The sequence below is a fragment of the Atractosteus spatula genome, chromosome 2, assembly GCF_055471065.1.
Source record: "Atractosteus spatula isolate fAtrSpa1 chromosome 2, fAtrSpa1.hap1, whole genome shotgun sequence".
In the NCBI taxonomy this organism is placed as follows: domain Eukaryota; kingdom Metazoa; phylum Chordata; class Actinopteri; order Semionotiformes; family Lepisosteidae; genus Atractosteus; species Atractosteus spatula.
In genome coordinates, this window is record NC_142707.1 from 47,984,530 (window position 1) to 48,260,846 (window position 276,317).

Genomic DNA, 276,317 nt, shown 5'->3' on the forward strand with positions numbered 1-276,317 from the left:
GCACTAATTGCATCACTCTGTTTTGATTATTTACCACTTATCTCTACCCCCTATTTTCTATTTATTAACTAACTCTCAATCCAAACACTTGCATTTCTCTGAATGCCTACAACCTGCATTTTGAGAATTTGCCTTCTCAAAATCTAAATAAACCATATCATATGCTATGTGTGTGTCTCTTACTGTTGGTGCTTGTTCAAAAAAAACTAAATTGTTTAGGCAAGACATAACCTTTCTAAATCTAATTTCTAGGATTTCTACTTCCATATCTGAAGCTGTAATTTTGTTCTTATAATAATTTTCATTACTTTGCATGCAATAGAAGTCAGACTTATTGGCCTATGGATGGGTATTCATTAACAATTCTCTGGTCTATGGGTTCTAGCCCTACAACTGCTGGAAGAGTTGTGTAAACAGCTTCTGAATAACATGTCTAATTTGCTTGAATACAATGGGTTAGGCACCATCGGGCCCTGGGCATTTACTAATCTTTAGTGCTTCTTGTACAAAAAATATTTTTCCATCTTCGTAGGTGATACTACCAAATACAAAACCTTCTACTGCCTGAGGCATGTTGTTGACATCTTCCTTGGCGAACCCCTGAGTGACATTTAGCACATTAGCCATTTCTCTTTCATTGTCTTGAAGTTGCCCATTTTTGTCCTTGTATGATTTAGTTCAACCTTGATTGTTCTTTTGCTGTTGTAGTAGTGAAAACAAACGATTATTTTAGCCTCTATTGCAATATTCATTTCAATTTTTCTCTTTGAATTCCAAATACCCCTATTTACCTGTTCTTGCAATCCATTACTCTTTTTTACAGTATCCTGCAGTTTTTTAATCATTTTATAAGTCATTCTCTTTCCCCTTATATTTTTCCTAATTTATTTTTTAAACTATTTGGCATTACAAGCTGTTATCTTTTTTTAGCCTAACCCTCTTTTGGGATACATTTGTTCTGTACTTAATTTAGTCTTTTTAAACTGTTATCATCCATTTTCCACTTATTTCAAATCAGTCCTATCCTACAGTATTTCACTTTGCTCTTTCCTTCTAAGTTTGCTTTTTGAAAATTGTAAAGTTTTGCTTTGGACTTTGGACAGTTTAAAAATATACTTCAAAGCCCACTAGATTGTGATCACCTCTACTTGCCAAATTCTGTCTATACAGAAATCTATACAAGCATTTCATTTTGTAGGTGCTCTGGTAAACCGGATAAGAAAACTATTATTAACCATTTCATTTTCATTTAATTTGTCTACCATTTTATTTTCTGCTGCTGATATTCATATAGGCCTTTCCCAGTCTTTTCCCAGACCTCAAAGTAAAGGTCTCATATAAGAAATACTTATTTTGCACATAAATTCTTAATGTCATTATACAGTATACAGAATGTAGTATTCTCCTCCATAGGCATACTTTTTATGCATTACTTTTAATAATTAATAATTGCTTACACTTACATAGCCCTTTTCTGGACACTCCACTCAAAACGCTTTACAGGTAATGGGGACTCCCCTCCACCACCACCAGTGTGCAGCCCCACCTGGATGATGCGACGGCAGCCATAGTGCGCCAGAACGCTCACCACACATCAGCTATCAGTGGGGAGGAGAGCAGAGTAATGAAGCCAATTCATAGAGGGGGATTATTAGGAGGCCATGATTGGTAAGGGCCAATGGGAAATTTGGCCAGGACGCCAGGGTTACACCCCTAATCTTTTCGAGAAACGCCCTGGGAGTTTTAATACACAGAGAGTCAGGACCTCAGTTTTATGTCTCATCCGAAGGACGGCACCTGTCCCTGTCACTATACTGGAGCGTTAGGACCTAACTTCAGCAGGCTGCCAGTTGTGAGTTGCAGGGTGATATGGCTGCGGGGCTGCTTTTGATAAGTCTATCCACATACAGTAGATTGATTCAGCGATTCTTTCTTCATCCCTATGGCTAATCTGGGTACTCTTTTGACATACAGTATAGTGCTAAATGTCACCCATCTTCTACAGTATCTTTTCTGTCTCTCAGGAGCAGTATGTATCCACTAATGTTACATTCCTCTCCATCATTTTTGGTTAGCCTCATTTCTGCGATTCCAATGTGGCATTAAGTTGTACCTGAAACCCTTAGCATTTAGATATCAGTACTTAATTATCTTATCATTTGCTTTGCTTTTCCCTTTGGTTCTCCTTTGGTCTTTGCTCCCCATTTAGATGTAGTCTGCCACATCTGTACAGGACTGCAGAGTCCCTTGCCATTGAAATGGCTTCCAGTAGTGTTAAAAACTGAAGTAGAAGTTATGACATTGACTCCAGCTGTAAAAATACTATCTCACTTGTCGACCTGGTCTTCCATTGGCATGGTTGACACATAACAGCTGTGCATCACCCAGATGGATAGGTGGACTTGTGTTGTAATCACCTCAGTACTACTGTATGAACCTGCACCTTTCCTTTACTGCACAGTACTGCACAGTGTAATCTTGGATATATTGTATTTCATTTAGTGTATCCAACGTTAATTTTTCCTGAACAGGGGAATCAGCTCCAAAAATAAATAATACTAAAAACAATAATAAAACAGATCTGTTGACACTGTTTAAAGGTGCATTTGAAGGTGGATCCCTGATTTGTGCTTCACACTTTTTGACTATTTCATAGTGTGAGCAGGAAGCTGTGGCACATTAGCAAAGAGTTATACAGAATACAGCTAAGCCTAACTTAAAATGACAATCTTCAATATTGCTGTGAAATAATGTTTATCTTTATAACATTAATTCAAAAATCTAAAGAAATGTGGTAATGAAAATGTTGGAAAGACCAACCTGCAATTCTGGTGTTAAACTGTAAATTGTCTCTTGGGAATTATGTCTAATTAATCCAGTCTTTCTGCTCAACCAATACATTCTGAGAAACCTCCATTTTTTTAGCAAGGTTATATCACTTTCCGTCAGGACTACAGCAGCTGTAACAAATAAAATCAGATCAGAACTTCTGAAAGACCAGAATACCACAGTCTTGGGTTTATGAATTTCATAGATTGTTTTTTTATTTTATCGCTGCAGATGGTTGGGAAAATAAAAATACAACTTACTTAGACTTTGTAAGAACCACAGTATAATGTCATCATGAGAAGGTTTGTACTCTGAGAGTTTTGAATTTGCAGGCAAGCAATTATCTCCTTTTTCTCACAGAAACCAATCCAAATCATGGTGGGGCTTCTGTTTATTAATGTATTTTCAGTGTTTGACTATAAAGAAAAACTGACAGTATGTTCCCTTGGTCCTCTCAAGTGCTTGTGTGAGAAAAATCACATAAAACGGCATCCTTAAACCCATAAATTCCACAGTGTAGAACCAAGAAATCCCTTTTTAGCCAATATTTTTCAAAAGGCGAATCAGACTGCTTTTAGAATGCTTCAGACCTTGCTGTAAACTATACAAATTATGAGCACTACAGATGCTTTCTTTCATACATATCGTTCAGCACTTCTAGAATACTGTGGTTAAGCCGTGCAGATGTATTTTTCCTTTTTTCTAAATTTGGTTCTTATATTTTAATTAAGCAGTCATTTTTCTTTGTTGTCTGAGAAAGTTTAATTCCAGAAACAGTCTTTTGTCACTCTCTTTTTCCCAGCAGTCTTGTATATCATTTGGAATTCATTCATCTAACATATTTTGCTCAGGAGCAGTTTGAGCCCCTGTCTACTGTAGTGTATTTGCATTGACACTGCAATCAAGTACTGTACCTACTTCAAATAATTGGCCAAATTCTTTTAAAATAACTTTTAGCATTACAGGGTGTATTTTGCCAAGTATCTGATACTTTTGAGTTGGTGTATAAAGTGTCACTTCAACCTGTGAGGTGAAGTTCAGAAGCCTTGGTTGTGATGAGAGCTGCCAAGTTGCAAGTTGATGCTACGATTCGCAAGACAAAGGCAGTTTGAAATTTGCTTAAAAAAATGGTGGCAGTTCTTTGTGGTTTATGCAGGAAGCCCATTTCACCATATGCTAACTGTAATGTCACTAGAATGATACAGTGGCCTTGCCACTGATCAACCCCTTGCCTTGATCAACCCCTTGCAGAGTTTTCACATATAGTTTCACTGTAAAACATTAGGTTATTACACTAGTAATTCATATTAACACACTACTAGCTTTTGTTAAAGTAACAATCTACTCCACACATTTATAGCAAAAAAAGGAAAACATTTAAATGGATAATATGAAAGAAAAATGGCAGTTTGCACTCACGTGTATGCAAACCCTTTTCTGTTGCAAGCCTAAATTAATTTAGGTGCAGAAAATGACCTTAAAAAGCCACACATTTAATTGTGCAGCCTCTGCCTGTGTGCAATAATAGTGGTTCACATTATTTCACATTAAATACACCTATCTCTGTGACGTCCCTCATTCAGATAGTGAATTACAATTTAATATTCAGCTATGAAGACCAAGGAACTTTCCAAACAATTTAGGGAAACTACATGAAGCTGGCACCCCTACAAAGCACAAACAATGAAACCCACCAGTTTCCTTAGTGCTCAATTCATGCTGATCTGTGCCTTTGAAATAAGCGTTTGTGTTGCTTTTGTTCCTGGGATATATTATACATTTATAGAGAAGAGACATTTGCGTGATGGGCCACATTTTATTATTATATTATAATATATATTTTATTATGCTTTGCAGGTTCAAAACTAATCATAGCAACTTTGCAGGTGCAAAATGATTTAATCTGTTACGTTTCAATGCAATTGGAGCAGCATTATAATGAGTTTGAAAGGTTTTTGATTATGCTAGTCAGGCCAGCAGCTTGGTTGATGCAAAACCCCCATTTCTGTCACTAATTTAAAATCATGTCTGTTCCAGTACACCTGCTTGGTATGGAGCTGTTCAGCTTCTCACTCTGTGAACATGAGTAGTTTCACAAATATGAAAAAATCATTACAAAGAATATAAGCCTCTACTATTTTGAAATTTAAAATCTTAAAATTCTATACAGAATTATATTCCCAAAGATTCTAGAGCTCCTTATAGTTAGAGTGGTTACTTTGTGGTCAAAAGTAAGGATTCACTTAACTAGAGCCAAATAAACAGAGTAGTGGTTGCCCATCCTGGTCCACTTTTTTTGCTAAATGAATCGCAGGCTAATTAATTTCAGTTGTCTAATTAGAATGTGTGGCTTAAAGCTCTTTATGTTGACATTATTGGAAACAGCACACTTGATGTTTGAAACTCAGGACTCAGGAGTACAATATTAAGTTAATTAATGATCTAAACAATCAACCATATCAATTAAAATAATCAATTAGCACTGTGGATTCAGATCTCAGCTGGAATGAGAGCCAGGAGACACAGTGATCCCACAGCACTGGGCATGGGAACAAATTGAACCTGAGCACATCATTTATGGAGTTCACAACGAAAGTTTGGGAGGATGACAGCAGCCAAATTAAATTTGCTTGAGATGTGATAAATCTTAATCATTCCTGTCATTTCCTCAATTTAAAAAAAAAATCTATAAATACCATGAGTTAGACTTCACTTTTGTGGCTACTTCTTAGTTAACTCCTCAGTCTTCACTGGAATCTCTTTTTCCTAACAGGTCAGACCAAATTTACTAAAATACTAAACACTCATACTAAAATTTTTTATACATTCTATTCTCTGGTGTTGTTATTATTCTTGGATATTGTAAAAGGTAGGTTAAACTGAGATTCAATTAGGCACACAGCACCAGTACTCCTTTCAAATACAACTCTGGGATCTATAATAGTTTTATATGAAAACATGGAAAATGAAAAATTAATCTGCCCTGTCTGGGAATGTTTTCAGTTTGGACCCTGGACTACTTGTATTGCCAAGAGTATCTTTTTAAAAAAATTGCCATTAAGTCTTACATATTGTACTGTATAAAACTACAGTATATAATGTTGGACTGCTATGTGTCAAAAGTAGCCTTTATTCTTGTCATGTGATATTCCCAAAGAGCCATAGTGTTCACCACATAATTAAGACTCCACAATGGTATTATTGCTTGCACTTATACAGCATAGGCCGTTCTTACTGGTGAATCCAAACATATTCTTAAAACATATTCTTAACAAGTAATGTCGAGACTTCTCAGATGTTAATTAGAACTAAAATACATATACTGTAGTATTTAGATAAACATATAGAGTCATCTGTTTGAGCCTTCTTATATTGGTTCCCTGTGGAGTTTAGAATAGACCACAAAACACTGCTGCTCAGTTTTAAGTACTTGAATGGTTTGGCTTCTGACTGCATCAGTGAACTGCCATAAACCTATTCACCTACATGTCATTTGCAATCTGTGGACACTGGCTGTCTTTTCAGTTCTCAGAACAAGGCTCCAAACCCTGAGAGACTCTACCTCCTGCTCTGTTTCACTCATATTCATGGGTGTCATGAATAGTCTTCTCTTTTCATTCCTTTTGTAAAACCCTCTTTTTAGCTATTTATTCTGTTTAATTCATTTTATTAAATAGTGTATTATAACATTTTAGCTTTTGCCATTTAAAGGGTAACACACATTGAGATTATCGGCCATAATCACTGTATAAAAAAGATGCTGCTGATGATGACTGGAATAGAATCATGCTGATCATCATTATTACTGCCACCACTTACACTGTACTGTATATAACCCTTGAGGCACTGTGGCACTTTCTGACAACCTGCTTCTCAATGTAATCATGCAATCCATGCATCCGTTTCCAAACCCCTCTTGTAATTCTGGGCTGCTGGGGAGCCAGAGACTGAGACACAAACACACACGCTTGCACACCTAGGGCTAACTTTCACAGAAGCCAGTTAACCTACCAGTACATTTTTGGACTGTGGGAGGAAACCCTTGCAAACATGAAGAGAAGATACAAAATTCCACGCAGAGAGCACCCCTGGTCCAGAATTGAACCCAGCGATCCAGCCGTGCGAGGAAAAAATACAAACCACTGTGCCCTCGTGACACCCAGAATAGTGAAATCTTTTCACAAAAATATAAATTGTAATGTCTAATATGATATGTCCACTTTTTACTTTGCTTCTATAATAGCAATTCTATAATTACTTTCAATATTTGTAGCTTTATGACCTTCATGTAAAAATTAGTTGTAAGATTGTGTTAAAGTAATATACACTGTACAGTATATTAATTGTGAATATAAGATCTTTGACACATTATTTCCAGTACTTGATGGAAAGCTCCAGCATATATTTGGCCTGAAAGACTGGAAAACGTACTGTAGCCTTGGTAAAGATTAACGAAGTTCCACACAATGTCCAGTCACCTGTGGTGATACAGGAATCTTTCTGCTTCCCAGTTTATAACTGTATTTGTATGCAGTTATCATGAAATTACCATTCAGTTGTCTCAATACTGTAAATAAGCCTGAACTGAACATTTGAGCTTAAATTACATTTTGTACTGAACTTTTAATTATTATTTTATATACTGTACAGTATGTCTGATTTGGACTGAGAATAGGCATAATATATTTTGAACTTGTAAAAGGATTATTACCATGCCTACATGGGCTATTATGTACAACCCAGAAACTATAAAACTAAATATGCTAAATTTTTGCAATTATTCCTATACATATTTTTCACAGGTTTAATCATGTGTTGAATGATCCTGGGTCAGACAGGATCAAAAATTTAGTCTGTTTCTCTCTATATTTCTGCAATGTTTTTAAGATATAGTGCAACAGTGTCATTGTAATTTAGCTTCTTGATTAAAATTTCTTTTTTCTTTTTTTATGATTTTAACATCATAAAACGCAAGTCATCATGTTGATACCATCATGCTGATATCATCACATAATCATACACATCATGTTGAAGTGTATTGAGATTATCATAACAATACACATCTTACAAATGAAAAACACAGTTTTATTAAATGTATGTTACTGTACCTGTGAAAGTTTCTCATTTGTCTTTCCTACTACTATTTTTTAAATAATGTAGCATTAAAAAGAGATACTCCTAACTTACTCAATGGTTTATTTAACAATTACATACTGTAAACTATTTGGATGTAAGGCGTAGACTAAAACATCCCCACCTCAGCTGTTTAATGTAAAGGCTCTAATGTTGACAAAACAGAGAGCACCATTTGCTATTTGTAGGGAGATGTAAATGAGGCTTTTACAGCCTAGTTGTATGTTTTGTCGAGACTAAGATTAATGTTTTCCATTCAGATGAATGCCGCCATGTTTGAAGAGAAGCACATCAGGAGGATGATTCAGGAAACATACTGTTACAGACAGGGCCTGTTGATGGTGGGAAAATTAAACTGTAGGAATGCACTGTATGCCTTTCCATTAATTGTTGGCATGTTTCTTACTTTAAACTGTACTGTGAACAACTGTAATTTGCACTTTCATCTTTGTGAAAGGGTCATAACAGAAAAAATGTGCCTCGATTACCTTGAAATATAAAGGGCAGATTTGTACAACGTGGAAGTCTTCTGCTGTGAAACTCTGATAGAATCCTCATCTTATTTTCCATCTTTGAAATTCTATATTATTTTGTATGTATTCTTTAATTGAATATCAATCAAGTATGGGGATCAACATTATCCACAAGTAAAATGTGTTATCTGCATAAGCAAGCCAGTTAATGTATTGTAATTTTATTTCAGTTTATTAGTAAAATAATTTCCCATGAAAGTATTCAATCACACATTGCAAATGACTAAAATATCATACTAAAATGTACAGTATGTGCACCTACAGTTCCTAAACTAGCCTTCTTTAAAATGTCTGAATCACGGTACGGTTTCTGTAATCCTAAGTAAACAGTTGTAGATGATGGGTGGAATTGAATACTCATTCTTTTGCACTTACATGAATCAAACCAATTGATTTTAATAATTTGGTTATCGCAGCACTGCACTTCCCTGACAGCAGCTTTCAAATCTAGAAAAATCTTTTTTCCACTTACACCAGACATCTCATCCACACAGAAGGACTATTGCCTTCAAGTATAAGCAATGGATTTCATTCCAAGAGACAGTATTACGTACAGTACGTGCACTCTGAGTACTGAATCAGTGCTCGACTTGTGTGCCTATATTCTGTGTGTACCTGAAGTGAACCTATTTTTCTGAGGATGTATTTATTCCTACTTTGCATGTAGGTTGTAGAACAAACTGTCAAAGGACATAAGAGATAGCAACATTGTTAGCTGGTTTCGATCAAATTTGATCTGTTTTATTGTTGATAATATTTGTTGTCTATTTATTGTATTGTAACCCATATTCTTTTTTATTGATATTTTCTCAATTGGATAGTTGTTAACCTGAAAGATGATTCAGGTTATTATTATAAAACAACCCTGACAATTTTGATGAGAAGGGAAATTTCTGAAAAGAGAAAATAAAATCGACTACACTATATGTTGAAGAGTGACATTAATGTTACCTGTAATATTATCCTTCTCTCCTCATTATTAGCTGGCCGCCAAGGAGCTTACAGAATGTGCTGGGGGTGGAAGAAATCTGTGGAGGACAACTTTTACTACAGCAAACCCTCGCTGCAGTGGACTGCGCATTCAACAGACAAACTCTGGTAACGGGAGGTTTGGCTATCAATAGGGCATAACGTTGAATTGCGATTTGCTGCCAATTCACTATCCGGACACGTGATACTGAAATTCAAATACAATGATGGATGGCTTTCTGGATTTTGTAAACGTCATGGTGTAGTGAATAACAGAACCTATCGTGTAGCTTTGTGTGTGCCCACTGAAGAGAGAGAACCGTTCTGTAAGACATTGAATAAATTAATACACGACAGAGGCGTCATATTATCCCAGCTGTACAATGACGAGACAGGTCTCTTCTGGTGTTCGCGCCTGGAAAGTACCAAAGCGTACTGTACAAGCACAAGACATCTATGCCAGTGTGTAAAATCAGCAAAGGAAAGGACCTCAGGATTACTCTGTGTGCAAATGCTGACAGCTTTCACAGATCAACACCTGTAGTTGCTGGCAAGTCACAGAGACCCAAGGTCCTTAAAGGATACAATGAATGAGCTTCCAGTAGTCTCCTGTATTACCATTCCAGAAAAGCTTGGTTTACTTCTGACTTTTTTTTCTCATAAGAGAGTGTGTTTTTTGAGTTCAAAAATATTTTATTGTCAATTTAATGGACAGCCATCAGTATCGGGTACCTCTTCACACTAGTCTTAGACCAGTTAAGCAAGGGTATACTGTACGTAATACAATACAGTTTATTTATATAAACAGTACAGTGCAGGTGCAGTATTACAGTATATTAATACACAATGTGGTTATGCATCTACATGTTCACACAAAGCCCATATGCAGTATAGTATATATACATTTTTTCTCATATAATAGTGTTTTGGGGCTGAAAAACTTAATTCTGATTTAACAGACATTTGTCAATAACGGACTCCCCTTCCTCAATAACAGTCCATTAAACTGAGGGTTTACTGTAGGGTGAAACTGTTGCACACTGGCTAAAACACATATCTTGACAGAATGTAACATTTACACAAACGGCATGGAGACCAAGACAGGATATTCCAAGGTGTTCATCTTATTTAATCTGTTCTGCCATTGAAGACTGAGTTGGCAAATCACAGTCTACTGAAGAATAGCTGATGCAGGAACTTGAACAGGCCTTCACAGCAACTGGACAAAGTCCTTCTGTGATAAAAATAAAGCCAGCCTTAAAACAACAAGCTTTCATCAATCCTGAAATATTCAGAAAAAATCTTTATTTTATAGAGTGTCTTTTTTAAGGATGTCCCAAAGCAGTACACATAAAAATAGAAGCGATAAATAAAAAGGATAGGGTAAAAAAAGATAAAAATCTAAATCAAATCAGTTTTGAGGTGAGGTTTAAATACATCCAATGAGTCGGATTCCCTAAATGCATTTGGAAGTGTGCTACAAAATTTTAAACACAAAAAATCCTAAGACACATGGTCAGCAACCTGGTCTGGGAAACTGACAATACAGTTGCATAAAACGGTCAAACACTGCAGCTGGAAACACAATTGTACAAAAGATCAGCAATGTAAACTGGGATCATGTCATTCAAAGCCTTCAAAACCCCAGTTAGGATTTTCAGATGAAAACCAGTGCGGAGATTTAAGAACAATACTGACAGCCTTATATAATTAATATCAATATTCTTGAGATGTAACTATTATTCCAATTATTCATGCATTTTCCCGATGCCATTAGAAAAGGTTCATTACTGAATGTCAACGATTTAGTCAAACTATTTCTTAGTGTAATAGAGAGGTCTTAACATCAAACTGTATTTTTAAACGTAGAGCAGAAACCTACGTTATAGTACACGGAGAAGCAAAAATACATTGTAAAATATAGTACAAAAAGTACAATAAGTTAATAGTTCAGGTGGGTAGCTGCGTCAGCTTCCACAACCGAAGAAGGCTCCACAGCAGAAGCGTTGTTTTCTTTCTACTCTTTTCAGCGTGGAATAAACCTATTACTTGTTCCAATAAGTTAATATACAGGATTACACATGCCTCATAGGAAGAAAAGAGGCCATTTGTAGTGGGTAGCTCTGTATGGCACAGGGCTGGTGATGTGTTCACAGACTGCAAGGCAGAGCGATGGCTTAGGATCTGCAGGTGCAGCCCGAGCAAATACTGTACGTTGCGAGGCGATGTCAGCAAGTTGCCAAAAGACAGCTTGCTGACGGAGAAGTCTTCATGTTGGTTTAGCGCACAGTCCACAGTGGGGGACTGTAATGTCATAGCAACGGCTTACGGAAAATAAATGCTGCTTCTTTTCCCTTTTTGTCCAGCGTAACCTGGAAATGTCTACAGGATATTTGACTGAATAATTTTTGTTCCGTATTGCCGAGATTCAAAAGCCGTCGGTCGTAGCAGCGCACTTTCAGCCCTCCCCTGGATTTTGTTTCAGAACACGGCAATTTAAAAAGTTGCCAAAAGGAGTTATTTATTTTCTTTTTTTCCATACAGATTATCTTCTAGCTTCCTCCTTCAATAAAACTTTTTTTCACCCCAAACCGAAACAAGTGTCCTGCTGCTGAGTTTACAGCGACACGTGACCGTCGGGCAGCACATTAAATTGAAGTGCATTCACAGAATAAAGACGGCCTTCTTTAAAAAAGGAACACATACATTTAAATATTCAGATCGTGCTCAATATGACATTATTTTCTAAATCAAAATATGTTATGCACACATCGCAGTGTTTACAAAGTTCTTTTCGTTATTTTCCCATTTGCTTGGTCCCTCCCCTATGCGAACCCCCCTAGTCGCAAGAAACTTGAAGCTTTTTCGGAGTTTTTTTCTTTCCCAAAAGCATCAAGTGCACTCGGTGCAGACGGAGTTTGGCTGATACTTCTGTTTTCGTTGGTGCTGCACGGGCAATGTTGAAAGTGAAGCTGTGTTTCTACCTTTGAATAAGACGACCTTTCGGAGAAAAGAAAAATACTTTCTCAGGAGGGGAAGCACAATTGACTTATTTATAAATCAGCTCTTACAGGATTTTTAATATCCACCTATCGAATGCTAGCAGGTATGAATATATATTTTTGTATACAGTATATTGTAGCGACCTGGCGACTATATCCAAGGGGGCCACTATATATATATATCAGCATATACTAAATGACACGCATTGAATATTGTGTCATTGGGACTCAGATGGTACGCTTCTCAAGTGTGATGATGCTATTGCTATTTTATGTCTTGCAACGATGGTTTTAAGACATTTTGAACAAAAAGAATTTGACCGTTTTTTCCAAAATAAAAATAATTTAGAAAAAGACTAAAAAACTAATTCATTTTCTGTTGTATGCTTTATGCCATATGCTTATTATTCAATCGTATTGCTGAATTATCGATTTTTCTTTTTATGGGGAATAGTGTTGATATTTCGTTTCCTATATTGTCTGGATACGATTAATCTTCGAATGCTACTTTTTAAATTCAAAGTTTGCAAGGTATTGTGTTATGCATGTTTTTACGGTTAAAATACTAAATTACCAATTAAAATGGAGAAATTGAGACAAAACTTCTGTGAGGTTTATTGCTGAGTTTCAGTGTTTTTTATCTTATAAATAACATGCGAACAGCTCCCCCTTTCGAACGAACTGACAACGATACCAACGTGTTAGGCAAATTAATTTAAATTTAATTTTAAAAATGCACAAACATAATTTCTTTTTAATTTCTGTTTAAGCATGACTTCAGTCTTGTAAACAAATGGTCGTCTCACAGAAGTATTTGAGACATGCCTGTCTGTGAACCACATGCGATCGCTGTTATACACGGGTGAGCTGTTCGCTTTAGTTGACTTTAGAGCGGATGTCGGCTTTAGGACCCGGAGGACGCCTTTGTTCGCAGGGAGAAACTGCCCTGGTTTGGCCAGATGCGTGGTTTAGAGCTCGTAAGCGTTTTACTGGAAGTTGCCCATCTAAAAAAATACAGAGACGGCGTAGCTTCGTATGCTCTAGATTGCACTGAATATCGTAATGTAGACGTTGTTCATTGTACTGATGTTGAATACCGAGCTAAATGTAAAGTGTAGTCATTTTGATTGCAGTATACAGCAATGTGAACTTTATTAGGCCTCGGTACATTTTTAATTCATCCAGACAGAACAATAGTGTCCGAAGTCTGGCAATTAAACGAGTGTGCCATCTAGAGTGCAGAAGAGCGGCGGGACAGCTTGCTGATGTGCACAATTCCGTCTCCTCGCAAGAAAGTAAAATTTAATAGGGATGAAGAGAGAATGTTAAGCAGTTGAAACACCCCGTTTTTAAAACCTGTACGACATGTATTTTCTTTTTTTAACCATCAAAACGCTGCAAAACGGACACTCTTTAGACCTTATAAAATTAAGACCGTATAGAATTTTCCTTGTTTTTTTATGGATTTGGCTGCGTGGAAATGAGTACTTTGTAACATTTTATTAAAAACAGGTTCATGTGATTTAAATATTGTAATAGTAACTAAAACTCTAAGGAGATCTTAATATCGAATTATTTAGTAGATGCCTTTATCAAAAGCAACCGGTATTAAAAACATCTGATGAGTTATAAAATACGCATAGTTGGAAAGAAACAGAGGTCGAGTTGGAACAAAGGAACAAAACAAATCAGCTACAATACAATAAAATCCGAAATAAACCCAGTTTTTAATAAACCCCCAGTGCTATTCACTACAGTCTACGATAACTGAAAAGCAGGAAAACAGAGTACAACTGAAATTACGACCAAAAGGCAGAGGATGGCGCTGGAGACGCTGCAGCCGTGGCGCTTTCAGCCGTCACAGGGGTGGCTGGGAGAAGAGGGATCTGTTTCAGGAGGGAGGATGGATGAGCCGGCCAGCTCTCCTTAGCAGCTGTCCTTAAAATGAACTCCCTCGTGTTGAGGAAAAGCCTCTGGATGTTAAACATATATCACATCCTGTATTAAATCAAGGGTGAAAGTGGGCCTGATTTCAAGAAAGCGTTTTATATACGAATGATCGGGTTTTACTGTTTAAAACCATCTCTGTTTAAGCTGGTGATATGAATAGCGATTTTACACGATTTGATTGCTTAAAGATAGTTCTCCATCTACATAAGAAAGTTCTTCAAGGAGAACTGTCTGAATTGATGAGAACTGATTTTTATTAACTTAATCTATATGATGTGTATAATCATTCTGCAGACATTGAATGCAATGCATTTGAAAAGAATAAGGTGAGCTAGTGTTGAAAGAGCTTTAAGAGCCTTGGCCATTTCAAGAGATGATCTGTTTTATGTACAGTAGTTAAGGGGGACTTAACAGTTGTACTGGAACTGAGTTTGACACTCCACTGGAGCATCAGCATGAAACTGAGATAATGGTCTTTTTATGTCTGAGCTGATTAACTATGTGACCTGTAATTTTCTTTTATAAATCATTTGTTAGCATACAACTTGGAACCATATGACTTCAGACATTTGCCAGTTTATCTGTGCATAGAGTACATCGACAGTGCTTCCAAACAGCGTATTAATGCCATTTTCCAGATGCCTGGAATTTGGTTGTGCTTGTCTAAAGAGATATTTACAAAAAGGTTTATAAAGATCAGTACCTGGCTTCTGTTGGTGGAGATTACTTTTGTTTGATCTTTCTAAATCAATATACAACACATACAGCTGTACCAATGTTCGCACTATCCCCCAGCTTAGTTTTGTGTTGTACTCTTCACAGAAAACTACGATCAAATGTGAGAATTGTATACCATTAATCCATTTTCTAACCGCTTCATCCAATTCAAGGTCAAGGGGGAGCCAGAGCCTTTCCTGGCTAGCAGCAGGCACGAGGCAGGATACACCCTGGATGGGACGACAGTGCACACATAGACGCAGACACGCACACACTCACATCATGGCCCGCTTGCCCAGCAGCCAATTAACCTAGAGTACATTTTTGGACTGTGGGAGGAAATTGAAGCACCCAGAGGAATCCCACACACACATGGGGAAGACATATAAACGCCACAGAGATGGCACCCCAGGAGTTAAACCCAGAGCCCCAGTGCTACGAGGCATCAATGCTAACCACTGTGCCATCATGCCACCCTATATACTGTACACATGCTGAATTGTTATGGAGATTGTAGCTTGTTTCATAGACAGGACAGGAGTAAACATAGAGTAATGTAGTGTGGAGTGTAACTATTCACAAAATACAGCCCCCCAATAATGTTAAAGGTGCAGTACCTGGAGGTAGAGGTACAGTATGGTGAATCTGATTTAAAAATACAAGAAATACAAACAATACAAAAATGTGTTTAAGAGGTGGCAACTCTTGATTTGTTAAAATGTCTGTGCTAATGTTTTGGGAGATGAAATTTAAAGAATGACCTTCCTATTATTTCCTTGCAGACCTGTCAGTTCACACTGGCTGTAGTCATTTTTCAGCCTCACACTCGAAGTAATTTGTCAAGAACTGCTAATGCAGACTCAGTGGAGAACATGTGATAGCTGAACATAGCCACTGTAGGTTTTATAACCTTCCATTACAAATTAACACCTTTCTCTTATTATCCAGACACTTTGATACCAACAGCAAGCATATAAAGGAAACATAAAAATACACTTACAGTAAATGCAGATGTGTTTTCTCATACAGTATAGGTGCAAAAATGAATATCCGGATATATTGAGATGTATTTGAGCAGTAAATTTGTAATATAACAAAATATTTTTTAAATCATTTTTGTTATATTTCATTATATGGAAGTGGCATCTTGTTAAGAGCTCAAGACAACTAGGTTGGATCAGTGAATACTGGGAATCGGATCTCAAATGAAAAACAGGTCAGTGCTGCACGTAGAGGTGGTGGCCAGTAGGTGGCACTCTTCCTTGTGGAGCAGAAGACCTTGACCACTGTCCCAGTGTGGTGAACAAGTCTGCTGTTGTAGGAGGTGCCCTCTTTTAGATGAGACACTAAACCAAGATACTGACTGCTTGGTCATTCAAGATTTTATGGCACTTTTAAAACATTTGGGGCCTTTAGGGGACTACCTCAGTTCTGCCCTGGGCTTGAACAATCTGTCTTTCCTGACGTTTCATCTTAATTCAATGGTGAAACAATTTCTCAGTTCTCTATTTGAACTAAACTTCAGTGGCAGGTGAAGAGGGTGACTTCCTATTGATAAAGCATTTTGAAGGATCTTTGGAAAGCACTATAAATGCAAGACATTTTGATTTCTTATTATAGCCATACTTGCATGTGTTTATATATGTATGAGAATAGAGGAGAGTCCATTATCTTTTTCTACTGGCCTCATAGTTAAGTAGTTGAGACATTTAACAAGCACAGACCAGTTTCAAATTAAACTGACTGGTCAGTACAGCACAGATACAGTATCTCTGAGCTACTGTTTGCTTTTGGTGATGTGTTGTCTGTATTTTGAATTGGCAGCTGTTGTTATTCCTAAAGACAAATGCACAGAAAAGATGGCAACTGGGCATTGAGAAAGGTTGTATCATAGGCTTTGCTCCTCCTCCTGCTAAGCAATGACTCAAAAGAAGGAAAAAAATATTAACAGGCACAGTCAAGGCTCTTCACCGATGGGCCCCTTTTATCATGAAAGTCATCTGTATTTGTTAAAGATTTTGACTGCTTATTTTATCTTTGAGATTACTGGAAAAAATAGTGGAATCAGCAATGTGATTCTAATTGTTCATATATAATATATCCTTAAGGATATATTTACATTCCTATTGCATGTGAGATGTAGCAGGCTGGTGATGAAAGGTGATGAAAGAAATATTACTTTCCTGAACATGCTGGAATCTTCAGCATAGTAACCTCATTCATGTGTGTTCAGAACAGTGCGGAAAAAAAAATATTTTTTATCATGTCAGTGTTGTTTTATTTGAAATGGAAATGGATGGCATCTTATAATGCTTTGTTATGATGTCCTACTTCTGGAAATTTATACTGCTCACACACTAGTTCTATTGGTAGCGCTTCCAAAAAAAGAACCACTACGTGCTTTCTTCATTATATAACTGCAGACATGATCAGATGTCATTTTGTTAGGCTTATCCTGCCTGTATTCCGCCTGTAATTTAACACATGCATGAGCTTGGCACAAACGCTCTCTAATGTCCCCAGGCTAGAAACAAGCAAGTAACCAGTGACTCACTATTTTCTCATCTTTGGTCGTCTTGGTTTTATTAAATATTAGATTAAAGAAAGCCTAAGTTGGAATATAATAGTTCATACTTTGTATATTGCTGAAGCACATTGAATTCGTTATAGCATTTTTTCTTACTAAGCAAAACAGAAGAAGGAGAATGTCAAATCTCTACCCAGGGTGTGTTTTAAGTTTCTGTACCTGTGCAACATAAATGCAACATTCAGGTGTAACGGATATACTCCAACATTTTAAACATAGATATCAAACAATTTTCTGTTGTTCTTTGCAGTTCATGTTAGAATGTAGCATTGAGAGACATTCTATTAGAGCTGAAATTCAGGGATCAGCTTATACTGTATCTCCTAAATTAGTGAGGACAATTCAAATGTCTAAATGTCATCCAGCTGCTTACTGCTTGTAACCAAGAATAATTATTCATTTATTTTCTCTTTTTACTGCAACATGAGTACTTTATTGAGTGACTTATTTTATATGAATAGGTGGAGGAAAGGGTTGCAAGTTCATACAGTATGGAAAATGGAAACTGAAATAACAAGAAGAAACAGGGGTTACAATATAAAATGAAAAATGATTAATGATAAACCCTGTTAATATTTTATTTTGTGACTTTCTGCCTGTTTTAAAGTAATCCAATATGCATAATTAACCTGTTTTATTTGGCATTGCACAGCACCTTGGGAAGTTAAGTCACAAAAATGGTATTGAAGGCTAATATTTGTGTTTTGAAGTGAGGAGTGTTCAAGGACTAATGATAATTGTAGTTATATGTACTTATTGTATGAGCAAAGTCAATGGTTCTGCCTTTAATAAGGATTTGGCAGATGTTAAATGCAAAGCCCACTTTAAAAATACTGAACGGCAAAAGATTTGACTTTTGGGCAGTACATATTTTACAGAAGTATCTCTAAGGTTTTTTTAAAAGGTTTTTTTATTCTTTATATATTTATTATCACCTGAGTGGATAAATCTATTCACAAGGGTTCAGGATGGATGTCCTGTTGTAAAAAACACATTTAGGGGCAAAGAATAATGACTTGAATGGGAATATGTACAGGTTTGCTCCTAAATGAGCAGTCTGTGGTTAAAAACTACTGTTCATTTTTACAATGAGAGAGTTACTTTGTTCATTTTTGTATAGCATTAATGTGCACTGAAGCTGGTGGACTGGTAAATAAAATATAATCCTAAACTGGTGCAATTATAGTAACTAGTGTACCGCTTAGCAACATTTAACAGATCAGATTTACTGTATAACAAGACTCTGTAGCCACAATATTGGATTGGGTTGATTTAAGATTTCTTACATAATAGCTTGAATACCCCAGACTCACAGATGTTTGCAGACTGTGGTCTAGAAAGAGAAGCATGTACTGTAGTTAAAAACAGAACGGCTCAATCTGAAAAAATGAATAGTTGCATTGCCAACCACAGTCCTGCTTCACATAGTAGAGTCAGAACTCTCCGCAACGTCCTGTGAAATGAAGACCTGTGCAAATGTTTTGAGTATGGAATGTGATGGAATTTTTGCTGCTTTCAGTCTTTTGTTCTCCCTGCTGAGGCAAAGGTTGTGGAGATTCTTGAAATTTAAGAAATCAGCAACACAGATTTTGTTACTTTGAAATGTCATTTTTAAAATGGTGTTGGATTTTGTGCCATTTTCTTTTCCTGTCTGTAGAACTAAGTTACCTACGAAGACAAAAGGGAGCTGTGGTAGCTCAGATGGCAAGGGTGTTGAGCTCCTGACCAAAAGGTCCTGGGTTCAATCCCAGCTAGGGGCAAGTGATGTAGCTTGGTTTAATTCCTTCCAGATGGCTCCCGGGTCCACTCAGCCTGCTTCCCAATTGGGTAGTTGGTGGTAATAGGCTGGCTGGAGTGTGATGCTGACCCCATCACCTCCACCATCAGTGTTGATTAGCTAGGAAATTGGTGGCCATTGTCAATGGGCCTTTATATCCTGAAAAGGGACCTACTTACCTTATGAAGAAAAAAAGAGGTCCCTTTCAAGATTTTCCCTTGGGAAATGTGTAACAATGTCCTTTTAAGTGCAGAACACTATACAGCATTTGCTGCTGGAAGGTCACTACAGTGAAAATCATTCCATAATGGAAACTGGTGTAATTGCCCTTGATAGTTATTGACTGAACTTAATGAGACCGAGATTTCAGTTGGAAGAATGACAAAGATCATTATAGTGTTTAATTAGACAAATTAGTTTTCCATAATTAAATTAGAATTATACAAATGTCTTCTTAATTGAGATATGAGTCTCACTAAATGGAAACTTTAATAAATGTGAAGTGTCTTAACTGTCATTAACATATGTAGTCAGTTTTCTACCATAACTTATTTAAAATGTAAAATGCAGCCTTTATCCTTTTGCTTCATGAATTGTACTATAGAGAACTTAAAATGAGTGTCCACCTGTTGCAAATGCAAATGTCTGTAATTGCCACAGTCCATTCTCCCATTAAAGACGTGGTCATCAGTGGTGAACTGTTTTTTCAGATCTGTGAAAGTTCTCTGTAAAGATCTTCCTTACTGTCCCTTTTAGTAATTTAATAAAATCATGAAAATAAAAAGCATTTTATTTTCACTCACGTTTAGTGTCATTTTGCGACTGATTCACTTTTGCTGGTTGGAGTTTCTTTTTTTTGCAGAAATGGAGTTTATAATGAAAGTTCGGGAGGGATGACAACCACGCTCAATCATACTCAGCTGTCAGTAATTAGCAATCGCTCCTGTCATCCTTCCTCCACCAAATGCTATAAATACCAACCTGATTTCCTACTCTCCCTCTCGTACAACTTTTGCATCCCAACTCCACCCTAACTCCACCTCTGCAGTTACCCCTTGGTTAGCCTGCGTGGGGGTCCTGACCTCCTTGTCCTATGGGATCCTTGTCCTACGCCTCAGCCAAGCGGGTTAAGCCAATATCCGCTCCTTAATAGTTCATCACGCTTCGATCTTGGGTGTTGTCGTTCCTAGTGAAACATTGTGATGGGGAGCTGCTTCTTCTGGCTCAAAGACCTGTTCCAGTTGCCGACCAATTTTAATGCTATCCTATCCATTGAAGGGTCTGAGTGAAGTATTCTATCCTCCAGTTTTCGGAGGTCCTGGAATAGAGCTGCAAAAGACTCGAGTGTCCATTGCTTTTCTTGCGGTTCCTCTTCTTCCCCTTCTTCTTCACTGGCGCTCTTGATAAGCTCGTCAAGGTCTTCCTCTGTTCTTTGGGCTCCTCCAGCAGCTCTTCCACCTCCCCAGGTTCCATGTCAGAGAATACTGTAGTTAGGGGATGTGTAAAGGCACAAACCCGGACTAAAACGCTACGCATGCGGGCTCGCGGAAATGCCGTCGCCTGCCCTGTACTTCCCCTAATGTTTTTTTGGGGGGGCATCCCGCAAATAAACAAAACCGCAAAGTACAAACCCGGAAAAAGCGAGGGATGACTGTGTATATAAAAACAAAACAATTATGTAATAACTAATTTTCGATATACTGTAATACTGTAAGTTGAAAAGGAAAGTTAGATCCTTAACTCACATAGTACTTTCCCTCTCCTACATAGAGATACATCTCACCTTCTAGACCTCCCGCTCCCCATCTCTCTCGCAACCTTTCCACAACCCATTTACACCCTTTCAGCAGCTCCCTGGCTCATTCCTTGTGAAAGCTGGGGGGAGGTCAGTCAGTCTCATCCTTAAAGCCAAGCTGCCGTTCTCTTCTAGGTGAGTTACGCCAAATTACCTCTTCTACATTAGTTCTACTATTGCATTCATTCCAATATAACCCAGCTACTGAATTGTGGATTACTGCTCATGATTAAAATGTATCATTCTGTATTTGTACTAATGTTTTTGCACCCTTAGTGGACATTCTCTTTTGAGAATGTGCTCATATTCAACTGTATTATTCTTCCAGAATCCCATTCACATTTTGACACTGAGGGTTTTTATCATGTCCTATTGAGTTTAATATATATATATACTGTAGGTGTACAAAATAAATGCAACATTCAGGTGTAACGGATATACTCCAACATTTTAAACATAGATATCAAACAATTTTACAGAAAATTTGAAATGGTTTTAGTATGAAACATGACACAGTTTCAAAGTGAAAACAGTTGGTACTGGTTATGACCTCCCTGTGTATTAACACAATCCTGGCAGTGCTGATGCTCAGACCTGATCAGGCTCTGGAAAGGCTGAGATGAGACATTTGACTGCTCTTCCTATGCAGCTACAGCCAGTTGGAGATGATTGATCAGTGGTAGTTGTCTCCTGTTGATGGAATTTGTCATTCGCTTCTCACTGTTGTTCTATTGGATTTGGGTCATGACCAAAAGCTAGGCACCTCAAGACCTTGAGATTGTTGCCTTGGAAGTCAAGCCATCGAATTCCTAACACTGTGCTTTGGCCTGGTGGAGAATCTATAGAAAGAAACGGAGAAACCTGGCTCAAGGATGTCATGTCACTGAGCAGCAAAGCTGTCCTCAATCTGTACCAAAGGCTTTCTTGTGCTAAAGATACCCCTTCCACTGCCCTGCCAGTTGAACAGAGAAGCAGTAATGGCAGTAATGTGCACTATGGCGTCTACTGTACATACACTTTGTGTTTTTTGTCAGGGGCGTTGGTCAATAAAACATTCCATAGCTTTTGGCCGTAGAAGACATTTACTTTATCTCTTACCTGTCAACATGCTACCCCTGAATGATCTCCAAGATCATTTTGATGCATATGGTGAGCTACAGTCATCCTGCTGATCCACAAGTTATTTCTTTCTGGAATGTCTTGTGCTGCAGCTATTGCAGTCTGAAAACAATTATGCAGATGGATCAGACAGATGTAATGGTTCTGGGCCAGTATATTGACCCTCAGGAGATCAATATTCACAGAACTCTGGAACTCAGCTTTACTTTTGAGTGAGAATGCTTTGTGGAATTTCAGTTGAGATTCTTAACTTTAATAATATTTAAAAAGGCGTGTCAAAACGTCAGTATTTGATACTGTGTAATTGCCTACAGTATAATGAATTCCTATTAACAGGCTTCATGTACAAACAGGCTGTTTAAATAGCCTGCCTCCTGACCTCACTATGTCTGTTTGGATTGTGTAGATCTGTTTCTGGAAGCCATGAAAACAGAGTTTTTGAAGATACAGATGAAAAACAATTTACAGTGTTTCCTTATGGTAGTGTTCCCTCTTGTGGCCATCTGAGTTTCTTGCAAATAGATTTACAGAAGATTGCATCAGCCTGAGTGCTCAAACCACACCACCACTTTAAATGGAATTTCCTTTATATATATATATTTCCCAGTGCTTTAAAAAGACATGATAATTATAGTTGTATGAAAGACCATTGATCGTGAAGAGCTGTACTGACAACTAGAAAGATAACAAGATGTTTCAGTTTCTTTTTTGGAGAAAAAGGTTGTTTTCATATACTGCATCCACACAATACATACAAAAGACTGGTTACTGGTTTTCACATCAAGGTACAATGTGTATCTTATCCCAATAACCTATCTTTTATTAATAAATATGATTAACTCTGAATACTCAATATCCTGGGGTATTTATGTAAGTATTTTATATTTACAGTATAAAAAATATAAAGTGTAGTTAATATAAGATCAAAATAAAGGCTGCAAAGGAGGGGAAGCCATTCTGCCCATTTTATTGTTTAATAACTTAGTAGGTCATTGGATCTAAAATTTTGTCTAGCTGTATTTTAAAGGAGCCTAGAGTGGGAGCTCCATCCGTGTGGCTTGGCAACACGTGCTAGCCACCCACTGCTCTTTGTAAAACTATTTCCATGTCTCCATTCTAAATTACTGTAAATCAACCATTAGTTTCCAGTTGTATGAGTATGAAGAGTATGAAGCAACCCTGGGTTGAGTCGATAACCCTTATAATGTTATATCCATTGTTCTTGAACAAAAATATTTAATTACTTTAACCCCGGATTACTAATGGATCCTTGGCCCCTCTAATCTATAGTCTAAATCTTAATCTAAATAATAGATATAGATCACAAACTGCCCAGACAAAAGTTATGGTTCATGAGGTTCTTGATGTGTTTCCTCTACATCTACATGCATTATTACCTTGAACTCCTGGACTCCAATTGCATTTAATATGAGAATTAACCTGTTGAAGGACCGTATCGGTTTTCATTCTGGAAAATTGATTATATTATGTCATATGTTTTAGTGGTCCTTATTGCATGTTCAGGGAATTCTATCATATAATCATAAAATAAGGGATTTTTTCATTTTAAGCTGCCCTAGACCCTGTAGAATCTGTGTCACATTAAAATGACCTAATATTAACACATACCTGTATGTAGCATACAGGTATCTTTAACACAGTACACATTGTTGTTTTCAATGACTATGAAAATCTTTGTTAAATATTATTAATATGTAGCAGTGCCTTTATTATCTTCTATTCTTAACCCTGGTTATCTTATAAACTGTTTTCTTTATTGTTTACATTTCTTTTATTATGGTAATATTGTATTAAAAAGTTTGCAATATTTTTAGTGCTGCTGTGTTCTCTCATAACTCCCATGGTGTCATTTTTTTTTTCACCTGTGCCTACAGTTTAGTATACTTCTTTTCTTTTTTCCCCCTTTTTTTAAATCCTGAGCCCATTTTTGCAGTTTATTCTTCTAGAATTTGCCGAGTTTCTCCTTTAATCCATTTAGACTATATTTTCTTAATATTTAAAACATATTTTAAGTCCCTGCAAAGTAATTGCAATGTAGAACTTGCAGCAGCTTGGGGAATATGTTATGAAAGAAAATCAAGAATGCAATACATTTGGTTTGTAACCAGATACGTCTGAGATGTTTTTTTTTAAATGATGAATATCTCGTGCTCTCTGCTTTCAGCAAACCATAAATCTCATTCATAGTCACTGGCCTTTGACCATTTTAAAACAATCTGCTTAGTTTACCAAAAGGCCAAATAATAGCTTGGTGAAAATGTAAAATTTAAGTTAAGTCAGAGCTTGTTTGCAACATGCCAAAATTGTTTGATAATGCTTTTACCAGAGCGTTTGGCGCCACATAAGTATATGTTGTTTGAATGCACAGAAATCCAAGATGCACGAGCCTTCGAGATGTGTAATGCATTTTTCTTTCTTTTTCAGCAGAGCGAGAAATAGCTACGCAATGGGCCCGTTACCACTGATACTTCTAGTCTCATTAACTGTATTAAGTTCAGTCTTTGCGGAAGAGAGTGAAGATGAGTATACCTGGCACACACAAAAAGTACCACTAGTGTTGAATAGGAGAACTGTTACCCTTAGTAACCCAGAGTTCAAAGCCGAAGCCAAACTTGTGTTAAATGGAACCTGTGGGATTGAATGCCAAAGCCAATTGCCCCTGCCAAGTATGTCTGACCTTGAGAACTTCCTTTCATATGAGACTGTTTATGAGAATGGCACTCGTACCTCCTCAGAAGTGTACTTCAGGGACTTTGATCTGCAGACGGAGCATGGGGTCATCAAGGACACTCATGCGCGCAGGAAAAGGCAAGTCTATGGCATTGACAGTCGATTCACTATAGCTGACAAGCAGTTTGTGACCAATTATCCGTTCTCTACAACTGTCAAAGTCTCCACGGGCTGCACAGGGATCCTGGTGTCTCCAAAGCACGTTCTGACTGCGGCCCACTGCATCCATGATGGAAAAGATTACGTGAAAGGCGTGAAGAGGCTAAGGGTTGGGATATTGAGACTGAGGTCCAAACGTAAGGGGAGAAAGCGGAAAGGATCCAAAAGGAATCAGAGGAGCGCAGACATCAAGCCTTCTTTCCAGTGGACAAGGGTAAAACGGACTCAGGTGCCAAAGGGATGGTTCAAGGGTGTCTCAGACAACGTGGCAATGGATTACGACTACGCATTACTGGAGCTAAAACGGGCTCAAAAGCAGAAGTACATGGAGATTGGCATCATTCCCTCAGTGAAGAAACTCCCAGGAGGCCGGATACACTTCTCTGGCTTTGACGACGACAGGCCCGAGCAGCTAGTGTACCGCTTCTGCAGTGTCTCCGACGAGTCCAGTGATCTGCTCTACCAGTACTGTGACGCCCAGCCCGGATCCAGTGGCTCTGGAGTCTACATCCGCCTGAAGGAACCCGGGAAGAAGAAGTGGAAGAGAAAAATCATCGGGATCTTTTCTGGTCACCAGTGGGTTGATGTTAATGGCGTTCAGCAGGATTACAACGTGGCTGTCAGAATAACCCCTCTGAAGTACGCCCAGATCTGTTTCTGGGTGCATGGAAATGATGCAGACTGTCGAGGCGGTTGAGGGATTCATAAAATGACTTGACCAGCACCTGTTATACTGTATATTTAATCTTTTAAATTGATTGCCCTTCAAAAAAAAACAAAACAATTATTTTAATGTTAAATGGGAAAACATCAAAAGTAAACAAGATATAAAGGCTTGGGCCTTTTTTATTTATTTAATGATTGCTTTTGATCTCTAAAAAACAAAAGAAAAAGCAAGAATGGCAGTTTTAAGAAATATCAAAATCGAGAATATGGCTTTAAAACAAGGGTTCAGTCATTACATCTGAGGTATAAACAGCTTTAGGCTGCCTGCCAATATAGAAGCATTTCTTTAAATATTGTCTGCTGCTTAAGATGGAATAGAGAGTTGCTCATTGTTATGTATAATCAGTATTTGCTTTAAGTTAAAGGTGGCTTTTAAAATGTGTCTGGTTTTCCTATAGAGTACAATAAAGTAGGAATAAAATAGGATGAGTCTGTTATGATATAGGTCAGAGAAATTAATCATTTTGTTTGCAAAACTTGTTTGCATATGTGTTTTGGACATTTTATAGAGCTGACAATGTGCATGTGATTTTTTGTTTACTGTTTTTATTGAAGTTGATTGAAAAAGAATTTCTATTTTTCAAAATCATTTCTCAAATTTTGTAATTTGTTTAAGACACGACCAAATTTATTTCAAAATCAGCAAACAGCTTTAAGAATATAGTTTGCTCAAGCTAAATCACCACATTTGGTATGTTTTGGTAATGAAAAGGATTGAAATGTTTATCGGTGCACATACAAATCATGGTGCTTTTTCATCTCTGTTAGGTTAAGATGAAATATTAATGGTGCTAATTTAATTTGTAAAGTTTTTGGAAACCTATCAGAATATATTATTAAACAGAATTGTATCAATGTATTTAAATGTGATGGTAAAGTGATGGGTTTAAGAAGTCAATAAAGAATTTTAAATTGTGTTATTTTAATTTAATAAATGAAGGTTTCAATGTTTTCATGTGTAAACTTTTATAATCCAGCTTCTTTTCATTTTCAATATTTATTGTAATTTAAGTAACACATTAAGCTACTGCAGTAAGCAAGAGGTTGCTGGGACCAGACACATAGATTTTTTACTCCAGGGGTAAAAGCCGCATGCTTGGTTTATACAGACAACTTTAAATAGTCAAGGAGGAGATGTCATGAAAACACATTAACACCTATTTTAGCAACTTATTGATCCAATTGTCTCATTCATGTCTCAGCTGAAATGAAAACCAGAAGACATTGTGGCTCTCTACGATCAGGTTGCAAATCATTCACAGAGACAAAACCTAAAACTCTCATCCCAGGTTTCCTATGCATGTCCTGTTCCTGGAAGGTTGATGTGGCTGCAGGTTTTCCAGGTCTCCCCTGAAGTACCAACACATGGAGAAGTGGGAAAAGTCAGTACATTTGTCTATTTAAAATAATTACAAGCTGATTCAGGTTATCTGGACTAAATAATCATAGGCACCCAGAAGCAGGATTGCTGAATGCTGGTCTAATTATTAAGATGAGTGTTTATGGCACACAAGCACCATTCTGTGTGTACTGTTAACATCTGACCACAATGACACCACACAAAATGTTATCTATACAACCTGTTATTCCCCGCGGGACTATACCTGCAAAACATTCACTCCCAGTTAATTAGGGGTAGAGCACACTTGCCAAAGAAGAAATTATATTTTGCACAGGAAGACCTTCAAAATAGTTTTAGACAAAAGCTCAGTTACATAGTGTAAAAGTTGGTTTCTACAGTTTTGCTCCCATTAATGGATATTCCAGAGCCTTTTATGAATTTTTAAAATCGCTGCTCTCTGAAACTGAAGGTTTGAAAGATAGTGGCATTGTTAAAAGTGTTTGCACAATGACAAAGTATTGTGTGAGCTGGGCACCACCTTAAATTGCTTCTCTTTCGCAACTGTTAGACTGAATAAAGCAAAAGTTGTTATACACGATGATCATGTTGTCTGGCTCTATTGCTCATGGCAAAATGTCATATTCAAACTCTACATACAAGTCAATTTCTTGTAGTTGACATCTTTATGGTACCGAAAGACTCACGAAGTTATATAGGCCCAAACTTCTTAGTGTGGAAGTGAAGATGAACGATTACAGGCAGATAGCAAGAACTCAAAGGATTTTCACCAAAAAAACTCTTAATGCCCCTAATGTCTCTTATTTTGGGCACAGTATTAGATGGTCAAAAACATGCAAATGTTTCCTGAAGATGCTTGACTAAGCAGACTCAGGTTTGGTATGCATGAAAGACATTTCTCACAATATCACTCATCACTCAATATTTCTCAATTACAAAACATTGTCACAATTAACGAACTGGATTTCCAGGTTGCTTACTATACAGTACATACATCTAGCCCCTTTGCTAGTTAGAAAGGATGTCTCATCCAGCCATGGCTTGAAAGAAACCAGAATATCACTCAGCTTCAACAATACAGCTGGGTAGCTTGTTCCTCACTCCCATGAAGCTCTTGGTAAAGAAGTGCTTTCTGGTCTGTATTAAACACAGTTGTTTTCTCGTATCCTCCAGTTCCCATTTCACTGTTCATTCAACAGTCCACTGACTGACTTCTCCTTAAGATACTGCAGATAAGGTCAAAGTTATTCTAATACACAAAAAACATCAATATAATTGATGATCAGATTTTTGCCCCTGGAAAAAAATAATGAAATTCCATTCTCCCTCTTAATTTGAGGAATTGTTATTCCATGGCTTTGTAAACAAGAAACTGGTACATAGTAGGCAGTTTTAAAAGAAAGTAAACATATTTGAAATTTCTAAGTCAGTGCTTGTTTTAAACTATCACAATTAAAATGTGATTAATACAGTAATAAGTACAGATTTTTAGAAACTATTGTAGGGAGATGAAAGGAAGTGTAAAATGCAATCCAGCATTCTCTAAGAGTAGCTGCAAAAAATGCCCACATCCACCCACACTTACACTGCTGTCAAAGCACTGTAGTGCCATCTCGTGGTAATGCCTGAGTAAAGCACATTAAAAAAAAAGAACAAAAGGTTACAGACTAGATTGAAGAGGATAGTCAATCCTCCATTTGGCACAGCAGTTAGTTCATTGATCCACGATCTAATCCACCCATTTCTTGAAGAAACCAGGGTATCAGCTTGAAGAATGGCTGTGTAGCTTACACTATACTCCCACACCACTGTGGGCAAAGAAGCACCCCCTGTTCTCAGAGCACTTCCACATAAGTCCCTCTCGTATCCTCCGGTTCATGGTGAACAAATCCACTTGGCTGACTGTCAGTACCTTCGAGGATTTCCTTCAGCCTATACAGGACTTGCCCTTATTCACCAGAACGTAGCTGGATCTTCTCAGGAATGATTCCAGAGCAGCTACACCTTTTCTGCAACATGCAGACAAAAATTGGGCACAAGACCTTAGTGTACAATACAATTTTAATCACTTGAATTAAACTCTATAGTTTTATTTATTCAAACATGCCGCTTTTTTAATTGTTTATTCACATTGTCCAGAATATCATAAACACCTTTTGAAATTAGAGAAGAAACAATAAGTAATAGCATCACAGAATACAGTACCTTCCAGTTGCTACCTGCACACAGAACTCTTACCTAATGGGACAGGCCTGTCTCTCAGCAGACAGCTCATGAGGCCTGAGCACGCTGGAATAAATCATGACCAAACCCAAATAGCATGCAAGGAAATGTTTCATCACAAAGACAATCTACTCTGAACTAAACCAAACCAAACCCTCTTGTATCAAAACCTAAATCTAAATTAAACCCATGTGAGAATGTGACTCTCGGCTCTTCACCATTTATCTCATTAATGAACGCATGTGAGCCTATTTACATACAAATAGAGGCCCGCACAACTTCTAGTGACAGGTCAGCTGAAGCTATTAGCCCAATAACTGCTGGCCTGCCACGTCTGCAGCATATTAAATGTTATCTGCCAGGTGTATACCTGGATTTGAATTTTATGTCAATCTTTTTGCTGAAATCTGCTGAACTCTTCATATGGTTAAAAGAATAAAAAACAGTATTTGTTAAAAAAATGATAGACTGTGTAGTTGTTAGGACTGTTTGTGTATTTTTCAGTAAAAATATTGTGATGGATTTCCTAAATTAAAGATTTTGTTAAGAATTCTGAAAATGCTGTATCTTTAGGAAATTTCAGTGATGTATTAATTCCAGATTAATATACAAATTGCTTAGTATGTTTCACAAGAGAGGAAAGATTATGTACTTTGTTATCATTATATTATCTTTTTTATGAAGTATATACAATATGGTTGTGAAGATTAAAAATATTTTAAATGTATTTCCAGTTCTATTTCATGTTTTCAGATTATTTAAATGCATAGAATACATTTAAATATAGAATATATAGAGTACATATAGTAAATGTATAGATGGTATTTAAATGATTCTTCACAAAATGCAGTATTTTTAATAAATACAATTTCAAGATGTTTCTCCATGTCTCCACATCTTCTACATACAGTACGAGTATGTAACAATGAGTTGCTGGCTATCAGATCTTAGTTTCCTTCAAGTTACACAATAGTACAGAAATCCTGGTTCGACTGCATTTGCTTGCATTGATGTATAGCTAAGGACCTCTTTCCAGTTTTTTTATGATTACAGAGTTCTGCACTCGTGCGCTATGTTTTATTTGCTGCATGTGTAAGTTTGAAAGCCTAACTAGTATTGTAGTCTGTTTTGGCTTAAATATGTTGTGTCGGGTGCCAGAGTGTTTTACTTTCATGGCCATTCTGAAAAATGCGTGTTTTTTTCACATTTTCTAGATATTGATTCTAAATATTATTCTTTCCATGACTTTTACAGATGGAAATGGACCTTCAGAGTTCTATTTTGTGGCTCGATTGCTCTGTAATGGATTGAACTGTATGACTTTTGAGTTCAGTTTCATTAAGCTACGCTCATTGCTCTGATCACAGTTCTTTTTAAATTTAAGCAGAATTCTTGAAAGATCCAAAGAAAAATGAGAAGCGCAAAGCAGCGTGATGATTTTGTAACCATAGCTGAAGGGTCACTAAACAACTGCAGTTCTGTTCCACAACAATATTGATTTGGTATGTCTGATTAAGTACTGCATGAGTTGACACTGTTCCATACTTGCGTTTTATAGATAGTGCTATAAACCGCTACAAACTGAGAAAACCAAGAATGAGGAGAAGCCACTGAAGCCACAGCCTTAGAAATCACCATTAATAGCACCATCAACAACTTGGCAATTGCACAGCTTATGTAGGATGACATCCAAACTACTAAATCCCAATGCAGAAAGCATTCCAAAATATTTCACTTAGCTCTTAAGCCACATGTGGAGTGATTTGGGTAGACAGATACTTTAGCGCATACTGTACCACCATCACGTAACATTGCTGATGCAGCAGCCAGGGTACAGATGAAGATAAGCAGCACCACTGTGGTCTGTGTCTTTTCTTAACAAATATTCATACTGTATGCAGTGTGTCGCATAAGAATGAGAGAAAGACCAAAAACAACCCTACTTGATCTCTTGAGTACTGATAGCTAATTGTCGTGTCCCAGTCATTTAAACAATTCAAACATGTGAGTAACACTGGACAGAATGGTTTATTTTCATACTTCTGCATTTTCTCCCTCACAGCACAGGGGCCCTGGGGTGTTATCTGTGTTATCTGTTTGTAGGTTCTCCTCATGTTTACGTGTTTTTCCTCCTGGTACTCCGGTTTCCTCCCACAGTCCAAAGACATTCTGGTACAGTAGGTTAATTGGCTTCTGGGAAAACTGGTCCTGGTGGGAGTGTGTGTGTGTCTGTCCAGTGATAGACTGGCATCATATCTGGGATGTATCCCGCCTTGTGTCTGTTGCTTGTTGGGATAGGCTCCGGCTTCCCCATGACCCTAATTTGGATGAAGTGGTTAGAAAATGGATAGATCTCGAGCTTATTTGTGCTTCATAAATTAATTCAATACTTTGCATTTTTAATGCTTGATCTCTAATGAATGTGTCTAGAACAGTAGTTATTGTGAACACTGATTATTGTAGTTCCAGTTCTTTACTGGTTACATTTAAGAATAGCATCCTCCACCACATGTATGTGCTGCAAAAGTACTAAAGTGGAAAAACCAGGTTTGCCACCAATTTAGCCTAAGGCCAGAATTTCTTGGCAAACGTATTCACCCCCTTTCAATGACGTCACATTTTGCTGTATTGCAAATAAACTAAATACATTTTAATGTTCATTTTTAAGTTAATATTTTTAAAACCTTGCTCATACTGAACACTTTTGCTCATTTGATACTTAATTTAATGAGCAATATGATTTTGTTTTTGTATGTGTTTTAATTCTTTGAAGAAAGATATTTAAAAGTCACTTTTCTGAAATGTGGACAACCTCGTATACTGTACAAGAGTTAACTTTCGGGGAAAGACTGCCATCTACTGCAGTCTACTCAATTTAGGTGTATTTCATGTGCCGACTCAATGCTATTATATTGTTTCATGGCACAGCTAAAAAAATGTATTCTGAACATGTTGCACCAAACTTTTTTTCAAAATCTAATTTAAATAAAGTTACATTTCATAATTTGGAACTTGAGAACTTTCTGTGTGATGTTGCATGTTCACCCAGTTTCTGTATACTGTACGTTTTCTCTGGGTGCTTCAATTTCCTCTCATCCTTTAAAGATATCCTGGCTAGGGCAATAATGGGTCTCTGAATTATTTCTTGTCCCTATAATTATGGACTATCTAAAAATCCGGGTCAGGTTCAGGGTTGTTGTGACCATAACTGAGAATAAATTCCTTTCTGATAATGGATGGATATAGTGTCCAAATGAAACTGTGTTGTCTCTTCATATTAGATGTGTGTGTTTTGTGTGACCGGTCAGTTTCAGTTCTCTGACGTACACACAGATTGTGCAGATGATTGTCTGGACACTGGCAGGAACCAAAAAACCTCAGTACATCATCATAGCAGATTATCATGATCTAATGTGACTGACTACTTGATTAAAGAGGTTATTTCTTATGAAAATTATATGTTCACATGTAATAAAGTTTGGGCTATCAAGAAGACTGTCTTGTGGATAAGCTCTTAACATTATTGCCAGAATCCACAAACATTACAATAAGCCAATACAGTTATGATGGTGGTTTAGTGTAAATCTTGTCTTTTTCATGTACAAGTACCAGATAAAAAAAATTGAAACACCAGGGCAAATGAAGGTCAGCAAGCATACTGAAAGCAATGGCTTATACACAGGTGTGACTCATACTTTTATTTTGCAGATAATATCCCAGCATGCTTAGGGTCAAATCTAAAACTGCTTGAAAGGCCTCGCTGCCTTTAACTGTGGTTAGCTACAAGAGGAGAATTCAGTGACTTTGAAAGAGTGACATTATTGGGGTGTATTTGTAAGGCATTTCAGTGATCAGGACAGCTCAACTTTCGTGAGCAATATTGTGTGATGATGGCATGAAACTCTGAGGCAAAGACATCTTGAAAGGGTAACAGTGAAAGGGTAATTATGTTGAACTACAAGACAAAATAGGTGAGCAGCTTACAGTACATGAATGCGAATTTCAAACAGTGATTTCGAATTCAATTCAAAAAGTGAGCCAACTAACTTTCTTGTAAAAAAAATGGTGTACCTCATTAAAGAACTCCACTGCTCACAAAGAGACTGAACTGCTGAAAGCTGCTTTTTAGGTTAATGGAATATTTTATGGTTGTAGAAGATCTTTGACAACAAAGCTTGTACTTTGCAAATCGCCAACTCCTACGTACCAAAAAAGGAAACATGAGAAGTAACTCACTAAACCATGCCCATGCAGTATTTTTATAAGAAAACTAAAATTGAGTGGGATAAGTATTTAGGTTTCTTTAAACCATTGTGCTTTATGATGCTGACTTTTGAGTATTGTTTTTTAAATGAACAAAGTAATAGCAGACTAATGTTCTTTTAGTTCAATGAATTTATTGCATCTCAAAGGGCATACATGCACTGGGGTTGTAAATCAAAATCAAACAAAAGCCATTTTAAACAAAATTAAAAGATTTTGCTTTTTTATCCATTGTTCTCACAACAATTGTCGATACAGTCACTTGGAATGGTACAATACACAGATTACCCATTTAATTCCGAGAGTGTACAGGAGCTACAGTCAGACAGATTCCACTGCTTCTAAAGAGCTGCCAAGCCTAAAAGACAAAGTAACACTGATCAACAGTGATCTCCTTCTGAAATCTGTATGCATGACGACCTTCATCAGTGCTACCACCACTGTCACCAGGAGGAAAAGTAAACACTGAAGCAACAGAAAACACACATTAACAGGTAGGGTACAGGGGATGCTTTCATGGAGGCAAAGTAACAAACCTTATTTTTTCTAGGTAATACAAAAATAACACTACGCACCCCGATTTGGTGATGATAAAACATTAGCAACTATGAAATTCAAACACAATTGTTCACTGCTGTAGGAAGTGCTTATTCCAAGACAAACATTACTGTGTAACCTAATGATCCTCTTTTGTGTGGGAGTCAGGGGATGAGATCATTAATTTCACAGGATGCCAGGAGAGCGTGGCCCTTTGACATAAAGAGTTTGATTAAACACTGCCTCATACTGAATGCAGGAGGAATAAATTTTGAACAACTTTTTTTTTTCCAAATCTATGGAAATAACGAAAATATAATACATTTTTCAAACATAAGAATAAAGATAAATATGTAATCTGTAGATAAAATATCCTGAAATAGATATGGTAGTTTGACAACTTCCATAAAGCAATGCTTTGAATTATAAATAATTCTTAGCATGAAACACAATATACCGAAAAAAATAAACAATCAAAAAAAACACAGGAGGTGCTCTGGGTTTCAGAAGCCTGCACATAAAATAGAATTATATATAACGTTTCTCAAATAAGTTAGATTAAGGACAGGAGCTACCGGGTATGGTCACATTTTTATACAGCTTGATACCAGATTCACAACTATACGCTCTTAACAGATATACAGGATAGAAAGAAAATCCTTGGACTTGCCAGTGAACCTATATACACTGAAAACCTTCCAAAATACACATACACATTTCTCCAAATGGCTCGCGACGTATCAGCTGCATACCTGCAACCTTGTGAGAGGTACAGAGAAGCACGAGAAGGCATCAGTAACATACATCCATCGTTCAAATTCGCAAACACTTAAAAAGGAAGGATTGAAATACACATGTCTTTAGGTAAGGGAATACATCAAGATAAGCACACATTTCTATGGTTCACTTTCACAGTTGTGCTACAACATTTTACAGTTAGGAGAAAAGGTCTGAATGGAATTTTGTATTGGTGGCTAGCTAGGAGCTTCCAGGTATCAATGATTGATTACAGACACCAAGCTGACACTTTCACGGAGTCCAGAAAACAGCAGCTGAGGAGAAACATGAAAGTTTGAATTAGCCACAGTGCAGAACATGGTAGGAATACTTCATGTGGGGGGAAAAAATAGCTATTTTTTTTAGAAGTAATGTCAGGACTCCTTAACATGCGCAACAGCCAGTAAAATCATAATGGTGACTAAAAAATAATAAAAGAAAAATGGAAACTAAACAATAATTGCCAAAAAAAAAGCCCATTTGGCCCTGTTGAATACCTGTCGAGACAAATGGTTAACACTGACATTCATAAACTGCCAACTTAAGCCTTTGCTTAAAAACCTCATAATTACACTAATGTACACCTACAACTGAAACCATCTGAGCAGAGAGTTTGTATGCACACCTATATTACTGTACGCCCACTGTCGCTGAATTAAAATGCATCTGGACTACAGCAGGTATGTTTCAGTGACTCGGGAGTAAATCTTAATAATGGTTTATTTGCAAGCATTACTGACTCATTCCCAGAGTTACACTGTGTTTGATATTCAGAAATGCTACGCCCACGCCTAAGGTGTTTTGCGATTTTGTATCATACCCTAGATGCAATTTAACTGAAGCTGATACACGTTTTAAACATGGTTTCTGTCAGTCAGATGTTCAGGGCTAACGTGGCAGCTAAGAATGGATAAAAATATACAAGAAATAAAGACACGATATAGACACATCATAATTCTTGACAACTAGTACACTGCTATCACATAATCACACACAGCAGTATATATTTGTAACAATATACATATTTTTCAATGTTGTGCAGTTTATTTCTGTACTCTCTTGACACTTAAATCAACAGTAGGGTCTCCATTTCACAGCTCTTATTGTGGGGCCAACCATGCTGAAATGTATATCTGCGAAAAATGTTTTTTTTTAAATAATATAAATTGTATTTTATTATATATTATACTTATAAAAATAAATATAAAACAATGCTAAATTATTATAAAAAATATTTTATAATAAAAAATAATTCAATACATTCTACCTACTTGTAAGAAATACTGAAGTGAACTTGTGTTCCTTTTGATCTTGTTTACAGAAATATTTGATAATTTCTAAATACCATACATTGTTTTTGTATTACAAAAGTAAGTGTTGCATATTATTTATTGGACATTTTCACCCTGAATATTTTACAATTTTTCTTAGTAACGTTCTGCACACAACACGTGCAATGGCACTGCCAGGACACATACAGTACAGTAGCTCTAGAAAGTACCTTATAGGCTTATAGGAAGTCCTTGATATTTAGATCTGCAAGTGGGTCCTTCGTGGGAGGTTTTTTGGGACTCTGAGTTGCAGGTGTAGGGCTTGGGGAGAGCTAGCAGAAACAGAACCAAGGAAAGAAGAAACACAAAGCAAAGACTGCAGTCAGATACTAAAAAATATCACAGTGTGCACATGTCCAGTATTAATTTCCTGGCACAGATGAATGCATTCGATACGGACATTTTACATGGTTTGGCTTCAATCACCACTTCTGATATGATGTAATTACCAACCACATGTGGCTTTCTCATTAAATACATTTTAGCTTAAACCATTGAAAGTCATAAGTAATACCATAACAATATGTGATAGAAAATTGACTTTCCTTATCTCAGGATCAAAATCTCTTTTTTTATTTCTATACATATTTTTTTTTCTTGCTAGAGCAAATAATACATCCTGTTCGGCTCTCTCCGCTAGCTGTAGTATGTCCTCGTGCCCTCACTGGCATCAAGCTCCTGGATTCCTCAGCCTGTTCAGCAGGCGCGGCTTTTTCCATCTTACTGCCACAGCATAACAGTTCATGATGAACAGAACAGAAGCAAAGAGCATCTTACTGGTGCGCCTGTTCCCCCGAATGCCGGCCTCATCATGGACTGGGGGTACATCATCGACGACTGGGGCATCATTGGAGCACCAGCCCCCGGAGCAGGTGGCTGAACAACGTAAAGAAAGAAGAATAATTGTGCACGTCTCCTCTTGGATTTCTGCATTCATTTCCAGAGTTGATTTAGGGAAAAAAAAGGAGTCGGATCTCTTACCATCCCGAACCCAGGCTGTGGAGGGACAGCGCCCATTGGTGGTACTGCTCCAACAGGGGGCACACCTCCCACGGGGGGCCCGGTCCCTGGAGAGGTGCCGGGCTGGAGGGTGAGGGCAGAACAAGGCTCACGTCGGGCACGTTTTTCAGAATTTGTAGGTTGTGTTTGAGCGATGTTTCTCAACAGATGTTGCTTAAACCTGACACGAGCTGACTTGACTGGCTTGACTGGGTGCACGCTACTAGTCGACACTTCCAAAGTTTCTCTGCTTCTCACATTAGGAAGGTCTAAGTGAGTCTGTTGCCAAAGCATGCTTTACCTTTGTATGTAGATTCTGATATCTCAATCCTGAAAATAAAGAGCTCTGAAGTTCAGTTTATGATCAGAAATACAGCTCAGTTTGCCTTGTCAAAAAATCAGGGTTAAATTATAAGTGAGAGAGAATTTAGATACACCTGAACCCAATGACTGCCATAGCCCTTTAGTGAACCCTCAGAAGCAGCGGTCAAAAATGGTCAAAGCAGAATAAAATGATCTTTATCTTGTAACAAACAAGAAGATACTTTATACAAAAGCATAAGGCTTTTACACATTTTACATTTACCACACTCAAGTGTTTCAGTGATACTCATTGCATGCTATTCTACACCGCAGTGTCTGTTCGTACTGTATGTGCTTTAAACTGGAATCTGTAACAGTTGATAGAATAGCAAGGGAAATCTACACATAAAACTGTCCCTTATTTTTTAATTTCGGCAGTGAACGGACCATCTGATATTATAATGTCTTCCCAATGATGCTAGTCCAAATGAAGGCACTCCTAGCTGCCCTTTAATAGATATCCATGATGGAAATCTACTGACTTGGTCGAGCCCATTCAGCTGCTCCACCCAAAACCGTCATTGCTCTTACCAGCTGGCTATGACCGAAGCTGTTACTCAAACTACGTCTAGTTTTAACCTAAACTGTAAGTTTTAAAACCTTTTCTGAAGCATCGCAACTGATCTCACCCTGAGATTTCGTGTCTCACTGTCAGGAAGACTGTGAGGGCCTGAACAGACAACCCCTGTATTCTGAATGTCTTTTTATATGGCCACAGTGCTCATAGGTACAGCCAATGTCTTGACTTCCCAGTGAAAATGTTGAATTCTCCTGTTTTGGGAGTGTCCCATTATGCCCTTTGGCAGTCCCCCTTTGTTTTTACAATCTCCATTCGGCTGCCCCATTACAGAATCTTAAGCTTCTGGGAATATTAAGTATGTCCTTGATGAGGCTACCAAACAAATGCGTACACACAGCTTTAACGTTTAGGAAGCTGAAAATGCTGAGATGCATTAGAGAATAACAGGGAAAAGCTTCAAAGACTTAAGAAGTATGATTCTTATCAGGCAAATAAGCACAGCACAAAAATATAAACGATTTTTCCATTCTTTGATAAGTATGAGATCAAACTACAAATTTACACCAAGAGATGCAGGAAATGCGTTATGCAAGTCTAAATGACATAAATGATTTTGAAAGCTTGCTTGCAAGATAGCATTTTTGGTGAATATAACTAGAAGAATGAATACAAAACGCCACCCAAATTATTTACTTTTTTTTCCTATTACAGCAGTGCCATTTTATTGCAGAGCTATGGATTTGGTTAGTAGGCCACAGATACTGTATCTTCCAGGAGAAAAAATGATTGACTTACATAACAAGAGAAGAACCAACACTTCTGATGGGAGAAATAGATATTTAGTTATTAACAAACATATCTTTTCCAATTTGCAAGTAATAGGGAAACCTGGATGGTTAAATTATCAGGTGGATACTAATACTACAAATAGACATCTTGACAAATGTCCTGATTTAACCAAATTGGACTAGAAATGCATCTTCCTATGGAGTTCAAAATACTTGGATAATACTGAACTCAACAAATTATTAGCAATTTATTTAATCCATATTTAATTTAATCCATAGATTAATGGTATCCATTACGAGCTGTACTTTCCAGCTCAAACAGAGAAGAGAAACACAGCACTTCACATGACTGAAATTGCAAAGAAAAATGTAGTAAGCATGAGTCTAACCTGCTCAGTCCAAGTGTACTGACTACAGGAGCATACACATGGGAATTTGAGTAATGAGAAACTTACAGTACATAAAACAAGCTCTTACCATCTGAGCCCCAGGTGCACCCCAGGTTGCTGGTGCTACTTTTGGTTGCCAGTTTGCTCCTCCTGTCAGTTTCCTTTCACCTGAATTCCACTGAAGATCTCTGTAGGGAAGACCACATATTTAAATAGTTTTAAATGCACACAGTGCTAAAGCTCAGATATTAAAGAACCCAGGAAAACACTACAGGCCCATCCTAAATTATTTTTACTGAATGGCCTGATGAATTCTATTTTATATTAAATGTTTTTAATTAAATGACAGTCGATTTTAGGAAAAAATGCATTACCCCTCCAACCTACTGCAATTGACAGACTGTAGAAGTGGTCACAGACACCATTTACAAAAAAGGGCAATGGAGGCTTTTTTCTCAGTCATATTTTTCTACACATCGTTAACTGAAAGTGTTTTAACATATTGCCCTACTTGTAATTGGGTGAAAAAATTAGTGAAGATAAGCAACGAAGTCACTGGGGGAAAGCAGATCTACATGCCCTCTACAAACAGAGGGTATTAAAGAGGCTAAGAGCATCATGGAGTGTGTGTCTCACCCCCTCCATTGTAAATTTACACTACTCCCATCTGGGAGATGCTCCTCTGTCCGCAGGTATAGTGGTAACCCAGGACCCAGGAAATCTCACCTTCAAACAATGTAATAATATCGCCTGAAACACTGTTGTACTGTATTTATTGTTGATGACGTTTGTCTGTTTTTGTTTTATTGTTGTGTTGGACTCTGCCATAAAACAAATGGGGATAATAAATCCCGAAGTGAATTAAGAAGAGTACCTTTTCATGTGTTCCATCCCTACATCCATTTTCAATAACTGCTTAGTCCAACACATTGTTGCTGTGACACACCCTGGAAGAGATGATTGTGCTCCTGCACGTACGATCCTCTACAGTTTGACTCTACATTAAAAGGTCTGAATATGTTTATGACTGCTTCTCTAACAGGTCATGGAGCAGAGCTACAGACACTACAAAGAGTCATTAAAATGTTAGTGAATGACTGAGCTTCCTTTATTTCTAGAAAAAGGGAAGAATTGCATATAAAGACTGCTTTACTGCGAAGGTTGACGTGAGTAATTTGATTTTAAAAATCAACTTTGTATAGATGTAATCTAGTTGTAAAGAAGTCTCAAAATTCAAAAGGGCAAATATCTTTACAAAAGTCACAGAGCTGCCAAAAAAAGTAAAATGGAAAATACATACAGTATAGTTTGTATGTATGTACAGTCAATAGAAAAGAATGTTTTTAAAACAAACATGAAATGTGCAGAATAACTAAATAAATGGTCTTATTTTCCACATTTCGTAAAAAAAAACTTACTTCTTTTGTGTCCCAGAAATTCCAAGATCTGTAAAAAGAAAAAAATGTAAACTGACAGCAGCAGCTCTTTTCTGAGCAAATTCCTAACAGTCAGGTTGTTGTGTTATCTTTACAGTGAATTAAATATGAGATAAAATGTTGTATTATTCTATTCTATAGAAGGTTTATAGAAGGCAATACCCAAGGGCTTGACCTACTTTAGTCTCTGAAATCATAAATATTCTGTCAATATCAAAAAGTGGGATGAACTGCCCCAAAAGTCAAACACTGGGATGGTACACTAAGTTTCAATTAAAGAAATAAGCATTTAGTTACTGTTTACTGTCATGACAGGAGTTTAACTGTACATATCCAGTTCTTCAATACCTCCAATTATTAGAATGGCTAAAAGAGACAGCAGCAACATATATTTTTAAAATATTTTACACAGTACAGTAGGGTCTCGACATCTGTATTTTAATTTTGATAAATTAGCTTATTTGCGATTTGATCTGGCCAATGGGGTCTTGTATGAAAGAAGAGCAAGAGAGGGATGAAACCCAGTTTAAGCTTGTTAAACCCAATTTTCAAATTAGCCACACAGCGTAAATCAGAGTAGGATTGTGAGACAAATCTTGCTCGTGAGTGAGCCTTTCCCAGCCCACTTCCTAAATAGTCAATACCCACTATCCACATCTCAGCCTGGTCTTGTTTTTGTATTTTAACGAAAACTCCTGGTTCTGTGTCTGCAGCGCAGGGAATAACAGGCTGGAGACGACTCCACAGGCTCATTGACAGTTATATTGTTGTTTTAATTACAGTGGGGCGTGAGAATCACAGAGGCAGAGAGAAAGTGCAGGCATCCGCTGCACACAGAGGAGGGATTCATGTTGTGTATTTTAGCTGATTACATTAAGTTTGTGGTTACTGTTGTTTCTTCAAATTGACCAATATTATATTATTATATTTATGTTTTTTAGACCTGCTGCACATACTATATAGTGTTAGCACATCATGAGATAGGCTAGGGGTGGACTTGGTTATATGCAAATTTGGCTATTCCTGATGTTGAGACCATACTGTAAGCAGTACATTTCCTGGATATCACTCCACCAGAATAATCTATATAACCTTAATGCCATGAAATACAAAATTATATACTTGCATAATAACCAATGTCAGTGCTGTTGTCCAGTATGTGCTCTTTGAATGCATGCCTGCAGCCCAATTAACAAACTGCACTGTCCCAATAAAATAAATACTGTAACTAGATGCCTACACAGTCTCAGACACTTGCTATGTTAATACGTACTTCCAACAAGATTCGCCAAAGAAGAATCCAGGTCTCCACCCAGGACTTTACTTGACTGTGCTCCCCCCATGGGGGTACCCATGGAAACCTGGCCCTGGGGCGTCATGGTCGGCATCAGGAGGTCCCCTAATCCATCAAAAACTTCAGGGTGGAAACACGAGGATTAGTGCTGCAATGACTCGGCGAGCAACAGAGATCAAACAGCACCGCAGCACGCTTCTAACCCAGCTCAGAAAGGGTGCGAAAAAAGAGTCAGCAATTAACATGAATTTCAGTAGGAGCACTCAGACCAGCTCACTACATAAGAATATGCCAGACTTAGGCAGATAAATATCTTTCACACATCAAACTAACTCCACTGCACTTTTCACTTCATATTTCCCAACTGTACCTTCTTTAATCCAGAAAAACTGGATCACGTTGCACATGCATATTGAATTACTTTAACAGGAAATGTCTGAATAACGAAAATGTAGCATTTCCTAAGACTTGTTATAATTCAATATCCCTCCACCAAGAAGCAGCATAACCTTAGTCTATCTTAAATAATGAAACTAAGAAGAATTTAAAAATTAACCTTTTGACAAAAAAATCACATGTATTTGATTTAAACACCATTTTTCTTCAACATTCCTATAAATAAAAACAAATGAACAAATGAAAATCATGCTGGCATACGCAAGGCTTAGATTGATTTAACAATCCCAGATTGGAGTCCCGAATGTTCAGTAGTAGAGGAGCACAGACTACAGTGCACAATTCATATTATGCTGTGTAAAGGCTAAGACTCACCAATCATACATTGGAAGCAAGCAATGACCCAGCAGAGAGAGAGAAAGAGTGCGAATGGAAGAAAGAAAAGGCAGTGTTGAAGAATTAAGCCTGAAGCAGTACCAGTTGAAAACCACACATTACACAATCTGAGCAACATACAAGCATTTGTTATGCAAGGTGGGAAAGAAGCTTGAAATAAACGGAGGCAGGCAGCTTAGTCCATATACAGTACAGTGTTTCTTTTCATGCACACCCAGGGTCCACTCAGTTACCAGTAAAAGTTCTCCTGAAAATACCTTGCCATTACGTGATATTCTGGTATTATTTAATTTAAAATAATGAATTAAAAGGTGCTTTAAAGCTAAACCACATGTATATAAGATTAATGTAGTCCATATTTATTTTTTTCCTTCGGAACACTAGAAAAAACCTCAATGGCTTTTAGGCAGGTTTTTGAAATTTTGCAACTCATTTTTTCCGGAGGACTTTTATGTCACAAGATCACAGTGAAATGCCCCTTGTTGCATGTTTCCATCACAATTATACAGCAGGAATTCATTAGACAGACGCTGTATCCTTAACTCTGGAAAATTAGAGATTGGGCCAAATACTGACTGGATTCAGAAAAAAATAGATTTAGGAGATCAGTTCTGTTTGTATTTTATGATTTTGTTTCTTTTTTATTTTTCTTTCCAAACTACTGTGTGTTGTGTGTGTGGAGGTGTGTTTGGTATGATCACACACCAAATATATTGTGTTGCTGCAGACCTTCATTTTCAATCATTCTGAATTGTTAAGGAAGAATCCATATACAGTGTGTGCTGTTTTATATATTGTATGCATGTCTTTATCAGACATTCACTTTTCACTTATAAAGGCAAACACTTTGTGAAGCACTTGAAGGACGAATTGATATGAATGTGCGAGTGGAGAGCTGTGTCAGCAAACGCGCAGAAAAGGAACAAGCAGAGGTTAAAAAGTTGAAAAGTAACAAATAATGTTTCTTTGTTCCCCTTCTTTACATTTAACTCTGAGAATGAAGTTAAACTCCACTCGTTCCCAAATGATGTGCATGTTTCTCCATTTGGAGGGCAATGTTTTTTGTGAAAAAAAATAATTCAAACAGAAAATATTTTCGGATCCTTAAACTATTCTTTATAAATTAACTAAACGTAAAGTACAAGGGCTAGTAGTTCTGACGGGAAGACATCAATGCTGAAAACTTTGGACTGCAACTCCATCTCCCATACTACAGGCATGGGAGACAAATTCAGTCTCGGTGCCATCAATAAAGCTTCTTTCACAGCAAACAGGTAATTCATTATAGTGAGCTGCTAGAACCTAAGAACAAGGAGCAATACAGCACGACATTCAGCTAGTTTACCAGTTCAGTTACCAGTCAGCAACTGGGTGATACTGTGAAGAGTATTAGCCATCTTAACTCAAACAACAACAGCACTGTTCACAGGACTCCAGGGAGGTGTTTTTTTTCTTGAAAAAGTGGAAACATTTGGTCCACTCTCAAATTAAGAGCATACACAGGGACCATCACCTACCTGAAGCATCAAAAGAGCCACCGGAGGGCGCTGCTGGTGTTGAGCCAAAAGCCGCGTCAAAGTTGGTCTGCAAGAGGTTGTTCTGGGCTGGAGCCGAGACCGCTGCCGCTGGAGCTGCTCCTGCAGGGCTGGGGGCCATGAACCCGCTCCCTAAACCTGCAGAAGACGTCTCAGATCGCGCCATGCTCAAACACACACCCGACAACGAGGGCCTTGGCGGAAAGCACCTTTTTAACAATCTGACAAATCGAGCAGCTGCACAATTTCTATAAAAAATGACTCACACAGGCAACTGAGGTTGGAGGAACAGTATGAACATACAAAGCTAAAACATTTGCCATTGATAAAACCTGACCAAGAAAACAATATGAATACGGTAAATATGCCAAAGGAATAGTGCGAGCTCTCCAACAGGAATATATCAACTTCAAAGCAAACGTCAGCTTTTAAAAAAGCAACAGAACAGCCAGTTGGACTAAATAAAATACATTTCTTACTGCATAATTCCATTTAAGAAGCGATTAACTCCAATTCCATTTAAGGAGGTGACAAAAAAAATACTGTAGTTTACAGGAACGGTTGGCTGAAGGATAGAATAATGACACATTGTCCTTATAATACATTAGAAATAAACAGCTTGCGGTTTATTTCCTGACGTACATTTCTTCCATTTTAAACACTGGCTCACTGATGCATTTGCACTGGGAACCTTACACAGCAGGGATACACAGATAACTTACCAGACAGCAGGTCAGCCGATGACGGGCCGCTGGGAGCAGCTTGGGCAGAGGGCTGAGACTCGGCAGCGGAGCTTCCAAAAGCATCTACCAGGTAATCCAAGATGAAGCATGAGGGCAAACAAGTATTCAGATCAGATGTACACTTTTCATTGATGAAACGTTCAACAGGCAAGACAGGCAGACCAGAGGGGGCTGTGGGCAGCACACCAATCTGACTTCTGCATCTACTATGTGAATAAAAAAGACCTTGTGTTTTTCGTCTCTGGGTAGTGGCACACTTGTGTGAAAAACAAAATGCTGTCTCCATTTTCACTACATTACTGCAGCTTCCACAATTAGTCACAGCTGGATTGGTAATGTTTTGGGGGAATACCGGAGTTTACACAGCACAAAAACAGAAAAAAATGACTAAAACTAAAACAATATATGTATAATATAAAAAAAATCTGCTCACATTTTATCCCATGTACCATCAGCCCAATATTAAACTATGATCAAAAAAGCCCTATCATCTTCATTAGAAATTAAAACAAAATAATACTATGTAAAATTTATAGAGGTTGGCTGAAAGAATCAAGCACAATATTCATGCATTTTGTTTGACAATATGACAATGAATAAGTTTCATTCCTTCCTTCTCACTACTGCTTCACGGCTGTGCTGAAGCAGTTGATCACTTTTGTTAGACTGACTAACCATTGGTCATCACACGCTTTTCACTCCTGACCACGGTGTGAAAGGTTTATTAAATGTCTTTTCAGTCCATCTACTATATTAACCACCATAAGAAATTAATTTTTATTTTAATGCTTGTATGTTTTTTATAAAAATAAGATGTATGTGTATTTTGTTTTTGGAGTCATTTTCATTATGATTTTATGACTCATTATGGCGACACTTTGTTGCATACTGTAAGTACTAAATCACCTCATTAGTGAGGGAGCTGATGAGGTATTTTAACTTTGCAGAATGTCAAGTCTGGTGAAAATCACAGACAAACACAGAAGGGAACAATATGGGCATATCTATTCAAGAAAACGAGACCTACATGCCATTGGTAGGCTGGAGCAACACAGGAAAAGCTACCCGCACTGGAGCAAAGTGCTGATCAAGGGCTTGTATAAATATCACCCTAATGGACATCAGTAAGTATGATGCAGATGTGCAGATAGATATGCTAATTGTTGTGTACAGCAGAGTAATCAATGGGGAAGTCCCATTGAGATGATCCAGGCATGAACATCTGGTCACTACAGAACCCCACCTGGGGTTGATGGCTGTTCAATATAATGTCAGTGCACTTGCTACAAAAACACTGTCTTTGTGCTGATCATACCTTTGTTGAAACTGCTGCAATTATAGATGATGTGTTTCCCTTTATTCCCAGTACATTAAATCCTTAAATAATCTGAGACAATAAAAAACGCAAGAGAATTTCAGAAAACACTGCCTTTACAAAACAGGTTTGTTATGAATATTGCCCGTTACAGTAAAGGACAATCGTAACACCAAACGGTAACATTCCTCAATCCCATCCTACTGCAGCAGTAGTAAACCTGGAGAACTTAACACTTACACTGAGAAAATAACAGATTTCAAGAAGCAGGCATTCATTGTCTTGATATTTAAATATTTCCCCCCTACATACCGCAATTTAGGTTGTTAGACATTCTATGTACCCATTGGAGTACATAATATCAACATGAAAATCAACAAAGGTAACAGAATTAAATATACAGACAAAAATAAAAACAAATCTACATTTTATTATGAAACCCAACTACCACTGAACATATCTTACTTAAATGTGTAATTGTCTAATAGGTTCAGTTATTGTTAAGGAAAAAAAGATACAATGCCCTGAGGATTTCTTAAGTGTGATCAAAGAACCATCATTTAAAAAAAAAAAGATTTAAAGCTATGTTTAGATGTGATCTAATAATGATTTAATCAAATGTTTTTTTTGAGGCTGTACCTAAAGATAGGCAATTAATTTCTGGATTCAATACAGAGTACATCCAGAGAAGTCACACCCAACACAGTGGTACTTCCATTAAAATTTTTATTATTAAAGCCTGCACTAAGATCAACCTATATAGCTTCAGCACATTCTAATGTTAAAACATTCTTCAGACTTTTCACTTTCTTCTTCCCTCTTCTCCTCTTTGAAGGTTTTATTAAACATTAAAACTAAAATTGGCCTAATTAACTTTTAGATTAATATATTTAGACTATAACTAAATATTTAGCTAGTTAGACTTCGTATTTTAATATCACTACTTGTTCTGATGGAACACATCGCAGACCTACAGTATATGGACTGTATTGTATTCCACGGATATGTTGACACATGTCATAGCACTGAAACAAACCTTCAACAGGTAAATGATTCGCAAAATATTTTCATATGTGAACGTCTTTCAGGGAGTGCAGTTTATTAATGACCAAGGAAATGATAAGCAAATAAAAATACCAATTAAAAATGGATTTTGACAGCTTCAGAACATAAACGCCACAGTTATATTAATCATAATACAGGCAACAACAGCATGTCACATTCCTGAACTGAAAAATCAGACAGACGCTGCTGGGAACCACCAATACACTGTGTTGGCAGCCTGGGATCTTCCAGGGCAGTTCTTTACTCAGATGTTTTTAACAGTGGTAAAAATCTAAACTTGCGATTTATTGAACTTGGAGTACGATTTACGTGGTTTTTTTTGTTTGGTGTACTACTTTTTTGAAATGTCACTAATTTTCAAAATGTAATAAAAGGTGTTTAAACATTGGGATGCAAGGACTCTGAAGGACAGATAGTTACTTAAAGGACTTCTTTGAAAAGAAGGATTATTGTTCTGTAGGAATTCTTCTATCATAAACTGACCTGTGGTTTGAAAAACACATCCTTTTCTAAACTTTAAAGAGTTTTCTCGTGATGTTTTCTGAAAGCAACCAGACTGGAATAGCAGTTCTGTGACTCTGTATTACGCACCCCCAAACAGGTCGAGCACACCTGCAGCATCAGGCTTGGCAGGAGACGCTGCTGGCGCTGGAGCTGGTGCAGAGAATGCGTCCACTGAAGCAGGTGGCAAGAAAGGAACAAGACACGCTTATCAGAAGGAATTGCAGAGCATTTAAAAAATGTCAGAAAGACTGCAGACATCTTAACTTGGCTCTGCCTATTTACCAATAAGTCCGAACAACCAACAGGCTCTACGGCAACTTACAATGCTGTATGTGGAAAATTAATCTTTCTACTTAACTTTTCTAGTAATGAAAGCTGATAAGTTATGAAATGTTGTACTGTACATGAAGTACTATACTGATGCACAACAGACTAAGGTCTAATGGATCTAACCAAATATTTTAAACATAGACATCAAACAAAATCAAAGGAAAAGTGAACAAAAATACAAATCAAAGAATAAGGTAAATATTTAGTAAGAAACTGTCAGAAGCACAACATGAAGTTTGTATGGTATCCTTGCAGTTTTGATGCATAGACCTGATCAGCCTCCGGACAGACTGCTGTGGGACTTCCCTGCTCTCCCTGTGAAGCTGCTAAAGATTGTTCACAACTGCCCCCTATTAACGGCAGTGATGAGCTGATTCTAAAGATATTCTAGTAGGGTCAAGACAGAAGAAAAAGCTGGCCACAACAAAGCCTTAACATCATTTCTTGAAGTTGGATAATCTTGAACTGCCCTGCTGAAAACCTGACACTTCCAGACTTCCAGGTTTGCAGGAACAGAATAAATGGTGGTTCAAAGACTTCCTCATTGTATCACTGAACACTATGTTACATTGTATCACTGAACCTAACCCTAACCCCATCAAACAGCACCAAAGGTATTCCTGGTGCTTATTATTAAATAAGATCCTATCCCATACCACCACACATCCATCCTCCAGTGTCTGGCTTGAACAAGGCAACATAATCACATATATTTCAACTATACTGTGGAAAAGATACACAAATCGAATTACTATATAGAGACTCATATTATCCAAAACAGCAGTAAGTTGTATATTAGAAAAGTGTGAATCACAGTAAAAGATTGGAAGAAAGAAGTAGGATATAATCAGTTGTTTTTTCAATATAATGGTGTTTTCATTTTTTCTGTCCGCTCCTTTAATGAAAAATTTCTCTGAGTTGAAATACTGATAATAAAAAACGTAGAAGACAGAAACTCATTATCTAATGAACACTTTAAATTACTTGGCAAGAAGACAGGCCACAGGGCAGTGTAGCTGAACAGAAAATGGCGAGACAACTCACCAGACAGAAGATCAGCAGTCAGGCTGCTCTCAGGCAAAGGAGAAGGTACGCGAGGAGGAGACGAGAAAGCATCTTCCAAGTTATTGTGAAAACAGGTGAAAGCAAACAGAAGTTTTAATGACCAAGAAAATAGCTATTTGTTTTTGCTGCGGGTACATGCAACACTTGCACTTCACAACGAAAACAGCGAAGATGAGAAGGAAAACGAATGGCAAAGAATGAAAACTGATTATCAAGGATGGGAAGGCTTCAAAGGAAATAAATCATCTTGATCCTGTACCTGTCGCAAATAGGTCTATGCTAGGTGTAGCATCCTGTTTGGGAGCTGTGGAGGCATTTTGCTCAGGCATAGAATCAAATAAATCTACAAACAAGGACACACACACATTCATTGTAAGTTAGTGCATATTAAAAACAAAGACAAAAGAAGCAGAGCACTTCTAAAAAAAAAAAAGCCTTAAAGCACATTTTTCAAAAGCTGAAAATTAACAATCGCTACATCAGGAACAAGTAAGAAGAAACATAACTCCATAAGGTACTCTTGCGGTATCAGTCAAAATAAAAAAAAGTTAGGGAGATGGCTGTGGATACACAACTCGGGTGACTAGACAAAAGAGAAACAATCACCCACTGCCACACGTTCAACTTCCCAAACTTTTTTCTCTTTGACAGTTGCTGTTTGAGTCTCAAAACAAAAAAGGGTATTCAGCAGGTATAAAAATGTACCAGAAAAAAAAGGTTAAAACTTTACCACCAAAGATATCTAGAGCAGGAGGAGCAGCTGTGGTGGCAGGAGTGGAAGTAGCAGTGGTGGTAGGAGTGGGAGCTGCAGGGACAGCACTTGGAGCTGTGCTAGATGTAGGGGTAACTACTGGAACGCTGGTCTCAGCAGGCTTCATAGCAAAAAGGTCCAGTTCTGGTGCAACGTCTGCACTACCTTCGGATGGTGCAAAGGGGTCTTGAAGGGGGCCAGGAAATATGATCAGAGAGGAAGGGAGAGGAGGATGTTATGTTCAACCCCGGTTCGCAACTAATAATCCACAGATCAGAAAAGTACAGTAAAAGAAAGTAAAAGTGAACAAAAAAGATAAAACGCTGGCCACCATTAACATTTGTCCTGCAGCCTCGGGCAAATACTGATTACAAGCAAGCACTGTCTAAAGCTAGCTTTCTCAAACAGCCAAAGGAAAAGCAGCAGTGACTTGTTCTTATAAAGGTAGCTTTAGGTCGGTTTGACTCCAAGGGTACAGTATATGCCAGCGGCTCTGTGCAGAATAAAGTTAATGTCAGAGAAAAAAACTAACTCTACTTACAATCTAAGACAATTCTATGCCTTTGTACCCACCATAGCTCCACTTGTGCCGGTTTAAACAAAGCAGTTTGAGTTCCTATGACCCGTAACACAGATTCACACTTGCTTCAAATTTCAAAGAATGCAGGGTGAAAAGTGAGGGGAAAAAAAAAGACCTTGTATGCATTATCATATTTGTAGCGGCAAGATAACTACATACTTTGGGAAGAGAAATGGGTCAGTATGAGAATAATCCCATCAATGAAGAAAAAAAAATCTGTAGTGCTAGACCTGAATATCCACAGGGCAAATGCTAGAGGGTAGGAACGGATCAGTGGGGCAGCTGTAAAAAAACTGAGAATTGAGCATAAATAGGGTGGAGGAAGGCAGCGTTTGGTGGAAGGCTGGTGCAGGATAGAAGGTATGCAAAATGGTGAGGTACTGTCGACATGGAAGGCCTTACTGCACTTGTAGCTAAAGCTACCAAGATCAAGGAGAAACGGTGCTAACCACCTCACCCTACTGAAAAGGGATTCTACGGAAAGCCCGACCCCGTGACTCGGGCCGGGACCGAGTTCGCGAGACGGGACCCACCAGATCCAGCGCATGCATCGAGAGCTGCAGCCGCAGGAGTGGGAGCGGCTGGTGTGGCGGCCCCCTCGGCCACTGCGGGGCCTTCCCCAGGAGAGCTGGCAAACGCATCTGAGGTCCCGGGGAGAGGAGGGGGGGGGGGGGGGGGGCAACAGAACCGAAAAAAACCACAGAAGAAAAGAAAGCAACAGGGCAAAGAAATAAGACGTTACCAAACAGTGACAGGTTAAGAAGCTCGTAAGAAGGGACACAGCAAGAACCGTTAGGACCTGGTGGAGAAAACTTTCTCAGCGCAAAGGTACCGCGAAAGTATTTGGAACTGCAGTCTCGACTCACTCAAAAGTGACGCTGCAGATTTCCGAATTCAGACCAACTGGAAAGATAACTCTATAATCTAAATTTAATGAAGATTGATATTTTTTTTATTGCCTTAGCGGCAAAGAAAAATGCTGTGTTTGTGTTTCATAACGGCTGAACTGTGCAAATGATTGACATGCCTGTATGATCTTGGTTTCTAGACCAGCCTGCGTGTAAATCTTCCGGAAATTACTGGGACATGTTAAGATGTATTTATTGATGTATTAATAGAACTCAAATCAGAAGGAGATTTTAGTTTTAAATTTAAAAAATGAAGAGAAAAAGCCACACTGCATCTTTGGCACACTGGCATTAAGCTCAACAGAGGACATAGCAAAGTCAAAGAAGCAGTATTTGTGTTTGCTGAGAAGCCAATTTCTAATGCAAATAAGGATTTCAAACCGTTCAGTTAGCTTTCAAGGAAATTGCAGAATAAAACATTCTTACCAACAATTCCAATTAAATCACTGGAGACTTAATAGTAACTCACTTCTTAACCATACTATTGAGAGGGGCTTATTTAACAGTGCTGTGGGATTTTAGCGGACAGAGTAGGACCACTCTTAAGCACCATAAAAAATATGGTAGGTTTAACATAAAGTAGTATATTAGACAAACAGGCATTTATTTTTGTAGTATGCTGTATGTACAGTATACTATACACCTTATAGTTCCTGTCTTAAGGATCTGCAATATCTATATAAAAATAAAAACTTCCTCTTAGCCTTTTTGTGTATACCGCAAAAGAAACTTATTGGTTGGAAAAAGCTTTTGTTTGAATAGTGAATAAACCACATAAGAATCCCCCTGGTCAAACTGAATGGCAGAAACAGAAATACACTTCTGAGAATCAGAGATATCTGAGAATATCTACACATGGATGAGGCCTTCTGCAACTTCCCTCTGGAAAAATTGGGAAGAGAAGCAAAAGGAGCACAGTAAGAGAAAAAGAAAGGCCAAGCTGAAGCCTGGGATTCGACTAGTCTGAGGTCCCTACAGTAGCTCCCTGAAGTTTAAATCCAATTAGCTGCAGTCTGGGCTTCTGAAAAATGTGTTCCTGACAGAGGTCTATAACATTTGTCATTATTTTAGAACTTTGTCATAAAAACTTTATTTTTAACAACTGCAATAACAGGAGAGTAAAAAAGGCAGCAGAAAGATATTTGCATTTTAAATAATAGTAAAGATAGAAGTGGTGTACTCCCTTCTCTTTCATCTATATTTATTCATGGAATGGTAGGTACTGTACAGACCAAATGTGAATCACTTGCTTGGTTAGCATTGCTACCTGACAGTGCTGGGGCCCCGGGTTCAATTCCTGACCTAGGGTGCTATCTGACTCCTTGTGGCCACATGAGTTTACTCCGGGTGCTCTGGTTTACTCCCACAGTTCAGAGACATAGTGGTGAATTAATTGGCTTCTGGGAAAACTGGCCCTGGTGTGAGTGTGTTTGTGTCTCTGTGTGCCCTGCGATGGACTGGCGTCCTGTCCAAAGCATACCCTGCGTTGCGCCGGTTGCTTGCCAGGATGGGCTCCAGCTCGCTCACGACACTGAATTGGAAGAAGTGGTTAGTAAACAGCTGGATGGATACAGTATATGCACCAGTGAGCTTACAAAGTCTACTAACTGTCCATCTTAAAAGTACTTAATTTGTCCCATCTCCTTCAGACAAAAAACGATCCTTAAAGAAATGACCTTTTATTGTTTTTCCAGGTGCAGTTCACGAGTCAGATTACTTTCCCTTAATTCCAACTGCACCACGTAACACAAGACTAAACTAAGGTGTTCGGTCTTTGGGAATCAGCAGCTTTGACACTTCTCACTTTTGCTTAATTCTCATTTTCGAAGATTGTACCACAAGGGGCCGAAGACGAGAGACCCCCCCCACCGAAATACAGACAACGTGGCTCGTGTGAGAAATGTGGGAAAGGCCCCGGTATCGGCCGGAGAATAAAAGACCGTTACTTCTACGCAGGGGACAGAGGTGTTTGAATGTGCTTCCCGCTGACTCGCTGACGCAGAGGAAGAACCATGAAGCTGACTGACCTCCAAAGAGATCCACGTCCCCAGACACGGCGGCGGCTGCAGCAGGCGCAGGAGGTGCTACCGCTGCCACGGGAGTGGGAGCCGCGACAGGAGCGGGAGCAGGAGCAGGAGCAGTCTCGGGCGCAGCAGAAGTGGGCGCGGCAGAAGTAGAGGGGGCGGGGGTGGATTCTACTGCATAGGGGTCAGAAAGGAGTGTCTCGGAGGCACTAACAGGGACCGGAGCCGACAGAGTGTCTGTTGGAGAACCAACCACCCAACCACCCCACCCCCCCCGAAAAAAAAACACAAGGGAGGAGAAAAAGGGAGGGAAAGAGAAAAAGAAGTATGTTGCTGAGATCAGATCTTGTACCGCTCAGTCCTCATTGAAAGAAAACACAAAAGAAAAAGCAGGAAGAAAAACGACAGTCTGAGTCATCGGGTCACGGCGCACAGAAACAAGACACTCGTCATCTTGTGTTACTCACCCTCCCCAAGCAGGTCTGGAGGGACGTCCAGCGCCAGGCAGGGAGCGGCAAGCAGTGAGGTGGAGGAGAAGAAAAGACAGTGGAAAATAAATACACATGCAACTGGCTCAGGCCCTGAGCAACATTCAGTAACATGCGTATAACAGCCTGTGACCTAATGTGGTTTACAAGCAGAGAAAAACCAAATAAGGTCAAAAACATTGTTTAATTCTGCATTCTTATGTAGACAACCACCAGACAGAAATGTCTCTGAGCACCTTAAAATCCAAAAAGGAAAGCAGAAAACACAGTTAATTGTAAGCGCCACCTTTAAAGCACTTTACAATGTCGAATAACAACCTGGCACCTAACACTTAAAGCAATCTTGATCATAGCAAAGGAAACGCGGGAGAAGACATAGAAGAACAAAAGGTCAGATGCACACTGGAAAGAATTAAAGCAGTATATCGAATTGGTTGACTGAAACTTGTTAACTCGCAGTTTGATTCGGCACTCTTCATGCGCTGGGCTGGGATGACAGCTGCAGAAACCGAATGCAGCCCCTTGATCATGAATCCATGAGCTTAATATCAACAGTTAAAATGTGCAGTTTCAGTACAATCGTATAAAGCCTAGAATTTCCTGCAGACATGACTTTAGTTTAGCGAGCGTCTTGACAGTTTCTTCAGTCAAAATATTATCACAACACTTTATTTAAAAAAAAAACAAAGCACTTTTTTCTAACTCCAAGAAAAATTACTCGTATTTTTCCCTAATTATAATGTACATACAGTAAGCACTTCACAGTACTACTCCTCAGCCTCAGACCCATGTACAGTACAGCTGTTACCATACTTACAGTGGAAAATCTTGTGTTTGCCACCATGGGTTTCCTTGGCATTGTTGCTCCAATACTACTAATTTCTATATAAATATTATAAAGATTGCAATAATTTATCTTGCATTCACTATGCTGCTCAAGGGGTTTACCATGAATTTAAGCAAGTTTTCTGACCCCAGACTAAAACAGCATCAAGGTTTATCATAAGGAATGGTGAAAAGCACTACACCACTATACACTATGTTTCTAACTGGGAAATACATCTAGCACATTGAAGCGCACTACAACCATGAAAGGCCAAGGAAAGACTGGAAAGGCAGAAGACTAGTATGTTAAAAATGCACCTTTCACGAGAGAATTCGGAGCCAGTGTATTTTTAACACTTGTTTGCCCCTGCTTTTTCCTTATTCCTCTCTTTATTATGGCTACTATTAACCACATTATACAAACACCCCAAAGACTAGCGAGGGCAGCACGTTGTCGTACACTGTACAGTGATTTGATGTGTTTATTTGAACAGACGCTCTCAAGTACAGTCACGGTCAAACGCAGATTCCTGGATGTTCGGTGAGCGGCCTATTTTCCAGCAGTGCCCGGGAAGCCAGGGATAATAAAGCCCCCCCCCCTCTCCGAGCAGCGCGGTTCATTTTGCCCGGAGCAGCGTTAACTGTACCTCCCCACGCGCTGGAGGCTGTGGAAGCTGACATCCCTGCAGCTGCTCCAGCCGGCTGCGTCGTCCCAGGAAAGTCGGGCTGCAGGTCCAGCAGGTCACTGGATGGCTTGGCTGCACTGGGGAGACAAAAGGAGCACAATGTTCTGGACTTTAAAAAATAGCCATCAACAATATCTTATCCACCACTTGTCTTTTTCCTGCCGACTGTGAGCAGCCAACTCCGGTTAATTCATCAGCACATGCTGTGAACTTAATTTATACCTTTGCAGCTTCTCTGCCAATTAGACATGCTTCTCGAAAGCGGGATTTACATTCAGCACGAATCCGATCGCTTAACTGAAATTAAACTGTGCTGTGCTCTTCAACATGTTACACGCTGTTGTTCAATTCAGAATAAAAAACAGGCACTTCGGAAAATAAGGATCACAAAGCTTTAAAAAACATACACAGTTATATAAATCCACAACAATTAGAATCAAGTATCAGCATTTTGCATTGTTACCATGGATCCTTAAGTGTTTTGCCTGTTTTCAGAATTTTCTTCCACTGTGAGAGGTTTATTTTAATCATTCTGCCCTGGAAATAAAACACTCGCACTCATGGAGCTTTTTCGTCATCAGTGTTCAGAGTGGATATACAGTACAATGGGTGGATCAGTTGACTCTTGCCGTAAATGTGTACTGTGAACGGTCTGTTCTAATGCTTAATCACTGCCTTTCACATCTCTTTGTTCTTTGTTCACCCCTCTTTTGGCCACAAAATGTCTTCTGGATTTAGCAAATTTGCCGGCAGCCATATCACCCTGCAACTCACTTTAGGCAGCCCAATGAAACTAAGCAGGTGAGAGACTGGTCAGTACCTAGATGGGGAAACTCCTGGGAAATCTAAGGTTGCTGCCGGAAGAGGTGTTAGTGGGGCCAATAGGTGGCGCTCACCCTGTGACCTGTGTGGGTCCTAATACCCCACTATAGTGATGGGGACACGCTACTGTAAAAAGGCACCATCCTTTGGAGGAGATGTAAAACTGAGGCCCTGACTCTCTGTGTTCATGAAAACTCCCAGGGTGTTTCTTGAAAAGTGTAGCCATGGCTTCTTAATAATCCCCATCCATGTGGGTGCTGCACATTGGTGGTGGTGGAGGAGGGGATCCCCATTACCTGTAAAATGTTTTGAGTCGAGCGTCAAGAAAAGCACTATGTAAGTGTAAGGAATTAATAACTATTATCTAATCATCGTGGGCCCATTCAAAAGGATTTTACTAAATGGTATGATGAGTTCTCTTTGATGTTGAATGCTTTGAAAACAAAAGAGATGATAATTGATTTAAGAAAAATGAAACACCCCTCTAACCTACTGTAATTAATGGTCAGGCTGCAGCTACAAGTGACTGCAATGACTACAAGTCCTTGGGACTGGACTCATGGACAAAAACCTGAGAGGGGAGAGAGTTTTTTTCTGAGCAATCTTGACTACTTTAAGGCAGTACTTTAACACTCTTCTAGAAATTTTTAATTGAAAGTGTTTGAAGATACTGTTGTTCTTTACGGTTTGTACCATCAGTACTGTTCACTGTAATAGACTGGGAAAATTAGTAAAGGTAAGCAGCAAAATCACTGGAGCAAATCGAATAAACCGAAATGCCCTCTGGAAACAGAGGGTTCTAAATAAGACCGAGAGCATCACGGAGTGCACGTCTCATCCCTTCAACTGTGAACCTATGCTACTCCCATCCGGAAGACACCTCTGTGTCCCTAGGGATAGACTCAGGAAGACTTTCATCCTCACTGCAATCTTTCTCTTAATCCATGTAAAAATAACTCTCTTATCTCCGGAAACACTGTTATAATATTCTCTTTGTTGGTGACATTTTTTTGTGTTATCATCGTGCTGGACTTTGCTATTTATCACATTTTCCCCAGGGGTTAATAAATGAATTAAATTATGTTCTGTGGCTATCCATTCAGCATTGTCTCAAAAAAGGCACCTACTGCTGAACTCAGGTTTTACTTGTATCTCATTGGGAGATACAATGGCATGATTCTTGCCAGGAATAACACACTTTATTCTTCTGACTGCAAATATTCACCTTCAGCCTGGATACATTCAATTCCAACCTTGCATTTATCTAAAATCACTTGAATCGACTTGAACCCACAGCACAATTAAATTCAGACTGCAGTGAAGCACGTATTCATTGTTTCCACGGCTGTGTCTGCTAAGTGCCGTCTTAGAATCAACACTCCATGCTCATTCTCACTTGGAGGCTGCTGCTGCTGATGATGATGGGGAGGAGAAAAGATCGACCACAGGAGCCACATCAGTGGTTTTAGCTGGAGTGGAAGGTGGGGATGCAGCAGTTGGAGATCCCTGTGACACAAAGAGCATCAATGTAACTATGCCAATATATATACAGCACATACTGTAGCATAGAGCGAGCGAGCAATAATATTAATTTCCTGAAGTTTCCATATCTGCTCATAGTTGGAGATAATTTGACCAGACTGGCACAAATCCCCTTATTCCACTAAGAGAGCGGACTTCTGACTCCAACTCTTCAATACCTTAACCAATCTGTGTTTGCTGCATTTGACAATTAATCATCTTTGTCAGCACTGACATTTGTGTTTTAACACAACGAAAACATGGAGATGCAGTGCATATTCAATTCATTGTGAACATAGCAAATCTTTTTGTAGCTTCCAGCAAAGTGCTAGATTGTCCTGCACAAATGTTAAGTGTTAGGGTTTGATGAGACACAGCTTTTCTCTGGATATGGCAGACAAGCTATGCTATAGACCACTAGAAGAAGAACACTCATGACAGCTCAGCTCAAACTAATTTTGTGAAAGTGCTCCTCAGGAAGGTGAAGGAGTTTTGTAATGAGGGAATAAGCACAGAAGGTTCATGTCCAAGATCTCTATGGACAAAGTAATGAAGAACAGGACACAGAAACTAACTACTAACAATGCAAAACACAACATTGCTGACAAATCTATGTGGAAATAGACTAAACTCTATACTTCAATGCTCGTGAAAAAATATCAAGAATAGAATAGATATGCCTCTCTACGGGAATTAAGTACAGCTATAAAAACATTCAGAAGTTACAGAAACTGTGCACGCAGTTACACTTTCAAGAAAATTAAGAATAGGTCAATTCAAAGCTATTGGAATAAAAAAACATCTCGGTTGATTAGAACCTACAACTATCCAATAATTTACAAAAATAAAGATTTTAAAAAGACTTAAGAGTCTTTAAATGCTTTAATTTCCTGTTTATTTGAACACACAGTAAAGGTCTGATGACTTTCAGGACATCTGCTGTGCTTTGTTAATTATGGTGACAGAGACAACTACTGTACTAGTCAATACTGTAGGTGCATATAGTAAAGTTACAGAAAAAGTGTGCATTGAAAATAACAATTCAGAAAGGAAAACTCACCTTACTTGGTGATCTACAAACAAAGAAAATAATTTAAAAAGTCAGACAAGCTAAGAATCATTGTCAAGAAATGCAAAGAAAACGTGTTCAATAAAATAACATTTAAATCTACCCATACAAGGCCTGTAACTAGAAAACACAGTGAAAGAAGGTTTAAGGAAATAATATAAGACATCACATACCGCTCAAGGTCTTCTTAGGTACAGTATTGTATTAACAGCACTACTTTCGTTTAGGAAGATCCTGACTTTAATCAAAACATCTGTTTTCACGTGCATCGCCGTATACAACTCTTTTAGTTGATGTAATCAGACTGGATCTGACTTTAGATTAGATTCATATTGCAGCCAATTTTCAGTGTTCGTTTAAGTGTTACTTTTACATAACATTACTTACCCCTCACTGTCCGTTCCAGGAAGGCAGAAAAAAGAAGAAGAACTGCAATCAGCATTCTTACTGAACAGAGTTCGGGGCTATAACGCTGTCATTTAAACAAAATAAAAGCTGGTTTGTATCAACAAAATACTGTATATAGTACTGACATTTGATTCACCTTTTTTGACATTTCAAAAAATTGTATTTCTAAAATAAAATGAATGCAGAAATTGATCTGCAAAAGAATAATAATAATAATAATAATAATAGCATTTTGTTGTTGAAAGAAGAGTAGCATTTTGAACATTTATATACAATGCATTTTAAATCCCACTGAGAATTACAAATAGAGTAAAGCGTCATAAGAACAGGAAAAATTAAACCTCATTTATGATTTTAAATAAACAAAGTTATAAAATCATACTTTGCTTGACTCACAGAGTCTCTTTCTATAGTTTAATTACAGCAAAACTGATCATGCAAAATAAAAAAAAAAACACTACAATCAGTTTTCATTTTAAACCCGATTTCTACCTGATGAATGAAAACTTTCCCAAAATAGCAAACGAGAAAAGGGGCAAAAAAGCACTTACTTATTTCCTGCCTTTTTGCCTTCCAATGTGTTAAGGTGCTGTTCTAGGGTCTCGAGGAGACTGCTGGGAGCCTACAAAGTAGTAAAACACAGGCCCATTATAATGTTATCATAGACAGCTGGATTAAAACAATAAGGGGGGGAATCATACCTGAGAACTATTCCCTGAGTCAGCCCAACCTTTTGCCACTACTTCCTTGAGGGAACAGAACACATGCACATGCTTATTTGCCCCCCATGTGCACAGCACCACTCTGTCCAAAATGCAGCTTCATGCTACCCAAGCACAACAGAGCACAGCAAGCTTGCTATCTGCCAAAATGACCACAGCACATTATAGCTGATGGACCTCCAGGTGAATATTATTACTTCTGTTGCCTCATTTTTATTTCTGTTTCAGATCAAGCGCTTTAGATGCTGTGGAAAGGTATTGTAATTAGATCCCTAGGCACAAGGCTGAGCTGACGAGAGACAAATGGAAAAAAATAAGAATCCGTTTTCAAGGACAGAAGACGATGAGCAGAAATAAAAAATGATCATCCCAAGGAAAGTCCAGACCTACTATTCACTGTAGACAGAAAACAAACATTCCAATTTTAGTTCTCAGGGCAGATTAAAACTCTCAAGTGACAGTTTCAGCAATTGTGCTACTACTTATTACCACTTCGAATTGATTTATATTTTCTTATGTATAGAAATTAAGTTACATAGGAATGGAATGTGGCTTACATTTTAAGGCATATTAGGTTTTTAAGACCTCTTAATCTATATTACAGATAAAAACAGGCTAGGAATGTTTAAACAGTTCTTCCGGCATTATATTAAAAATCTCTCCATTTTTAGTCAAATCAAAACTGCAATTTAGAATCCAATGAGCTGAACTGAACTTATCTGAATGAACTTACGTTGTCTGCAGATACCATTATTTCTCTGTTAAATATGATGGGTGCATTGAAACTATATCCTTCACAACAGTGTATCACATTACACAGATACAATGAAACAATATTAAATAATTAAATAATTTATTTTAATAGTTTAATGAGGCACATTCCTGAGATACAAAACAAGTGTTTTTATCAATGTATTGATCTAAGATTTGGTGGCATTTTCAAATAGCTTGTCCAGATGAAACAGTAGAGAGGACACAGAAGTCAAAATGTCAAAAGGAAATGTTTCTCATTTCTAATCAACTTTATTAATTCTAACCTTTTCCTAATGCAACTAAATTCAACTGGTGATTTATGTCTGTTATATAAATAGCTTCAATAGAAGCACTTTACAAAATTGTGTTTTTTGTGTGCTCTAAATATTAGAAAAAGTTGAAGTTGTGGATCAGGGTGTCAGGTAAAGCAGACAATTATGAATTACTATGTTGCACCTTCTGTTGTGTGGAAATCTTTTGTTGACCTTAATTAATGGTAATCTTGGATGTGGACAGTGGTTTAGGGAGATAACAACTGTGATACCCAGCAAAACACATGATACTTAGGCTGGAACTGTAGTCAGAAACATAATCCAAAGGCTCTTTAAAGACTAGACCTGCCGTGCATCTGAGAAGAAAATTCAAGGAAGAAAACAAGATTTAGCCAAGAACCTGGTGCCAGTAAAATCCCTTATTGCAAATATATTTGCTACAAGCTGTAAGATAACTCCCATAACTGAGAAAATACTGCCAAATGCATGGTAATAAGAAGAAATTAAAGAAGAGGGAACTGTTTTGTGGTGTGGAGGTTAGCACTGCTGCCTCATGGATCAGGGATCCTGGGTCCAGTTTTGGCCGTGTGCATCTGTCTATATGGAGTTTGCATATTCCTCCTTGCCGATGGGAGTTTTGAAGAGAGCTCATCTTCCCCGTACTATTCTGACTTGTTGCTTTCTCTGTGATCTTGGAATGGACTGGGATCTTTTCTAGGTGTAGAGCAGTTGGGTGGTCTTAGTCTCACCTTGTGCCCTATGACTCCAAGGTAGGCCCCAGCTGGTCATTACCTTCATCCTGACACACAGTAAACTGATAATAGATAATTGGTGGGATAAAAGGCTCGTAGAAATGCACTGAGAAAGTGAGCCCATGTCACCACCAATATACAAAGTGAAGAAGAAAGAGGTGAGCACACCCACAATTCAAACTCAGACCGTAGACAGTTATTCAACAGACAAAGCTCTTTCACACCAGAGGCTGGTGAATAACTAGCACTGCACACACAGGTTACCGGTTCATCAACATGACAGTCCTTAAAGGGAGAATTCTCATTGTCAGAGTCTTTTAGGTCTACAATGATTCCTGGGTGCAATACCTGCAGTATGCATGTTAAAGACAGGAAACAAAAAAAAAATAAAGCAGTGAACTGCTGATAAAATTAAAAGCTCTAGCACTTAATTTCCATTTGTGCCCCTAGGCCCTAGATTCATTATTAAAACATTAAATATCTGGATTAACTTTAACTTCCCTATGTTTCAGGATTTTAAACACTCCTATTAAGTCTGCTCTTTATCTCCTCGGTTCAAAACTGTTTTGCTCAAGGCTTATGACAGATTACAAATGAGCGGAGGACACTCAGCTCGTCTGGCTGGATATTAACTAACTGATCCAAGGATCTCATCCAAATATTTATTCAAAGAAGTGACGGTATCAGCACAAATGTCATGGATGGGTGTCTTGCTCCTGATCCCTACAAACCAATGTGTAAAAAAAGTGCCTCTAATTCTCGGTTTTGAATGTACTTCTCTTTAGTTTCCACTTGTATCCTCTGTTTTGAGTTTTACTGTTGATTCTGAAGATGTTCACTAGGTTGCCACTGCCAGTGCTCTTCTCTGTACAGGACTACAGAGGGCTACAGATGGATTCCAGAGCAGCGAAATATTTTTTGTACAGTGGTACCCAACATTTGACAGAATACGCTAAATGGGATCTTACTTATGCATTGCACAGTTTTAATATAGCATTCCTTGATTTAAATTCGAGACTTTAACAACATGTCCTTACTTTGCTGTAGTGCAATAAAAAATGCAATAAAAAATGCAAACTTTGACTAACCCTGATCCAGGAACCCCACAATTCAGCAGAATTGACAGGTCACCAATGAATCATCAATTTGTAAAAACCGATGGCACACATGTGAGTTTGGATCAATTTAGTTAACTGATCCAATTAAGTCAGGAATATCAACTATGGTCCTCGAGAGCTACAGGGATTAGTATTTAGCAAGTTCTGTTTTTAAAGAAATCACCTTCTTCAGTAATGAAAATGAAATTGTTCTAAGTATTTAGAAATTGAAGATTTAAGAGTGAGCAAAAAAAAAAAACCCACTGTTGGATAGTGGCTCTCCAGGACCACCCTTTGGCCTAGAAGAGGAAACTGATGTTTCAATATGCTGAAAACAATATACTTTTTCATAAGCAGCTTCTTACACATTACTATTTCTTATGTCACATTTCTAATGTTATAATCAATGTATCCATGAGAGACATTCTGTTTAATTTTGTGTGTTTGTGTGTTTCATGTTATGGTTCTGTTCCTTGTTTATAAATATTTATCACGATTTCACTCTAATTTCCTTTCAAAAATAAGCCAGAGGAAAAAAATAACTTTTTAAGCCTTAAATTTGACTTAACACTGTCTTATTTCCTGACAGTATCAAGTATGAAATATTTTTGTTACACATTGTGCCTGTGTATTTTAAATGTCACCTGCAAGGTGTTTGCCAAGTCTTGAATTCTGTCTACATCTTTTTGGATTTCCTTGGGCAGACTGTATAGTGTTTACTGATCCCCCAAAAGAATAAACCTGCTGTGATGCAGAAATATGATCATCCTTATCCTACACACATTACCTTTTCTCTGTACATCTGATATTTGTTGATTTACTGTATTAGACTAAAATGTCAGAACCCAGGTATATTTATAGAGTCGTCTGTCGTTTGTGTGTTGATATTCATATTCACAAGGGAAACTCATTTTAAAAGTGAAAGGCTGAAAACATGAAGCATTCAATGATTTGAAATGTTAGTAGCTGCATTTCAAAAACTGGTCTGGAAGACATTGCATTTTCTTTGAAAAGTATTCATTTTGGTCACCTCTCCTGGCTGGGTGATTTACTAGTTTAGCACCTTGGGTAATATTCTACATGCTGGTATGGGAGGGAGGTAAGATATTTTTGACTTGCTGTCTCTTGTGGCTTGTTATCATGTAACAAATGCCACTCCTTGGTTTCCTATTTGCCTTTATGAAACCAGTTTTAAGGTAAAAAAGTAGATTCTGTCCAATACTTGGCCTTTTGCTACAAAAGGTTACAGCTTAAAACAAAAGTTTATGTAGCAAAAGTTTATGTAGCCAGGACAAGTTTTCTAAGGTTTTATTAAAAGGTGTAGAGATGGCATATCTGAAAAAGGAATTAATTTGAAACAGTAAAATAAAGAAATAAAACAAAATAAAACTAAATTGGATTTTTTTTTCTTTTTCGGAAACCATTCATTGGTTAAAATTTTGCAATACTAAATCAGGTGTGGCAAGTTTTTAACCAATGCCAATCTGCTGCTACAAACACACTCGGATGAAGAGAATAAGAACAGCACACACTTTCTGCCAGATCATTCACCGTCGGGAGCAAACATTCACCGAGTCATCCACCAGTTTGAGGCTGTGAATTCCACAGTGCCCACAGCTTAGCTGGCACTGACTGGAGGAACAATGCAGCTCTCACTGACAACAATGAAAGCTTACAGGCTCCCACGGAGTCAGAGGGGTAAAACTGCATGGCCAGCTCAGGCACACCCACCCTGACAGTCCATAGCCAGCTGCGTGCTGACTCCTGAATACATACAGTACAACAGCGCCTTTTACTGCTTCATCTGACTAATGAACCTTACGTCATAATGTAAAAAGTAACAATGAGTATGTGAAAACTATACAATAACTACAAAAAGTCACTTTTCTACATGATAACACCTTAATAGTGCTGAGAACAGCAGCATTTTGTTTCATTTTGAATTGAATTTGAATTTGTCCCCCAAAGTGACATTAAAAACACATCACATTGAGGTCAGGTAGCATAACCTACAATAAGAACTACCTTAATAAGCAAAACAGCAAGAAATGTAATCTGGCTTAACAAGCAAAACACACTCTCATGCCTTACACATAGGGAACAGCCAAGTGGCAGTAAATGTTTTTTTTTTTAACAACTGTTTCTTCAAATTGGCATGGAGCTAAGTATTAAAATGAAATGACAACCAGTGGGAACACATTTTAACAGCAAATGCTAACCATTGAGTCAGAGCTTGCCCCAGATCTCTGGTAACCTGAAGCTGTGAAATCAATAATCCATTACACCTCTGCTCAATTAAACCTACTTCAAAAAAATTCAAAATAGTATAAATTCAATATTTACTAATTAGTGCTTTTTAAATGAGACTTATCTCCACAGAGATTGAGAGAACAGCAGAGTGATTTTAAATGGGATGTAAAACATTCAGGTTGGTTAACTGAGTATCCACACCACAGTATAGTTCATTTTCACAAGGACTTTCATCCAACTGGTGAATTGCTGAGAAAAAAAGTATTAATTTAGTGATATTGCAAGTGCTGTACTTTCAAGCTGTGATGTACGCTTGTGATGTGTGAGCAGTTGTCACAAATGTGGTCTAAATGATTTTTTACATCACTATAATGAGAAATAAGGAAACAAGGAAAGCCAGTTATCCTGTGGATCATCTTTTTCCTTACTGTTGATTGTGTTTTGCCCCAGACTTATGCAAACAGTAAATGTGAAACATGCAAAGTCACCCCTGGCATTTCCTATTTTTAGCATCTGCTTTAAGCTTTGATGAAGCAAATGCTCTTGCTTGTAGTATAACCCATTAGTGCATGCGTTAATGCAAAACATCAGACTGCTCCATCTGCAAGATTTTTTTAAAAAACTCTGAATCAATAGAGCTTCCACAATATTAAATGTCTGCAATTTTTTATAGCTATTACTTGATTGTGCTTAAATGGCGCCATACTGACATTTAAAACTACAATCCACTTTATACATACAGTACATATCACAACTGTGAATAAACTGCTAAAGAGTGATTTCAAGTTTGATTTTTTCTTCCTTTTAACATTATGGAAACCCTATGTTAATATTCCAGTGGACTAAGATATAATTGGTCAGATCTACTGAAAATTAAAGATCCCGTGCATGTTTTACTTAGGACATTTCCTAATCAAGAAAATTGTGAAAACAACTTTTGTCAGATCCAAGTCCACTAAAGAAGAATATATCTCGCTGGTGCATTTTGTAATCCAATTCGGTAACCAATGTCGGTATGCCCTGTGCTTTCTTAAAAGCATTATGCGCTACTCACACGCTCAATCTTTGGGATCAATCTGCATCTCTGCAAGTGAGAAGAGAAGGGGCGTTTTTTCTATCATTAACTAGAACCAGGGTAGAATGACTGCTTGGTGCCGCACGATCTCCTTGGACCGCACGAGCCCCAGCTCAGCAAGAAGAGATAAACTGAAGAACAGGGATTTGCAAGTTTCCGTGGGGCAGGAAAGCATAAAACGGTGAAATAAGATCTATGATAAGTAAGCCCCAGAAGCAGGCTACCATGTTTCAGAATTTGTTATGCAATGTTAGTACATGTACTTATGTACTTGCATGTGTCTCCTCAAATTTGGTCATATATTATGATGAAAAGGGGAAAAAATACTAAACTTACATAGGTCAGGTCAGGAATGTCACCTTTATCAATCCCTACTTGCTGCATAAGAAGAAAAAAAAAGAGATATCAGTTGAAACATGTTTACAAACACACTATGCCATTTATACCTTATTCGCTTATATAAATTCTAAATAGGCTTGTCCTCACCTTTTACTGCTTTAAAAAAAATTACAGTTTTTATTCCTGGACAATGCTGGGTAAGGTCTGAAGATTTCTGAAGCTGAAAATATAAATCTATAAAGTTCTGAATTTATTACATTTTCTCTACAAAACCATTTCATAGTACAGTAAATGGCTCAGTTTTTGTTCAGTTTAGTTCACACTTCTTTAAACACAATCATATAAGATCATGTAAAACAATGTTTAGGCATACAGATCTCACAAATCATACATTTCTTACCTCAGCTACTTTAAGGAACTCTGACACCCTTGTCATTCTTGTCAGGAATCTCTTGTAAATCTCTAGTGCTTCCTTGCACTGTCCTTTCTTCATTTCAAAAAATTTCTCTGTAAAAAAAAGAAAATCACTCTCCTTCAGACTCTGCCCCAAATGCACTATACATCATACATTATTATATTATACATTATATGCATTTACCATTGATATGAGTCAAATAACAAGACCTGTTTCTGCATAGCTTTCATAGTATATAACCCCATTCTCTAAAATTTTTACTGCACAGGCATTTAGGTGAAAACAAGTTGTATAAACAACAAAAAATAGCCAACAAAATTCTAACTGTTGAAATTACGCAAAAGTTTAAAAACCTTTTTTGAATTATAAAAATTGCAAGTATTTAAAATATCACGGCTGTTAACTGCACTTCCTTTTGTGAATAAGAAGAAAATGCACTGCACCATCACAGAACAAAGGACAGAAGACTGAATCTGGCTACAGGTTACAACTTAGTAAAGGCAAAGAAAAGACTTGCCTAATAAATTAATGATCCCATCATTGTAACACGCAAATAACTTAATAAGATCCTTAAAAAGGAGCAGAAAAGCTGCATTGATTACACCATTTGTCAATTCATTGGGGTGAACCTGTTGAGACAGAAAACATAAATATACATTTTTATTACATCATATCCAGAATGACTAATTCAATGACCTGAAATGCAGTATTAAAATGCTTCATTTAATGAACTAAGCTGTGGATTCTGGTCATTTCCCTGAATCTATTGTTCTGAAAAGAAAGGTCCTAATTGATGTGCTCCAAATCACCTCATCCACATTAAGTTATAAAGTTACCTAAAAAGCTGCATAGAAGTTAGTGTGGCCTATCAAAATCAACAGCAAAAGTGAACCCTGAACTCTTTCTCCGAAACACAAGGGGCAAAAATCACAGGTTAATCTACTGTCGGTTAGTTTTGTGGCCTAAAATAATTATTTTGTCTCATGGTAACAGATTATTTAAACTTATTTACATAACATATTTAATAAAAAACATTATTAGTAAATCCACATAACAAGAATTTAAGAGTAGCTTCACTAAAGGGAAAAAACAGAACAGTTCATTGCTGTCGATAACCACTTAATGTACACACGAAGAAAAGCAAAGTTTATAAAAAAAACTGCACTACAGACATTTTATATATTTTTATATATATTTTAATTTAGTTTAAATAATCACTTGAATGGTGGTACATGGTTATTAAACTTTGCTAATGTACTCGTAAATCAGACATAGTATATTTTCTTTTCTACAGTATATTTTGAGTTGAGAAATTAAAATCAGAGTCTGTTATAAACCAGAGAAAATCAATTTGAGAAATGCTCATGCTTTTATTTCTACTAATGAAAATTATTTCACAATTCAGTTAGTTTGACTTAAGTTATAACAAATTATGAATTTCTATCATAATCTTTCCAATTCTTAAACAATTCTTAATTCCTGACTTACATCAAATTCTAGCAGTGCATCAATTTGTCCTTGTAAAATCGGCATGCCTTTTAAAAGTTTCTCTGGAGTCATAGTTCTCATAACGCCGTCAGCACTGCAAGACAGACATAAGAAAAAGAAGTCAAAAAGCCGTCGGGGTTAAAAACATTTATGTTTTTGTGTCACACATAGCAGGCAGCAATCATACTGCTAGGAATGAAAATAAAACACGGGTATGAAACAAATCGCTTGATTTCAGTTTGATGCGCCTAACTATAACTTTAACACCATTTTATTCACTTTAATTATTCTGTTTATTCTGCCTTTCTAATTGCTTCCCCACAGCATCTAGAAAATTAAACAAAAATCAACAATCAACATCTTTTAGGCCTTTTACACTACTGTTTTTTTGTCCTAATAAAGACCCTTGCAGCACTCCACTAATTACATCACCCAAAATAGAGCTCACTCATTATTTGTACTGTTTTCTATTCATTAACCGGTTCTCAATCCAAATACACATATTACCTTGAGTGCCTTGCAATATGAGAATTAATCTTTTATGAGGAACTTTATCAAAAACCTTCTGAAAATTCAAATACATGTATACTATATTTTAGAACTATACCGATTGTTGTTTGTTCAAAGAACTCTTAACATGTAAATTTTAAATTAGACCTTTTCCCATGACCTTACGTGTAACAGAAGTAAAATTTGGTCTAGAATTAATTGGTTCCGTTTTCTCATTCTTTAATGTAAGGGTGTTACATTAGCAATTTTCTAGTTGGTGAATATTAACCCCGGAAGAGTTTTTTTTGGCTTCAGAGTAGGAAAAAATATTATGTGCACTATAAGTACAGTATAAAGAAGAAGTGAACCTCAATACTGAATTATCACCTAATAAAAATCAAGTGCGCAAATTATACAAAGGTTTGTTAAGGCTGGCAGCTGAAAAGAAGCAATACTCTGGCTTACCCCTTTTTTACTCTGGCAAAGTCAAATGCCATCTGTCGGTATGAAAATGCCTTCTCATTCAAATATCTGCTGTAGCGTCTGATGAATGTTGACATATCATACCCTAAAAGAAAACAGATACCATTACCAATCAAAGCCCCATTCACTTTCATGCTTCTTAGCAGACTGATTCAAAATAAATGTAATTATGAACCCATCAAAACACTGGTTGGTATTTCCATTAATGTAAATAAAAATGTGAGATAATTCTGAATTCTGTTACTCTGAATCATTAACTAAATTAATTTACAAGAATAGTCTGGTGTATAGCTACTCCATCTTTGGCAGGCAAAATGAAAGCTTCAGTTTTAAATGGGCTCTTCCATAATAGCTGGAAATGAGGCATATCTGTAATGCTGAATTTAGTCACACATGATTGAAGTTACAGATTAATCAATGATGCAGATTTTGACTAAATATATTTGTCCACAGCAAGCTTATTTATTTCATGCTGTAAAGATTTATTTAAATTATTTAAAGGGGAAATAATGTTGCTGTTATACAACTGTACCTTGAGATCTTAAGCATTTTGTACGTCAATAGTGTACTTTTCTTTTCTGATGTCTAAAATGTCTGCCATCAGAAGAACCATAATTTTATCAACTATATACAGTATATTTCATGGCTCTCATAAGTCTACAGAGAGAAAGACCTGCAGATGACAGAATACAATTATCTACTCAATGCAACAAATGCTATGATTTACTGCAGAAAAAAAGGTTTCAGCAGATGATTTTCTAATAGGATCTTTCCTCTGCAGCTACAATGATTGCCAAAAGAAAAAATAGAATATAAGATGCTTTAAAATGTTTCATTCACATAGCTTCACATTGGAAGGCAAACATTATTAAACACAATGATCACTATATTTTTACTCAACAAGATACTGGATGCCATCATAAGTATTACACAAAACAAGCCTTTTAAACCTCAAATAGGTTAATGAGGGGATTTGTCTCCCCTGATTATGAACTGATGAACTGAACATAACGTGCAATTATTTGAAAGCCATTAACATCAGTTTGCTAAGAACAGTTACAGTAAGGTTTTATAACAAAGAAGGGGCATTCATAATACCTAAATATTTGATGAAGACTATAAAGCACTTTACTGTACATCAAATCTAAAAACAAACCATTACATTAAATCATTTCTTGATGTTGCAGTGCACGTGACTTTACAAAGATCCATAAATTATATTGACGTTGCTATGACAACATAAACTGTCCACAACATCTCCTCAATATACTGGGTATTGTACCAAAACCATATGTTAGGCTTTGGGAGCAATTTGCAGATTCTTTCATATCAAGCAGTTTCTTCCCCTTCTCGAGGACTCGTGTGCGAGTCAAATCAAATCAAATTAATTGAGTGGATGACATCATCGTATTTCCCTGTTATTTCTTACTTGTTAAATTTCCTGTCATGTCTGCAAGTATAATGGTTTCAACAGCCGAAGCATAGACAATAGAAAAAGACATACCGAACATGCAAAACAGGACATTATTTATATAGCGAGGCATTAAAAACTCCTCACCAGTGGAAAATGATATCGGTTCCAATATGCTTTTGCTGTGTTAATGCTTCTCAGGACATAAGAATATAATGGGCAAATACTGATGTGAATGATCTACATGACCTCTTTAAGGGTGGCAATTAGATGAAATGGGAAATTTGCTGTATTACTGAAATATAGGCCTAATATACATCAAACAAATGAATCATCTTAAAGGCTAGATGGGACCATTAAACAAAGTTTACAATTAAACCCACATAGGTAAAGACAATGTTATCTTACCATGGGAACCACTTTTGTCCAAAAAATTACTGAGGTTAAACAGTGTGTTCCTAGAAGCCAAGTACTGGATAAATCTCTGCCAGAAAGAAAGAAAAAGGTTAGTTCTCACTTATAATGATGTACAGTATACAGTAAATTAAAACGTGAACAAAACAATATCGTGAACATGTGAAAACATTTATTACAGGGATTGTTCCTTTTAATTGTTTTTTTTTATAATGGAATAATAAAGCATTATAGGGCTGATTTATAGCAACATAATCAAAGACTGGGGGACTCTACTGAGTGCTGTCTTCAAAGAATATCTGTTTCCCAGACTGCAGGCATTTAACACATTCATTTAGGCTGCAAAGTATGAATATAAACCATAAGCTGCTCCTCATGATTATGATGAACAGAATACAATTTTCTATTCAGTTTTGATAGAATGGTTGAAATAAATATAAAAAATGCAGAAGGTAATAATGAGACCACAGGGTGGTCCTGTACTATACTTACAATACACAGCAGGTGATTATTAGAAGCATTTAAAATGTTAAAACTCACACCTTCTGATTTCCTATGAATTACATTTTTAACATTTCTATGTAGTGGAGGGTATAAATACTTGTGTAGATCAGCCGAAACGTTGTGTTTCTTTTCTTTTCAGCATGGAATAAACCTTTACTTGTTCCTTCATAAATACTTTTTGAATATTCTGAAAATATATTGTTATAAATGGGGGTTATAAAAAATCAGAAAATGACAGAACGGAATAGTCAATATGTAAAACACTTAATCATAACTCCTAACTTGTAAGGATTTCTCCAAGAATATACTCGAGCAGTTGGTTCTAATTATACCTCTATGCTCTGCTGTCTTTTATCCTGCACTTTTGACACACTTAATCATTTACCCAGAAATGAATATGAAAACTAGAAGATCATTTTGATCAGTGTTTCTCACACCCAGCACAACTAAGTAAACATCCCTTGGTTTGATGCTCTAGGAAGTGGAGATATTGACAAGAGTTAGGTGTTACCTGTTGTGTCTACATTCTTAGAGACACCTCCATTGTCAACTGCCTCAGCCTGTAACAACATTTCTCCAATACTTACAATAGTTTAACGGTTGCCTTTTCTAAAATACAAATGCAATATGTAGTGTACAGTATTTTAATATGACAGTGAAATAAGGAAACCATACCACAATGCTAATTAACAGGGAGATGGAAAGAATATATCTACCACGTGTGCTACTGGTTAATCGTGCAGCAGAATACGAAGGCAAATATGGTGAGAAAACTTTGCTTAAATAAAGAGAACACTGTACAGTGTAACATCTGCAAGGAAAAGCAAAACCTATCACAAATTAACAAGTTTAATGTTTAATCACTGTACATATAGTATAAGTATCCACGCACATGGATCACGAAAAAACAATCAAATCTGTTGGAACAAGTCGATGTCACTGCATAGCATGTCATATTGACTAAAATTCAAGCCTAATTACAAACATGATCATGAAGCATACATGACCCATCAGTTTTGTGCTTATGGAATTTGCTAAACCAGAATATGTTATCAGACCACAACTAAAGAATTTAAATGCAGAGTGTGCTGTTGCTGTTTGTAGCAGTCAATAATGAGTCAAGTGCAACAGTCGTTTCCCATTTTATAGATGAATGGTTTATGCAAAGTACTGTTTTTCATACTTGTGGCAGTACCAGAAAGATACACAGCAGTGCTGGAGGTCACAACTTAAACATGGCGTCTTCATGGGCAAAATCACTGCCTGTGTCCAAGACAATGCAATCAGCATGGTTTTAACAGACTATCTTTCTTGGTTGGGCATCCCATGTGTGTTCTGCACATACTTTGGAGCCTGTTGTTGGAGCAGCTAACTTGTATCACATTTTCACCACAGTGTCTTGCAACTCAGGCCTTGGAGCTGAAACAGCAGCAGCAGCAGCTACCTGATCACTGACTTCCATAGCATGGTTGCGCACAATTCAATTCAGGTCAAGTCTCTTTGTGGAGGACATTTTCAGTGCTGCTATCTGACAGTGTTATAGAAAGCTTAGAGAAGCCCCAACACTGGACCTGAGGTTACTGAACCAGGTCCTGCTGGTACTTTATATCACTCCTTGAAAGGTGCTATAACTCAGCTTTGCAATGAAAATAATCATCTCATCATCATCAGTGCACCTTATCACTGCCACCTTGCTATGAAAATACCAGATGATGGAGCCAGACGTCACAGATTAAAACTGGCGACTCTCTGAGGAGAACCTTAATGGACGCAAACGTCGGGAGAAGCAGCCTCATCGCAACTTTTTTGGACCCTCGGCACAAACGCCTTCAGTGTACCTTTCGCAATGCCGATGATCCTGCTCTGTGTGGTGAGGAATGCGACAAGGATCACAGCACGCAGTTTGAAAAATACACACCTGACTCGCGCGGGTATGCTGCCTTTTCCAGATCTAGCGTGCGCAGTGGGCACAGAAGGAAGAGCGGTATAGAAATCTAGCACATCTAGCCAACGCCTGTCTGTGCTACCCAGCTATGTGCCTGCAGAGAGTGGTTTTCAGCTGTGGGACTTCTGAACAGACTGCGCTGTCAGTTTGCTCATCTTAGCAAACATGATCTCATTGTAATATGAAATTAAAAGAACAGATGGTCCATTGCCAAACTGAACACTCAGAAGGAGCGCATGTATTTTTTTCCTTGAGATCTGCTACTACTCCTTGTGAACTGGCTAATGAAAAAAGACTTCTAGAATCCAGATTATAGGTGTGTCTCTCCCTTAAGTTATTATAGACCACATTTTCTGCTTTGGACTTTAGTGCTTTATGGGATTTGCTAAAAGATGCTAAGATGCCGTTAATTTTTATTATTGTTCAGTTTATTTGGCACATGCACAAGTGCAATGGAATGCTCATTTGTGTGCTCCAATACAAAGACATTAAAAGAATCATTAAAGGAATCAAAAACATAAACACAGAACAGCAACAACAACAAGGTAATTAACATACCACTTAAAAAGAAGTCAGACAAGCAGTGTGAGAAGAAAAATAAACATCAGTGGGAGCCAGGGGTAAGGGTAGAGTTCAGTAATCTGACAGCTTGTGGGAAGAAACTGTCTCTAAATCTGAAGTTTGTGCCTTTATGCTCCTATAACGCTTACCAGAGGGAAGGGGGGGAGGGGATAGAAAAGTGAGAAACCAGGTTGATTTAATCATGTTTTATTTAAACATTGACAGCTGCTTGCACTATTATAGGATCAGAACGTAATTCTAATCAAAGTGCTAGTATCCAAATACTATTCTAACTTAGTTACTATAGGATATTTGAATACTAAATTCTTCTTAATTTCCCTTCTTCTCCCCATTCTGGCAGCTCATGCTCTTAGAAGGCCATACCTCAGACTAACTAAACTAGCAGCCATTATTTTGTTTCATACTTTTCAAAGCATGATGTCAACCAAACTCAACCCAGATAAGAGTAGTTGGGAAAAAATAATAAAAACCAGGCTGATGCCAAGGCTGAGAGAGGTGTTAAGCGACACAAATCCCCAAAACACTTGGCTCCTCTTGATCGAAGCAGGACAGCATCTCTGTGACAGCCGGTCTCCACACTCGTCAAGTCCAGTGTAATGGCTGAGTAATACTCCAGCCACACCCTCTGCACAGTGTCACGCTGGCCTCTTGGCTTATTTGTTTTTTTCAAATTGATGATGCCAGGCTCAGTCAGCACACGGTTACAGGCCAGGTGCAGAAGACTGGGCTGTGGCTCAGGTGGAGCTGCATGACTTCTGCTTGAGATCGAGCTGGCCATGTGATTCCTATATGATGCTGATGACATGTCTACCCCACTCAGGCAGTAGGAACATGGGAGTACCAGTGACACCTTCGCCACATGCACAGTAGCAATGTTCTAATAATGCCCTCAATGTCCCTCTCCCACTGGCTTTGCAATATTAGCTGGAAAAATATTTTTTTCTGACATTTTAAAATAATTTGTTTTAAAATGTACAGTAATGTACAGAGGGGATGAGTTCAGTATAGCTTAAAAATGTGCACATACAGTAAACCAGTCACCTCTGCTTCCAGCTTTTAAAGAAATACATGAGGATGTACCATACGTGCAAATATGAAACACATTTCTGTAGGTGCAGTCTATAAATAGGAGAGCAGTGCACTTCATTTTGACTACTGGAGCAGCGTTTTATGCTGAATGTCATTCTAGTAAACCTTAGCAATTCACACATCTAAAACACATAAATGTCCAGACTTAACTGAATGCGAGGAACATCCACTTAATTCTTGAAGGAAGCTCTAAAGAACATGCCATCAATGAACCTTTGCACAGCCGTTATAGTAATGCAGTGAGCAGTAAAGGCCAAGAGTCAGAATCTGAACACTTGACTTAATTACAACATGGAATTCAAGCACATTTCTCATTTGTAAAAGGTAACATACTGTATACCAAAATCCATTCCTAATTTTATTTTCTAACAATTTTTGATAAAACTGCGCCCAATTTAGAACTGCCAGCAAACCTCACTCAGGGAGATTAAGGAAAAGAACTCCCTGCCACGCTCACCTTCATGACTCTCAACACAGGAACCCAAGCAGTGTACAGCAGGTTCAGCGGTAACTGGAGGAGGCACGTCCTCATCCCCAACAGCACCACAAGCCTGCCACCGCCTGATAAATCCCAACACTACTCATGGCAACGCCCGGCCTGCTGTACACCACCACTTGGGGAATGTCAGTCACAGTCAGCTAGTGACGTGTCCCAGGCCCAAACCTTTAACACCTAAACATCACGGCTCAATGTGCTTTGACCAACTGAACCACTCGGGAGGCCCGACTCGGAACATTCTAGAAACACCAGCTGCAGCTGTGAATATCTCCAATATCTGAGGATTTCAAAACCAAAAGATACAGTACACAGAACAACAGTGATAAAAAGGCTGGCAGGGTGAGGAAAGAAACGTCCACTCAAGCTGCTTAAAGACTTGTTACACAAAGTCAACAAGTCACATCACAATCTGCTACACTGGTTTATTCCTTATTCCTGCCCTGTGTGTTCTAAGTAAATAACTCTGAATATCTAAAAAGAAAAAGAAAGTTTGCAATAAATACAGTTTAGAAAAGGGAAGAAAAAGTCTGTACTGTGTTGCTTTGAATCATTTTTGCTGTTCAGAGCAGAACTGGTCATGGTTTATAAAGCACTCAGACTTGGAAATTGCTGAACTGCTACCAGCAAGTTATTAGACCACTGTAGATCATTGCTGTCACAGCAAATTCAACTTATATAAAAGAAATTTAATAAGATAACTCATGTCCACCAATTCCAACTTTCTTTATTAACCATTTTGAGTTAAGATTTTTGACCCAATCCAGTGGCAAGGATGTCTGGTCAATTTACCATTAAGATAAATATTCAAAGTACATCAAAATACTTCAGAAAGTCCACTTAAATCTGAAAATGTAGCTTCTACGCCAAGCAAGTGCACATTTTCAAAACTTTCTCATTTGTTAAAGGTAACATCTACTGTATACCAAAATCCATTGCTAAACCATAAGACATTTCTTATTTAAGCAAATGTTTAAAAGAGCATTCCAAAAGACAGACTTTGTGGTCTAATACAGCAGAACACAACATGAATTTTGCTGTGGGTCACCTCATGGTTCAAACCGACTGCATGACATTTTGAACATTTGATATGTTAAAAATATGCTGGAAACTTCACAGGGACCTCAGAGCGAGCCCTAGGTTGTTATTTTGTACTCATTTTAATTAATAAAACATGGGGATTGTGACGGAAAGGCCTGCTACATGGCCATTGCCAGGTGTTTCAGACCTCTTGCAGATAAGCTGGCTACTGCAATTTCTGGCAGCACAGCTAGATACCACAATAAAAGCAGCTGAGCCAACACCATAATTGCCAAGAAGGCTGAGCTGTTCCTGGCAGAAGCTGCTAAAGCTGACAGAATGGCAGAGACCACTGAGTCATGCAGAAAAGCATCTTGGTATGGAACCAGCAAAAATGACAAATGGAGCTCATCTAACCAAGAACCTGCAAGATGGGTAATATCTCTCATGATTTACAAGCATAAGACATTCAAGCGGTGAAGGATGCAACACATTTCCATTAATATATTACCCATGGAAATATTACAAAATTAGGAACCTTTGAAGTTCGCAGAACTGAAATTAGATCTATAGTTCCTCGGAAAAACACACTCCAATATTGCAGCTTTCTGATGAAGCCATTACCAACATCATGTGGCCAGCACAGTACTTTAGACTGGAAAACTGTTTCATAAATACCCCTATTGTTAAATGTGTTACCCTTTAAAACTTTAAAAGGTCAACATATGAACATTATTGTTTACAAAAGTAATTTTCATTTTTCCTTTTGAATAGGGTTCACGACAAAGTTATTCAGGCTTATCCTTATGTGGGAGTCATGTGACACAAGCGGCAGAATCAGAACAAAAATGCTGGGCTTCATGTCATTTATTCAATAACTTCACACAAGTGACCCCCCCAAAAAAAAAATTTTTGCACAAACCTTTCAATGTCCTTACCCGGGTCTTAGCTAATAAGTGTGTTTGAAGGGTGAGGAAAATGAGTGAAAAAGAAAGTGAAAGATCTTTCTGGGAAAGACAATGACACGCTACAGCATAGAGAACCCCTATGGACTCTCTGGAACTGCAGACCAGCAAAGACATTTCAGTGACCCTGAACAATGCCCTTGAGAAGAAACTGGAGTCATTATCTATGTCACATACATAAAATAGTAAGGAAACTGGAGCACAAAGAGTAGAGAATAACAGAAGGTGGACAGAGCCTCGTGCATATTGGGAATATTACTACTGTATAACCCCTGTTTAAAGTCTCAAGCCCTAACATCCATGTCTTGAATCAAGACCAAACATGGTGACTTACTGTATACCTAGCCTTAAACAAGAAACCTATTTTGAACAGTGTGTTGCATCACTATATGAGATGTAGTTTGAAATTCAATATCTGATGTCACTTAAAGAAATACGCATTTACTTTAATTCAAGTTAAACCACTTACATTACACATTAATTGTTTTTAACTTTTCTTTTGCTGATTCTGAAATCATTTGGATTTCCCATAGAAATGCAGCTGAGAATCTACTAATTTCCTTAAAAATCTAATTCACAATTCTTTTGACATTTATAGCTCTATCTAAATATTAAGTCCTATTTGAAAGTATTATGAGCGGCAGTAAGCAGCCATATCACCCTGGAGCTCTCAACTGACTACCCCCTGAAGCTCAGCAGGTGTGAGCCTGGTCAGTACCTGGATGGGAGACCTCCTGGGAAAAACTAAGGTTGCTGCTGGAAGTGGTGTTAGTGTGACCAGCTGGGGGTGCCCACCCTGCGGTCTGTGTGGGTCCTAATTCCCCAGTATAGTGGTGGGGACACTGTACTGTAGTGGGCACCGTCTTTTGGATGAGACATTAAACCGAGGTCTTGACTCTCAGTGGTCATTAAAGATCCTCGGGCAGCTCTCGATAAGAGTAGGGAGTTATCCTGGTGTCCGGGCCAAATTTCCCCCCTTGGCCTTCACCGTGGCCTCCAAATTGTCCCCATGTATGATTGGCTTGCACTTGTCCTGCGATGGACTGGCGCCCCGTCCAGGGTGTACCCTGCCTTGCACTCGTTGCTTGCCGGGTAAGCTCCGGCTTCCCTCAACACCGTACAGTATATAAAGTGATTTGGCAAATGACATGAGATGAGTGCCAGTAAAATTTGCAAACTTTTCGGGGTGGTGAATCATTGTTCAAGATAAAACACATCAAGTACAAGACAGTGCTACAGAAATTTAAAACCACTTTCAGCATGCTCGATTTTCAGAACTTGCAGTGAAGACCAGAAACCAAAACCTGTATTTGCAATTTGGAAATGGAACAAGAGATATGAAAGTATATTTCATCAATTAACAACATATTAACAACAACAGCTCTTAACAACATATTGCATCCACATATGCAAGCTAACCCAGCTTCTGTTGCACGATAACCACCGTTCTTCATTGATAAAATGTTTACTAGGTTTTGCCCAGTCTTTTAGTTGGGGATTGTATTTTTTTTTATGAATGTTGTCTAAGTATAAATTTGTTAAAAGGAAGCAGGTACAATCTTTGGAAAAGGTTGAATTGGAAAGGTTAATTTTTTTCATTCCAGCAGATTGGAGGAGGAGCAGATTTCATTGAAGAGATATAGGCAGTATAGGAACCGAGGCCTTGCTATGGAGGTCCCACAGACGGGCCCCCATACATCTTACTACTGTATGGGCCCAATTCTAACTTGAGTTCTTCTTGAAACTGAATCTGGCTAAGGCCTGGTTTAGATTTGGGGTTGGGAAAATGAATAGAATTTAACTAAAATTATCTAAGTTATTTAGTTGATGATGGCTCAACAGTAGCAACAACACAAAGGCTTCAAAAGAAAAACCAAAAGCAAGCAGCTTGAGAAGACAAAATAGCTGAAAAAAAATTTAAATTGTTCAAATTTAAAAACTGAAGATGTTGAGTGTGAAGCCTGTATTAACTTTGGCTCACCACTCCCCATCACATGAGTGGAACACAGTCAGAGTAATAACTCGCAACACCAGCAAGCTCCAGCAACTCCACGGGCAGAAAGCTGGAGTCAGATGCTGTTTATCTGACCGAAATATGACATTTTACTGAAATAGAACAGATGGACAAGCAAAGCGATATCATATCAAACGTCAGTTGTAAGCCCCCTGGGCCTTTTCTGTGAGGCATTATCCAAGGCAATCACTGTTGTCTGGCTTTGAGGATGAGCTACTTTATTTTATTATGGTACTGCTGGTGTGATGGCAGGGGAGGGTGTCCATACTGAATTTTCCTGAGATAGCCAGGTTTTGCCACTGACCCGATCCCAACATGAAAATTTAAGAAGAGGATGGATTTCTGCCTTACTCATAGTAGGGGTGTCGTTATTCTGGAGAATAAAAAATTACAGTAACTGTGGAATTCCTGCCAAATCTGATCCTAGAAGACTGTGTTAACGCAAGTGGTTCTGCATAGAGAGAGGATTACCATCTCCATACTCACTCAATGTAAACCATTGCTTTGTCCCAATACAGAAGCTTTAATTAGTATAATCACTGAAAGGAGCTATGTGGCACTCGTTAAATACTTCAGTTAGGGGATGTACATGTATTCTCTTCCCCATAATGCATACTGAGCGTAAGTTTACTTTCTGCAAAATTGAATCTGAAATGTTGTATTGGGCCAATTTTCATATCTGGTCATGCTCTGGTTTTTTCACTATTTTAACATCAGTTCCTATCCCTCTTTCAAACAACTGATTTTGCAAAAGATCAGCTCTGTCTCACCCAGAAGTTTCTGTAAAGTCTCAAGAAGAAATGCTTTAATGTACGCATGAGATTGTCAGAATTGATACTAAACCTTCTATATAATGGCTATGCTCACATAAACAAGCAGCATCTTTCAATTTTTGTATTTAAGATGTCTGCTGACAAATAACTGATTTATCTTTAAAAGGTTTCTGTTTGAGCATGTGAGGTTGCAATAAAAATACTGCATGGAAAAGGGTGTGTAAGTATCAGTGGTAATCCAGAAACATTTGAAAACTTTTACAGGATCTGAATACTTTTGCAAGGCACTGTATTACTATATAGTATATTAAATAGCTGATGTCTCCTTAAGAAGCTTTTTACTGTCCAGAAAGAAGAACAATGTGCTTAGAGAACAAATGAATTTGAAATTACAACTGCTATCAACATGGGCTAAATTAGTAGTAATCAGAAAGGCCCTCAATACATTGATTTCTCAAAAAGTAGAGACCTCTTTTCCATCTAGACAAAAATGTATGAATATAAAGATAGATCTAGACACACTCTAGCAAATGTAATCATGCTGGTTCATGCTCCATTGCCTGTATCAAGGAACATGACATTGTTATACCGACATCATCTAAAATTTTGTATTGTATAACCTATACATCATCACAAGCATCCAAATATGAATAAACATAATACAGCTTCTTATATCAGATGATGCAAAACAGGTAACATCTAAAGCAGCCAGCTATCATGGATTAAAGTGCCTTAATCCTATTTCATCTACAGTGCCTTCAGAAAGTATTCACCCCCTTGAATTTTTTCACATTTTGTTTCTGTTACACCCCCTCCAAATTTTTACACATTGAAAAAAATTTTTCTCCCTTAAATAACACAATAAATTCAACACATTTATGAATCAAAAATATTTTTTTATTCAAGAACAGTAGTTTCTCCAGAATGAAAAGGTTTTATGTCTTGTTTACAAAAGTATTCACCCCCAGTCAATACTTTTTACATAGTCCTTTAGCAGCAATTACAGCCGTGAGTCTTCCTGGGTATGTCTGTATGAGCTTTGCACATTTAGATTGTGGAATTTATGTCCATTCATCAATGTAAATTTGCTCCAACTCTGCCAAATAAGATGGAAAGTGTCAGTGGATAGCAATTTTCAGGTCATACCACAGATTTTCAATTGGATACAAGTCTGGCTGGGCCATTCCAGAATACTAACCCTCTTTTTTTCAAGCCATTCTTTTATAGTTTTTGCCTTGTACTTTGGGTCATTGTCCTGCTGGAAAACGAATCTTCGCCCTATACACAGATCTCTGGCTGACTGAAACAGGTCCTCCTCAAGGACTTGCCTGTATTTGGCTCCATCCATGTTGCCCTTGATGGCAACAAGCTTTCCAGTTCCTCCTGCCGAAAAGCAACCCCAGAGCATGATGCTGCCACCACCATGCTTGACAGTAGGGATGGTGTTACCTGAGTGTTGGGCTGTATTTGGTTTGTGCCAAACATAGCGCTTTGCTTTCAGGCAACTTTAGTCTCTTTCAACTTTAGTCTCATCATACCACAAAATTTTCTTCTAAAAGGTTTCAGGTTTTGTCACATGGCTTCTAGCAAACTCCAGCCATGACTTAATGTTGGCCTTTCTCTGAAGTGGCTTCTTTCTAGCCACTCTCCAAAAGAGGCCGAATCTGTGAAGTGCTGAAGAGATTGTTGATGTCTGGACAGTTTCTCCCATTTCAACAAAAGAGCTCTGCAACTCTGTCAGTGTTGTAGCTGGCCTCTTGGTCACTTCTCTGACAACTTCCCTTCTTGTCCGGTTGCTCAATTTGGTAGGACAGCCTGATCTTAGTAGTGTTTGGGTTGTGCCATGTTTTTTCCATTTTGTTACAATGGACTTCACGGTGTTCCTAGGAAGGTTCAAAGCTTTGCCAATCTTTTTATAACCTTCTCCAGCTTTTTTCCTCCTAATAACTTCATCTCGAAGTTCCACGGGCAGCTCCTTGGTCTTCATGACAGCAGGACTGATCTGATCTGCTGTTTTAGTTGTGAGACCTCACAACTGAACACAGGTGTACCTTGTTAACATATTTAGTGTGATATCTCTCAAGATAATTTAATACCTCACCCAATTTAGGTTGTTAAAACAAAGGGGGCAAATACTTATCAATTAAGTCATTTTCAGATTTTTATTTTTTATATAATTCTGAAGACATCTAAATACTGTATTTCATTTTAACATTAAAGAGAATTACTTTTACCGGAGTGGAAAAAAATCCTTTTTAAATATGCTTTAATTTGACTTCGCAACACAGCAGAACGAGAAATAATCAATGGGGGGTGAATACTTTCTGAAGGCACTGTATGCAATCCAGCAAGGCAACAGGCCAGAAGAAATAGATAAGGAACCTTGGATGCTGGACACCCTTATCATCAACATTTTTTATTTATTAAAAATTAATAAACCGTCTTAGTTAAGACATCTAGTGTTTGGTTTTACAAGAGAATACGAAAAAACAAGTCTGTGCAAAATAATTTACTAAAAAGCTCTGTACGTATCCAAAACTATACTTTATATATACTGTACCAGGCCAGACTGCTATTGTACAGAACAGGCTATCTTAGATTAATATTAAGATTCATCTGATATTATTCAGTATTCTGAAATGAAGAAACTAGAAGTAACAGTTTTCTTTAAGTGCAAAGAAGGTTCTTGACCATTTTGTATAGTGATCTACACAAAGCATTTTCTATTTGTTTGAAGATTCATTTAAGTGAAAAAGACTACTAAATTGTGTTCATTATTTGACACACCCTCCAGTCTCTCTGCAGAAAACAGGGGTACCATCTGTCCCCTCTGTTGTTTGCTCTGGTTGAGCAAACACTGGCTGAAACAATCAGAAGTAACCCAAAGGTGTCAGGAACACAAACTAAATCTAAACGACTGTACATAAACCATTGTTTCATGCTGATGATGTGTTGCTATTGTTGAAAAATCCAAGTACTGCTGTTCCTGTGGTTATCAGAGTTATTGTTTAATTTAGTGCCTTTAAGAATACTAAATCAATGGTTAATCAGTCCCCAGTTCCAGCTGCTAGGTTTTAGAAAAAGTATTGCTTTCTGATTTTCCTTTCACGGGGAGATTATTTTTTTTAGGTTTGTTAGGGAGCTATTCTTTTATTGGCCTTGTGTCCAGTTTGTACCACAAAGGGTTTTAAGAAAAAGGAAGTATCTGCTATGCACACACCAATATTTTGGAATGTGGTGCTAAAAGGTCATTTCAGCCATTACAAAGTAGCTCCAATATTTCCCAGGAGATGTTTTATCTGGTAATATGAAGTTGTATCAGTCCTGCCATAAAGCCTGTGGCTCCAATGCCATGAAGAGATTAATCACTGAATCCGTATAAGGAAAAACATAAACCCTATTTGCTTTTGGACAGGTAAATGCTGACAACAGCAGATCAGCTTGCCAGTGGGACTACAGTATTGATATACTGTACAAGAAATGATGTGTAGAGATATCTTCCTAAATGCTCAAAAGATTCTCTTGCTCAAACAGGTCTAATGATACACAATTAAGTCAATTCATAGATTTAAATGAATTCATAGACCTAAAAAGTAGGTCTGAGACTAAAAAGTATTCAAAATCCTCAAAGACACTGATAACCCAGCACATGTCTTCAGAATAAACAGTGAAACACAGACCAAATAAGATAAAATCACTTTATTGGCCATATACAATTTCTTGTATTAGGAACTTGTCTTTTTTCGCGTACCCCAACTTGCTTTCAATGAGACACAGACAGGGAGTCAGAGCACAGGGTCAGCCATTTATACGGCGCCCCTGGAGCAGTTGCGGTGAAGGGCCTTGCTCAAGGGCCCAACAGAGTAGGATTCCTCTGCCAGCCATGGGATACGAACCGGCAACCTCCAAGCCACAGGCGCCGAGCCTTAGCCCCAGAAACATCCACTACCCCAAATGACACAGGTGAAAACTATGTGGAAGTTCATTTAAAACCCAGAAGAGGAACTTCTTTACCCAAAGTGTTCCAGGAGTATCTATAATATATCATGTTTATGTATACCCAGCTAGTAGTTCATTATACATTAATTTGTATATATGTATAATGAGATACTAGCTACAAAAAGAGATACTAACTACAAAAAGCACCAGCTAAGCTAAGCCGAATGGCCTCCTCTGTGTTTGATGATCACAATGTATTTCCAGTCCTTCTCCAATGATTGACATACACTGATGTATTTTGATTAAGAAATTGGATATTTTTAAACCAGTTTGGAGCCCGTAGTCACCATTTTGAGTCCTAGACCTCCCTGCTTCAAGGAATGTGAAGTCTACCAGAGTATTAGATATGAACATACAAATAACATGCAGCCCATTTCCCCGGCTGTAACTGGCTGTGAGCACTTCACAGCACGCAGTAGCTTACCTCATTGCCGTGGACCATCAGGTGATGCGTGGTGACCAAGGCTTTGAACACAACCACCCAGCTGCTGTTCGTTGCCCTCTCAAACAGCGTGTCTGCCATCTGGGGGATGTTCACGTTTGTCTCATTGGTGGCCTGGATCAAGTCTGCAAGGGAAAACACAGGTTTTGCCTTGTAGGTGTTTTACAAACCTCTCATGTTTTATCACACGGTGGTACAGTACTACGACTGCACTGCTGTGAATAAAGCGCACTGGGTGTGACGGAGACAAAACTGTGATTCATGGCCTCAAGCACCTTGTAAGAGTGATATTTTCAGGTAAACGTGCAAGAGAGTTGAATCAAGGACTAGCACAGCCCCGAATTAAGACATCACTGAATACCTAAAGATGCTGGACCAGTAAATCTCTTCAGCTCCATGTCCGGCAGTATGTCTCACTGGAAATCTGGCTTTTAATTAGAACTAGCTGCTGACAAAAATTGCAAATACCATAAATTCATTTATGACTAACGAATAAGCAAGGTCCACTCCTTTTCACATGAAATGTAACAAATATGGCTTAAAACATCCGTTCTAGTAAGCTCCATTTTTAATGAGATTACATTCACTTAGAAAAGCATCTAACAGGATATTTCTTCATCTTTTAACCTAAAGATGAAATTATTCACAATTATTATTACGTTTGTTTTAACTGAGATATTAGGTAATGCCAGCTATGAAAAAAATATGATCAAAGCCAAAATTCTGTTACAGAAATATGCTAAAGCTCTCCGAGACACTGCAGCAGACAACTCAGTCTTTCAAGAGAAGACTTGCTTCCTATACTGGCTTTGTCCCTGACCTCTACAAGCGATACACTGATTACTGTGTCGGTGCTGCTACATGCTCTAATGATCAACTAGAGCACCTCCTGCATCAATTCACTTACTCTCACACGTCCCTCAGATATACAGTTAACATATCTTTCACCTCTCTTCCGTTTCTAAACAAATTTATCTATTAACCATTCACGACTCTCCACCACTGCCTATTACAAACCCACAGATTCACACTGCTATCTCCTATACAGCTCTTTTCACCCCACTCACACCAATAACACACTATGTCAACTCTGCAGTGACGACATGGATTTCCAGAACCAAGCACTCAAAATGTATTCTTTTTTCATCAACAGAGCATACCCCACCCACATTATCGACAGTGCCCTCACCTGGGCCAAAAACAGCCCTCGGATCATCAACTCGACCAAGAACTCCCGGTCTCACAACCGTATTCCTCTGGTGCTTCCCTACCACTCTAACTCACTTTCTATCCCCAGGACCATTATTAACAACTACTCCATTTTACAGGGCGATCCCTCCATTGGGACTACCCAATCATCTCATTACGCCCACCACCCAATCTACGTAATCTGGTTCACAGCTCCCTTGAGCGCACTCGGCCATCATCCCCACCAGGAACCTTCCCCTGCAACAGAACTCACTGCATCACCTGCAAATACATATCTAACAACACGCTCATCCAGGGCCCCTCAGGTCAATTCCGGATCACCCAGACGACATCCTGTACCACCAGCAACCTCATTTTTGGCAAAAAATGCCCAGCTAGCTACGAGACCAGAAGGAGACTAGAAGACCGCTTCAGAGAACGTTAGAGCTGTGAAGATTAAAGATTTCTCCAAGCCCACAGTTTCTCATTTCACCTCAGATGTCCATGATCTCACTGTTCTCTCTGTTTCTGTTCTCAAAGAAGGGTTTCTCAATTCCCACAGCAGAAAGACAACAGAAACGAAACTCATCCTGACACTACGTTCACACTGTCCTCCTTCTCTCAATGACAGACTTATTTTCATGTAATCTTCTCTATTCTCATGCAGGTTTTGACTTCACTCCTCTCCACTTTGCTCCACTTCCTGAGTGGCCTCTCTGCCTCCTCCCCTCTCCCAGCTTTTGTTCTTCTGTGCTATTTAATCTCTGCCGTCTGCCCTGTCTTCTTTCTCACACCTGAAGAAGGCTTCACAACTGAATCGTTCTGTTTTCTCTCTTCTCTTTTCAGCATGAAATAAACCTATTACTTGTTCCTTTGCAGATTACGCATGCTGACGCAGCTACCCACCTGAACTAAATGTGAATTTCCACTTTCCTGAAACTTGTTTCCTGTACCATTTCTATTTTCTGCAAAAGGTTTCTATTTGTCAATGGAAACAGTAAAACACCACAGTATCAGTTAATACTAGTTTGTTTTTCCTCTCCTTCTATATCAGAGAAGCAGCAAAATTTTAGGAAACCATATGTTAAAATCTGACATGAGTTTCACTCGTTCTACTGACCTACAAGGCTTTAACAATGAAGCACTGACTACTTTACATGGCTGGATCAGGTTCCTGTGCAATGCATTCTCTACTGCTAAATAATTGATTATTCCCTGGGATCTGTGGATTGAATTAAGACAGGAATTTCTTTGGTTTCTTTCCAACAAGTAAAGTACTTTCTGTTAACTAGAACCTAAAATAATTTATTACTGCACAACAAGTAAAGTACTTTCTGTTAACTAGAACCTAAAATAATTTATTACTGCACTCAAGGATACTGCAGTTACATTGTTTGTACACACGTTATTTGGTATAAACAGACATTGGTATAAAACATGCTTGTTTTTTTAATAAAAAAATCTCTAATTTAATTAACTGTGACAATTTGCTTTAAAATTAAGAAACAAAAAGCAGAACATTAATATTTTATGGCTATAATTGCACATTTGGTACTCAAATGGAATACAGGAGGTTGTATTAAGGTGTGGACAGGTTTAATCTGCAGAACATTCCTCTGCAGAGGACTGACTGGCAAAGTCACAGGTAAGTAATTGAATGTAAAGTAGCAGTGCTTTTAGTTCTTATTCTGGAATGAATTCAAAAAGACTGACGCACTGTCTGCACTCTTTCATTTGCCAAGGAGAATTATAATAAACAGGGTGACATAATGGCACAGTGGTTAGCAGTGCTTGGGTCCTGGGTTCGATTCCTGACCGGGAGTGCTAGCTGGGTGGAGTATGTATGTTTCTCCTGTGCTACCATCCAGGAATGGATTGATGGTTTACAGCTGCACCCCGAGTCAATTCAATTCAATGTATTTTTATATACACAACAAGGTTGCCCCAAGGTGCTAAACAATGCAAGTGACCATACATGTTGTAAATACAGAACAGAAAAGACCAGAAGACAACGGAGGAGAGGAACCAAAAACCCCTTAGCAAGGAGAAAAAAACCTCTAGGGGCCCAAGGTCAACTGGTTGCCCATCCCCTTTGAGAGTCTGAAGGAACTGAACTGTTTTAGTCAACACACTGAATTTCTTCAGATTCAACAGTGAAACACTAACCAAAAGACACAGGTGGGAACTATGTGGCAGTGCATTAAGAACTGAGAACTGAATACACTTCTTTATGCAAAGGCTTGTGGGAGTAATAGTAATAAAGCCACTCAGCCATGTTGCCTGGCTTTCTTCAAGAAGCAGGTGGATGAGACTGTCGGATCAATAAGCTACTAAATACCAAATGACCTTCACTTGTTGTAACCTTTTGCACGTCCTAATGATGTTCCATGACAAGATTTACATTTGAACTCGGATCAATGGGAAACCTATCTGCAAATAATTATTGAAATGATCAATACAAGAGAGTACAAGAGGTAAAGCATTCCATGGAGCATTAACAGGAATCAAAAGCATGACTGCTGATTTTACCAGTGTAAACGAATGACCAGGTCTATGTTCTTTGCGACGCAAGGATCAAAATGGTTACTCATCACAAGGTCAACACTTATTCATTAAGAAAGGACACTGCAGCAAAATAACATTTTTAACCAAATGAGTCTAAGCCTAGTTCACTCCATAATAAAGGAGTTTCCTTAAAAATGGTATTGATTGTTTCACCTTTGGAACAATAGTAAAATACACAAAGACGTTTATAACATTGGAAAAATAAAACATGTTGGATGGTGTGTTTCCTTAACAGATATGCAGTTACCACTACATGACTGAGTACATCACAGCAACACACAGTAATCACCTGTATATTACATTGTCTGGCAGGAGAACTGGGGAACACCAATGCTGTCAAACAAGAAGACGGATTTTTATCACATTGCAGGACCATACCCAAAAACAACAGTGCTCAAATCCACATGTGAATATATACTTCCAAGCCGCAATGCTCTCTAAGCTGTAAAAAGTGTTGATCTGATGTCATATTCCCAAATTTGATTTTGCTTATCACTTCATCTGCATCCAAACAACATTTCCACCAAATTGACACTTTCTTGAAAACTGTAAGTGAAACTCATTTATTTGTAGGTGGTAATACGAGAATATAAAGTTTAGAGGACATCTTTGGAAGCCAAGGGAAACAATTATTGAAGAGGAAAGTGGGTGGGGGAAGAACATTGGTTAGCCTTTGCAGGTCCTGGTCCTGGGATCCTGGACTCCTGAGTGGAGTTTGAGTATACTTTCCCCATGTTCACCTGGGTTTCCTCCAGGTGCTCCAGTTTCCTCCCACGGTCCAAAAACATACTGGTAAGTTATCAGGCTTCTGTTTCTGCCCTGCAATTGACTGGCATCCTGTCCAGGGTGTATCCTGACCCGCACCCACTGCTTGCCAGGATAAAAACACTACAGACACTACAAAACCTGTCCGCACTGGAATGACAACAGAGCAGAGCCACCATGATAATCCAAGACTAAGACATGTTAAACACGAGGTTAAAATATCCAATGTACAATTACTTTAAAAAAAGCACACATTAGGGGAAATAATGGAGGACAATGGTCACAGAAAAAAACTTTATTCAAGTCTTTAGATCACTAAACTTATCTCACCAAATACATTTTTACAGAGGGGACACAACAGGGTGAATAGAATGTAATTGGAAAGGACATCATACTACCTAAGGCAGGAAACCAAAAAGGAGGACATTTCTGTAAAAAAAGAATTATCAACAATGCCCTACAAAAAGCACTTTCTTGTCAGGTATTTTGACAAACCTACTATGTGGGCAGCAAACTGCTCAACTCACTTTCAATTGCAAGAGATATTAAGACAAATATATTTTACATCTTTTGAAGTTGGCAGGTGAAAAAAAACATTGTTTATCTTCAAAGATGACAGAAGTTCCTAGACTTGACCTATCTTTGGCGTTCAAGTTAATAGAACTGGGTTAATACATGGCTCTCGTTTATCTTAAGAATAACACCATGATATGCTATAAGCTTGACAGTGCTATTGGTGGTGCTGTTTAGGTGTTTTTATGCGTTTGAATCAACATCCTAACTACACAATCATTTAACATTCTCTACTGTTTCAATAGCGAATGGGAGCTTTATTTCGGTCATGATTCCAATACAGGCTTCCAGAATGCAGTGATACATTTTTTTTATTAATTTTTCATGTGCATCATATTTTAAATTGCGTGAGATGTAGTGTATATAACTAATTCATTTTATGCAAATAATTCAAATAAACTGGATAAAAATCTAGATAGTACTGTATAAATATTACACATTACAACTCATCTACTGTATAATTGTGTTTATGACAATGACAAAAGACTCCAGTGTTTTATTTGGCAGTATTTGTCTAACTTTCCTCCATGCTTGCATTGCAAATGGTTTTATTAGAAAACAGCAGATGATGAACTATGACTGTAATAACATATTCATAGTAGAACAAAATATATATGAGTGGCAAAATCACTTTTTATTTTTCAGAATGCCTTCCATGGATACGTGGTATATAGTATCATTCATCAATTTAAACTTACAATAAGATTTAGATCCCCCATAACCTGTCTATTGCTCGATTCTGAATAAAGTGCACTACAACAATTTACAGCATGTGATGTACATGACAAGAGGCTCACAGAATTAACTCTTTCTACGTTGCCCACTCTTTACCACAATAAAGCAAAAGATCCACAGCCTCAGACAAATTGGTAGTAAAGTAAAAAAAAAGCTTTCCAATTCCCTGCCTGTCACCTTTAGGTCCAGACGAGTTCATAGAGAAGACTGACTTCTGAGCATCTGTTTCACTCTGGATTCATTGAAGATAAACGCACTCAAGGTCATTCTTCTGTCCTAGCTATGCAGTACTAATTTACAGTACTTACAAGGCGCAGAGTATTGATTAAGACATATCCGTGTTCCATTGCTTCAATGTCCTCAGACCCATACTGCTACCCTTCCTTGGTGGCCTGGGAGCTCGGAGTAATAAGCTGCTGCAGGAATATGATTATTGATCACTGTGCCTAGAGAGGAATGGTGAGTCAGCAGCTCCCTGGGAGATTCTCAGGCTGCTCTGCAGGTTCTGCTCCACATACTGCGCTCTACAACATCAAGTGACAGAGACTGATTTCCACAGTAATAAAATAAATCAAGTAATAGGCACCTTGCCATGAAATTGCAAAAACTACAATCATATTTTCTGAACGTTGTCATCACAGAACTGTCATTATTGCTTTTACTATGAAGAGGGTAGCATGAAAGAACTGAAATTGTGCCTTTTTATTTTCATTTCGAAGACATAACTCCCAGCTCTTCACATTATACAAGGCTCAAATGATGTTTTGATTCTGGACGTATTTGGACCTTTCTTTAACGGGCAAAAGAAAACAGTTTAAAACTGAAACATGATCAGATGAAACAAGTTAAAAACTAAGACCTTTTCAAATCGGGGGTTGACCAGAATGGCACTGTGGAGGAGCCGGACTGAACATATGGTGTATTTTTAAGCTCGCAATGACTTATTTTTCCAGTATCACAATCCCTACGACCATTTATTAATGCTAACCAGAGTGCCAAAATGACTGCATGGTCAGTGGCTTAGAGCACAGGACCTAAACCCCTTTGCACAGCCTGCGCTGCCATTGCAGGGATTCAAAAGGAACATCGCATCACTGTGAAGACCGCTGCACTGACCTGACGGCAGCAGTGGCCAGGAGACGGGAGACTGGGAGCATAAGCAGGCTCTGCCTGAAGACGCTAAACGGCAGACGAAAGCGAAACTAAGTTTCACTAAGAAAGCAAATCCGTGGTCAGGAAGGCTGGGGTCGAGTCGAGAGGGGCCGATTGAAGCGCCAGGGAGAATCGGAATGAGAGTAAAAAAAACAAAACAGGCACCGCTTCAAGTCCCGGGAAAACTGTCCGGGACATGGTCAAACAGGCAGGGTCGATGCAAGGAGAGAGAGGAGACAAAACACAGGGAAATCCAAAAGCCAACATGAAACAAACCAGCAGATCTGAGAACCAGGGAAAAACTTCAACAAGTCTACAGTGCAAAACCCAAAGACTGAGCAAAGGGCAATGCAAACACTTGGCTTAAATACCTGGAGGTAACAATTCAAGTGCCGGCTTAATTGCATGCAGGTGGTCTCGATAATCTGCCATATCTCGTCGGTACAGCGATAGATGAAATGAAGTGGAGACTCAGCCCGTTGCTGTGGAACTATGGGGATGTGGGCGGCCATTTGCACAGGTATTACAATCATCTCATCACTTTCATTAACCGCTTATCCAATTCAGTGTCGCGGGGGAGCCGGAGCCTATCCAGGAAAACACTGGGCACAAGGTGGGACACACCACGGATGGGGCATCAGTCCGTTGCAGAGCACAAACAGACGTGCACGCTCACACTAAGGTCAATTTTACAGAAACCAAAGCACACGGAAAAAAATACACACAAACACGGAGAGACCGTACAAACTCGAAGGTTTCCTCGGGTCTGGAAGTGAACCCATGGCCTGTGTGCTGCAAACCAACATGCTAGCAGCACGCTAGATACCAACATGCCACCACTGCAACAACGTGCTAGCCTAAAAGGGAACACTTTCAGTTACAAAAACCTATTATGTATTTACAGGCTCTATCGTAAAAACAATATGAGAAACCTCATTTAAGATATCTAAGCGTTGATCTCAATTACCTGCCTTAAAAAATTCTTTTAAAAATCACCAGAAAATCTTTGAAGTGTAAGAAACGATTAACTCTATGATGTTTAGTTTTTGTACTGAATTTGCATTTTTGGTTTTCTGTTCTGAGAATATCTAGTTAGAAAAAAATAGAAATAATTTAAATTATTGTTTTACATTTCTGTGTTGTTTCTCACTATTATATGTCATGGCCAAGAAACATGTTAACAGGAAATACTGAATATCTGTTAAAGCTACGTTTAAAAACTGGTTTAAATTAAATTTCATATTAAAGGAGGTTCTCCCAATCTTGTTTATGAACATAATCAGAATGGAACTGCCTGTGGCCTCTACATCTTAGCCACTTGCACTCTCAGTCTTCAAACAGTCTGCAGAAGTCACTGTTACACCAACTGAATATTAAGACTTTATGCCTAGAGGAGAAGGCAAACCTTTAGGATTTTGACACCCTTAAATCTTTTCCTCTCCATCATTTTTTCTTCTCTTGTCTGTGCCTAACGGTCCTTCTGTATGGATTTAAAGATTTGTGAAAGTTCTCTGTGGCAATCTGTTTCAAAGGACACTACGTGAAATAAAAAACTGAAAAATTATCAAGTAAAAAAAAAAGGGAGCTAACTTTAGGAAATGGTGATGATTACACGGCACAACTTGCAGCTTGTGAATTTCACTTTTCCTCTAAATTAAACCACAGACTTTAAGCAATATTAATCTGTACAAGTGTGTACTTCACACTCCAACTATATACCATCATCACTGGACAGAAACTGATATTCCAAAATTCACCTGACTATTTCTATTAAGTTCCGGTTCAACCTCAAATACTTCAAGATACAAAAAACTGAAATAATACATTTTAAAAACCCTGAGTTTGTTCAAACCACAAGGAAATATGTAACAAATAGCTCCATTAGTAATCTATTATGTTCACATTACTTATAGCGGACAGGCCCCACTCCATTAGGTGCGCTCAACCCCTGCTACTCTTAGAGTAGACAGTTGGGGTCCCACTTCCTGATCTCCGACGCCACAGTAGCAGGTTCCTCATCAGGTCAGGAAGAGAGCTGACTGTTGCAGTCCAACAGACCACCAGGGGACGCACTCCACACTGCTGTCCCCACCAGTGTATTTCCTTAGCCCGAAACCCCAGCTGCTGCTCCCCTTCTAGAGAAGGATGCAGGCTTCTCCAATTATCCATCTTTCAGGACACCTGTTCACTCTCCCTCACATAAGATTCTGCAGCCCACAGCCAGCCCACTGCCCAGCCCCACCACATCTCTGACAAGCGGATCTCATAGCCTCTGCTGCCTAAAAGTCTGATATCACTGCTCTCTCTCATAGTGCTGGTGGATGGCCTGGGCTTGTTCCAGTCACAGCTCTTCTGCCTACACGGCACTCACAGGCTGTCAGCGTCCCAGCCGCTGCCCCCACACACAAACACACCAGCTCCGTGAAGTTCCCCCCCCCCCTACAAACAGCACAAATGAAAACACTAAAAAATGAGACCAGTTCGGTTCTTCCGTGCCATTGCAAGGGGACTGAGAGAGGTCACACCCCAAAATAAGGCGGCACTACTGTATATCTTGGAAACGAAAGCAACACAAACGCTACTTTCAACAGCACACACCTACACAAATGCAGCACTAACGAATGCGGTGTGATTCATCGTTTGCACCATTTGGAGAGGGGCCAACCTCACAGAGCTGAACTCGCCTCTCTGCACCTCAGTGGTGCAATATAGTCTGCCCTGCCTCTGTCACATCCCTGGCAGACATACAGACATTCTGTACTGTACCATCTTGCCCCCAGCTGCATCACTCACACTTGTCACACATTCACGGCGGCTTTAGGAGAATTCGCCACCGACATGCACTGCCCTTAAGGAATAGCAATATTTCTTCTCTCTGACTTGCAGTCTCTCCTGATCAGCACCATTTCACTTGGATGGCCCACAGCTGTACCTCATAAAATAAACAATTCCCCACAGCTGTGGCCTCAAAAACTGGCTGAGGGCCAGTTCCACAACTCTTTCACTTTCGTGTCACTATTTGTCAAATGGCTTTTCACAACCACATCTCACCATTGTTACCAATGAATAGTGTCGCATCTCACATTGAATCCTCTCAACAGCATTTTCCATGCTAACCAATTTCCATGTTAATTAACTTGGGTGTCCTTGAGTAGAACAGTTTGACATTCCTTCAGTATTTCCTAACCTATTCTTTAATTTTTAATGATTTCACACATAACATTAGGGGTAAAGGTAGGAAAACAGCAAAGAAAACTGAATTAATTGTTAACGCAGTTTGACTGGAGTCCTTTTAAAAGCAAGCCTTGACCCTGCACTATGGAGAAGGGAAGAAAAATAGCAGGCCAGCCAACCACAGATAATAATGCTCTTCCATTTCCACCAGAAACCTTTGCTATGAAACAAAAAGGGAGAACGTAAACACAGAAGAGTCAAAAAACTGGGATAAAGAACCCAAAAAAACAAGACAGCAGCAAACCAGCTCTAAGCAGAAATATTCTACTAGCAAAGTTTGGAAGGCTCAAAAAACTAAGAGACAGCCAGCCAGGCTTTGTAGGAGAGTGTTCAACCGGGCTATTTGGCAGGGCTTGTTTGACATCTTTGCAATATATCTCTGTACTCAGCAAAGGGTTAGTGAAAGGGGGTGCTTCCCGTAAAGGTAATGGGAATACCTTTGTTTGAAAGAAACTGTGCTGGAGCTACAGTTACATTTTTCACACTGTCAGAACATGCAGTTTTCTAATGTCCAATTGCTCTAATAATTCCAGAACACGGCATTTTTTATGAAAATTAGTTACCGCAACACTGACATCTAGCTGATGCTGACATCTTGCCAAAATATTAAATGAAATATATTTTTATGGTCATTAAAACCCTGGGCTATATTTAAATATGAACACCTTAGGTATTATCACATAGTAAACCAGACACAAAAAGGCCTTTTATTTGACACCATGAAGCTTTGGATTCTATAAAATAGCGAAGGTGGGAAAATTTAGTCAGCTATAGTGGTATAAATTAAAAATCTTTAGACTTACATTTTGTATTTATCAAATATTTTGAACTACATACAGTATTTGCCTGGGTACATAGTTTTCACAATTAATCAGTTATAGCCAGAGTACAACTCTTATGTTGTGCAAATGTAATATTGTACAGTAATCCCTCTCTATACAAGTTTTAGTTTACACAATTTCACTCTTACGAGAAGGGCTCTTGTAAGGTATTGAAGAGATTCTTCACACATCTGCTCTTTTTCATTTTCTCTCATGTCGGATGAGGAATTTACTATTAATTATTTATTACATTTAACTTTTTTACAAGAAAGGTTTGTGTACATTATGTGAATATGGTACTAGATTTTGTAGTTCATGCATTTTGCCAACAACTGTAACAATAAGTACTGCACTGCACTGTAAATACACATCAGCTAATGACTTTAAGCATATTTCTCAAATAATTAACCAGGAATGTTTTTTTTCATACTTGGGTACCATTCTGTGCCATATTAGGGTACCGTATGGGTGTTTGTGGGAACATTTTTGAGCTCCAGAACTCAAAGACTATAAAATGGGAAGTAATGGGAATATATTTTAGGTAACAAGAGTTTTCACTTTACAAGACATTTACAAGGAACAAATTAACCTCACGTAATAAGGGATTACTGTAATATAAATTAATAAGTAGGACTAAATTGCTGTCTAACATCATTTTGATGGTTAGTGTTACCAAAAAATATTTCCTCTAAACATCTCTTTACTCATTTTTAAATGTGACACAGGACTAATGATGAAACACATACTGTAACAAAGTGACATGTTTTTGTGCATTTCATTAAGTATCTGAGATATGTCCTTGCAGATAATTATCAAGTCATACTGTAGATGAAAATGATCCAGGTCATGAAATGAATGAAGGAATCACAAAAGATGATTTGTCTGAAAGTTTTAGTAGTTTCAGAGTTTAGAACACAAAATGGTTAGTTTTTTTTACACTGAGGGCCCCAATGTAGACATAGAGTAACTAACACTTTGATGTCCTGAATCCTTAGAATAAAAATCTCCTTTGATGCAAAGTGCATACAAATGACATTCAACAAATTTTCTAAATGCATTTGGAAACTAATCAAAAAATAAGTTCATTCATTTTCGTGTGGGGAATATATTATTCATCCAGTGCTCTGGTGCACTGCAGTATTATCCCTACTTACTGAACATGGCATGCTACAATAGTCAGATACTCTTCCAGTAGTTGCAGAGACTAAATAGGATTGCCAGGTTCTAAATTAAGACTCTTACTGTAATCCTGCAAGAGATGAGTACTCCAAGAACAAAACTCAGGAATGTACTTTAACCGGCTCTCAGTTTCTATACGAAAATCCATAAAATGGGTAACAAGTTAGAGTTACTAAGAACAACCTGTATTGCACTGAATTATCTAAGATTCAGGCAAGTTTAAACCCCTTGAACTCAAATGATTTATACACATCTATAGGTAAGTTATTATAACTTAGTCATACGTTAGTCATTAAATTACTTTCACATACCATAAATTCTGTTTTACACATTTGAATTTTATTTTAAATATTACAAATCTTGGTTTGTCTGAAAGGGGGACATGAGGTAACTAAAACATAACTTTGTGATTAGTCAAGTATAAAACAAAAGCTTCACTCATGAAAAACTGAACACATCTGCTAAAAGAAATCTAGACCAAAACTGAATTTATGGACAATGGATTGAAACATCAGAAACCATAATCAAGGTATCAGGTACAAAAATCACTTTCCCGATAAAAATGAATAATGTATGTACATTTCCCAATATAAATCCAGAAAAACATTTGATCACACTAAAAATAAGCTGAAACTATATATAAATCTACAGTATTATCCTCTGTCCATGTCTGGTATTACTTTCCAACACCCAGCAGTCAGTAGGATGACCAGCACTGCGGTCACTGTACTCTGCAGGCCGTGGTCCTCTGGATTCAGAAGAACAACCTCACGCTCGTTTTGTCTCAGCCCCGGCACCAGTCTCATCTGCTGCAGGAAGAGCTGCATACTTCGCTTTGTTCTTGTGCAAGGCTCCTAAAACTCACCTTTAGTATGGACTGCCATGAGACACAGACACACAGGCAGGGAGAGAAGCTTGGGGTCAAAGCGCAGGGTCAGCCATTGTACAGCACCCCTGGAGCAGTTGGGGTTAAGGGCCTTGCTCAGGGGTCCAACAGAGTAGGATTCCTCTGCCGGCTGCAGGATTTGAACCGGCAACCTTCCAGTCACAGGCACAGAACCTTAGCCACAGAGCCACCGCACCGCCATCTGGAGCCTAATCGCCACTCCTCAAATTCTAGTCTGCAAGCCACTAGGATCAAGCCCAGTCTCATCTAGATAGTCCAGAGGTTGGCAACCCAGGTGGAGGAGAGCCCACAGGCAGTGCTCTTTATTTACACTCCAGGAAATAATTAAAAAACAACCACAAACGAAAGAAAGAGCCTACACTCCTTCTAGATCTGCTAACTAGACTTCAACAAGCCCCTCACTAATAATATTTCTGGATAGCTAAGCTGCTTACCAGTTGCTCAGACAACTCTCAAACAAGAGATAGAATCTCCAAAACGTAACTCTCCAAAACCAAGTTTCTCTCTGAAACTCTTCTACAGTCTCTCTCCAAGACAGTCCTCCAAACTCTCCTTCAAAACGCACAGGTCGTTCCTTCTCCCCCTGGTGTGTTTCAACACAGTGGATCTGCCTTATATCTGCAGATTCAAAACCAACCCTGGAAGCCTCTACATCCTGCTTTTTAAACTGTTACCTGACCAACTGCCTTCTCAGAACTGGTCAGCTGACTGCACTACTTCCTCACAGCATTCTGGGGAATGTGGCTCAAACCATGACTTCCCATCATGACTCCATCTTGTCTGAACCTACTGCTTTATCACAATATTAACACCAATATTAAACTGCAGAATGAAAAAACAATATTTTTTATTCTGTTACATCACAGCCTCAAGTTAAGTGTTTTACGTCATCCTCTCTGTAACGAACACATCAGAAACACCCACTCCTACACCCTTGGAAAAAAAAAAGACTTTAAATGGTGGGAAGGGTGCTTTTATGCATTTCAAAGATTGCAACCCTACTGAGGAGTTTCCGGGAAAAGAAAATACTCCCACTCTGTTTTACAAGATGTGCACAATATACAAAACTAACAAGGAAAAATAACATACAGTAGGAGTACATAGCTGGGGAAGAAGGAAGTCAGATGCATAAGGGATGTTATGACATTTTAAGAACATGGAAGGTTTCACACAACAGATTCAAAAAGAGCAAACAAATGTTCAAAAGTCTTCATTCCCTTACCCATAAGGAAGTCAGTGTCCAATACCCCAAACTAAAAGAACATAAAGGATCAAGGGCTACAGTCAACCTTTCATTCATATCCCCAGCAAGGGTTGGCAGCTCAGCAGATGCTGATCAAAGGACTCCTGTCAACTGTGATAAATTAAATCATGACCTGAAATCACGTCAGCGCTATCAGTTTTGATTGTGTGTACATTCAGGAGCAGTGGATGTGCTCAATATACACATGTTCAACATACATAGTTCTGGACTAAACAGGCTTCTTTGTATACTAAAAAAATATTTTTCTCTGTAGACTTACTGCTATAGTTTACAATATGAGTGGGTAGATCAAAATTGTATTTTTTTAATGACAAGTTTAGCTGATTTTGTGATACTCCTGGACAGCTGGGCATCAGAATGTGAATTCTCTTGATGTCGGAAATATTCCTATACTATATATACCCTTTTACACTCTGTGTATAAACATACTGTATGTACTGTCCTTGCCCTTGTCCTGACATTTATGGTGACACTGGAGGTCGTCCAGGGCTGTGCTTGGATTATAAAAACCCTTGAAAATAATTGTATGTTAGAGCAGAGTAGATATTAAGTTTATTCTGCTCTCCAGTACGTCATCCGAATAAATGTACTTCAAAACTTTGCTGACTACGCTGTGACTTCTCGAATCCCTACCACATCCCTAGAGTTTGTCTGGAATTAAACACCTGGGGTCTTGTGAGGACTGAAAACAAAGACACTCAAGGTCACACCTCTGAAGCCAAGGCCAGAGAGCTGAAACAATGTCCTCAAGCCAAATTGAAGGCTAAGGACCGCCTGTGAACACCCAAGACTCAGATATGAACTCTACCTAAGCCAATCAGGCATCAATGCCACACACGCACTCCTGCCAGAGGGGTCATAATCGGTGCTGAAACTGTGACTACTACACTAGGCCCGTTCCAGACAAAGGCACACTGCAACAGGACAGGTGACACTTAATTTGAAATTAAATTGCTTGATCAACACGTACAGTTTCTTTGTACAGGGATCAGGCTTGCTTTCATCACACACCTCACATATGCCAATGGAACACACTCAAGTAGCAGCATTTGTCATGTCTAAGGATTTGCAGGGTCCTTAATTAACCAGTATCAATTCAGTGACGCATACAGGTGCCTTTTAAAAAAGTTCAGCTGAAAACACCCTATCAAATTATAACACTAAAAATATCAAAACACAATGTGTGGTAAAACACTGAATTTTTACTCAAAGGTTGAATTTTGCTTCTATTTGTTCTTTACTAAACGTTAAGTACGAAAATGTACTGTTCACTCTATGCAAGTTTTTGGATATTGTTTAAAATTTTAGATGTCATTTTTATTCATTGATCATTCATGAATGACAATAACACACTCAAGTGACTCTGACTGCGAAAATAATGATGGTGATTAGGTTATTTATCCTTTTCAATGTCAAGCCTATTGAAAATCAAGAAAGAAAAACGCAGAAAGAGACTATCCTGTGTTTATCAGGAGGATATCAATGGCTTTGCAGTGCTGGTGTCACTTGCCATCTGTAGTCAAGCCAGAAATTTCTAATCTGGTAAGGCTACACACAAACACAGCACAGTACTGTACATCAGTGACATGTTACTATCTGTGAGACCTCGAGCCATGATAAGTCGCCAGGTTCAACAGTGGTTGTTTTCTCACTACCAGTTCCATTGTATCAAAAACACCACGTCACTACAACCCGCTCCTCTTCAGCGATGAAATAAGGTTTTGCACAGATCATGCTGAAGGATGTCAGCAAGTGTGGTGCAGACAGGCATACACCAACTGTTGTTCACAATAGACCAATTTCCCATAGGCCTTTATCAAGGCCTCCTAATAATTCCCATCTATGAATTGGCTTCATCACTCTGTTCTCCTCCCCACTGAGAGCTGGTGTGTGGGGAGCGTACTGGTGCTCTATGGCTGCTGGTGCATCATCCAGGTGGATGCTGCACACTGGTGGTGGTGGAGGGGAGTCCCCATTACCTGTTAAGAGCTTTGAGTGGAGAGTCCAAAAATAGCGCTATATAAGTGTAAGGATGAGGATGATGACTGTTAGTAGTAGTAGTTTTCCCTTCTAAAGAATAATGGCTCTACAGTGATCAAGTCTGAACTTCTCTTGCTCCCTCTCCCGCAGGCTCATCCTGACATGGCAACACTACTGCAAGCCTACACACCTCCTCATGCGCTCATGTAACAGTGGCCTTCTTGCGAGGCAAACTGTGAATTACGCTTCGGGTGCCCCACTTGCCCAACTTGAGCCCCGTTGAACATCTGTGGGAAGAGCCGGGACAACAGGGGGCACCCAGGGCTCAGAAACCAGGGAACAGGCACGAGCTTGTCCAGGCTCTCCCAAAGGAATGGGACAGCATCCTACAAGACAACCTAGGGATCGCCTAACAAATTCACTTTTATAAAAACCAAACATTAAAAAAAAAGAAAAACAAATCTAAGAAATGCAAAATCTGCATCATAACAGTCTTAAGCGAAAGAGAACATATTTCTATTTTCAATCAAAGTTTATCAAATGCACAACAATACAGCGTGCAGCAGTAGTTGCTGGCAATGAAATGTCTTTTCCATGAGCTCACCGGGGGGGATAAAAATCACAAAATTAAAGTTACAAAATAAGGTTACATAATAATAAATAATAGTGCAATAGAAATGTAATAAAATATACTCAGACAAAACTCTTTTTCTCTAGGAAATAAGTGGATAAAAGCCTTACCACTGGATTTTCCTTTCTTCTCTACTGAATTTACTCAACAAAACAAATGAAGGAAATTTCGAGCCTTAGATGTGCGCAAAATACAAGTCCTGCAAATTAACAGCACCTTTCTCAAGATTTCAGAAAACCAAAGATGTGGCAGAAACAGTTTCTATGGTGATATACACAGTTATAAAGATAACATCATGAGAGAATTGCACTTTCAAACATTTTACAGTCTCTCTCCAACACCTCATTATGTAATTTAAAGTACCAAGCAAACAATTAATCTCCGTGGAAATATTATTCGCTAGATTTTCGTTTTCAGCAAGGTCTGTGTCAGCGATGCAAAGTGGGAAAAATTAAACAACTTTTATGTCTCTGCTTGTTATCTTGGCACATGAATGTTGCAATATGCCTTGGATGCTTGTTTAACATAAAATGAACAAATTTTAATTTGGTATAGTTATTCTTTGACTTAATGAAGTTAGCAAAGAAAAACATCTACAAATACAATGATAAGACATTATATGAACCCTTTTCGAATCACTAAAGAGTATTTTAAAATGTAACAAATTCAAATAAAAAGGTGCTAGCACTCAATATACTGGAGAACAAGGCATAAATCACAGAAAAAATGGTTCCTTGAGAACAGGAAACATCGGTGTCACTCTTTAGCAGTATGTAGTGTTGTACCTGATAAGTCAAATATTGATCTGACTTCAGAAACCCCCCCACAAATCATTACCACTCTTCCATGTCCAATCTACCCTTCTTAACAGACATTTCACTTATTGAACCTAATAAAGATCTCTAGCAATCTTTTGGCAAAGAGGACAGGGGCCCTGTGATCCTCATCTTGCTCAGCAGTCCTTTACACTGGAGAAATTAAAAGGTGAGAAACAGGTATTGCCATTATCTTCCGAAGAAAACATACCAACAGAAACGGCAACTGGGCTGCAGCATAATTCACATACAGTAGCAACGTGTTGTGCAATCTCTCCCTATAGGTTAAGGTCTGTTATCCAATTTTGTTCTGTTTTCTGACAAGCAAAAAGAAAAAAACATATCTTGAAAGCAATATTTTCAAGTGTGTCAACATGAAGTACAACAGAATCACAAATTTTGATAACATGAGCTAGATGGTACAGCTCCTTGAAGACAGTTTCCAAATAGCCAGCAAGGCTGTTGTTCAGAATGCCCTTTCCAAGTGAAATATACTGTATTACTACAATGTTATTGCTTAGCTGTCCACATCCAGGAGAATTTACTCTATAGTGTCTAGAAACTTTTATAATAAATTATGGTACAAAAGGAAACAACAGATATGATTACAAGTAAAAGAATGCCTAATAAAATTATAATAAAGGAGCATATAATTACAGTAGAATTGAACAATTACAGTAGTTTAGTTAGTTTAGTCAGAAAGAGCAATGTCAATGCTGCATAAAAACAAAAATAACTAAATGAAGTAGTGTCATAATCGCAAGCAAATAAAAAACTAGTTCAGCCTTCAAAACAAAAGCGTATAATTACCATTTTATTACAGCAGATTGTCAACCCTTTGTTATGCACACAGACCAGTTTATTCCCCACACTAAAAAAAAATCTGACAAAGGGTAGATATTTAGACTAACACATTTATTTTTTTTATTTTTACCTACACAATTACTATGATTAGACAACATGACAATTTTCTTGCTTGTTTTCATATCCTCATTTGCAATTGTACTTTCTCATTCTTTGGTGCAGGACCCTGAATTAGCACATAAATGTCTGTCTTAGAAAAGATTTTAAACTGTTTGATTAAGCACAGATAGGGTGGATTCTGAAGAGTCACTTCTGCATTTGCATTTAGCTCCATACAATGTACTGCCAGTGCACCACTGTCAGGTGATGAAGACAGAAGTGACACTTCAACTTTTCACAATACTCCTTTTGAAACAGAAACGGTTACACATTTATAAATCACTGACAATTCTCCAGAACTTGGAGAAGTGGAAAAGTGAATCAGGATATGAAACCCACAAAGGATCAGGGATGAGCAAAGATATTTGCATTTCAGTTTAGGCAGCCTGTAGGCACTGCAAAAACATTGAATCATACTTTCTGTTTTAACCAAGGAAAATGTCTGTAGTGCCTCACACTATTTTTCATTATACTGTGCGGCCTTACAGATGTTTCTCCTGTATACCGGGAAAGGGAATATGGTGTACTGGCTTAGGTTTCCTGTACATTATGAGTCATTCCACCTAGACATTGTGTACCTATGGTGTCCTTGGTAGGGTGAGATTACCCTGTGGTCCATGTGGGTCCTAATGCCCCAGTATAGTGATGGGGACACTATACTGTAAACAGGCGCCGTCCTTCGGATGAGACGTAAAACCGAGGTCCTGACTTTCTGTGGTCATTAAAAATCCCAGGGCATTTCTTGAAAAGAGTAGGGGTGTAACCCCGGTGTCCTGGCTAAATTTCCCATTGGCTCTTACCAATGATGGCCTCCTAATAATCCCCATCTATGTATTGGCTTCATCACTCTGTTCTCCTCTCCACTGAGAGCTGGTGTGTGGGGAGTGCACTGGTGCACTATGGCAGGTGGGGCTGCACATTGGTGGTAGTGGAGGGGAGTCCCCATTACCTGTAAAGAGCTTTGAATGGAGTGTCCAGAAAAGCACTATATAAGTGTAAGCAATTATTATTATTATTATTATTAATAATAATAATAATAATAATATTAACTATTGTGATTCCAAAGTTACTTAAAATCTGTAAACTCATGGTTGGAAGAAAAATTCTTGGACTAATTCTCACAGGTTTGCAACAGATGATCTTAAAAGAAGTACATCTGATATGACACTGGGAATAAGACTGCTCTTCCAATAGCTAAGGGCACAAGACATACCTTCAAGCACTGTGAAAAATAAGTTATTGAAACAAATGTTGTAAAATATGCACATTCAAAATGTGTAAAACATTTTTAAATCTTTTTCTCGCTGTACTTTTCAGTTTACGTCTGATATATTTTATTTATTAATGGATTTTCTTTAAAAACAGTACCTTACAAAATTACTCAGACCATTCCTATCCTGTCACATTTTGTGAAATTACAAAATGACATGTATTTTCTTAAAATGAATATTTTATTCAAAACCTAATTCAAATTCAAAAAACTTAAGAAGATGATCACTATGACCTCAAAAAATGTTTTTATACCCTTCTCATGATCCGCGCCTTTATACAAATATATACTGTACAATTCCTTGGTCTTCTTGGTTGAATCATTTCTTTAAATTCACTATTTAACTGTTGGACCTCACAAAGAAAGAGAGCAGTGTGACTTAATAAGGAGAAATATGAATGGCTTCATATTTTTTCACCTGCCATAACATGGGTTCAAATCCACCTCAATCACAGGCGAAAATGACAGCCATGCCATGGTAAATCTCCTAATCCAGAGGAAGAGGAACTGCACTAGCAGACATTCACACTTAATTCTCGCAGGTGTTAAGTGAAATACATTTCAAGTCATTAAATATATTTAAAATATATATAATTTTACAGTTCGTTTAACAGGAGAACAATATCTTGGACTACCCTGAAAATCACACGGCATCCTTACTGTACATTTTAAGTGTTTATGAAACAAGTTATTAGTTTTGCTGTGGAACACTGCTTATTATAAGATTTTCTGATAAGTAGCTTGTAGCTGTAACACATTCTGTTTTACTTCTGAACAGCAACCTCCTGCCTTCTGCCACAAAACGCAGATCCCCCCCATCTGCTGCATGCAGTAATCTTGCATCATCCTACTAGAGTAGTAGCTGCAGGAGCTGAGTAACATTAAAAATACACTAGCTCTGCTTACTAACAGCAACTGCTATTCAGCTTTAAGCTAATTTTGCCTGTAGTTCTACACTGCACTACAAATATTGTATAGATAGACCAATCATGACCCTCAAGGCTCATTTTTCTCAACAGCAAAAACTTTTGGAAGGTCTATTTTTCTAGTGGAAACCAATCTAAAGGTGTTTGATGGTATTTGATGATGCTTTTGGTATATTACTCTTCACCTGAACCAACTGAAATGTTTTCCATCAACCAAGACAGTCATGATTTCAAAGCAAAGCTTCACTGCACTCAAACTGTAGTAATTTAATTTTTAAATTTCTAGAAATGTCTTCATAAATCCATTTTAAATATATACTTTAAGACAAAGACTTTTCTGTTTTACTTTAAAATTGAGCAAAATATTTCTTTACAAAAGCCAGCTTAATTCCAAACATCAAGGATGGTTAAATGCATTAAACCAAAACGTCATGATTAAAACAAATCCGCCTTGCACCAACCACATTATCTTCCACTTGGCTGACAGAAAATTGAAAAAGCCTACAACAAGTGTGCTTCTGGGGACTCTTAACTACTGAGTCACAGTCAGGCTAGAATTCAATGAGGTGCAGCAGCACCCAATACTTCAGAGAGCTAAATTACAGTTTACCTTAAGAGATTGCTACAGTGCAAGTTTCATCACAGCATGTCATGAGATTGATTTTTCATCAATGTACTTTTTTCTGACTTTGAAAAGAGGCACTGTTCTTTCAGGGGTAGCAAGATAATGATCCTCAGTTTTATGGCTAAGACAATGAGGAGTTCAGGGTCTTGTACTTAGCCACTTTACAGAACATTTTCAAGTTTGTAGTAAGGAGGAGATCTCAGTTTGCCATGTGTCATAAATTTTACTGTTTTTTGTTAAACTCTATGGTCCAAATTTTGGAACCCCTGGAGTAAACCTTTACGCTGCCTCAATCTGACACTTGTGTATACCTCCAAATAGGCTCATTTCCTCAGCAACACAATATAAACGGCTTTGCACTATATAAATCGTATAAAGGTCAATTAATTCTGCTACAAGCTCAAGAAAAACACCTGTGTCCTGCAAACTTCATTTATAGGGAAACACAAATAACATCTTTAAAATTCATAGACTTTTTTTCCTTCTGGAAATGTCTGTTATTTCTCTTAGAATTTGCAAGAACCAATTGTTAATTATCTTGGGTTGCTGCCACAAACTTTGTAAAACACAGCAATAAGGACCAGGCATGCTTTTACTCTAACAGGTACAACACTGAGCCAGAACAATGTTACATCTGGTGTGCATTTTGGAAAACTGCTGTTTTTTCTGGAAAATACAAGTTATATTCAGTTATAACAGTGTGTATAGCAACCTTTCACTATAAGAATTTTTACAGTAATAATAAAGGGAAGTATAATCAATGTGCAGTTTTGTGACTAGGATTGGGGACTAGCAAGAAAGTATATTTTCAAGGTCGTAGTAGTTCAGGTGGGTACACTGAACGCATTCTCTTTCAATAATCTTTTTTACCAACAGGTTAGTGGAGTTGCCATGGGCACCAGAATGGGACCCAGCTATGCCAACATTTTTGTCGGCTGGGTAGAAGAACGCTTCTTCGCTTCCTACACTGGCTATGTCCCTGACCTCTACAAACGATATATTGATGACTGCGTCGGTGCCGCCACATGCTCCAACGATCAGCTTGAGTTCTTCCTGCACCATTTCACCAACTTCCACCCATCCCTCAAATATACGGTTAACATATCTACCACTACTCTTCCGTTTCTAGACATTAACTTCTCCATCAACTACCCCCGACTCTCCACTTCGGTTTATTACAAACCCATGGATTCACACAGCTACCTCCTGTATAGCTCATTTCACTCCAAACACACTAAAAACTCTCTCCCTTTTTCACAGTTTGTTAGGCTACGACGATTATGCAGCGACGACATCGACTTCGAGAACCAAGACCTCAAAATGTACTCCTTTTTCATCAACAGAGGATACCCTAGCAGTGTGATTGACAGGGCCCTTGCCCGAGCCAAAAAAAACCCCCGGACCATCAACCCGATTAGGAACTCCTGCCATAACAACCACATTCCTTTGGTGCTTTGGTGAACACACTTCCTATCCCCAGGACTATTAACCACAACTTTTCCATCCTACAGGATGATCCCTCCACTGGGGCCCTCTTTTCTGATCGCCCTATCATCTCATATCGCCGACCACCTAATCTGCGTAACCTCCTTGTTCGCAGCTCCCTTGACTGCCCTCAACAACCATCCACACCAGACACTTTCCCCTGCAACAGAGCTCGCTGTATCACCTGCAAGTACACATCTAACACCACACTCATTCAAGGCCCCTCAGGACAATTCCAGATCACCCAGACAGCATCTTGTACCTCCAGCAACCTTATTTACTGGATCTCTTGCAGTAAATGCCCAGCCATCTACATTGGAGAAACAGGAAGGAGACTCGGAGACCGTTTCAGAGAACACGTCAGGGCTGTAAAGATTAAAGATCTCTCCAAGCCCACTGTTTCTCATTTCACCTCTGACGGCCACGACCACTCTAATCTCTCCGTCTGTGTTCTCAAAGACGGTTTTCCGAACTCATACATCAGAAAGACTACCGAAACCAAAATTATTCTGCAGTTAGGATCACACATTCTCCCTTCCCTTAACGACAGACTACTGTTCTTTTAAATTTTCTCCATTCATTGGAAGTTTCATTTCACACCTCACTGCACCCATTCTGACTTCACACCTCTTGATTGGCCTCTCTTTCTGTCCCCTGCTCCCGCCTCTCACTCCTCCTCCCTCCCAGCCTTTGTTCTCCCGCTACTTTACCTTTGCCTACTGCCCTGTCTCTCTCACACCTAAAGAAGGCTCCACGGCTGAAACGTTGTGTTCTCTTTCGTCTTTTTTTCAGCATGGAATAAACCTATGACTTGTATTTTCAAGGTTTGTAACCTTTATTATGTCACAAAGGCTCAAGGAGACAACAGTCACAGAGTACCTTACAGTTCTTTGATTTAATAATAAAGTTTGTGAACAAACACGAAAACTGTCCATCGCAACACAGTAAACTATTAATTTTAAATTAATACATTGCCTTTTTTGTAAAACAATGAAAACTTCCTATTCCCTGACTCACAATGCTTGTCCAGGGAAAATAGTTTTCCAACACTGGTTGCACTGGAAAATGTGGTCCACCCAATCAATTGTCTATGAAAAAGCTAGGCTGTTCTCCCAGGTGCAAAAACGTCACCCCTAACAGTACACCAGCAGCTATAAATTAAACATCTTAACCGTGGTGCACACTGTAATTAACAGGATTGAACCATAAAATAGTATACTTAAGTTTAAATACTATGTCCTCCATCTCACTACAAAAGAGGACATCTGATGTAAACTAGAGTATGGCATCTTATTTCAATTTCCTGCTTGCTAAACAAAGGTTAATGTTGTGTTTTGACAAAGAATTTTTAAAAGGATTTATAAAAATATAAGGTTTGGTTTTACAATCTATTTTTTAATTACTATACAAGTAATGTTTATATGTCTTTATAAGAATAAGTTAATCTTTCACATTTTTTCTTACAGGTACAGGTATTCCTGTATGAACCATCACTACAAACACTACAGCAGAATTTTCTGCTCAAATGCTACTTAATACACTTATTGCCAAGGTACTGAAATGACACAGGGATTTACCTGCAGAAGTAAGGGTGTCAATTCTATCACGAACTAAGAAAAAAGAGGTGGTGTCATTCGACAGATCCATTTTAATAAGCGCCTACATGTTAGCAAGTCTCTTTCAGGTCATTGATTTGAAACATCTAACAACAAAATGATTCCTGCGAGATTAAAATTCCCTCTTTGATGTTAACATTAATCTATATGGTAAAACTAGTCACATATAAAACATCTCAGTCAAGTTGTGTGGCGATCTCACAGTGGGGTGTCAGTACAGTATATCTGAAAACCATGGAGACAAAGAACTAAATTTGCTTGCACAGTGAAGACCTGACCCAAAAGTGGTTGATATTATCTTTCTGAAATGAAACACAAATAATTCCTTAATTAATCGCTTCTAATTTTTAATACTCACAACCAGACTGATTGCAAAAGCAGGTAGAGGTGTAGTAAAATGCCAATTATTTGTTCAAATAATTCCATGCAGCCATCTTCTAGGCTTTGAAAAAAACATTTTCATGAAGTTTCAAAGAAGCTTTGTCACTGCTTACTAGATATCTGTCACAATTATTCAAAGATCTGTTTGTTCCTTTTTCAGGACAGCTATACATTATTTTATGGTGATGTTGTAGTGTGCTGTAAGTCACCTTAGAAGCAGCAGAAACAATTTTCTGAATTAATGCAATTGAACGAAGATCTCTACAATTCATCATGATGTGGAACAATCTGCTTCTCTGTCCCTGTCATGTATTAAAACTCCTCCAAACTGAAATGTGGAACCCACATACAGTTTAAATAACTAATATGTATTGCCTTAAGAACCTTAATATAATATAATGATATATTAATGAAATGGAAAATGCATTAAATATGAAAAGTATAAAATATTTTTTGGCAATTTTTAGCCCATTTTTCCCTTTAAAATACAGTACAAACAACACCCATCGAGATGACAATTTCAAGTTCCATTTTTCCCCCAGTTGAAACAACATACAGATGCTGTTCAAAACAATTTCAATAAAAATGCAGAGAAAAGATGAGCTGCAGACTAAAAAGAAGAAACTTTCATAGTTTTGTTCTTTTCTGCGTTTTCTCTTTTCTCTAAGAACAGCCTACAGAATTCATTTGTGATATAAAAAGACAAGTTTGCAAAGTTTTACTTTCTGTGTTTTTCATCAATACTCAAGTTAGTTTAAGGTACACTTGGTAATGAGCTGACACACATAAGAATCCACTTAATGGCACTTAGACTAAATAGAGGGAATGCTGACAAAACTGAAAATGCATCTCTGCTAATGGTATAGTTCAGAGACAACAAGCCATAATTGTCCTATAAAAGTATAGTTCATAAATAAAAAAATCTGAGAAATAGCAGGAGAAGAAAATGGGTGAAAAAACAGCAAGAACACTAGAACACTGCATTAACTATATGCTAGGAAAAACTCCAGTTTACAACCACTCAGAATATTGAGAGTACACACAAAGGAATTGTGGCCTGCAGATGATTACTTAACCCATCCTGTTACTTAGTTATCAGAGTTCGTATAAAGACAGAAAGTAACATAAATCTGATGCAGGTAAGGTAATGAATATTTTGAAGTCTCAGTTCCTCTAAATGCTCATTTTAATAGTAAAGGGATATAAAATTGTGGACGTTTCTGAATCAGCTATTTTAATAGCAACACAATCCAACCAACGGATCAAAGATAGTGGTTTCTTTACTGCATTAACAGATACAATTACAGTACATTCTCTTTTATATAAACTGCAGAAGTCTGTGATAAAACAGAATTACAATTCAAACCCATCCATCTTTCAAAACTATTTTAACGTGCATGTAGTGGAGCCTCTCAACCAGAAAATTACACAGAGAGACATTAAAAAGCAACAAATGAGTATTGGAACCAGTGGCACTGAGTTTCAAATGCCTCTTGATATACATTGAATCCCCATACAACAGACATCAGTAATAAAAAAAATAGTTTCAGTACATAATATCATGCCAGACTTTCATTTTAAAAAGGACAAAATGCAAGTAAAGCCGGATAAGCAAAAACTTAGATAACACACTGCCAACTCTATTCAGTAATAATAAAATGATAGACCATAAGAATTCTATACATAATTATATCCATCCGTATTATAACCACTTTATCGAATACAGGGTCACTGGGGAGCCAGAGCTGATCCTCACAAGCAGAGGAAAAAGGTGGGATACACCCTGGAAAGGACACCTGTCCCTCGCAGGGCTGGAGATACACTCCAGGAATTGAAGCCAGGACCCCAGCGCTGCAAGGAAGTAATGCTAACCACCACACCACCAATTATAATTATGTAATTATAACAGATTACCACAAATTTGCAATGAACAGAACATAAAGAAAATCTTACTGAATTGCAGTACGTCTCCAAAGAACCACAGAAGGTTGCTCACCGGGTTGTTAATTTGAACACTGCAGATGTGCAGTGCCCCTGTATTACAGCCAAAACCTGTTTTAGAGATGTGTCACCTCTGATCTAAATGGATTTTGTCTTTCAAGTAATTAATACATTATTTCAGAAAACCTTATCTTGAAATTGCATGTGCAGTAACTGGTAGCCCTGTAATCCTGTTTTGATGATCTGCTCTACTTTCTGCACAGTGGAATCGAGTGCTTTAGTCTTATTGTACAATTCCAGGTCACCCCCACTGTATTTATTATCTTCGTGTCTGAAGAGCATATATACTGTAGTTTCCTGCAGTCAGTAAGGTAGTTGAGCACAGCTAAATGATCTTTTTGACAACATCTCTGCAAAGTTACATTCTTGTAAAAGAATTCTAAGCCCCCAAAATTACTTGCTGAAATAAAACCAATACAAATGCCTCTTAAAACAGCTCCTGTAATAGGCAGTGAGATCAAATAAGGAACAGGAAGCTCCACAGTGCTTATGGCTGTGTTAACGGTACATGGCAAGAAGTTCAAGCTTCAAACACATAAATAATAATAAATCCAGTTTTAAGAGACCTGCTTATTTTACAGATGAAGAAGGAGGAGTTATTTAACAGATGTCTTTGGCTTGCAGGGCTCATATACAGCTTCCCCCTTCACCAGCCTAATTACAGTGTACCTGGTAAAACATTATTCATCATTTTGAACAGAATCTACTATGTTTTCTCTCCACTAGAAGAACAGAAATCACAACCACTGATTTTTAAAACCTTGTTAAATATCTTAATGGCAGGCAAAACAATCTATTTTGTGCCATTCATTTCAAGCGATAAAGTCCGCAACACAATGCAGATTAGCGATGCATTCTTGATTGGTAGATATGGCAAAAATCCAGTTTCTTTTTTTTTTATTTGTAGGATGACAGCAGAGCATGCTGCAGCTGAACTATTACATAACACCCTCCCTTTTGTAACAGAGTTGCTTTGACTCAGTAATCTATATTATGGAGACTGTTCTGTCAATCTTGAAGCACAGACATCTGTTGTGTAAGTGTCCTAATACAATAGAGACACCTTTCACCATTGACCTTTTACAGATCTTAATGACTTATCACCTTCTTATATGGCAGCCTGTGCTAGCCCATACTTGCTAGCATGTTTTTTTCCAGGTTCACACTCACTTCTAAGATGTCAAAATTGCTCCCCTAGTAAGGCAGGTTCCAAAGGGTATTCCGAGGATTGCTGAGAAAACAGGAAAAGGGCAAGCGTTTTTTTTCTGTCGTTTTTTCCCCCCTATGGGGCGGGCACATGACTGGGGGCCTAATTACTCTTCGCCATGAGTCAGTCAGAGAGGATCCCATCAGTAGAGGAAAACCTGATGAGGTCATCATACCAGCCAGAAACCTGCTTTTGGTTGGAATATGGCTGTGCAGGACTAACAAAGGCCTAAAGCGAACCGCAGAGTCACCAGCCCCAGTCCCACAGGTTTTATAGTGAAGGAATAAAATGCAGATTTCTAAAGGCCTGTGAGAACTGATAATTTGACTGTGATCATTTCCACAGGAGATCTGTTAAATGAAGCAATTGATTGATCAGTTGAAACCAAAATAATGAGCCTTTAAGGGCCACCTGAGTTCCCTCAACCGAACAAACTAGACTACTTGCTTCAATGATCTGTAATGTACAAGTGTTATGAGTCTTAGGGAACATTAGATTTAGAATGACCCCTAAAACCTACTAGAGCAGGATTCTCTGGGACAAGGGATCAAATTACTTCTTACAGTGGGGGGCTGAGCTGCTATGTGAAGAAACACCCCAGCACATACAGTAGCTGGGGCCTGTATTTTTACATGCCAGTAGAGGTTAGGACCTTGAATGCGAGTATGTCTTTCGGGAAGGAGGGCAATACCGAGTACGCACACACATCATGTTTCTCACGTTTCAACCGCACACAGGACTGCAACTGCCCCACAGTCATGTCCGTGTGACTACATCCCAAACGTTAACCGTTAAAATCACAATCAATCCTGCGCAATAATTCAAAGGCACAAGAAGGCGAACTTACAGTCCAGGTGTTTTTTCTTGGGTCCCATCACCTCATGAGTGGTGGCTTTGCAGACAGCTCGGGCAACAGCTGATCCCGTAACGCTGTACTGAGCGGCGGCAATGCGATCCGTCAGAGTCTGCCCCGACATCTTCTTTCCGGAGCTACAACCTCAAGAATTAATCTCGCAGCAGGGAAACAGCGGTTTAACCAAGAAATGGGTATCTCTCTCGCGATTTTAACGGCTGTCCTTTGGCTACCGTTTCAGGGTACTGCTATAAAAAAATACGAAAACCGAAGGTCTTATAAGCCACAAGAATTTAATTTGTATTTTCCCACCGTCGACAAGAAATTATTTTATATAAATTGCCTAACATGGATAATCATAAACGGGCATGTATTCCTCTTTGTGTCTCTTTATACCGTTCAATCTACCAAATGCTAATCGTTTTCTTCTCGCAATGACCTCGCTAGCAGTAAAAAGCGATTTCTTTCCTTTATGATATATAAACCAGGGAATTAATTTCGTAAGCATGCGACACCCCGATGTATTTCTTCAATACTAATTGCCTAATGCCTTTTATTCCGTCTTCCTTACATACCCAGGCGTATTTTCCTGTAGAAATGTAATCAACTGCTTTAAATAATTAATGATAAAAACCCTTTCCATGAAATGTATGCAAAAAGTGAAAAAAATGGATAGTCTTTGGACAGCCTGGTGATGACGGTTCTGTATCTGGGTGACACTCGGCCAGTCGCGTCCTCCTCTGAGTGCGGGATTAATCTTCCATCCACCGTCCTGTTTTTAATGTATCATGTCTTAATCGCTAGACACCTCTCATCGCCTTTCCCCTTCTCCTGCGGGATGCAAATGGTCGTTTCTCTCTCCTCTGTTCTCCTATCTACTTGGGAGTGATGCTAGATGCAGAGGATGTGAAAGATGGTGATGTTGGATTGAATCTGTAGATCCCTTTATTTTTTTTAATTCTCTCCTCCCCCCACTTCTGTGTTCACATGGAGTCAGGTGACACGACATTAACAAACCGGTAGCATCCCCCCCGCCTCACACACCCCATACCGCACTCTTAAAGGGGAGTTGTGTCACACAGGCGCTTGCCAAAGGACAGTACTCAGCCGAGCCGAGAGGAGCCCTTTGTCTTTAAGGTGCGTTATGGGCTCTGTATGTAGTGGGTCAAAGAATATTACATTGCGCAATTTATTTTAAGTATATGGACGAATCACCTGGACCGTTCAAATCGTAAAGGGTATATATATATATGTGTATATTATTTTGCAAAAATATAATACACCTTTATATTAACAGAATAACCATTGTACATCACAAAGTTTTCCAGCCCCTTTCCCCTAGACCGAGGTGCAAGTAAGAACGTACAGTACTGTAAAATGTTGCAAGATACTGGAGGCTATTCGACCCATCCGGTGCGTTTGCTTGGAGTCAGCTGTGTGCCTCAAGGTATAGTTGTAGTTTCTGGTGTAGTTGTGTTCATTCCTGCGGGAATGGACTGACAATATTATGTATGAGTTAATACATTTCTAGGACAGCATGCAATAAAGTAGTATATTTTCTCATATACAGTACCGTAGCTCTTTTTATTGGTTCTCCACATTGTCTAGATGTGTAAATGTAGACGTCTACATTTTTTCATAACTTCTTCAAATTTAGTGTTTCGTATCTTACAGTATATCTATATTTTATTTTTGTGCTACACTAAGCACTTGTCTTCATTAAATTTAATCTGTTAGATCTTTATGAGATTCATTCCTGAATTTTGTCCAAGTCTTTTTGAACTTCCTCTGGAATGTTTGCAAATATTCATATGTTGGGCTCATCTGTAAATGTGACTAGTTTAGTAAGTACACTAGAATGTAGATAATTTATATTAACTATGAAGAACAATGGTACTAGTACAGATCCCTGTGGTACTCAGCTAATTATATCACCACAATTTAAGCATTCATTCCTTTTCTGTATTCAGTTTCCTATTAACCACATCTTAATTGAAAGACATGCCTTACCTTGAATGACTAATGGCTTCAGTTTAATAATTAATCTTTTAATGAGGAACGTCATCAAAGCTTCATGAAAATCTACATATACATACCATATTCTATGTTTTTTGTGTCTGTTGCTGCTGTCACAATCACTACTCCTCCTCTTAAGGGCGCTCCAGCCCTTCCTTGTTCTGCCCCATTACCCGCACCTGTTCCTTATTCCAGCCCCTCTTCTGTTTCCCCTTAAAATCCAGATGCAGACGTCATTCGAGGCTCTTCATTGAATCCCGTTTTGTGAGAGCCTGGGTCCTGCTGTGTCTGGCTCCGTTATGATTTTAACTTTCTGTTTCTGATCCCCCCTGCCGGTTCCGACCCGGTTCCCGTTCTTTATCCCCCGGATGGATCGCCTGGCCATGGACTTTTGCTTCTGTTTTGGTTTCCCGTTTGGACTTCTACATGGATTGTTCGCCCTGGACTCACTTCCCCTGGACACCTGCACCCCTTGGACACACCCCCTGTCTCCATACCCTCTCATCCATGATTTTGTCCCCAGTGTTTCCTCACAAATCCGGATTGTGTCGTCTGCATAGGGCCCGGAAAGAACTGTTTCGTGACAGCTGCTGTTGATTCTTTAAAGAACTCTAATGATTAACTTCCTCTCTCCTGTAAACCTTCTGATGGTCGTATGAGGCACAAAAGACTTTTTATCACAAAAGCTTCCAGAGGTCTGTAACAGGCTACTCAGTCACTTTGTTGAAACCAATACTCTCACTTATTTTAAGAAATGGCTGGATGAGATCATCTGATTAATTAGCTTCTAGCAACCAAAAGGGTGTTCTTAACATGTTAAGATTCTTAACACATGTTAACTTCTTAACTTAGCAATGCCTTCATTTCCTAAATATACAGTAAGTTGACTATCCCATCAGCATACCCCCTCAGAATCGCAAGAACCTGATCACCTAGAGCATCCTGCACTTTAAATATTTAGGAACAAGTAATAGGTTTATTACATGCTGGAAAAAAAAGAAGAAAGAAAACACAACGTTTTGGCCGTGGAGCCTTCTTCAGGTGTGAGAGAGACAAGGAAAAGGGAACAGGTGTGGGTAATGGGGCAGAACAAGGAAAGGCTGGAGCGCCCTTAAGAGGAGGAGTAGCGATCATGACAGTACCCCCCCTCCTTTCCAGGGCGGCTCCGAAGCCCTAAACAAAAATGAAAAATAAAAAGGATGAAGTCCAGGCTTGCCAATGTGCCGTCTGCGGAGCCCGGGTGTTGGCTCTTCATTCTGTCACGAAACAGTTCTTTCCGGGCCCTATGCAGACGACACAATCTAGATTTGTGAGGAAACACTGGGGAAAAAATCATGGAGGAGAGGGTATGGAGACAGGGGGCGTGTCCAAGGGGTGCAGGTGTCCAGGGAAAGTGAGTCCTGGGCGAACAATCCATGTAGAAGTCCAAACGGGTAATCCAAAACAGAAGCTTGTCTCTCTCACACCTGAAGAAGGCTCCACGGCCGAAATGTTGTTTTCTTTCTTCTTTTTTTCAGCATGGAATAAACCTATTACATGTTCCTTTGCAGCCTATGCATGCTGACGCAGCTACCCACCTGAACTTTAAATATTTAGACACTTTAAATAGTATGTCATTAAAAATGTTGCAGAAATCATGCCCTGTAGGTCCCTTATGTAGATATACAGTACAGAAATTACAGTTTAATAGTTCAGGTGCAATGCTTTGGACAGAGCTGAAATGCACACTGTTAAATACACGTTCATTTTGATGCCAACTTAAACCATTGTGCAAACAGAGAGAAAAACATGCTGAACCACTATGCACATAGAACCCCAGATTCACATTAAAATATTAGACAGAATAAGTAAGACTGTTTAAAACGTTGTAGCTATGACATGATTTCATCATTGGTTACTGAGTTGATGAAAAACTTAGTCATGTGTTACAGGGTTTAGGGGGCAGTCAAGTCAGGTATCCTTACAAAAGTATTTAATACCTGTCCTTGGTTAGCTTGCTTAAAGACATTCAGATGGCAGAGTATGCTAGCAGAAGCACTATTCATACACTGTCTTGATTGTATTAAAAAAGTAACAAGAGACAGGAAAATAATTCATCTAAAAACTCCTATGTTAGCAAACATCTTGGGAACTGTTGTCCATGCTAATGTGTAAATTACAGTACCATCATGATTGTTGCCAACTCTGAGTAATGAAATGGTGTTACCAGTGCAGGGGTTTCTGTGATAGTAATAGTTTTTATGGGTCCTTCCTGATGCCCAAATGTATAGTCAGCCATATCATCTGCTGTACAGAAATTATCCTTCAAAATTGATCAAAATTGGATGATCTTCTCATCACAGGTCCTTTCAATTCTTAAGAATCTTACAGTCTACTGATAGTTGTATGGAAACTCAATGTCTTTGAAAGTTCACGTCATGCCTTTTCTGACAGCAGCCCATATACAGTATACTGTATCCTGTCCTCTCTGTTTTATTGAGTCATGGCATTGTTTCTGTGTGATTAAAAACTAATGAAACTGTATTGCTCTTACTGTATTCTTGCAAACACTACCTTTGCATGTTCAACTTGCAAGTACTCTTCCCCTACTAAATCACTATTATTTGTCATTTCTCACTGATTTTTTTTTGTAAGCATTTGTAACCAATTATTTGGATAATTCTATAAAATCAATCATTAGAAAGGAAATAACTTGTTTTGTGTGATGGGGTGTATTATGATAAAACAATGGGAGTGTTGTTTTAAGGTAATTACATCACAGTTGAAATGAAGTGCAAAGCACAAGCAAAACTGAAAATGCAAAACTAAAAAAAATAAAGCAGAAATACTCTATCTGTCACAGTGGAAATGAGGTCACTGAGAAGGCTGAGAGGAGCAGAAGAAAACAAGTACATTCTTCAGCAAGTCAGTTTTTGTTCCATCCATCCATTTTCTAATCCAATTATCCAGTACAGGCTCATGGGAGTTGCCGGAGCCTAACCTGGCAAGCAACATACACAAGGCAGGAAACACTCTAGATGGGACATCAGTCTATAATCGAGCATATACAGACATACTCACACCAGGACCAATTTTACTCAAGCCAATTAACCTACCAGCATACTTTTGCGAAGAAACCAGAGCACCTGACGAAAACCCACACAAACACAGGGAGATCATACAAACTCCACACAGATAGCACCCCAGGAATTTAACCCAGGGCTCTAGCCCTGAGTGGCAGCAGTGCTAACCACTGCACCACAGTACTGCCTGCTTTGTTCCAGCAATCAAAGTATTGTTATAGCGATAGGTGATTAGGAAGTATCATTAAGAGTTTAGATAAAGTGAGTAACACCTGGCTGTGTAAACATTTCCAGCTTCAAAGCAACATGGATATTTGCTGAGATGCAGAGGGGTCCAGAGTCTGTGATCAAAGCAATCATAAACTTTACCTTAGTAAATTAAGTTCTGGGGAAATGAATAAGTGTCCAAAAAGACACCATATAAGATCAGATTAGGACAGAAAGGAAAGAAGTGGGAATAGAAAAGACCACAAAAGAGAGAGGAGACAGGAGGAGATGGAACTTGAAGCTTGTGGTTGTGAAAAGATCTGATTGGAACCAAGTATTTGAAGCTTACTAAAGAGAACTTGCTACTCTGTCTTTTTAGGGAAGTTGGATTTCCTGAGTCAAAAATACTTTAGTTAAAAACAGCCTTTCCTGTTGGTGGGTGCGTTTTTAGAATGGGGAGAAAGGCCCCCATTCATTTTAGGAAATCCAGGTTTGCAGAGAGAGAGCTTTAACTGCAGGTTTTATTGCATTTCGTTTAGGAAGCAGCTTATCTCTTAGTGTGGCCTCTGTAGCTGTTACTTAAGAGTCAAATACTTGGCAGCAGTCTGGGGGTTTCTGGGTAGACATAGGTCTCTGAAATGCTTTGTCTGTACATACTATATACATACAGTATAGAAACGTGTGTTTATGTTGTGTGCAGTGTACTGTGTCACTGGCATTGTTAATAAATAACAAATAAATAACGGACAGAGCGGTGGCTCTGTGGCTAAGGATCTGCGCCTGTGGCTGGCAGGCTGCCGGTTAGTATCCTGTGGCTGGCAGGGGAATCCTCTTCTGTTGGGCCCCTGAGCAAGGCCCTTAACCCCCAACTGCTCCAGGGGTGCTGTATAAATGGCTGACCCTAAGCTTCTCTCTCCCTGCTTGTGTGTCTTATGGAGAGCAAGCTGGGGTATGCAAAAAGGCAAATTCCTAATGCAAGAAATTGTAAATGGCCAATAAAGATATATTATCTTGTTTGTTTCATCAAGTGAAGTATTACTCTTTTCACCAAAGCTATCCCAGAGAAAAAAATAATTCACATCCCTCTAACTATACCAACTACTCGGGTATACTCTTGGAGAAATCATTAGAAGTTGGGGGTTATGATCACTTATTTTATTTATTGATTTAGCCGCAATTCCTGTTATTCACCATTTTTGTAGCCAAACATTTGTAACAGCATTAAAAAAAAAACATCTTGGCAATGGTTCAGTAATCACTGTGGCTGCTAGTTTAACAAATGTTTATTAAACACACAAATCGTGTAAAATATTTCATTGCAGAGTATGTCTAACCCATTTCGTGATGTTATTCTATTATTTATCTATATGTTAATTTAGAAAATCATGAACTGAATGTATATGTGCCTACAATATTTATTACAGCAATATCTGCTGTACCTTCCAACTGGTGTGTGATGCCTTATATTGTATACGTATAATATTGTAACGCTTACGGCCGACAGGTACTGTGTAAGAGCCGGCGTACCAGAGCAGGTGACGTCACCGCCCTTCCCTGTGATAGCAGGACTACAGCTACAGGGCTGTAGAGAGATCTCTCTTTAGCTCACCGGGCGAGGTCGCTGCAGAGAGATGCGGAAGTCGCGGGTTCGAGCCCCGGACAGTGCGGGGCCGACCTGATGCGGCAAGGGCGCCCGCCTGAGCCCCCGTTGCGTTACAATATTTTACGGTCTTACCTGAAAGAATTTCGTAGATACCTTCTTGATTTTTCTTCAGATGTAATACTACCATTTAAATAACCACAAAAACGGACTTTTATCCATATTACCTCCACTCACAAAAATTTAACGTTAATCGCTAAACTTCGCGCTTGTGAATACTGAATATTTAATTATGGGCGGAATGATGCGTGATGGTCCTGGCGTACAATCACCTGAACTTTTTGAGAACAGAAGGTTTCTGCAGCATTGAGTTTATAATAATTTTAACTGATTGCTGTAATTAAGTTCTACTGCACTATTTCGAGCAACGAGTTTGTTTTTTTCTCAACTTTTCAATAGTACTGTATCTGTATGGGGCTTTCTGATGTCACTGCAGGCTAGGAAAGCAAAGGCCTGCAGTTACAGCTAGAGGGCGCTATACTCCTTCTAATTCTTGCAAACGGCCACCCAGTTGTGTAATTGAGAGATAAGATCGTATTTAAGAGAGAGATAACATGACTTTATTGGCCATATACAATTTCTTGTATTAGGAATTTGTCTTTTTTCGCAAACCCCAACTTGCTCTCCATGAGACACAGACAGGGAGAGAAGCTTGGGGTCAGAGCGCAGGGTCAGCCTTTTATGCGGCGCCCCTGGAGCAGTTGGGGTTAAAGGCCTTGCTTAAGGGGCCCAACGGAGTAGGATTCCTCAGTTGGCCGCTGGAGAGGATTGGATTAGTGGTGAAGGGTTTCTGATGGTAAAATCAGATTTATCATCTTTAATTAACATTCAAAAGTTAAATTCACAGAACCAGATATTTAAAGATCCATTTTTCTAAACACAATGGATGTTGTTTTCTTTCTATACCATCCAGGTATACCACTTCTAATGTGTTCTTGTCTCACTGTTTCCTGGTGATTTGCATTTTTATGTTTTATATTTCTCTGTTGTATATAGTATGGATGACTTCTTATTTCTGTTTACTTTATGTAAGTGTACATGTTGTACGTTGCAGCAGATAAGGGCATCTCTTAAGAAAATAATGCATTACACAACTTTGTTTTGGGCATATCTCCCCAAGACTAATAACTCGTTTAATTACACAGCTATTACAAATCTCTTTTACCAGTGTGACAGGTTGAATGACTCATTTGAAAGGTTCGCGTTTATTCATTTGGCAGATGCACTGGTCCAAAATGACTTGCAATCCCTACTGGTGAAGATGCACAGTAAAGGGTGTGTCCTGTATGTGACGAGCGCAGCTCTCCCTGTCTGTGCTGCTCCCAGGCTCTGAGCATGAAGAAATTATATTATGGTAAATAATTTTTTTTTCTATCAAAATAAACTTTATGTCAAAGAAAAAATATCTCAGAACAGTAAACATTCTCACAATCTGTACACGTGCTAACACATTATTTAACTACCATCAAAATAAAAACTTTCTGAAGAACTTGATTGTCCATTTTCAATCAGTGCAAGTGGATGATGGGAAGTACCATAATATATGGTAAGTAATCACTATCAATATCCCAGTAAAAATGTTTTTTGTCTTTTATTGGTACAGTATATACAGTACAGTACCTTGAAGAGTGATCCCAGCCTTAGGGTATAAGGTTGACATTTACCACATAAGTGCTGTACAAGGAATACAAGAGGCTTTTTTCATTTGAATATTAATGCCATTACTCATTACTTCTTCAGAATCCTGCCGTGTGTAATTAGAGTGAAGCGTGTAGATTGAATTTAAGGACTTCCTCAGCCCAAGACGTCTTGCACTGGCGCGGCTGGTTTTATCTGTTCGTGGGTGCAGTATTTACATTTAATAAACATCTCCCTCTTTCCTTTATACACATATTTTAAACAATTTTAAATTGTTTAAATTATGTGTGCTTAATACAATACATAGACTGGAATTAAAAAGACTTATTTGACAGTCCAGGGCATTTCACTTAAGAAAATATGTTAAATCGCTGATCTCTCAATCCTTTCCGTATACACGTATAGGCTATAGGTACTATAGTATAGCTGCTTTTTTTTTGCTTACTGTATAAAGGTGTTCAGTTTCTGTTATTCTAAATTAACTTTTGCACTTAATTTTAGTTATTGTTTTGAATTTGTTCCGCCTAATGAAGACGTCATATGAGAAATTATTTAACATCCAATCATAATTCTAAATTCTGAGATGTTCAAAGAGAAATCTGGGTTTTAAAGCCATATGAAATACCTTCCTATATAATTTCGCCAGTGGACTCGACTCGACTCTCGGGACAAGCAGCAGAACAGGTTACGACACCGGAACTAGAACAGCCACGTCCTCAGTTCAAAAGCGACCTCAGAGCTCGGCTGGCTTCTTCATTCACAGTAAGGCATTTTAATGTTTATTTTCTCTGAACAGATCTCCTAATTACGGAAAGAAAAATATAATTAAGCTACAGGTTTAGAAGTAGACATGCCTTTCGCTCTGCCTTGCTACATGTACTGTACTGTAAAATAGCTTTCCTGGTCTTCTCATTTCCATGTTACGTGCAGTTTTCCCTTTCCCAGTCATTATTTGTAAAAACAAACGCTCTTTTCATAGCTTTAAATCCAATTCTAATACACCGTAAAAGGCAAATTAAACGATGGGAACATATTCTTTTTAAAGTGAATTTTAGGGACTTGGAGAAAATGTACAGTTTCGAATGAAATACGTATACATAGCCCCATGTATGGTAATTGTGTAGTTAAATATTTTGGGCATATCTTCGATTTAATTGTTTAAACTATGTGTAGTGCTTAAATTTAGGGAGATTTGAACTAGAAAATGGCTTATATTGCAAAATCAAGATGAAGATATGTTTCATTGATCCTGTGTATAAATGTTTTATTTTAAAGTTTGTCTTTTGGTAAAATTGTCTATCTTAACATGTTTCTACACAGAAACTCGCTAACCGCAGTCTTAGCAGTCTAAGTACGGATGTATAATCTTGATTCAAACTTAATTTTATGGTATTCTCCTACTTTGTCATTTCAAGACATGGGACTATTGTGGAAAAAAAAGGGTGATATGGTCACTTTCTTTGTGAAACTGAGGGTGTTTTTTACCCATCAGAATGTGTATTTTCCACATATGCCAAATTCATAGATGGGATTAGTACATTGGTACACTGTATATTTGATTAGGCCTGACAATAGCTATAGATGTGTATAGTTTTCCCAAAATATTTCTCTTACAAATATGGTCTGTTAGTTAATTAAATAACAGGGTACTGGTAATATAAATTCACCTCAGCAGTTTGGTTAAAAACGTGTTAGTTATTCCTTCACAGCTTTTTATTTTTTATGTTCCTCGTCACGCTCCAGGTTAGGGAACGTTGAAAAGTTATAGAAATCAGAATATGGATGTGTCTGCTCAAATACTTCACAGTAACAAAGTGGTTAGCAGAGTTCAAGCTTAGGTGTTGGTTCTGAACACTTGGTCATTTTAATTTAGAATTGCTTGTGAGTTTGTATTATATACCCATCCAATTGGGGATTGTCAGTTGCTTTTGTAAGCCGTGGCCTTTGGAGATGACCTCTATGCCCCAAACACCAAACAGACAGGATGAGAAAGTCTATCCATTCTGGGCCTGGTTTGGTACTGTATCTGTGTGCAGTTTGCTCTTCTTCCTGTTTTTACGTGGGTTTCCTCCAGGCGCTCCAATCTCCCCCTGCAGTCCAGGGACATTCTGGTAGGTTAATTGGCTCCCGGGAAAATTGGCTGTGGTGTGAGTCTCTGTGTGCCCCCTGATGGACTAGGGCTGGGCGATATGGCCAAAAACATTATCACGATAAAAATTTTCATATCAGTCGATATCGATAATTATCACGATAAATGTCAAATCATTATTTCCTTCAAGTTTAAAGGCAGATTTTTTGTCCTGAGTGAAAGTTGAAGAAACCAGACAGTTAATTGGTAAATTAAACAACTCTTTATTTTAAGAACACAACAAACACTTGCCAAACAGCAGAAACATTAAACAAATCTGTTAGCTGCCCGGTCTGCAATACGCACGTGCACTCGCGCAGTATTTTGTGCGCATATCATGCGCAAAGCATAAACATATATCGAACATTTATCGAACTTTTGTTAAAATTATATCAAGGAAAATTATATTGCGAGAATTATCGTTATCGAATTATTGCCCAGCTCTATGATGGACTGGCGTCCTGTCCAGAGCGTGTCCTGCCTTCTGCCCTTTGGTTGCTAGGATAGATTCTGGCTCCCCCATGACCCTGAATTGGATGAAGCAGTTAGAAAATAGACGGATGTGTTTGACGATGATGAAATCGTTTTGCATATACTAGTTAGGCCTAGGTGTAATGTTGAGAATCTTAAATATTGCATACCTTAATGTATTTGAAGGAAACAGATCAGTTGCCAAGTTGCTGAGGTGTAGTAGACCAAGCAGATTCTTCCTCCGTAGTTTCTTTTTCAGTCGTGACTTGTGCCAGATTAGACTAGGCCTTCAGTGCCTTAGGGGTGTTATGGTTAAAAGGCTGAAGGCATCAGCCAAGGCCTGATTAGAAGTCAGTCCGAAGAGTTCTGTATCGGTGACCTGCAGAGTTGGAAGGAGAAGTGTGCTGATGTTAAAGTGGACTCTGTTGAGACCTTGTGGCTCAAAACCGTTTTAAATATCTTGTTCTATGAAGTTATCAGTCTAGTCTCGCAGATCTAAACCAAACCAACAAGTTTTGGTTTTAAAGATTTAAAGAGTTTCAGATTTTAAAGTTAAATAGTAAGAAAACAATATTTCTTATATATAAAAAAAAAAGTTTTGTACAGATACCCATAATATTATGCCTTTCTGGTTAGGTGTTTCAATCCATCTTTATTGCAGTTTCTCGGTAGAAATGGCACAGTTTGAGGAAGTAGCCAAGAAGTCTGTGCTGCACCCCAAGCCTGCTGGGCTCATTCTGCAGTATGGGACAGCTGGGTTCCGTACCAGAGCCCAGGACCTCGACCACGTCATGTTCAGGATGGGGCTGCTGGCTGCCCTGAGATCCAAGAAGACGAAATCCACCATCGGGGTCATGGTCACTGCCTCCCATAACCCTGAGGTAAAGACTTTGTAGGAAGGAAGGACGTTTTACGCCATTGTTTTATAAGTCTGTTTCAAAATAAAAAAAAACTACAGCTTCATCTAGAACTCAGCATGGTGAATTGAGGTAGTGTGGGAAAATGAAGATTAGTTCATGTCAGCTTTGCTGAAAAGTGGCCTCCTATTAGCTGTAGTGTGTGTTTTTGCCTCTGTACAGGAGGACAATGGCGTGAAGTTAGTAGACCCTCTAGGGGAGATGGTGACTCCGGCTTGGGAAGACTACGCAACTCAGCTGGCTAATGCAGAGCAAAATGGATTACTTACCGCCTTAAAGGATATCATTGAGAAAGAAGCTGTGAATATGGACCAAGAAGCCTTTGTAGTGTTGGGTAGAGACACCAGGTAACATACTGTATACAGAACTGGGAAGGCTGTGAGGAAGATACTGTTATGAGCAATTTGGATAAAAAGCTGCTCAGGATTTCTATGACATGTTTGTTTTGTATATTTATTAACACAAACCATTTTTTCTCAATTTAAATATATTATAGTGTTGAATTGATTTATTTTGCATTCATTCTGATTTCCATTGTTTAAGATAATTTGCTGAGATGGCAAATGAACTGCTAACATTGTTCTGCTTTGATGCAGTTGTTGGTTTTTTGTTTCCTCTCGCAGAAAGCTGGTTTCTAGTTACTTGATACTTCGCAAACGGCTACGTTTTCCTTTAGACTTAAATATAACTTAACTTTTTTTCTCCGTAGGCCGAGCAGCGAGAAGCTATCTCAGGCTGTTTCTGATGGCGTTGCTTCCCTAGGAGGCAAAAGTCACGGTATGCTTTTACGTCTCTCGGTTGAAGAGCTGTGCACCTTGCTTCACTCCTAACCCGAGCAAACCATGTACACAAAATCCACACCTGCACTTTTCATAAGCTGTTGAACACAAAGCTGTAGGAGACAGTTCCGGAAGGTGTAAGATAATAAACTAGGCCCACCTGCAGGGATACTCATAGCCTGGAAGTATAAAATGTGATCCTGCTGGTAGCTTCCGTGCTGATTCTTCTTGAGACTCTTCATGTATTGGCAGATTATGGCCTGGTGACAACCCCACAGTTGCACTTCATGGTTTGTTGTCGAAACACACAAGGGCAATATGGGACATCAACTACTGAAGGGTACTACCGGAAACTAGCCCAGGCCTTCATCCAGCTTACAAAGCACGTAAGCCTAATACCCTTTCCTTTTTATTTTCCTTCAGTTCTGTACAGTGTTAGCGTTAAAAAAAATATAGTAGCTTTATACTTCTCTCTTCCTCATTGATACTTTCTCTCGTTTTCTAAGGCTCCAAACCGCACAGATGACCAAAAGCACTTGAAGGTGGACGGTGCCAACGGAATTGGCGCACTGAAGCTGAAGGAGATGGAGAGCTTCCTGCAGAAGGAGCTGCAGATCTCAGTTTTCAATGACGGAAGAGAAGGAAAACTCAACTTGCTCTGCGGAGCAGATTATGTCAAAGTGCAACAGAGCCCTCCTCAAGGTAGGCAAGAACTTTGCTACCACCTTATCAGCCAGTGGGATCATAAAAGTATATTATTCACTTGGGTTACCTGTAAAATGCATGGGTATCTTATCCGTTTAAGAAAATGGTTCAGGTACTTCTTGAATGATCCCTGGCAGTCTGCTTCAGCCATCTACACTTTAGAGAAACACTTCCTGTTTCACTGCTAAATGCACTTGCCTTTAATACACTTTTGCATCCAGGAATCCCAATTGGTGTTGCACTGTTAAGTTTGAAGGTAGATCTTGCTCTTGTTCTTATCAGTATCTTTTGTAGGTTTTTGTTTGAATTGCACATCCCTATTAGTTTTCCTCTATTCAAAATGAAAGAGTGTTGGTTCTTTTATCCTAGAGGTATTGCAGTGATTGTAGAACTCTTTCCATCTTGGATTATATCTAGTATCATTTTTAGCATTATGTATCTTGTAGTTTTCTTTGTAATTGACTCATCCATGTTTTCTAGAGATTGTAATGAGGTGATTTCATCTTAAAATCGTTTTCATGAGTTTTTTTTTTCCATTCTCTGCAACAGAAAGTCCATTAATTTTAGGAGTTGTCAGGCTTGGTTGGCACTGGGCGACGCATAACAGCAGATCAGGTGGAAAAGTGAGAGATGACTTTGGCAGTTCAATTAAGGAGAACCTTTGAGAAGACTAAAGTTGAATTTAGTCAATACACTAAGAGAAAGTAGGGGAGAGCCAAGCTCTGAAAGTTCTAGAGGTCAGTCCGAAAGGAAACATAAAATTGTATTAAATCTGGACAGATGAGAGCCCTCTGAGATGAGTCCCTTAAATGCAGACACTAACTTTCACAAGCTTTACATTCAACTCACTGCTCAAGTTCAAATACATGTACTGTGCATCTGTAGTCTGGGTCATTTTGTACAGTTGGATTTCATGTTCGGGGACAATATTTTGCTGGACACGGACATGAAGTAATCTATGTTGTTGATGTATTAACCATTAGGTGTTTGCACGCGATACTCCATCTTTAATTTCCATTGATCAAAATGATTTGAATTTCTTAATGTACCCATAACTATTATCAAAGCAATAGCTGTGGAGTCTCCTTATTATCCCTCCTTTTCAGCTAATACATTTGCTTCCAGCAGATGGAGTGCAAGTAAATGAAACAGAACTCAAATTCTAATAATGTTTTCAGCAGAAATCAGGTGTTGTAGATTGCATTCCGTTTTCTCATTATTTAGTTCCCCTTTATTTATTACACTACGCAACACTGGTAAAGACCTAGGATGTTCATGAAGTTTATAGCTTTGCAATTATTACTGTCTGCTTGGGTCCTAATGCCCCAGTATAGTGACGGGGATACTATACTTTATAAAGGCACTATATTTCAGATGAGAAGTAAAATTGAGGTCCTGTCTCTCTGTGGTCATTAAAAATCCCAGGGCTTTTTTCAAAAAGAGTAGAGGTGTAAAAATCCTGGCCAAATTTCCCATTGGCCTTTACTATCATGGCCTCCTAATAATCCCCATCTTTGAATTGGCTTCATTACTCTGTTCTCCTCCCCACTGAGAGCTGATGTGTGGTGAGAGCACTGGAGCACTATGGCCGCAGTCGCATCATCCAGGTGGAGCTGCACACTGGTGGCAGTGGAGGGGAGTCCCTATTACTTGTAAAGCGCTTTGAGTGGAGTGTCCAGAAAAAAAGCACTATTTAAGTGTAAGAAATTATTATTATTTGAAGCCAAATGGTGATCATTTTTTTCCTTCTCTCTTATTTCCAAATTACACGCTGATGCACAATGCAAAACTAAAGTGTGAAGGAAAATTCTGTTTTGGTTATCAAAGAAACTTGAAAGTTGGTTAAAGTTACAATGGCAAATACTGTATATGGACAAATTGCGTTTATAGTCATCAATAAAGAGAGAGTCAATCAATTGAATTTAAATAAAATGCTTATGGTGTACAAGATTTGATTGATTTCATAATTTAAAACCAAGCATCAGCTCATTAGATGCTGTATTATTTTCCTGAGGATTATGATAACAGTTGGTCAGTTGATTTGAGCAAGAAGTTGTTTCTTTTCATGGTAAGTCATAGTGACACCATTGAAACTGAAAGTGTCTGTTTCGTGTTGCGGAGACATCTATTGGTGATGTCACTCTGTGTCTTTGGGATGAAATCCTTATTACAGAGGTTTGCACATGAGTCTGGCCCTGTTTGAAACAGAGCTGTGTGAGTGTAACATGACTTCATTTTTAAACTGATGTGGTCTTTCCGTCCTTTCGCCAAGGTGTCCTGATGACAGCAGGAGAGCGGTGCTGTTCATTTGATGGAGATGCTGACAGGATCGTTTACTATTATGTTGACAGTGCTGGGCACTTTCACCTGCTGGATGGAGACAAAATAGCAACTCTGATTAGTGCCTTCCTGAAAGAGTTTCTCATAGAGGTAATGAAAAAGAACAGAATTAAGCTACATTAAGTGTTTAGTCCCAGTTCATGCTCAGGTTGTGTTAACGGAGAGAAATGTACACATACTTTCACAAACTCCATCTGAAGCTAATCAGGTTATTACATTATTACAAATTTGACACCAGCAACCAAATATTCAGTTTCTTTATTTGCATTATATTTTGCACTATATTCTATTTGCAGAATGTGTCCCAAATGTTTTTGTATTTTAAAGAGAAAAGTGAGTTGTTGAAACATTAAAAAAACTTGAAATATAAAAAATGTCATGCAAATTATGAAAATTTGCTGTGTTTGTTAAAATTTGACAATTTTGCACCTTTGTGTTCAGGCAGGTTTGGATCTCCAGATTGCCGTTGTACAAACAGCATACGCCAATGGTAGTTCATCCCGCTACCTTGAAGAGACAATGAAGGTGATTAATGTTACGGAAGATGTTGTCAAAGCCAGAGAACATGCAGATCTGCGTGTGTTTCGGACTGGAATGTGTTTACATTCAATTAGATTAAGCACAGGGCTTGTGCATTAATCTGGGCTAATTATTTGTCATTTTCCCACTTCAGTGTGGGATTTTAGTTTGACTCAGACGGTCTTGGCTCAAGTCTCCCGTGGAAAGCCCGCTTGTACGTATTTAGGATTTTCAGTGGTATGGGTTGCTCTGGTCATAGGGGACACTGATCTGACAGGACTGTCTCTTGTTCACCTGACGTTTCCTGTTGCTGCCGCTTGGCTGTTTCAAACCGTGATGTCTGTTGAGGCTCTGGTGTTTGTGGTGTACACTGAAACAATCAGTAGTCCTGTCCTTCCATCTCTTCCACTTTGTGTTTTTTATACATTGCATGCATTCCTTACTACTGAGTTTGTTGTTAATGATCAATTATTTTCCATTTTTTTCAGGTAGACGTGTACTGCACGAAGACAGGTGTCAAACACTTACACCACAAGGCTCAGGAATTTGACATTGGTGTTTATTTTGAGGCCAATGGGCATGGCACTGTAAGTATTGCAATAAAGTCAGACATACAGTAGATCCATATGCTTTATTGTCGATTTCCCCTGGCTCCTTTAGTTATTACTATATATACAGTTGGTCATTATGGTCAAGTATATATTGGTCAACTATGAAAACATCAGCTGTAACATGACTGGGATTGATTTTTCTTATTTCCAGGCCCTGAGTTATTCTTGTCTTTGCATCCTTAAAATGAGTACACATTTTTACTTACTATATTGCCCATATCGATAAAAATTGTGTCTCATGGATGCGATGGCAACCCTATGTGTTCATCTCTTTTTTTTTTCATTCTGTTCTAAGAGTGTTTCCTGATAAATTAGTCTGAGATAAAGGATTGATGTAGCAGTCCATTCAAAAGTTGTAAATGACCTGTTCTACAACTTTAAAGTTGAAGTAGTTTAATTAGGGCCTCATGTTCTCTTTATTTGTGTTTCATTCAATAGTGTGAGGAGCACTAGGGATCAGAAAGTTTACAGGTTGAAATACAATAGATAAACCCCTTTGGTCTACAAACAGACGAAAGAACTGCAATTTGGAGTCAAGATTGTGTAACATCTTAATTACTGATTGAGTTTTCCCAGAAATGCAACGCCAAATGATGGTGGTTGTCATTTATGTACTGTGTTTTTGTTAATAACTCAGAATGCTTAAAGCATTCTAAGTTTGTATTAGAAAGTACTCAGTGTCACATTGCTTTTGTGTATATACAGTTTATTTTAATGAAATTTCACTTTCATGTTTGAATAATATACTGTATTTAGGTCTATACTAACAAATCACAAATTAGGCATTACTTTATCACTAAAGACTTACTAAAACACACAGTATGCAATTGTTTGTTCAACTTTCATTTCTATTCCTTTCAGAATACAAACTAGATGTTAATCTCTTGGTAAATATGGGCCTTGGCCACTTTTTGGGAGTATGTTGTTCAGAGTTGTGCTTCAAGCAGAATTATGTCTTGTGGATGTGAAATGATAATGAAACTGAAATATTTCCATTAATGACCCCTGATGTGTGCCCCTCCTTTTGTTAGGTTTTGTTCAGTAAAGCAGCAGAAAGGAAGATCAGGCAGTTAGCAAATGACCAAAATGCAGGTGACAAGAGAAGAAAAGCTGCACAAATCCTGGAAAGTACTGTAGATCTAATAAATCAGGTGAGAAAACACAAGTGGTTTCACTGATGTACTGTCATATCGTGTGTCATGATGGACGTCTGTGATTTTCTCAACCATCTTACTTTCTGGAAAGGGGAACTAAATTTATAGAGGCCCATTTGACCTTATGTAACAAAGTGTGGGATTATAGAGATTGTCTTTTGTGGGCTAAAGACAACGACTCTTCTCTCTGTAACCTTGTCACTAAACTTTGCTTTCTGTGACCTTTAAATGTTTTCCTCTTATAGATAAAAGCATCTTGGCTTCAGAATTGAAAACTCTTGCTCTTTAATGCCTTGCTTCCTGCATTGGAGGACACAGCTCAAACACTGTACAGTGCACGTTGTACGGCAACCAGCACCCCAGATCTGGCACACATGGTCGCAGAGCAAGATATAAGCTTTATTCTTCTTTTCCTGACTTGTAGGCTCATCTTATTTGCACAGAAACTAGCTGCCTCAGTACTTGAGACATATATTTTCTGTCAATAAAATAGGAGCTAATTCTCCCCTTTCAGGGATCCACTACATTCTTTTTTGGCCTACAACCTGGAAACTGCCAGATTGTACATAAAGTGAGTTATCCAGTCGTTGTCTGGGTTATATAAGAGATTTCGGAGTAGACTTCGAATTGTAAGCCTCCTTTTGAATGAATCTAACTGTCCAGGAAATAACTCTCATGTCCGCTGCTGTTCATGTGCTTTTCAGACGGTCGGGGATGCCATTTCAGACATGCTGGTAATTGAGGCTGTCCTGGCTCTGAAAGGCCTGAGTATCCAGCAGTGGGATGCGATTTACACTGACCTTCCTAACAGGCAGCTCAAAGTCAAGGTCAGTCACTGTCGTGGTGGGGAATGATATAGGACCAAATACCAGTAGTTTTAGTAATGAGCTGCCTGACAAACTGAACTGGTCAGCTGGTCATTACTTACCTATACATTGAAAATACTTATTTAATTTTGATATTGGTAAAACCTGGTGTTAATTGTTTAGGTTATATATTTATTTTAGTTGAGATGAAAGCAAAATCTTTAATACAGAATCATGTATGGTTTAGGTTTGTGAATTTCAGATTGATTTTCAAGAATATCTTGAACTGTATTAAAAATAATGTAAAAATTGTGCATTGAACTGTTCATAAGAAGTGATAAAAATATCGTAAGAGTGTATGACTAATTGTACCATAGGAGTGAATGCTGCAGCTATTCCCGTCAATGTCCACTAGGTGGCAGACAGGAGGGTTATTGACACAGCTGATGCAGAGAGACGAGCAGTCAGCCCCGCTGGCCTACAGGAAGCCATTGATGCCCTTGTGAGAAAATGCAACATGTCAAGAGCCTTTGTCCGACCCTCAGGAACTGAAGATGTGGTGAGGGTGTACTCTGAAGCAGACACACAAGTAAGATCATTTTCCTTTCATAGTATGGATGCTTTGTTTCCTGAGTAATCCCATTCTCTTGAGTTTCAGTTTTCGTAATGCTGATTTGAGTTACAGTGAGTGACTCAGCCACTCAGTCCCTGTAGATGCACTACAGTTTGATTTTTATAATGTGACCTGCTGAGGGACTGTAGTTGTGCAGTTAACCAGCTTCATTATGCTAAAACATGAGTTTGTCGTATACATTGTATTTCTGAACAGAAATGCAAACACACGTTGAATTATTTAAATGTTTCATCACTAGAGTACCTCAGGAATGTGTAACGCGTTCTGCTGTCTGTGATTTTACAGGGCAATGCAGATACCTTGGCATATGAAGTAGGCCTGGCTGTGTACAGACTAGCAGGAGGAATCGGAGAAGAACCAAAGCCGTTGAATTAACTGTCGGATTTCAGGATTTGTCCTGTAGAAACTAGTTAACTCTCTTTTTGTAAATCACTTTAATCATTTAATAATGATGCAGGTTCTTTCAAAGGTGAAAACATTTGGATGGGTGAAGCATTCCTATATTCTCTTTGTCATTTTCAGTTTTTAAGAGCACCTGTCAGTGCTGAGACTGTTGTCTTATTAAGTCAGTCGTGTTTGTGTAATTGTTTTTCTTTACTTGCCTCATGGCATATCCAAATTCCAGGTCCGGATAAGTATGTTTTACTCTGCTGTGTGTAGTGTAAATTCTGCCTTAGAAGTTGCAAATGCAAATGTTCACCAAGTCATAATATGGACAGATTGTGCTGCTACTATATTTACTTTATTTGTGTTACGGCTGTAAGGTTCTTGAGTGAACCCTGATTACAGTGTATTCAGTTTTACATATGTGACACCTTAGATTTACAGAATTGAATGTTATAGCTTTTGTTTACACTACAGAAGGTATATACTGTATGTTTTTACAGCAGTAGTGAGGAATTGGTATGGGTTTGTTGTGTATCACGTTGGTTCCTTAAACTGGTGCAATAATTCATTGTGGCTCTGTGACAGAATTAAAGAAGCATCTCATGAAGACTCAACCCTCTGAATCTGCAGGGTTTGAATTTACATGCAGCGAGTGCACTGATTAAATGCGGAGACGTGTATTCTATACTAATATACAGGAAGTTTTTTTTCCCAATACAATCATTTTAGCTTTCATCATGGCTGCATCTCATGTCTAATCTACACGATATCAGGGGTACTGTAAATGTATGATTATTAAGGGATTTTGTAAGGTGAGCCTAATGTAGTTTCCTTTACCTTCTTGAATCACTGTGACTATAAAATGGAATTTCCTGAAAGAAGCTGTAAGAAGATTTTTTACCAACAGTAGATCTATGCTATGCTTGTAATGTCCAAATGAACAAATCCTGTTAATGAATATGAAAATTAAAAGAATGTTTCATTAAAATAAACTGCAGGCTTTAATACAATAAACTATAATCCAAAATGCTACATTTAACCTGCTTAAATATTTGGCTTTTATCAGTATACTCTTAATGTTTTTAAAACAAGAGGACGGATATTTCACAAATTATTTTAAAAACAGATGCCCTGAAAATGTGTTACAGCAGGATTTGCAGTGCATCTTTTTAATACACCTCACATTTTTACAAACTAGAGCGTAGTGAATAAACATGGTAACTGGGTGTGATATTGTTCTTAGCTCACCTGGAAGTCCCCGTAATTCATGTGTCCATTACACAAAAATGTTTTTATTTCACAATCGTTTATTTAGTAAGTCACAACAATAGGGAATGGTACAATCATTTACACTCTGACCATAGATGGAATAAACCAAAAACCACAGTCAGCCATACTTACAAATTGAGTCAGCTTTCACAGTCGTTCAATATATACAAATAAAATTATTTAAATGCATTCATCATAAATACAAAATGAAATTTACACTTCAGTTTTTGTTTCCACGTTCGGGGCCGGGGTTTTTGTTCAGTCACGTTTTGATCACCCCTTCCAGGAAGTCCTTCTCCACCATCTCCTCGATGTCCTGCCGGGCCTTGCTCCAGAACACCTTCTGACTCTCCAGTTTCATGTCCTTGCCGGGGAAGGAGGCGGTGTTGAGGACGGGGCTCCCTGAGTGGCCTGCAGAGCGGCTCGTCACCTTGCTGTTGAACACCTGGCTGAGCACGTTGAAGAAGGGCAGCAGCTGCTCCATGCTGCGGATGGTGTACAGCGTCAGCAGGAGGTGGCCTGGCTCCCAGGCGATAGTTCTCCCTGAGCTGTCCTCCTCGGGGTTTTTCTGCTCACGGGGAACGAAACGAAATGAAGCCGTGAACGACTCCGCTTCACACCTCATTTTGGCACAGTAGACACTGCCCTCGTCAGATACAGAGTGGTTGTTTTCTCAAACTAGCAAGATAGGGCGGCTTACGAGTTTTAGTCTGCCTACGAAGGCCTAATCAAAACTCAGTGCAGCTTTTGTCCCAACATGTATCTGCTCCTTCATAAGAACAAGGAAAGGTTTATTCCATGCTGAAAAGAGGAGAAAGAAACGCAACGTCTCGGCTGTGGAGCCGCCTTCGGGCCTTACACCCGAAGAAGGCTCCACAGTTGAAATGCGTTTTCTCTCTTCTCTTTTCAGCCTACGCATGTTGACGCAGCTACCCACCTGAATTGCTCCTTCATGTTTACTTGAATATGTTCACTTCTTGATTCTGATAAAACTCTCACTTGGGAAGTGTACACACGCAGATGGTAAACCTCATTTTCTAATTATAATGCAACAATTATTTGGAAGCCGCTTCATAGTGAGCAGTTCTAAGACCAGTCAAGTGATGGGCGGCCCAAGTGGTTTACAAATAGCAAGGCTGTTCTTCGGTTGTTATGAATGGGGTTGTTAGGGTATAAAGACAATGAGAAATACTGTAGGTGTGCAGATATTCTTAGTGTGAAACAAACATATGGAGAAAAAGAGGAGTAGTGCAGTTCACTGTGCTGTGAAACTATTCTTATGATCTGACGTTTGAGTTTGACTAAAACTCAGAAGTATATTTTTTTAATTGTGGAGTTACTAGTGGAGTGGTTTACCTTCGCTCTCTTCCTTAGAAGTTTTGCCAGTCGAACCACATAAGGTTTGAATTCCCTTTGGTGAGTCCCTTGCCTGCGAACCTCCAAACCAGAATCATCTGATGCTTCGGGAATGAATGCCCACCGGTACCTGTAAAAGATGAGAACCAGTAAACACAGTAGAAGTGGTTGAGCGTGTAAATTCACACTAAAGAAGCCAACATTCTTCAATAATTCCAAGGCAGCATGATAATCATTAGTGCTTCCACTTCATAGCTCCTGGATCCTGGGTTTGATTACAGACTGGGTCACCTTATGTGTGGAGTCTGCAAATTTTCCCCCTTTTCAGATATTTTCTCTGGGTTTCCTCCACCCTTGCTATACTCTCTTAAACTGTGTGTGTGTTCCCTGTAACGGCCTGGAAACTACTGATAATGGGTATTCTAAATCGCTACCTTGTTCCAATGTCAGTATTATCTTTATACTTTGTACTTTCATTGTCCTGTTGAGAGTTGTTAAATACTCATATCCATTCATGACATGGGGTGAAATATTTAAGTAGGTGAATACAGAATTGTATTTTGATGATCAAAACCATCTGGTTTTCTCTGTGTTGATATTCCCTGGAAGAAGAAGAAAAATCTGATGAAAAAGCTTACATCTGGAACTGAGGCAGGCTTTCAGAAGGCAGCGCCAGGGCCAGGTCAAGGAATTTGCAGGCAGAGAGGTAGAGATTGAGCCAGCGCTGGCTGTTGTAGGAGGTGGAGAATCCATTACCCCCTGTGTATGTGGTCTCCAAGCCTGCCACGGAGGGGCCAGATGTTCTAAAACAGTAAGTAATTCCATAAGGCAAAGGCTTTACAAAAGGGGGAAAATTGATAGGAGAAAAAAGTGCACATCAGGTCATACTGCTGCCACTGTCTTATATTTCTGCGTTCCTTTTCATCCTAACACATGCTAAAAAAAATTAAAGGGAGAAAGGGACTCGGGTCAACCCACTGGGGTTGTGCACTGCTGCAAGTTTTCCTTTATAGTTTCTAATTCTTGCACTCAGCACATAGGCTTGACATTGTAATACTGGTGTAAAGAATACCTAATTAATGCCACCCCAATTAATGTTCCATTTTTGTTCAAAGCTGTAGCTGAAACACAATTCAGTTTTGTCACACATAATTCCTTATCGTGTCTGCACTTACCTTGAAATATCTTCATCAGCTGTGAGCTCCTGCTCCATAAGTAAAAACACTTGAACCTATTAAAATGGGAGAAATGTATTTATATTACAAATACAAATCAAGTTCAAATTAATGACTTATATGTATATATATTATTTCAAAAAGTTAAATTACCACAGAAAAATCATGTTGCTGTATGTGCTGTTTAAAGGCAGTACTCAAGTGCCAAATACTCTTTCTGGCATCAACAACACAAGCCCTACTCTTCCGTTTTCCCTTACCAGCTCTGTGATCATTGTGGGCCAGAGGGAGGTCAGGTGTTGAGGAGACATTCGCAAGAGCAGCACCCGAAAAAACAGGAAGACCTGCGCATGGAGAGTCGGGACTTGGGGGAGTCGGAGACTCTCCACTAGACGTTCTGATAGCACGATCATATAGGATGAAAAAAAATCAGATTTCAGCCTTTGTACCTCTAAACCACCCAGTGAATATATGATTGTGTCCAAACTCAATAGTATACTTTTTTAATTATTGACAAACAATATGCACATAGAGATTATAAAGCAGGGACTAAAACACAGTCTGGTGTGATTTGATGTTCTTATCCTTTACAGTTTCTGACTTAAATACTGTTATCCTGTGTCAATTTGCTCTCATGTTTTTCTTCCTTATTTTATCAGTCTAAAGAACAAAGAGAAGCTCCAATGGCAGAAACCAATGAAGTGGCAGAAAGGGTGAACTCTGACCCTGGATGTCTGGGAGGTACTTCTGGTACTGGTCCACCTCGCTGCTGAAGATGGTGAAGGCAAGTCTCTTGAGCAGCATGGCTCTCTGCTCCAGCTCGGCATCTCTGTTTGTAAACAGGTTGAGGGAGCTGCTCTGCGCCACTGCTACCCGTGCTGTACACAGATACACGGCACAGAACAGTTTATTGCAGAAACCGCAAGTACCGTACCCATACAATCCTAGCTAAACCGAAAAACATCCTGTACTGAAAAACGACAAAGCCAATGAAGAGTTTCTTCATAGTACACACGAAGACTTAAGTTAATAATTTAAGTTTAAATTAAGTAGCTGAAATAAAAATATAAAAATAAAAAATAAATGATTAACTGAAGTATTAAGTTCAACAGCTCCGATCAGTGGTTTTCAGTCTGGAGTATGCCTGCTCATACTGATACGCAGCCCTTGTTATCACCTACAAGCTTTCCCATGTTTGCTCCCCTCAGCAGCCAATTCCCCATTTAGATGTTGTTCATGGTAAATTAATAGAGAACAGTCTTTTGCATAAACATCCCCATCTTCAAACTGCAAGGATTAAATTGCTCAAAGGGGGGAGGCAAGTAAAATTAGGTCAAGGGTAACTACCACCCCCCTGCCTGGAAGGACAAAACCATTTAAGCTATGATCCCTCAAGCTATACTTGATAACTGCTTCTTGCTGAGAACATGAACCACATGTAAACTAATAATAATAATTAATGATTCCTTACACTTATATAATGCTTTTCTAGACACTAAAATCAAAGCGCTTTACAGGTAATGGGGACTCCCCTCCACCACCACCAGTGTGCAGCCCCACCTGGATGATGTGACTGCAGCCATAGTGCACCAGAACGCTCCCCACACACCAGCTCTCAGTGGGGAGGAGAACAGAGTGATGAAGCCAATTCATAGATGGGGATTATTAGGAGGCCATGATAGTAAGGGCCAATGGGAAATTTGTCCAGGATACCGGGGTAACACCTCTACTCTTTTTGAAAAAATCCCTGGGATTTTTAATAACTACAGAGAGACAGGACCTTGGTTTTACGTCTCATCCAAAGGACGATGCCTTTTTAGAGTATAGCGTCCCCGTCACTATACTGAAGCATTACGTCCCACACAGACTGCAGGGTGAGCGCCCCCTACTGGCCCCACTAACACCTCTTCCAGCAGCAACCTTAGTTTTTCCCAGGAGGTCTCCCATCCAAGTACTGACCAGGCTCACATCTGCTGAGCTTCAGTGGGTTGCCAGTTTTGCCAGTTGCCAGGGTGATATGGCTGCTTGCTAAACCAGGAAAAGCAAACACTTACTCATCAAGTCTCGGAATGTAGTTTTGTCATGCGTCATCAAGTGATCCATAATGGCTCGCCAGCTGAAAGATAACCATAATGATTCAGACACTCCTCAAATAAAAAAGACTGAAGTCACCGTATAAATTGCACAAGTTTTCTCACTGGCTGACGCAAGAGGAGTCCATCTGGAAGAATGTGTGGTCCATGAAGAGATCAAAGGCCTCCTTTTTCCAAGCTCGTCGGGTGTACTGATAGCCGCTCAGACTGCTCAGGAGCTGCACACATGCGCGATAGCTCGGGGCATTATGAGCACTGTAAAACACACAGGGATCCAAAGGGGTTAAAAAAGGAAAAGCGTGTCTTTTGTAATACGTGAACTATGAGGTTAATCTTATCAATATAATCCAATTCACACTTTTATTACTAAAGATGAGCCCTGAATTAACCAAACACCTCAATAATGTGGGGTTCCTGACTCTACTCTGTACTGTGAATTTGGGTACTGTGGTCATAGCCCAAGCAGTTACCTGTGGTTGCGGAGGTAAGGCACTACATAGTGCATAATGTTGACCAGGAGAGGAATGACCCTCTCTTTCTCATCACTGTAAAACACCATGTCCAGCAGGTGAGCCAGCACCTGAAAAACATGTCATTGTCAAACAGAATCTTCAGCTGAGATTCACACGCAGGAGATTTTCAAACAGTCCTTCAAAGACAAAAATTAAATCATCAAGCCTACCAGTTTTGCTGTATAAATCGGTGCAAATGTAAGTTAGTTTAGATAAAATCACCACCCAAAGTATTAGCAATATTAATAGTGTTGTTCATATAATAACCTAGACAAAAAAAACACTTTTAAACTAATATCTGAACTGTATTTACAATACCAGAAGACAAAGGACACACTCATTGTGAGACTGATCAATTTATCATTTATAATTCATCTTTGGACGTTCTGAAGTGTCAAACTAAAAACTCAGAGGAGGCAAACTGCAGTCCCTTTCTCAGCTGTCCTTAGTGTCATGTATCTGATAAGTGCTAGCTAGTGTCTTTTGTGAGTGACAGCACTATAGGGGAAGGGAAATGTGACTAGTTCAGCTACCATTTCATGATGAACCTTCACAGCACCTGCTTTGAGTATTTCATGATTTCCCAAAGTGAATTAAAGAATATTCCACATAGACCTTGAAAACATATTGTCTGTTTCAGAAGTCACAGTAGGTTGGTCATTACACAGTGCTCCATACGCTTTCATACCATGATTGATTTTAGAAGAAGGAAATACAGTATACTTCACCTCAGCCAGCAAGGTCAGTGCATGCACACTGTACACGGAGGGAGTGAAGCTGGAGGCTTCCATCACTGTCAGCATTAGCTCTGAAAGGTGTGAGAGGGTACAGTTCTGATGGCAGTACATACACACGTACTCCTGCATGAAGTAACAACCACTCATAACTGCACAATCAATTTCAGCCCGCCATGTGTAATTTACTCTGACCTACAGCAACATTTGGAATGTATTATATATGAAATATAAATAGTTGTGAACATACAGTTATAAAGGGTTAATCAATTGCATAAAATTAAGTGTTGTATACACATATTTTACAAATTCAGTTTGGAACTGGCAATTTGTTTTCCACTATTTACAGCTTCCAATTTGGAATTGGCAACTGTCCATTAACTCAGCTCACTGCTACAATCCTCAGTATGCAGTCTTCTGAAAACTGCTAGCATCAAGCATGGAGTTAGCAGCTCTCGAAGGTAGCAGGACAAGTTCACAGTTGCCTAGAAAGTAAAGTTGCCATAAGTTGCTGTAGAACCGCAAGCCTAGAACACCTTGATCGTCTCAAAGTGACCTAACGCCTGAGGCAACTGGTCAGCTGTGTGGTGCCACTTTTTAAAGTCCTGATCACAAGACACAGAGCCCAGACTCACACCGCAATACATAATCCAAATTACAGATTACCTTTTAACAGTTTCTTTGACTTGGGAACCCATTAAAAATACATCTATTGATCATATATGGTACTAAAATACTAAAAATGTACAGCAATTTGTACAGCACTACCACTTACTATTAAAAATGTACCACACTAACACTTGAACAAGAAACTACAAAAAATATTTGCACACATAATCAATAGAAGAGAACGTGACACGTCTCAAATTGAATACGGAACTCGACAGAGTTCCACTGTGAGATTTCCGCACCTTCCACATCTGGTTCCAGGCTTGCTCCATCCACTACAATCTGTGGGGAAGCCTTCACTTCCAGATTCCTCCTCAGCCAGGTAGTCTGCTCCAGGGAGGAGCCAGCAACCGTTCCGATAGCCTCCACAATTTTGTGCGTGACGTCCTGTTGAAGATGCACAAGGCCGAACTTCGTCAGAACTCGCTGGTGAACACAAGAACTCAAACGGACATCGTCTGCAAAGGTCTTACCTGCAGCTCACGCTGGTCCTTCTTATTTTCAAAGTTGGGGTTCTTCAAGATAAACTCGTTGAGAATTCTTTAAAAAAAGAACAAAACAGATATCGTAAAATAAACTTATCGTTCTTCCCAAAGTTGATATAGTGGATTTTTTAGCTCCCTATTTATTGACCTTCTGTGGGAATCAACATTTTTACAAGCTAGAATTACATATTCTCATCGCTTCTCAATGTGTTCCTGCCTGTCCAGCTACTGTATATACTGTATTTATACTATTACCCTCCATCCATTTTCTAACTGCTTCTTCCGGCTTAGGGTAGTCAGAGAGCCGGAGCCTGTTCTGGCAAGCAACAGGCACAAGGCAGGACATACCTGGACGGGACGCCTGTATACTATCAGACAAATAATATTATTAAGCTGGACTCCCCTGAGCCATGTTTAAAAATCAGAGCGCAGATATTTTAAAATATTTTAGGAGCCCAATTTCCTGATTTATGTATACATATATGTTAATTCGTGCTTTTATATAACATATACTGCACCTGGGTAAATGTCCCTGGATTGGGACAGTAAAATCAATACTATGTTTTGCACTTTGAAAATTACATAAAGTACAGTAAATGTTCCAATACGTACAGTAAGTCAATTGAAATTACTGACTTGAATACAAAGTATGCTTCTAATAAAGATCAAATGAAAAAATGTATGCATGTAATAAAGTCCAAATAAAAAATTACTTAACATTCACATTAATCTCATGATCACAAATTTCGACAACTTAAACTCTTTGAGACCTAAAGAAATTACTCATAAGCATGAGGACAAGACTAATTATATTCCTGTTTCTTAAAGTGTAAAAATCAGCAGTTCGGTGGCTATAATTCAATGACAGTAATCTTTAAATATCAGGAAACGTTAAATGTTATGTAAAAGCTGTGTGGCTAACAGTCTATACCCGAGGATCAAGAACTGTCCTGGGGATGGGAGTCCAAGCTGCACAGAGTCCTTGAGTAAAGACAGCAGTGATGGCCAGCTGTCCACAAGGTTTGACACAGGGACTCTGTAAAGAGAAATAATATGATAGCTACTGTATATACAGGTATAGCACAGACGACAAACATCACCTTAAATATGCAGCTACTGTATTTCTGAGACATCAGCAGCACTAGTAAACACACCTTTGGACATAAGCATAGAAAAACTGCAACATGCAGACTTCCAGGGAAAGATGTTTCTGTGAAGAAGAGAACAAAAGACTAATTAGACAAGTCAGCACTGAAATGAAAATCTGTCACTTTAACTGCACAAAATCCAGCTCACACCTTAATCGGATAGTTATTGATGATAAAAGTACAAAACCTCTTTCTTGTAAAAGCTGAGATGGGTGGAGATGGACCTCACCTTGTCCTTGGCTATAGCTGGTGGCTGCTTCAAAACCTCCTTCACGGTCTGCATCACAGTCTCTGTCCTCATGGCGCTGATGGAGCGCACAAGCTCCACAAGGAGGAGCTGTTCTTCACTAGCTGTGGGAATGACCTAGAAAACAATTTCAGTTCTCAACTCCTGCTATTTGGAAAATGACACATCAAGATGTACACCTATGTATGCAAAGTAATTTAGGAGCAAAATACAAAGCCAGAAGCTACTGTATATCACCCTGAAACCCAATCTAAGCAGGTGTGAGCCTGGCCACTATCTGGATTCTCCTCCCCACTGAGAGCTGGTGTGTGGTGAGTGTACTGGTGCACTATGGCTGCCGTCGCATCATCCAGGTGGTGCTGCCGTTGGTGGAGGGGAGTCCCCTTTACTTGTAAAGCACTTTATAAGTGTAAGGATTATTACTTTTAAGCAAAACTAAGATCTGAGTAATGAATGTTAAAAAATAGAACTAAAACAACAAATATTCTGGAGATAAAAGGTTTTACATATAAATGAAGGACATAATTACAACCAGAGTAGAGTTAATTTTCTGTGACATGTGTAGCTCATGTTCCTGAGATATTTCACATATTTACATGATTACCAATAATTATTTTAAACAAGGTTGTGGGAATGTAATAAGTTATTCAACAGCCATCCTGTTGAAATTGATATCCTGGCTTTCTTAAAGAAATGCCTGAATGAGATCCTCAGATCAATTATCTACTAAATTGGCTAGATGAGCTACAGTAGCATGGCCTCTTATTGTTCGTAACCTCTCTCATGTTCTACACAAAGCACAGAAATAGTATAAGAATGTTGTAAGCAGTACATGGTGTATCTACCCTCACATTTAGATTTTAAGGGTCTTTTAATCTTATTTCTAGCTTCATTGCGACAGTACAGTGGTCTGTCAAAAGAAGACCAAGGAAACTGACTAACGAACAACACAGAGAAAAATCATACAGTAAATATGCTTCAAGGAAACGTGACCTTTGACAGGTCACAACCGGACGTCCCTAAAGACAGTTCAGTGATCGCCCAGTGGAGCTGTGTGAGCTGTGTGAGATGCGCTTGTACATGGTGACTCACTTTGTTCCGGGAAGCATTTTTGCCTTGCTTTCTCTCGTTCCACACGTAAGCAATGGCAGCCATGAAGTGAGCCCCATGATTCATGGAGATGGGACCCAGCAGCTCCAGAATCTGCTGCCTCAGGTTCTGGAATGAACAGGAACAGACCAGCATGATAAAAAGTCGACCTTGCTGTTTTAAAAATGCTCCCAGGGAATTATGGTCTCTGAAATTAGGCTTAAAATGATTCTTATATTCATCAATGTTCTACTATGATGTTATATGGTTTATTTCTTTTTACTAAGTACTAAACTAAGAGACATTAACACCACAACAAAAGCAGTACTGGCTCCAATACTCCCCTGTTGTGTTTTTAACACCTCACCATATATTATATTTAGCTTTATCTTCTTGTGACTTCTAATTTTTTGGTACAAAAGACAATATTAATTTGTCAAATGTGTGAAGCTCTTTAAAAGATGACACAGCCAGTAGTACATCAAGTAGGTAGCTGCGTCAGCATGCGTAGGCAGCAAAGGAACAAGTAAAAGGTTTATTCCAGAAGAAAGGAAACTTTCTTCTCTTTTCAGCATGGAATAAACATGTACAGCCAGTACATGTTGCTGTCCAGGCCAGAAGTACCTTAGTGGAGCCGAGATTGATGGTGGTGGTGGCGGATGCTGAGGCCACTGGAGGGCGCTCTGAGTTGTCAGCCAGAAACAGGACACTCCAGAGGAGAGTCACAGAGGACATGATGGTGTGAAGGATGGACAGGATCCCTGTCCGAGCCTCACTCAGGTGCTTCTGGTCCACGTTTACCAACAGCTGCCGCAGCAAAGAAATCAAGGAACTCAGAAAAGAAGTCAGGGTAACAAACAGTCGTGAGCTAAAGAACAGAGACAGTCCTGCATTGCTTTCATTACCTGCTTTTACTCAAAATAGGAAACTTTAAATGATTTTAAAGTGTGCAACGGAAATCCGCAGAGTGATTATGGAAAAATGCTTATCCTAATTATCTAACCCTTTTAATTGATTCCCACAACTGCATAGAAAAGACATAGACCATGTATATAATATAAAGTAAAAAACTGTGTTATTCACAGTCCAGAATTCTGGGCACTTACCAGATGGTACTGAGAAGATGGGTCTAGGAGGCAGTAGTGAATAATAGTTGTTATTCCCTCTAAAAGAGTAAGAATCATGTCTGGAGGAATGCAAGACGCCATCCACTGTGGTCTAAATATTCAAAAGAAGAAAATCAAGAAACAGGAATTAAATTTAACACTGCCAATTGCAAACATAGTTATTATTAATAATATATTATTGTGTAATAAAAATGGAAAGAAGGCCAAAAACAGCACTAAAATAAAATGTTTTTCAAATCTTTACCATGGTTGCTTGTAAGCTTGACTAATTTTCTCCTTTAAATAACCAAAAATACATTTAAAATGCCATTATTGTAAACTATATACTGTAGATAAGACACTACAGCTAACAACTGAGTGATTTGTGAATGAGTGATTTGTTTCTTACAAATACAATACAATTTTCTACAATTACAGGAAATCATCTTGTGCAAATCTAAAAGTGGTTTCTTAAATACTGCGCTTTAAAAAAAAAGTTAACACACCCCTATTGGAACAGAACCACACTTATAGGCGCTGGTATTTGGATATACCTGCTTTCTGATAATCCGGTCTCATATCTGTACTGCTGGATTAAGTGATCCAGGTTACGACACAGCTGCAGGGTCACAGATGCCACCACCCTCCTCAGCACTTTTCCCATGTAGGGCAACGTAGCAGTAATCAGACTGATCCACTGCGGGTGCATTTTGCAGGTGTAGTGCTGGTGCAGCGCCCTGATCACAGCACAGAGGAACATCCCCTGTGACGTAATGGGCTGGGAGTGCAGATACTGAAGGGAAGTCATGGGCTGCTGGGGGTTGATGTGCTCCACGTCTGTGCTGATGAACTCATAGCCACCTTCAACATCCTCGGGCTGAACCATCACCCTGTGCTCCAGAATAATGAGGCTCTGCAGGAGCCGGAGCAGCTGAGACTGCACTGTGCTGCAGTTGTCTATCTCATCCTCCGAGAAGTTGATGATGCTGTCCTCGGACAGGCCTTCCTCGACAGCAGGCATGTTCCTGCCCGCGACTCTCTCGCCGTGCCACTTCTGGGCACTGAAGATGGAGGACAGGAGGCAGTGGAGGACGACTTTTTGCACTTTGCACTTGGACAGCATGTCCGAGATGAAGCTGGCAAAGCCCTTGGCAGAACCCTCGGTAACCTTGGCGAGCTCGGTGAACAGCAGCATCAACACCTCGACGCTAATGATCTGCATGTTGCGGTTGCCCGAGAGGTCCTGCTGTGAGGCCAGAACATGAGTGGAGTAATAGCTGCGCAGGAAGTAGAGGCAGAGGGAGATAATGATCTCAATGAACATGGAGCTGCGGAAGGAGTGGCTGTGCGAGTCCACAGGGATGTGGCTGTAGAAGTCCTTCCCCATGACGGAGATGCGGTGGCGGGCCAAGAGGTTTTGCAAGAGGGACAGCTGCGGGGTGTAAGTATTATTGATGCTAGTGGTGGAGATGGCACTGACGAAGGCGGTGGGACTGGCCTTCAGCATAGCAATGAGGGCGGACAGCGCGTGCAGAGTGCGGGAGGAGTCATACAGCTGGAGGTACAGAAGGACATGCTGGTAGAGCGGGTGGATGTGGAACCTGGGGGGCGAGGCAGCCCTGCGCAGTCCGGGAGAGCCCACGTCACTCTCAATCTCCGACACCTCTCCCTCCCCGCAGCTGTACCAGTTCTCCAGGTCCAAACTATCCCCGAAGAAGATGTTGGGCTGTTTTGCCTTCTCGGCTTGAATTTTCTTCTTGTCTTCCTCTTTCTTTTTGTTGCTCTTTACTTTAGGCTTAGCACCTGGAGATTTGTCCACCAGCTTTTCCATGATCTTTCCCTTAAGGCTGAGCTGGATGCTGCTCTGGCTTCTCTTGCGGGACTGGTCTTCAGCCTGGAGGGTGGGCTCAGGCGTTGCATCTGGAATTGTGACAATGGATGGGGAAGAGCTGTGTCTGGTGATATTGTCACGGGGCTGCTCTTCTTCTCCTGTGTCAGACGTGACAGAAAGATACCCAGGAGCTCCATTCGAACGTACAGACTCAAGTACGTTCTCTTTGCTGGCAGCATTTTTGTTGGGCATCATATCATTACAAGTATCCGACATGTGTGGGCCAGCAGACGTTTGTGAGATAGAGCTGTCAGAGTCGGACTCATGCCACGCTTCATCTGCGTCTGTATCGTTCTCAATGATCTTAGCCACTCTGTCAACCAATTCAAACAAAACCTGCGGCACCACGACTTCTACAGAGTCCTCCGTCGCAGAAGCAGCGGCGTTATCCGGAGTTCCTGTCGTGTTGGTGCTGTCGAGCTCCTCGAAGCTGGTGTTGTCCACGGTGGAGGAGTGGGAGCCCCCTGAATCAGAGCTCTGGAGCATCTCGGTCTGTTGGTCAGGCAAGTCGAACTCCGCTGCTGCCAGGTGAAGATTCTCGCTGCTTGTGCTGAGCAGGGACAGGCTGTCGCTCAGGGGATTGACTGTGAGACTGAAGTGCTCTATCTCCTCCAGGGTTAGTGCTCTTCCATGGCTCTCCCTTACAGCATTCATGGTTTTAACTGGCATCTGGCTGAAATCTTTAAGTAGAAACGCAGAACCAAGTCAGAACATATTTGTTAACACATGTTATTTGAACATCCAAAATATATTTCAATGTCATTTTGATGACAATGTGTCACTACCCGACGTTCACTGCTCAAACAATTTCAAAACAATTTAGTCACTATTTTAAAAATTGTATAATATTAAATCACTAAATTAATTTATTGCAGTAAAGAAATTTATTTTTCAGCACCAAGGAGTTTGAGGCTGTTTTTATTATTGTGTTCTAGAAAAATGTATTTCAGCTGGTGATATTCCAAGTACAACAAAAAAAAGGCGAATAAATAAACAAATACAAGAAAAGGAAAGAAAAAAACTGCTAGGAAACTACTATTGCTAGGGTCACATCTTTTAAAGCACAATGTTTACACGAGTCCTGTTTTGAGGCTATGTTCCTGAACAGGTGAATTGGTTTCTTCTATTCAAGGGTTTGTTATGCAGTTTAAAACAAGCAAACTCCACCTCAATCAGGCCCATTCTCCATGTTCTAAGGAAGTAATCTTTTAGATCCTAAACTGTCCCTTTCTGGGGCCTTGCTGAATGCGGCAGTTTTGCGTCAGAATCCACTCACTGTCGGCAGTTCCAGGGTCCCTCCCGTAGCTGAAGCCACTACCTTCCTCCTCAGCAGGCACCCTGGCCCGGACCCAGTGGCGCTCGGCCTGGACGCGCTGCACAGACACCCGGTGGGTTTTTGGATGGAGCAGGAGCAGCAGCAGGGGCTCCAGCACCCTGGCGATGTCATGCCTCTGGAGCACCTGGCTGAGCCAAGCCTGGCCCACGCAGCAGGTGGAGCCGTCCCAGCTGCTCAGGCTGTCAAGCATGATGAACAGAGACCTTCGCAGGGAGGAGGAAAGAAGCTGCATTAGGATCCGAGCACAGAGAACCTGACATCATGACCTGCAGTTTCACCAACAGCACCCCATCTTCAGCAGACAACTGACCTTTAGGAAATACAGCATTTTGAAAAAGTCAACTGTTCATTGTAACAGTACCCGTATGAATGTACAGTATTACAACATTATATTGACATCTTTATGAATGATTTTCAAAAATACATATACACTAAAATATACTATTTTTTAACATGAAATTACTAATTCTAGCCATACCGAACTAAAACGTTTTTGATCCCCTACCTGTCAAACGTGCGATTAAAAGGGGAAGACTTTGTAATGTTAAGATCCCTTGTCAGGTGCCAAAGTACTGAGAACTTCACATGAGCTTCTAGTCGGATTTTCTGAAAAATGTAAGAAAATTAATAAACCAGTAGCCACTCTAATGCAGCATGATCATATAGTACTTCAGAGTAAAAGCCATCTTGCACAGTTCTTAAAGACATTTTCACTCCTGTGCACACACAATAATAAAGCACCTTGGCATTCTACTTTTTCTTTTTAATAATCTTCAATGAAACCAATTAAAGTGGCTCCCCGTTTTAAACGTTCCTCTTTCTGAGAACAGTCACCTGATTGAAAGGAGCATCCATGATCATGTGGCATTTTAGAGATGTAACAATAAAATATCTCTACCAACATGAACATTTGTTTTTCAAAACCCCATGTCAATGTTAAGCAAGATTCCTAAAGTACATCCATCCTTTCTAGGATAGACTAACAGGATAATAATATCAACAATTCGTCATGAAGACCGCAAACAGATTGCAATGTACCAATGTATCGATTTTACCTGTTACTTGTTTCAGGACATTGTCCTTCATTTAAAACTTCACCATGATTATGGAACGCTAGCTGTCAAAAGTCCTTTCTGTATTATCTATCACTTCATAATGGCATTGTCTCACGTTGTAAACTAGAAACTGATGTTACAAGAAAGTTGATTTTTGGTTTGAGGGACTCTGCTAGTTCCTGACGATCCTTACTTTGTCCCTGTGCATCAGCTGCTGGCTGATGACATCCTCACAGATGCTGGAAGAGGGGACCAGATTGTGCAGCTGATAGAAGAGCTCCACGCTCCTCTGATGATACTGGGGTGTTCCTTCGCCCAGCTGGTCCCACAGTGTCAGTGCAACATGCTTAGAAATGACAACATAGAGACTGATGTTGTTTACACTGGCAATCATACTTTCCTTGTTTTTTTTTTTCATTTGAAGTTTCATTTACTTTGAGACAAGGGCAAACCAAGGTGCCATGTCAATAAAACTGACCACTGCTTACCTTAAAAAAGTCAGTTTTTTCAGCAATGAATCTGAGGATTCCTTGAGTAAGTGGGGGCCTGATGACGACGGCCACCCTCCCCTGGCTTGGGCTCATTGGCTGGGGTGCCTCCAGACTGCCGACATTTTCCCCTGTTACCACGGCAACTGACTGTGTGAGACCCACCAAGTCCATCACCAGAGAGATGGCGACAGCCTGGATACTGAACTCGTTAGCAAAGCAGCAAGCGTCCATGAGGGTCTGGAGCCAAACAGGAGGCTTCACCTGTTCATAGTCTGCCGGGAGATAAAACAGAAGCTTAAAGGCATTCTGTATTTAAACTTGAATTAAGGTTATACCCAAATATCCACAACCATTTAGCACTGTGTTTTATATGAGAGAATAATAAAACAAGAACAGAAATTCTACATCCCCTTCCTTCAAAATAGTAATATGTTTAAAGCACTTTTATGAGGACCATCATTTTACTACATAAACTCTAAAGAGCCCAGGCACGACAAGTCGAATAATTAATTTAATATCTGCATTTGTATTGGGTTTTAAAACAAAAAACAGAATCAAAACTCCAAACCTAGAATGTGACTACTGTTTGCAGAGTAGGTTCAGCAGAGGGGAAGTTCAGACTGTAAAACCTGAAGGGGCTGACCTGGCTGAGCCTGCTCTGTCTGGGGAGACGACTTCAAGTTGCCCTCTGCGATGTAGATGGGGAAGCTGGAGCACTCCAGGAAGAGCTGGCAGGCCGCTGTGAAGGCCCCCAGACACTGAGAGCTGGCCGTGCTCTTTAAGCCAGCGTCTCCTGCTTGCACTGTTTTCCCTCTGGAGGCCTGATCTCCCTTCAGCTCACTGCAGAGCTCACCCGTGATGGCGGACACGCCGGCAGTGCCGGGGGTGATATACAGGGCGACGAGCCGGGTGAGAAACTGCTGGAAGTACTCCAAGCAGCACTGCATCACAGTCTTCTGCTTGGCTTTCCCGGCCAGGGCCGACAAGGCACGCCCCCCGCTGGGAGAAGAGTGAACAACGGTGTCCTCCGAGCCCACTGTGGAGGCGGTTTCGGTCTCGGAGGAGGTACTGCCAGCTGGCAGGGAGCTGTGCGGCCCCTGGCTGTCCCCCCCAGCCCGGTCCAGGTCCTCGCTCCTGTCGGCCTGATACTGCACAAACTCGGTGAAGCCGCTCTCAGAGGAGCGGCTGCTGGGGGGGTTCTCGCTGTCCTCAAACACGTCCGGGCACTCCGACACCGCTGGGAAGAGCTGCGAACAGGAGGGAAACTTACAGAGCTGCGGAGCTGTGATAATATCATGAAAAACTGAACTCGTACTGGTCGTATCACTGCATCTTAATCCATCCAACATCCACATTCTCATGAAAGATGTTTCTAAAACAGCTGTATTGATTTAAGTTTCAGAACTCAAACAGAAGAATAAAAGAAAATTAGAACAGGCACACATACATATATATATTTTGTATTTAAGTGTAATAAGAGCTTTTGGTAAACTGTACCTATTTCACAATCATTTATCTTCTACAAACCCCTTAATCCTCATCCGTGCCTGAATGTGACCCACATCCTGTCTCCATCTGTAAACACAGACCTAGCTCTAGTTCCTAATATGTATATTCCCTATACCATAACACATATACCATAAATACCACTTTTAATCCTAATTTCCTAAAATGTGGAATTTATACAGCACACTGTGCTCTCTTTAGTGCAGTATTTAGCTTATATACCGTTGTTAAAACCTGTATTGTACTGTATCTCAGAATAAACCTGTATCTAAAAATTGCAAGCATTCATTCTTGTTCCAACAAGAGGTTATTTTGCAAAATCCTTATTTGTTGGTATTTTACTATAAACTGAAGACATAAACTTGTACAAAATGCAAATGTAGAACAACTTTCTGACACTAAGCATATGCACCAGTTCTGAAATATTACACTTGTTACCTGTGAATCATCAAATTATTTTTAAAATGCCTGTATTAAAAATAAAAAGTTGTTTGTGATCCTACCAGTGTTTTGATATATATAAATAGCAGCTACATTTTCGTACATTCTAGCATGCTTTCTGAGATCTGCAAATTCTGACTCTCTGGCTGTACCAAAACAATACTGACTGGACACAGATGAAGCTAGAGCCTTATACTGTGATTTTCCCTATTTATCAGATTACATTCTGTTAGACATTAGGTTGTCTGAAAGTGTTAGTTCTTTTAAGACTAAGCCTAAAACCTTTTATTTGAAAGCACTTTTAATCAATATTGATTTTCGGTATGCACCCATATGCCGTGTATATGATTTTGTGCAGTGCTTGGGAACATCCTGGCATAAAAAGCACTATATAAAAATGCATTTGATTAGACTCAACCAAGTGTGACTACTGCTCAAAATCTCCTAACTGCTGCTAACACACAAAAAAAACTACCCTCATCCTTATCTACACCCTATCCATAAAGCAACCCTTCCCAAAACCAGACAGCCTCCCTAACCTTGAACTTTCTTCCTTCCTGCCTTGCACTGTACAGTGCTTTGAGACAGTTATCATGAAACACACTCTGTACGTTTCAGTTTGCTGTTTTTTGTCCCTTGCCCTAAACCCTGGTTCTAACCGCATCAAACAACCTACCAGATATTTACAGTAACCCTCAGTATCTCTACCGATAGACCTAGCTTTAGCATGACACCTAACCTGAACATCTGCTTTAAGTATAAACATGGTCCTAAACAAGGTGTTAACCTTTACCTTGTTCTAGACTACATAAATATATTTCTAATCTATACTGGTGAAAATTCATTTTATCTTCTACTTAAGCATATAAAGCAGTGTTTTTATGCAGGGTTATTCTACAGACACATTCCGCTGTTCTTTTAAACTGGATTACTTTAAACTGTAGGTTTGCTTAGCTGCCTAGCAAACAGTGTAGGAAAACAGTACAGTTCCTCATGGCTAAATATAGACAATGTGAAAAAGAAGTAACGTGACTACTCACCAAACCCACTCACATTGCATGCTCAGAACATTTATATAATTACTGGAGTAGATACAGTGGCTTTTCTATTCTTAGCTGAATCCAAACCTGCTGTTTTACAGTGACTTCCAACTGTGATCCATTGCTCAGAAAGTTTAATTGTAGCATCTTCATAATTACACACACATATAACACATAATTTTACCTAAACAGTACTTTCAAAAGTTTGGCACATGCATTCTAACTGACAAGACAGAATTAATCATTTTCTTTCTTATAAAACATCCACTTTCCAAAGTCAATATTCCACACACTGCAACCTGATTTTGTTGCTTATCTGATAAAAAAAAATCACTAAATGTAAACTTTAAAGATGTTGCTCAGAAAAGTAACAAAAGCCTCTGGGATACATGGGGAACGCACACTGATGATATTTAATGGATCCATACAGTTCCATGCTTGTCTCACAGTCCCATAGGCCCAATCTTTTGTCATTTCCAAGCAGGCTCAGATGGCTCATAACAGTCCCATAGTCCTCAGGGTATGGTTACACACCAATGGACAGGATAAACATGTTATACCCTCTGTAGGATGCAGCCACATGACCCCGGCCCAGACTGCTGCTGTGCACTGTGTCGTCTCGTGTTCCCTTCAGGAACGGAGGTACAAATGAAAGGGCTCAGCTGCTCCATACAGTCATGTGTCTGTATCCTGGGACTTCTGCCCCATTTTTATGGATCACCAAACTCTGGAAATTTCAAATTTGTGCTGAAGCAGCTCGGCCTGCTTGCATTTGAAAACTGCCACTTAAGAGATCAATTCTGAATTTCTCTGTTCAGAAAGCAGCACTAGAGTACCTTTTCAAAGAGTTACAATATCACCAGTGTACATTTTAGGTTTTTCTACTGATTTTACATGATGTCGGTATGTACTGTATGTCACTTCAAAGCGTTGCAAAGGAACAAGTAAAGGTTTATTCCAACCTTGTAAAAAGTTTATCACACCCGAAGAAGCCTCCACTGCTGAAACATTGTGTTTCCTTTCTTCTCTTTTCAGCATGGAATATAAACCTTTACTTGTTCCTTTGCAGCCTACGCATGCTGAAGCAGCTACCTTCTTGAACTACAGTACTTCAAAACCTTTCTCCCTTCAACCTAAGAGACATCTTTTTACCTAGATTAAAAGACTACTACATAAATAATCATCCAAAATTAATGATGCAGGAATGTCAGATAAAATGTTGATGTTTTCTCAACTCCAATAAACAGTATCTTAGAAAGCTTAGAACTATACAAAAAAAAACATTTGGGGATTTAATAGCAATGTGCGTTATTCACACAAAAAAAGCTGTACATCATAAGATGGACCTACAGTACTTATTTTTACTATGGAAAGAAGCTGAAAAGGGTGGAAACACCTTCCAATTTGTTATTTACATACACAGAGGAACCTTACAAGTTTCTTATCGTAGGATACTTTTCCTGATGCACTGCAAGACAACAAAGACGGAAGCGGACAGGAAGAAACCAGATTCCGAAAGCAGTAACATCAGCTTACTTTCTTTTCTTCCTTCTCCCTGGCAGAACAGGTTTGCCCCGCCGGGAACGGCAAACTGCCCTCGGCTCCAGGGGACACCAAGGGCGGCTGCACCTTGCTGAGGATCTTGGAGCAGAGCCGCAGGCAGTCCGTCAGCTCGGACAGCCCCAGGGCCTGGAGGTGGCTCGTCAGGGCAGACACCATCCGCAGCAGCAGCTGGGGCAGGTGCTCCGTCTGGATCTCAATGTACGTTTCCTGGGGATCACAAGACACTCAGGCACCGGATCTCTTTCCGATGGAATGCTAATTTGTGATCCTGTAAAGCGATGCGATTATTGCGGATTCGGCATAAAACAATACTTTTGGTGAGCCAATATTATACACTGTGTGGCTTCTTTATGTTTCTGTACACCTAAAAAACAAGTGGCAACATTCTCCCTGAATTGTACTTGTCCGTGCAAGACGTTGTATTGATACTTTCTTTTAGGTTGTAAATATTTGAATTAAAAAACAAAATCTCACCATTTGGTCATTTTTGTGGTTCTGTGAGAACATCATTTTTTTGTCTACTGATTATCCTAAATATGTAATAATTAATGACAATAATGTGCAACATGGGCAAATTAGGATGACATTTAAGAGGAAAGTGTTGTACTGTTTTCCTAAAAGAGCAGTACAGCTCTGACCCTCAGCAGGAAATAGTCTGAAATTGTACAGATGAAACATTAGAATGATAAAACACAAAAATACCCACTGGATCTACTAGAAAAAGACAAAAAAAAACACTACCTTGTCCAAATTTCCCCATCTACAAATGTCTCAAAAATAATTACTAGAAAATGAATATAAAAACATCTCCTAATAACATATATGGAGCATCAAAAGAAACCTACTACTTAGAAATGCAACAAATTCACTAAGTTATTATCAGGAAAATTACAAATTCTTTTTGGAGCAAATGAGCTGACACTTTACTGACCATACATGACATGAGAGAATTCATTATGTTGATTAGGATTTGTTAGGGTTGATCTACAGAAGGTGTGTGGACACCTATGACAGCAATGTAAGCTGCCTGGGACATCAGCTTTGCATTAGATTGCAGATGTTGTTTGGTGAGTTTGTGTCTCATTCCTCTCGTAGAGCCTGGACAGCCATGTGCCTGTTTACTGGTCTAGGAGCCCTAGGTGCCACATGCTATCCCAGCTCACCCCACAGATGTCCATAGCAGTAGGAAAAGTTTGACAAAGAGGGTGCCCACCTCTTAATTGTCACATTTCATCATGCAAGAAAGTTGCTGCTGCACGAGCAGCACAAGGACTTGAGCTATCCTGCTGGAGTACTGTCTTGTCAGGCTGAGCACGCAGGTACAGTAAGTGAGGTCCCAGAAATTAATCAATGTAGAGCAGTGCAGCCAGGCTACCATCAATACTTCAGGTCTAATATTGTGGCAGCTAGACACCATATCACACAATTTAGAAACATCACTTTCATGAGCGTTTAATCAAATGAGGTATTGTGAACAACAATTGGCACACAGTTCTGCTTATCTTTACCACACCTACTGACATTCATAAGGGTCATGCTCAATGTTCATGGTCTGTATAAGCAAATTTTAAATACAGTTTAATTTAATAAACTTTTTACATTGTATAAATAGTAACCAACTAATTTCTTTTGATGTTCAGTATATACAACATTTAAATAACATTGAAGTACTATAACATGCCCTTGTTGACAGTTCTCTCCTGAATAAATCCACATTCATTTTGGCCCAAAAATGTAATACACAGGGGCATTAATTCTGAGGAATCACCATCAAGGAAGCAAAAAGACAGATGTGAAAAAGAAGGAAAGTGCAGACATACTGTACCTGACAGATCACTCTCATACTTCTAGTAGGCTTTAAAAACAAGAAAGCAAAGATTTGAACAGAGAAGACAAAAGCAGAGGAATAAGAAACATATAATAATGATTCCAGTAAATATCAGCAGGTACGAGAGAGGACACAATGGGAAAAACATTCACTCAAAAGGGCACATTACTATAGCAAAATGCCTTTCTTTCTCACTTGACAGACCTGACTAAGTAATAAAAATAAATATTGTATCTTCTTCAAGCTAAAAAACAGCAATGAAAACATTCATTCACAACCTCCAGTTTCCAGCATTTTAAAGCACAGTTGTAAAATACAAAGAGGCATTCTTGAGGACAGAGACATCTATTGTGTATTTTGTGAAAAGCAGAATTCAGCTGTCTTATTCTTCAATTCCCTTGCATGTCTGAGACAGATGTGACACGGTACTGTCAGAGAGCTGTAAGAAGTGTTCACTTACAATAGCTTTTCAGAGCATTTTAAATCTTCACTATTTAAACACATTCTTTGAAACTCTACTCTTCTAATTCACAGCAGAAAATATATTTTAAACAGTATATTTACACACATTAAAAGAGGAAATCTACTTTTATTGAAAAACAAAGATCTAAACGAAAAACACAAACAAAATATAGACTATTATTATATGCAGGGCATCTACTGTATGATAAAGAAAAGTATGCAATATTTTTGTCTGACTCTTATTAACCTCATTTTCATATTTGTTAACTCTTACCATATTTCCACATGGGAAAGTATATTAATTCTCATTTGTTTAGGTGTCTTACTATATTTCCACAATTTAACATTTTCTAAGGCAAATTAAAATTTGAGCTAATAAAAGGAAATAAATTCCAAGTAAATCTAAAGATTTTTCTCTACTTAGAGAAGAGCAGTTGTTTTACATACAGTATAGTGAAAACTAATTTTTTCTGTGATCTATCAAAACCCTTTGTGCTTGTTTAACAATCTGCTGATTGTGCAGACGACTAACAGATGTTAACTCTTGCACAATCAGTTCTTCTCATTCAGCTGTAAGTGTTTTCCTTGGCACATTCTCCATGAAATTAATGTTTTAATAATTGACTGAATAGCTGTAATTAGCAAAAGAAATAATCCAGATCAACATTTTTAAATTATGACTGTCACGGAATATGTGAGTTATGACGGAGAAAAAGGATGCATTTCTACATTTAAAATAGATATTTCACTTTTTGCGAGATTTTCTTTATGGTTGGTTTTATAAGGTGCTCGTGTTGTTTAGAATTTTTTGTGCAGATACAAATTGCTCCTATAAGCAATAAAAAAGAAGATCTTTGGAAAAAGTATTATTACTCCTACTTGCTATGAGCACATCTTACCAATGACACTATATCCAACAGGAAGTCCACCAGCTGACAGAACTCCACCACTGAGAGGTCTGATGGCTCGAAGCCCCCTTGAGGTCCAGCCTGCAGTCTCGCATTGAGAGTCCTCCTGCAGAGATACGTTAACTGTAAGCTTTACTGTTCACTGCAATCGAGATGGGACAGAGCTAATGGAAGAGGCAGTAAATACTGAAGCCACAGCTTGAAAAGACAAAATCAAATGTAACTAAAATATATGTCAGAACATAAAAAGTTAAAAATGGCCATGTGGCCCCTTCTAGTATGTTTGGTATTTGGTACTTAATTAATCAGAGGATTTCACAAACCCTCTTCTTAAAAGAGACCAGGGTATTGACTTCAACAACATGGCTGTGGATCTTGTTCCATATGTAATCCACAACCCTCTGGGTAGAAAGTGTGTTCTCTGTTTTAAATGCACTTCCATGAAGGTTCGAGTTTGGGTTTCTCTGTTTATTCTTAAGAAATCTGCTGGGTTGACTTTTTTTGCCATGGAAAGGTTTCCAGTGACCCAGAAAGCTGGTAGGACTCCTAGGAAAATGAAAATTTAGTCCTGTTCTTCAGTTTCCTGCCAAGTTGTTTAAGTTTGTTCCTGATGTAAATTGTGCTGTTCAATCCCAAGTAATTTGTGCCCACATGGACAACCAAAACCGGGTCATCACCTGCCCTAGGAAGGGCCTGTCAGTTCTACGGATATCAGTCACCTTTCCCTCTTAGTGCTCTTCCGCTCTAAGCAGTAATATTAGTAAATTTAAACTAGAGACAGCACAACAGTTAAAAAGAAAAGATAAACCACCTCCTTTAAGATGTAAACCACAACTGTGAAGGCTACGCAACTTGCCTTCTTGAAAATATTTGAGGGACACATACAGTGAAAAGCATATATATTAGGTCAGTAAAGTGAAAATGGTCATTTTCAATGTGTATTAATGAAATTTGTATTTCAGATCCAAAGATGCATATGAGGCAATAGTAAAGAATTTCACCTGTTGTTTCTGGGTAGTATTTTGCATACAGTACATGTTTAAACATATCAGAACAATGTCAATAAAAATGTACAGTATGACAAAGCCATGTCTTTGTTTTCCCACAAATGTTTGTAGTTACAATACATGAACACGAATCCCATATTCTAAAGACATCAATACTGTAGAACCCCATTGTAAAGACATCAGTACTGTACATATGGCATTGTTTATTTTCATAATAGTGTGGAAACTTCAGTTCCAATGAACTGACATACCTGCAGCACTCCTCAAACCAGCGGGCTATGTAGTCCCACATGTAATATGGCTCAAAGGAGTTGAAGAGGAGGTTTGCAGTTTTTATCAGTTCTGCTGTTTTCTTATTCTCCCTCAGTTTGCTAAATAGTAAAAAGACATTTTCAGTTAATGAATGACAATCTAAATCAATTGCAAAGTTAATACTATCGTTAAACCACTGCCAAGGACAAATATGTATTCAACAAATAACAAATGTATACATATACAGAACAGTCAATTTCTGTGCATACTACAAAAGAATAGTGAAAACACTGTATGTGGGGAAAAAAATGGAGAACTAATATAAACATAATTTAATAAGGTGTCTTTCATACACATTAAGCTAAAAGATACAATCAGTAATAAATAGTAAAAGAAAGAAAAAGCTATCTTAGAAAAACACTGTATATTATGCCACAGAAATTGATTAATTGCCTTTTCAAAGGTACAATTGAAAGGACACTGTAGAATATTGTTACTGGCCGTAAATAAATTCCACAAGCTACCTACCTGCTTAACTGTGAGTGGTCCTTACTAAATGGCAGCTGTGCTTGCAGGTCAAGCTCAGCTTTGCATTGTGAATGCAGTGTCCTGAACACTTCAATTAGAACATCTTCCAAAATTGCAGGCCCTAGATTATAAATACACATAAAATGGGTGGTTTACTTTTTGTTTTGTCATCTGTAATGTAAACTGGAAAATCTCTATAAAAATCTTTAGTCAACAAAGTTTAAAATGTATTACATCTACAACCACATCTTCACACTTTTTTTTCTGAAAAGAAGTTAATGATCTATTTTCACAATCTGTTCATGCAGCAGAGTATAGAGACATACTGTAAAAAAGGACACTCAGTCCAGGAAGATTCAGATGTTTTAGTGCCAGAGAAGTATCATGCCACCTCACTGTGGCACAGTGGTGTGGTGATTGGTAATGTTGTCTCGCAGCTCCCAGATCCTGGGTTCGATTTCAGACTGGGGTGCCTTCTGTGTGGAGTTGGCAAGTTCTCCCCATGTCCACCTGCATTTGCATCAAGTGCTTCAGCAACCTCCTAACTTCCAAAGGATGTGCTTGTACAGTATGTGCTCTGTGATACAAGGGCACTATCTAGGGTGTCTTGGTGTCCTGTCTGGGATGCAGTCCTGCTTTGTGAGCTTTACATCTGGGAAAGGCCCTGGATTGTCTCAAACCTTACCAGGAATAAGCAGCATTCTGATAATGGGTGTCTCATAGAGTAGGATACTTCAGGATCCATTTAGATGATGTGTTACAACTAGTTTCAAGCCCTGCTCTCACTGAGATGTTTCTTTGTGTTCATACATGCCAGGATCCTTCTATTCTCGGGTGAAGAGTACATGAATCAATTGCACATTACCTTTGCTGCTGCTAAGATGAAACTGACTTCTCGGTGACAATTTAAGACAGCAAATACACACACAAAAGAAAACCACAGTGAAATCAAAGTGATGCTGATTTGAGGCTGTCTGTGATTACACTACCTAGTTCAGGTTTATCCAGAAGACTTATCAAGATTCGGAAAGGTTTTAGGTCGTGCATAAGTACACTCTCCTCTTCACCCCCAATTGCTTTTCCTTGTAGGATCCCCACCATTGCCTATCATTAAAAAAAAGAACACATTTCCTACTACATAACAAACATACACACATAACACAAATCAAGTGGCACTAGTTTTTGAAAAACACACTGACAATGGTATAGTGCACAGACAGAAGGAATACAGCACTCTGATTGGGAGCCGGTAAGAGCACTGTGTGCTTGAGAATATTACTTCAGCAGGACTTAGCTCTTGACAGGCGATGTACTAGCTGGGTCTTCAATTCATTGTGAAAAGGTACAAATATAAGAAGGTCATATTTAACAAAGTGTTTTTTTTGTATATAAAGAATTGTCACAACCACAGTACAGGAACATTAATAAGTGTAGTAGCAGGAAGTTGAGAAGCAGGGGTGGCCACCCTCTCTACGGTTTGTATTCTCTTTTTTGGAAGATGCCGTTTATTTGATCAAAATACAAAAAAAGCCAAAACTCATTCGGACGCCCCACCTTTGTTAAATGGAGTGTTTCATGTGCCAAGGGCCCTGAGTCATGCTACTGAGTAGAAGGTTCTTCAACAATAAATATGGGTCTTGTCGATGCCAGTGCTTAGAAGTAATACACTCACAAATGCAATAAAATCAGTCCTAACTTAATTAGAGTGCAGTTCATTTTGCATGAACCAGGGGGTACAAGTGCATTTGAAACTATGTACAGGAGGCTGCTCACCCAGCTACCCACTCATTTGATAGTCAGTGCCCTGGTTTCTCTGAAGAAACAGCTTGCCGCGATCCTGGTTTCAGTTAGCTACTAGTAGCACATGACTTGGATGGCAAGAATGGCCTCCTCATGTTTGTAACCTTTCTTATGTTCTTATGTCTGAGTTCCTCTTCCAAAGAAAAAATACCTCAAAGTTTATACTTTTACAAAATGCTCATCCTTCCTATATTTGGAACCTGATTTTCCACATAACAGACACAATTAAACATTCAGTACCCTCCATTCTCACATGTTCTCACATGGAGGGGAGCACACCAATACACAAGAGGTTTAAACAGATGGTAGATAGGTAAAAAAAAACATGGCATTTATGCACTTATGGTCCCCGTGTACCAGAAGTATCAAAAGCAACGTCCCAGTTGGAGCCCATGAACATGCTGAGAGTATTACAGAAACCATTAGGGAGGAACTTGTTTCATGAGGCAAACCATGCACAAAATCACTAGACCTTCAAAGGGAATACAGACTGATATACAGATTTGTTTTAGTTTGGACAAGGAGGTTGAAATTTGTGTTGACCTATTTCTATCCCCATACGCTGTACCTGAACTAACATGTCCTTGGAGAAGGTATTGAAGTAGTAGGTGGCATGCTCTTCGGGATTGCTGTGCCTCGTGCTCCTAGGGCCTGTTTTCATGCCATTGTTGTCAAAGCCTACACACACGGGCACAGGAAAAAGAAGTGGAACAGTTCAGCGATGACTGAAAGCCACCCAAGAATTTTTTTAAAACACTAACACATCACACAAACACCAAGGACTTACCAAGCAGCCATCCAAAATCAGTCAGCGACATAAACAGAACAAAACAAACAAAAAACACTATAAAACAGTTCATTGAAGCATATTTGCTTTGAGGCTTTGAAGAGGAAAAAAATGTTGCATGACAACAGTATAACTTTTCTCTCTTAAATGCAGTTCTTGGCTTCCTAAAATCTTTGAATGCCTAAGCAGATATTTAAGTCTCTGATCAGGTGTGGTCAAGAACCTAATATAAGGAAATAATTTCTGTTGTCTATGGGCTCCATACAGTACATGTATTCTCCTTCTTGTTGGAGTTTTGTAATTGTGGGAAGGGAGCACTTTGCACTGATTATTTAATTAGTTTATTAGTTCTTTAATTAGTTTTTTTTCTGAACAAGAAAAAAATTGTACCCGTACCTCAATTAAGATCAGTTTACTGACAATACTTACCGTATGAATTTCTTTCAGTACTCAGTATAAAAAGAATAATTTTTGTTTCAAAAAGGCACTTATTTCAAAGTATACTGTCATAAATACTGTAACAACATAACCAAAAGTAATAAGTATTACTTATTAAGTAATAAGTAAAAGTATTATAAACAGATAATCAGCAAGAATGATACGTATTAAATATTTGAAAAGTTATATTCTGATTCTCCGTTGATAATGTATCTCTTTTGATGTATTGTTATGCTTGGGCTTAGTAAGAAAAATGTTTCATATCATTTGGAAAAGAAAACATTTTATAAACAAATCCATTTACTAATTACAGTTTGGTGTTTACAACAATTGTTATGCAATGTCATTTCTGACATTTCTTGTTGTTATTTTATTATGAGGACATATTTTGCTAAGAAAACGTTGTGTGAGATTACCATGATTAGAAAGCCTATAAATCAAATGCATAACATTTTTAAAAATGACACTATTTAATTTTCTAAAAGTCAAGCCTTAGATATATTCTATGGTAAATGGTATATTGTATTATCATTAATACTATAAATAATATTTTATATATACTACATTCCCATTATTTACTGGAAACACCCTTTGGAACAGCACTGTATTCATATGTACTGAATAACAGTGACATTAATCACCTGAAGTTAAGTTGCTCAAGTGGTGTAGGGTGATATTCTGCAGCGTAGTTTCTTGTCCAGAGTTTGGCTTTTTTTCTCAGAATAATTGATAAAGAAAAACAGGAGGTGTGTTTTCTCAAGGATTTGCAGTACAGGAAATAAAGCCCTTTTAGTATCACCAAAACTTACCAAGGAGCCATGCATATAGCCTGCGGTTCAGGGACATGTCTCTGCGCAGAACAACGTGTAGAGCTGCTGACAAGATCCGGATCATGTCTGGACGAGTTGCCTGGTACCAAAAAAAAAGCAAAGTAATACACAACTAAGAAGAATGTAAGTGTACAATTCTGAACTAAAATGACGAGAAAATAATGATTTGTTGTTTGACATTTAATATAGTCTCTGGTCATGCTGTGCAATTTCTGTCAAAGAATGAGGAGATACATGTTTCAGCATTATTTTTCTAACCTTGATTTAAATGTACAATAAGCACACAAAAACAGTGGTATTAAAACCTGGATGTTTTTCTTCGGAGACGATACCCGCACATACAACTAAATTACAAATAAATAAACAACCTTGCAACATCTTCTAATAAAATACAGCAAAAGACTCTTTTCAATGACTGTAATTGCAAGCTGTTACCTGACTCATGTGGAATGGGAAACAGAACAGTATGAGGTCCAAGGTGCTCCTCTGTACAAGCACACTTGAATCCTGAACAGAGGTGCTCACAGCTTCAACCTGTAAATAACAGAAGAAGGCTAAGCATAGGTGTCCTTCCAAAGAGACAACACACTGCTATTGTGACTGCCAGTTTGATTACTGTGTGGTAGTCCTAAGAGCAGACTAGTATTAACTAAAACTTTTCTAGTGACAGCTATCTGCAGTGCAGGTGGAAGGCTTTCAAAGTAAAGGAAAACTGATACATTTATTAAACAAAGAGTACATATAGAGAGTGAATGCTAACATTGGGGTGAAATAATAAGTGCAGTACTGCAGGGATTTGTATTAGGATGACTGCTTGACATCAGATCACTGATCTAGATTCTGGTATAGTTAATAGGTTAGGTTTACATATGATACCAAATTAGGAATATAGGGAAACACAGTAGATGTTGCAAAGAAAAATCAAAAGTATTTAAATTAAATTTTAGACTGAACAAACACCTGGCAGATGACATGTAATGTAGGGAAGCACAACGTATCACATGAAGGTAAAAAAACACCTTCATGTGGATTATGAGACAGGAAACGTTAAGCTTGAAGGAGGTGTTTATGTTGGCATATTATTTTCTGAATCTAGAATCTAGACCATGTGGGGAAGCAATAAAAAAATTTAAGAAGAATGTTATGATATACTGTGCAGTTAAAATAACATAATTCAAAATACAGGAATGCAATATTAAATAGAAATTGTACAATGCACTAGTAAAACCTCATTGAGTGAGGAAACTGTGTAAACATGTGGTCACAGTGTTACGAAAACACTTTGCTGCTCTGAAATCTTTACAGAGGAGAGAAACCAAATACATTCCAGGGCTTCAATGAATGGCTGAAAGGCGAATATCCTTTAATTAGCAACTACAGAATATTTTCTTCTCTCTAAACTGAAACGTCGAACCCTGGCCTTCACCATATTTCCTTCTTCACAATCCACTGTACCAACGGCCAAGGGTGTAAAACAGAACTGATCCCGAAGCAGCTGGGAATTTTGAAAGGCCCTCACATGAAATGAAATCATTCACGTAACCATGAACCGAACACACACATTTTCAGGAAACAAACAACCTCTGTACCATGAGCTCTATGTCGCTGCCGATGATATAAAGTTGGTCTTCCATGGACAGCTTGCGGTTGAGATGTAAAAGCACGAATGTGATGCCTGGCAGCCGGACCGCGGGGCTGGTCAGGATGCTGCCCCACAGCGCGCTGTAGAAGGCCGATTGCTCCACTGCTGCAGCAACCTTCTCCAGCAAGGTGTTAGTTCTGGCAGACAGAGAGTGAACCGCGTGAACCCGATGGGCTTCACGCATCAAAACACAAACCGGATTCTAAACGCGCTCGCACAGCCCGTGTGACAGCACACTGCAGCCTGCCCTGTGTTCCAGCTGAGAGTAATGTCTGCACCGGGCCATTTAAACTCACCGGATTCCCCCATTGTTCTTTTCAAAGGAAGCACAGCACCAAAGAAGATCACACGTGAAAACCAAAAAGAGCCGAAGCCTAAAACGTAATGAAGTCTATACGACACACCGGAGACACAAGTTCATTGAAGCCTGGTTGAAATCTAATCTTTTACCATCATCAAACATATTGATTAAGTGTTTTAAGGTAATGGTAAAAAATAAAATAAAATTCAAGGTCAATCAGCCAGAGCTTCCCCCCTCAGGGTTTTGATTTTGCTAATATTCTGGTTAGTGTAGGATAGAGATTAGGGATGGAATAACATACTGTAACCAGTTCAGCAATGAAGAATGCCAAATGCAGGCAATTTTGAGATGCCACTTTACTTGAAAAAGAAGTGTGTTTGGATGTGTCTGTGACCCCATCCATTAAATTTTTGAACATTTATTTCTAAAGGGTCCTTATTGTAGAGCTCTTTTAAATCTATCATTTCATGATGTACACATGCTTTTCACTGAGTGGACATTAGACATGGATGATTTGTTTGATACCTGAGCTGTCTTTTTTTCAGACTGTAAAAGGGATAAGCCCGCCTTGTTAAATCATGCTTGCTACCGTCTGTTAATGTAATGACTGCCAGGTTGAATAGAAGTGTGCACTGCTAGTTTTCTTTAGGTCTGTGCCCGTCTGCCACTATAACACGAGGTTGTAGTTATATGCACTAACCACTAGGGACACTCTGCCAGAACATGTTAAGAATTCTTTCTTAGCATAACCACTAAAAGGCCCACATGCTAGAACAAAAAAACACCACGTCTATGAGATAGGAAACAGTTGTCCTGAGATCTTTTTAAAAGGGCAGTTTAAAACATTGGTATATCGCACACAAGATTGCACTTAAACATAGAAACTGTGGAATTAATATTAAGACAACATATATTCATATGTAAAAGTTCTCGCTTGTGCAAAATACGTATTTACCTGTCGTAGTACTCTGACCCTTCCTCCAATCCTGGCAGCACTCCAGTCAGCAGCCCCTGCAGTCCTGGTTTGAGAGTTTTGCCCAGTGGCAGATAGTAGGTCTCATAAAGGCCAAGGAGAGCAGGCTTGACAGACATGGCCGCATTGGTAAGAAGAGGAAACAGTCCAGAGCTGACAAAATGAAAGAAGTCACTATACATATAAAATTGTATTTTTTTTCATAGGTGCTCTTCTTTCTTCAACTGAAGCAATAAACACGTTACTACATTGTCTTTTAATCAATCCCAATAACAATCTATTTGTACTTGAAAATTTAACAACGCTGAATATTCTGATTATGCAGAGTAATCAAGTCTAAACCATCAACAGAAAGAACATGCAAAAATCCCAAAAAACAATGAAAAAGTTCTGTAAAACCTATGCAAACATTATAAAGTGAAGAAAAGACAAACATACAAAAAGAATTGAAATTGCTTGACTGTATGAAAAACCAAAACATCATATATTGCTAGTCACTTGATATCAAAAATATTCTTCTTCAGTAATTAATGCGTCACTTTGAGCGAGAAACTTGTGAGTTGCAATATCGTCTTATTTCACTACATACAGTGGATATTTTTCATTTCAATTATTTTTCCTAATAATTATCTATTTGTTTTTCGCTTTAATTTTGCTGGTTGCAAGGTCACATTAAAGATGGAAAAATGTCTGACATGATTTATCTTGATTTCTGGCTTTACTTCACAAAAACCTGCAATTTCAATAACGGTGCGTAGACTTTTTATATCCACTGTGTATAGGGGCACGCACCTATATAAGAAGAGGTCTTTGGCCAGCCTTTTCGGCCCAATAATCTTGAAGATAATTTCGTAGGTCTCCAGGGCTTTGCGATGGACTCCACTGGGCAGTGCTGGGTGAAGGCATTGTGCGAGCCGTTTCCCAATTGTTAGTTTTTTGGGCACAACCTGGTACTTAGCATTGTTCTGCAAAACCTGACAAAGAAAAGAAAATTAAACATCTTGTGCTGCTACAAGGATCTACAAGATTATCCAGTAAAAATACTTAAGTGTTTACTGATTCTTTCAGAAAACAGCTAAATTACATAATATTATGTAATTGTAAATTACATAATATTACATAATACGAATGCATTCACTAATAATCAATAGTGTGCCTTGTATAAAGTATTCCCTTATAACTCACTTCACTTTTCATATCAAATTATTCAATGTCAAAGCAATTTGGAAAGCAATGTCAAAGTGCAACATACACTGGAGAAAGTAAATAAAGATTAGTGCCAAACATACTGCAGTTTAAGTCCCAGTGTTTCCTTAAGGGGAAAGAACATCAGCATAGTTCCTCAATAATTTTATAATTAACAAAAAATATTCATTTATGTGGTCTAATTATAGGACAACAGACTTTCTTAGTGACAGGCTGCCTCTCATGGTAGTGGTTTAAGCTTCCTGAACCAAAAGCTCCTAAAGGGAATAAGAATAAGAAAGCAAAATTGGTTTGTTGGCATAGGGTGTATGCTCAACAATAAAACTCTTATTTTACAAGTTATATGTTAATAACTGAGATGGGACCTATTGTTGGAACCTCAATTTAAAACTGTAAATGAGTGTTAAGCCACGCCACAAAAAATGTCATTTAATTAGTAAGGCATCCCAACATAATGCCTGTAAAATGGAGGCAGTCCTTACACAATCAACAAAAACCCCACTTCTCACTCATCCACATTTAAGCAGCTTACTCCTTTTCAAAGATATTACAATCTGAAGGGGTTAATCTGTAGCACAGAACAAGAAAACACCCGCCAAACCACCTCCACTCTACTGACTGTATTAAAGGGATTTTAGTGGACAAATGGTGCGATTACCTTATTAAGCTTCCCCAGCGCAGATATCAGATCTGCCCATTCGCTTGAATACTCAAAGCTTTTAAGGGCTTTGTCCACAGCGGCTACATAGTTCCTGTACTTGGAGTCACTTAGCAACTCCGATTCCTCTGCATTCATCCTCCTGTAGAATACTGCTACTGACCAGCCCCTGGCTCATGCAAAATCATCACCTAAAAATAGACACAAATTAAATGGAAACCCCGTCAAAATATGCACATGGGTTTTAACTGCCATTTTTGAGTCATTAACGTTTTTGAAACAAAAAAGGAAGCATGCACAGTGCCCAGCAGAATTATTATATACATCCAATGAAACAAAAACAATAACATTACAATGCAGAATGAGTTACAGAAAGGATAATTCATCTTGTTTAAAATGAAAATTATGAAAATGTAAAAGAAATATGCACAGCAATCATAATTAACTGAATTCCAAAATAAAAATAGGGGTCAAATGTATTCACACCTCTACGTATTCCTGTAAATATATTTTTTCAAAACATGAATGGTCAAAATGAACACTTTTATGGCTGAACATAAAGATCACCAAAAACTGTAAAGCAAATCCACACATCACAAAACTAATCTATTTAAACATGCTCATAAGCTTTATGTTTGGCATAAAAACGATGAAGCTCATGTTGAGACAAACCTCATGCCCCCTGTGAAATATGACAGGGTGTCTAATATGTTTTGAGGTTGTTGTACATCTACAAATCCTGCAGCCCTTGATAAGATATGGGGAGTCATGAACTACATGTCGCAGTGTAATCGCTGCCAGGGGAGGACTTACACAATCTCTTCTACAAAATCTACGAATAAATGTGACCCTTGTGTTTTCTGGAATTCAGTTATTTGTGACTTTTCCACTGATAATCCATGGTAAAGAATGCGCTTTATAAATCTATTAAGATTACAGCATGACACCTTTTGAATTTCTCCAGCAGAACACATCCAATCCATAAATCTAATATATGTTTTTGTTTCTGTGTCTTTCAAGACATGAACACATAATGAGGGAGCTGCATTTACAGTGTAATGCCATATTTCTGCTTAAAGTCTAAAGAGATTATTGAATATAAAATGAAATCCAATAACCTTGCTTAAATATACCTGAAGATTTTTGTATCCATTTTTGCCTGCAAAAAAAAAGTGATAAATGCCATGTGTAATATTTTAAGGGTTCCAATGAACATTTAGCTAATGTTTCACAGAGTGTTTTCTGAAAATAGGACTGTAATATGATTAATAATAAAGTATTATATCAGTTCTTTATATCAAATAGTAAAACAGAATGCTGCACTTCAGCACTGAATGAATATTTAATTAACACTGAAGTCCCTTTTATGAAATTCATAAATGTCTGAAAACATTGACAAGATTAAATCAGCACTCTTGTAGAATCTGCAAATGTGTTTAAGTGTGTGACACTTTGAGTTCTGCCATGCTCATGCTAAAGAAATGGTAGATGTCAGCTAAAAGATTAAATCATACTTATATGCAAGGATGCTTAACAGTCTGCAACAAGGCTGGCAAAAACATAGAAAATATATTTTCAAGCTTGAAAAATATCAAGAACCAATACAATTTCACTATTCAAGTCACAATTTACATTTGCTTCATGTATGTGCATGTGAATCCTATTTCTCTCCATTCTCATGTGCTGCTTATTGTTTGGGGCAATACATCATAAAACTGTGGGCTCCTTAACTTCTGTCTTTGAACATCCCTAATGTTCAAAGAGACTAATCACCTGTACAAGGACGTGTTAACTTAACACTATTAACTCAGGGATGCTTGAATGTAAATCATTACAGTTCCTACCGTAGAAAACAAAACATCAGGACTTTCCTCCCAAGCACCGAGAACTGAAATTAGTATCACTTCCTATGCACTTAGGTTGGTGCATTTTTCCAAATACCATTGTCAGCATTTGTGGTGTACAACACACAAGTCTTGGGCCGATTTTCAATAAATGACAAAAGACTGCAGGGTTCAATGAATAACGTTTCAGTCTTCATAATGATTGATGTGCCCATTGGTACATAAGTCAAAGACGTCGCTGCCATGTAGCTGTCCAGGTAACAATGTTCCCTTAATGTACTACAAGGAATTGAGGATGACAGCACATGAAAAAGAGTATCATACAGAGCTGTGGAAATAGCAGTAGTGGTAAAAGTACTGCAGTTCAAACACTGACACATATACAAAGGGCATCCTACTTCACAAGAAAAAAAAAGATTTTAAAATGAAATATATGCTCAAATGCATAACTATATATATGTCGAAGAAAATAAATAAAGAATTCCTACTATTCTTTTTTCCAGGACCAAAGCTTTGAGTATAATATTCTAAAGCACTGTAACAGAGAGCCACTCAATGATTCCGGCACTTGAAGGAAGTCTTTGCTTTTACGCCTGCATTTGTAAATATCACCAGATGTCGATGACTATAAACTAGAAGCACAGTACTCGTATTTCGATTCGGCCTGCGACACAAAATGATCAATATATGATTATTATAGATGAATAAGAATGCCCTTTTCTGTATTTAAGCATCCATAGCTAAAAGTAAAACGTGTTTGTGTTAAAAACGGAAACAGCTGGATTTATATACTAATACATTTTAGCTACAGATCGCAAGAAAAATGGATGTCGCCTTTATTTTAGGGATCTTTTCATCATAATAGATCTGTAACTGTCATGTCACAGCATCTTCCACAAGAAGCAATCCTGTCTAAAAAAAGTCGTGCTTTCATACAATCAGTTTCAGTTAAAAGGATGTACAAAATATCGTCATTTAAATACGTATGCCGATATAAAGTGTGCTTACCGTCTGTAGGTTTTGAACCACCCAATAAATGTATGAAAGAAAAACAAGGTTGTCTACGCTAGGGCAGGGATTTAACACTGAATAACAGCAATTCAAGAAATATAGGGCCCTTGTCACTCGGAAAAACGCTGGTACTAGAGCAGAAAAGAAACTACGTAATCCAGTAAAACGTGTGGGTATCCTACATCATTCCGGGTCAGCAGAATGTCGTAAACATGCCACAGGACGCCCGGGCAGCTCATCCCTGATTTCCTCTCTGCCCCGACTGCAGATCTATGACTATGACACACAAAGCCCAAGTCCGGCTGACAGCTCCCAGACAGCACTGCGGCTCGCGGTCCGCACTCACGGCTCCCGACTCTGCGCGCACCCCTGCTGAAAGGTTCCGCACCGATCGCGTCCGATCCGAGTACTGTAGTTGTGAACTTGTAACACTCAACATTTGTCAAAGTAACAAGAAGACTGATAGCGACTTTCCTGTTAAAGTATTTTCATAAGTGGTCTAGTTAAATAGAGCGATGGTGATAAATGGATCACTGTAAATTTAAGTAATTTAATTTACCTGTTCCATTATTATTATTATTATTATTATTATTGGTGGTGGTGGTAATAATATGTGTGAGTGTGGATCGACCGCATATTTACCTAATGGCCAGCAATCGGCGCGAGCGAGGCTGCGTTTTACCCAAGCGCGTGAACCTCATTTAAAAGAGAGTGATACTTCGCTTCATTCCTGAAGTGCAACACTATCACTAAAGCGAGGACTTAAATACAAGATGGAAAATCATGCTTCACATGATATTCCACCAAATGTACACTGTACATAGTATACAAGCTGTGTGCTGCATGACGAGAAGTAGTTGGTCCCCCCTCTCCTCTCCTCCAAGCGAGGTGACAGTCTGCCAACCTCGGAAACTCAGAGTTAAAGGGATCTTGTACTCTCTCACACTGCTTGAAAGCACTTGATAAAAGTCGGAATTGCAATGAATTCGTGTTTTTCAAATAATGTAATATGGTATCCGTATCATACACTGCGGGGCCCAGTGTCTTTATGTTTTTCGAAAAGACAACCTGATCAGTCAATTAAGCAGTTACTCTTATTAGTTTCTTAGTCGGGATTTATAGGTTTTATATTAGTTCATTGAACTTGCATTTACCTAAAACACACCGGAGTCTATTTAGAAATATTACAGTCAAGCAGTTAATTAAATAATTAATATTTATATGTGATGCACACATCCAGAACTTTTGTTTTTAATTTTCCACTTTTAGTTTCTATTAGTTTGACCTTTTTCGTAAATCGAAACCGCTGCTTTCATGATCGGCCAGCAGGTGGCGTGAGGCGGATGCCATCTGGTGGTAAAGTGAAGCAGCTCAAATAACGAATATTTACTGTTTCTTTACAGGAAAGCTGGCAGTCTCATCGTAATATAGGATCTGCAAATACATTTGAAATATTTTGGTTATTTTAGTCTGTAAACAAGTTTATATTTAGATTAGAAACTATAGTCAGTATGCAAAGGAACAAGTAAAGGTTTATTCCATGCTGAAAAGAGAAGAAAAACACAACGTTTCAGATGTGGAGCCTTCTTAGGGTGTCACACACAACATTTTACATTGTGTCATATCTTTATTGAACAAATGGTTTAAACAATCAAGGCTATTGATGGAAAAAGTATGTGAACCTCTAGGATAATGACATCTTGGAAAAAAAGGGTAATTGGCGTCAGGTATTCCAATCAATGAGTCAGGTGATCCAATCGATTCAGGTGTGGGTTTGACTTGCCCTGCCGTATAAAAAATCACACAAGTGGTTACTTGCTTTTCATAACAGAATTCTGTTGAAGTGCAATATGGCCTGATCAAAAGAGATTTCAGAGGACCTCAGAAGAAGGGTTGTTAAAACTCATAAGATTGGAAAGGGTTACAAAAGGATTTCTAAAGACTTGGGCCTCCATCAGTCCACAGTCGGGCAGATAGTTTACAAATGGAAGAAATTCGGCACTGTTGGTACTCTCCCTAGGAGTGGGAGTCCTACAAAGATCGGTGCAAGGGCATGCCGTATAATCTTCAGGTGACAAAGAACCCTTGGGTGACAGCTAAGGATCTACAGGCATCTCTTGCACTTGATAACGTCTGTGTTCATGAGTCTACCATAAGAAAAACACTGAACAAGAGTGGTGTTCATGGGAGGTTACTATGGAGGAAACCACTGCTCTCCAAAAAAAACATTGCTGCCCGTCTCAAGTTTGCTAAAGACCACCTGGATGTTCCACAGCATTACTGCAACAATGTTCTGTGGACAGATGAGACAAAAGTTTTACTTTTTGGTAAATGTACACAGCATTATGTTTGGTGAAAACAAAACACTGCATATCAACACCAAAACCTCATCCCAACTGTGAAGCAGGGTGGAGAGAGTATAAGGGTGTGGGGCTGCTTTGCTGCCTCAGGGTCTGGATAGCTTGCAATCATTGAGGGACCAATGAATTCCACGTTGTATCAGGAAATTCTACAGCAGAATGTCAGTGTGTCTGTCTGTGATCTAAAACTCAAAAATAGTTGGGTCATGCAACATGACAATGATCCAAAACACAGGAGGTAATCGGCAACAGAGTGGCTCAAACAGAAGAAATTCTGTATTTTAGAATGGCAAAATCGTAGTCCTGACCTCAATCCCATTGAAAATGCTGTGATGTGATCTGAAGCAGGCCGTTCAAGCAAGACATCCCAAAAATATACATGAACTGAAACAGTGTTGTATAGAGGAATGGGCCAAAATACCTCCTAACTTCTGTGCATGTCTGATCAGCAGCTATAGAAAGCATTTGGGTGAGGTTATTGCCAATAAAGAAGGTTCCACTAGTTACTAAACATAAGGGTTCAGATACTTTTTCCATCAAATTGTTTAAACCATTTCTTCAATAAAGATATGACAATGTAAAATGTTGTGTTGTTTGTTAATTAAGACTGTCTTTATTTATTATCCTGACTTAAATGAAGATCAGATCACATTTTAGGAGCCATTCATGCAGAAAACCATATAATTCAGTTTTCTCACAACTGTACATATGTATAGTTAATGGTGGTGCAATTAACCAATTCACTGTTTATACTTCCTCTCCATGATCGTATTAGTAGGTATATTGGCTTCTATGAAAATTGGTGTGTGATTCGAGATGTTGGATGCGAGTGTGTGCATGTCTTTGTGTGACCCATGATCGACTGCGTCCATTTCTTGCTAGTATAGCTGCAGGCTACCGTGACACCGAAAGGGATGAAGAGGTTAGAAGATGGATGGATGGACATACAAGACAATGATATAACAGTGTAACTTGACACTCTTGACACAGGAATCAAGCTTGAGAACCCTGCTCCATATTTAATTATACTCTTAATCAGTACATTCTGTGTATATGTGATTTAAATTGTATATAAAGTTATTTTAAAGGTGGTGTTTTTATTATATATATCTTCGAATTAATCTACTTTATTTTCCCTCTTTTTTAATTACTAAGATTTTAATTACAATAAAGAAGAAAAATCGATTTTTTTTTTCAGTTTCTTGCCATGCGAAGCAGTTACAGACACTCACCGCTGATGTCGCTGTACAATTCTTTACCGCTTGCTTCTGGGCTTTCATAACCTCTGACCCTGGCGGCAATATTCTTCCGGATGCATGAGGGGTTTGTTGATGATTCCAAACGTGTGGTGAAGAGAAGAGTGTAGTAGAGTGTGATTGTTTAAAAACCATCATATTAAAATTAAAATAAATAATGGATACAACCGAAAAGCAGAGTGGATTCTTTTTGGAGTTGAGAACACGACTTCAAAGCGGACTTTTGGTATTAAGGTTAATCAATTTTTCAATATTTTATTAGTGTGCTACAAGCTGTATTGAAAGTAATAAATTAGGTTCCAGTTTGAAGTATTACATCTCGTGTTTTCAGATACAGCTATTACTTTACATTTTTTGTTTCGATTCTCTTTAATATTCGGTGATTTTAACTTGATTCAAATATAATGAATACAGCCTATTTTTTAGTTACATTTACACTTGCAGTTTTAGAAATGAAAGGAAAATATGAGTTCAGATAAGAACAGATAATAAACTCACGATTATATTAAGCATCCTTTTACAATTGATAAATTTTTGAAACAAGTGAATAATGAAACAAGTTAATGACAAGTTAATTCCCTTGTTTGCAGTTGGCTAGTTTGTGTTTGAATGCATGCATCGTCAGTAGCCGAGCCAAACAGAAAAGAAGCAAAATATCAGTGTGAGATTTATTTTTCGAAATTGGGGCTACAATTGCTAGATCCTGAAACTTCATAACCTAGAAGTATCTCAACATAAAAGGTTTTGGACAGAATTTGTGGTTAAAATGACTGAGTGAATGAGTCTGGTACACCCCCGATTTAATGTTGAAAACAAGAAGGACGTTAATAATTGTTACAGTTATGAAAATGTTTATGTTGAATCACTTTTTTTCTTCCAAAGTTAGCACTTCATTCGCATCTTAGATCCATCTGTTAAAAGAGCAGGCGTGAAATTTAAAGTATGACAGACTGTTTCAATGATATGCTCGTGCTTACAAATCCCTATGATGTGAAAACTAGACATCAAACTGTCTGGGAATGTTGTGTAAATGTAAATATAAAAGTCTTTAAAATTAATGAATTTTGAATTTGTCACAACACTTATGACCCATCACTGTAAATCTCCACTTGATGGAATTGCTGACATGTCTGAAAAAGGTGTATATGATGTTACAACTAGTCCATATAGTCCATGTCTTGCTCCTATTAATGAAATGGAACCGTTGCTGTGATTTGTATGGTAAAACATTGTGTGTGAAAATATGAATGTCTTTTTATACTTTTTTTGGTGGTGCTTATGATCTCTTATGTGAAAGTGGACGAGATAAGCATAAAAATTAGAAAAAAGAATTATGAGGTGAATAATTAAGAAATCAACTTTAAGAAATTTAAGTAATTTGTTGCATTTAGTATTAGGTGTTTGAAGAGTTAGTTGTTTTTCAGAAACACTGAAAACATTGTGATGCTCCTGTTGATAATCACAATTTTCTTGCAAGGTGCTTAAGTAGCTGGTCAAAAGACAAAGAGGGCATTCACACAAAGTCTTTTTTGTGATGAAACAAATATAGTAAGTTATTTGATTACATGGAACAAAGCAAAACTCAGAATGGACCCATCCTGTGAACCACAAGTGTTAACAGTGCAGCAGGAACACAAAAATCATGGGTATTTTTAGATATACACATTGTAAATCCCATGTTTTCTTGAATACATAACACGTATATGGAAATATAGTTTTTTGACAACCACTAATGATTTCCTGTAGAAATCTGTGAATAACCTTCAATTACCTACTAGCAACCAAATGAGCTTGATGGACCAACTGAAACAAATTTATGAAAGACAAAAATTACATATACATAATTCATTTATAAAAAACACTCAGATACAACATAAATGAACAATAATTTCCTCTGTTCTAAAATATCATTCATTGTTTGGTTAGTAATTAAATTTGCCCTCTAAGGATATTATAGGTAAAGAATCCAGATCCTTTCTTTGCCACCAGATGGCACTGTGAGACTTTTTTTCATGAACGCATTTAATGTTTATCTAGTTTCTTTGCATGTTTTAAAAATATGCATGTGTATGTATCTTAATATTTAGAGCCTCACTAAAACATCACTGCTTAAAAGAGTATAATTTCTTTCTCCTTTTCATCCCCGGATCCGTTGATGTTGGTGGTACTGCTGGGGACACCTGTACTTTTTGGAAACCAGGTGGGTTTATTTATCATTCTATCCATCCATTTCCTTAACAGCTTCATCCAATTCAGGGTCAGGGGGGTGCTGGAGCTTGGCATGCAATGCTTTCAAGGTGAGGCACACCCTGGATGGAGCACCAGTCCATTTCAGGGCAGACATAACTGCACACACTTATACCTAGGCCCAGTTTTCCCAAAAAACATTTAACCCTACCAGTACGTCTGTGGATTCTGAGAGGAAGCTGGAGCACCTGATGGAAACCTACGCGAACATAGGTAGAACATACCAACTCCACACAGACAGTACCCCAGATCCGCATGGCATGTCCATGTACAGTAGATACTGAAGGGCTGAGTGAAGTCATGTTGTGTAGCACAGGATCACATCTAATCAGATTCTTCAGTTGCACTTGTTAATTCTCAGCTGCTAGTGTTCAAACAAGCATTGCTGCTGCTTCAGAGTTTGTAGATACTAGAATGAATGGTATTTATCAAATCAAGAAAGGAGTTTCTCCTGGCTGCTTGAAGGCATTCCCCAATGTTATTAACCTTGTAGACCCCGTGCTAGTGGAATGTTGGGGTCAAAGCTGTAACCTAAATATTACTCTTCAGATGTTTCCAACATATGCTCTTTCCACTAATTGTAAGTCCTGCTTTCCTAGTCCTAGCCAAAACATTCCCGAGAGCCTGAGACGATGATCTGAGCTGATACTGTAAAAGACCACATTATTTGAAAAGTGGCAGGTGTGCATTTTTTATATTCATCCGAAAACCATTTGAGCTGAAAAACAGCCAGTGCTGAACTCCAAAAGATGTGATAAAGAAAGGGAGTAATTTGAATGTGGTCCAGCATGCCATAAGCTCTTTGGGTTCCAGTGGCTGTTGCTGTGGTCTAACATTGTTATGTGTATAGCACCATCCACCCTCTCCTGCAGTTGGATAGTTGTGTATCATCGTCTTGGATCAGTAATAACATCAGTCTTCTTTTACTCTTGCAAGCACGTGGATGATTTCCTTTCTAACGTGTGTAAGGGGTGCTGATCCAAAGATGATGTTAAAGGCCCTTGCAGCTTGGAAGCAGTTTGTGTTCTGATGTACTTTACACCTTCTGTACCTTCAGTATCCAGCACATCGCAGAACTGTCTCACCCCTGCCTTAATCACTTCAAAGGATGAGAACCCTGTGTGTTCTTGGAATGCCTTCAATTGTGTGAATAATGAGAAGTTTCTGCAGATGTTGCTCTTGCTCTCCACTTGTGTCATTCACAGAGGTCTTTAGGGTCTGCTGGTTATGTTTTTCCAACTTGTTAGTCTGTGGATAGGAAGGAGTGGTGCAAGTACTCCTCTTGAGAATAATACCTCAGTGCCTTTGCCTCATGTTGCCTTGAATCAGTGCATAGGGAATGCCCTGGGCAAACTATTTGCTTCATGACACACTGCTAGGATGAATTAAAAATTGTAGAAAGTTTATGTGAATTAAGGCCAATCTCGCCCAGTAGCTAATCTGAGGATCTCATCCAGGCAACCTTTTTAAAAAAAAAAAGTCAAGGTATCAGCTTTGACAGCATGGCTGGGTAGCTTGTTCCTTACTCCCGACTTTTATATTGAGAATGTGCCTTCTATTCTCAATTTTAAATGAGCTTTTTTGTAGTTTTCACTCGTGTCCTATGAGTCATGGTTCTTTTTTTATCCTGAGTTAAGTGGGTTGACTTTCTCGCTACCTGTGAGAATTTTACATACTTGAGCTCGATCACATTGTAGTCTTCTGTATTTATGACAAAAAATATTAAACATTGTTTTGGTTTTCAGAGTAGAGTATTTCTTTAAGCTCAGGATTGTACCTGGTCTCTCTTCTACGGACTGATTCCAGTTATATTTTTTCCTAATGACCGTATTTGCTTGCAATATTCTAACAGTTTATTCTAGTGCATTGTATAGTTGCTTAGAAGATGAAAATTCTGTCATTATAGACTTTGAATACTTTTTCATGGATCGCTTCTTGCTCAGTGTTTCACATCTTATAATTATAGCTTGTTTGTGCGATCCTGTATTCCCTGTTTTTTCTCTCAAACAGTTCTCAAACCAGAAACATTCATTACCCTGAATACAAACGTCTTGCAGTTTAAGAATTACTTAGACGTTTAAAAAGGTACCAGTGCTGAACCTGTGACTGTAAACTGTCAGTGCTGTTCCTTTCCATTCACATTGAGTGTGGAATATTTGTATTGGGTTTTAGCAGTGATTTTCTCTACCAGTATGAAGTAATGGCTAATACAGTCTGACAGTAATTCATATAGTTTGCTGAAAATTGTGGCAGTGTTTTTTTTTTGTACCTTGAATTGAATTGTATGGTGTCTTGGACGTTTAAGAGCTATTTTTTGCCTGTATTCCCTTTTAACTATTGTATACTGTACAGTATGTTTCACTAGGCTTAGTGTTTCACCTTGTCCTCAACAATACACAAAGATGTATGTCTGTTCTAAATCTTTAAAATGACAGAGGACCCTTAGTTGTGCAATTTTTTTTTCTTTACTAGAGGTTTCAGTTTTCTGGTTACCTTTATCTTGCTCCAGCCTTTACTTTTTTTCCCTTTACTCTACCTTCAAGTCTCCAATTGCAAATGGCAGCTGCTGCAAAGCTGATTACAGGTACCTTTCACTGGATCTGTAAACAGTGGTTCTTTGTAGGAAAGTCTTCAATTAACAGTTGTTTTTCTCAATGAATTATTGAGTAAACATCTGTTGTTGCTTGCGTCTCTTTGTTGCCTGCCATGTGCCTTGTGGTAATGTCACGATCCCTGGTTTCACCACTTTTTGTTAATTGTGTGTTACTGTCACAGCATTGCTCTGGCAGTGCCCTGTCATAGTCCCCGTTGCAATGTCCCGTAGGGTCTGAGATGAGGAGATAGAGATGAGCTGTGTTTTTCTGGGGGCAGACCTGTCTTGAAAGAGGTAAGAGACATATTACTTTGTACAAAGGAAATAATTGCATAGGGCTTAGGATCTGCCGTGTAGCTCTAGATCTTTTATGCTTCAAAGAACATAGTTGCCACCAGCAGCAAAGGCAATTTGAAATAATCAAGTGCAGCTATACAGTTTAGACAAAACACTAGCTCCAAAACACCTGACTGTTCCCTGTGTGAAGGTCATTTTCTGAAAATTCTGCCCTCACTTTAAAAGAACATTTGATGTGCAATGACTGTCATAACCAAAGGATTTACAAAATGAGATCCCTCATTATGATTCACTTTATCCAAATATGTAAAAAAAAATTCAGCCAGAAATATTTCATGGATGCAAGAATACATTGTCTATTATTTAAATAGAATGATTAATACCCAGTCATTAATGATAAAACTCTAAAGATTTTCATTACACTGATGTACCTGAGTGTGGCATGGTGATGCAGTGGTTAGCATTGCTGTCTCACAGTGCTGGGTCTAGGGTTCAGTTCCACACATGGGTTTCTATCTGTGTGGAGTTTGCATGTTCTCCCCTTGATCATGTGGGTTTCCTCTGGGTGCTCCGGTTTCCTCTCACAGTCCAAAAACATACTGATAAGTTAATTAGCTTCTGGGAAAATGGGCTTCAGGGGAGAGTGTGCACGTATCTGTGTCTATGTGTCTGTCCTGTGATGGACCGGCGTCCAGTGCAGGGTGTACTCTGCCTTGTACTCATTGATTGCTGGGATATGCTCCAGCTCCCCAGTAACCCTGAACTGGAAGAACAGGTTAGAAAGTGGATGATGTAACTGAATATAAACTCCTGATATTGTTATGTAGGACCAATACTAGGTACGCTTCTCCTGATTCCCAATAATTCATTGTACATGATCTTAAACCTGGGAAAAGGCTACACCTTTTCCCTACATCTCTACAGATTTGAGCCCGATCCTCATATTTTGATATCAATGTTCAGATTTTAATGAAAAATGTTCTGATGTATTTAATGTCAATTGAAACCTCACTATGAACTTAAATGATTTTTTTTTTACAATTGTCCTATTAAAAACAAAAACGGTCTCATGTATTCATTCTGCGAGTGTCTTAAAACACAGAGCTTTTAAATTCTCCAGCTCCTCGTGGAAACTGTTATAAAGCTGCTTATTAAAACAGCAAACACAGGCATGAACTAAAATAATTGTTTGTAAAGAAAAGGACATTCCACTTCATTAAGCTATGGGTGGCCAATTACAGCCTGGCCTTGACAGTCAGAATGTAGTGGGGGCCCTGGCCTCCTTCAGCCCTGCCCTTTGGCACAGTGTGAAGCACTGGAGTGGTGAGATTGTGAAAATAAATCAGCAGCCCTCCTCGCTGAGAGCAGAGGGAAACGTGAGCTCATTCCTGAGAGGTGTTTGCAGATTTTAAACTCTTAACTTTGCTTCAAGCTCGTCTCTCCCTAGTTACTTCATTATGTTGCCTATATTGAATTTTCCACATTCTTTATGTGTAACTTACAACATATTCTAAGGTATTTTAAATGTTTGCTCTCTTGTTTTTATTTCCATGACCATTTTGGAAAAAAATGCAAGAGATTTTTTTGTTTCTCATTAGATAAAGTCCAGCAGTGTAGAATCAATTATTAACATAATTACTAACCCATGCTTAGTAATGCTTGTGAGTATAAAAGTATAACAAGAGGTGTCAAAAATCAATGATTGTGAGTTTTCACTTGCAAAGATAATTGTTGCACATACGGGATGGAGAAATTCAAGGTTTCTGGTTTTAACTACAGCACAGTGACAACATGGCTAAGTGAAAGAGAGCAAATTACAAACTTATGAGTCAAGATTGCTACAGGCAGGCAGGATAGTACGCAGGACAATAACCTATGTATCCATTCTCACTGAACTGTAGCATTTCCACTAATTAAAAGAAAGCAGCTATGATCCAGTCAACAATGTTTTATGACCAGGAGCACCTCATGAAAGATACAGTAGCTTCCACACACCAGCAGCCACAGTGTGGATGCAAAAGCAATAGGTCATCACTGGGAGATCCAGAGAACATAAGACAGATTACAAATGAGAGGAGGCCATTTGGCCCATTTAGATTGTTTGGATGCCAGTAGCTAAGTGATCCAAGAATTTGTGGTGTGTATGAAGCAGCAAGAATGTTTTTATGAGGAAGTTTTTTAAAAGCCTTTTAAAAATCTTAGTTTACCGCATGGTCGCTCTGTGTATGTCCATTACTGTAGTTGCTTGTTAAAAGAACGTTAACCAGCTAGATTACAATCATCAAATGCTCATTTGCCCAGAGCCTTATGTATGGTTATATGTCACTGGGGAACCTGACTGCAGTGTAACAATCAATATGGATGATAATCATTAGATATTTACAAATGGCTGTATTTTACTGAATCTGTGTTCTGAATCATTTGGTGATGGTGGAGCATGTATATGGGGAAAAACCACAGAAGGTAAGCTGTGGTTGTGATATTTGTAACACAATGAAAACTACACTGCACATATGAAGACTGTAAATGCCAACTTTACAGCTTTAGACATCTACATGCTATTGTCGTTGTAATCTCATTGCACAACATTATTTTGAACACATTTAAAGAGCTTTGATCTACATGGTATTGTTGTAACAACAGACAGTGCAGTCCATGTATTGGATAATATTTCAGGATAATAATGTTTATACATGCAAGATATTCAGCTTCAGTGTGGGATAAACAACAAACCAGACATAAAGAACTGGTATTTAGGGACAAATGTCCTGGTACCTGTTGGAGTCTATGGTTTCCTCTGTCTTGACTAGGACTCCAGGACCTTCTGATGGATAATACACTCTCCATAAAATTGTTTCATTGTTTCAGTTGTCTTTCAAATGATGTCTGGCAAGTTTGAGTCACCTCTTTTTGTGGTTGGCTCTTATAAGAGGTGACTTCATTGCAAAAGCTATAAAAGCCACATTCTTGCTGGCAACTTTGAATGGTGGGTTTCCGCAGTCTGTGTTCTGAAAATACCAGTGTGTTTTCCAACTGGTCTTTTGGATTTATAGCTACATCCCAAACATCTTGTCTCATGTACAGATTACTGTATTACATTTTTAGAATTTTTCAAGCAAGAAACATTCTCCAATCTGTCAAGTTTTCTATTATTTGATATTTATTGTTACTGCTTCTTCAGGGGTATAAATACATTTAGTGGGCATTGCACAAGTGATCAATGGAGATGAATCCTAGTCACAGCAGACTACTAACGTAACCTAGACTGGAACTTTTGGTGCCTGTATTGTAGCATTCATGCAGTACTCGGAGTAATTGCCTTTACCTGTTGTGTTACTTAGAAATTTATGCTTAGTGGATTTAGCAGAGGAGCATCCTCTGCTCTCCAACTGCAAGCAAATGTTGAACAAACTAGGCTTCGATATTTTATGTAAGGAAATCTGACATAAATGCACCAATAACTAATACAGTGTGATTTTTAAATTTTAGAAAGTTATTTACAGGCGATTGTAAAGATAAAATGTAATGTTTATCTTGAATCTGTGGTGCACTTCAAAAGCATTTTAGTATTCTTTCTCTGGTAATAGTGGCTTTTATATCTCAATTTCATATCTCAATATCTGCATTATATTGGATTTTTAATGTAATGTAACAATAACAACTTTCTTATTATTGTATAGGGTTTACCAGACAATCCATTAATGTCCTTGCTGGGTTCCTACAGTCTATCACTACACACCACTGATACATTCTTTCCACAGCAGATTTTGTCTGTAGTGTCAAAATGTAGTTCTATTTAAATACTCTATCTATACTCGAAATACTACATTTTCCTGCCACTTTGGAGCATGTCAAATAACATGCCACCATTTTTTCACAGGTAAACTCCTATGATTTAAGGATTCATAAAATAATGAAGGAGCAAAATTACCAACTCAGGGCTTCTGATGAAATAATCCTGAAATAAATACAAGTATGGTATATTTTCCTGGATGGTCTTTGGTACTGTATTGTGATCATAGGTAGGCTCGGTATTAGACAATTCTTGCATATGAAGCCATCGGTGTAAATTTTGCTTTATTTAAAGTGAGAAAAATGAAATATTGTTTTGAAAGTAACATCTGTTGTGCAGTAATGCACTTGCTCGAGGCTTCCCCGGAATCTTGATATATATTCCTGTAAGGTTTCGCTTATCGCTTAACTCTAGAGACTTTGATGAAGTACAAAGCCACAGCTGCATCACAGAAACCTGTCAGAAGGAACACTAAACTGACTGACTTGTGGAACTACCGAGCCACTGCGGGTAGAGATTTGTGAAATCTATCATAAGAGCTATGTGTATGCAAATTTAAGCCGCTTGTTAATCACGGTTTTCTGTAACATTCCAGCAAAGACATTGCCAAAGACCTGTCAGAGGCACAACTGTTGTGTGGGCCGTCATCTCTAGAAATAAAGACACCTGGATGCTTGGTGGATCTGCAGCTGCCAGCAGGGGTCGCCATCATCCAAGATTCCTGCAGGGAAGTGCCAAGTGCGGCAGGAGATGGGCTTCACATAAGGATGCAGCTGCATGCTGATCAGGACACAGGTACAGAGTATCAGGTGTGAAAGAGGAGGATAATATCCGATGTAGGGGGCTAGGGCCTTGCTTGTCTGGGGTCTAATGAAAAGGAACAGGAATGTTTCTATTCCATTGAGTAAATGTTCAAAACCTATTATACAGGGCTACAATATTGTGGAGCCAGCATGATGTCTATACTCCTAAACCTAGTTCAAGGATTAAGATTTGGTTGCCAGCATCCATTTAATATAAAGAAGAAATGAACCAGGAGAATCCTTGTTTTAATTAGATATGGCAATTGAGAACAGATTCTCATTTACAATGATGATCTGCGCAGAAAGCAAGACGTAACAATATAAAGATATCAAAATATCACAGGGCATATACTTATCGAAACATTCCCAAAGCTATGTTTGCGTTGTAAAATGGATGTGCTCAGGTCATGGTCACTATTTGGTTCTGCAGTTGCTGCAGTTTACAAAAATGTGAATATCTTCAGATTTTGTGCTGCACTAGTGGTAAGTGAAAGCCTTTAAAACACGTTAATTCAAATCTCAGATGAAATGTTAAGGCACTATTTTAATATGATGGAAGAATTGATGACAACATTAACAACACAGAAACGGAAAAATAAAATTAAAGCTGTGCTTTTGTATTTTTTATTTGCATAAATCCATTAGATGAAGGAGATAAGCTGTAACTATACAACACCATTGTGTATTGTGTATGTTATTCAATAATAAACTCTTATTTATCTCGGATTGGAGGGAAATTTAATTTTCTTTCAAATTTCAATGATTATGAAGGCCTCTATTCAGAGTCAGATATTACTCCTAGTTAATTATTTATAATTTGAAAAAGCAACCAGAAAAAACAACAACAATAATAATAATTGCTTATACTTACATAGTGCTTTTCTGGACACTCCACTCGAAGCGCTTTACAGGTAATGGGGACTCCCCTCCACCACCACCTGTGTGCAGCCCCACCTGGATGATGCGACGGCAGCCATAGTGCACCAGAACTCTCACCACACACCAGCTATCAGTGGGGAGGAGAACAGAGTGATGAAGCCAATTCACAGAGGGGGATTATTAGAAGGCCATAATTGGTGAAGGCCAATAGGAAATTTGGCCAGGACGCTGGGGTTACACCCCTACTCTTTTTGAGAAGCGCCCTGGGATTTTTAATTACCACAGAGAGGCAGGACCTTGGTTTTACATATCATCAGAAGGACAGCACCTTTTTACAGAATAGTGTCCCCATCACTATACTGGGGCATTAGGATCCACATTAGACCACAGGTTGAACGCCCCCTACTGGCCCCACTAACAGTTCTTCCAGCATGAACCTTAGTTTTTTCCCAGGTGGTCTCTCCATTCAGGTCCTGACCAGGCTCACACCTACTGAGCTTCAGTGGGTTGCCAGGTTTGAATTGCAGGGTGACGTGGCTGCTGGCATTCTCTAGTATCTTTTAGACTGGAGCTAACAATATTTACTTTAGCATCAGGATGAGATGTAAATGCCAGTGTGTGTGTGTTAGGTGGATACATATTGATGTGAACAGTTATTATAAAAACATTGCCCCTCATAATCCCCAGCATTTCATGCAAAGAAGATATTCAGTAACTATTTAGGCTTTTTCTTTTACTTGCAGGGTATCTTAGGTTTATGGGAGAAAATAAAAAAAAAACTGTACAAGGACAGCAGGAAAATGCTTGCCAGACAAATCCAATTTTGCACAGATTGCTTGTCATTTATAGCTCAGGATGTTTTCTGCTCTGCTGTATTTCATAGGTTTGCCAAGTACAAGGTTAACAAAAAATGTTCATTTTTTTTTAATGTGTTTAGAAGCACCTCCAAGTTTGATTGAAAGTTTGAAAGCTCGGAAGAGTTATTGTCTCGCCTGCCAGTCCTGTGGGGAGCAGGTCCTAATGGAGAGGTAAGGGCAGAGGTTGATTTATTTACAAGCACTTGAAGGGAAAGTCACTGAAGTTTAATTGAACTCTTTGCAAACAATGCAGTTGAAATGTCCCAGTGTTAAGACAAATGCATTTAGCTATCTGCTTTCCTTTCGGAGGTAAGACAGCATCTGTTTTGTCTTGCACTAAACAGCGTGAAGCAAAGAGGGCTGGCAGCATTTTTATGTAAAATAAATTAAAGAATAAAATTGTCAGCCTTGTAATACAATTATGTTTACACTGATGGTCGGAAAGGCACAGAAGACAAACCAGCCTTTAAAACTTCCATAGGATTTATAACTTTCAAATATTTTTTTTTATTTTCTTTTTAACCCATTCCAAGAGTATATTTTCAGTGAGTGATATCTGAAATCGTTGTCACTGTCCCTTTGTGTCCTTTTTGTTTTCAATGTGGGGAAATAAAACACATTTTAATATGAAAATTGTCTATCACAAAATTGGCAAATGCAATATACAGTGGTGTGAAAAAGTGTTTGCCCCCTTCCTGATTTCTTATTTTTTTGCATGTTTGTCACACTGAAATGTTTCAGATCATCAAACAAATTGAAATATTAGACAAAGATAACACAAGTAAACACAAAACGCAGTTTTTAAATGAAGGTTTTTATTATTAAGGGAAAAACAAAATCCAAACCTACATGGCCCTGTGTGAAAAAGTGATTGCCCCCCCTGTTAAAACATAAATCAACTGTGGTTTATCACATCTTTGGAAAGCTGAGTTAAATTTCTCTAGCCACACCCAGGCCTGATTACTGCCACACCTGTTCTCAATCAAGAAATCACTTAAATAGGACCTGCCTGACAAAGTGGAGTAGACCAAAAGATCCTCAAAAGCTAGACATCATGCTGCGATCCAAAGAAATTCAGGAACAAATGAGAAACAGAGTAATTGAGATTTATCAGTCTGGAAAAGGTTATAAAGCCATTTCTAAAGCTTTGGGACTCCAGCGAACCACAGTGAGAGTCATTATATACAAATGGCGAAAACATGGAACAGTGGTGAACCTTCCCAGGAGTGGCCGCACGACCAAAATTACCCCAAGAGCTCAGCGACGACTCATCCAAGAGGTCACAAAAAACCCCACAACAACATCCAAAGAACTGCAGGCTTCACTTGCCTCAGTTAAGGACAGTGTTCATGACTCCACCATAAGAAAGAGACTGGGCAAAAATGGCCTGCATGGCAGAGTTCCAAGACGAAAACCACTGCTGAGCAAAAAGAACATAAAGGCTCGTCTCAGTTTTGCCAGAAAACATCTTGATGATCCCCAAGACTTTTGGGAAAATACTCTGTGGACTGACGAGACAAAAGTTGAACTTTTTGGAAGGTGTGTGTCCCATTACACCTGGCGTAAAAGTAACACAGCATTTCAGAAAAGGAACATCATACCAACAGTAAAATATGGTGGTGGTAGTGGGATGGTCTGGGGCTGTTTTGCTGCTTCAGGACCTGGAAGACTTGCTGTGGTAAATGGAACCATGAATTCTGCTGTCTACCAAAAAATCCTAAAGGAGATTGTCCGGCCATCTGTTTGTGACCTCAAGCTGAAGCGCACTTGGGTTCTGCAGCAGGACAATGATCCAAAACACACCAGCAAGTCCACCTCTGAATGGCTTAAGAAAAACAAAATGAAGACTTTGGAGTGGCCTAGTCAAAGTCCTGACCTGAATCCGATTGAGATGTTGTGGCATGACCTTAAAAAAGCGGTTAAGGCTCGAAAACCCTCCAATGTGGCTGAATTACAACAATTCTGCAAAGATGAGTGGGCCAAAATTCCTCCACAGTGCTGTAAAAGACTCATTGCCAGTTATCGCAAATGCTTGATTGCAGTTGTTGCTGCTAAGGGTGGCCCAACCAGTTATTAGGTTTAGGGGGCAATCACTTTTTCACACAGGGCCATGTAGGTTTGGATATTTTTTTCCCCTTAATAATAAAAACCTTCATTTAAAAACTGCATTTTGTGTTTACTTGTGTTATCTTTGTCTAATATTTCAATTTGTTTGATGATCTGAAACATTTCAGTGTGACAAACATGCAAAAAAATAAGAAATCAGGAAGGGGGCAAACACTTTTTCACACCACTGTATGTGTACATATGTAGTATATAAATATTGCTTAGCATATTGCTTATGGCCATTAAAATAGATCAGATCTGTTAGTAAATAGTTGACCGTTAGTAGATAGATCTGCTAGTAGTAGTAAGACATTGTGACTGAGGAGGGAGACTGGTTTGATTGCAGGGTGTTCAACAGAGTGCTTCCCCTGCCCAATGGGAACTGGAATGCACTGGTGGACGACTGGTGTTGCCACCCTGATCCCTTCGCCAAGAAGAAGCTGCTGCCGAGGAAGGAGGACTGTTTGCTTGGTGACACCTTTATTCTGCTGAGCTGGGAGAGGGATAACAATGGGACATTAACTCAGGAGCCAGAAACACTGGAAAGCGACGTCAGCCAAAGCCAAGTAATTATTCATTTTCAAGTGAGCCAATCAGTGCAGTTGTTATCTACGAAGTCTTTTTGAAGTTACGTCTGCACATTGCATTATGCATAATACGCTGAATATTGAAAATTGAATATGCAACATTTTTTTTTTCAGATGCTGTGACACTATTTTGTTACGCACAGTTATAGCGCGTATCTTTGGTAAAAAGAAATACTTTGTTGAAGATGAAAGATTGCTTATATTATCTTGCTAAAATTATATGCTCCCAGGCAACATAGCAAGTTTGTTTTTAAGAAGTGTTGGTTGAAAGCAGTTGGTAGCTATGTGCAGGTCAATCTGAAACAAGTCACAGTATGTGTATAGGATAGAGAGTGAATTATACAATGTGTTTGTTCAAAATGATGCAGTTTTCCTAACTGTTGAAGGTCAAGCATCAATTTACTAAAAATAAATATGAACTATCAATCAACAAAATAATGTTGTTCAGTAATGCACACTCATTCTAGATGTGATTGAAAAGCATGGAGACAGTCTTCCCTTTTCAAGATTGTGGATAACACATTTTCCTTGTTGTCCTGCTGCCAGATATGGAAGAATTAGCGTTTTCGTGTTTTCTGCATTAATGAAAGCATTATGCTCTGCTGAGGATGAAAGCATATTTTACCCTTAATCCTTTGCTTATATTGCAGAAGCTCGTTGTTTCAGCCTGGCACAATCATTGTAAATGACCTGAAATCTGATAGCTTGCATCCCTGATAACACATTTCTTGTTTGAATTATAAACAGCAGAAAATGTGCAGCACTGCAGATCTATAAACGGAGTTTAAAAGACTGTGAGTTTGAAGGAATGCAATGCAACCTGGAAAGCAGATTAATGATCACGCTGTCTCTACAGCGTACAGCTGCACTCATTAAACTTTCATCTGGCCGTAGATTATGTCATGGGTTTCAACCAATACAGTTTGAACCCTTGGCCTCATAATCCATTTTGGCAATACTTTTGTGCAGCCTGTTTTAAAGTAAGAACACCTCATTAATTTGATACTTCCCTGGCTACAAAGGAGATATTTAATTGCTAAATACTCTCATTGCAAAGCTTTTTCTGCATAGGTTTTTTTCCCATGTTATTCATATTTCATTTAAATCGTCTTTAATTTCTTGCATTTAAGCTTCATTTACGTTATAGAGTTGTATTTGTGAATTTACAGATAAAGATTTGACCCTTTTCTGGTTTGAGTTGTGCTGAGCAATGGAAAGTCTGCATTCCCCAACAAAATGGATAAAAGACCCATATAACACAGTTTGCATGATTTAAATGATTTTAACATATTATTTCTTTAATTTTTTTAAATAAAAAGTTCAAGTAAATGTTATAGAAGAAGATATCATTTAAAATATTTAGTTTTTTTAATTCTGAATATTCTCTACAGTAGACATGACAATAATTTTGTTGTTTTTATTTCCTCTGCAGAAACCCAAAGAAAATGTCAAAGTGATTTGTAAGAACTGTAGAGCCGTGCTTGGAGAGGAAATATCACCAGGTACTGTGTAACTAAACATTCAGTTGTCCTTAGAGTAGACAAATCATGGAACTAACAAATTCAGTAAAAAAATAGATTACATTCTTTTTGGTATATTTTCTGTTGTATGTTTTCAGGAATATAGGTATAAAAACAACTACCGTCTGTTTTACCACAGCAGTAACAAAGCCTGCTAGCAGTGTGCATTTTTCAGAATCTTATATAGAATTTACTGGTATGATCATTGCATTATCCTGAACAGAATTTCTAATTTCCTTACACTGAAAGTGGCTCAATAACAAATTTATGATACTAAGTAATTTTACTGGAAAATACCTGTAATTAGCTACTTGCAGTAACAAATATAAGCTTGTCAATGGAAAAGATATAATGTTCTTTCTGTTATGTGATTGATGTGCTTCTATTTGTCATTATAATTTTTAATTGTTAATTTAATGTACAGAATATTTATGTTGTATCACCAAAATATTATTGTGAAATCTGGGAGTAATTTTCATTTCTAACTGAAACGTAAACTAATCTGAGGTAAGGTTGTTGTCAAGAAAAAGGGGATTTATCAGATCTTTCAACTCGATTTTGTTGGCCTCAACCTTTTAACTGCAAAAGCATATTTCTCTGCATGATAGAGTAAAAAGGGAGCTACCATCTTGGCTTAAACCAGGCCCAGTGGTGTGGCCTTAAGCTAAAATGGCTACAAAAGTTACTTGAATAAAGTGTAAATGGAAAAGTGTAAGTAAGTGGAACTCCATGGGAGAGAAAGGAGATGTTAGGATAGGCTCCTATGGAGATATTACTGAGTAATTGTAAGGGCCTGAGGCAGAGTTAGTCCCTTCCAGACCCTTGACTCTTGTTTCTTCCCTTTTGGGTAAGACTAAGCAGACACCTTCCTGAGCTTTTCTCATATGCAGGACTCTCTCCTGCCACCTCATCACATTTTCTCTTTCATCACTAGGTGTAGTGTTAATTTTGAATCGGTCTTGGGTTTCCCACCTCTCTTTCTGTCGTCTTATACTCAGCACTCGAGTTTTCAATCCAACATACTATGTACGTCACATTTCTCATACTCTGTTTTCTGGTCACTACTCTTCCACTGAATGACCCTGTTTGGCCAGGGACACTCCTTTATAAGAAACTGCGGTGTCCCTGACACAGACACAGCCAGTTTGTTGGTTCCTTTCTTCAGTCTTTTGACCACCCACCAGCCAGCAGCTAATTAGATACAGGGTATACTCTTGATTCACCCTGTGCTGTCGAGATCCTGCCCTCTGCCCTAGCCTGGCTACCTTGGCATTGCCTTCCTCTTACACATGCTCCCACATGCACTTCAGCACTTGTCTTGTAAGCTATTCAGTGGCGCATCTTATTGCAGCATCCGCCCGATCCATCCCTAGCAAGAGTTCCTGCCCTGTGAAACACCCTCTCTCCTTGCAGGCTGGAGCCCAGATGACGATTGAACCTCTTTCTTCCAGCTGGCCAGGATACGCATCCCAATTACAGCCAGCAGCATGGCTAATTCCACGCACAGGCTGTCCTCACAGTTCTCTTCCGTCTCATGGAATTCCTTTCACTCCAAGTGCTGTAGACTCTTTTAGCCTTTCCATGTCTAATTGTGCCACTCTTTTCACTGACCAGGTGGTTCAAAGCCTCACCATTTGCCCAGGGTGTTGAGCTAAGATGATGCCTTCCTCTCACTACATCACAGGCTGAGGAAGTATCAGCAGTGGACATGTAGTGTAAGGCCCGGGTCCTAAGGAAATGCTGTTTCTTTGTGGTTCAGAGATCAGCTGTCAAAATGGCAATTGTGGAAATAATGTTTCTTTCTCCTTGGTTTAGGGGAGTTCATGAGAAAAAAACTGAAAGTATTCAAAGCCTGTATCTCAGGCACTGATGAAAGTATTGAATTGTAATGAATGTTGTCATGTAGCTGATAGAAACAGCTGTCAGTGATTACTTGGGCTTGAAAACCCTGACTTCTTATACGCATCTAACTTATTGCTTGTCTTTTCTTTTCTCTTTCAACTATCCATAACCTCTTTTGATTTGGGGGCTCAGGTCTCATGAAAATTATATATTTTATACATTTTATTCTAATTACTGACTGTGTTTTGTTCCAGAATAATACCACTATTTTTGTACTATAGGTACTTTTTATTATTTACACAAAATTAAAGGATGAAAATTTTCTTCTGTTAACTTGAATAATATTTTGCAGAAAGTATTTTTAAATGTCACCTAGCAGATTTTAAAATGATCCTTATTTCTGGGAAGGGCATTTCGAAAATGTAGCTTCAGATCAAGAAATGCCATCAGTCTATTTTGGCTGCAAGCTGAGCATTTGCTTACCTTTAACAAATGGTTTTGTTCTAGATACTCTAAAGTTATATATAACAGAGGTGACTGTGAGACAGCTCTCTAAGGAAACTGAAAATGCCAACGTTAAAAACAGGTAATTAATTTTGCATTCAACTATTATTGCATTAAAGAGTTTTTTTCTTATTAGCAGAAATAAAATTAACAATCAAATAATGTTTTCATATTTGTATGAACTTTCTTCATGCATTTAAAAGAATATGTGTTATGCATATCCAATGTGAATTTCTAATTGAGGAAAACTGGCTTCATTTACCATTACCAGTCTGGGGTATTCCTTTCATTTTTTCTTCTAATTTTAACAGAGCATTGCCGTCACTGAGTGGTGCTGATTATTTTTATGACCTTAAAATGTTTCACAAAAGGAACCTGATCAAGCACTTTTTTATTTGGGTCTCAGGTTTTCATTCATTCTTTAGATTAATGATTTTATCTGCTAAACACATGAGTTCACAGCTCTTTTAGAAACACAGCATAACACCTTTATATTAAAAAGTGTAGAGAAATAATATTAGAGAAATATATATATATTTATATAGATATTTTCTATATATATATACATATTTATATACATATTTCCTTTAGATGTATTCTTTTCCATATATAAATTTAAGAAAATCTACAATGATTTATCATTTGAAATATGTTTTGTAGTGTATAATGTGTATATTCTATATTGTATGAAATAATTTCAGAGGACAATGTTTATTGTGGTTGACACACTGCTGTAAATGATTTTGTGATAATGCAGGGTAAACTAAACTTTGTTGTTGCTTGTTTTGGTGAAAAAGGTCCCTGTTTCTGGAAAATATTATAGCTGCCAGACTTGTGGAATTGTCTGCTAGGCAAAGTACATTTCGTTTCTCTCTCCAAGGACCCAGTGGAAAATCATATGTTTTGGTAAGGGCATGTTTACTGCTGAAGTGTTGTGCAGATGGTGATGAAGATTTGGATATGCTTCCATCAATTTACTCACAAGATGTCCATAGATTTATTTCACAAGTGAAAGCTGCTAACATAATAAATCAGTTGTGATTTGTGATGCCTTAACGTTGTGCAGAACACTTTACAATACAATACAATTACAGTATTTTTGAGAGATGTCTTAAAGCAGATGTTATCATCATTAAAATAAACACCAGTTCTTTTTCAATTAACTTTTATCTAGCCTTTATAAATAATTATTACAGAGAGATCTGGAATCTTCACACTGGAATATGCAAATTTCCCAATGTAATACTGTACCATGGAAGCTATAGCAACTTCCAAGACTAGAAACCTGCAGAATATTCTGACATGGTTAGGTTAAGAAAATGCCATGATCATATTTTAAAAAAATGATATTCACAGTACTTGTCTTTAGCAGATTATTGATATTTAAAACTTTCTAAGCCCTTACTATGTAAATGCAGTGTCTTTCATTTATATTCAAACCGTAGGTGAAAAAGGAAATAAATAGTATGTAATAGTTAGCTATGGATAGACTAATGTGTTTTGCCTAAAAATGTTATACTGTAATCTTAATAGCACTGGACTGAACAAAATCATGTTTTTCAAAAATTAATTCCAGAAAACATGAGTCACATTTATTCACACCTCAAAGTATTCCTTTAAATAAAACAACATTCTACATAACATAAGCATACATACAAAGTGGCACAGAAAATAAATGTTTTCAACTGACCATCTCAATCTTTAGACTTGGTCAAATTAACCATTTGTTCTTCAAACTCATGAAGCCAGGTTATAAAAGGAAAACAAAGGCCCTAGAGCAATTTTTCCTGTTGGAATAGTCAAAAATCCCTCTCAGAAATACCAGTACCAACTCGGACACTAAAGGAGGCATTTCCTGCAGAGGACAATTTGCAAAATACTAACTACAGGAAAGTGAATAAATGTGATCCTCCTGTTTTCTGGATTTTAATTATTTATAAGAAATATTCTTTGCTCTGTATAACGCTATTTAGATTATAGTACAACATTTTTAGATTGATGTTTCTTGTTGTATCATTGTGTGGATGACTACGTCTAGGGCACTATATGTGTTTTTACACAGCAAACAGTGAAGGAATAATTACTTTAAAGACTGATTGTTTTTATGCATTGAACTGAGTTTCTCTTTTTGTTTTTACAGCTCTGGCTTTTAAACACTGACACACTGCTCATTTCTTCCACAAAGACATCTGTCAACGGCAGTGCCTTTATTTCATCTGAAGACAATTCCTCAGCTCAACATAAATCACAGGCAGCCAGCAGTGCTGTTAAAGTTCTTTACCTTCCTTGCTCACAGGGCAAACACCAAGCGTAAGTGACATTTATAGTTTAATTCTAAAGAACAACAGACTGATGTAGTAAGCATCATGCCAAAGAATTCCTAGTTGTATTAAGTTGTTACTGATTCAGCGGTTAACAGTGCACAGCTTCAGTTTCAAAGGATGCTAGACAACTGTCTTCCACTGATTTCCACTTTAATGTCAAGGGACTTCAGCAATATATCAATTATTGGATTATTGTTTTGGGTGGTACAGTGGTTAGCATTGCTGCCTTGCAGTCCTGGGGACGTGGGTACTATTTCTGGGGTGCTAACTGCGTGCACTTTATATGTTCTCCCTGTTTGTGTGGGTTTTTGTCCGGGTGCTCCAGTTTCCTTTCACAGTCTAAAGACATGCTGTTAGGATACCTGGCTTCTGGGAAAACTGGCCCTGTTGTGATGGTGTGTGTTTGTGCTTGTGTGTAGGCATCCGGGTTATATGCTGCCTTGCCCCTGTTGCTTGCTGACTCCACTGCGACTTTGAATTGGATGAAGTAGTTAGAAAATGGAAGCATGGATATTATTATTTTGTTATAGTTCATAATAATAACACTGTGCATTAGTACAACACTGAACGTATTCTGTTCTGTGTTGCTAAAACCCTGACTGCTGAGCTTTGAGTCCCTTTGGACTCATTTAACATTTGCTCAGAGCTGGCTTTATTGGGGAATGTGATATGTTTGCTCTTTAGTATAATGTTCTTTCATACAAGTACAATAAATGCATTATGAATGTCAACAGAGAAATAATAATAATAATTGCTTACACTTATATAGCGCTTTTCTGGACACTCCACTCAAAGCGCTTTACAGGTAATGGGGACTCCCCTCCACCACCACCAGTGTGCAGCATCCACCTGGATGATGCAACAGCAGCCATAGTGCGCCAGAACGCTCCCCACACACCAGCTCTCAGTGGGGAGGAGAACAGAGTAATGAAGCCAATTCATAGATGGGGATTATTAGGAGGCCATGATTGGTAAGGGCCAATGGGAAAGTTGGTCAGGAAATGCGAAAGATTATATAACACAAATACTTATTATGTTTTCATTGCCAGTATTTTTCTTTAATCTGAAGCTCCACTTCATCTCTCTTTTATTTTTGGCAAACAATGGGGAATTGTGTTTGTTTCAGAAGTCAAATGCTGGTTTTTCATGCAAATACAAAAAAATAGGTGCTTTGTTTCTCAGGACTAGACTTCCTTCACTCGACATTAGAGTCTTCAGTTTGAGTGACTTTGCGTCGCCTAGCTCTCTGTTGTCTCATCTTACACTGTTGAGTTTTAAATTCTCTCTTTCTCTTCACTGTTCCTCTCCCAGCTGATCTCATTTGGCCAGGAATGCTTCTCTATACCAAACCCTGGCACAGCATTAGCTGGTTTGCCGTTTCCTCCTTCACTCCTTCAACCACCTGTTTTCCCTGTTTAAACTCTGTGGACTTTATTGTCTGTGTGCTGGCTTAATGCTTACCAACCTGATAATCTATACAGGGTTTATTTTTTTTTCTCCATTTGATTGTAAGCTTGGTGCAATACAACGGACATAGACTAGATGTCATGCTTTCTTTCGACATGCACATTAGCTGCACTCTTATGGTGGCATTGAAAATGCGGTTGTAAAATAATTAAATTAAGTAGCCTTCTATTAGTAAAAGCCCTTCTATAAGATTCCTTATATATAAGTACCCTTCTATAAGATTTATGTTTTATTACTGCAGTGTCCATAATGGAACCTCAGTGATTGTGGTTTCTGAACAAAACACATTTCTGAAAAACAAAACAACCTTTTTTCCTTACCTTGGTATGGGTCAAATTGGATAATAAAATGTCAAGTTTGTGCCAAAAAAGACCAAACACAAGAGTTAAACATGAAAAAGTACAGTGGAAGAGTGACCCGAGCATGTTTCTAACAATTATACAGATTGACATACAGTAATGCTGCTATGTACAGAACAAGAAGAAACAGGCTCTTCTTAAACATCCAACTCTTGTAGATCACGTGTAATAGAAATATAATGCCAAAGAATGAAAGGCACCCTTTAATAGTAACTTGAATTCATTTAGAACAATCCTAAAAAATCTACTGTGGCAGTTATTAAAGCTTCGCTTATTAAAGCTAAAGATATGTTTTTTTTTACTACAAAATGTTTTGACTGATATCAGGACAGATGTTTTTTTTTTATTAATGTGGAATTCCCCTAAACTCCATGTACTAGTATTGTAATACATCGTCACACTTTAATTCATAACTCAATACTTTCAAACATTTGGCTTGCATTGCATCTGTACTGCACATTTTCATGTAACTGATTATCAGCCAAGTGACTCAAGAACATTTCTGTAATCCTCTGTACAAAAATAAGATGCCAAGATGTGGATTGCCAAACCAATAACTTTGGTTGTGCAGCTTCAGCTACAATTCACCCTTTTGTCCGTTCAATTGCGGTTTATAATAATCGTGCTCAAATGGTACTTGAGGAAAAACTCGAGAGCAAATGGCTGATTGTTGATTGTCATTATGTTGTAATGCCTGTTTAAAAAATTCATTTTGAGTGGCTGGAAGACAGTGAAGAGAGCACAATGGTTTCACAACTGCTGTTTCATTCTGTCTGTGCATTCATGATTAGCATATTTCCATGTAATGACAGACAATATATGTCATAGCATTTCACAGGGTTTGACTCTCACATTACTTTCACACTGAACCAGAATATCGGGATGGAATCCTTTCTGAGCTACAAGCCTCAACCCACTCGCGTAAACTTGATATTACCGTCAGCTGTTTCCCCTCTGCCACACCTTTTTCTTTGTTGTTACTTTTCCACTTTAAGTGTTACTCTCATGCATGACTTTTAATTCAACTAAAGCAAATGAAGCCTGTTGACAGAGCAGCTTTGTGGTCTGTTGGGATGGATGTTGAAGATGGGTCTGTGCTTTTAGCCTAATTCAGTATGTATTGTTGCAGCACTGTCATGATGGATGTCTAGGCTCTCCATTCACATCTGTACAGAATAGCTCAGCCCTCTTGAGAGCCCTGTGTCTGTGGCTTATTTTGGACGAGCTCTCCCTTAATTAATCGAACTAATAATTTGCTCAACCTAAATCTCCTAAATCTGCTTCACTTTATTAACATTAGGTAAGTACAGGATTATGGATATTTATTATCTCCATTTACTTTTACCATAGCAGAGTTGACTTGCAATCTCAAATAGATCAGTAGTTGATAAAAAGCTAAAATTAAACAAATAGTTTAACCTTCTTCTTATCTAATCATTTTGCTTCTTTGGTAAGCAAAGCTCAGTATGTATTAAATTACTTGAAGGTTCCTGGTCCAGAAGAACCTCCAGTGTTTCTGTTTTGTTTTATCTAAGCTCTTGGTTGCTTTTTGAAACCAGAATTTACAGTATGAACATGAGTATTTTTCAGATGATTAAGAAGGTTGTTACACCTTTATTGATAAATCTTATTCATATCTATCCACCCCTCTTCCTATGTATTGAATAAATAGTATATTAATTTGGGAAATCCTAGGCAAGCAGCATTTGAAAGGGGAAGCGATGAACTCAAGGTTACAACTGAAATCATAAAACATTATGAAAAAGTAGAGAATGAAAGTATTGAACCCACAGTGTATTTAATATTTGACCACTAATGTGAAAACCTGGAGTCTATTTGGAGTCTACCCAAAGCTGGATAGGAAAAGAGATTATTTTTGCTTCTGTAGTTGTGGATCTTGTGGAATAACAATGAATAGGCAAGTAGTGGTTATAGTCCTTCTTGTTCATGCACAGTGTCCTTATATTGAAACTTTCAGCCACCAACCAGCAGTCAGTTAGAAACTCAATATGTGATAGTGGGTTTCCATTGTGTAGCAGGCACAGGCATCGTGACAAACAGAAATTCCCAAATGTCCCGGGTTCAAATTTTTAATCCGAGATGAAAGTTGCAGCCCCTCTGACTGAGCCTGACTGAAGTACCCAAATATCAGAAGTAACATAAAGGAATCCACATCCCTTGGATGTAGTTGTGCAGGGAGTTTCGAGAACACTTCCCACTTATTTCTCAGATTTCAAGTGCTGCATTCTTAAAACCTTGTGTGGATTCATGGGAGGTGTGTTTGGCATGGAGGAGGAGCTCTTGATTGAGAGAGAGAGGCACGTTGCCGCAGTAACCTACGGCTGAGAAGAGTGATTGGTAACGAACCTCAGCTGTGGCAGTGGTTTGTGGGAGAACGCGCCGGACACTTCCCTGAGAAGAGGTCAAGCAGGCCTCAGTCCTGAGCTGGCTGCAGGAGAGAGTGGACGAGGGAGATTAGGTCTCCCTTATGCGGAGGCTCGGCAGTGTGAGAGCCAGGCTGAAGCAGGACGCTGTTAATCCATCACTTCCACCTTATGAGGGCAAGATAGATGGCAGACTGGCGGCTGTAGCTACAACCCGGTGAGGGGGTGAATGTCTCAGTCAGGGCAGCAGTCTTGGAGGAGACTGTGAAAGAAGAAGCCCAGAAGGGACCGTGCAACAGGGAGCCAGGCAAGAGTGCAGATTTAAAGGGGCAACAGCCTGCAATGGTGTGAGAGCAGGGCTGTCTGTGTGTCCATTGTATATATGGGTTGTTAGTGAGTTAGTGTGTGAGTACCAGAGAGTTGGGTGTGGTAGAGGGACCCTCCCCCGGGTGATAAGGGATATCGGGGGAGAGAGTAAGGTCAGTCTGGCTGCCGGCCTCTGGTGAGGCTGCAGTGGTGATCAGGCATATGGAAGATGCACCGGCAGCTGCGGTGTGAGAAGGCAGTGGTGGCTGGGCACGGGTTCAAGTGGCACCAGCAGCTGCAACTACACAACCTCAGACGCAAGAGTGAGGCACCAGGGAGGTTGTGCGTGAATCTTAGCGAGGGAGAGTGTGTGAGGATGTGCGGTATTGAGGCTCGGAAATGTAGCTAGTGTGTGAGTCTCAGCCTGGTGGCGTCGGGTAGTGGCAGTCCCAGGGCTGTCTGATGAGAGAGCCAGTGGCCATCATGGAGTGGGAGCAGGGGGCTCTGTGCTGGTGGGTAGGAGCAGGGAAGCTTCTAGCAAGAGTGTCATCAGGGTGAAGCTCGTCGAGCCCGGATAACTGCAAGCGAACAGTATTAAACATTCCTGTAACTGACAAGATTTTCTAAAGATATCTTGTCTAGTATCATACCCACATGCAGGAAGACCTAAAAAAAGATTAGCTGTATGTCACTTTTAATACGTTTAAGTCATCATAACACCTGTTCCACTGCAGCTCGAAGAGATATCTTTGTAACATACACCTTCTGGAGGCTAAATAAGTTTCCAAAATATCCAACATAATACCAAACCACAAGTAAAATGGCCATAGAGCCTTTAAAATCTCTTTTAAGGGATTTACCTGATGGTGTAAAAGATGCATGTAATGTATGAAAGGAAGAAGCCCAGAAGAGTCCATCTTCATTATTTATCCTATATGTTCTTGCACGTTGACTACATACCTTAATGAGCCCAGAATGACCTATCCCTTCTATTAGAACTGGATTCAGCTTAGTTTACCAGTGTATGGATCAGAGTGACAAAACAGGTGGAGCAGCAATTAATCTCAGGTGTGAAACTGGCACGATCTGTTTTGCACTTCCTAAGTGTCCTCCCTGCCCCTCCTGCCTCCTCCCCTCTCCCAGCTTTTGTTCTTCTGTGCTATTTAATCTCTGCTGTCTGCCCTGTCTTCTTTCTCACACCTGAAGAAGGCTTCACAGCCGAAACGTTGTGTTTTCTCTCTTCTCTTTTCAGCATGGAATAAACCTATTACTTGTTCACCTGCATACTAGCTCGTCTTCTAACAGTGGATACTGGTGTAAAAAAGGCATGTAGGTCATTATTGAAGATTTGCCACAGTTGTAAGGAATGTGCTGGATAGAAACTGTCTTGCAGCTGTGACAAGAACCTCTCATCCATTTAAAAATTATAATTGGAATATAATGGTACACCAATAATCTTGCCTGTTGACACTTAGGAATACCAGTCTGATTGCTGCTTATCGGCCTAAAATTTGCAATTCATTAATTCCAAATATTTGGGAGCTTTCACTGATGTATAATTAATAAGTATCATTTGCACAGTACTGATTTAACACTGTAGAGTCAATAAAGGAGAAAAATAAGTAGGTTCCATCTGTGAATGCAATTGTCTTCAATTATTTTGCTTGTTTGGACATTAATCTCATGCTGGGAAATAAATTACTTTTGAGCAAACTTCCTGCTTAAAAGAATGTTACAAGAGGAAACTATATACTAGATTTGTATATTTTAAGTTATTAGTTACATATATACAAACTAGGATTTCTAAAATAATTCTGAAAAAAGGGCTTATTTATAATGTAGACATCGTGGTGTGTAGAGCCTTCCTAAAAAGAAGTATGAACTGTACGCACTCAAGTCATTTGCAAAGTTTATGCTCTGTGGGATCTCAATTGCTTAATCAACATCCTACCTCTTTATCTAAGAAAAATGCAATTTTATAGTTTTATTTAAAGTAAACTACATTAATTAAACAATGCACTTTTAAAAAATAAATGTAAAATGAGAACAAAAGATAATTTATTTTAAATTCACTTTTGTGGTACATCTAAGGGGTTTGACTAATAAAGACGGTAGTCAACTACAAGAAATCAAATTACTTCATCATCTCGATTTCTTTCAGTTTAATTCACAAATAAACACCACTAATCAACATCTTTCCCTTGTGAAAATTTCTTCATTTAGTTAATTGCGATTAACTTGGATCCAAGCAATAGACACTTCCACATCAGTGATAGTGAGATAGGACACTGGTTTAATCAGAGGAAGGTTGATTTCCCCCCTGCAAGATTTAATGGTAGGAATGCAGACTTTGACCAGTTCATATTTTTTAAATGGATAGAACAATGAAATCATCAAATGTAGATACAGTATGTTAAGGATTGGGAGGCATTGTCTGCAAGCAGTAATATATTATATGCGGGAAGTGATGTGCACATAATTTCCACATATTCTGCTCGATTTTCCAAAGACAAAGTGAACAACAAAGGCATCCCAAGTGCCCCCAGTAACAGGAAACCTGAAAGAACATTTCTTCCGAGTCAGCATAATTACTGAAGGGTTGGCATATGTTAACCATATTAATGAAATCTGAGACCATGCCCAGTTAATCTAGAACCGACCACAAGTATTCCCACTCAAGCCTTCCAGGAATCTAATTAAAGAACGGTGCAGGGGGAGACAATGTTTAAGTCAGGAGTATAATGTGGAGCAGGCAGTGAACTTTATTAGAGACCAGCTACCTTTTAATGAAACCCACCTGATCACGGTGAACGGATCTGGACACGGAGACCTCCTGTCGGCGTGAAAGCACCAGAGCGTATAACTTGGCAAGTGAGCCAATCATTGACATGGGCATGATAAGTTGTACGAAGAATGACCTGTGTTTTTTGCAATAACGGGGATATAATGACTACATTAAAATCCATCTGAGAAGAACTTGCCTCAAGGTTGGCCATATGGTTCATGTTAAGCAAAGGAGGAACTGATTGGATCTAAGGGATTGCCATCAATGTTGGGTTAAAAACTCTCTTTGAAGTAATTTACCATCCACATCACTACTCCCTATATTTAATATGTTTACGCCATTGCATTTCAAGGTTTGAACACAGTAATGTAGTGTATTGTATTGTCCAAAGGGGTTACATGGGTAGAGCCATTCTTCAAGATAAAAGATATAATAAAAAAGAGACCAGTCTTAATGAACACTGAAGTTGCATAAGGTGAAAAGAGGAAGAAAATCATGATTTTCAATTCTTGAAACTGTTGCCAGTTGGACTGAGTGAAGAATTAATTTTAATTTGATGTATAAGATAGCTTAAAAAAGTATAAGGTCTTTTATAAGATACTTATCACAAGTTTAATAACTAGTTTTGACTGTGCTGTTGAAGGATGGTGGTTTATTAATTTAAGTTGTTAAATTAACCTGAAATAACATTTTTAAAAGCAAATGGGAAAAATCCTTCCGAAAAAGTACAAAAGGGCTGAATGGGTTATTTTGGCTGCAGGTATTTGTGATTTCTCAAATTGGAAAATAAAGCACAACAGAAACTTTTAAAGAATCTGGTGGGTTGCTAGTGTGTGTGGCCAGTGTTAACATTTGGGTTGCAGATTTCTTTTGGGATTCTGTCATTGTCTCTGAGCCCTAATGTAGATTGCACAAGCTCTCACAAGAACTCTGGCAGTAGGAGGATCTGTGTTGTCTTGCAGGAATCTTTTCCAGTCAGGCTGAGCCCACAGGAACAGCAGAAGTTGATTAGTGTATCACCATGCAGTCAGGTTTCCATTGATCAGTGCAGATGATGTTTTGTAGAGACCTCACACTTAGACCTGTTTTTTCCTACACAACAGTAATTAGTGTACTGTTCTACAGCACATGTTTGTGTCTTTTCCTTGTGAAAAGAAACAAATCAGGCTGCTCTACACAAAAGTTTGATTAATGGCTAAAGAGTACTTGGCTCCATTGCTGGTAAGGACACATGATGAATTATTCAAAGCTTCAACGTAACAGAGGTACAAAGGTGTGTTCTTTATTGATCACAAGGCTTGACTTTAAGTAGGTTAAATCAGCTCACCACTTACTGTATAACCTACTTTTATTTCATTTGCAATGGCACAACAACACTTATTCCTCTATACCACATACTGTTGCTAAGATCTGTAATGTTTGCCTGGAACCTACATTTATAGTGTATTGTGCTTGTAAAACAACATGCTGTATTACTTTGTTTCCCTATTGCACATTTAGACCATATCACCAAATGACATATCATCCACTCAATACCACATCCAGGGAAATAATGACTGAAACGAGTCTTCATCATTTATGAAGTTAAGTGGAAATAATTAAATATAAGTTAAAATAAAGAATCAGTGTAGTTTTTCTTCATCTACAAAGAAAGATATGAAGTTTGAGATTATGGATTAATTCTGCAATTTCCCCTCACGGGATCAATAAAGTATCTATCTAATTCAGTTCATGAGAGCTTAGCCTGGTACTCACTTACAGCTATATTTTTCAGGGTATAAAGCATAATTGGTAAGTAAACATATTGTCAAATTGGACAGTTAATTACACTGAATTACCACAAGGTCATTGTATTAGTTGATTGGGTCGTAAAATAACAGTGACAAATTTAGTTATTTATAAACAAACATCTCACTTAACATAAGGTGAAATCATTTATTAATTAAAAACTAATGGAAAATAAGACAATGATATAACATTTTAAAAATTCTTAAATCAAGGCTGTCAGCTAAATAATTAACCTTGGAATGATAATGGAAAATTAGGAATTTTTGGAAATTGAATCAATACAGCCATCTGAAATTACCACCAAAATGCAGACTTCAAGCACAGCCTTGCATCGTTAACGCATTTACAATGGCCTGATGTTTACCATATTGCATTCAACTCAAGTTTTTGTGAGGCAGCAGCAGTTAGGCCTATGGGCAGGGTTCACTTCTCAGCTTGTCTCTGCATATCTAACACACAAAGCAGGTGCCCTTGGCGATATTACTGTATCAGTGTCGTAACACAGCATTTCCCTGGTTCTCTGCCTTTGTCCAACCGCATTGCCCCTGTTTAATGATGTCACAGGCCTAGTTTGACAGGGGTGTGTCTTTGCACAAAAAAGGTGGGAAGAAAAATTGACACTGAGACCTGTGCACACCTGTGCAACCTCAGCGACCGAGCCATCATTAGTCTTTGTATCTTGTGTTTTTTATCTCCTCATATGGAGATTTCTGAAAATGGTAAAAAAAATTAAACTCTGTAACCAAAATTGTGTGAATGAAGAGTAGTGAAAAAAGTTCTGTATCTAAGCAAAGGGAAATGGAAACACGTAATTGCTTTTTAAGAGCAATAGCAATCATTGTAGGAGCATTTTTCTGTATATGTAAGAAATATTATACAACGTTTTTGATGATTTTTGTCAGGTTGCAAAATTTTAACCTTGTCTTTAGACAATTCTGTCTCAAGAAACAATTTTTCTGTTTCTAAAAACTGGTGATGCTGATCACCAGTTCACCTAGAGCCCTAATAATACACATTTATCACCCATCCCTCGGTTTGCAAAGGTATTTTATGCCTTAAAAACTATTCATAAAACAAACATTTTCATAACAGAAATTAAATTACAGTAATTTGTGTGTAAGAGCTCACAACTGATTTTGCAAAGTATAGAAAAATGTCCAGTATTTCTGTTACCTTAGGATTTGTGAATTGTCAAACTAAGACAAGGTATATTTATGATCATTAGTCAATTTAATTTCGTAGTTAACAAGACAAAAGATGTAAAAGTTTCTCTTACGAAGAAAGCCAAGTTCATACCAAACCCTACACAGGCATACAGATCAAACTGTACTTTAGAATGTTTTGTGTGTATGATCTTCATGAGGTGACGTCAGGCTGCACATGTACTCATTGATATTTTAGGATTTATGGAATTGTAATGAAAATGATTGCTCAGGTAACTCGTCAGATTTTTAAAAAATGATTATTTAAAGTAACAGATATCATTGTAAGTAAAAAGAAACTATTTATGTTGGAAGTATTGATGCAGTAACAAGTACAGTACTTCTGATACAGAGCCAATAGTATTCATAATTCTTCAGTCCCTTTACCATCTAAATTGTTTTTCTTTTAAAAATTAACCTAATTTGTTTGATATACTGTATACGCATTTAATGTGACAGTTTCTGTTAATGCAGGAAGTAACATGTCTCCCATGTGTTTCTTCATATGCTGTTAATTCTTTGAAGAATAATGTATTATAATGCTTCATTTCCTTGCAGGTCAATTGATTTTTTTTCAGATTTGTTTCCAGCAGCACTGTAATTAACAAAAATGAGGGTTAGTGATGTAGAACCAAGGGAAATGTTAAACTTTTGAGTAAAGAATTTGATTTTCACTTGCTTTGTCAGATTATCCTCACAGAAAGGCATTGATTAAGGTGTCTGTTAACCTTTATAACGAATATAGAAAGTACAATTAAGGTTCAGGAATATTAGATAATGGAGATTTAGTCTATGAAGCTAGAACATTTATCAATAGGACAGCAATTTCACAATCCCTACTCCACATTTCCCTGTGTCTTAGATTTTTATTAAATATGAAACCTATAAACAAATAATTTCCCAGGTGTTTTGTTGTGTTAAAAGGAGCTGTGTCCTTTTTTATATGGTTAAGCAACTGTGCCTGTCTTATCACAGCTGTGAGTCCCCTAAAATCTTCATGTATGTGACCATTTCTTAATGCAGTTATGCCCTCTTATTGGGAATTGGAAATATATTTGAATATGTAACATAATTATGTGTTTTTCAAAAATGTTTTGATGTGGACTCAAAGTATATGAAGGAATTCCTATAGAATGAATTTTACTATACATATATGTACTGTATATACAGTACACTATTTTTTTCAAATAAAACATTGAAATGCAGAAGATGTAATTAAGAGTGTCTTATGAAAAAGCCTCAGAGACATGTTGGTAGTATTTATTTCTACTGTGCAGAATATGTTCTAAATTTCATTAACAGCACACGTATACATCCAGTATAACATGTTCATTGCAGAGTTATAGATGCCTGGGATAAAGATATTGGTGTACATCCTTTAACCCTGCCTGTGAAGACCTGTCATGATGTGATGCAACTACTATCAGCCAGCAATGAAACTCTCCCATTTTCAATGCGCACAATGAATACCTTCAAGGTAAGTACAGTTTTTTTTAGAAGTTCTACACTTCCTTGACCTTACACTATGTGCGCCAGTATTGCATCTGTATGCCCCTTTTTAATGAATACTATTCATTAAGTACTATTATAATAAGAATATAAATAAATTATTTTTTTCTTGTCTCAGTTTAAAAATAATAATCTGCTGTGCAAAGGTATTTTCATGTGTTATATACAGCATGTTTAAAAATGTGATGACAGTATATTTTTAGGTCTTGTATATCAGTGTTTAAGACACAGTTAATGAGGTGCCAAATAAAATTGGCTGTTTTTTGTGCAGTTTCAGCTATTAATGTGTTTTCATGCTGACATCCCTATGCTTTTTTTATTCTTATCCTCAACTCAGAACGGTTTAAAGGTAATTAGAAACTTACTGCCTTTTATGTTCATAACCTGTCATTATGTTCAGAAAGGTGGAGGCATATGATTGCAATTAACAGCATACCCATGAAAAGACATCTCAGGTGTTGTATTATAGAAATCATTTCTCTTCCTTAAAATTGCAACTTAATTTGGGTTTATGCCTATCTAACCATTAGACATTTTCAGGAATGCAATCTCTATATTATTATATGTCTTTACAGTTTCTCTGAAAAAATATTCTTTTCAAATATTTATAAGTGGTGTTAATTAACCATAAGCTTTCATTCAACTGTCAATTTAAAAACCCATTTTGCAAAATGATAAAATGTCTCCTGATTCTTTACTAAATAGCAGATAGACTATTTTATTTTTTTCTCTACACATCACCTGAAGACATCTCTGCTTTCACCAAACACAATAATTATTCTGCACCTGCAAACTGCTGCTTAAGTGAATTTTTCTGTCCTGAAGGGAATTTACAAATGAATCCTTGGTAAAAATTGACTTGACTGTATTGATCTGTGCCTTGTTGAATGTTACTTACACACTGGGGTCAAAGCATTTCGGCTAAAACTCTAGCAAACTCACAGTTACTGTTTGGATTTTATTTGTTATTGCTGTGCTTGAAATGTTTTAAAATACATCCCCTCTGCTGTATGGATTAGGTGTGTTATTTTTTTTAGATTTATAATGCTTACTAATCAATAATCTCAGTATTATTTAAAAGTAATGTAAATGTTATGAAAATGGTGAAGGAAGGTCTTTTTAAGCCATCTATCTTCCACAAGACAGCATGGTGATGTAGCAGTTTGCCCTGCTGTCTCACAACCCTTGGGTCTGAGGTTCAATCCCGCCCCGGGGCATCTTCTTTTTGGAATCTGCCTGTCTCTCCATGTCCGAGTGGGTTTTCTTAGGGCATTCCAATTTTGTCCCACAGTCCAAGCACATGCTAATATGGTTAATTAACATATTACAGAGAAGACACTGCTGCTATGGAATCAGTCCAGAGAAGGTACTTTTTAGGGATTAAGGGAATGTCCTATACTGACGCTCTGAAGGAAATTCACCTTTGCAGTTCTGAACATAGAGGATGATGAGGAGTTTTCAAAATCCTGGCATTGACAAAGTCAGCTCAGAGGGCTTCTTCAAAGAAATCAATGGATAGAAGGTTCCCTAAGAACTGTGGGAATAAGGTGTGTCTTACAAATACTGCAAAACATGAAGGGTAACTAAACACAGCGATATAGTACCATTTCTTGTGTCCCAAGATTGTATTAAAATAATTTTGTCTTAAAGTCCACAGCTTTATGAGACCACACATTTTCGACATGATTTAATGAAAAGAAAAACTCATAGTGAAGAGCTTCAAACTGATGAATATATACAGTATCTTGCAAATGTATTCATGGATTCAAAGCTCATGGACAGAGCTACACTGAGTGGCTTAACAAGAAGAAAATGATTGTCTTTGAGTGGCGCACGGTAGAAGATTGGTCACCTCCCAGTATGTAAAATTGGTAGAAACTGAACGAAACACACTCAGTTGTAATTGCTGCCAACTTATTCCCACAAGTATTGACTCAAGAGTGGTGAATACTTTTGCAATGAACATATTGAAGTTTAGATTATTGTTGGCAGTTGTTGGTGACTGTTACCTTTTTTTCACTTAGAAAAATGTTTAGTTCAAGTGAAAACATTCACTTAAAATGTTGTATTGTTTGTGATTAAAGAAAATGAGACATTATGGAAAGGTGCAGAATAGGTTTGCAGAGCATTCTATAATGGTGACAAACAAAAAGATATTGTAAATAGTGGTAAGCAGTTTTTTACACATTTCAAGAGCTTCTTGACTAAGCCTAAACAGGCTTGCATACAATTATGTAAGCTTCAGTGCTGCAACCTAAAGAGAAAATAGCTTTGACGCTTTCATACAAACTGCAGTAAAATAAGAAACATAAAAGAATACCTAAAACAGTTACTCATAGTGAACTAAAATGTTTTTCATACTTAATTACCAGTTTACATGTAAAGATTTCTTCTCTACCAGACATTCTCAGGAATTGCTGTTTAACGACACCGTATTTTTCCACGTGATAAGCATAGACATACAGTAATGAAATATTCTAGCATGCATATCTTACTTGTAACTTGCTGTACAATGGATGGCTTGCATATACACTGGTGAAAGCTAACAAACTAATAACACAAGTTGTGACGTTGTCGTCAACACTTTTCTAGGTCACCTCAGCTATTAAACTACCACAAGAGAAAAAGGAGCCGAACCTTTATTAAATTGTTTTCTTAGAACAGGTTTTAGAATTTTTAATGATGTGATTCATTGTATTAATTGTACTTTACAAGCTGCTGCTTTTGGAAGGTGTTCAAGGTATTCAAATTAAAAATATGAACAATACTCAAATAAAATCTGCAGTATGTTTAGCAGTAAAGGACACCTCCATTGCATGGTTCAGTAGCTACAAGCATTGGTAAAGCCTTTATTTTTGGCATTTAGATAGCTTGACCCGGCTTCAGTTTATCAAGTTTTTCAATCAAAGGCTACACATTATTAAAATATACCTTACCAAGAGCCATTTGCGCCTCATAGTAATCTTTCAGGAAACATTTTGCCAGTAGAAAGTAATAGTGAGAGCTCTTACTATGGGAAAGCGTATTTCAATAAATCCATCCTTCTTCTAACTGCTTTATCCAATTCAGTGGCCTAGCGCCTATCCTAGGAAGCATCGGGTGCAAGGCATGATTCATCCAAGACGGTGACGCCAGTCCATCGTAGGGCACACATAGACACAAACACGCACACACTCACACCAGGGAAAATTTTACCGAAGCCAATTAACCTGCCACTGTGTCTTTGGACTGGAGAGAAAAGCCATCTGAACACAGGAAGAACACGATCTTATTCATGTTCAAGAAGAAACGCTGGTTAATAACAGAATCTTGAGTTTTCACAACAATTTCATTGCAAATGCAAATGAACCAAACCAGTTTCAGATAAAGGAGTGAGACCATGAGATTTGGTTAGAAAGTGAGACTGACGGCCGGTGCATGAGACTGGAGGACCTTGCAGCTATGTTCCACGGCGGCCGCTAGCTGGTAAATGATCCTGCTGTGTACTACTATGAAACGGTATTTCAATATGGATTCTTGTGTAAGTTTTGTCAGCGTTCACACATCTATCTGGCCTGTCTACAACTGGGGAAAACCATTAGTGATTTTCCAAGTCTTATGATTGTTTCCATTATCTTACACGTACAAGTAATAGAAGTCAGACTTGAATTGGCCTGTAATTCATTGGTTCAGTTTTTTTAATCTTTTTATATGGATGATTACTACATTAGCAATTCTCCATTCAGTGGAACAAGTAAAGGTTTATTTCATGCTGAAAAGCGAAGGAAAGAAACACAGCATTTCGGTTGTGGAGCCTTCTTCGGTTGTCTCTCCATTCAATGGATACTACCTATGTCCTAAATGATTGTTGGAACAGTCTCTTCTCAACTTTGCCTTCTTATTTCTGACTAAACAGCTCTTAATAGGTAATCAGCTGATGGTGAACAGACACGTGAGGTAATGACACTGTATCAGACATCTCCCACTGTGGGTCAGTGTCCACTTGGTTATATTTCAGCTAGCACACCTGAATTGGGGCAGTCCTGAAACTCACTAATTAGCACAGGTTTCATACCAATTACGATTACCAATTATGATTTTAAAGAGCTGAAAGCAAATTTAAAAAGAGCTCAAATAGAAAATTGAAATGAATTGTAATGTAGTTAAGACCTTGCCTGAAGCAAAGACAAGAAGACACTGGGGATATACAGTAAAGGACCAGGATTGAGAATCACTGCTTTAAAAGATTCTCTCATTAACATTCTGTAATCAGTAGTGAATAGTCAGCTTTAACCTTTGGATCTGAAGTAATTCTCAGTATTAATTGTGCCTTGATGAAATACAGTGAACCCCATCGTAGACTGAAGAGCCTTTCCAGCATTATCCCATTAAGAATTAAGGCAATAATATTTTATCCACTAGTATAGATGACCTGAATTTCCATTTCCTGTATTCTTCTGTTCTGATTTTATTGTACGGATATTGTTTTGGAATTTAAATTCTGTTTCATGCAATCATATCTTTTGCACTACAAGAATAATCCTGTTTCCCAGCATGTGTAAAGGTGCCAGCTTGCATTACTTTTCAGTAATCTCTTAGCAGGCCAGCAACTCATGCTAACATCTCACTGGTTTTCTGTGATCCTGCTGTGTGCATTTTCCCACATACTTCATAAGACTTTCCATTTAATTAGATAGACAAGACAGAATAGGTGTAGCATCAGCTGTTATGCACTGTGCATATACAGTAGGATATATATATATCCCACCACACTTTTTGGGACGAAGAATTTTTCATGCAGCTGTGGAAACATACTGTTGATTAGTAACCTCTCCAAAAGTCTATTAATTCAAGCAGTTCTGTAATTCACTCAAAAAAATATTGGATAGCATAGTAATGGTTAAACTGAACTCCATCAATATGTGTGATCATTCAAAAGTGAACATAAGCGTTGGAAACATTTTCAGTAGACTGCTTAAAATATACTCTGAGTCTGCAGCAGATGGCAATTGGAACCAGTAGTGTCTGTTTAGATTTTAATGCTGCTCTGTATATATAAAAAGATAATGCACCAAATGTAGAAGCTGCAGTGCTATAACACTACAGATTCCAGTGATGAAATGCCTCATCACAATAAGCTCTCTGTTGCCTAATTGCCTTGATGTTGAACTGTCCACTGCTGTTAGCGTCTTTGGAGGACAAACAGAGGTTTCCATTTAATTTGGTGACATTATAGGTAGTGTGGATACCAACTTTGTATGGTTTGCAGGTTTACTGTTCTGTTTTAGACAACGTTATTATAGCTGTAGAACCAGCATTGTGTAATAATTAAACTTTGTATCGGTAGCTGTACTCCATGTGGCACATTTAGTCTGTGGAACACCATTAGTTTTAAAGCCTTAAGTTTTAGGGTTGTGCTTGCTAAACAAGTAATGAAGTAAATTGTGTGAGGAGCCAGATGTTCCTGCTGATACACCCATACATTTGTACAGGGAGCTTAGGTTACTTGCTAGGTTATTTATTTGTCAACAAATATTACTTGTGCTTTATTATTGTTTTGTATGGATCGTAGTTTGTGATAGCTCTGCAATGTCAGTGCACAAACAAAAAGCAGACAACACATTTAGTAACTACAGCCCAGTGTTAACCAGACAACAGTATGTCTTGACAATGATTTTGTTACCGTTTTTAATTAAGATATGGAATGGGCACTACTGGAGAAATAATGGAACTGGTGTTCATGTTCTTATTTTTCTTTTAAGTAATAATGTCCCTTTGGTTATTTTACTATTTTTGGCTTGTGATTTATATTGTGAATATATACTATAGTAACTTTCATCTGTTTATTGTGATTGATGAATAATGAGAAAAAACATTTTGTCTGTCTGGTTGAAGGTGGTATTAATTATAATATGAGGTAGTTCTTATTAAATTCAAATTAAATTAGTATTTCAAATTCAAAAAGACTTAGATAAAATTCAAAACTGAGCAAACATCTGGCAAATGAGGTTTCATGTAGACAAGTGTTAGGGTTTTATATGCAGGTAGTCCAAACAAGCTATATATACAAAGTTGACAGTAGATTAGAAAAGGCTACTTATTAAAAAGACTTAGGTATATAGGTTTTTATGTTGACACATCATTACATTTTTTAGACAATGTGGGGTAGGATAAAAGGTGGGAAATTGCTGCTGTGGACTCTGTAGATGAGCAATGAGATACATTAAACAGTTTAAAGAAATATCCCATAATGACAAGCTAAAGGAACTGAATCTTTTTAGTCTGGAATTGAGAAATGTAACTGTCAATTCTAAATGTATATTTAAAAACATGTTTTTATGCATTACTTCCCAATATATGTATATATTTTTAATTTTGTAATTGTTATGTAACACTTTATCTGACTCCCTTATGAATAAAACTTGGGGGATATATAGCCTTCTATTACAGGTATTGTGTGTGGAATTTTTATAGTTTGCAATAATTTGAATAGTGATGATTTTAAATGTTGGTGATATTTTTCTACTGAACTAAAAACAAAACAATTTCATATTTTGAAGGACCATTTGCACTGTTTCTGAGTGCTGACGGTTCAAGTCAGATAACTTTCTGCAGTTCACTAGCAAATCTCTGAAGATGTTATTTTTCCCCATACTATGGAGGAATATTTTCAATCCTACAAGCTATGTATGTCTACAGAGATATGCTTTTATGGAACTGGCCTCTTCAAACCTATTTTCGGACATGGTCTGTGCACTGGGAGCATTTAATCTTTATGTTTTCCAGTTGTAAACTGGAAAAGCCCCTGGGAGCTGTATCTTAGCTCTTTCCCCTTGGTATAGTTCACTTTGCAGAAACATAAATATATTTCAACATACATCATTGTTCTTAAAAATGGGACTTGGAAATATAGCTTGCCATGTAATAACTCCTGGATATTTTAGAGCATTTGGAAGGCCTACAAAATATTAAAACATATTGTCATTTAAAGCATTCCTAGTACTACGGGATGTTTACGGAATGACTAGGAGTCAAGGTATTAAGATACAGGATGTAGATGCATTTCACATTATAGGTTTAAATTTTCATTTTCAAAATTTCATTATAGGTTTTAAAAGTTTCATTGTACAATTAGAAGAAAAATGGATGCTTAATTGTTGGCTTTGGATTTTACATAGAGCAAGATAAAAAGCAGATTGCATTACAATAAATGATGTGATAAAAGCATTGTAGTAAACTGAGATAATACTGGAGCATTGTGCAGTAGTTAATGTGTGTAATTAGATGAGTTGAATTTTAGTCAAAGAGCAGTAAATTAGGAGCGAAAGAAAACTTGATTACAAAAAGGTTTATTTGGCGGCATCTTGTTTTGCGGTTTTGGAGCTAATAGCTTGTCGAAGTGAGGGTGAGGGGAAGATAGGTCCAGACACAAGTCTCCTGGAGGTGGCAGGAGGCAATGGTGGCCGATAACCAGCTTTGCTGCAGACAGTCGAGGGAGGTTGAGCAGATGGCAGTGAGATGGGACTGATATTCTGCTAGCAGAGGGAGACTAGAGAGACGGGACAGAGGCAGAAATGGGGTTGGGGAGGGAACTGGGAAGTAACTCGGGAGAGGACAGAATAATAGACACCTACAGGGGGTCTCGATCACAAATCAGGCAGATTTCTATCAATGCAATATCAGATCAACACTCATATACGGAATATATATGAAGACAAAAGACTTGATTTATGTTTTTTTTTCAGACTAACAATTAGGTTCAAGCCATACTGTATTTGTACTCCAATGAGGGCCAGTTCACCTGGGTTTTTCTTTGACACTGTTTCACTGCAGTTTATTTTTCATTATATATTTATATAGATTTATGAAATCTATTAAGGAACTGGTTTCTGCTTCATCATCCAGGAATAATGTTTTATAGCTTCACATAAAGGAGGTTTAGGGTGTAAATCAATGGTCCTAATGCAAACAAAGTTGAGGATGCAAATCATGTACATATCAATCAATACAATAAACACCCTTCTTATGTGCTAAGCGTAGTATGAACATTTTATATTTATTATCACACTGCAGTCAACTTCATTGCAGTTCAGAAGTGATTGGTTATTTGGTTATTTGGTATTCCTGGAACGGCTGTGCATTTTGAAACAGTTTAGTATCTTTCTTTGTAATTTATTGGTGAACATTTGTAAAAAGTGAAACAGTAAAAAGTCTCTGAGCAGCTACGAAGCGGTGACCTGAGAACTGCATATCAAACGCTTTCTAGAGGTGTTAGTCTGAGTCCTATCAAGGTTTTTTACATTTTTGTAATGTTTTCACATGTAGTAATCTAACAGGCATTTTATATTGTTTCAAAGCATATTAACTTTGCCTTGCCAAGTGCAGTAATAAGAAATATCTGGCTGTATGCATCAAAGATAAGTTTCTTGGAATGGGTTTAAGGAAGCTAAACATTGGCTTAAATAGTTGGCGTTAAGAAATTGTGTTTTGTGCTCTCATGATGTGCCAGATCTATCCTCCATATGCTGTTTGCTTTGCTTTCTCAACTTTTTAACTGTTTGTTGTCCTCGAAGGAGATATCTGTTTCACCTTCATGAACACAATTGTAACAGTGACCCCATGTTATTTTCTGATAATTTTCCCCTTGAGGATGTTCAGTATTCTCCCTGCTTTCTTCTTTGTTATCAGACAAAATTGCCTTGCACTGAAATCTAGCCTCACCTGCTAAATTTGTTCATACCTTAACCATCTGAGTCTTCTTTTCCATTATAATTATTTAATATCATTAGAATGTAATATAGTATAAATGTAAATGTCTGTTCCAACTTTATTTCACTTTACTTATTCCAGCGAATTTGGAATCGCTGTTTTCGCATGAAGTCGCCTTGCCAGTGCCCCTTACCTGACTTGAAAAAAGTTTAGACAGAAGGTTGTGTTCAGCAGTTTAAATTGAACATTGATTAGTAAAATAATCTGTAAAATAAAATGATTTCTTTTGCTTTGCTCTCCTAAAAAACAAGAAGCCAGTGCTTATCGAAACATAAACTAGTACATTCTAAAGATGTATACTTAAATCTTCTGATTTCTGCATTCCTAATGTAACAGTTTTCCAGGATTCAAATAAATTGCACTTGTTGTGTGTTTTAAATTCACTAAAGTGAGTGTGAGTCTGATATTACCATTAATAATGGACTGAGCTCTCTGAAGGCAACCGCAGACACTAGCAGAGGCTGAGCAGGAGCTCATTAGAGCATGAAATACCATTCCCCAAGGTCAGATACATGCTCTGATTAGGTCATTGAGATGTCAGAGCAGGGCACTGTGCCTTATTGCTGCAGGGTGTATGAATACCCAGTTTTGAAACTGAATTCTTCACCCGACCTTGTCCAAATAAAATATGCTCAGGTAGCAAGGGTAGTGCTTAATTTGAAATGAAATGTTAATGAATTATGTGGGTGTAAATGATTGTGGTAGTTGTAATAATCAGTATTTCAGTATGTATTAATATTCTGTCTCTGATCTGAATATTGTGATATTGAATATTGTCCATTTTGTAATCTCTGATCATTACTCTGTTCAGTCTTCCTCTGTGTTTACTGATTGCATTTAAGATATTAAAGAGCAGATTTTATATACAGCTGTGCTACACTACTTTCTATATTTTGTTAGATTCAATTGGATGGTCCACTGATTTCATAATTAGATATGTCTGACAATACCACATTTATTTTGGTCATTACTGCTATCGGGTCATGGAAACATGCTGTGTTTGCAGTAGTCTTGTACAATCTGTCTTTTGTAAAAGTTCCTTCTTAATCCAACTGTTTCTCACTTCTGCACCTGGTTGTTAAATCATTGTGTAAACACCTATATGTGAAGTGCTGTGTGATCTTTTGAGATAAAAAGCAGTATATTATATGAAGGTGTGGCTTATCTAACTGTGCCACAGCAATAAGTGACCATTGTACAAGAGGGGGTACAAGAGTTATGCACTTAAAACAATATAATATAAAATAAAATATGTGGAATGACTTGAAGGCTGCAGTCCATCAACAGTCCCCCTCAATCTGACTGAGATGTAGGTCTGTAATGAGGAAAGGGCAAATTTCACCACATGCAGGTGTGCTGTGTTGCTAGAGATCTATCCATACATAATTTTGGCAATAATTCAAGCAAAAGGTGCTTCTGCCAAGTACTAACTGAGGGGTATGTAGACTTATCCAATCCATTTTTCTAGGTTCTCACTTGTAGTCACTTTTCAGAATGCTTGAACATGTGTTTTTATCTTGGATGTTGTGTAAAGAAAGGTAAAATACATGATTTAATGTTTCGTGATTTCAGGCAAAATGTGTTTGGAAAGGGTGTGTAGACTTCCTATAGGGTCTGTATATCAATAAAATATTGAAAACATAAGGCACTTATAATTAAATTTAAAGTAGTCTATAAAATTGCACTTGACTAGTTTCAGACATGTCCAGCAGCTAGAATGCGCAGTTGATCACATCACTCCTGTCCTTGACTCCTTGCATCAGCTTCCTGCTAGATTTTCTTCTGGGATCTGTGCTCTTTCTGGTCAAGTCATGTATTGATTTTAGGATACATGTGGTGAAGTTCTAGGCTATGAATGGATTGGTTCCCCTGTATTTGGCAGATCTTGTATCTGTTGATACTTCTAAATTCAGCCTGCAGTCCAATGATTTTGGTGTTCTGTATGTTCCCACTATAAGCCTTCATGTGGGTGATAGGATCTCTGGAGCTCACTTGCAAAAGATTTTTGGGACCGGATCCACAGGTGCACATCTTCTCACTTATTCTATTAGTCTTACAGATTTTAAACTGTGAACTGTAAAAATCAAACTGTATGATCCACCATCTTTATATCCCATCTCTCCCACAGTAGGGGCTCTAAACTGTGCCAAACACAACAGGCAGTAAACATAAACATAACCATTTATTAAATTATGTCTTCATCTATGCTGCTGCTTCCCCCGTTTGTGATGTCATGGAATAATTCACTCAACACTGCCTGTAAGTGATATAGTATGATAAGGGACTAAAAGAGTCACTGTGAGAGTGAGCATTGCAGGAACACTAGAGCATTTTCAGAGCAGCCAGAGGAGCTTCAGTTAGGGGAAATATAAAATCTTTATATATAAAAACGTTTAACCACTTCTCCTCTTGTGTGATGCTTCTTGTATACAGTACATCTACTGATGCTCTCCTTAGTCAATAGTTGCATTGACATGGAAGTGGCTAAGACGTGAAGTGACTTTGTTCCAGCAAAACTTTATATAGCTCTTTTATCCCTTTAGTTGGATAAGGTATAAATACAGTGGTTGCTCATTTATTTGTGACAGTTATTGAACAATATGCCCTGACAATGCCTTTTTTTACCAGAACAGATGACATTTATAACACTACATAAATCATCATCACATGACTTTCAATAACTACTTATTCAATACAGGGTCTAACCCAGCAAGCAAAGCATGCGGGGCAGGTTACATCCTGGACGGGATACTAATTCATCCCAGGGCACATACAGACAGTCACACCAGGGCCTGTATGTTGGGTTTGAAAAAAGGTTGAACATAAAAGCTGTTAGTTTAGAATATGGTTGCTTATCTTTGGCCTTGGTAGGCATTATTTAAGAGCAGAATACTTGGTAAGAATCTGGGGTTTTCTAGACCTGGGTCTCTTAAAAGCCTTGTCTGTAAACTTGTACATGAAGAAACTTGTGTGTTGTGTGTTTGTTTTGTGTATTGTAGTATTTGCATTGTGATTGTTAAAAAATATTTGTTTAACCAAGTGCTTTCACCAAAGCTGTGCCACAGAATAAAGAATTCACATACTTCTTATTATACCACTCAAACAGTATATTCTTGGAGCAATCCTGGGGGTTATGATAATTTAATTTAGTTATTGACTAAGTCACTTGGTCATTACCTGATTTTCTACATTTTTGTAACCCTCCATTTGTAACTATTTAATTGTGAATACATTGGTAAATTGATTTTTAAAATATAAATAATCATCTCAGTTTATGAGTCAGATATTATAACATAACTGTAATGGTAATATGACACTTATAACAAAGTAATTCTAAATGTGATTTCAGTTTCTCTACCAAAGCTGGCTCCATGCATCACATACGTTGTTCCTATTAAAGACATAATAGTTTATTTGTAATGCCACCACTGTCTTAATTCATCTCCCCTCTGCTTTTAGTTTATTAACAATTATTCTTTGACTCTGAAGAATCAAATTTACAGAAGCAATGTTTTCTATGTTATATGGTGTATATTCATTACAGCCTTCTTGATTCATGTTTTACAGGTGGCATTTATGAGATTATGAAGACCCTGGGTCAGAAGTGCAAAGTACAGACAGGTGACAACTACAATATCAGTATCTTTCTGTCACAAGCATTTTTACGTTGTTATGAGATGAGCAGAAAACACATCTAGACTGGAAAAAATCATGCAACCATTTGTAAATCTGACATTAACAAATCCTAATAAATTGTTCTTAACCTTTCTGTTGCTTGAGATGTGTTTTTTAAATGCCAGTTTGAAAGCTGTTTGTTTTGAGAACAATTGAAGACAAACAGAAAAGACAGTACCGTCATTTCATGAGTTATTAACAAGGACTTCTCCAAAAGCAACATAGAGTTAAATGGATATGATGTTTGTTCAGTCATTAATGCACGTTGACTTTAGCAAGTAAATATAAGTGAATGTGGGCAAAAAAAGCTTTCTCCTCTACATATGATTGCTCATTACTCTAATTAAATGTATTCAATTTTGACATTTGTTTAATATTTTTAATTTATTTAATTTTACAGTACAGTTTCCAGTGGAAAATACACACCAGATGAAAAAGGCAAATACCTGATGCCAGAGGATAAAATGTACCAGTCCTATGTTTTAACTGTTATGGTTGTACAGTGGAATATGAGTTTTCAAGTAAATGCAGTTGTAAATATTTGGGTTAAGCAAACACTGTTGCCAACAAAGCAATGTTATCATTCTGGAACAAGTTTAGATAGCATTAATTCAAATCATATCTACAGTACTTTAGAGTTGGCTTTATCCTTCAAGCATAGTATCAACATATTTTCTGAACGCACAAAGCACTAAGGTTTAAAACTCCATAACCCAGTTTAATTTAGGTGTGGTGTGCAAAGCTGGTCCCAGCTGGGATTTTATTGTAGTCAGGCATATCCTGAGCCACTGAAACAGTGGTGAATTTAATACTATTTAAGACTCAAATTAGTCTTGTTACCTACAGTAAGTACAATTTAAAGTTACTTTTATAAGTGTACCTGCTTCAGATACCTGTAGCTTCCAGTTACCGTACTTCTGTAATTGGGTGTATGGTCCAAAGTCCACAGAGTCTCATATCCTGGCAACTTTAGTACATTTTAAATTTTGACAATACACAAAGTTCATTCCACTTTTGTGGCTTCTAACAGGAAAACCCAGAATTAATTATTCATCCAGAGTTTGGCTGCAAAGAGCTGTGATACGTTTCTACATTTCTTTTGAATTTGCAAATATCAATGCAGTCCTTATGTACATCGCCGGACACTACTCGCTCATCTGTGACAAGTTTAAAACTCATAAAGCAGATGAAATTCTTTACTCCATCTGGTTCTTAATACACAGCATGTCTAAAGTGTTTCAACATCAAATTTTAAAAGCTGTAAACGTGCCTTGACAGAGAACCTAAAGATGATGAAATATCAGGATTCATAAAGAGAACATCTGTGTCAATATTTTTAAATGAACACTAATTCGAAATTAGAATCCCAAGCACTAAGAGCAATTAATAAGTACCAAATGGAGGCAAATGTTAATGTTATTTACAGTATTAACGCCAATTCCGCAGGCTGCGTTTGTAAAAACAAATGTTAATGGCTATTAGATAATGTGGGAAGCGGTTAACTATCCATCCATTATTAGAAAGGAGCTTATTTATTCATGGAAAGAGGAAGTACAGGGGGGATGTGACAGTATGTCCTGGATGGGACACCACTTAAGGTACATGCAAGCACTCACAGGGACACTTTAGTGACACCAATTAACCTGACCAGCGTATCTTTAGGAGATGGAAAGAAACTGGAGCACCCAGAGAAAACCCATATGGATACAAATGGAGCATGCATGCAGTTAACTACTGGAGTTATATTACAGATACGGTATTAGCTAAGGCTCCTGGATACTTTGGAATCTGTCAGATGTTCATAATGGAGCATTGTATTTCAGCTTTAATATGATGACTTTTATTATTCATTATGCTTAGTAAGACAATGCAATGTGTTCATTGATATTTAGTATGATTATTAATCCTGGTATGCAACACCAGTTGAACTGTTAATGGCAATAACCTACTGTATATTGCTGAATACATTTTTTCATCTTTCAGCAGGCTGTCTAGTATAAATGTTTTGCAGTGACCACATTATTACAGAATATAGAGGGATCAATGAATCATTCTTGACTTTGCTCTTCAGAAATGTGTTGTATTTTCTCATCAGAAGTCACGTCCCCCCATGGTCTGTAGCTTCTTGCTGAAATAACGTATACATACACAATCCATTGCTTTCTAACCTCAGAAGGAAATGTATTCTAGCACTGACATAAAATTAAACAACATAGTTCCCATGAGGTGCCTTAGAGTCCATTTGTTCATTAATGGCACCGTTGTTCACACTCGGCAGCAATACTGCATTAATATAAAATTCTTCTACTGAAAGAAAATACACTTGTGCTCTTTCTCCCAAGGAGCTGTATGTTAGTACTGCAGTAAGAACAATGTGCACGACAGTTCCAGCAAGAGGTGGAATGTTGGGAAGTTGATACTATAAGTTGCTTCCAGCAAAACAATGTTTCTTTTGATCCTAATGTCTTTCGCAGTGCTTCACACTTGGCAATTTATTATCCAATATATCATTGGCTACACAGTCTCTGAAACGTGCCAGTACCAGTTACACATGCTTAAATATTTACAGTACATGTAGGTTGAAAATGTATGCAAAGAATCAACAACTGTGTCTCGGAATTTTGTGTTCGTTAAAAGTCCATGTCAATTAAGGCATATTTCTCAATGGAGAAATGTAACACCATTTTGATACAATGCATATAATTAATGTTTTAAGAACATTCTAAGATTTAATTTACTTTTTTTTCTTTTTGTTTAATCCTTTTATAAGTGTGGGGGAAGTCTCTGTTCACATTTATCTTATGGATTCTCTCAACACATCTACCAACTCATGAAAAAATACAATTCCTTAATTCAGCAATAACACCTAACCCATTATGTGTGAGTTTAAAATTTAAGATACTGCAATGGCAATTGTAAGTTTTTTCAAATCTTTTCCTTGTGATATGGAGCAGCTATGAATGACCACCTGGCTCCTATTCTTACACTTCAGGAGGAACAAGTACACTCTCCAACAAAAACACAGTTCCTGAATTCACAGAGTTTACATAGCCGTCTCTGGAGCACCTACTCTCTTAATGAGGCATTCAGAGATGTATCAGTACACACAGAATATACCAAACCTGTAAGGATATTGGTAGAGTGTGATCCTTACGGGTTGTCGTACTGCACAGATGATGCAGTACATGAATATGTAAATAGTGTGTGTGTATATATAGAGAGAGTAGTAGAGTGAGGGGCAGTCGGTTAGGCAGTTACCGAGTTAGTGTTGTAAGAAATAAAGAGCACTGTGTTAATAAAGTGCACGTTCATCATTAAAAAGCTGTGTGTTTAATGACCGCTGATGAGAACAAAACCGAGCAGTTTTAAAAATGTTCATGACAAAAATGTATCTTGATGAACACAATTGAGCTAGATCAAAACTTATTGAGGTATTCAGCTTCCCAGCATAGCTCTGGCTCCTCCCTTAATTACTTCATCACTCCCACAAAGGTGTCCCTGTGGGAGCAAATGACCAAATAAACGTTATACTGTTAGAAGCAAATGAACAAAACTATTAACTGTTTTCTTCATTGGCTTATTAACAGGTTTCACCTGTTAACACTAATAGACACACAGGTTTATGGTTTTCATACTGGCCAGGAGATACTGGGCAACAGAAACATAACAAATATTCTGAGTCCTGCTCACTGTCTTGCATGAAGAGAAAACACTAAATCACTGACATCTGGCTTTGCTCAGTTATGTAATATACAAATCCACAGGAAAAAGGTCAGTTATCTTAAATTTCTGATCTTTTGTGCTTTCACTTTTAATGCAGCCATTAAGTATTATTTTGTGTAAATACGGATACATATCTATTGTAATAAACAATAAGAAATTATAATAAAATAATAAAGTTGCTGCTCTGCAACCCGTTCAGAGAAAAGCAACTAGATGCGTTCCAGGACTTAAAGGAATGTTTGTGCTCAAAGGCACAGACAAAGTTAACCCAGTGGAGTTCTTCAAAATGAACAGTGAGACAGAGACGAACTGAGAGGGTTGTGTGAGCATGGAACAAGCTTCTTAGCCATGTTGTTCAAGCCAATATTTTGCCTTCATTCAACGAAAGTTAGTATCTTTTGGCTAGATGGGTCAAATGGCCTGCTCCCGTTTGTAAACTGTCTTACATAAGACTAAGAATAAGATGATGTCTTGCATTTATTTATGAATATACATTCATGAAGCACTTTATATATGGTCAACTGTAGGATGTCGCTTTATCAGTTGAAAAAAGGGGTGTCTTTAGGTAGACCAGGTTCTGCGATTTTGGGGTGGAATTTAGCCTGGGAATCTCTGACATAACAGATTATATAGATTGGTTATTACACTGGTATCTGAAAGACAGGCAAGCTTGCTGCTTTCCCTGTTCTTGTCAGCACTACTTTGATGTCCCAGCTTGTCATATTAACTCTGTAACTCTGCAATTCGGGAAATGAATGATGGTATTTATGTAGGAGGCTGACAGCCTCAAACATCTTCATGTATTTAATACTCTCTGAAAAGCACAAAGCAATTAATTAACTTTTGAATTTTTGACACGCAATATTGCACACACAATAACCAAATCAGAATATTCAACCACAAATGGATTAGTTTAAAAATATTAAACCAGTGACTATTTTATCTTTCAATCTTTCCCCATCTCTGTATTTAGCTATGTACTGTAGTTCCTAATTTATTCATCCTCTTAAGAATATATTGATATGATGTGGTATATATTAATTGGTATAAAAGTGCATCAGGATGGATTATCATTTATAGTCTTAATTTTAGGGATTATAATAAAATAAATTATACAGTAACATTGAGTTTGTAATCTTACGATATTAGTTTCAGTAATGTATAACTGTACATTTTAGTAAGTAATCTGGCCTTTAGTTAAGATTTTATCACTTGACATGAGATGATTTAGCTCCATCTATTTTACTAAAAAGACACCTAAAAGAAAATATCAAATGGTTTTACCATTTCTTGCTTTCTTGCATTGTCCTTAGGTAAAATCCCTTCACATCACTGAGACCCACTTTTCTTTTTCAAAGTGTGAAATTCTTTAAAATTTCACAAAATTTAAAATTTTCACAAGTCTTTAAAAGTTTTCAAAGGAAAAAAGTTCAGAAAGGAAAGCTAATTTTATTTTATGGTAAAACTTAAAAGAAAAAAGGTGAAACAGTAATGCATTCACCTGATGATACTGCAGGCAGATTGTAATAGATATATACTAGTCATCAGGGACAAGCAGTGATGAATTTATGGACCAATGACTTGAATGTTCAAAAGAAAATGAAAAAAAATTGTAAGGCAATTGGTTCAAGATGTAACCGAAAGGTGAGAATCATAAATCATTTCACAGTTTAGTGTCAAGTGTAGCTTTTTGCCCTGGAGTGCATCAGGAAATTCAGTGACAATGTGCGAAACTGAAAAGGCAATACTAGGCCTCTGACTTGATCATCAGCTTCTGCCCAAAATGTGATGAACAAAATACAGATGTGTATTCAAACAGAGAATACGACGTATCATCACAAAAAATATTTATTTATTTATACCTGTATCTGGGGCAGCCCAATGGCACAATGGTTAGCATTACTGCCTCGCACCACTAGGGCCCTGGCATCAGCTCTGGTCCTGGGGTGCTGTCCGCATGGAATTTGTATGTTCTCCTTATGTTTGCGTGGGTGTTCTCCAGGTGCTCCGGTTTCCTCCCACAGTAACGACTGGTAGGTTAGTGGCTTCTGGGAAAACTAGTGGAGTGAGTGTGTGTGTGTACCCGGCCTTGTGCTAGTTGTTTGCCAAGATAGGCTCTAGCTCTCTGTTGGTAGAAAATGGACGGATATCTATACCTGAATATTTTATCACATATAAATCAGATCCACAGGGTGATGGGCCAGAGTTTATCTTAGTTTCTGTGGTGTTAAGTACACAAGAACAAGACTCCCTCCCTCCCTGAAGGGACAACAGTGTATCACAGAGCCCAGCCCCAGCAATGTTGCTGGGTGGACTGTAGCAACTGGGGTGAAGTACCTCACTCAAAATACAACAGCAGTGTCTCCAGTTGAGAAGTGTTCCCACATAACACACTGGTTTTGAGTCCACTTTAAGAGTGTTTAATAAGAGTAATGCTTAGAGCATGGGCTGAACCACAGCATATATTTGTATTGTAAAACAAATGAAAAATGCATCAGTAATAGCCATAAAAATGGTCTGTCATCAGCAACAACGTGAAATTAAGGGACACTTGTCCACTGGTGATAATCAATTACATCAATTTCCCTACGGGATTAATACAGTATTATCTATCTATCTAATCTTATCCCCCAAAAACTGCAGTGGAAAACTAGTGTCTGTATCTTAAAAGACAGAAAGAACACCTTTTAAGGAGTACAAAATCAGATAAATCCAGAGCAATGCTACTCGACAGAAGTCTTCAGGGAAACTTGTTACCAAAGGCTGCCGTATATCACCCTCCACTGTAACTAATGACAGAGTTGTTTTCCTTGGCACATACAGTAAGTGGCTATTTTTATTAACAGAAAATGGCCCAGGTTTGTTTTGCTGGAACTGTCAGCTCCTAATAAGAAAAGTGACAACAATTAGTTGCAAGATGAATATCACCTTTGTATAAAATGCAAAAAGGAAGCTGTGAAGAGGCCAATTATATGGCTCCTATTTTGCACAGAGAAAGAAAAGGCTATTCTTTTCTGCTTTGTAGTTACAAATCATAATGAAGAAACACTAAAAATAAATGTCTGGGAACAAAATCCTGAGTGTGAGGAACTAATAATATTCACCTGCTGGTATTTTAGTTGAAACAATACCAGGCAAACAAATACATATGATATTGGTGAATAAGTTCTACTTTCTTATGTTAAATAGATATACTTATATATATTGTATAGTGAGCATTGTATTTCTTGGGTAGCACTGTGGCAGAGAGATAAGTTTTGCCGCCTCACAGCGCTGTGGCCAAAGGCTCAATTTCCCTCCAAGTTTCCAAGTTTCCTCCCACAGTCCAAAAGCATACTGTTAGGTTAATTGAATTGGGTTCTGGGAAATGTGGCCCTGGTGTGTGTTTGAATCCTTGTGTGCCCTGCGATGGACTGGCGCCCTATCCAGGGTGTAACCAACCTAGCAGTTAGAAAATCGATGGATGGGATTATATTTGTTGTTGATGAACATTTTAAACCAATGAAAGTTAAACTGGGCCTCCCAAGAGACTCAACAGGTAGAGGTGTTTACACAAGTGAGTGAAAGCTGAGCTTTCTGATTATGGGTTTCAGCCGAGATCACAATTGGCCGAGTGCTACCCAGGTTAGCGCTGGGATTTATTCGCCAGTCTCTCAATGACAAATTGTCTCCTGTGACCTTCCAAGAGCTTGCAGGCATGTGTTGCTGTTAGTAAGGGATGCACCTCTCCTTCAGTGAGTACTGAACTTCCAGTACGGGGCTGTATTGAATTTTAAAAGATTAAAGGTTAGAAAATAAGAAAGATGGAGGAGTTTGCTTGCATTCCAACATTCCATATTCTCCCCTGTGTGCGGTGACAAGGTTTGTAGCTGGGAGATGCGAGGTGAAAAGCACAAATATTCCATATTGGGTACTAGACTGTACTTTCTTGCCTAAATGCAGAAACCTGTTGCTGAAGACTGGTGTCCAAGAGGAGGTAAGTAGTTGCAAGTTGCTGAGGCAAGTGAACAAACAGCAGGAAACTCGGTCCAAAGTCATAGTGAAAAAACAAGCAAGGGTCATAGCTAGAGAAACTCAAAATCAAGGGACAAGGGGATCCATAAATAAAATTGTAGAGAACAAGCAAAGCCCAAACCCAAAGAAAACCTTAGGGAAATTCAAGAAATTAAGTCGAACCAAGCATGGTAAAAAAAACTCATACTAGACGCCAATACCAGCATAAAATCACTAAGACTGAGTAGTGGAGAGTCACAGCAGGCAGGTCGTAAATAGCCACATGGTTACAAGTGCGCATCTTCCCTCTGATCAGGTTCAGGGTCCTGATCTGCACTGTCAAGAAAATAAGATTTCCTTATTTCTATGGTGACTCTAGTGTGCTTTGTGATACTTCAGGAAGAGCAGGTAAGACATAAAAAATGAATGTATAGTAAAAATATATACATATACAGATAGTTCAGGTGGGTAGCTGAACTATCCACCCAAAGGCGGCTCCACAGCCGAAACGTTGTGTTTTCTTTCTTCTCTTTTCAACATGGAATAAACCTTTTACTTGTTCCTTTACCTATACAGATATACATTTATATTAAAATGTGTTATATATAATAAAATGTTTTAAGGAATTTAATAATAATTGCAGCTTATAGTTTGGTATATACAACGCCTTGCAAAAGTATTCACCTCCTTCCAATTAGTCATTGAATTACAAATGATGTATACACATTTTAAAGTGGACAGTTTTTATTAAAATTTGAATGGTCAAACTGACCACTTCTGTGGCTAAAAGAAAGATATGTTTACAAAAACTGTGAAGAAAAATCAAAAGCTTATTTATGTTGATTACATGATTATTCGCCGCTCTGACTGCACTCACTCCTAAGCTACTCCAGTGTAGCTTTTGCCTAAAGTTTTGGGTCACTGTCCTGTTGAAAGGTCTTTCAGGTCTTTGAGACTAAAGCAAATGTTCCTCTGAGATTTGCATCCATTTCCCCCCTTAGTCTTGACAAGCATCCCAGTCCCTTATGGTAAGAAGCAGTGCCATAACATATTGCTGCTGCCATGCTTGACCTTAGGGTTGGCATTGAATGGCAGATGAAGTGTGTTGGGTTTTGCCAGATGTAACGCGTCATATTTAAACCAAAATGTTTCAATTCTAACTTGCTTCCCACAAAACCTTTCACCACGTTTTCTGCATTAACTGAAATACTTTGTGTTAAACTACATGTGGGACCTGTGCTGGTATGGCCACTCATTACTGACTCATGGCCATTTTTCTTCCGTCTTAGCCACTGAAGTCTGTAACTTTTTCGAAGTTGTTTTTTGGCCTCACAATGGCATCCTTAACCAGTTTCTTCCTTGTTCGACTGCTCAGTTTGGAGCAACAGTGTGATCTAGGCACCTTCCACTTCTAAATGATCAATATTGCCACGCTCAGAGGGATATTCCCAGCCTTTACATTTTTTATAACCATATGCTGATCTGTGCCATTCTACAACTTTGTACTTGAGCCGTTTTGTAAGCTCCTTCATTGGTGGAATATTTTTTCAAATCATACGAATCAGTATTGGTACACGTTCCTTAAAATTGTTCAGACTGAGCATTCAAGTTTTGATTAAAATATTTGCATGAAAATGTGCACGCACCATTTGTAATTTACTGTAATAGAGTATCAATCGAAGGGGGTGAATGCTTTTAAAAGGCACTGTAGATTCTAAAAGCCATCAACAGGAAATGCAGGGAATAATTCAACAGTTAAAACATTTATGTAATATTTTTGGCATAAAAGAGTTTGTATTGAATTATGAATACTTCCTTCATTTTCTTACAAGTCAACGCTATGTCACTGAAAATTTGCAATAAACTGCTAGTGACATGAAAAAAGCTTGATTAGCTAATGACTATGCCTAATTTCCACTACATTCTATCTCTTTATGCAAGGATTTCAAAGCTACAGATCTGAACTTACTTTCAATAGATGCCAGGAAGTAGTATGTGCACAGCACCTAAAAGTTTAAACACAATCTAAAAGTGCAACACTTGTTGAATTTAAATACTGTATATCAGTGAAGAAAACCGCTCAGAAGAAACTGCAGGCAATGGAAACTTTGCTATTCACAAGTCCCAATTTACAAAAAACACAATCACTGCTCAAAGACATCTGACTATTTTGTAGGTGATAATATATCTTCTAGTAAACAACCTAGGAAAGTATGCATATCAAAAGAGGAACTGAGCCACAGTATAATAAGGCCTTTAGATTTTTTTTGTTACTTTACATGATTTTCCTGATTTCCTAATGCATGAAGCATGTTTTTGATGGGTAAGTAACACAATTAATGCCAAAAATCATTCAGAAGCACCTGCAGCACTCCTGATGCTCTGGTGGACTCAAGCTGTTACCACAAGAAGACAGAGTTTCTTTGCTCTTCACGGTTGAGTCTGATCCAGATTGGTCTGCTCTATTCCCCTGGTGAGGTTAACAGTGTTAAATCTGCTCACGGCAGCCGAAGACAAAAAGGGAGCAATGAAAAATGGATTCCTTCATCTAAACTTGATTTGTACTCATTAGATGTTGGAACAGCTTGAGCTTTAATCATTTTACAGTGGCTCATAAAAATACATTTCTTATCCAGACATCAGCCTTTTCTTATATTCACTACACAGCATTTTTAGGAGTTCATTGCTGGCCTGTACATTTTACATCGTGGATATGTTATAGAAATATCGAGCTCAACTTTGTTGGAAAGGTCAAATTATAACACATTCTTGTTTAAAGTTCTTTTTCAACTCCTGGCCTGTGTTAGGTAAGCAGTAGACACAGCAACATAGACAGTACTATTTCACTGCTCAGAATCTCACTATATTTTGCCCCCACTTAGTTAATGAAGGCCATCTGCAAGTATGCAACTACAGTTCAGGCTCAGGAAGCTTTAGCAATGGGCTAAATATATCACTGTGTAACACACCCTGGGATGTTGTAAATAGGAACATCTTGGTTTCCATGAAAAACAAACTAAGCAATCCAAAAGAAAAGAGGAAAGACCTCTTTTATTTACAGTGCAAATAAAAGTAAAAAATAACACAAAACATAAGCCTATGCTTTTCCTTGAGCTTCTAACTAGACCTTTGTGGGTCCGTTTCTAACGGTAGAAAGGCAAGCTGCTTACTGGCTCCAAACAAAATCTGTTTGAAACGATAACAAAACATAGAGATGTTCTGAAAAAAGTCACAAATCTCACAAGCTCCACAATAACATGGTCTGTCACTTCTTTCTTGCTTCTGTCCTGGGTTCAGTTTGTACCCCACAGGATCTGTTCTCTGTCCCCAGTCAATAGATAGAAACACGGGAGGGATAACAGTAACCAGCCAATCTCACACAGCTGTACCTAATCACCATCATTACGAAATGAGCTGTATATGCTGATGCTGTATATGCTGAGCTGAGATATGAGAGCTCCCTTTACATTCGAACAGTCTGATTGCCCTCCACTGCCACATTTCCACCTTGCAGCTGCTCTTTGGTCTCCTCATCCTATGGCCAGGAGGCTACAAATTAACCAAGTGGTTTAAGCCAAACCTATCTCACCACATATTCCAAACATCCTCAAAGCATTCAATTCTTAGATGTTGTTGTCCCCAGTGAAATGTTTTGTAAAGAGTAACCCCACCACTTGTTTTGTGCCAAAAGTCAGGTGACTGAGGGCAACAGCTCATTCCCTACAATATTCTGGGGGATATGGTTCAGACAAAGATCTTCATCTTGTCTGAACCTACAGTACTTCCTTCTCACAAACTATTGTGAGCAAACTGGACAGTTTTAAACAGTAGGTCTTACTAGTATGGACTACATATCAAAAACATAATGATAGTCTGGTTGTCATTTGATTTACATAGAGACTCCCATTTTAACATACTGTATAGTCATCTGTTTGACACTAGTATTATAACTTTAAGGTTTGGAGTTAATCAATCCAAACAGTTCTTAATTATGAACAGATTGTGTGATAGGCCATGTTTCTGAATGTGGATTATGACTGTGGATGAGCTAAATTGTCACAGCTACTGTCTCACAGCAACATTTCAAGTGCAAACTTTTAAAAAAGAGAAGATCTACACTTAATATCTGTCAGTTGCCTGCAAAAGCACAGATTTAGATCCATAAAGGATGTCCAGAACTGCTTCTCATGCCAGAGGAGTTATCATTCACGGAAGACTGATATTGATGAAATGATCCAGCATTGCCTGAAATCTGCAACGGCAAATTATGAATCTGAATCATCATGCATAATATACTATACAGGAAAAAAACATGGAGACACTTAAAAGGGCAGGGGTTATATCCCCAGTACTGCTAGTGAAGGATTTTCCACATCAAGTGGAAATACAAGCACACTAACAGCAGTGTTCTCTCCCAAAAAGGCAGAAATGCATTGAAATTATGATAATCCACCATCAGCTCTGTTGGTGTGTTCATGTCGTCCAAATGTCATGCTTCAGGCTACCACAAACGTCTCTCTTCTCCCTGATTAGCAAAGGCAATAACATTAGAGCAGACTAGCAGAAGAATTTCATAGTTATAGCAAAAGCACACTTCAAGAAATGCAACATCGTGATCACCTCCTGGGAGATTATGACCCTTGATTGAAAAAAAAGAGGAAGAGTGTCTCGGAAGGACTCGAGAGACCCAAACATGTCAGGATGAGTAATCAAAGTAAGAGCTTTGAAGAGGTCACAACAAGATCGGACAGTGCATGAACTGATATTTCTAAATGTGAAATTTAATGTATGTAACATATTTATGAATGCTAGGTTTGTGAATATACTTTCATGGGCTACAAAGATAATATGGAAAACTGAACCTAAGCCCTTCTTATTCATACTAAGCCTATTTCACAATTGTGGATGTTTGATTATCTGGCAATGGTCCCAGGATGGATTTCACAGGATAACACTGGGGTGAGATACAATGGTCTGCTTTTGGAAGTCCTAGGCTTAGTAATACATCTACAGTAAACAGCAAGTCAAACCTGTACATTTGATCAAGTGTGGATCTTAAATGTCAGAGATCAATGCCAGAGTCCCTGTGACTAGAGACTGAGCCAGCAACCTTCAGATTGTATGACTCACCCTGAACAACCTGAAGAACGCCTTGAGGTTCTTAGGACCACTTCAAAATATTTCTTACGACTTATACATTCACTGGACTGCAGATGTCTGTATTGGAAACATAGAATTTTGGAAACAACCCTTTCAGACTAGTGGAGCTCCTAAGCGTCACTGCTGCCACTGCAGGCTGTCCATGATCTAGTATCCACAAGAAGGTTAAAGTGGGACATACTGTGATATTTCAAATCTTTTTTTTTCTGTATTTTCTATGTAAAGACTTTTTTTGTACCCCTGTAAACAATCTCTTCCCTGCTGTACTTCTCTACCCCCAAAGTAAGTGAATTTATAAATAATTTGTTAATAAATAAGTTGTTTAATAAGTTACCTTTTACAGTGCTGAGATTGTTAATCTTGATGAAGGGCTCTTTAATACGTCAGGGATTGGATAATCAACAGCAATTTCTTCTCAGAATGCAGGTTCTCTAGAAGCTTACTCCTGAAATGTGCTGTGTATTTTATTTTTTCAAAGTGTTTTCATGTGTTACAGATTGTGAGAATTCATTGCATTAAGTTGTGATGAATAATTAATGTGCCAAATAAGTAAAATGGATCTGTTTTTATCACATTTAGCAATTGTTTCACCTTTGTGATAAGTGGACTACCATAAGCTGTTGTGATAAAAGTTGATTATCTCCCCCATCCAGTATCAGTTTCTAACTGCATTCAGAACACAATAGTTTTTGCTCCTAAAGTGCCACTCTGGGCTCTGAGTTTGTGCAAACCAATCTTAAAAGTTATAAAACACCATTAATCTTCCTGAGACTCTAATACATGGTACTACAGGTTTGGGGGCAGTTCACAGGAAATGGAGAACAGATACATCCCAAAAGACCTAAAATGGATGAAGACAAAGTTGATGTAGTTCTGCCTGCTTAGTATTAATTCATTGCTGTCTAGTGTGACTAATTCCAAGACAGCTGTCTTTAATCCATTATACTAGAGAGGTCACTGACTGCAGTGAAACCTAGAAAGGACTTACCTCATGCTCACACCTCTCCATGCATATACAATACTAGAGACAATCTCTGGTTATTTACCATGTTTATAGAAAAGTATTTCTATTTTGTGTTTTGAGTTTTCATACTCAAAACAACCATCATTTTTAGTCAAAGACTAAGTATTATTTATTATATTAATTTTTTATTTAGTGTTTTTGTAATTAATACTTATCTAATATTTATTTAGATTAGAAATATGTAAATTGATAAGTATTCATCCAGTTTTTATGTCATGGTTTAACGTTAAGTGTTTGGAAGATACAATACATTAATTTTCTATCCTGAAAATGTAGCGATGACAAATCATTGATATACAGTGCCTTGCAAAAGTATTCACACCCCTTGGACTTTTTCACAATTTTTTGTGTAACAGCATGGAACCATGATGTATTTAACTATGATTGTTTGCCACACATCAACACAAAGTACTCTATAATGTCAAAGTGAAAAAAAATCCAGACATTTTACTAAATTAGTTAAAAATAAAAAACAGAAAATACTTGAATATATAAGAATTCAACCCCCCCCCCCCAGAGTTAATATTTGGATACAAAGTATCCAAGTATCCATAATACAAAGGACCACCTTTGGCAACAATTACAGTTGTGAGTCTCTTTGGGTAAGTCTGTATCATCATGGTTCCATGCTGTAACACAATAAATTGTGAAAAAGTCCAAGGGGCATGAATACTTTTGCAAGGCACTGTATATCAATGATTTGTCATTGCTACATTTTCAGGATAGAAAATTAATGTATTGTATCTTCCAAACACTTAACGTTAAACCATGACATAAAAACTGGATGAATACATATCAATTTACATATTTCCAATCAAAATAAATATTAGCTAAATAATAATAACAAAAACACTGACTAAAAAATTAATATAATAAATAATATTTAGTCTTTGACTAAAAATGATGGTCATTTTGAGTATGAAAACTCAAAACACAAAATAGAAATACTTTTCTATAAACATGGTAAATAACCAGAGATTTTCTATAGTATTGTATATGCATGGAGAGGTGTGAGCATGAGGTAAGTCCTTTCTAGAGTACTTTGAGAGAGTACTTTGTGTTGATGCGTGGCAAACATTCTCAGTTAAATACATCATGGTTCCATGCTGTAACACAATAAAATGTGAAAAAGTCCAAGGGGGATGAATACTTTTGCAAGGCACTGTATATATCCGGGGTCATGACATACTCTTTTCTTTTTTTTTTTTGAGTGTGTATTAAATTCAAACATCCAAGAAAGAAAGTCATTTTATTGCCACACCTTTCATGCCTTTCTTGTGATGTTTTGTGATCCCCCTCATTATTCAAATAAATGGTTGTCCTAATGTACAGTTCTTCACCTCTTTGTACTCACATAATTAATGTGTAATTTAATGACTTACCTCACAATTTGAACCATTTTTGTTATTTTCTTCATGTTCTAAAATAAGCCACGATTGCCTAATGATGCATCTGCCCTACCTTAATGTATCTACTTTTGTTTGTCCATTAAAAGTTGTCTCTTTTAAATGATTAATCCAACCTTGTTATGTGTTTTTTTCAAACATAAAATTGCCCTTGAGTGGTCATTAAGAAGGAGAGGTGTGTAATGGTTTGGGATATGGGGAATTTCTTCTTCAGGTTTTGGTGATTAGCAGTAGCTGATGAAAAAAATGCCCTCTACATGTGGTAGGAGCAAGTGCTTAGCCATCTGTCACAGTACCCCAGGCTTTTCTGTTCTTTTTGCTTCAACAACCAGAAATTTAGCCAGAGTCTACCACAAAATATATCCCTAAGTATGTAACACTGACATGTTTGGCATGGACAAAACCATTAATCAGAAGTGTAATTATTAACGGACAGTTATAACGGTAACAATTTAGTTTACGGTCTACAAGTGACACTTTATAGATGAATGGCAAGAAAACAAGTATGCTTTAATAAAAAGCATTCACATTAGAATAAGATGCATTTTGTTAATAAGCATGCCATGAATCATTTAGTAGACATACATTTTACAGGGATATTAACACTATGTATTATGCTATAATGTTTATTTGCAAATCTTCATCTAAAGTTTTCATGTCTGAGACATGTATTTCTATCTTAAGAACTGTCCTTTGTACTAATGGACAAGGTAGGCCTTGTAAAGTAATGTCACAATTTAAATGGAGTTTTTAATGAAAGTTCGGGAGGAATGAAGGCAGCCGCGCTCATTCGACACAGCTGCTACAATTCTCACTAATCCTGACGTAAGCAACCGGTCTCCATATATATCAAACGTCACCCTCTCCTCTTCCTCGTTCGTTTTCTGCATGGTTCGTTTTCGCCTAGCTCGAATCCGTGCTCCCTTCTCATGGATCTACAAATCCGCCGCTCTGATGAAGACCTTTTCTGCAGCGCAGGAGACTCTCCTACCCCTCTCGTCCAGTCCTCCCCCCACTGCTCCCCTCACGTCCGTCTCATCGCCTCCTTCAGCCGCCGTGCCACATCAGCGCTGCTCATTTCCCAGCCAGTCCTCACAAGATCCAACTCCTCCCCGAAGACTGCGTTCCGCCGTCGTAGTCCCTCTCTCATTACAAACCCAGCCTTCTTCCACGGCAAAGTCTCCAAATAACCCCCGCTTCTCTTGAGGATGTCCCTTCCGCCAAGCTTCACACACATCGGCTCCCCCTTCTCCTGGATCATCTCTCGCGATTTCCAGCTGGACCGTAGCAAGCCTCCAGAGGATACTTCGAAAACATGGCGTCCATTTTAAAAGAAACGCTTCCAAAAAAGCTCCGTTTTCCCTGTACTTAACCGCAGTCTACACAAAGGAAACATCAGCTCCACAGCTTCCCCCGGCGCCCTCTGATGACATCACCCGCGCCGCCGCCACTCATCCCAACGTGAGGACCCCTAGGCCGCAACCGCCTCTGTCTGTCGCGTCTTCTGTCTTGTCTTGTCCTGATATATCCGTGTCTGTGTCTCTTCCCCAAGCAATCCATACCTCTGCTGAACAACTACACCTAGCCTCTTCCACCCAGCCTCCTTCCCTAAACTCCTTGCTGCCGAGTCTAAGGCCCCAGGCTCACGCCCCTCCTCCACCCCCTTCTATGCTTAATTTAACTTCTGCACTCTTCTGTCTCTACCTCCGGCGTCCAACACGGCTCAAGCTCCGCCAGCTCGGTGCCTTCAGCCCCGGTTTCTTCTCTTTCGGCCCCTGCTGCTGTCTCCACGGCCCAAAGGCCAGCTAGTAAACGACCCCCAGGTCAACCAGCAGGCGGCCCTTTACCCTCCCCCACCCCCTGGCGTCCAAGACGACTCGGCAGCCTCCTCAGTCCTTCACGCAGCCTCCGCCCTTGCTTCAATTCCTCCTCAACAGTCTTCGGCTTCCATATCCCAAGCCACCAGGCTTCAGGCCCCAGATCCGTCTAACCCCTCCTACCACAATCTGCTTTCCGCTCTTCTTCCCTCCTCATCTTCTCCCTTCCCCGGTGTCCAACACGGCATCCGTCATCCCATGCCTTCGGCCCTGGATTCCAATCTCCCCTTTACTAAGGACTTTCCTCTCGGAACAGCCGTTCCTCTCCCAGCTCCTCCTAACACACTAAAGTTTAGTCCTCCTCCCATTCCCCTTTTCACTCCGGCAGCAAATTCTGAGGTGCAGACGTCAATCTAGCTCACCTTCTCTCTTCCTCCACTTACAACCCTGATTCTAGAACAGTCGACTGCAGCTTGATTTCCGTTACTCTCAAATCTTCTGACCCTCACTCTGCTTCAGTCCTTCGAATTTCCGACTTCTGCTTGGCTTTCAGCATTTTCCGTGACATCACGTGCTCCGCCTTTCCCGAACGTCGTCAGGAACTCGACGATTACATGCACAGCATCCCCGATCTATCTGTCCTTTTCGAGGGCTCCCTGTTCTACGATTACCATAAGCAGTTCTCGGCCAAGGCCGCTGCCCACCTACTCCAACGGAACCAGTGCACCTACTAGGGAGCCCTGGACATCGAGCTTTACTGCCGCACTTTTGCCGGCATCAGAGCTCTTTCCTGCGACTTCTGTTCCTCTTGGACACATTCATCAAATCTTTGCCCAAATACCGTCCGCAAGCTCAACCCTGACTCCGCCCCTTCTCCCCCACAGCATCTATTCTCCCGCCAGGTCTTCTTCAAACCTTCCCTGTACAAAGACGTTCGCGGTCGCCCCATTGTGATGATCAGAGGCCAACAAATTTCCAACATCTCCAATTCCTCGACACGTACCTCTCCCCTTCGTTGCTTCCTTCACATTTGCAGCTTCTGCGGCGAAGCTCATGCTCGCTCTGCCTGCCCCCGCCGGCCCTTCCATGCTCGCTCCACCTTCAGCGTTCCCAAAAGACTTCTGGCTTTTCTGTCTACCCCAATCGACATCCCCGCTCTTGCTTCCGACCTGCTCTGTCACCCCGACCCCTCTTCCACCCACATCTTACTCGACGGCCTTTCCTTCGGATTCTCACCAGGCCTGTGCACACTTCCTTCTTCCTCCGTCTTTTGCAAAAATTTGCAATCTGCCACCGCTGATCCCCAGTCCATTGATTCCTTGCTAGCATCCGAAGTCGAGAATGGTTTCACGATTGGCCCACTTGACTCTCCCCCATTCCCCGCATACCGCATCAATCCCATTGCTATAGCGGTCCGTAACTATTCCGGTAAAAAACACCTTATAATTGTCAGCCCCTCATGGCACGCGGGAGTTAAGTCTCAATAACCTTATTCCCAGCTCAGACTTCTCCCTCCACTATGCCACAACTGACCACGCCATTTCTCTCATCAAAATTGCAGGTCTGGGTGCCTGGCTCACTAAGGCCAACATCTCCAGTGCCTTTAAAGTTATGCCTCTTGACCCAGACTTCTGGCACCTCTTCGGAGTTCATTGGTGGAACAAGTTCTTCGCAGTCTGTCTTACCTTCGGACGTAGGAGTAGCCCAAAAATTTTCGGTACCTTAGCCGAAGCTCTCTGCTGGATCCCCTTGAATAACTATAAGCTTCCTTTTCTCGTCCACCTTGTCGACGATTTCCTAACCATAGACTTTCCTCACATCCCACCTGCAAGAGCCTCCTCCACACTTATTTCCGTTTCAGGTAACTAGGGGTACCTCTTGCCACGGACAAAACAACCGGCCCCTCTCATATAATCCAATTCCTCGGGATCACCCTCAATTCCATCAATTTCTCCTCCTCCCAGCCTCGCGACAAGATCGACAGGATCCAGATGTATATCTCTACCTATTCTTCCGCCAAATTTTGCACAAAGAGGGAACTTCTCTCTCCGCTCGGCCACCTCAATTACGCCATGCGTATCATTCCTCAAGGACGGTCTACCTTCTCGACCTCGCCTTTTCCGTGCCCTCTCTTTACCACCACGTAAGCCTTTCAGCCAACTGCAAATCCGAGCTCAGGCTTTGGCAGCTTCTCTTGGCCAACTGGAATGGCATATCTCTCTTCTACGATGACCTCCTCTCTGACACCGAGGATATCCAGCTTTTCACAGATGCAGCCCCCTCAGTCGGTTTCAGAGACTATTACAAAGGCCAATGGTTTGCGGCCCCTTGGCCTCCTAAATTCTCTTCAATCCTTCTCGCCAACCAGTCATTGGCCTCGTAAGAAATATTTCCAATTGTCGTTGCCGCTTCTCTTTGGGGCCACAATTGGAAACAAAAATCCGTCCTCATCCATTCGGCCATCTATGCAGTAGTTCATATAATCGACAAAGGAAGGTCTTCATCCCAATCTATCATGAAATTCCTCCGCTGCCTTAAATGGATTTCTCTCACACATCAATTAATCCTCGTAGCTGCTCACATTCCAGGCCACCTTAATGAGATAGCTGACTCTTTCTCTCCCGCTCTCAATGTCAGAAATTCAAGAACTTGGCACCAGATGCAAGACCGAACCCATGCACAGTACCTCCCTATTCGGAACTCACATTCCTCTGAATCATCCTTTCCATCACTATCTCCAGCTGGCCCAGCAAACTATCCTCATAGGGATTGCCCCTTGAACTCTCAATTCTTACTGGACTGCCTGGAAGGGCTTCCAATCCTTCCACCTCTCCGCGAACATAAAATTCCCTTCTTTCCATATTCTCACCGTATCATCCTTCGTTTGCTATTGTAGAAACTCACTCAAGGTACGAGCATCCACCACCAAAGTATACCCATGCGGCATCTGCTTCTTCCATAAACTCCTTTTCGGCAAGATCTGTCCATCCCTTATCCACCCTTAAATTTCTCTCCTTCTCAAAGGCTTTCAGCGGCTTGAAAAACAACTTCCGAACCAACGCACACCACTTACTTCAGACATCCTTGAATCCCGCACCTACGTTCTCAGGTTGGGTTACCACTCACCCTGGGTCGACCGCACTCTTGAATCTTTATTCTTGTTAGCCTTCTTCGGCTTCCTAAGGTGCTCCGAAATTACCGCTGCTTCCACATCCTTCGATCCTTCTTCTCAACCCTGCTTATCCGACATCTCCATCTTATCTTCCGATACACTGACCTTCTATCTCAAGAAAAGCAAAACCGACCAACTCAGATCCGCCACTCTCATCTATTATTTCAAACTCTGTTCCTACATAAGTCCTTACGAGCCTCTATCCCATTACACACACCTCTGCCGGAGCTTTGCCTACTGACCCTCTGTTCGTAAACGAGAAGGGCCGTATCGTGACCCGCAGCTGGTTCCTCTCTCACCTCTACGACATCCTTCTAACCGCCGGATACCCCCCTGAACAATTCTCCGGGCACTCCTTCAGATCAGGGGCCGTGTCCTCTGCCGCTCGCCAAGACATACCCGAGTATCTCATCAAGCAACTTGGCCGTTGGTCCTCCGAGGCTTATCATGCATACATTAAAACTAACCCCGGTATCCTCAAGCAGGCACTTTCTCTCCTCAGCTCAATTAGTCCAATAATCTTTTGTTTTTGTTTTTTCTGCACTGGTGACTGGGGGTCCCACTTGGTTCTTTTGGGGGTCCTATTCTCCCCGTCCAATGGCCGGGAGGTTGGCCCTCAGCCAAGCGGGTTACGCCGAATCTCCACATCCCAATAAACGATACTAATTTCTCCCAAGTTTTCTGCTGCTGTCATTCCTCGTGAAAACATTTTTGTGCCTTAACAATGTGGTCTGGAATGTCTCTGAGGGATCCCCATAATGAGAGCAAATCACATTAATCTATCAAATACATTTGAAATCAAATAAATAGGTCTATATAGAAAGCTTGTTAACATAAGAATGGTAACAAATGAGAGAATGTCATTTGTCCCATCTAGCTGACTTCTTTTTAGTATCTAATTGATCTGAGCATCATTTAACTTATCATCTCCTTATCTTTACATCCGAAGAAACAGCTGCTTCTTGAAAGACCCCAAGGTATGAACTTCCACAGCATGGCTTGGTAGCTTGTTCCAGATTCCCATAACTCTTGTGTAAAAGATTGCCTCTTGTTTTCAGTTTTAAATGAGTTTTCCCATACCTTCCATTTGGGTTCTAGAAATTGGGGATTGACCCTGTCTATTGCTTTTGAGAATGTTAAAAATCTGAATCATGTCACAATCTATTGTATGCTATTGTAAACCGATATACTGTATAGTGTTGTAACCATGGTAGTGAATCCAAAAGACTGGTTAGTATTCTTGTATATTTTACACATAAAACATAAACACATCTTCATGAAAAGCTTAATAAAAATAGATAACCAGATCTACATGATTTTCTGACCTTTATATAAGTCAGGGTTGTCGAAATATTGTCCTTGTTTGTGTTATGTTGAACAAAAATGTATAGAGTATTCTAAATGAGGTTAGAGTAAGGAGCTGCAGTACAGTGTGCTAGTCGTAAAGGAACAAGTAGAAATTAATTCCAACTGAAGAAGGCTACTCAGTTAAAAGTTGTTTGTTTTCTTTGTTTTCTATCTTTAAAGGGTTGTGGTCAAATAGAGGTACCCAGTGATGATCCTGAGGCTGATATTGTAGCTCATTTCAAGAAACGCCAGATAAGATCCTTGGATCAATTAGCAATCAACTACTAAACTGACTACATGGCCTCCTCTCATTTGTAACTGGTTGCAGGAAGATTGAAGATGAAATAACTTTAACGGAAGCCGGTCCAGACTCCCGTGAAGCGTAGTTCAGGACCCTATGCAGACGGTATAGTCCAGAAGTGAGTGGAGTAGGACAACGGGGAGGAGACGACGAGGATCAGGGTGGGTTGACAAACAGGGCGACGTGACGATGGTGATCTGGTGCTCGGGGGGCACCTGGTGCACGTAACCAGGTGAATAAGAAAGCCGCATCGCGCTTTTAAGAGGAGGGATTACGATCGTGAAAATAATGTGATAGAGATAAAATATGTGTTTTCTAGAAAGTAAAAGGTAAAAAATTTGTAATAGCTGTCATGGGTAACACTTTTAATGGCATATATGATGAAATTATGCAGTATGTTGCAATTAATTTAGTGAATTTAAATTATTTTTCAGAAATCTTACGAGACATGGGGATTGACTCATTTTTTATTGGAAAATAATTACATATTCACTTCTAAGTCCCAAAGGGTAAATGCCTTCACTATTGTACTTTTAAGCATTTTTACATTTAGAGGAAAATTAATATAATTATACAGTATGAAGATTCATATTTCCATGATACATTTTAATATTGCATGGTGTAAAAACAAATAATCTGCTATGCATAATGCAGAAGAACATCTAGAGGTAAAAAATGACATTTTAAAATATTTTTGCTGACAGATTATGTGGCTAAAAGTAGAATTTACCTTTATAGGGCTATAAATTTATTATTTAAACTATATTGTTTCCACCTTTTATGTTTTGTAACCTTCTATTAACCATAAAAAATAAGCTTCTCTAGTATAAAATATGTGGAAAATATATTTTTTGTAGGGTTTTGGAGGAGTTTTAACCAGCTATTGTGATTATTTCTCCTGCCCAATCGGAGGTCTCATGGTATCTTCCCAGAAACTGCAGGCTTCAATGATGACAGTACCCGGTGAGTACACAACAAACTGTGCTGCATCTGTTCTGTGGGATTGTAACAGAACGTCTGCTAATAGAGATAACATGGACACCTTTGTGAGTTTGAAAGGGCCTTCTGTACCGACAGAGGAGTTTACAGATGTCCTGCCAGACGATCAGCGTATGGCATAGCTGAGTAAAGAAAACTCAGCTACAATGTAAAAGTAATGCATTAGGATTACTTTCAAAGATATTTACTCTAGATAAGCTTTCATTTATAACTTTAAGAAACTTCAAGACCATAGGCTGCGGTTATTTAAGTTTGACGTCAACAGTTTTATTAAGGGACAAGATACAACAATTAAGGTATTTAATGCTTCATTTTTGCTGTTAAGGGATGGGCCTTGTTTCTACTATAAAGGTGTAGTCTAACAGAATCCCAAAAATGTACACTAGGGTTGTTAATTAATACTCTAAACAGTGTATTCTAAATACAGCTGAATTGGCACTCAGTTAAGCTATTAGATTTTTCATAAGTTTATGCCAATAAAAGTAACAAGCAAATTATATTCTAAAATCCACCAAATGTTCTCTTACAGAAGAATAATATTATCTTGAAGTTGCCTTGAGTTTAAAACACTACAAGTTGCACTGTAACAGGGTACTGTTAATCCAGATTCATTATAATGTTATTTTGTGACTAGTCAGCTATATTAATTATGGTAAACTGGGAATGCTTTGTTTTGGCATGTTGACACACATTCTAGTTTTCCCTTAGGCTCCACATACCTCAGCAACCACATTGCCTATTCTGCCATCTTACTTCCCAAAACTGTTCCCACCCTGTTTTTAATCAGGCAAGATTACACCTAAAGCTGAAAACACACCCTTATCAGTACCTAATTATCATTTGTTAAATTCTTGTATTCCCAAGAGCTTGTAAAGGGTAGAGACAGATGGTTCTCATTTAACTTTCCAATATTTCCCACATACAGTAATGAGAAAAAAAAATCTGTTTTCAAATTATTTCCAGAACACTTTATTACATTTGAAACATGCATTCCAAAGTTCACTAAAAAGCAATAGTTACAATACATTAAGGCAATACAATTCATCTATGTGTAAATTGCAATATTAATTTACATACAGTATGTAAATTGAAAACAAAAGACACAGGTAAGAACTTCATTTTGTATATAGTTAAAATGTGGTATAATAATCTTACAAATAGGGGGTAAACAAACATTTATTAAAAATGTCAGTAACATACTAACAACACAACATACAACATTAAACAAGCAAGTTACTTTATTTACCAACAAGGTGTCTCAGAGGCCTATGTCCTGACCAACCAGAAAAAACCCAGACTGCTACTGCACCAAGTATTCAAAATCCTAACAGGCCAAACAGAGATAAACCTGCCTTCATAACCACAGAGAATCCTAGAAACCTAGAGTTAAATCCCCCTCTCTCTATATATAAATCTGGATGCTACACTGTGAATGGGAAACCTGTCTCCCTATCCTAGAGAAGCATCTACTAATGAAGAGATACAATTTGTACCTTAGGGATTAGTTGTATAAGAAATCAGTTTCCTGAAAACCACAATTGCTCTCTTAACAAGATTCATATACTTAACTCAAATCTGGTTTTACAGGCTGATCGTACCTCCTGTCTAGAATTGTTTTTCTCTTCTCTTTCCCTGTATCTTTGTGTTTGTCCTCTCTCCTGTGCTTGACGATGATGATGATTTTTGTTGTTGTTGTTGTTAGAAAGCCAGGATGTTGCTCTCAGTGGTGACTGAACCCTTTTTCCAAACCAACGGAGACTCAGAACAATGTTCTCACACCTGCAGGAGATGCTTCAGATGAGACATTGAACCAAGGTAATGACAAGTACAGTAGGCCTTTAAAGACTCCATGGCACTTTTTGAAATAAGTTTTCAAGAGCCAGCACATCATCTTTTAATTATTTTCTGAATGTTCCTTCAGTTATTAAATGGCCAAAAGCATTTGTTCTCATGTGATTGTGTAATATGCTTAGAATACTTAGTTAAACGCTGGATAAGCGAAACAGAAAAGTATTTGTCCTCTAACACAAAATTATACATAACAGACAGTGTTTTGTAACCTTTTCTGGTTGATGGCCAAGGCCAAAATCTAAAAAAACACAAATATTATGTACAATATTTTTTGTAAAAAGTTAGTTTTGAAATATAGGAAACATGGTTTCATGCAATTACATGGATTTCCGTATAGACACTGGTTGTGTAACAGACAGCTAAACCACTAACAATATCCAATAATCTGTCACATAATTGATATCAAACTATCAAAGATTTTATTTCCAATCTAACATTCTAAAAATAAAAAGCTTATTATTTTCACATATTCTATAGAACTAAAATACATTCAGATTAAGAGACAGATATACAAGGCAAAAGTCATGTGAAGATAGTGAAAACATTTAGAATTCCTAGAAGCAAAGGAACAGTTATACTCTGTGTTAGAGAACAGACTTGATGAAGATCCTACCAAGGTATGCCATTTACTGTATCCATAAAAACTGTTTTAGAGGAAAATATAAATTCTGGGCTAATCGGCAAAGGCCTATAAAAGGTTCCTCCACAATGACGAGGAACATTTAATAAAACTATATTAAAATAATTCCTGGATAATTAGGACATTCTACAGTATGTGAAGTCACATAACGTATGGCATCCCATTCAGGTCACTACGGGACATGAGGTTGTACACTTAACACTACCGATTCCAGAGTGTTCTCTGGCCCAATTAACTTCTGTGGCTCTGGTAATGACTTTACCTTTTTGTCCATACAACATAAATAGATAATCTTACTCAATATATCAGTTAGTGCTGTGAAGTTTAGTATGGGTAGTAACTCACTAACAAAAGCCAAAACATTATATATAAATGTATTTATAAGCATAATTCAAGTCACCCAAAACATCTTTATAGGGCATTAGGTATGATTTTAAATAAGTAATGCATGTATTGTCTTCTATATAGAGTAATTTTATGAAGTGTTCTGTAAAGTCATGAAACTAAGCTTGTGAAATGATTATGTTTTGATTATCTATTAGCCAAACTAATAAAAAACGGCATGATATCCATTAAAAAATCAAAATAGATATTTTGAAACATATTTCAACAATAAAACAAAACATTTTCATGGTCATCGTGCATAAATGTTTATAGAAACATTAAAATCTAATTTGCTAATGGATTTCAAATGATTATTTTGAAATGATCCTTAGCTGAGCTATGCTTCATGGTCTTTTAATTCAGCCACAGATATTGAATTATACCACATCTGAACAGAAATGCACAATTTCACTTCAGTTTAAGACATCATTTACCATAAGAATTACTATGAGCACCAAACGCATACAGTTATATTTTACATAATATCCATAAACTGAAGTTAACTGAAGTGATATAATCCCCTAGTTTACAGTAAATGAGATACTAAGGTACAAAGACAGTGGGCAAACTTGGGAGTCTTGAAAAGTCTTCTTTCCTTTCAAATCATGCCTACCCTAGCTAGCCGAATATTAATTCAGATATTTTTGGACTTGGACTTTCTATTTTTGGACACCTCCAAAAAACTTAAACAAATTTAAATGCCCTTTAATTATTTAATGCTATACAATTCTTCCTTAGCTGTTACATGCTAGTATAGTTTTATATATTCTGACTGCTGTAATGTTCTTCTCATTTGACCCTCACTGCCACTGTGCATGAAGCCGTACAAATCCCATTTATGAAGACAAAACTGTTCACTTTTAAGTTCAATAAAACGAGCTGTTTGTCTCTGTAAATGGGTGTCTGCCGGCTGTCAGTCTGTTTTTTAAAATGTATGTGATATTAATAGAAATGTGAATGCATTTAAAAAGTAAAAGAAACTGTCATGCTTGTAATTTCACAGAATGTCAAACATTATTCTAACACTGCACAGAAAGACTTTAAAAAATCAAGGATACAAAATTGTGAAACTGTTGGTGTGTTTTTAAGGTATAAGGTTTCTTGAAATGCATACCCACCCAGAGATATGGAAGATGATGGTGATTATTAGTATTGTTATACTTTAGCTGTTCATTTATTGTTAGGAGAATTCACACTTCTCTATGTGCAGATGAAATATATTTTATGAAATAACTGAGGTGAAGATTACGCTCGAAACAAAAGTATTCACCCTCCTGCATGTGCTTTACAAGTTGTAAAAAGGTGAAATTATATTCTTATAAAAAAACACCAATATGAACAGTGAGTGTATCATTGTATCTGTATGTCATATACAGTATAACGTTTTTAACAAAACTAAAAATACTAAATAATATGTAATTTGTTCCCACAGACAAAAGTATTCTTGCACAGCTCTTACACAGATGTGGGACAAAGCACCAGTCGTAGATTAGTAACTCACACATTAGCACATGGTGGTGTGATTCCTTTGGGTAGAAAGAAGAAGCATCATGGAAATAAAAGGTACTGTAAGGACTGCATTTGTAATTTTACATCTAGTGGGAGCGTGGAAGTTTTCTTTGGAGCCATAGTGTGCCTGCACTCTTGTGTTACAATATGAAAAACATGTTTTCAGCTAAGCCTCTGTTCTGGGATTTGATCATGGTTGCTTGTGAGCTCAGAGTCACACAGGGACATTCCCCAGACATTGGTGAACTTTCCTCCAGCACGGTAACTAGATGCCACGAGATTATATAATGTACAGGTGTCAAAGAGGTGAAGTCACATTTGCCTGGCAGAGGTCGGAGATCAAGATTAGGAAAAGCGAGAGGGAAGGGGAAAGGGGGCGAAGCTGCAGTGGGGACAGCTGCTGTAGTTACTTGGAGTTTGTAGACGTCTTACTGACATCAGGAGACCTGAAAGAACACCACAGACGGTAGCCTGGGCCCAGAGCAGCTTGCTTTTGGTGGAGGACTGATGCTGAAGAAGTGACAAAGTAACTCCAGTCCAGGATGAATGTGCTTTATACAAAAAAATAAACTGATATCTTCATAGTCCTTAAATTTAAATTGGTATAATGTGCTTCTGTATCATTAAGAAATGTTTATTTTCTGCCTTGCATAAAGAAAATGAAATCGAACTAGAAATAATTAAAGCTTTTAAAGCCAATTGCAGGAAGCCACTTCACATATCCTTCCATCCTTCTGTTTCATTTGCTTTTGTTATTTTTGAGTGAGTTTTTTGAATGAGCCCAAGAATCTGTAATGAAACGTCAAGAAAATTACAGGCAGGGCTGCCACGATCCCCGGAGAGAAAGTCTAAATTTATTTGCTGCAATAAATGTGGAGAGAACAATCATTTAACACCTCCAGGATGAATGACCCAATTTTGTTCACAGAAGGTGATCTTCATTCTTTAGCCAGTCCTGCCAGGGTGTTTTTGTCAAGTACGTTATACAGTACAGTTGGCAGGGAAAATATCTGGTATTTCAGCACAAGGGAGTCAGACTTGATGTAAAATGTTTATAATGAATCCGGTTCAGGAATGAAAATACACCAGTGGAAAGGAAAATGTCATGCAGAAGATGGTTTTGTGCTTCTTGGAAAGCTACAGTGCCTTGCAAAAGTATTCAGTTTTCATGTTTTGTTGTTTTCAAGCTTGTATTTATGACACTTTGAAAACATAATACATAAGCGCTATACTACAGTAAACAAAACCAGCTCCGCACTTTCAAAGAAAATAACAAAGAATTATTTGTAAACAGATTAAAAATTAATGTACCAAAGAACCTCATGGCAGTGTGGACATTAACACCTTCGTGATGGCGTGCCCGGTCTGCTGCTGAACTAAAGACTCCCACTTGGCTGTCATGTGGGCCATCTCCTTTTACTCGACTGAACGTGGCAGCACATCCCAGCGGACTTTGTCACTCTTGGGGCAATTTGGTAATCCATATGGTGGTTGATCGATTCTCTAAAGCCACGCACTTCATTCCTCTCCCGAGGCTAGCATTTGCCACCCAACCAGACTTCTTCACCTGAGAGGTGTTACAGATTCCCAGATTCCCAGCTTCCACAGTCTGGCTCCCACAGACTGGTAATCCATTTTTACGTCTCGCCAGAATACTACCCCAAAACCAACGGACAGATGGAGCCAGTTAACCAAGACCTGAAGACCTACCTGTGCTGTAAAGTGTCTACCTTACAGGATGACCGGGCACCCCTGTTGCCCTGGAAGGAGCTCTCCTGGAATATAATTGAAAATATCTACACAGGCAAATCACCGTTCAAATGACTGCATGGGTTCCAATCCCTCTCCTTGGACTCTCTGTCTAGTTAGCGGACTACAGGGCTGCTTGAGACCTTGAGAGAGTGTGGCAAGTATTACTGGCCAACATTCTGAAAGCTATGCAACCTCAAAAAGGGACAGTCAACTGGCACCAGTGAGCTGCACTGCCTCTAAGACCTGGCCAATAAATGTGTCTCTCCACCCGACACTTTTGCCTTCAGATGTCCTCTCAGAAACTGGGCATCTGAAGGTGATGCCATCAGCCCGTACAAAGTCCCTGAACAGTATTACTCTTCCCCATTCCCTTTGACTACAGATCTCCTCTGAATGATGTTTCCCATCTAAACCTGCATCACTCTGCCTGTCGAGAAGTCCACAGAGATCACACCCCACTGCATTCTAGTCTCTCGTCGGGTACAGTCAAGCCTCCATTACTTTGTCCACTGGAGAGGGAGAACACTGGAAATACAGACTTGGGTCTGAGCTCATGAACTAAACACCCTTCAGATTACTAAAGATTACATCCTTTACTGAGAGGCCTCCTCCTGCTCTTCTCTCTGCGCTAGTCTCCTCCTTGGCTCTCTGACACACAGCCTTGCACTTTGGTTTTGGCCTGTCAGTCTGCTTCAGCGCTGTTCAGCAGCACCTGCAGTTCAACAAAAAGATGCCATTTCAGGTTATATAAAAAAAAATCTAAAATATTTTCCATCCATCCATTTTCTAACCATTTCAACAACTCCAGCTGGCAGGGGAGCCAGAGCCTATCCAGTCAAGGAACAGGCACAAGGAGGAATACATCCTGAGTGAAACACCAGTGGAATTAATATTCCATTAATTCATCATATTCCATCATATTAATCCATTAGTTCCATTCCTATAATCCATCAATCCCATCATATTCCATTAATGTTCTAATATACCAGATATACAGTTATTGTACTGTTATATTTGTGTACTGGATATTACAAAGAAAATTATAGTGATGATGATTTTGCAAGTGGGAAAAGTTATGCCTTCCGTGGTAGTGTATTAGCTGCCCCTCAAAAGCAGTAAAACTATCATATCTGAACTGTTTTTCTAATTTTATTTATGTGTTTATGTTTAACTCAACGTAATTTAACAAACAATATAACCTCTTCCTGGAACAGATATCTTACTGTTCTTGTGCTTTCTATTATGGCATAGTGGAGACTAAAAATTCACCCCCCGAATCCGCTAGTCACCACTAGAGGTCCCCGCAGATGAGAAAAACAATTCTACCGCTCTTCCCTGACAGCCACTTGAATATCTCTCTAATCATTATCACCTGCAACTTTAATTAGGAGCATTATATTAAAGGCTCACGCAGCTACTCAGGTGTTCGTGTCAGAACCACGCCTGAAGTCCTCATCTCAGCCACACCTCTCTTCTCTACTTCAGAGTAAACAACTTCAAACAACTCTTAACGCTCGCCCCAAAAACCTTCTGGAAAGCCAAATATGGAGCTACTACACATGGCTCTATCTGTCTGGGATATTGGACCTGAAGCGGGTGAAAAGCACAGCTAAAACCCACGCACTGTCACACTATAAACATATTTCTATCAAAGTAATAGATGGGGATATATTTTTGGCCGAAGGTCTTGAGTGAATTTCTGCCCTCTATAAGCCTTCTACTTGTCATTAGAAATCCACTTGTCCTGGTGAGTTTCTTCATAATCACCTGAATAATAGTTGGGTTTTATCAGTTTAAAATCCCTGATCCAGGTGTATACAATACATACTCTTTAAACCCTTTCCAAATGTACAAAATAACAAAAATAGTTAAAATCCAATTTACAATACTAAAATCAAAGACAGTACTTAGCAGTGCACAAACAAAAAGATAACACAGCAACATACTCAATATTGTGATATTCTATTACTGCATTGCTTTTTCGTAGGTACTGAGGTACTGAGTAGCATGACCTCAGTCTTGTCACAGTTTAGGTGAAGAAAATTTTGAGTCATCCAGGTTTTTATATCAGAGGTACAATTAGAGAGCACGGACAGCTATATAGAGTTAGGTTTACTATGGACATAGATTTGCATAGATCGTATCGAGATGATCATTTAGACCATTTGATTTTAATATATGACAAAGTGGGATTATGCAAATGCTGAATAGTAGGTGCCCAATATTGAGCCTTGGGGAACACCAGACAAAAAAAACCCCAAAAGAGCAATGTCAGAAACTCCAAAAAGTCTCAAAAGGGGAGAGTGCAATGTCATGTACAGTATAACGGTGTCAAAGCAGAACTAACTGTAGGTCTAGGACAATTAGGATAGATAGAAATCCAGAATCAACTGCCATAAGAAAATCATTATTAACAAGGGCATTTTCTGTGATATGTAATTGTCTGAGAATAGATTGGAAGGGTTTAAAGAGATTATTTGCAGTGAGGTGTAGTTCATTCCTATGAAGGCTATAAATGAGCTCACTAGGATTGACCCGATTACTGTTGAATATGTTTTAATATGGCCAACTTAATGATTAAAAGTGACTTTGTTTAACCAGAATAAATTATTATGACTACATTTGATAGTCTGAGTCTTTTTAGCCACTTTACTTGTCTCTTGGTCTGGGACAGCTGAGTAAATAAAGCCATACAACATGCATTGTTCCAAATTGTTCTAAGATAGGAAATGTAAATGTTGCTATCATTTCTGAAACGATTCTATGTCTACATAACACTATATATCCAAATACACAACAAAAGAAAATCTTCAAATTTGGTGATGCACTACTAATAGTTTTTAATTAGCTGTCATCTGTAGCTGAACAGGGTGAACATACTTTAAATCCATATTTAAAAATCCATAATTACTGTATATACACAAGAGCTTTTCAAACAAACTTTTTATATAACACAAGGTTGGGTTTGGAGTTATGAAGCCAGTTCAAGGTCTACAAAGGCACCTTGTGCCAGCTGAGAATTCGCTTTTAAACTCTACTCCTATTCACCATTATGCCAAACTGGGATTGGCTCAGGTCATTGACACAAAGCCAGTGTTGTGAAACATAATGTGTGCCAGGAAGCTCTGCAGGACAGGCCTTACAACATGCGATCCAAAATTGCATTCAGCTCATCAGGCTGAATGTGACATAGAAAAATCCTAATGAGATAGATAATTTGGATGAAATCACATCACCCATATGCAAACATGGTAAAGAAAATTTTGAGGTACAAAAGCAAAATACTGTTAACATTAAGAGTGCTTTCTCTTAATGTGAGATAATTTGTTCTGAATTCACTAATCTAAAGAATAAAAAGTTAATTTATAAAGCCCTTAAAAGATCATATTTCAGTAAATCACCATACAAAAGTCAAAAAAACTTTTTTTTTTCCATTTTCCATTTCTTACTAGTATGTGTGATTTCAAACTGGCCTATGTTTATGAGTTTCACACCCCTAGCTTGAGACTGAATGTACTGTATATAATACCTAGTTTAATACTATATAATACTATATAATCAACCTACATTTTTAGTTTTACATTTACAACTTACTTTTAATTTAAATTTAGTCATGTTAATTTAATTCCCATACAGTATGAGCATTTTCTCAATTACAATCATACAGGGAACAGGTATTTAATTATGCAGATGTCAGAAGCTGGCTGCTGCTGCTGCTCTTACCCAGAGAGCATTCCAGTAAGGTTAAAAAAGTAACTGTGCTATTTACCCCATATATACACAACAATTTGTGCAAAGATGTACCTCTACCTTTTATTCTGAAATTTTTTTTTTCAGATTGTAATCTGCAACTTGATTTGGAGTTGATGCAGATGTTACATCAAACAACAGTGCCATGGAATAATATTGATATGACACAGTAAATGACAACAGCGCCAAGACTGGTTTATATCCACATCAAGAACAACGTTGTTATAAGTAGTATCTTTTCTTTAAATCAGTAAACTTTTCTTTAATCACCAGAACACTCACCACACATCAGCTATCGGTGGGGAGGGGAACAGAGGAATGAAGCCAATTCATAGATGGGGATTATTAGGAGGCCATGATTGGTAAGTACCAATGGGAAATTTGACCAGGACGCTGAGGTTACACCCCTACTCATTTTGAGAAATGCCCTGGGATTTTTAATGACCACAGAGAGTCAGGACCTCAGTTTTACGTCTCATCCGAAGGACAGCGCCTTTTTACAGAATAGTGTCCCTGTCACTACAGTGGGGCATTAGGACCCATATAGACCACAGAGTGAGCGCCACTAACACCTCTCCCAGCAGCAACCTTAGTTTTTCCCAGGAGGTCTCCCATCCAAGTACTGACCAGGCTCACACCTGCTGAGCTTCAGTGGGTTGCCAGTTGTGAGTTATTAGATATTAAATGTGTTGTGTTTTCTTTTTTCTATATATCATATATATAGTTTTTTAACCATTCATTGACCAGAGCTTGAACTCATGTTTGGAAATTATAAGTCCCTTCCTTATCTCTACATTCTCGGTTTTATGTCACACACAAGGCTTGTTTGTCTTTTTCTGTTTTCTAAGAAACACAACATATCATTTTAAAATCTTTCACGTATGCTAGCTTTTAAGAGAAGCTCTTGATATTTATGCATAGAAAACCAGTGACAGTGACTCAAGGTAATTACAATCAAGCTGCTTATTAGTTGTGAGCCTCTCATCACATACCATATTTCACACAGACCTCTGTTCTTGTACTACAGAAAGTTTGATTAAGGGGAAGGAAACCTAACAATTCTTGGGAGCAGCATTTGGGAAGTAGAAACTCATTTATCAGTGCAATTTATTGTTTTCTTGTTTCATTTATTATAGGCTAATGACCAAGTGAATTGACTGTGACTTTACTTTTTTATAATTGTGTTGTTGTCACGCCCCACACTCTCCCTCACAAACGTCCTGGCATTCCCAGTTTCACAATCTCATTCCTAATTGAACCCATCACATTCCCACATGCACCAGATTCCTCAAATTCTCACTCCCAGCCCAATTATCCAACCACATCCCTTTTCCTTCAGTATTTAAAGTTCCTTCACATCCCAACCCATACTCACTATTGAGAAGCCTCCTGTAGAATTCTTTTCTGTGTGTTTTTAAGCCTTTTGATTGATCTCCTGGTACTAAATCTTTGTTCCTGCCTTTTGGGTTTTGTCTTTGGATTTTCTTTTGGCTTTCCCTGGTTACTGGACTCATTGCCTCCCTAATTGACCAAGCTCCTGGATTTTGTCTTTGGGATTGTGCCTGATCTTTTGTGTGTTCTGTGGGATTCATGGTTCTGCATAAGGATCCTTCTATTCTACCAATTGGTTTCCTGACAGTTGTTCTTTAAAACCTGACATGGCAAATGTAGTGTCTGTGCCTAGAGTTGCATACTGTATATAGTGAGCTGCTGTCCACTGTTTCTTTGTTTGCCTCTCAACAGGGCTAAGTGGCACTTTAGAAACTCAATGATTTGACCTATGAAAATGGCCCTGCCTCCAAACAAGTAAGCTGTAGCCATTATTACCCGTCCATATCTGTAGTTGGCAGTCTGTGCTGCTGAGCTGCTTTATTCCCAAGTCTTGATGGGGCGGGGGGGAGTGAAAGTCTATCCTATGGGATTAAGAGTCAACTTCACCAGGGGATGATGGGATTTCCAGCCTAAAGCTTGTGATATTTTGCTGTCAGTGCAGTACCTCCTACAGACAGGGGACAAAAAAAAAAAGAAACGCCAATGTAAAGTCACTTAATAGGGTATGGAGCCACTACATGCTGCCAGTACAGCCTGAATTTGAAATTATACAAGAAAAATGTGCAGTTTAGTGAGATGGCTGTCTTAGGAGGCATTCTGGGATATCTGGGCTATACTGCAAATGCTCTTGGGTTCAGATCTGGTGACTGAGAAGACCTTGACATGGCTCATGCTTCTGCCCACTCTGGATAACATCTCACTGTTGCCCTTTTCTGATGTCTTTGCCTCAAGAGTTTCATGCTGACATCACCTTGCATACCACAGCGTGAGCTTGCCCAGTTAGACTGTTGTAACCAACACTAGACATGACAGAAACACTATTAATATGATGTTGGAATGCCAATCATTAAGTTGATAATAGGATACATCCATGACACTTACTAGCTCTGAATTGCTCCTTGGTCTGGTTGAATCCTTGCTCAGAATTACTGACATTACAGAGACGGGTGCATTTATTGGGAAATCATGTGAGACCACAATCACTGCACACAGACAGAGGCCACTCAATTAATTTTGTGGCTCAGGAAATTTAAGGTAATTTTGTGCGCCAGCAATTTAGTTTTGTCCCAGCAAATTGGAAATGTCAAAATTGCATGAATATTCTATTTTTTTCTGATCTATTATCTATTTACATCTTTATTTTTGTTTTTTGCTTTGTGTATATGGGGTAGGTTGAATGGATATCAAATATTAATTGCTACTGTAAAGTGTCATGGCTGTAATCCTTGCATGCAACAAAATGGAAAAATGGTGCAAGGGACGGAATATTTTTGACAGCTCGATTAGCTAGAGTTATTTCTAAACTCAAACTTGAATAAATTCAATAGAAAAGGTTGTAGTGAAACCTCTAGCAATATCAAATCTTAAGCCACCGATTAGGCAAATTAAGCTAATTGATAGGAAATGTTTGGAAGAAAGTGGACTGCATGGTGGTGTGACAGTTAGCAACACTGCATAGCTCTGGGGTCCTGTGTGGGGCTTTTGTGTTTGCTCTGTGTTTTCATGCTCCAGTTTCCACCCACCCTATAAGGACTTGCTGGCAGGGATAACTGGAGTCTCTAAGTTCTCTGTTTGCATGAGTGCTTTGTGGTGGAGTTCCATCCAGAGTCCATGTTTCCCTTTGCACTCCATCCTTTCAGGATAGGCTCCAGTTTGCCATGACCTTTATCAGGACAAAGTGGCTTTACGATGAACAACATATGAAAGCATATGTCTGCTGTTAAAACAGATTTGCAAAAAATGCTCTGCAGCTAAAGGTTTGGGTAACTTTGACCTACATACCAAATGTACATATCATTAAAAGTGGAAAATAAAAAATATCCAAGAACTGCTGACATCATGTAAAGTAACTAGACTTATTCCTAGACTTAAAGGCATGGCAAACATCAAAAAGATAAATCCTTGGATTTTAATATTATGAAAATAAAGTTGATTCCAGTTCCTTCAAAGCTAAACCAAATCAGTAGGGCAAAGTGAATCTGTATGAATGGGTCTTCAAATCCAGCTCAAAGAAATATGTTGTTATTACACAAAGACTGGTTATTTCTTGATATTGTTTAGCTATTTACATAGTTCAATGCTATACACAAGAAGATTTCAGACGTCAGTTAGCATCATCATTTCTATTTTAGGACTCATGCATGCTCGGAAAAGCTGAAGGACCTCTTCTCATTCTGATCAGTAGGAAATGAGACTGCATTTTTTGGGGTATGTTTTAACCATTTGACTTCCATGGTTTTATTTAAAAACACCCTTTAAAATGAATTTAATCTCCAGTGATGTTCCTTGAACATTTACTGTAATGAACAAGAATTCTAAAGGCATCCTTCTAATGTAAATTTATAGAGCCTGTTAACTTTACTGCACTTACATAGTGTCCAGCTAATTAAAAAATAAAATGCCTAATTTGAGTACATTTGGTGGTATTATAATGTAGCAGAGACAGTTGTTTTTCCAATGAGAATACAGTTTAATTATCACCTATATCAATATGTGCATGTAAACAACTTAACTTAACACATCCCCTGGACCATAGTGTCACCAAAATCTTTATGTATTGCTAAATAATATTTTACATGTCAGCAACATACAAAGTGTTGCTTAATCGATTAAGCTTCAACACTTCATAATGGAAAGCAGAATAAAAGCAATCAAAGGCTTCCTTAATTACCCTTAGGCCAAGAGGGAGCAAACATCTGTGTTTTTGCTCATCTGGTTTCGAGAGCTTTTTTATCTTTAGAAACTCATTGCTGCACATTTAAGAGCAAATATCTTTTTTTCACTGCCTTTCAGCAGCAAATGGGCAATGATTAATTTAAATACAAGTTGGCCTATTTATTGTTTATTCATATGATTTCTTGTTTTCTGTCTGCCAGGTGTTCAAATAACATAGTTCAACAAATGTTTAAGCCAGTAATTGTGTCCTCTTGACTCAGTCATGGTGGCCTCATCAATAATACTACACAAGTTCTATTGTCATTTACCTAGTGAAATGAATGTGGCTCACAAATTTTGCTATATGTTTTCTATTTTCCTATGGGTCTTAACTTACCAGACTCATTGTTTGCATTATCATTGTCAAATTGCATTATCATTTTGCCGCCTTTGGTTTGCGTACTAACATGACAAAGTGAGAATGGAAATAAAATCAATTGTAATATTTTGTCATACAGAAACAGTATTACAACTGGAACTGATCTTGAGAAAACTGCCTTGCTCATGCAACCCCAGGTTCAATTTACAATAGTTAAGCTATGTGGCCTAGTTTACTAAACAATACAAATACAATAATGTTTTATTAGAATAAGGAACCTGCTTTTTTTGATAGTCCATAGGTCTTTGAAAAAAATGAGAAAACAAGTTACGTATAACTCATAGGTTTTAAGATATTTCTACTTAAAATAGTTAAAATGTATAGCAGAAGTCCAAAAATATCTTCTTTTCATAAATTAGTTTAGATTGTGAATGATAGAGAAAATGGGATAACAGTATTTAAAAAATGAGGTAGGCTGCTACTGCCATGAATACTGTAGATTGTGATAAATCTGCCAGAACTGTAAGAGTGAATAAATCCCTGATGCAATGATTCATCTCTAAAGCAGTAATAAAATAATTCCCCACCTTTAATCTTTAGGATTTAATAAGTATTTATTTTGGGTGGTTAGCATTCTTCTATTTCTCCTGAAAGATTTTTAGCACATACATACCTGTACTTCTTTCTAACCACTTTTTAATTTGAATTGGTATTAATTACATTTCTGTCAGTCCCTTCCATAGCTTTTTATGAAAAATGCATATCATTAATATCCAGACTGTGTTGGCACAAAAGCATAGAGCCGTGAATGACAACAGATTCATATGGAAAGTTTAACAAAGCGACACAATTCACTTCAACACATTGGCATTGCTGCAAACATGGACTCCACAAAAAGGATGCTGGACTTGTCACTGTACCATATATTAAGCTGTTTGGAATTATTTTCCTGGGTTGCAATCCAAATTTGAAATTAAGTGTAATAAATATTTCGTTTGTGGGGATAAATACATATCACCTTATTTATGAAGTTATTGAAAATTACTGTACATTTGATGCCAGCATGAGATTATTGAAATTATATTATTGGATCATTTTCAAATTTGTAAAAGAAATGAAACCACAATCTAAAACAGAGGCATTCAGTTAACTTTATATCCAGTTAACGAAGGAAGTATTATTAAATTGATAAAAATGTATTCATCTTTTAGTTATTGTATGTCCATCTATTCATTTTCCCAATACAGGGTCATGGAGTATCCTGAGCCTATCCCAGCAAGCAAAAGGGCTTAAGGCAGGATACACCCTGGAGGGGACAACAGACACAGACACAGATACGCAGGGTGTAATGAAAGGCTTTGTGAAGAATTGGTAATATATATTCATTTTATATAGCACCTTTCACGATGCATCTTCCGAACTACCTCAGAGCATGACGAATAATAACTATGAATGTAATATTTAGAACATGGTTGTGGTGATTCATTTCTTACAAGAAATGTACAGAAACAATCTTTGCGATACTTCTGTAATGAAACAATTAATGATCTAATGGATGAGTGTCATTGTTTTTTTTTTGGATTAGCTTGGTAGAACTAATGGCTCATCGATGCTAATACAGTTAATCATACATTCTTATGTTTAAGATGTGTGTATATATAGTAGTGTATCTAATTAAAAGTGTCAAATGAGACGTAAAACCAAGGTCCTGACTCTCTGTGATCATTAAAAATCCCAGGTCGTTTCTTGAAAAGAGTAGGGGTGTAACCCTGGTGTCCTCGCCAAATTTCCCATTGGCCCTTACCAACCACGGCCTCCTAATAATCCCCATCTATGAATTGGCTTCATCACTCTGCTCTCCTCCCCACTAATAGCTGATGTGTGGTGAGCGTTCTGGCGCACTATGGCTGCCGTTGCATCATCCAGGTGGATGCTGCACATTGGTTGTGGTGGAGGGGAGTCCCCATTACCTGTAAAGTGTTTTGAGTGGAGTGTCCAGAAAAGTGCTATATAAGTGTAAGCTATTATTATTATTATTATTATTATAAAAAAAACTTCAAAGACAGAATCAATAACAAAACTGATAAAGGAACTATAGGGGAGTTTTTCTAGAAGAAGGTTCTGATCTTGAGCAAGGTTGGACATAGTGTCATAAAGTACAGTATATGCTAAAATTTAAGAGGCATCTTATCTTTGCATCCCTGTCTCTACAAATGCAAAATGCAAAGCCATGTGCTACTTAAAAATGTTTTCCCCCAATACAACTTCATCTAAACCTATTGTCTAACACAAATAAATGGTGTTTATGTGTTAGTCTAGATACTGTACGTCACTAAGTTACTGAAATTCAACCTTATTAAAATAAAAATAAGGAATGCATTAAACTTCAAATACACCTTATGCAAAAGGAATGAGACATATATTCAAAGGAGAACACGTCTCACATATCCTGACTGAACTATTCACCTGAAGTGTCTCAAATGAAGAGACCGTAGACGTTGATTATAAGAAACTAAGTCTATGTAAAGTCTGGAGATATCTTGTTTCAATGAGGTCAGAGTAGAGTCTTAGTCGCTTTGGTTTGATGGAAAGAGATAGGCCACCACATAAACAGTGAGACTTTCAGAGAAACATTTACAGCAAGTGTATATATTAGGTGGAACTGGGCAGAACATGACAAATTCTTCTTATCTATCCTTTTAATTTACCTAGAAAATGGCTCATCATTTTAAAACTCTAAAAACACACTGAAAAAAATGCTGGTTCAGTCTATAATATAATAATATCTAGCTCTGTTAAAATTGGGTTTTAGTTTATGATTAAATGATACTCTCTGTATTACACATATATTCAATATGGGATTTTAAAATCACTTGTTTAGGCTAGTGTTGATTTTGGCTTACCATGTTATATTTTTTGAAAGGAGTAATAGTCTTGAACCTGCTACGATGCATAGCACACTTCACAATTGCCTTTAACTTCTTGAGACAGGCTTTTCAAAGTTCATCATCAATCATCGTAGATGTGATGAGCTCTGGGATTTATTCTTATGCAGTGGGAAGGGCAAGGAACATAATTACCAGCTAACAACTAAAGACCACTATTTTCTTTTGATCCAATACTCCTTCTTCTTTGCAATATGGTGTAAGTAACAATTTTTATCCTTTACGAACATACTGTCTGAGCAAAATATTAGGGAATGATACTGTTTGTTCCATAGGAGTGACTGTTTCTTTAATTTATCTCATTTACCCCTGAGGATTGCACAGCAGGAGCACACAGAGTTCTTTCCTCAATGCACTGTGCTATGTTCAAGTTCAAGTTTATTTGTCATTCCAGCCAAATACAAGTATACAGAGGAGCGAGATATCATTCTCCAGGTCTACGGTGTGAATACAGACAAGACAATGCTATAGACAATGTAGAGATAAACATTTCTGACAGGGTACAGGGTACATAAAGTGCAATGTGCATAGTGCAATTTACTTTACAGGATTGTGCAAAGAACACATCAGACAGGGTGCCTTACTTTAGGCAAAAAAATTTTTTTTCAGATTTGGAGTAGGTGCAGTAGGTACCAGGAACTTGTTGAGGAGCCTGACAGCCTGTGGAAAGAAGCTGTTGCGGAGTCTGGTGGAGCTGGCCCGTATACTGCGATTCCTTTTACCAGATGGTAGGAGGGCAAAGAGGTTGCAGGAGGGGTGGGAGGGATCGTCCACAATACTGGAGTCCTTGTGTGTGCAGCATTTGTGGTAGATGTCCTGAATGGACAGAAGGGAGGCTCTAGTGTCGTATTGACAAATTTGTTGCGGGGACTTGTGGTCTGAGGCCTTACAATTCCCAAACCAAACAATGATGCAGCGTGGCAAGATGCTCTCGATGGTACCTCTATAGGATGTGGATAGTATGGGGAGGGGAAGGATTGCCCTTCTCAATCGCCGCAGGAAGTGGAGACGTTGTTGTGCTTTTTTAGCTGGGGAGGTGGTGTTGATGGTCCAAGTCAGGTCATCTGTGGAATGCACACTAAGAAACTTAGTACTTCTAGCTGTCTCCACAGGGGAGCCGTTGATGTGCAGTGGGGAGTGATCAGTGTGGGCCATCCTGAAGTCAACTATCATCTCTTTTGTCTTATCTACATTCAGAGACAGATTGTTGTTTAAGCACCAATTCGCTAATTGCTCCACCTTCTCTCTGTATGGTGCCTCATCGTTATTACTAATGAGGCCCACCACTGTCATGTCATCATCAAACTTGATTATATTATTTGCACTGTGTTTAGCAGTGCAGTCATGAGTCATCAGTGTGAACAGGAGCGGGCTGAGTACACACCCCTGGGGGGTTCCGGTGTTCAGTATGGTGGTACTAGACATGTTGTTTCCAATCTGGACTGTCTGAGGTCTCTCGGTCAGAAAGTCCAGAATCCAGTTGCAGAGGGAGGCATTGAAATTCAGCCAGCTCTGTTTTTCTATCAGTTTCTGGAGTATGATTGTGTTGAATGCTAAACTGAAGTCAATGAACAGCATTCTTACATAAGTGTCCCTCTTATCCAGATGGGACAGGGCAAGGTGAAGGGCGAGGGATATGGCATCATCTGTAGACTGGTTGGGACGATACGCAAACTGGAGGGGATCCAGAGAGGTGAGGAGTCTGGAATTAACGTGGCCCATGACTAGCCTTTTGAAGCACTTCATGATAATAGGTGCGAGTGCCACGGGGCGATAGTCATTGAGACAGAACACAGTAGTCTTCTTTGGCACTGTTATAATCTTGGTGGTCTTGAAACATACAGGGATGACCGCCTGGCACAGGGACATATTAAAAATGTCTGTAAAAACATCAGCTAACTGTGCTGCACATTCCTTGAGCACGTGACCAGGTATATTGTGAGGTCCAGCAGCCTTATGTGGGTTAACTTTTGCTAGTGTCTTCCTCACATCAGCTGAGGACAGGCAAAGCACCTGATCCATCGGGAGGAGGTATGGTCTTTCTCGCAGGCACTGTATTTAGGGACGGAAAATGATGTTATCTCACAGGAAGCATGCCCCTCTAGTACTATAAATTGCTGAAGGTAACTTGCAGACAAGGCTAATGTGTGAATTCAGGCAGGCTCAAAGGTTTAATGCATACCATCAACAGGAAATACATTCCATACACACTAGACCCCATGCAGAACTGCACTGGCTACTTGCCATGTATTCAAGTCCATCTATGAGTTTACATTAGGCTGCAACACAAAATCACAGAATCCATGTTGCATCATATTGTAGCCAAAATTGAGGCACAGATCCACTATTAGACATTCTAATCTATGTATTCTAATATTTCAATAAGGGCAGGGTAAAGTGAGAATAATTCGGATACATGTACAATGTTAATAATTAATATGGAGAACGATTTCTACACTGATGTAAGGAAATTAATGAAACACATATACACATTTTAAAATCTAAAAATTTAAAAATGTTTTCTTATGCTTAAGCACAGAGTACACCTCAAGCTTAGTACCACCAAGCCAGCCAGGCTACTGAAATGAACATATACTGTATAAGTCTCACACCTGTCACAAGAATTCCCAGGAAAAAATACAAAAGTAAAAAAACATACCTATCAAAGAATTATCAGTTTGAATTTACAGATATTTCCTTTTGAAAAAAGTCTTCTGTAAGAGTGTAATCTGGCCAAATATATAATAAAGACTACAAATCCTTTGGATTTTACAGAGTCCTGTAGGCTATAGGACTGGCCCATGATCCGTTGTTATGTATAGTACTGTATGTTATTTATGTTGTAAATTTGGTTTATGAATTGTTGATTGTTTGCCATTGATATGTGTCACTACCTTGAATATATTGAACAATATTTGTATAGACCGTTCATTCTTGAAGTGAAACCCTTAACAACCATCTTTAGAAAAACAAATGTGTCAGATAGATGCAGGATTGATGGTATTTGGAATTATATAGAGGGTCCAACCTCATATACTACATATGGTACCTTGCCCCAAACAGAACAGACTGATGCCTGTGAATCACAGAGGTTCCTACAGAGCTGGGCAGAGGTAGACTGCAGCAAGGCTCAGAGTGGTTGATGACAATGACTACACTCCCTGGAGACTCTTGGCAGACTCTGAATCTGAAGCACAAAGAAATGGTCTATTGGCAAAATGGGTCATACCCTTTTGGGCTGAGAGACTTTGGCACTTGCAGGTGTTGCTGAAACATTAAATCCAGGATCCAACCTTACAGTGCCTTGCGAAAGTATTCGGCCCCCTTGAACTTTTCAACCTTTTGCCACATTTCAGGCTTCAAACATAAAGATATAAATTTTTTATTTTATGTGAAGAATCACCAACAAGTGGGACACAATTGTGAAGTGGAACGAAATCTATTGGATTTTTGAAACTTTTTTAACTAATAAAAAAAATGAAAAGTGGGGCGTGCAAAATTATTCGGCCCCCTTGCGTTAATACTTTGTAGAGCCACCTTTTGCTGCGATTACAGCTGCAAGTCGCTTGGGGTATGTCTCTATCAGTTTTGCACATCGAGAGACTGAAATTCTTGCCCATTCTTCCTTGCAAAACAGCTCGAGCTCAGTGAGGTTGGATGGAGAGCGTTTGTGAACAGCAGTTTTCAGCTCTTTCCACAGATTCTCGATTGGATTCAGGTCTGGACTTTGACTTGGCCATTCAAACACCTGGATACGTTTATTTGTGAACCATTCCTTTGTAGATTTTGCTGTATGTTTGGGATCATTGTCTTGTTGGAAGATAAATCTCCGTCCCAGTTTCAGGTCTTTTGCAGACTCCAACAGGTTTTCATCCAGAATGGTCCTGTATTTGGCTGCATCCATCTTCCCCTCAATTTTAACCATCTTCCCTGTCCCTGCTGAAGAAAAGCAGGCCCAAACCATGATGCTGCCACCACCATGTTTGACAGTGGGGATGGTGTGTTGAGGGTGATGAGCTGTGTTGCTTTTACGCCAAACATATCGTTTTGCATTGTGGCCAAAAAGTTCAATTTTGGTTTCATCTGACCAGAGCACCTTCTTCCACATGTTTGGGGTGTCTCCCAGGTGGCTTGTGGCAAACTTTAGACGAGACTTTTTATGGATATCTTTGAGAAATGGCTTTCTTCTTGCCACTCTTCCATAAAGGCCAGATTTGTGCAGTGTAAGACTGATTGTTGTCCTATGGACAGACTCTCCCACCTCAGCTGTAGTTCTCTGCAGTTCATCCAGAGTGATCATGGGCCTCTTGGCTGCATCTCTGATCAGTCTTCTCCTTGTCTGAGCTGAAAGTTTAGAGGGACGGCCAGGTCTTGGTAGATTTGCAGTGGTCTGATACTCCTTCCATTTCAAGATGATCGCTTGCACAGTGCTCCTTGGGATGTTTGAAGCTTGGGAAATCTTTTTGTATCCAAATCCGGCTTTAAACTTCTCCACAACAGTATTACGGACCTGCCTGGTGTGTTCCTTGGTCTTCATGATACTCTCTGCGCTTTCAACAGAACCTTGAGACTATCACAGAGCAGGTGCATTTATACAGAGACTTGATTACACACAGGTGGATTCTATTTATCACCATCAGTCATTTAGGACAACATTGGATCATTCAGAGATCCTCGCTGAACTTCTGGAGTGAGTTTGCTGCACTGAAAGTAAAGGGGCCGAATAATTTTGCACGCCCCACTTTTCATTTTTTTATTAGTTAAAAAAGTTTCAAAAATCCAATAGATTTCGTTCCACTTCACAATTGTGTCCCACTTGTTGGTGATTCTTCACATAAAATAAAAAATTTATATCTTTATGTTTGAAGCCTGAAATGTGGCAAAAGGTTGAAAAGTTCAAGGGGGCCGAATACTTTCGCAAGGCACTGTATACGGAGTATTACTAATAAATGGAGGTTGGAAGTTACCTTTATACTATTCCAGTACTCAACAATTTCAAAATAGATAACAGACTTTTGTACATATGTAGTCTTCTTAAGACTGCAAAATGAAATAAATGTAATTTATTAATGTACAGTATCTTCTGTCCCAAATTAATTCCAGAGATCAGTTGAGTTTTGCTATGGTGAAGAGCCATATCATAACAATAAGAGGCTTTTATGAAGCATTTGACACCAATCGGAATTTACCTACAGCACTCAAATCTTATCAAATCCATGACATGTTTCTGCATACTTACATAATGTATATGGTCTTTTCCTAAAGGAGTTAGCAGACTGAGTTGCGATATGACAACAATTAGCAATTAGCTTGTGAATAATTAGCAATATTTACTGTAGAATAAACTTTTCCAGAAACAATAGTTTTAAGGTAAGCTTCATTTTATACTATAAATACACTTACAACATATATTCTGAACCCCACAATTGTTCCTAATTTCCACTGAGTAAACCTTACACACTTACCAATTGATTTAAAACCTTGTTAATATTAAACTGAATTATACAATGATACAGACAACAGAAAAGCAGGTCTCTAAACAATAATTATCACAAGTGATTGAATTATATTTTCTGAAGAAATAACAATATGTAACTAGAACAACTAGTAAATGATTAAAATAGGCTTTTGTGAGAATAGTGAATGTAGAAACCTTTTCCTAACACTGCATCCAACACCAGATTTGACATTTTCAGACACTGCCATTTCTGTCCACAACACTCCACTTGCTGTTGAAACATTAACAACCTGAGGCAAGATTAACCTGAAACCTGTCACCTCACAGACAGAAATTACCGACATCATTCAGCGTTAACTTGGGTGCTGTTCCATAAGGGTATGATTCTACAGTATCTACAGATGGTCATTGGAGGGTCACAGTGAAGAGGCAGCAGAATTTGAAGGAGACCTCACTTCTGATCCATCACAGAACTTCTTTATTTTAACCCTCTGCTGCTGTTCCACATTTAATTCCACTGAGCAAAAGGGGATTTTACCTCAGGCAGGTTTCACACAACAGTGAAATATAGTTATAAATTTGTATTATGCCTACTTTTGAGATATCTATTTTTGTATCCACAAATACAGTTTGGCACATTAGAAATGCCCCCGCAGATTCAAGATTCCAAATTTTTGGCAGATGTCATAAATTGTGAACAAGTTTGTAACAAGACTTTTTTATAGTTATGGTTAGTGTGGGTCACATGTTGTAATCAGCTCAGTTATTTCTAACATTAGCCAGGACACAAGCATGCAGAACAGCTTCTACCATTCCTCCTGCCACAGTTTCTCCTTTTAACCTTTGAGGCAGGTGATGTCCTGCTATTAATACCAAACATTCCTTGTACGTTACAGAAATGTTCTGCCTAACTCTGTTACATCACAGTGGTACAGTGGCTTTGTGGTTAGCCTGGCATGTGTGGAGTTTGTACTCTCTCCCCGTGCTTGCGTGGGTTTCCTCTGGGTGCTCCAGTTTCCTCCCATAGGCCAAAGAAATACTGGTAGGTTACTTGTGTTCTGGAAAAAATTGCCCTGGTGTGAGTGTGTGCCCGTCTGTGTTTGTGCCCTGTAATGGACAGGCGTCCTGTCCAATGTGTTTCCTTCCTTGGGTCCATTGCTTGCTGGGATAGGCTACCCCATGATCCTGCACTGGATAAAGCGGTTAGAAAATGGATGGATGGACATACAATAGCTAAAAGATTGTTACATTTTTTAAATCAATTTAGTAATTATTCCTTAGGTAACTGAGTGTACAGGTAAATTGAATGGCTCTGCATCGGATTGTTGTTTCATTTCTTTTACATACTATTAGAAAATAATGCATAAATGATCCAATAACCTATATTCAGTAATCTCATGCTAGCATCAAATATCCTTTATAATGCTTTTATTAATGAGTTAAATATGTATTTATCCTCATAAATACTGATACAATGTTTAATACGTTCAAATTTGGTTTGCAAACCCATGACCCTGAGCTGGATGAATGGGTTAGAAAATGGATGGTTGAAAAAAGAGATGTCCTGTTTACTGTTTCTGAAACTCAAGCCAAAGTGAGGTGAGGCCCTAAGTTACATTTCTGCATTCATGCAGTTTCATTACTATTTAGTTATAAATAATGCACAGTCTCTAAAGCTGGAGTGCAAAGCTCACCATTCATTATCTGTTCTCTAAAAATGTTCAGACGGACAAATGCATTGAATTCTGTTGATCAGTTCTTTCTTTATTATGAATTAATTTCTTTGAAAATTAATCAATGTATTAATCAATTTATTTGAAACTTTATCAATTACACAACAGAGTTCAGTTAAATGATCCAGAGCCTTTAACTGAGTTTAGAGAATTTGACCACGAGCTTGAGGTTTCCTTTCATAAGCAGGTTTTGTGAAAACACATTTTGCATTATTAGATTAATTATTGCCTCAAATGTATATTAAAAAGCAAGATCCTTATTTTCTCCTTAGATGAACTGCCTGCTCCATAGCTAATGATTAAAATGACTAACCTGTTTACCATTTGTCAGATGGAAAGTCAGGCAGCAGGTACTGTATATGAACATTAATGATGGTTTGTTTTCAGTTCTTACCACAGCCATCCTTTAATCTCTTTATAGTTTATTCTAGTCTTAAACAAGTTAGCACTTTCCAAGTGCTGAGTGTTTCATTTCAGTCTGCTTTTCCAAAAGTCTTAATTAAAAACTATTTTGAGTGTAGTGAAGCTGTACTACTGTATCATATTAGAAATTCACTTACAGTAAAGCCCATTCGGTAAATTGTACTAACATTGGAGGTAACATGAACTGCACGCACATGAAAAAATGTATTAAAATGAAAGATATGCATAATCTGAGTTTAGAAAAAAAAACGTTCTCCTCTTTCCTACTTGAATCATCAGTAAATTCTGGTGGACACATGAATTCTTGCATGTTAGATAGACTAACAAATATGTCTTGAAAACTATGATCCAAGGAGTAATGCAATTTGGTACTAAAAATTGGTAATAAAAATTGTGATTACAGAACCTGTTTGCATGATACAATATATGGTAGCCTTGCTACCATACAGCAGATCAGGTACAGAAGAGTGAAACTTCTTCACCAATTGAACAAACTGGTAAATTTTAGATTTTGCTGGGCCAGGGGCCGGACAGCAGGGCTAACACCCCCAGTCTTACTAAGATACTTGAATAACTATGTACTCAGGACATTGGTTTAAGGTCTTAAAAGAAGGATGGCACCCTCTACAGTGGATTGATCCTTGTTACCATACTGGGACACCATTCTGGTCCAGAGAGAAGAGTGCCTATGAACACAAAGATAAGATAAGATCACTTTATTGGCCATGTACAATTTCTTGCATTAGGAATGTGTCTTTTTGCAAACCCCAACTTGCTCTCTATGAGACACACAGACAGGGAGAGCACAGGGTGAGCCATTTATACAGCAGCCCTGGAGCAGTTGGGGTTAAAGGCCTTGCTCAGGGGCCCAACAGAATAGGATTCCTCTGCCGGCCACGGGATTTGGACCAGCAACCTTCCAGCCACAGGTGCAGATCCTTAGCCACAGTGCCACCACCTGGCTTTCCTTGGAGGTCTCACATCCAAATACTAACCAAGCTCAGATTTGCTTAACTTCTGAAATAAGACAAGACTAGGCAGGATGGTGGCAAAACTGCTGATGAAGAACACATTTCAGGGCTCCACGGAAAGACAGAGATGTTTAAATATGCAAACTTTATAAACATCCTGCATATATAGGAATACTATATACAAATGTATATGTTTATATATTCTATTATTAAAATTCATAATTCAGTTTTAATTCTGTTTTTGCCTAAGATTATTCCAGCATCATCCAGGTGGATCACATGGTTTAGATTATGCTTATAAGACTGTCTCCAGTTTTATTAGTCAAATATGAAAACAAAGTACTCTGGTAATATAGCATACAGTGAAAATAGCAAAAGGGGCATGTTGCGTATTGTGGCAACACATCAGCAGGAAAACAGGAACTTTGGCAAAGAATCATTCGCTTCAAAAATCTTATATGGGGTTAATGGTTATTATTGCACTTTTTTAGGAGGATATGCTTTGATATTTGGAGTAGTGCACAGCTGTGGCATTTCAAAGCAAAGAAAGTGTATTAAGAGATTAACCAATCTTTTAATCTTGTATTTGCAAGCTCAATCACTCACCACTGAAAGAAAGTATGGAAACATTAAGTATCATATAATGAGCTCCATCAGTAAAGCTCCGTCTCCACAAGTAAAAAAAATGACAAATGCACCATTAGAAATTACGACTTTATAGTGTACACGTGGTTATGATTTCCATTGTGTACAGCAGTGTGACAGTGGAGGTGATTAAGAGTTTTTCCATTCCTCCTCACGAGAATGTCTGAGTTTTTTCACGTACAAGTGGATTCGTGGCTCCTTTCCAACAGAGTCAGAAGCTGTTCTAAAAACTGAGACTCTTAAGGGAAGAGGAACTGTCTCTCAACTCTCTCTCTGTGAACCGAATGTTCTGTGCTGCGATTAAATAATTAAAGATTGCACTGTTTGGATGTACAGTGTTTAATCCAATCCTGCATCTGTAGAAATCTTGTTAGTGAAGCCAGAGAACACATCTTACTTTTAAATATGTTATACAATTTGCACCTGAATTATTGCTTACAAAGTCATGTGCTGTTTTCAAAGTTGATTTTTTAAAATATGATTGAGTAGATCAAAATCGCACTTTTTTAAGCTTTAAGCATTTTCCAAAACCTGTAAAACCTAGCTTAAATTTTCATTTTCATACATGGAAAATGCTCATTTTTCAATTTGCTATTTTTACCATGTCTCTTCCTGGCTGTTATATAGTCAAGCGTTTGCAGTCTGAACCATAAAGATACTATTAAAACCACTCAAGTGGCATTCACTAGAGGGCCAGTCATAAAATACTGTATATGGTAAACATGTGGACAACAATGTCTACTCTGAAGCCGATGTAGTCAAGTTGATGCTTAGCATTTTTATTGTATCCATATAACAGATATTTAAAACAAAGGAAAAACAAAACAAATGGAGGTAGCAATATATGGTCTTATAACCATTTAAAAAACAATGTTAGAACAATGTAATGTAATTTTCACATTACTTACAGTAAGTGTTTAAAGAATTATTCAGTAGTTCATGTGTTGATCTTGATAGGTTTCTTCATTTTTGATACTATGAATTTTGCAGGTGATATCTTGTAATCAAGAGAAGTTCAATCAGTGTCAACACTGACTTGTGAGAGAAACTCATAAGCTCTTCACATTTTAGAAACATAATGATTTTTCTTGAGAAATAAATAACTGCAATACTAAATATGCATTCCATTATTGCTGAAGTGGAGGGCAATATTCTTTCTGGTTCCAAGAATTTATTCAAACTGTCTTGAAACATAGTCATCACAGATGTTGAGTAAAAGAAGCAAGTCTGATGAGGCCACGCTGGATGAAAATGACAGAAACAACTTAAATCACTGCAATGTTTAAGTGGTTGTTTGTGCAAAAAGCTTAAAACGTACTGGAGCTTAAAAACACGTCAGCTGACTATCTGGATGGACAACTGCTCATGTCAGTTTTGACACATACTGTACAGTACACACATGAAGATACATCAGATATTGTGTAACACTTCTTAGGGATACAATGCAACTCAGGCACAAACCTGAAACTTCTACACTGTACAAAAGTAAAAGAAAAGGCAGTGGACAGTGGACAATAAAAAAAAACATCTCTTAGGAGTAAAGTGCCAAATCATAAAATGTAGAAACACAGAAACTACCTAACTAGTGTGACACATAACACAAAGAAAATATGTTACACACCAGAAGGTGAAAACAGGATAAAATTTAAAATGTGGATATGTTTGACAGCATGACAGTCTATTTTTATTTTTAATATCCTTTTTGAATCAGCAGGCAATTATACTTGGGCTCTACACTGTGCCACTCCACTCTGCAGTCCCTGCTAACTGCCACAATTACTTATACAGTTGTGTTGTAGGTGTCAGCAGTACGGCTCCACTATTAATAAAATACCCAACGCTGCCTAGCAGCAGGTGACTATGAATAACGTAAAGACAACACATCAACACAAGAAGGAAAGAAAATAACACTGCACAGCAGGGTATACAAAATGTAAAGCATTACACGGTTACACCTTATTTAGTGCGCATTTTGCCTTTTTGTATTTAACTCAGAGAGATTACAATTTGTGGTACCCCAGTAAATACATGATATACAGTATGCTTTTTCTAAAACTTGAAACTATTTTCAATACTGCTTAAATAGGTAATCCATCAGCTTTACAACGGTTAGAAAATGTACTGCTCAGATTGTTTTTGAAATACTGGGCATCGTGCACTAGATATTTAACAATCATTTTCATTACACTCAACGTGAACAAGGATCTTTGAGACCGACGTGAAAAATTGGCCATGAATTTATCATCTCTGTCAGGAAGCGTCTTCTTTTGAACTATTGTTTGCCGTAAACGATAAGCAATAGCTTCTCTGAATTGCAGATCCAATGATGCAGCTGCAGCGCTTTAATAAAACGTGTGATACAAATCCAGCCTGGTAGAGGTCCAGTTTTGATAAGCACAAAAGGAGCTCTGTAAAGCCCTAGCAGGCTGAGTGGCTGAAACACTCCAGACATCAATTTTATTCTCTTTTGCCAGCTCCTTTTGTCCTGCTTATAATTACACCTGCTCTGTGATGCATGACCACAGTTTACTGTACAAACTCATTAATAAAAATCTGAAGAGCCTTGTTTGAAACAAGGCAGCAGCAATGGGACTGAGATCATCTCCCTGGAAACCTGATATAGGAAGCATTCTCCACCTGTTCTTTAAGCACACACACAAGCCCTTGATCTTTGTGTGTGCGTCCCGTCCTTCTGTCATCAAAGGCTAGATTAATTGGGGGAGCTCTTGGCATTGCACTGAAGCCATTCTGCTAACAACCATCACAAACATGGTAGTATAACCTAAAGCTTTTCTGTGAGGAAATATTTGCAGAATGGATTAGCATCGAAAGGTAAAACATTAGGCAAATGGATCAATATAATCTAATTCATATTAAAGTCTAAGGCACATTTTCCATGATACAAACACAGCAATACAAAGACATTATCTACATTTTGTTAATAAATCCAAGTTTTTTAGATATATATGATCTTCAATTTGAAGTCCTCATAAAATGATATGAGTACATCTACTGAGCTCTTACTCTCCTCAACAGACTGGAAATCTTGTATGTATTGAGAGAAAAATGAACAAAACAAAGTACAGGTAAATCACTACTAAGCAGTCTGCTGAAGACCTAAAAATGGGATGAAAACACACCTTTCACCTTTCAGTAGGAAAATGACCCAAAGCATAAGGCCAAACCTACACTGGAGTGGGGTAAGAATATGAAAGTGAATGTCTTTGAGTGGACTCATCAAGTCCTGACTTGAATCCTATTGAGATTCTGTGGAAAAATTGCCGTTCATAAGCAACTTGAGAGAGCTTGAGCTAATCTCAAACTTCATTTTTTTTCTCCTTAGTTTTAGCAGACATTTACTTGAACATATAGTATCTCACTCTTAGAGGTCTTTGGATTAAGCATTTAGGTTTTCAATTATATAAACTCAAAACTGATGTAATACTTACAGTGTAGTGAAAAAGTAAGTACAGTACTTCCCCTCAAGATTTTCCGGTAACACACACAAATTCTACTTTGTCATTATTTATTTATGTCTTTCGGATGAGATGTTAAACCGAGGTCCTGACTCTCAGTGGTCAATAAAGATCCCCGGGCATTTCTCAATAAGAGTAGGGAGTTATCCTGGAGTCCGGGCCAAATTACCCCCCTCGGCCTTTACCGTGGTCTCCAAATTGCCCCCAATGTCTGATTGGCTTGCACTTGCCCTGCGATGGACTGGCGCCCCGTCCAGGGTGTACCCTGCCATGCGCTCGTTGCTTGCCAGGTAGGCTCCGGCTTCCCATGACACTGTATGGTACAAAGCAGTTTGGCAAATGACATACTGTATCATCACATGACATTATTTATTAAAAAAATTATTATTCAATGTGGCTGTATGAAAAATTCAGAAAAGATTCAGAAAACTTGAGGCACTCTCTTTAGCAGCAATTACTTCAATTGAACATTTCCTGTAAGAGTTGGTCCGTCTCACACATCGCCTGAGAGGAATTCTGGTCCACTCCTCCTTACAAAACTGCTTAAACTCAGTGATGTTTGAGGGCTCTCTTTTATGCACAGCTCTTTAGATCCTGCAACAGAATCTGAATGGGGCTTATTTTTGGACTTTGACTTGGCCATTCCAAAATCCTTAATTTCTTCTTTCTGAGCCATGCTATCTTAGATTTGCTTGTGTGTTTTGGATCGTTGTTCTGTTGTGTGATCGATTTTGTTCAGCTTGACAGCATGGCATCCAGGTCCTGAGGCGGCAAAACAGACCCATACCATCATCCTCCCCCAGCACCGTCATGCTTGATGGTTGTATGAGGTTCTTCTGGTCAAAGGCAGTGTTTGGTTTTCACCAAACATGACATTTTGCCCTATAGACAAGCAACTCCATCTTCGACTCATCTGTTCAGCCCACATTATTCCAGATGTCTAGTTTTTCATTCAAGTGCCGTTTTTTCAAGCTTACGCTGTGTAGCAGTGTTCTTCTTGAAGAGAGGGGGTTTCATCCTGGCTGTCTTCCATGAAAGCCATTTCTATTCAGTCTTTTCCTGATGGTGGACTCACGATCGCTGACATTTACCATAGTAAGACAGGCCTGTAGATCTCTAAAAATAACCTAGGGGTTCTTTGCGACTTTGAGATGCATCTAACGGTCAAGTCTTGGAACTCAAACTGAGTTTGGTAGGACAGCCACTCTTGAGTAGAATAGCAATGTTCTTGAATTTTTCAGATTAATTTTCCTACTGTGAATGGACTTTATATTGTTTGGATATGGCTTTGCAACCCTTCCCAGACTGATAAGCAGTAACAGTTCTTTCTCTAAGACTGTCACAGATTTCGTTTGATATTGGCATGATGTGTTACCACAAACCCAAATGCTTAAGACCAAACTGACAAAGTTTCTGAAATTATATACAGGAGGAGTCACATCCTAATGATCAAATAGTCATCTGCACATTTTAATGTGCCTCATTCTACATACCGTCCTAATGGAGATGGTAGAACTAATGGTGCACTTACTTGTTCACAAAGGTTAATTTTATCTGCTATTAGGATTTGGCAAAGACTAGGTGAAAGGCCAAATTTGTCTACATATGTTAAACCATAAAATACCAATCCTAGGGGTGAACTGATCACAATGTACATATTTGTGTTTATACTGAATAATGAGTTTGGAATTTATAAAATAATGAGTTATCAAATTAAAATGAGGTCCTGACACCAGCTTGCTGAGAAAACAAATTAAGAAGATTAATGTTAATTTCACCTGCCACACTTAGGGAATATCCAGTGTATGACATTATGCCATGTCTTTATTTTCTGGCACAGTTTTATAACGGAGTCATAAATAGCTTAAATGGGACCCATATGTACACATAACTTACACACAACAATTCAGAGCTACTGTATATACATTTATTTGATATTCTGCAAGTATCAGAGCAATGCTTTCTAGAGAAATAGAAAGTTCACAATTCCTCCTGCCATCAAGATACTGTATAAGCACCATAAAGGCAAAGAGGAAACCTGTGTCTAAATAATCAAAATTCCTAATCAGGAATGTATTGCTCTTCATGAAATGGATTCTAATCAAATGACAATCTATTCCACTATTGATAATAGTATATTGATTAAAAAATTGCCTTTTAGGTTGAGGACACAAGAATTAGTGAATGTTCTTGAATAAATGAATATCTCTACAAATAAACTAGATGACAAGTTCATTTGCCAGTAAAGCTTAGACTTTAGTAGTCTTGCAGTGCTTAAATTACCTGGACAGGTTCTGGATTGATCGGAGCAAGAGGTTCTTCTCTAGCAGCCAGGAATCTTTCCTTCTGTCTTCCTCTCTGTAACTCCTTCTCTCTCTGATGTTTGCTTTGTCTTTGTCCCCTGTGTTTACTGAGTCCTGTATTATCCTGACTTGGTCTGTTTTGACCCATGCTTTATCCCTGTGATGATTAGCTTAATGACCTCACTCAGGATGGCTCCAGTCAGGTTAAATATTTAGGCTTGATGGTTTAGGTTTGATAACTTAATGATTCAAAAGAGATTAGCATAAGTTAGGATAAGTTAATGATTAATATCACTCTTTTGATGTGGAGTTTTGGCCATATTAACTGACTTAAAGATATAGGAGAACAGTGTAGACACTT

At 38.3% G+C, this 276,317-nt stretch overlaps 5 protein-coding genes across 13 annotated transcripts; 3 read left to right on the forward strand and 2 right to left on the reverse strand.

The window, feature by feature from the left end:
- The first annotated feature begins 12,398 nt into the window (after nt 1–12,398).
- Nucleotides 12,399–26,470, forward strand: prss35 (serine protease 35). Of its 2 annotated transcripts, none has more exons than XM_088905140.1 (2): nt 12,399–12,570; nt 24,857–26,470. In XM_088905140.1, exon 2 carries the CDS (start codon nt 24,879–24,881, stop codon nt 26,016–26,018), a length of 1,140 nt encoding a protein of 379 aa, XP_088761266.1. In that variant the 5' UTR covers nt 12,399–12,570; nt 24,857–24,878; the 3' UTR covers nt 26,019–26,470. The 2 variants fall into 2 exon arrangements, with proteins under 2 accessions (XP_088761266.1, XP_088761275.1); XM_088905149.1 differs by having other exon boundaries at nt 24,860–26,470.
- A 7,546-nt stretch (nt 26,471–34,016) lies between these two features.
- Nucleotides 34,017–115,666, reverse strand: snap91a (synaptosome associated protein 91a). Its single transcript, XM_088929923.1, is given in 29 exon segments — nt 34,017–35,482; nt 36,709–36,810; nt 37,316–37,414; nt 37,520–37,621; nt 39,216–39,239; nt 39,686–39,785; nt 41,016–41,043; nt 42,307–42,447; nt 44,637–44,792; nt 45,377–45,460; nt 48,369–48,452; nt 49,656–49,727; nt 49,936–50,019; nt 50,407–50,613; nt 51,541–51,648; nt 53,943–54,176; nt 54,407–54,421; nt 55,900–56,015; nt 58,157–58,266; nt 59,734–59,743; nt 60,310–60,380; nt 67,016–67,057; nt 67,419–67,525; nt 67,951–68,062; nt 68,922–69,015; nt 69,876–69,978; nt 71,713–71,788; nt 85,530–85,672; nt 114,678–115,666. Coding segments are annotated over 28 exon segments (2,745 nt in total). The 5' UTR covers nt 114,808–115,666; the 3' UTR covers nt 34,017–35,482; nt 36,709–36,717.
- An 8,294-nt stretch (nt 115,667–123,960) lies between these two features.
- pgm3 (phosphoglucomutase 3) lies at nt 123,961–135,755 on the forward strand. 2 transcript variants are annotated; one of them, XR_016094210.1, is made up of 13 exons: nt 123,961–124,028; nt 126,527–126,746; nt 126,945–127,129; nt 127,492–127,559; nt 127,814–127,947; nt 128,068–128,263; nt 130,539–130,696; nt 131,048–131,131; nt 131,614–131,712; nt 132,768–132,887; nt 133,595–133,717; nt 134,074–134,285; nt 134,616–135,331. XR_016094210.1 is itself a non-coding variant. In XM_088934017.1 (13 exons), exons 2-13 carry the CDS (start codon nt 126,540–126,542, stop codon nt 134,703–134,705), a joined length of 1,638 nt encoding a protein of 545 aa, XP_088790143.1. In that variant the 5' UTR covers nt 123,961–124,028; nt 126,527–126,539; the 3' UTR covers nt 134,706–135,755. The 2 variants fall into 2 exon arrangements, 1 of the variants encoding a protein (XP_088790143.1); XM_088934017.1 differs by having other exon boundaries at nt 134,112–134,285; nt 134,616–135,755.
- A 251-nt stretch (nt 135,756–136,006) lies between these two features.
- On the reverse strand, nt 136,007–172,662 carry dop1a (DOP1 leucine zipper like protein A). Of its 2 annotated transcripts, XM_088934004.1 has the most exons (38): nt 172,396–172,662; nt 169,544–169,734; nt 168,472–168,653; nt 167,662–167,832; nt 166,353–166,542; nt 165,199–165,297; nt 164,743–164,842; nt 163,277–163,386; nt 161,898–162,012; nt 160,909–161,029; nt 160,380–160,499; nt 159,113–159,227; nt 157,749–157,778; nt 155,897–156,130; nt 152,017–152,620; nt 151,371–151,645; nt 151,076–151,228; nt 150,333–150,433; nt 149,768–150,030; nt 147,155–149,171; nt 146,601–146,712; nt 146,119–146,301; nt 145,498–145,623; nt 144,388–144,522; nt 144,165–144,220; nt 143,942–144,046; nt 142,999–143,065; nt 142,768–142,912; nt 141,851–141,930; nt 141,081–141,190; nt 140,716–140,865; nt 140,572–140,633; nt 139,243–139,395; nt 138,778–138,914; nt 138,518–138,573; nt 137,981–138,145; nt 137,343–137,472; nt 136,013–136,554 (listed from the first exon to the last, which is right to left on the reverse strand). In XM_088934004.1, the coding sequence occupies exons 2-38, from the start codon at nt 169,679–169,681 to the stop codon at nt 136,249–136,251; spliced, it is 7,416 nt and encodes a 2,471-aa protein (XP_088790130.1). In that variant the 5' UTR covers nt 169,682–169,734; nt 172,396–172,662; the 3' UTR covers nt 136,013–136,248. The 2 variants fall into 2 exon arrangements, with proteins under 2 accessions (XP_088790122.1, XP_088790130.1); XM_088933996.1 differs by lacking the exon at nt 157,749–157,778 and having other exon boundaries at nt 136,007–136,554.
- Nucleotides 172,663–176,066: 3,404 nt separating this feature from the next.
- On the forward strand, nt 176,067–222,406 carry ube3d (ubiquitin protein ligase E3D). Of its 6 annotated transcripts, none has more exons than XM_088909602.1 (11): nt 176,067–176,248; nt 185,540–185,739; nt 187,564–187,654; nt 189,936–190,173; nt 191,609–191,678; nt 194,046–194,124; nt 194,840–194,948; nt 196,183–196,352; nt 207,996–208,134; nt 220,482–220,535; nt 220,990–222,406. In XM_088909602.1, exons 1-10 carry the CDS (start codon nt 176,172–176,174, stop codon nt 220,500–220,502), a joined length of 1,194 nt encoding a protein of 397 aa, XP_088765728.1. In that variant the 5' UTR covers nt 176,067–176,171; the 3' UTR covers nt 220,503–220,535; nt 220,990–222,406. The 6 variants fall into 6 exon arrangements, 5 of the variants coding, with proteins under 5 accessions (XP_088765728.1, XP_088765727.1, XP_088765729.1 ...); XM_088909604.1 differs by lacking the exon at nt 220,990–222,406 and adding an exon at nt 181,086–181,148 and having other exon boundaries at nt 176,082–176,248; nt 220,482–220,681; XR_016089241.1 differs by lacking the exon at nt 220,990–222,406 and having other exon boundaries at nt 189,936–190,155; nt 193,110–194,124; nt 220,482–220,681.
- Nucleotides 222,407–276,317: the final 53,911 nt, after the last annotated feature.

Bases quoted from the DNA above. Each gene is read 5' to 3' on its own strand.
- prss35 (XM_088905140.1), top strand. From the start codon at position 24,879: ATGGGCCCGTTACCACTGATACTTCTAGTCTCATTAACTGTATTAAGT.
- pgm3 (XM_088934017.1), top strand. From the start codon at position 126,540: ATGGCACAGTTTGAGGAAGTAGCCAAGAAGTCTGTGCTGCACCCCAAG. The intron at 126,747-126,944 runs GTAAAGACTTTG...GCCTCTGTACAG, and splicing joins CTGCCTCCCATAACCCTGAG to GAGGACAATGGCGTGAAGTT. The intron at 127,130-127,491 runs GTAACATACTGT...TTTTCTCCGTAG, and splicing joins GTGTTGGGTAGAGACACCAG to GCCGAGCAGCGAGAAGCTAT.
- dop1a (XM_088934004.1), bottom strand. From the start codon at position 169,681: ATGAATGCAGAGGAATCGGAGTTGCTAAGTGACTCCAAGTACAGGAAC. The intron at 157,779-159,112 runs GTAAGATGTGCT...TTGTTTTTAAAG, and splicing joins TGTTGGATATAGTGTCATTG to CCTACTAGAAGTATGAGAGT. The intron at 150,031-150,332 runs GTAGGGGATCAA...CTCCCTGCGAAG, and splicing joins TTTAATCGCACGTTTGACAG to GTCTCTGTTCATCATGCTTG.
- ube3d (XM_088909602.1), top strand. From the start codon at position 176,172: ATGGATACAACCGAAAAGCAGAGTGGATTCTTTTTGGAGTTGAGAACA. The intron at 190,174-191,608 runs GTGAGCCAATCA...TTTCCTCTGCAG, and splicing joins AAGTAATTATTCATTTTCAA to AAACCCAAAGAAAATGTCAA. The intron at 191,679-194,045 runs GTACTGTGTAAC...GTTTTGTTCTAG, and splicing joins TGGAGAGGAAATATCACCAG to ATACTCTAAAGTTATATATA.